This window comes from Pleurodeles waltl, chromosome 7 (assembly GCF_031143425.1).
Source record: "Pleurodeles waltl isolate 20211129_DDA chromosome 7, aPleWal1.hap1.20221129, whole genome shotgun sequence".
Lineage (NCBI taxonomy): Eukaryota > Metazoa > Chordata > Amphibia > Caudata > Salamandridae > Pleurodeles > Pleurodeles waltl.
Window position 1 is genome coordinate 1,838,430 of NC_090446.1, and position 288,358 is coordinate 2,126,787.

The window sequence follows — 288,358 nt, forward strand, 5'->3', positions numbered from 1 at the left end:
CCCCCTCGCCCACCCGCACTGCTGCTCCCCACTCAGAAGAAGAGGGAGCAGAGATTCAACTTATTCCAGCTCACTAGGCAGCTCAGCTGGTTCATGCCTCTGCTGCGGTGACATTAGCCTGTCCTCTCTCTGAAGGCAGTTAAATGAGACTCGTTGGGACAGCACCGTGTGGTTTTTAGAAATCAGCACGACTCATGACCAAGCCGCATAGAAGATACTGAGAGACTGTTGTTCAACCCCCCACACTGCCAAAGGCTTTCCTGCAATGAGGCAGGGCCCAGGGGGCACAGATGTGAACCGGGTGTGGTTGGCTGCTGGTGCACAGCTGCAGAAGGGCCTTAGGTGCCGTCCCACACCTCTGCCAGCCTTCATTTGTGCAGGCCCCAAAAACGGTATGTTCATCCCATTAGCATAGTGCTGAAAACAAAGAGTCGGGCCCAGTGACCAATGATTCTGCTGAACACAAACAGCAACAGAAGCGCCCATGAGAAGTGCAGACTGCAGACCCATCCTTCGAAGGACACAGCAGGGCTGAAGACCCTCCGTGAATCCGGACCCCACAACCTTTTTATTCATATCTGTTTGTACATTTGTATAGCACAAACTTGAGCAGGAGGTATTGGAGCGCTTTATACAAATGCCAGTTGGTGTGGACGAAGCACATCATGCAACATTCGATGAAGTGCACCAAACACACTGTTTTCTACTAAAGTCTTTACAATCTGTAGCAGAAGAAACCTCATGTATAAGTTACACTGCGTGACTTACAAGAGCTGCGATGGGGAAGCGCAGGCTACGACAAAGAGTGAGGGTGGGGACGGGCAACAACATACTGGGGAAAGAGGAGTGGGTGGGTGCCGCCACCTGAGGAGGGCTGGAGGGGGCCAGAAACACTGAGGTAGAAGTACACAGCAGAGCCAGCCGAGTAAGACACACACTGAACGAGTGATGGAACTGAAAGAGGAAACAAGAGCCTCAATGAAAAAACAGTGGTGGGACACAAGAAGTGCATCCGTGCTCCAGACAAGGGACAAACCCACAAAAAAGAGAGCCTCGGGCATCTGATCAATAAAGACATAGTAAATCAGAGTGAGAATGAAGAGAACCAATAGTAACTAAATGGGTGTGCTACAGCCCCACTGATAGAGAGCAAAATGTCTCAAAGAGACAGTGCGCGCGCTGACTATGCGAGACCTAAAAATGAAAACAAAACATTTATTTTATTTTTTTACAAACGCATCCAGTTTTCCTTTAAGGAAAACAGGCTGCATTTTAAAAAAGAGATTATTTTATTGAAAAGCAATTACAGACATGGCGGTCTGCTGACCCTAGCAGGCCACCATCCCTGTAATTTTAGCTATTCCCAACGGGTCGCAAGCCAACACCTACCTCATTAATATTCATGAGGTAGGTCTATTTGCAACCCACTGAGAATCGCTAAATGTGTCAGGCACATTTGTACATTGGTGTCTGAGATTACCAAATAATGAATTGCTAAGATTCACTATTTGGTAATCGCAAACTATTACGTTCATACGTGTGCCCCAAATGTCAAACATGCCCCCAAAAAGGCTAATTTTGCTGTAGCTCGGCTAAAGGTTTCAAAGGAAAACTGTGGGTAACACTATTAGGGCTCCAGGTTTTATGGTGTTTATTTCCTCAAAATTTCTCTCTTTCTTTATCCATATTTATTATTCCCATCATATCAGTATTTACCCAGACTGGTTTTGCATTTTATAAATAAGTGAAGTCATAAAATCATATATTCCCACATTTGCTTAACTGATAGAACTGCTCTCATACTTTGATACCTATAGTGTTTTAGCAAATTAAGCAGCTTAAATATAACAAAACATTACACCCACGGGTAAATGTTACTGTGAGAAAGTAGCCTCTTTCTAGCCTTGTTACCCCCACTTTTGGCCTGTTTGTGAGTGTATGTCAGGGTGTTTTCACTGTCTCACTGGGATCCTGCTAGCCAGGGCCCAGTGCTCAAAGTGAAAACCCTATGTTTTCAGTGTGTTTGTTATGTGTCACTGGGACCCTGCTAGTCAGGACCCCAGTGCTCATAAGTTTGTGGCCTATATGTATGTGTTCCCTGTATGGTGCCTAACTGTCTCACTGAGGCTCTGCTAATCAGAACCTCAGTGGTTATGCTCTCTCATTTCTTTTAAATTGTCACTAACAGGCTAGTGACCAATTTTACCAATTTACATTGGCTTACTGGAACACCCTTATAATTCCCTAGTATATGGTACTGAGGTACCCAGGGTATTGGGGTTCCAGGAGATCCCTATGGGCTGCAGCATTTCTTTTGCCACCCATAGGGAGCTATGACAATTCTTACACAGGCCTGCCACTGCAGCCTGAGTGAAATAACGTCCACGTTATTTCACAGCCATTTTACACTGCACTTAAGTAACTTATAAGTCACCTATATGTCTAACCTTTACCTGGTAAAGGTTAGGTGCAAAGTTACTTAGTGTGAGGGCACCCTGGCACTAGCCAAAGTGCCCCCACATTGTTCAGAGCCAATTCCCTGAACTTTGTGAGTGCGGGGACACCATTACACGCGTGCACTACATATAGATCACTACCTATATGTAGCTTCACAATGGTAACTCCGAATATGGCCATGTAACATGTCTATGATCATGGAATTGCCCCCTCTATGCCATCCTGGCATAGTTGGCACAATCCCATGATCCCAGTGGTCTGTAGCACAGACCCTGGTACTGCCAAACTGCCCTTCCTGGGGTTTCACTGCAGCTGCTGCTGCTGCCAACCCCTCAGACAGGCATCTGCCCTCCTGGGGTCCAGCCAGGCCTGGCCCAGGATGGCAGAACAAAGAACTTCCTCTGAGAGAGGGTGTAACACCCTCTCCCTTTGGAAAATGGTGTGAAGGCAGGGGAGGAGTAGCCTCCCCCAGCCTCTGGAAATGCTTTGTTGGGCACAGATGTGCCCAATTCTGCATAAGCCAGTCTACACCGGTTCAGGGACCCCTTAGCCCCTGCTCTGGCGCGAAACTGGACAAAGGAAAGGGGAGTGACCACTCCCCTGACCTGAACCTCCCCTGGGAGGTGTCCAGAGCTCCTCCAGTGTGCTGCAGACCTCTGCCATCTTGGAAACAGAGGTGCTGCTGGCACACTGGACTGCTCTGAGTGGCCAAATCAAATCAAATCATTAACATTTATAAAGCGCGCTACTCACCCGTGCGGGTCTCAAGGCGCTAGGGGGGAAAGGGGGGGTTATCGCTGCTCGAACAGCCAAGTCTTTAGGAGTCTCCGGAAAGCGGAGTGGTCCTGGGTGGTCCTGAGGCTGGTGGGGAGGGAGTTCCAGGTCTTGGCCGCCAGGAAGGAGAAAGATCTCCCACCCGCCGTGGAGCGGCGGGTGCGAGGGACGGCAGCAAGTGCGAGGCCAGCGGAGCGGAGGGGGCGGGTGGGGACGTAGAAGCTGAGGCGTCTGTTGAGGTATTCCGGTCCCTTGTTGTGGAGGGCTTTGTGTGCGTGGGTGAGAAGACGGAAGGTGATCCTTTTGCTGACTGGGAGCCAGTGCAGGTGTCTCAGGTGTGCGGAGATGTGGCTGCTGCGGGGTACGTCGAGGATGAGGTGGGCCGAGGCGTTTTGGATGCGTTGCAGGCGGTTTTGGAGTTTGGCGGTGGTCCCGGCGTAGAGGGTGTTGCCGTAGTCCAGGCGACTCGTGACAAGGGCGTGGGTCACGGTTTTTCTGGTGTCGGCGGGGATCCAGCGGAAGATCTTGCGGAGCATGCGGAGAGTGAGGAAGCAGGCGGAGGACACGGCGTTGACTTGCTTGGTCATGGTGAGAAGAGGGTCCAAGATGAAGCCGAGGTTGCGGGCGTGGTCTGCGGGGGTCGGTGCGGTGCCGAGGGCCGTGGGCCACCAGGAGTCGTCCCAGGCGGACGGGGTGTTGCCGAGGATGAGGACTTCCGTTTTTTCAGAGTTCAGCTTTAGGCGGCTGAGCCTCATCCAATCTGCGACGTCCTTCATACCCTCTTGTAGGTTGGTCTTGGCGCTGGCGGGGTCCTTGGTGAGGGAGAGTACAAGTTGGGTGTCGTCGGCGTAGGAGGTGATGATGATGTCGTGCTTGCGTACGATGTCGGCGAGGGGGCTCATGTAGACATTGAAGAGTGTCGGGCTGAGCGATGAGCCTTGAGGTACGCCGCAGATGATCTTGGTGGGTTCTGAGCGAAACGGAGGGAGGTAAACTCTTTGGGAGCGGTTAGCGAGGAAGGAGGCGATCCAGTCCAGGGCCTGGCCTTGGATCCCGGTGGAGCGTAGGCGGGTGATTAGGGTGCGGTGACAGACGGTGTCAAAGGCAGCCGAGAGGTCGAGGAGAATGAGGGCGACTGTTTCACCGTTGTCCATCAGGGTTCTGATGTCGTCTGTGACTGAGATGAGGGCGGTTTCCGTGCTGTGGTTGGTTCGGAATCCGGTTTGTGAAGGGTCGAGCAGGTTGTTGTCTTCCAGGAAGGTGGTCAGCTGTTTGTTGACGGTCTTTTCTATTACCTTGGCTGGGAAAGGTAGAAGAGAGATGGGGCGGAAGTTTTTCAGGTCGCTTGGGTCAGCCGTAGGTTTCTTTAGTAGGGCGTTGACTTCAGCGTGCTTCCAGCATTCGGGGAAGGTAGCAGAAGAAAAAGAAGAGTTGATGACGGTCTGGAGGTGCGGGGCGATGATGTCGTCGGCTTTGTTAAAGATGAAGTGCGGGCAGGGGTCCGAAGGGGCGCCGGAGTGGATAGAGTTCATGATGGATTTGGTTTCTTCCGTGTTGATGTGGGTCCAGTTGTTGAGGGTGATGTCCGGGGAAGCGGGTTCAGTGGTGTATGGTTGGGTCTGGTGTCCGAAGCTGTCGTGGAGGTCGCTGATCTTGCGATGGAAGAAAGTGGCGAGGGATTCGCACAAATCCTGTGAGGGCGTGACGGCGTTGGCGCTGGCGCTGGGGTTGGAGAACTCTTTGACGATGCTGAAGAGTTCTCTGCTGTTGTGGCTGTTTTTGTCTAGTCTGTCGGTGAAAAAGTTCCTTTTGGCAGTGCGGATCAGGTGGTGGTGTTCGCGTGTAGCGTTCTTGAGGGCGGTCATGTTGTCAGCGGTGTGGTCCTTGCGCCAGGCCTTCTCAAGGGCACGACAAGTTTTCTTTGATTCTTTGAGGGTGTCAGAGAACCACAGAGGTTTTTTGGTGTTGGTCTGTCGATGCGTGCGTTTGAGGGGAGCAAGGTTGTCAGCGCAGTTGGAGATCCAGTTTGTGAGGTTGAGAGCTGCGTCGTTGGGGTCGGTGGTGAGGGTGGGTTGGTTGGCGGCGAGAGCGGAGAAGAGTTGCTCTTCAGGGATCTTGTTCCACTGTCGACGAGGGATGGGTTGAGTGCGGAGGTGGGAGGTCTCGCGTCGGAATGTGAAGTGGACGCAGCTGTGGTCGGTCCAGTGTAGGGCAGAGGTGTGGCTGAAGAAGACGTGTTTGCTGGCGGAGAAGATAGGGTCGAGCGTGTGTCCGGCGATGTGGGTGGCGGTGTTCACCAGTTGTTTGAGGCCGAGGTTGGCGAGGTTGTCGAGCAGGGTGGTGGTGTTGGGGTCGTTGTTTTGTTCCAGATGGAAGTTGAGGTCGCCTAGGAGGATGTAGTCCGGTGAGGCGAGGGCGTGCGGGGAGATGAAGTCGGCGATGGCGTCGCTGAAAGAGGCGCGAGGTCCGGGAGGACGGTAGACGAGGGATCCTCTGAGGGTGGTCCTTGGGTCGGTGCGAATCTGAAAATGCAGGTGTTCAGCGGCGAGGGGGGGGTCTTCGGTGGAGGTGGTGACGCTGATGGAGTCTTTGAAGATGATGGCGACACCTCCTCCTACTTGGTTGGTGCGGTCTTTTCTGGAGATCTTGTAGCCTTCGGGGATGGCGGGTAGCGATGTCTGGAGCAGAGGAGGCGTTCATCCATGTCTCCGTGATGAAGGCGACGTCCGGGGCTGTGGAGTCCAGGAGGTCCCAAAGTTCAACGGCGTGCTTGTGGACGGAACGAGCGTTGATCAGGATGCACTTGAGGTGGTTGATGGCGCGTGGGCTTGTGGTCGTGGTAGTTGCGTGGTGGAAGATGCGTTTGCAGGAGTTGCAGGCGAAGGGTCCATGGGTGCGTTTGGGGTGAGCTAGGAAGCAGGTTTTGGAGCGCCCTGGGTTGAGGGCGTGGAGAGTGGTGGGGTCGTAGCGGATCAGCGGGGCTTGGGGGAGCTGGGGACCAGGGGTCGTGGCGCTGGGCGCGGGCCAGGCGCGGACGGGCGCAGACGGGCTTGCCTCTGGCGCGCCTCCAGCGCGCCAGCGGCGTGCCCGCTGCGCGCGCCCGCTGCGCAGACGCGCAGCGGCCGCCATAAGAGGTAGGAGGGGGGGGAGGGGTCAGCTGGGGGCGAATGGGAGCTGGGGGGCGGGGGCGTGCAGGAGGTCGCGGCGGGAAAGCGCGAGGGAGGGGGGGGACAGGTAGAGTGAGAGGAGCTGGGGGAGGGGGTTTAGGGTGGAGGAGGGTGAGTGTTAGGAGGTTTGGAGATTAGGGAGAGAGATAGGAGTAGGGTTGTGAAGATAGGGGAGGGGGGGTTGTAGAGGTGGGTGAGGGAGAGAGGTAGAGTGAGAGGATAGGGAGATAGGTAGTAGAGGGGGTGGCGGGAGGGGGGGAGAGATAGAGAAATAGATAGAGAAAATAGATAGAGAAGTCGATAGATAGGGAAATAGATAGATAGACAGATAGGTAGGTAGGAGGAGGTGGAGAGTGGGGGAGTTAGATAGTGAGATAGGGAGCTAGAGAGATAGGAAGATAGGAGGAGTGAGGGAGGTAGATAGCGAACGGGTTAGCTAGGGGTGAGAGAGGGGGAGGCGAGTGAGGGAGGGGGATGAGGAAGGAGCAGGAGGGCAGGCTCGGGGGAAGAAGACGGAGGAGGTAGAAGAGCCGAAGACAGGAGAACAGAAGACAGAAGAACAGAAGAGCAGAAGAGCAGAAGAGCAGAAGAGCAGAAGAGCAGAAGAGCAGAAGAGCAGAAGAACAGAAGATCGGAAGAACAGAGAAGAACAGAGAAGAACAGAGAAGAACAGAGAAGAACACAGAAGAACACAGAAGAACACAGAAGAACACAGAAGAAGAACACAGAAGCACAGAGAAGAACAGAGAAGAAGAACACAGAAGACCGGAAGAACACAGAAGAACAGAAGGGAAGAACAGAAGAACAGAAGGGAAGAACAGAAGAACACAGAAGAAGATTGCAGAGGGGGAGCGAGGAGGAAGAGACAGAGAGGAGGAAAAGAAGCAGGAGCAGGAGAGAAGGTGAGTGGCGCGGGGCAGGGCGAGGGGCTGGGAGGAGGGGGGTACTTACAGTTAGGTGGGTCTCAGGAACACAGGAACTCGGGAACTTGGAGGAGCTGCAGCGGCAGGGGGAGCGACCTACCCTTGGGTCAAGGGTCGCTACCACTGTCGCGCAGCGGCCGCCATAAGAGGTAGGAGGGGGGGGGGAGGGGTCAGCTGGGGGCGAATGGGAGCTGGGGGGCGGGGGCGTGCAGGAGGTCGCGGCGGGAAAGCGCGAGGGAGGGGGGGGACAGGTAGAGTGAGAGGAGCTGGGGGAGGGGGTTTAGGGTGGAGGAGGGTGAGTGTTAGGAGGTTTGGAGATTAGGGAGAGAGATAGGAGTAGGGTTGTGAAGATAGGGGAGGGGGGGTTGTAGAGGTGGGTGAGGGAGAGAGGTAGAGTGAGAGGATAGGGAGATAGGTAGTAGAGGGGGTGGCGGGAGGGGGGGAGAGATAGAGAAATAGATAGAGAAAATAGATAGAGAAGTCGATAGATAGGGAAATAGATAGATAGACAGATAGGTAGGTAGGAGGAGGTGGAGAGTGGGGGAGTTAGATAGTGAGATAGGGAGCTAGAGAGATAGGAAGATAGGAGGAGTGAGGGAGGTAGATAGCGAACGGGTTAGCTAGGGGTGAGAGAGGGGGAGGCGAGTGAGGGAGGGGGATGAGGAAGGAGCAGGAGGGCAGGCTCGGGGGAAGAAGACGGAGGAGGTAGAAGAGCCGAAGACAGGAGAACAGAAGACAGAAGACCGGAAGAGCAGAAGAGCAGAAGAGCAGAAGAGCAGAAGAGCAGAAGAACAGAAGAGCAGAAGAGCAGAAGAGCAGAAGAGCAGAAGAGCAGAAGATCGGAAGAGCAGAAGAACAGAAGATCGGAAGAGCAGAAGAACAGAGAAGAACAGAGAAGAACAGAGAAGAACAGAGAAGAACAGAGAAGAACACAGAAGAACACAGAAGAACACAGAAGAACACAGAAGAAGAACACAGAAGCACACAGAAGAAGAACACAGAAGCACAGAGAAGAACAGAGAAGAAGAACACAGAAGACCGGAAGAACACAGAAGAACAGAAGGGAAGAACAGAAGAACAGAAGGGAAGAACAGAAGAACACAGAAGAAGATTGCAGAGGGGGAGCGAGGAGGAAGAGACAGAGAGGAGGAAAAGAAGCAGGAGCAGGAGAGAAGGTGAGTGGCGCGGGGCAGGGCGAGGGGCTGGGAGGAGGGGGGTACTTACAGTTAGGTGGGTCTCAGGAACACAGGAACTCGGGAACTTGGAGGAGCTGCAGCGGCAGGGGGAGCGACCTACCCTTGGGTCAAGGGTCGCTACCACTGTCGCGCAGCGGCCGCCATAAGAGGTAGGAGGGGGGGGGGAGGGGTCAGCTGGGGGCGAATGGGAGCTGGGGGGCGGGGGCGTGCAGGAGGTCGCGGCGGGAAAGCGCGAGGGAGGGGGGGGACAGGTAGAGTGAGAGGAGCTGGGGGAGGGGGTTTAGGGTGGAGGAGGGTGAGTGTTAGGAGGTTTGGAGATTAGGGAGAGAGATAGGAGTAGGGTTGTGAAGATAGGGGAGGGGGGGTTGTAGAGGTGGGTGAGGGAGAGAGGTAGAGTGAGAGGATAGGGAGATAGGTAGTAGAGGGGGTGGCGGGAGGGGGGGAGAGATAGAGAAATAGATAGAGAAAATAGATAGAGAAGTCGATAGATAGGGAAATAGATAGATAGACAGATAGGTAGGTAGGAGGAGGTGGAGAGTGGGGGAGTTAGATAGTGAGATAGGGAGCTAGAGAGATAGGAAGATAGGAGGAGTGAGGGAGGTAGATAGCGAACGGGTTAGCTAGGGGTGAGAGAGGGGGAGGCGAGTGAGGGAGGGGGATGAGGAAGGAGCAGGAGGGCAGGCTCGGGGGAAGAAGACGGAGGAGGTAGAAGAGCCGAAGACAGGAGAACAGAAGACAGAAGACCGGAAGAGCAGAAGAGCAGAAGAGCAGAAGAGCAGAAGAGCAGAAGAACAGAAGAGCAGAAGAGCAGAAGAGCAGAAGATCGGAAGAGCAGAAGAACAGAGAAGAACAGAGAAGAACAGAGAAGAACAGAGAAGAACAGAGAAGAACACAGAAGAACACAGAAGAACACAGAAGAACACAGAAGAAGAACACAGAAGCACACAGAAGAAGAACACAGAAGCACAGAGAAGAACAGAGAAGAAGAACACAGAAGACCGGAAGAACACAGAAGAACAGAAGGGAAGAACAGAAGAACAGAAGGGAAGAACAGAAGAACACAGAAGAAGATTGCAGAGGGGGAGCGAGGAGGAAGAGACAGAGAGGAGGAAAAGAAGCAGGAGCAGGAGAGAAGGTGAGTGGCGCGGGGCAGGGCGAGGGGCTGGGAGGAGGGGGGTACTTACAGTTAGGTGGGTCTCAGGAACACAGGAACTCGGGAACTTGGAGGAGCTGCAGCGGCAGGGGGAGCGACCTACCCTTGGGTCAAGGGTCGCTACCACTGTCGCGCAGCGGCCGCCATAAGAGGTAGGAGGGGGGGGGGAGGGGTCAGCTGGGGGCGAATGGGAGCTGGGGGGCGGGGGCGTGCAGGAGGTCGCGGCGGGAAAGCGCGAGGGAGGGGGGGGACAGGTAGAGTGAGAGGAGCTGGGGGAGGGGGTTTAGGGTGGAGGAGGGTGAGTGTTAGGAGGTTTGGAGATTAGGGAGAGAGATAGGAGTAGGGTTGTGAAGATAGGGGAGGGGGGTTGTAGAGGTGGGTGAGGGAGAGAGGTAGAGTGAGAGGATAGGGAGATAGGTAGTAGAGGGGGTGGCGGGAGGGGGGGAGAGATAGAGAAATAGATAGAGAAAATAGATAGAGAAGTCGATAGATAGGGAAATAGATAGATAGACAGATAGGTAGGTAGGAGGAGGTGGAGAGTGGGGGAGTTAGATAGTGAGATAGGGAGCTAGAGAGATAGGAAGATAGGAGGAGTGAGGGAGGTAGATAGCGAACGGGTTAGCTAGGGGTGAGAGAGGGGGAGGCGAGTGAGGGAGGGGGATGAGGAAGGAGCAGGAGGGCAGGCTCGGGGGAAGAAGACGGAGGAGGTAGAAGAGCCGAAGACAGGAGAACAGAAGACAGAAGACCGGAAGAGCAGAAGAGCAGAAGAGCAGAAGAGCAGAAGAGCAGAAGAACAGAAGAGCAGAAGAGCAGAAGAGCAGAAGAGCAGAAGAACAGAAGATCGGAAGAGCAGAAGAACAGAAGATCGGAAGAGCAGAAGAACAGAGAAGAACAGAGAAGAACAGAGAAGAACAGAGAAGAACACAGAAGAACACAGAAGAACACAGAAGAACACAGAAGAACACAGAAGAAGAACACAGAAGCACACAGAAGAAGAACACAGAAGCACAGAGAAGAACAGAGAAGAAGAACACAGAAGACCGGAAGAACACAGAAGAACAGAAGGGAAGAACAGAAGAACAGAAGGGAAGAACAGAAGAACACAGAAGAAGATTGCAGAGGGGGAGCGAGGAGGAAGAGACAGAGAGGAGGAAAAGAAGCAGGAGCAGGAGAGAAGGTGAGTGGCGCGGGGCAGGGCGAGGGGCTGGGAGGAGGGGGGTACTTACAGTTAGGTGGGTCTCAGGAACACAGGAACTCGGGAACTTGGAGGAGCTGCAGCGGCAGGGGGAGCGACCTACCCTTGGGTCAAGGGTCGCTACCACTGTCGCGCAGCGGCCGCCATAAGAGGTAGGAGGGGGGGGGGAGGGGTCAGCTGGGGGCGAATGGGAGCTGGGGGGCGGGGGCGTGCAGGAGGTCGCGGCGGGAAAGCGCGAGGGAGGGGGGGGACAGGTAGAGTGAGAGGAGCTGGGGGAGGGGGTTTAGGGTGGAGGAGGGTGAGTGTTAGGAGGTTTGGAGATTAGGGAGAGAGATAGGAGTAGGGTTGTGAAGATAGGGGAGGGGGGGTTGTAGAGGTGGGTGAGGGAGAGAGGTAGAGTGAGAGGATAGGGAGATAGGTAGTAGAGGGGGTGGCGGGAGGGGGGGAGAGATAGAGAAATAGATAGAGAAAATAGATAGAGAAGTCGATAGATAGGGAAATAGATAGATAGACAGATAGGTAGGTAGGAGGAGGTGGAGAGTGGGGGAGTTAGATAGTGAGATAGGGAGCTAGAGAGATAGGAAGATAGGAGGAGTGAGGGAGGTAGATAGCGAACGGGTTAGCTAGGGGTGAGAGAGGGGGAGGCGAGTGAGGGAGGGGGATGAGGAAGGAGCAGGAGGGCAGGCTCGGGGGAAGAAGACGGAGGAGGTAGAAGAGCCGAAGACAGGAGAACAGAAGACAGAAGACCGGAAGAGCAGAAGAGCAGAAGAGCAGAAGAGCAGAAGAGCAGAAGAACAGAAGAGCAGAAGAGCAGAAGAGCAGAAGAGCAGAAGAACAGAAGATCGGAAGAGCAGAAGAACAGAAGATCGGAAGAGCAGAAGAACAGAGAAGAACAGAGAAGAACAGAGAAGAACAGAGAAGAACACAGAAGAACACAGAAGAACACAGAAGAACACAGAAGAACACAGAAGAAGAACACAGAAGCACACAGAAGAAGAACACAGAAGCACAGAGAAGAACAGAGAAGAAGAACACAGAAGACCGGAAGAACACAGAAGAACAGAAGGGAAGAACAGAAGAACAGAAGGGAAGAACAGAAGAACACAGAAGAAGATTGCAGAGGGGGAGCGAGGAGGAAGAGACAGAGAGGAGGAAAAGAAGCAGGAGCAGGAGAGAAGGTGAGTGGCGCGGGGCAGGGCGAGGGGCTGGGAGGAGGGGGGTACTTACAGTTAGGTGGGTCTCAGGAACACAGGAACTCGGGAACTTGGAGGAGCTGCAGCGGCAGGGGGAGCGACCTACCCTTGGGTCAAGGGTCGCTACCACTGTCGCGCAGCGGCCGCCATAAGAGGTAGGAGGGGGGGGGGAGGGGTCAGCTGGGGGCGAATGGGAGCTGGGGGGCGGGGGCGTGCAGGAGGTCGCGGCGGGAAAGCGCGAGGGAGGGGGGGGACAGGTAGAGTGAGAGGAGCTGGGGGAGGGGGTTTAGGGTGGAGGAGGGTGAGTGTTAGGAGGTTTGGAGATTAGGGAGAGAGATAGGAGTAGGGTTGTGAAGATAGGGGAGGGGGGGTTGTAGAGGTGGGTGAGGGAGAGAGGTAGAGTGAGAGGATAGGGAGATAGGTAGTAGAGGGGGTGGCGGGAGGGGGGGAGAGATAGAGAAATAGATAGAGAAAATAGATAGAGAAGTCGATAGATAGGGAAATAGATAGATAGACAGATAGGTAGGTAGGAGGAGGTGGAGAGTGGGGGAGTTAGATAGTGAGATAGGGAGCTAGAGAGATAGGAAGATAGGAGGAGTGAGGGAGGTAGATAGCGAACGGGTTAGCTAGGGGTGAGAGAGGGGGAGGCGAGTGAGGGAGGGGGATGAGGAAGGAGCAGGAGGGCAGGCTCGGGGGAAGAAGACGGAGGAGGTAGAAGAGCCGAAGACAGGAGAACAGAAGACAGAAGACCGGAAGAGCAGAAGAGCAGAAGAGCAGAAGAGCAGAAGAGCAGAAGAACAGAAGAGCAGAAGAGCAGAAGAGCAGAAGAGCAGAAGAACAGAAGATCGGAAGAGCAGAAGAACAGAAGATCGGAAGAGCAGAAGAACAGAGAAGAACAGAGAAGAACAGAGAAGAACAGAGAAGAACAGAGAAGAACAGAGAAGAACACAGAAGAACACAGAAGAACACAGAAGAACACAGAAGAAGAACACAGAAGCACACAGAAGAAGAACACAGAAGCACAGAGAAGAACAGAGAAGAAGAACACAGAAGACCGGAAGAACACAGAAGAACAGAAGGGAAGAACAGAAGAACAGAAGGGAAGAACAGAAGAACACAGAAGAAGATTGCAGAGGGGGAGCGAGGAGGAAGAGACAGAGAGGAGGAAAAGAAGCAGGAGCAGGAGAGAAGGTGAGTGGCGCGGGGCAGGGCGAGGGGCTGGGAGGAGGGGGGTACTTACAGTTAGGTGGGTCTCAGGAACACAGGAACTCGGGAACTTGGAGGAGCTGCAGCGGCAGGGGGAGCGACCTACCCTTGGGTCAAGGGTCGCTACCACTGTCGCGCAGCGGCCGCCATAAGAGGTAGGAGGGGGGGGGGAGGGGTCAGCTGGGGGCGAATGGGAGCTGGGGGGCGGGGGCGTGCAGGAGGTCGCGGCGGGAAAGCGCGAGGGAGGGGGGGGACAGGTAGAGTGAGAGGAGCTGGGGGAGGGGGTTTAGGGTGGAGGAGGGTGAGTGTTAGGAGGTTTGGAGATTAGGGAGAGAGATAGGAGTAGGGTTGTGAAGATAGGGGAGGGGGGGTTGTAGAGGTGGGTGAGGGAGAGAGGTAGAGTGAGAGGATAGGGAGATAGGTAGTAGAGGGGGTGGCGGGAGGGGGGGAGAGATAGAGAAATAGATAGAGAAAATAGATAGAGAAGTCGATAGATAGGGAAATAGATAGATAGACAGATAGGTAGGTAGGAGGAGGTGGAGAGTGGGGGAGTTAGATAGTGAGATAGGGAGCTAGAGAGATAGGAAGATAGGAGGAGTGAGGGAGGTAGATAGCGAACGGGTTAGCTAGGGGTGAGAGAGGGGGAGGCGAGTGAGGGAGGGGGATGAGGAAGGAGCAGGAGGGCAGGCTCGGGGGAAGAAGACGGAGGAGGTAGAAGAGCCGAAGACAGGAGAACAGAAGACAGAAGACCGGAAGAGCAGAAGAGCAGAAGAGCAGAAGAGCAGAAGAGCAGAAGAACAGAAGAGCAGAAGAGCAGAAGAGCAGAAGAGCAGAAGAACAGAAGATCGGAAGAGCAGAAGAACAGAAGATCGGAAGAGCAGAAGAACAGAGAAGAACAGAGAAGAACAGAGAAGAACAGAGAAGAACAGAGAAGAACAGAGAAGAACACAGAAGAACACAGAAGAACACAGAAGAAGAACACAGAAGCACACAGAAGAAGAACACAGAAGCACAGAGAAGAACAGAGAAGAAGAACACAGAAGACCGGAAGAACACAGAAGAACAGAAGGGAAGAACAGAAGAACAGAAGGGAAGAACAGAAGAACACAGAAGAAGATTGCAGAGGGGGAGCGAGGAGGAAGAGACAGAGAGGAGGAAAAGAAGCAGGAGCAGGAGAGAAGGTGAGTGGCGCGGGGCAGGGCGAGGGGCTGGGAGGAGGGGGGTACTTACAGTTAGGTGGGTCTCAGGAACACAGGAACTCGGGAACTTGGAGGAGCTGCAGCGGCAGGGGGAGCGACCTACCCTTGGGTCAAGGGTCGCTACCACTGTCGCGCAGCGGCCGCCATAAGAGGTAGGAGGGGGGGGGGAGGGGTCAGCTGGGGGCGAATGGGAGCTGGGGGGCGGGGGCGTGCAGGAGGTCGCGGCGGGAAAGCGCGAGGGAGGGGGGGGACAGGTAGAGTGAGAGGAGCTGGGGGAGGGGGTTTAGGGTGGAGGAGGGTGAGTGTTAGGAGGTTTGGAGATTAGGGAGAGAGATAGGAGTAGGGTTGTGAAGATAGGGGAGGGGGGGTTGTAGAGGTGGGTGAGGGAGAGAGGTAGAGTGAGAGGATAGGGAGATAGGTAGTAGAGGGGGTGGCGGGAGGGGGGGAGAGATAGAGAAATAGATAGAGAAAATAGATAGAGAAGTCGATAGATAGGGAAATAGATAGATAGACAGATAGGTAGGTAGGAGGAGGTGGAGAGTGGGGGAGTTAGATAGTGAGATAGGGAGCTAGAGAGATAGGAAGATAGGAGGAGTGAGGGAGGTAGATAGCGAACGGGTTAGCTAGGGGTGAGAGAGGGGGAGGCGAGTGAGGGAGGGGGATGAGGAAGGAGCAGGAGGGCAGGCTCGGGGGAAGAAGACGGAGGAGGTAGAAGAGCCGAAGACAGGAGAACAGAAGACAGAAGAACAGAAGAGCAGAAGAGCAGAAGAGCAGAAGAGCAGAAGAGCAGAAGAGCAGAAGAGCAGAAGAACAGAAGATCGGAAGAACAGAGAAGAACAGAGAAGAACAGAGAAGAACAGAGAAGAACACAGAAGAACACAGAAGAACACAGAAGAACACAGAAGAAGAACACAGAAGCACAGAGAAGAACAGAGAAGAAGAACACAGAAGACCGGAAGAACACAGAAGAACAGAAGGGAAGAACAGAAGAACAGAAGGGAAGAACAGAAGAACACAGAAGAAGATTGCAGAGGGGGAGCGAGGAGGAAGAGACAGAGAGGAGGAAAAGAAGCAGGAGCAGGAGAGAAGGTGAGTGGCGCGGGGCAGGGCGAGGGGCTGGGAGGAGGGGGGTACTTACAGTTAGGTGGGTCTCAGGAACACAGGAACTCGGGAACTTGGAGGAGCTGCAGCGGCAGGGGGAGCGACCTACCCTTGGGTCAAGGGTCGCTACCACTGTCGCGCAGCGGCCGCCATAAGAGGTAGGAGGGGGGGGGGAGGGGTCAGCTGGGGGCGAATGGGAGCTGGGGGGCGGGGGCGTGCAGGAGGTCGCGGCGGGAAAGCGCGAGGGAGGGGGGGGACAGGTAGAGTGAGAGGAGCTGGGGGAGGGGGTTTAGGGTGGAGGAGGGTGAGTGTTAGGAGGTTTGGAGATTAGGGAGAGAGATAGGAGTAGGGTTGTGAAGATAGGGGAGGGGGGGTTGTAGAGGTGGGTGAGGGAGAGAGGTAGAGTGAGAGGATAGGGAGATAGGTAGTAGAGGGGGTGGCGGGAGGGGGGGAGAGATAGAGAAATAGATAGAGAAAATAGATAGAGAAGTCGATAGATAGGGAAATAGATAGATAGACAGATAGGTAGGTAGGAGGAGGTGGAGAGTGGGGGAGTTAGATAGTGAGATAGGGAGCTAGAGAGATAGGAAGATAGGAGGAGTGAGGGAGGTAGATAGCGAACGGGTTAGCTAGGGGTGAGAGAGGGGGAGGCGAGTGAGGGAGGGGGATGAGGAAGGAGCAGGAGGGCAGGCTCGGGGGAAGAAGACGGAGGAGGTAGAAGAGCCGAAGACAGGAGAACAGAAGACAGAAGACCGGAAGAGCAGAAGAGCAGAAGAGCAGAAGAGCAGAAGAGCAGAAGAACAGAAGAGCAGAAGAGCAGAAGAGCAGAAGAGCAGAAGAACAGAAGATCGGAAGAGCAGAAGAACAGAAGATCGGAAGAGCAGAAGAACAGAGAAGAACAGAGAAGAACAGAGAAGAACAGAGAAGAACAGAGAAGAACACAGAAGAACACAGAAGAACACAGAAGAACACAGAAGAAGAACACAGAAGCACACAGAAGAAGAACACAGAAGCACAGAGAAGAACAGAGAAGAAGAACACAGAAGACCGGAAGAACACAGAAGAACAGAAGGGAAGAACAGAAGAACAGAAGGGAAGAACAGAAGAACACAGAAGAAGATTGCAGAGGGGGAGCGAGGAGGAAGAGACAGAGAGGAGGAAAAGAAGCAGGAGCAGGAGAGAAGGTGAGTGGCGCGGGGCAGGGCGAGGGGCTGGGAGGAGGGGGGTACTTACAGTTAGGTGGGTCTCAGGAACACAGGAACTCGGGAACTTGGAGGAGCTGCAGCGGCAGGGGGAGCGACCTACCCTTGGGTCAAGGGTCGCTACCACTGTCGCGCAGCGGCCGCCATAAGAGGTAGGAGGGGGGGGGGAGGGGTCAGCTGGGGGCGAATGGGAGCTGGGGGGCGGGGGCGTGCAGGAGGTCGCGGCGGGAAAGCGCGAGGGAGGGGGGGGACAGGTAGAGTGAGAGGAGCTGGGGGAGGGGGTTTAGGGTGGAGGAGGGTGAGTGTTAGGAGGTTTGGAGATTAGGGAGAGAGATAGGAGTAGGGTTGTGAAGATAGGGGAGGGGGGGTTGTAGAGGTGGGTGAGGGAGAGAGGTAGAGTGAGAGGATAGGGAGATAGGTAGTAGAGGGGGTGGCGGGAGGGGGGGAGAGATAGAGAAATAGATAGAGAAAATAGATAGAGAAGTCGATAGATAGGGAAATAGATAGATAGACAGATAGGTAGGTAGGAGGAGGTGGAGAGTGGGGGAGTTAGATAGTGAGATAGGGAGCTAGAGAGATAGGAAGATAGGAGGAGTGAGGGAGGTAGATAGCGAACGGGTTAGCTAGGGGTGAGAGAGGGGGAGGCGAGTGAGGGAGGGGGATGAGGAAGGAGCAGGAGGGCAGGCTCGGGGGAAGAAGACGGAGGAGGTAGAAGAGCCGAAGACAGGAGAACAGAAGACAGAAGACCGGAAGAGCAGAAGAGCAGAAGAGCAGAAGAGCAGAAGAGCAGAAGAACAGAAGAGCAGAAGAGCAGAAGAGCAGAAGAGCAGAAGAACAGAAGATCGGAAGAGCAGAAGAACAGAAGATCGGAAGAGCAGAAGAACAGAGAAGAACAGAGAAGAACAGAGAAGAACAGAGAAGAACAGAGAAGAACAGAGAAGAACAGAGAAGAACAGAGAAGAACACAGAAGAACACAGAAGAAGAACACAGAAGCACACAGAAGAAGAACACAGAAGCACAGAGAAGAACAGAGAAGAAGAACACAGAAGACCGGAAGAACACAGAAGAACAGAAGGGAAGAACAGAAGAACAGAAGGGAAGAACAGAAGAACACAGAAGAAGATTGCAGAGGGGGAGCGAGGAGGAAGAGACAGAGAGGAGGAAAAGAAGCAGGAGCAGGAGAGAAGGTGAGTGGCGCGGGGCAGGGCGAGGGGCTGGGAGGAGGGGGGTACTTACAGTTAGGTGGGTCTCAGGAACACAGGAACTCGGGAACTTGGAGGAGCTGCAGCGGCAGGGGGAGCGACCTACCCTTGCCACCAGGTGACGTCAGAGACTCCTTCTGATAGGCTCCTTCAGGTGTTAGTAGCCTATCCTCTCTCCTAGGTAGCCAAACCCTCTTTTCTGGCTATTTAGGGTCTCTGTCTCTGGGGAAACTTTAGATAACGAATGCATGAGCTCAGCCGAGTTCCTCTGCATCTCTCTCTTCACCTTCTGATAAGGAATCGACTGCTGACCGCGCTGGAAGCCTGCAAACCTGCAACATAGTAGCAAAGACGACTACTGCAACTCTGTAACGCTGATCCTGCCGCCTTCTCGACTGTTTTCCTGCTTGTGCATGCTGTGGGGGTAGTCTGCCTCCTCTCTGCACCAGAAGCTCCGAAGAAATCTCCCGTGGGTCGACGGAATCTTCCCCCTGCAACCGCAGGCGCCAAAAAGCTGCATTACCGGTCCCTTGGGTCTCCTCTCAGCACGACGAGTGAGGTCCCTCGAATCCAGCGACTCTGTCCAAGTGACCCCCACAGTCCAGTGACTCTTCAGTCCAAGTTTGGTGGAGGTAAGTCCTTGCCTCACCTCACTGGGCTGCATTGCTGGGAACCGCGACTTTGCAGCTACTCCGGCCCCTGTGCACTTCCGGCGGAAATCCTTTGTGCACAGCCAAGCCTGGGTCCACGGCACTCTAACCTGCATTGCACGACTTTCTAAGTTGGTCTCCGGCGACGTGGGACTCCTTTGTGCAACTTCGGCGAGCACCGTTTCACGCATCCTCGTAGTGCCTGTTTCTGGCACTTCTCCGGGTGCTACCGGCTTCAGAGAGGGCTCCTTGTCTTGCTCGACGTCCCCTCTCTCAGCTGGTCCAATTTGCGACCTCCTGGTCCCTCCTGGGCCTCAGCAGCGTCCAAAAACGCTAACCGCACGATTTGCAGCTAGCAAGGCTTGTTGGCGTTCTTTCGGCGGGAAAACACTTCTGCACGACTCTCCACGGCGAGAGGGATCCGTCCACCAAAGGAGGAGTCTCTAGCCCTTTTCGTTCCTGCAGAAACCTCAGCTTCTTCTGTCCAGTAGAAGCTTCTTTGCACCCACAGCTGGCATTTCCTGGGCATCTGCCCATCTCCGACTTGCTTGTGACTTTTGGACTTGGTCCCCTTGTTCCACAGGTACCCTAGATTGGAAATCCACAGTTGTTGCATTGCTGGTTTGTGTCTTTCCTGCATTATTCCTCTAACACGACTTCTTGGTCCTTAGGGGAACTTTAGTGCACTTTGCACTCACTTTTCAGGGTCTTGGGGAGGGTTATTTTTCTAACTCTCACTATTTTCTAATAGTCCCAGCGACCCTCTACAAGGTCACATAGGTTTGGGGTCCATTCGTGGTTCGCATTCCACTTTTGGAGTATATGGTTTGTGTTGCCCCTATCCCTATGTTTCCCCATTGCATCCTATTGTAACTATACATTGTTTGCACTGTTTTCTAAGACTATACTGCATATTTTTGCTATTGTGTATATATATCTTGTGTATATTTCCTATCCTCTCACTGAGGGTACACTCTAAGATACTTTGGCATATTGTCATAAAAATAAAGTACCTTTATTTTTAGTATAACTGTGTATTGTGTTTTCTTATGATATTGTGCATATGACACTAAGTGGTACTGTAGTAGCTTCACACGTCTCCTAGTTCAGCCTAAGATGCTCTGCTAAGCTACCATTATCTATCAGCCTAAGCTGCTAGACATCCTATACACTAATAAGGGATAACTGGGCCTGGTGCAAGGTGCAAGTACCCCTTGGTACTCACTACAAGCCAGTCCAGCCTCCTACATTGGTGGCAGCGGTGGGATAAGTGCTTTGAGACTACTTACCACTCTTGTCATTGTACTTTTCATAAGAGAAAAATATACAAAACAAGGTCAGTGTATATACACATAGCCAAAAAGTTTTGCATTTCCTCTTTTCACTCTTTTCTAAGTGCTGAAAAGTACTTCTAACTTTCTAAAAAGTTTTAAAAGTTTTTTTTCTCTGTCTTTCTAAAAGCTCTGACAAACTTTTTATCTTTTACTATCACTTTAACTCTCTCTAAAAAATGTCTGGCACAGGCCAAAATGTTGATCTGTCCAAACTTGCATATGACAACCTTAGCTGGAAAAGAGCAAGGAGTCTCTGTATAGAGAGAGGTTTGAGTGTAGGGAAGAATCCTTCCTTGGAACTGTTACTTAACATGCTTAGAGAACAGGATAAGGCCATAGGTGCCTCATCTGTTGAAAAGGTACCTAATAGTTATCAATCTGATTCAGGGACTCCCCCAGGAAAAGATTCAGGAAAGAAACTTCCTAGCCTGCCCATTACTAGACAGTCTAGCATAGTTGGTAATGATGATGAGCCACACCATACAAATAGTGTTGTCTCACATCATAGCAAAAGCATTTATTCTCACCATACTGGTAGTAATGTTTCTGTTAACCAAGCTGTTAGGGTGGCTTCTGTAAGGGACAGGTCTCCTTCTGTTCATTCCCATTATACCTCTGTATCTAGAAATGTCCCTCCCACCAACCCTGATGACAGATTGTTAGAAAGGGAACTCAATAAGTTGAGGGTGGAACAAACCAGACTGAAGCTTAAAAAGCAACAGCTGGATTTGGATAGACAGTCTTTAGAATTAGAGAAGGAAAGACAGAAGTTGGGTTTAGAAACCCATGGTGGCAGCAGCAGTATTCCCCATAGTCATCCTGCAAAAGAGCATGATTCCAGGAATCTGCATAAGATAGTTCCCCCTTATAAGGAGGGGGATGACATTAACAAGTGGTTTGCTGCACTTGAGAGGGCCTGTGTTGTACAGGATGTCCCTCAAAGGCAGTGGGCTGCTATCCTATGGCTATCATTTAGTGGAAAAGGTAGGGATAGGCTCCTTACTGTGAAAGAAAGTGATGCCAATAATTTTACAGTTCTTAAGAATGCACTCCTGGATGGTTATGGCTTAACCACTGAACAATACAGGATAAAGTTCAGAGAGACCAAAAAGGAGTCTTCACAAGACTGGGTTGATTTCATTGACCATTCAGTGAAGGCCTTGGAGGGGTGGTTACATGGCAGTAAAGTTACTGATTATGAAAGCCTGTATAACACAATCCTGAGAGAGCATATACTTAATAAGTGTGTGTCTGATTTGTTGCACCAGTACCTGGTAGACTCTGATCTGACCTCTCCCCAAGAATTGGGAAAGAAGGCAGACAAATGGGTCAGAACAAGGGTGAACAGAAAAGTTCATACAGGGGGTGACAAAGATGGCAATAAGAAGAAAGATGGTGAAAAATCTCAAGATAAGCATGGGGATAAGGGTAAAACCAAAGATCCCACTTCAAATCTTAAACACTCTTCAGAGGGTGGAGATAAAACTAATTCTTCCTCTTCTTCTCAACCTGCACACATTAAAAAGCCTTGGTGCTTTGTGTGTAAAAATAGAGGCCATAGGCCAGGGGATAAGTCCTGTCCAGGTAAACCCCCTGAGCCTACCACCACTAATACATCAAGCTCTAGTGCCCCTAGCAGTAGTGGTACTAGTGGTGGGACTGCTGGCAACAGTCAAGTTAAGGGTGTAGTTGGGTTCACTTATGGGTCCATAGTAGAAACTGGGGTAGTCAGTCCCAAGACAGTTTCTGTCACACCTAGTGGCATTGGCCTTGCCACACTGGCTGCTTGTCCCCTTACAATGGATAAGTACAGGCAGACAGTTTCAATAAATGGTGTTGAGGCCTTGGCCTACAGGGACACAGGTGCCAGTATCACTTTGGTGACTGAAAACCTAGTGCATCCTGAACAACACATCATTGGACAACAGTATAAGATTATTGATGTCCATAACTCCACTAAGTTTCTTCCCTTAGCTATAATTCAGTTTAGTTGGGGTGGAGTTACTGGCCCTAAGCAGGTGGTGGTATCACCTAGCTTACCTGTAGACTGTCTCTTAGGTAATGACCTAGAGGCCTCAGGTTGGGCTGATGTAGAGTTTTATGCCCATGCAGCCATGCTGGGCATCCCAGAGGAATTGTTCCCTCTCATTTCTACTGAAATGAAAAAGCAAAGGAGAGAAGGCCTGAAAACTCAGGATCCCTCTCCAACAACAGGTAAAAAGGGTATCACAGTATCCCCTAATCACCCTACCATTCAGGATACCATTCCTGTGGTGGGAGAAACATCTCCTGGGGTGGCACCTGTTCCAAGGGAATCATCAGTTGGCAAAACTGTACTCCCTGAGGTGGAAGTACCTCTCTGTGGGATAACTAACATTGGTGAGAAAAAGAGCACCATTTTAGTTAACATGGAGCATCCCTCCAACCCTCCCAGAGAAACTTTAGTGCAGAAACCATGCACTGTCTCACAACACTTAGGACAGCATCCCTGCCCTAGTGTGGAGCTGATAGGACAGCATCCCTGCCCTGCTCCAACCCAAGAGAAACAGCATCCCTGTTCTCTCTTCCAGCCATATGGACAAAGTTTTTGCCCAGCTATGGCTTTTCTGAGACAGCATCCCTGTCTGGCATTTCCATCACTACAAATAGGTTCAGTGGACAATTCCCACTGCTCTAAACTAAAACTTACTGATAGAAACTCTGAAAATACATCTTCACATTGTTGCTTAGCTAAAAAAACTTCAAACAGGGTGGTTTACATCCCCACAGGGAAGTAACCATATAGTGGATGATAAAGGGAGTAACCAGTCTATTGCAGAGCTACTCTCTACTTATCACCACTTAGACAATAAAGTCTCAACTGGCCAAGGTTAGCCTTATTGTCCTTCGTTTGGGGGGGGGGGGGTTGTGTGAGAAAGTAGCCTCTTTCTAGCCTTGTTACCCCCACTTTTGGCCTGTTTGTGAGTGTATGTCAGGGTGTTTTCACTGTCTCACTGGGATCCTGCTAGGCAGGGCCCAGTGCTCATAGTGAAAACCCTATGTTTTCAGTGTGTTTGTTATGTGTCACTGGGACCCTGCTAGTCAGGACCCCAGTGCTCATAAGTTTGTGGCCTATATGTATGTGTTCCCTGTGTGGTGCCTAACTGTCTCACTGAGGCTCTGCTAATCAGAACCTCAGTGGTTATGCTCTCTCATTTCTTTCAAATTGTCACTAACAGGCTAGTGACCAATTTTACCAATTTACATTGGCTTACTGGAACACCCTTATAATTCCCTAGTATATGGTACTGAGGTATCCAGGGTATTGGGGTTCCAGGAGATCCCTATGGGCTGCAGCATTTCTTTTGCCACCCATAGGGAGCTCTGACAATTCTTACACAGGCCTGCCACTGCAGCCTGAGTGAAATAACGTCCACGTTATTTCACAGCCATTTTACACTGCACTTAAGTAACTTATAAGTCACCTATATGTCTAACCTTTACCTGGTAAAGGTTAGGTGCAAAGTTACTTAGTGTGAGGGCACCCTGGCACTAGCCAAAGTGCCCCCACATTGTTCAGAGCCAATTCCCTGAACTTTGTGAGTGCGGGGACACCATTACACGCGTGCACTACATATAGGTCACTACCTATATGTAGCTTCACAATGGTAACTCCGAATATGGCCATGTAACATGTCTATGATCATGGAATTGCCCCCTCTATGCCATCCTGGCATAGTTGGCACAATCCCATGATCCCAGTGGTCTGTAGCACAGACCCTGGTACTGCCAAACTGCCCTTCCTGGGGTTTCACTGCAGCTGCTGCCAACCCCTCAGACAGGCATCTGCCCTCCTGGGGTCCAGCCAGGCCTGGCCCAGGATGGCAGAACAAAGAACTTCCTCTGAGAGAGGGTGTGACACCCTCTCCCTTTGGAGAATGGTGTGAAGGCATGGGAGTAGCCTCCCCCAGCCTCTGGAAATGCTTTGTTGGGCACAGATGTGCCCAATTCTGCATAAGCCAGTCTACACCGGTTCAGGGACCCCTTAGCCCCTGCTCTGGCGCGAAACTGGACAAAGGAAAGGGGAGTGACCACTCCCCTGACCTGCACCTCCCCTGGGAGGTGTCCAGAGCTCCTCCAGTGTGCTCCAGACCTCTGCCATCTTGGAAACAGAGGTGCTGCTGGCACACTGGACTGCTCTGAGTGGCCAGTGCCACCAGGTGACGTCAGAGACTCCTTCTGATAGGCTCCTTCAGGTGTTAGTAGCCTATCCTCTCTCCTAGGTAGCCAAACCCTCTTTTCTGGCTATTTAGGGTCTCTGTCTCTGGGGAAACTTTAGATAACGAATGCATGAGCTCAGCAGAGTTCCTCTGCATCTCTCTCTTCACCTTCTGATAAGGAATCGACTGCTGACCGCGCTGGAAGCCTGCAAACCTGCAACATAGTAGCAAAGACGACTACTGCAACTCTGTAACGCTGATCCTGCCGCCTTCTCGACTGTTTTCCTGCTTGTGCATGCTGTGGGGGTAGTCTGCCTCCTCTCTGCACCAGAAGCTCCGAAGAAATCTCCCGTGGGTCGACGGAATCTTCCCCCTGCAACCGCAGGCGCCAAAAAGCTGCATTACCGGTCCCTTGGGTCTCCTCTCAGCACGACGAGTGAGGTCCCTCGAATCCAGCGACTCTGTCCAAGTGACCCCCACAGTCCAGTGACTCTTCAGTCCAAGTTTGGTGGAGGTAAGTCCTTGCCTCACCTCACTGGGCTGCATTGCTGGGAACCGCGACTTTGCAGCTACTCCGGCCCCTGTGCACTTCCGGTGGAAATCCTTTGTGCACAGCCAAGCCTGGGTCCACGGCACTCTAACCTGCATTGCACGACTTTCTAAGTTGGTCTCCGGCGACGTGGGACTCCTTTGTGCAACTTCGGCGAGCACCGTTTCACGCATCCTCGTAGTGCCTGTTTCTGGCACTTCTCCGGGTGCTACCGGCTTCAGAGAGGGCTCTTTGTCTTGCTCGACGTCCCCTCTCTCTGCTGGTCCAATTTGCGACCTCCTGGTCCCTCCTGGGCCTCAGCAGCGTCCAAAAACGCTAACCGCACGATTTGCAGCTAGCAAGGCTTGTTGGCGTTCTTTCGGCGGGAAAACACTTCTGCACGACTCTCCACGGCGAGAGGGATCCGTCCACCAAAGGGGAAGTCTCTAGCCCTTTTCGTTCCTGCAGAAACCTCAGCTTCTTCTGTCCAGTAGAAGCTTCTTTGCATCCACAGCTGGCATTTCCTGGGCATCTGCCCATCTCCGACTTGCTTGTGACTTTTGGACTTGGTCCCCTTGTTCCACAGGTACCCTAGATTGGAAATCCACAGTTGTTGCATTGCTGGTTTGTGTCTTTCCTGCATTATTCCTCTAACACGACTTCTTGGTCCTTAGGGGAACTTTAGTGCACTTTGCACTCACTTTTCAGGGTCTTGGGGAGGGTTATTTTTCTAACTCTCACTATTTTCTAATAGTCCCAGCGACCCTCTACAAGGTCACATAGGTTTGGGGTCCATTCGTGGTTCGCATTCCACTTTTGGAGTATATGGTTTGTGTTGCCCCTATCCCTATGTTTCCCCATTGCATCCTATTGTAACTATACATTGTTTGCACTGTTTTCTAAGACTATACTGCATATTTTTGCTATTGTGTATATATATCTTGTGTATATTTCCTATCCTCTCACTGAGGGTACACTCTAAGATACTTTGGCATATTGTCATAAAAATAAAGTACCTTTATTTTTAGTATAACTGTGTATTGTGTTTTCTTATGATATTGTGCATATGACACTAAGTGGTACTGTAGTAGCTTCACACGTCTCCTAGTTCAGCCTAAGCTGCTCTGCTAAGCTACCATTATCTATCAGCCTAAGCTGCTAGACACCCTATACACTAATAAGGGATAACTGGGCCTGGTGCAAGGTGCAAGTACCCCTTGGTACTCACTACAAGCCAGTCCAGCCTCCTACAGTTACCATATTGTTTTTAACTCCCCATGCTGTCGGTCTGCTCAGCTGTTCACCAGGAATTCACGAAGGACACCATGCAGACTCACTCACAAGAAGCCCAGTTTTCTGAATTTTTCCGGCTTTTACCAATAAATGGAGACAAGAAATACATTTTCACGGTATGTATTTATCTGCAAAAATGGAAAACTGGGAGCCTTAATTATTATATTTACTGATGACAAAGTTGATTTGGAAACAGCAAAAAAAAATATTTCAAAGACTCTTTTTAACAGTTATTCAAAATCCAATTTAATGGGAAAATTGAATTCTGTATAACTACGAAAGAAAAGGTAATTTTAGAAAGTTACCTTTTCTCTGCCTAAAGCATCTGGAGGCCCATTTGCAGTTGTTCTCCCACTGCTGCCAGTGAGTAACTAGCATCTGAATACTTGTGAATTAGTGTGAAATACCTACCAGAACCAAACAACAGCCTGTCCTGCATTGGCAGAGCTGACCCTCTGAACTGTCAAAATATGCAGGGCAGGGCCGTGAGCAAGCTTTTGACATTAAAGTGGCAAATTCTGCTTGATACGTCTGCTGAGGGGTTTTCATAGGACACTGGGGAACACTTCAAGGAGGGAAACCAGATGCCAAATTCATTATGGTCCATCCAGTGTTTGGTTGTGGAAAACTCTGTTTGTCTACCAAGTTGTTAGTGAGTACATGACCTGCCTCAAACTGGATTTTAGTGTTAAATGTGAGAGGACAATAGGATTACCATAGTACATTCCCCAATCACAATCCTAGCCCTCAGAGCCCAGATTTAATGTGGACGAAAACGTTTGCCATCTTCAAATGCCCAAAGCGGGTAGGGTTGGCCCCAGAAATCCTTACCGAATTGGATAGAGCATCCCCAGGGGTCATTCCCACCCACTGGCTCGTTCCAGGCACAAATGTGGCATCTCCAGGTGTTGTGTAGCCATTTTAGTTATAGCTCCATGCATGTTATTTTAACACACTAGGCAGCTGTACACTTTAACCTAGATATATTTTATTCAGCTTCATCTTATTATTGTTACAATAACCATTTTTACGGTCTCGTTTTATTTTCCGTTTATCTAACTGTTTTTGCCTAGGCCAGCACTCTTCTCAAACAAGATATTCTTGATCACTCTGTGCTTCTTTCAAGGCTACAGCACGGTACATTGCCGGTGAACGTGGTAGAAGTTTAGTCTCTAACGTTTGTAGAGGACATTTTCCCAGAACATCAGCTGTGTTATTATAAAAACACTTTCCATGTCCCTTACAAGTGAGAGGGGGATTCCAGCCAGGGAACCACAAATGTATGCTGGTTGCTGAATGCATCACTACAGATGCTAACGCAGACCGCAGGTCTTTGCTCACGTATGGGGGTTGATGTCTTCCCAGGGGAACCTGAAGGGCAGATTATAGCTTAACATGCTGTGCTCGATCATAGCCTAGGTAGGAATTAGTCTGTTGATCGTTGTGACAATATGATAGCGTTTTTTTTATGCTTCACTCTTCTTGTCACAATTTTAATACTGTCCTGTTGTGTCGTCCTGGTTATTGCAGCTCACACTTTGCTCTCTAAGATGACGTCTTTTTATTAAACTCATTATTGAAACAAATACTGCTTCTGTTTGTCATTTATATTTGAGACTGAATTGTAAATGAGAGAACCGGATGAGACCTGAGTGATCACGGCTTCCCTGAGAAGCCATGTATGTATTGCGCTCTGCTGGCCAGTCATCACTACCCTTGGGTAGAGATGAGGCACTGCTAGTTAACCGGAGCAAATCCCGGATTGGAGCAACAGAGGTCACCCGCAGTGGGTCAGACTTAGTCTCCCACACCGCGGGCAATTCTGCTGCTCAAAATCCAGTAGTCTCATTAGAATAATGAGAGCCTAGGCGACGTGGCGATGCCAACGTTGACGCCTCAATACCGTATACGGAGACGTCCGTGGTACTGAGGATTTCCACCCTAGCTACGTACGCTATCCTAGTTGCAGCTGGAGGTTGTTCAAGCTTGAACTTTAAAAGTAAAACCCTACCTGGTGTAACTTATAGTCTGTCTATGATGGCGAATCCACAGCAGATACAGATAGCAGTTAATATGAGACAACCTCTAACTACACATTTACTAGCGAATGGCCTAACGGCCCAGGGGGGTCCAGTTACATTCGTGGTGGATGCCCATGCAGCTTATAGAACAGAACTGTTTTATTCTTGGGTCACATTTCCAGAAGTTGATGGGAACACAAATACATTTCATCATTATACACTTGCAAATGCACCTGCACAATACAGAGCATACGCATATCTAGAAATACTATTATCTTATCAAGAACATAACAATTGGCTTGATGGCACCCTACCCCACACAATTGTACCAGTAAGGTTAGGTCCTCTAAGTAACGATGGTCCTACCTGGCCTTTATTGGCCACCTATACACCACATCCTGCAGTTGCAAATTTAGCCGTAGCTGAGGTTCGTCGATTATATACAGAATACAGCGATATATAGACAATTCGTACAATTCGTAATGCAAACATTAAATACAAACCCAGCACGTGCTGCTCCAGCACATCCACATGCAGCAACACCAGGTATAAATCCTACGACTGTACATTCAATCATGGGTAAAGTAACGCCAAACGGGAGGAAACTCCGTTTTGGCTGGCACAAAAAATAAATGCGCTGGAGGCAGTATTTCCCCATACGGGACCTCAGGATAAACACAGTATATTAACAATGTGCTTGCCCTTTGGGATGGTCCGTACAGTAGATAACTGTAATACCTGGGGCACGGTATTTACCGCGCTCTATACAACTGCACACAGTACACCGACACTTGCCAATACAGGAGGTGTTAAAACAAATTCAAGATGAATACGGGGCCCTAGATTTGGGGATGCAATTGATGGGCAATTTTGCCACAGTATCCTCAATCATTTTAAGTAACCTTAAAGGGGAAGCGGTAGCACTTGTAGTGCGCATGCGGCTCCCTGACGTTCCGCAACAGGATCAGGAACGCGAGCTGCCTAAAATAATCGCAGAAGCTTATTCTATCATAGGTCAAGACAGTTTAGGGGCCAGACCATCTAAAACACAATTTCAGGGCAAATCTAATAAAGATTTTCCCAAGCAAGCACCTGAGGGCAATAAGAAACACTGGGATAAAAAGCAACAAACTCCTAAAAAAGAGAGAGGGGAATCTCCGAGTACAGAGACCCCGCAGAATAGATATAATCTCAGAAATCAAGATAATATAAAAGTGCCTGATAGATATTGTAGGAAGCTGGCCTGGCTTATAGTAGGTACCTGATGGTACTTACACCTTGTGCCAGGACCATTTATCCCTTATTAGTAGATTAGTAGTGTTTTAGCAGCGTAGGCTGATAGAGGTAGCTATAGCAGAGCAGTTTAGGATGAACTAGGGGACATGCAAAGCTCCTACTATTCCTCTTATATCATATAGCACAATATCATGATAAAACACAATACTCAGAGTTATAAAAATAAAGGTATTTTATTTTAGTGACAATATGCCAAAAGTATCTCAGAGGATATACTCCCTTAGGAGGTAAGTAATATACACAAAATATACACACACAACCAAAATCAGGCAAGTAAACAGTTAGAAAAGTAGTGCAAACACTGTAGAATACAATAGGATGCAATAGGCCTAGGGGCAACACAAACCATATACTATAAAAGTGGAATGCGAACCACTTAGGGACTCCTGGCCTAGTGTAGTGTGTAGAGGGACGCTGGGAGTGCCAGAAAACACTAAGCGTGTCCAAGATACCCCACCCCAAGACCCTGAAAAGTAGGAGTAAAGTGACCCTACTTCCCCAGAAACACACTAAAGTCGTGATAAGGAGATTCTGCAAAGACCACAACAGACTGCAAAGCACTGAAGACTGGTTCCTGGATCTCAAGACCTGTAAAGGAAGGGGACCAAGTCCAAGGGTCGTGAGAGTGTCCAGGGGGGGCAGGAGCCCACTAAACCCCAGATGAAGGTGCAAATTGGCTGCCTCCAGGGGGAAGAAGCGGAAGATTCTGCAACAACGGAAGATGCCAGGAACTTCTCCTTTGTGCAAAAGATGTCCCACGGTGTGCTGGAGGATGCAGAGTTGTTTCTTTGGAGAAGGACCGCAAACAAGCCTTGCTAGCTGCAAAGGTTGTGGTTGAAAAAAAAAGGTGCTGCCCGGGCCCAAGAAGGACCAGGAGGTCGCCACTTGGAAGATGGGACAGAAGGGACCCTCAGCAACACAGAGAGCCCATGCAGAAGAAGGCAGCACCCGCAGAAGTACTTGAACACTGGTTCAAGAAAACTGAGCACAGCGGTCGTCTCAACACTACAAAGGAGGGTCCCACGAAGCCTGTGGTCAACTCAGCGAATTGAGCAATGCAGGACGGAGTGCTGGGGACCTGGGCTAGGCTGTGCACGAAGGATTCCTTGCAAAAGTGCACAGAAGCCCTAGCAGCTGCAGTTCACGCAGTACACAGGATTACTGTCTGATGGGGGAGGCAAGGACTTACCTCCTTCAAATTTGGACAGATGGACCACTGGACTGTCGGGGTCACTTGGATCCACCACCTGTGTTCAAGGGACCACGCTCGTCACGATGAGATGGGACCCAGAGGACCGGTGAAGCTGAAGTTTAGTGCCTGCGTTAGCAGGAGGAAGACTCCGTCAACCCACAGGAGATTTCTTCTTGGCTTCCAGTGTAGGGTGAAGGCAGACAGCCCCCAGAGCATGCACCATCAGGAAGCCTTCGAGAAAGCCGGCAGGATTAGGTGCTACAATGTTGCTGGTAGTCTTCTTGCTACTTTGTTGCAGTTTTGCAGGCGTCCTGGAGCAGTCAGCGGCGATCCTTGGCAGAAGTCGAAGAGGGAGAATCTGGTGAATTCTTGCACGTTATTATCTAAGGAAAAGCCCACCGGAGAGGCCCTAAATAGTCCTCAAAGGAGGATTGGCCACCCAGTCAGGTAAGCACTTATCAGGAGGGGTCTCTAACGTCACCTGCTGGCACTGGCCACTCCGAGGCCTCCATTGTGCCCTCACACCTCTGGATTCAAGGTGGCAGAGGTCTGGGACACACAGGAGGAGCTCTGGGCACCACCCCTGGGGTGATGATGGACAGGGGGGTGGTCACTCCCCTTTCATTTGCCCAGTTTCACGCCAGAGCAGGGACTGGGGGGTTCCCTGAACCGGTGTAGGCTGGCTTTGGGGTCCTGGCTAGCAGCATCCCAGTGAGACAGGTAATCCTGCTAGCCAGGACCCCACCTGAATTTGTCCATACCTGCCCATATGGGGAAGATGTGATTAAGCCTTTCTTCTTGCCCCTTGTTCCAGAGGAACTCGCTGAATCCTCTGCCGTTGATTGGGCTCTGGCACAGTCTCCTGCATTACACCAAAATCACGAAGGATGGGATAAGGAATCCCCCTACCATGTAATTCCAATCAAAAGTGAACCTCAACCACAGTATCCAATAAAACATGAAGCAAAGGCACCTGTGAGAGAAATACTCACACAATTAGAGTACCAGGGCATAATTGAACCCTGTGTCTCCCCAGTGAATAATCCTTTATTTCCAGTAGCTAAACCAGACCATTCATATAGAATAGTCTTAGACTACAGAAACTTAAAAACAGTCATACACACACTTATGCTATACAAAACTCACATAGCACAGCACTGATGAGCAACATAGTGCGTAAAAAATACAAAACAACACTGGATTTTTCCAATGGTTTCTTCTGCCAGAATATAGCGCATGAGAGTAGAGACTTAACAAGTTTCAGCGCACTAGGCTCCCAGAAACAAATCTGTTGTTTACCTCAAGGGTATAAGAATAGTCCAGGACTTTTCGCTGCTCGTTTGACAGCAATGTTACACAAGATTGATCCTGAAACATTGTCCTATGTAGATGATATCTATTTTACGGATGATGAATTACTACAACATTAATATTGGTAGCCCGCATCGTTGTGGGATTTGCTGAATTTGGATACAAATTAAATTTCAAGAAAACAAAAATTGCCTTCCTCAGCTGGAATATGAGCTGTCAAGTGAAGGAAAGAGCCTAGCGCCACAATTTTGAGAAAAATGCACACAGTTACAACCCCCCAAATACGATTAAAAAACTAAAATCTCTATTGGGTTTCCTAACTTTTGGCAGAATTTACATTCCAGATTATGCGACACGCATAAAACCTTTATATGATTTGATACGTCAGGATTTTTCAAGTAAATTCTGGACAATTGAACATACACGCATTCTTCGAGATTTACAAACAGACATGCTTGCAGCAAAACACTTACACACGAGGGACAACAAAACACATTTGGTCATCAGAATAATAGCTGGGGCCATCGGTTTCACCTATGTGACATTTAACGAAGGTGAGACAGTCCCGACTTCATACAAATTACACTGAGAAAATACTCACTGCTGTACAGACGGCTGTCATTAAAGAACGACCTCTTGCCCAAGGGAAACGCATTATTGTCATTTCTCCGATCCCAGCCCTAGAGGCTGTTACAAAAGCCAGCGTTCCAAACGCAAAAGCATTACATCCATGTTGGATACAATGGGCTACGTCTTTGACAGCCACTGATGTAGACTAGATATTTGACCCAAAATTACAAACTCAATACTTTTTTGCAGTATGAAATAGAATACCCAGTTCCAGCAAATACACTGCCTATTGAACAACATCATAGAGTCATGTACACCGATGGCTCAGCACAACCTGCAATAGGCACAAAACACCAATACTCTGCTGCTTGCGCTGTCCTAAGTGGCTACATGGATGGCGATAAATTTTGTCCTCTACATACTTGTACACAAACTCTAGGGGATTGTACAGCACAATTGGCTGAGCTAAAAGCTCTGCTGATGGCACTGGAACACATGGATCCTGCACAGCTAACACTGATTGTTTGTGATTCATATTATTGTGTCCACTCCTTTAATGAATAACTGAATTATTGGCGCCACAATGGGTTCAGGGATTCCAAAGGCAACACCATTAAACACGGACTTCTGGGGGTGTAAGTAGCAGATCTCAAAGAGACGCTACCAAATGTCCATGTTGTACACACACTTGGACACCAGCGCATTGGAATACACGTTGCTGGGAATACATTGGCTGATGAAGCCTCAGAGTCAGCAGTGGATGTGGCAGCTGTAGCTGCAGTCACATGTTCAAGTACGAAACCAGATGCAGCGATATGGGCTGCCGTGAAGGCTACAGCTGATTGTACGCCCTATCCTAAAACATTTCTGGCTAAATACTCCTACCGAATGGGAGACCGCCTGAACACTGAGGTTAGGATACCAGGTGTAGGTGTGAGAGATATTCCCAATAAAGACATAAGACCAGGGTTGATTAAAGCAGCGCATGAAGGGGTAGCATCTGCCCATGCTGGTGTGGCAGCTACAATTTCGATCTTACAAGCCCGTTATTGGTGGCCATGTCTCTATAAAGAGACTAAACAGTATGTCCTTTGCTGTGACATCTGCCAACAAATCAAAGTGTCAGCACAAACCATATACTCCAAAAGTGGAATGCGAACCACGAATGGACCCCAAACCTATGTGACCTTGTAGAGGGTCGCTGGGACTATTAGAAAATAGTGAGGGTTAGAAAAATAGCCCACCCCAAGACCCTGAGAAGTGAGTGCAAAGTGCACTAAAGTTCCCCAAAGGACATAGAAGTCGTGATAGGGGAATTCTGCAGGAAAGACACAAACCAGCAATGCAACAACAATGGATTTCCAGTCGAGGGTACCTGTGGAGCAAGGGGACCGAGTCCGAAAGTCACAAGCAAGTCGGAGATGGGCAGATGCCCAGGAAATGCCAGCTGTGGGTGCAAAGAAGCTGCTACTGGACAGTAGAAGCTTAGGTTTCTGCAGGAACGACAAAGGCTAGAGACTTCCCCTTTGGAGGACGGATCCCTCACGCCGTGGAGAGTCGTGCAGAAGTGTTTTCCCGCCGAAAGACCGCCAACAAGCCTTGCTAGCTGCAAATCGTGCGGTTAGTGTTTTTGGATGCTGCTGTGGCCCAGGAGGGACCAGGATGTCGCCAATTGCGTCAGAGGACAGAGGGGACGTCGAGCAAGACAAGGAGCCCTCTCAGCAGCAGGCAGCACCCGGAGAAGTGCCAAAAACAGGCACTACGAGGATGCGTGAAACGGTGCTCACCCGAAGTCGCACAAAGGAGTCCCACGTCGCCGGAGACCAACTTAGAAAGTCGTGCAATGCAGGTTAGAGTGCCGTGGACTCAGGCTTGGCTGTGCACAAAGGATTTCCGCCGGAAGTGCACAGAGGCCGGAGTAGCTGCAAAAGTCGCGGTTCCCAGCAATGCAGTCTGGCGTGGGGAGGCAAGGACTTACCTCCACCAAACTTGGACTGAAGAGTCATTGGACTGTGGGAGTCACTTGGACACAGTTGCTGGATTCAAGGGACCTCGCTCGTCGTGCTGAGAGGAGACCCAGGGGACCGGTAATGCAGTTCTTTGGTGCCTGCGGTTGCAGGGGGAAGATTCCGTCGACCCACTGGAGATTTCTTCGGAGCTTCTAGTGCAGAGAGGAGGCAGACTACCCCCACAGCATGCACCACCAGGAAAACAGTCGAGAAGGCGGCAGGATCAGCGTTACAGAGTTGCAGTAGTCGTCTTAGCTACTTTGTTGCAGTTTTGCAGGCTTCCAGCGCGGTCAGCAGTCGATTCCTTGGCCGAAGGTGAAGAGAGAGATGCAGAGGAACTCGGATGAGCTCTTGCATTCGTTATCTAAAGAATCCCCAGAGACAGAGACCCTAAATAGCCAGAAAAGAGGGTTTGGCTACCTAGGAGAGAGGATAGGCTAGCAACACCTGAAGGAGCCTATCAGAAGGAGTCTCTGACGTCACCTGGTGGCACTGGCCACTCAGAGCAGTCCAGTGTGCCAGCAGCACCTCTGTTTCCAAGATGGCAAAGGTCTGGAGCACACTGGAGGAGCTCTGGACACCTCCCAGGGGAGGTGCAGGTCAGGGGAGTGGTCACTCCCCTTTCCCTTGTCCAGTTTCGCGCCAGAGCAGGGCTAAGGGGTCCCTGAACCGGTGTAGACTGGCTTATGCAGAAATGGGCACCAAATGTGCCCAGGAAAGCATTTCCAGAGGCTGGGGGAGGCTACTCCTCCCCTGCCTTCACACCATTTTCCAAAGGGAGAGGGTGTAACACCCTCTCTCAGAGGAAGTCCTTTGTTCTGCCATCCTGGGACAAGCCTGGCTTGACCCCAGGAGGGCAGAAACCTGTCTGAGGGGTTGGCAGCAGCTGCAGTGAAACCCCAGTAAAGGCAGTTTGGCAGTACCAGGGTTTGTGCTACAGACCACTGGGATCATGGGATTGTGCCAACTATGCCAGGATGGCATAGAGGGGGCAATTCCATGATCATAGACATGTTACATGGCCATATTCGGAGTTACCATTGTGAAGCTACATATAGGTAGTGACCTATATGTAGTGCACGCGTGTAATGGTGTCCCCGCACTCACAAAGTCCGGGGAATTGGCCCTGAACAATGTGGGGGCACCTTGGCTAGTGGCAGGGTGCCCTCACACTAAGTAACTTTGCACCTAACCTTTACCAGGTAAAGGTTAGACATATAGGTGACTTATAAGTTACTTAAGTGCATTGTAAAATGGCTGTGAAATAACGTGGACGTTATTTCACTCAGGCTGCAGTGGCAGGCCTGTGTAAGAATTGTCAGAGCTCCCTATAGGTGGCAAAAGAAATGCTGCAGCCCATAGGGATCTCCTGGAACCCCAATACCCTGGGTACCTCAGTACCATATACTAGGGAATTATAAGGGTGTTCCAGTAAGCCAATGTAAATTGGTAAAATTGGTCACTAGCCTGTTAGTGACAATTTGAAAGAAATGAGAGAGCATAACCACTGAGGTTCTGATTAGCAGAGCCTCAGTGAGACAGTTAGTCACTACACAGGTAACACATTCAGACACACTTATGAGCACTGGGGCCCTGGCTGACAGGGTCCCAGTGACACATACAACTAAAACAACATATATACAGTGAAAAATGGGGGTAACATGCCAGGCAAGATGGTACTTTCCTACAGCTTCACAATGGTAACTCCGAATATGGCCATGTAACATGTCTAAGATCATGGAATTGTCCCCCCATGCCAAATCTGTTATTGGGGTGCCAATCCCATGTTTCCCTGGGGTTCCAGCATGGACCCCGGGTACTGCCAAACCAGCTCTCCGGGGTTTTCTCTGCAGCTACCGCTACTGCCAACCCACAGGCAGGCTTTTACCCTCCTGGGGTCTGGGCAGCCCATGGCCATGTAACATGTCTAAGATCATGGAATTGTCCCCCCATGCCAAATCTGTTATTGGGGTGCCAATCCCATGTTTCCCTGGGGTTCCAGCATGGACCCCAGGTACTGCCAAACCAGCTCTCTGGGGTTTTCTCTGCAGCTACCGTGCCTGCATTGCTCAACTTGCTGAGTTGACCACTGGCTTCGTGGATCCTCTTTTGTAGTGCTGAGACGGCTGCCGTGTTCAGTTTTTTTGAACCTGTGTTCAAGTACTTCTGCGGGTGCTGCCTTCTTCTGCGTGGGCTCTCTGTATTGCTGAGGGCCCCCTCTGTCTCCTCTTCCAAGTGGCGACCTCCTGGTCCATCCTTGGCCCGGGCAGCACCCATTTTCTTCAACCGCGACCTTTGCAGCTAGCAAGGCTTGTTTGTGGTCTTTCTGCAAGGAAACAACTCTGCGTCCTCCAGCATTCCGTGGGACATCTTCTGTACATAGGAGAAGTCCCAGGCATCTTCTGTTGTTGCAGAATCTTCAGCTTCTTCCACCCGGAGGCAGCCATTTTGCACCTTCATCAGGGGTTTAGTGGGCTCCTGCCCCCCCTGGACACTTTCGTGACTCTTGGACTTGGTCCCCTTCCTTTACAGGTCCTCAGGTCCAGGAATCCGTCTTCAGTGCTTTGGAGTCAGTTGTGGTCTTTGCAGAATCTCCTATCACGACTTTAGTGTGTTTCTGGGGAAGTAGGGTCACTTTACTCCTACTTTTCAGGGTCTTGGGGTGGGGTATCTTGAACACCCTTAGTGTTTTCTTACACTCCCAGCGTCCCTCTACACATTACACATAAGTAGTTTGCATTCCACTTTCTTAGTATATGGTTTGTGTTACCCCTAGGCCTACTGCATTCTATTGTATTCTACAGTGTTTGCACTACTTTTCTAACTGTTTACTTACCTGATTTTGGTTTGTGTGTATATTTTGTGTATTTTACTTACCTCCTAAGGGAGTATATCCTCTGAGATATTTTTGGCACATTGTCACTAAAATAAAGTACCTTTATTTTTAATAACTCTGAGTATTGTGATTCTTATGATGTAGTGCTATATAATGTAAGTGGTATAGTAGGAGCTTTGCATGTCTCCCAGCTCAGCCTAAGCTGCTCTGCCATAGCTACCTCTATCAGCTGCTAGAACACTACTAATCTACTAATAAGGGATAACTGGACCTGGCACAAGGTGTAAGTACCATCAGGTACCCACTATAAGCCAGGCCAGCCTCCTACAGTCTCCATTTCATCCCGAGGGAAATAGTGTCGTGGAGCGATTAAACCGTGATTTAAAGCAATCCTTAACAGCCAGAGTCTTAGGTACGGGTTGTAGTTGACTTAATCAGCTATATGGAGTCCATGGAGCACTTAATAATCTGCCTAGAAGGTCCCTGGGGTGCCTGTTTGGAACTCAAATGTATGTTCTGGATCTTGATGGTCCCGGCGTGGAGGCAGCAGAAACACCTTTTGACATAAATGAACATGTCAGTGTTTTACAGGAATTACAACAGTTCAGTGAGGATAATTCTTCTATCAGAGCTGCCTCCACAGGAATTAAGGATGTTCCTGTAACACCTACTGGCTGGATTCCCTGAGTTTTGGGGATCTTGTACGTGAAAAAGGTATTTGGCCCTTCCTATCGAGCACCAGTTCCAGTATTGGGAATACATGGTACGAGAACTGTAATTCTACCACCGTTGGCAGGTGCCAAAGAAAATTGTTTTGTCTCTATCGACAATGTCAAATTACACCATGTGGCTGATCCTGCACAGCCGAAAAGAGGAACATCCAGTAGTTCCCGAATCCCTCTCACTACTGGTGAAGAAGTTCCTCTACAAGTTGTTTATACCAACACTGACACCTCTCCAAGCTTGGGGAGGGGGAAAGATGATCTAGCATTGGTTGCACTAACAACGAACAATACAGAAATAGTTGACCAAGTTGACTCAACTTCAACACAAACGGATGGTGCTATTTCTTGTGCACCACCACGGGAAACACCAACTCCACCAATGACCACGGCTCCAGCATTTGCACGTACTGCTTCTGGATATTTTGCTGACTTCAATGATGACATCTCATATTCATTCGCCTCTTCGATACTTGAATTATCAAAAACACATAAGCTACTGAACTGGCTTTAAATAAACATATTTTATTTTTCCATGGAACTATCTATGGTTCTCTTTGACTGTTCTAGCCTTTCCACTTTGGATTGGTTTTGTTATCACTTTCTTTTTGTTAATAAATGGTCATTTTCTTCCTGAAAAATCAACAGTTGGATTGGTGGAGGAAGTCTTAAAACCACATTTTTCATCACACAAGGTCCAAAGAGACTTATAATTTGTGGACATTTCCGCAGTACCAATTCCTGATGGGATTGTTTGGGAAAAAGTAGTATTTGATATATACGGTTCTACAGAAGTTATTCAAATACCATGTGTTTAAACTATCAATGAATGGTATTATAATACCAGGCATTATTTCTGATGATTGGGATGTGAAAACAGTTGATTCTATGATGACTGAATTGCATTATTACACTGTGTTTGAAAACAAAGACGTTTATCAATCTAAAGAGAATTATGGTGATATGTTTTGCTATAAATATTATGGGCACCATTTCATACATAGAGAGAGCAGCCCCAAAACTGTTTTTAAATATACACAATGGGAACATTGTCCGAATCCACCATTAGGGAGTTCTAAAACATATTCTGAAAAGTTTACATATTTTTCTGGGCACAATGTGAAAAATGCTGAGTCTTACTATTTTAACATACCACCTACTACAGATATACATTTATTATTGACGAATACTAAATGTATGTATTTGAAATCCTTTGTTTCCCGGTTGTTTACTGAAGGCTATGAATAATGGTTGAAATCGATTGATCTGAAGAGTGTTTGGGGAACTAGAGATTGGCAAACTAGGGGAAAGGAAGCTTTGTTTAGAGCATGCCTTATACCAATGATATTCTTAAATGAAACAGAACAACAAACAAGCTGTTTAGGCTTAGCTAAAATTAAGGAATTAAACATTCCCAGTATACCTGCCCCTACAAAGTTCTATAAATGGCAAAAATATATAAATGCAACTGAAGATCAGCTCGACGAATGGGTCCAGAATGGTACATTTAACGTTTCACTGACACGTCCTGGCGGGTGGTTATTGTGGACAGTAGATACCAATGGGTGTCACCAGCGTTTTATCAACTCCTCAGGGGGTTTTAGAACTAGTAGGCCGGACCCTTGCTATATATCATCGGAACATGTGGTTATAGTCACAACATATAGTGTAGGAAAACTGTGTCAGCAATGGTTAAGAACTTCCTCACTAGATGCGGTTAGAGAGCACCTCAGTCTCCTGTCCAATAACACTGACTTACAGGACTTCCTGTTAGGACCCAGAGAACACCGTAGGAAGCGTTTTTTATATGAAGTATATAATGAAATTTGGAAGCTTTCCCAACAAGAAGCAGCTGCCTGGTTGAGGCAAATAGATCAGGAAAATTTGAAAAAGGCATTGGCTGTTGTGGATAATGGGATTAATACCTTGTCCGACCGGATATAGACTTTAAATAACATTGTCTCCTCTGCTAAAGATATTATACAAACAGATATGTCTTTTTTACACCATGGACAGAGTCAGCTAAGGTCCATTATGCAGTTGGGTTGGACACTTCAAACATTGAAGGCGGGTCGCGTTCCCTGGCAGCATGTCAGTGCGAGGGAGATATTGTCTTCCTTTAATTTAACGCGAAAACAACAAATAATGGCTAAAAAGGAAGCAACTTATGTTATGCTTAATATTGAGAAATTAGAAAAGTTGCCTTTTACTATGGCCAAAATACCATCTCCTGAGTGGCTAATACATGGGGTCATGATCTGCCTATTTCTACACTTCAATTCACCTCCTGTTTAAAACACATTCTGGTAGCCAGATATGAAAGGCTGGGAGATAGTTACATCCATGAGGTGTGGGAGCTTCCCTTCTCGTACAAATGTCTCAGTGGCATGAAAGAAGTCTTTCTTAGCAGTAGTGAATGCGAGACTTCAGTCAGCCATTCAATGGTTTGCAAACAGCTGTCCTTGCATGGGGCGTGTAACGCTTCTGCAGTGAACTTAGCTTGTTATCTGAAGGGAGTTCCAGTCCCCTTGATTAGACCTACGGTCCAGGTGCTTTCAAACGGCAGCTACGTCCTCCTCAACAGTGAAGACTGTTGTGGTATGCGAGCCGGAATAGTTTACACGTTGTTTCGGTCTCTAAGGTCGTTACATGCTGTGGGAACATACTTTTCCCCCCACTAAAATTAAAGAGGTGGCTGACATTTGGCCTCAAATCGCTACTTCAAATGTGAATTTTGACAAGCTGAGCAGACTCAAGGCTTTGTTTCAGAAGCATGTGGCCCTTACATCTGCACGCAAGACCTATGCACTTCAGGTGACAAGGTCATCAGCAGCAGAAATACAGTCCCTTTTAAATACAAACTTTCCGAGACACTTTGGTGAACTCGTGGGACGAATATTTAATGCGTCTAATACAACTGGAATCGTACATTTTTTTAAAGCTGTTGGTTCTGGTTTCATTCACACCTTCTCCTCCGTATTCGGTTTGATACCATCAGCAATCCACTCAATCTTTTCTAGTATTTTCGGGGGATTTCCGATAACTTTGGCTTTATTAGCTGGCATTTTGCTGCTGCTATTTTTTATGCGCAATGGCTGTCCCACCGCAACAAGGAGGAATGAAAGCACTCCCATCAGCGCAGCTGTGTCATGAACATATGATGCAGTATTTTGGAGCAACACTCCTGGAGCATTTGGAGTGTGGCTAGTCTTTGTCATTCAGACCGGTTTTGCATTGTGTGCAGCCGGTGTTTCGGTGCCTCTGGTGCTCTTTCGAAACATGCACTGGAAGTTTGTCTTTTGAAGCAGCGCTTGCCTACATTGGACGGTGATCTGTTGATGTTCTCGCTGAGGGTTCATTACCGGACAAGCGCATTGAGGTTGCGTTAGGTACGAGAAGCTACTTATGAGTTACCCTTCTTGGAAAATGTAGCTCACGACTCATCACTGGGCACACCACGAAATGTGACTTTGGCTGAGGCTACGGAACACAACTGCTCCCTGATCCTTCTTGGTGATCACTTTCCAACTTTAACATCGGCTGAAGTGGAAGATCTCCTGTCCTCTATGGTCCCGGACTCAATTGGAACTTTTCAAAATTGACTTTGCAATTTTAAATTTGGTATAGTACCACATGCTCAATAAATTGTCATGATTAGATGCTCATGCGTCCCTTCGACTTGTCATCATTGACATTGCTTATATATCTTAGGTTGAGCTTTTTAGCAGTGATTTTATATATCTTTGGCTTTAAACCACTTCCAACCGACAAGGGGAGGGTGTTGTGTAGCCATTTTAGTTATAGCTCCATGCATGTTATTTTAACACACTAGGCCGCTGTGCACTTTAACCTAGATATATTTTATTCAGCTTGGTCTTATTATCATTACAATAACCATTTTTACAGTCTTGTTTTGTTTTCCGTTTATCTAACTGTTTTTGCCTAGGCCAGCACTCTGTTCTCAAACAAGACATTCTTGATCACTCTGTGCTTCTTCCAAGGCTACAGCACGGTACATTGCCGGTGAACGTGGTAGAAGTTTAATCTCTAACATTCGTAGAGGACATTTTCCCAGAACATCAGCTGTGTTACTATAAAAACACTTTCCATGTCCCTTACAAGTGAGAGGGAGATTCCAGCCAGGGAACCACGAATGTATGCTGATTACTGAATGCTTCACTACAGATGCTAACGCAGACCGCAGGCCTTTGCTCAGGCATGGGGGTTGATGTCTTCCAGGGGGAACTGAAGGGCAGATTTAGAGCTTAACATGCTGTGCTCGAACCTAACCTAGGTAGGGATTAATTAGTCCATTGATTATAGTGACAATATGAAAGCGTTGTTTTTATGCTTCACTCTTCTCGTCACAATTTTAATTCTGTCATGTTGTGTCGTCCTGGTTATTGCAGCTCATGCTTTGCTATCTAAGATGCAGTCATTTTATTAAACTCATTACTGAAACATGTACTGCTTCTGTTTGTCATTTATATGTGAGACTGAATTGTAAATGAGAAAAACAGATGAGACCTGAGTGACCACGACTTCCCTGAGAAGCCAAGTATGTCATGCGCTCGGCTGCCCAGTCGTCACTACCCTTGGGAAGAGAAGAGGCACTGCTAGTTAGCAGAAGCAAAACCCAGATTGAAGCGACAGAGGTCACCTGCAGTGGGTCAGACTTAGTCTCCCACACCACGGGCGATTCTGCCTCTCAAAATCCAGTAGTCTCATTAGAATAATGAGAGCCTATGTGACACAGGCACCCACTTCAGAACACTTTCTGGACCTGTGCAAGATCAGAAGAGTACTGCACCTGCTGTCTGAGACCAGAGAAGAGACCTAAAGAACTGTCCCTGCTCTCCCCCTTGTACTCTGGACAAAGAGATGAACTTCAGGGGTCATACAGCTCCTCTACTGTTAAAGCTACAGTGACAGAACACGTTATGAGGCCCTTCCTGCCAATGCTGAGGTGCCCAGTGGCAACAGGACCTCCAGTGGACGTCTGCCGGCCACCATGTGAGTCACTAGGTGACTCCTGAGGTCATGGGGGGCTTTGGAAGTGTACTCCTGTAGTGGGCTGGGGCTTAAAAGACTAAAATTAGAAGGTAAAGTCTTGAGCAGGATAAACCTTGATAGGGTATCCAAACCGCCCCCATTGCGGCCACCATCAGACTGCTCCTGGGTCCTATTTTACTGTGACTATTGACTATCATTGGCACTTTGTGCTTCTTGGCACTATTTCTACTTTACAAATTTATATCGCCAGTTCCTCTTATTGGATTTTTGTCATTATGGTGTCATTTTGCTTATTAAGTTGTTCTCTATTTCTCAAGTTTGTTTTGGGATATTTATTGTTTTGCATTTCAACTTTATTACTGTTTTATTACTGTATAAATACTTTACACATTGACTCAAAGTTACGCCTGCCAGCTCTGTGCCATAACTACCAGGAGGGTAGAGCTCAGGTTAATTTAGTGACTTTGAGGGTTTACTTGGACAATAATAGTGACATGGCAAATCAAGCCTTCCTTACAAGCCACCCCTAGGGCAGGCCCTGGACAGCCCAGAGGGTGGGGAGCTATGTATATAAAAAGTTAGACATCTACTTTTAACTTTTGCATGTCCTGGTAGTATAAAACTCAAATCTTTATCACTACTGCAAGGTCTACCTCTCCCAAAGGATAACATTGAAGTACCTTATTACATTTAATACGCTCTAACTTCCAAATGGGAACAGGCAATGTTTTTTAATTGTTATGAAAAATTATCTCTTTTGGTAAAGTCAGCTTTTAAATTACAATTCTGAAAATGGCACTTTTAAAAAGTTGGCATTTTCATGCTGTAGCCATTTAGTTCCTACAGCCAGTCTCTGGGTCACATGACTGGGTGTAGCTGACAGTTGAGCTTTGTGTATTCCTCCTAGACAGCAATACACAATAGAAAGCTTAGGTGTGTCTGGATGGGCCATCACTGGCAGGATGGGAAGACGGGACTTGGAACAGCCCTACTTACACTTGGATAGGCTGTGTCCTGCCTTCACACAAAGGGCTGCAAACTCCCTGTAGTTGGTCTGGAGCCAGGGCAGTAAGCCTGTTGACTTCAAAAGGGAAACCACTAGAAGCTTTTCCCACTTCAAAGGAATGCCCAGGTACACATTTTGGACCTCAAACACCAACCTTTCAGTACACCTCTGGATCTGTAGACACACTGCCAGGAAGAAGGGCTGTTGTGCTGCTGAAAAAACTGCCACTCTTTCGAATGTTACTCTGAAGGACTGCTGCCCTCCTGTGCTGACCTACTGTCTGCTGCTCTTTTGCCTGGGTTAAAAGGGGCTGAACCTGCATCTTTTGAACCCAGGATCCCAGAGTGACTCCAGGGGTTAGTTAGCCAGCTTTCTCACTCATTGCCTTGGCTGCACGATGCATCCTCAATGTGGGACCTCCCAATGCTCTGCACCCACGACTTCAGGAAGATGAGGACGATCCTGATGAGGGAGAAATTCAATCAATCATATACTTTAGAGCGCACTACTAACTCATAGGGTCTCAAGGTGCTGAGGGGTATGACCTCAGAGATCAGTTGAAGAGCGATGGCAACTGCCTGAGGTGAGGAGGTCAGGTAACCTTTTGCTTCCAGGTAGGTGAAAGATCTTCCTTCAGCCGAGCACTTCTTTATATGGGATACATTGGTGAGCGACAGCTGTGACAAGCTGAGAGGTCTGGAAGGGGAGTACCAGGTGATGCGGTGGTTGAGGTAGCTGGGACCGCTGTTGTGGAGGGCTCTGTAGGCATGTACAATGAGTTTGAAGTTAACCCCTTTCTCTATGGTGAGCCAGTGGAGGATTTTCAGGTGTTCTGTGATTTGTTCTCGGCGGGGTATGTTTAAGACGAGTGTGGCGGTGACGTTCTGAATTTGTTGCAGCTTGCTTAGGTTCTTCTTAGAAGTTCTGGCATAGAGGGCATTGCTTTAGTCAAGTTTGCTCATGATAATTGCATGTGTCACAGTTTTTTAGCAGCAGGTTGGTATCCATCTGAAGAGCTTCCGTAGGAGTCGGAGGGTGTGGAAGCAGGTGGAGGCAACAGGAACAGTCTGGTCATGGTGAGCGTTGAGTTGAGGATAATGCTGAGGTTTTGTGCATGGTCTATGGAGTCGGGGGGTCTGCAGAGTGTTGAGGGCCACCAGGTGTCGTCCCAGTCTGAGCAGAAAGGTTCCAGGATGAGGATCTTGGTTTTGTCGGAGTTCAGCTTAAGGCAGCTCTCCCTCATCCAGGTGGTGACTGCTTGCGTCCCATCTCTGATATTCTGAATGGCTGTTGAGGGGTTCTCGGTCAGGGAGATGATCAGCTGGGTGTCATCAGCGTAGGAGACGATGTCCATACCATAGTTCCTGATGATAGGGGTGAGTGGGATCATGTAGATGTTGAACAGCGTGGGGCTCAGTGATGATCCTTGGGGTACTCCACACCTGATTTCTGTAGGTTCTGACCGGTGTGGCGAGAGTCTATCTTTCTGTGTTCTGCCTCTCAGGAAGTAGTGTATCCACTTAAGTGCCTTGCCACGTATGCCTGCTGCTTGGAGTCTGGCACATAGGGTGATGTGAACTACTGTATCGAAGGCGGCTGAAAGATCAAGTAGGATGAGGGCTGCTGGCCACGGTCGAGGAGGGAGCAGATGTCATCTGTGGCAGTGAGCAGGACGGTTTCGGTACTGTGGTTAATTCTAGATCCTGATTGGGATATGTCCAGGGTGTTGTTGTCCTCGATATATTGGTGGAGCTGAGTGTTGATCGCTTTCTCTGCCATCGTAGCTGGGAAGGACAGCAGCGAGACGGGGCTGTAGTTCTTGAGATTCGTTGGGTCGGCTGTGCGGTTCTTCAGAAGTGGTCGGATATAGGTGTGCTACCAGTCTTTGGGGTAGGTTGCTGGCTCTAGGGAGCAGTTGATGGTCTTGCAGAGTTTGGGCACGATATAGGCGCTGACCTTGTTGAAGATGTAGTGTAGACAGGGGTCGGTAAGGGGTCCAGAGTAGATGCTTCTCATGATGGAGTGGGTCTCGTCCTTCGTGAGGGGGGTCCGGGTGTGCAGGAGTTGTATGGAATTAGAGGATCCTCGCAGAGGTGTTGCTGGTGAACTCAGAGGGTATTGGGGTCCGAAACTGACATAGAGTAATGATGAGGTGTTGTGGCAGCTGAGATTGTTAAAACAGAAGTTGAGGTTGTCGAGGAGAATGTAGTTGCTGGAGGAGTGCGTGGGGGGCTATGATGTTGACAATGGAGTCGATGAACACTGGGCGTGGTCCGGGTGGTCTGTAGATGAGGATGCAGCGGTTAGTGGTCTTAGGGGTGGTGTGGACTTGGAAATGGAGGGAATCCATGGGGGGCTGAATTCCTGTGTGTTGATCATCAGACGGAGGGTGGTTTTGTGGGAGATGGCTATGCCGCCTCCTGGTCTGGATGGACGGTCTTTGCGGAGCAGCTTGTAGTCACTAGAGATGGCGATGGCGATGCCCGGTCTGAATGTTGTGTTAGTCCATGTCTTGGTGAAGAAAGTGTTGTCCGGGCGGGTGGTGTCTATCAGGTCCTAAATCTCCACAGATATTTTGTGCATGGAGCCAAAGTTCGAGGAGGATGTACTTGAGGTGGTCTGGAGGCGGTTCTGCTCTGTGAGGTCTGGCATTTGGCATGCGGAGAGAGTGTGGTGGAAGTGGACCAGAAGAAAGGTTTGAGGGTGTCCTTGGGGGAAGCAAGGTGGCAGGTGCTCCGTCGTCCAGGGTTGAGTGCATGAAGGGCCCCGGCATTGTATAAGTGGGTGGTGCTAGATTCATGGTCCGTGGCGCTGGGTGCGGTACAGGCGGGCTTGCTTTTGGAGCGGCCACCCTTAAAAAGGGGAGGGGGGAAATCAGTCAGCTGGGAGGCGGGAAGCGCTACAAGGGTGGGGGCAGGGCCACGGGGACAGCAGCGGCAGGGAGTGGGGAAGCGCAGGAGCAGAAAAAGACGGAAAGGAGAGAAAAGAGAGAAAATAGGCAAAATACAGAAAAAAGCAGACAAACCTGACACAGATGGCCACTAGGCCACCAGGGATGAAGCGCAGGTGAGTGGGTGCCTGTGCGTGGAGGCGAGCCTCGAACACGGAACTGGCAGTCTCTGTGAAGAGACAGCAGCAGTAGCGGGGGCCACACAGGAGGGAGCAACGGATGCTGGCCAAAACGTTGTGAACTTGATTTTGGACACATGCTTTATGCGCTTCAGAGCGTCCTACTCTGATCAATGCAGAGTGTGATCTGGAGGTTTGGCCGCACTGCATATTAAGTGGACTCACCAACTAGAGTAGTGTCCTAGACACTGTGTGTTGCCGAGCTCCCTGAGATGATCAGGGAGGTCCACATGGTGGTGGTGGCCTACCCTGAAGTAGAGGCAACACGCCCTGTGGTAAACTACGACACAGCACCAGTACGTCATAGGCATGTTAGGACCACAATGGCCATTTTAGGTAGAGCAGCTTTAATGGAGATGTGTGGGTAACTCCTGAGATTTAATAACCATGACACTGCCAGTTCCGTAGCCTGGAATTCTTCTTCCCAAAGCAGAGCCCCTTGAGGCCAACATACATCCCTTGTAATAGCCAGCTGTTTCAGTCCCTCGCTCCATGCACTCCCCCCCACCACCCCCCACCTCTGTCATCCTTGAGTTGACTTTCCACTGCCCTGGTCACTTGAGACTGTAGTAAATGACAAACCCTTTTTGTAGCTTTCCAGCCTTTAATCTTCTTCATCACCTTTGAAGGAAAAGAAGCCAAAAGCCAAGTGTTTTTTGTGAATTCAGGCATCTCGGTTTGGAGTGGGATGGCACAGAACCAGCATAGAAGTAGTTTACTGTCCTAAGGCTAGAGCTTGTCTACCGGTGACACCACCCGTTCATGGACCTCACCATCGACCGCAACCAGAAAGAGCCTGAGCTATAAAGGCTTTAGCCAATCCCAAGTCTTAGTGGACATTTCAGGTGCCTCCATCTCTCACCCATCTTACGTTAAGCAGCGGCCTTGGGATGCAGTGCAATCACAGTCTCCATCCAGGTTTGTCCAACTAGTCCTGCACTGGGTGGTTCAAAACACCTTTACCCTCTTCACTTATTTGTCTTCTGGGGCAGCTCCGTCCCACCTTCATGTGTCTATCCAGGCACTTGATGCAGCACCCAGGGTCACCGCAGGCTTCGGCCACACGAGTCTCTCTTGACTATGCGGACTGTGACATGTCAGACTCTAAGGCGGCAAAGAATTAAGGCAACGTGCTGGAAATTACCCACTGGACCCAGTGTCCCAGCGCCCCCCGTGACACTGACCCAAAGTCCCATCTCACTGCAGAGAGGCCTTGCATTACTGACCATCCATACAATGTGGCCCCTCCCTCCAGCTAACTGATGATGCTTCCATGTTGTATTTTAGTTTGTTTCAAGGCTAGAAGTGGACATTTGAACATGTCTTCTGTGTGCATCGGGCATGCCCTGTGGGAAGAAGTAAAGATTCATTCATTCTCCTGCTTGAGAAGCACATGAAGGGATCCCACTGCTCCCCTGGAGACCACAGAAAGTGGCAGGGAAATCCTTTGCCTCTCTGAGGGCGGTGAGAGTAGACTATATATCATAAAATTATAGCATGTGGGAAGCGTGAGCTGTCTTCCAAACTAATGATGTGGAGCACTTGCACCAAGATGCTCCTTGGCGCTAGGAATGTTCTATTAAACTTAGAAAAATGTGCTGGGAGGTGACTAGCAACCAAGGTGAGTTTTAAGGGCCTTCAGAAACACAATGTGACTCGAGCCTAGAGATGTAGTAATGTAGTCAGTAATGTAGTTACACTGTTATAACACAGCCCTTTGCAGACAGAAGAAAAAGAACAGGCCTATGTTTCTATTACTAGAACACGGCTAGGACACTCAGCATTGCAGAGTGACAATGCACAGAGGTGGATCCACCCACAGCATTGCAGAGTGACAATGCAGAGGTGGATCCACACACAGCGGTGGATCCACCCACAGCATTGTGGAGTGACAATGCACAGAGGTGGATCCATCCACAGCATTGCAGAGTGGCAATGAACAGAGGTGGATCCACCCACAGCGCAAACGCTTCCAACATCTTATCAGCTGTAAGCACTATATAAATACTCCTACCCGTGCTGTCACTCTCCTATAACACACACGAACCACTGAGCTACAGTGATACAAATTAACAATGACATGGCCCACAATCAGCCCTCCCAGGCCTGTGTTACCGTCCTGTGACATCACCACGTGTGTGCTGTTGCAGTCCTATAACACACACATCCCCATATCTGAGCCTCTGTGGGGCTGCTACACTTCTATAATAGACAGCCCTATATCTGGAGCCCCTTAGTGTTCACACTCCTCATAAGGCACCAGAGGCACCTGTGTAATCACACCCAGGGCTGCTATACTTCTATAACACACACCCCAGCCCCATATCTGAGGCCTGTGTTGTTCATGCTCCCCCCTTAACCACCAGAGGCCCCCGTCTAGTCACACCCAGGGCTGCTACATGTCTATAACACACAGCCCATATCTGAGGCCTGTGTAATCACACCCAGTGCTGTTACACTTCTATAACACATATACAGCCCATATCTGAGGCCTGTGTAATCACTCCCAGGGCAGTGCAGTCACTCCCAGGGCTGTGCACTCACTCCCACGGCTGTGCACTCACTCCCACGGCTGTGCACTCACTCCCACGGCTGTGCACTCACTCCCACGGCTGTGCAGTCACTCCCAGGGCTGTGCACTCACTCCCACGGCTGTGCAGTCACTCCCACGGCTGTGCAGTCACTCCCAGGCCTGTGCAGTCACTCCCAGGCCTGTGCAGTCACTCCCAGGGCTGTGCAGTCACTCCCAGGCCTGTGCAGTCACTCCCAGGGCTGTGCAGTCACTCCCAGGGCTGTGCAGTCACTCCCAGGCCTGTGCAGTCACTCCCAGGCCTGTGCACTCACTCCCAGCCCTGTGCACTCACTCCCAGGCCTGTGCACTCACTCCCAGGGCTGTGCACTCACTCCCAGGGCTGTGCAGTCACTCCCAGGGCTGTGCACTCACTCCCAGGGCTGTGCACTCACTCCCAGGGCTGTGCAGTCACTCCCAGGCCTGTGCAGTCACTCCCAGGGCTGTGCACTCACTCCCAGGCCTGTGCAGTCACTCCCAGGGCTGTGCACTCACTCCCAGGGCCGCCTCGCTCCAGGCCACGCGAACCCCCTTAATTGGCTGAGTAATTGCCCCTCATTGAGCTCATTATTACCCTGCTCGGCTTCCTCCATCTCTCGTCTCTCCAGCTCTTTTTTTCTCTCACATGTGGTTTTCCCTCCCTTCAGTCAGTGATTGACCCACTGCGGCCCGGTCCACGCCCGGGCGGGGGGGCGCCGGGTGTTGGAGGGTGTTTATTGCGGGGGTTTGGGGCCCCCGGGTCTCGAGCTTTCACCTGCACAGTGTTACTTGCCTATACTTCGCAGAAGGCGAGGGGCACGCCTGTGCCCCCCCTCCCTCGCCCCTGCCCTCCCCCCGAGGCCCCCGCCCCCCCCTCCGCGCGGAATGGTTCCGCCCGGTGCGGTTCTGGTCCGGGCTCATCTGGGCCACCTGAAGATAACCACAGCCGCAGGGGCTGCTGGGAAGTTCTACCTGGGAGGGCAACTCTCCGTGAAAACCAAGACGGGCGCTGTGCACCCAACGACGACAGTAGGCTACAAAATAAACTGAGCCCGGAAGCCGTGAAGGAGGCCGGGAACGGTGACGGCCACGACCAAGCAGTGAGCGCGCCTTGCACCCTCGGATTGCAATGTCCCAACGCAACATGGACGCCAAACAAGCTGCGGCTTGTCCTTTTACACTGTCGACTCCTCCTCCGGGGATACCAGCTTCTACGACTGCTACTGGCTCTCTTCTGATTGGGTGGATCTGCTCCAATCGGTGAAGAGGGCGTCTCTTCTGCAGTTTGGATTGGCTGACGGAGGAAGGGGCTCGCGCTGAGGCCTAGTAGGTGTATCGAAGGCAAACTACTCCCACGTGCGCGCGTTGAGTTAAACGCTCGCTGCTGACCTCGGCTGTGCAGGGAAGGTCAGGGGTTCCCCTCTTTTCCCAGACGGTACTAGCGTCAGCAGGAGGTCTTTATATAAGTATACGCGCTCTGATGTGCACAGAGTGCCGTCTCTGGCAGGCACAGGAGAGGTGCTGCGTGGGGTACACACGAGGGACACACAGAGCACAATACCCGCAGCCCGACCCTCCCAGCTCCCTGCTTCATGTGCTCCCACTTCAGCTTTATCCCTTTGAGTCCATCATAAAACAGGACTACCAGTCCCAGAATGCAAAGCAAGAATCCTGGATTGTAGCAGCACATCACACCTGGGCCTGTGACTCGTGGCAGCTATGAAGGTGGGTATCCCTCGGGCATGAGGCAGGCTCAGTTAGCAGAACAGTGCTGGAGGTAGGCTTGCACCACAGCGCTGGAGGTAGGCTTGCACCACAGCGCTGGAGGTAGGTAGGTATGCACCACAGCGCTGGAGGTAGGCTTGCACCACAGCGCTGGAGGTAGGCTTGCACCACAGCGCTGGAGGTAGGCTTGCACCACAGTGCTGGAGGTAGGCTTGCACCACAGCGCTGGAGGTAGGCTTGCACCACAGCGCTGGAGGTAGGCTAGCACCACAGCGCTGGAGGTAGGCTTGTACCACAGCGCTGGAGGTAGGCTTGCAGCACAGTGCTGGAGGTAGGTAGGCTTGCACCACAGCGCTGGAGGTAGGCTTGCACCACAGCGCTGGAGGTAGGCTTGCAGCACAGCACTGGAGGTAGGCTTGCAGCAGAATGCTGGAGGTAGGCTTGCACCACAGCGCTGGAGGTAGGCTTGCACCACAGCGCTGGAGGTAGGCTTGCAGCAGAATGCTGGAGGTAGGCTTGCACCACAGCGCTGGAGGTAGGCTTGCACCACAGCGCTGGAGGTAGGCTTGCAGCAGAATGCTGGAGGTAGGCTTGCACCACAGCGCTGGAGGTAGGCTTGCAGCACAGCGCTGGAGGTAGGCTTGCAGCAGAATGCTGGAGGTAGGCTTGTACCACAGCGCTGGAGGTAGGCTTGCAGCACAGTGCTGGAGGTAGGCTTGCACCACAGCGCTGGAGGTAGGCTTGCACCACAGCGCTGGAGGTAGGCTTGCAGCACAGTGCTGGAGGTAGGCTTGCAGCAGAATGCTGGAGGTAGGCTTGCACCACAGCACTGGAGGTAGGCTTGCAGCAGAATGCTGGAGGTAGGCTTGCACCACAGCGCTGGAGGTAGGCTTGCAGCACAGTGCTGGAGGTAGGCTTGCAGCAGAATGCTGGAGGTAGGCTTGCACCACAGCGCTGGAGGTAGGCTTGCACCACAGCGCTGGAGGTAGGCTTGCAGCACAGTGCTGGAGGTAGGCTTGCAGCAGAATGCTGGAGGTAGGCTTGCACCACAGCACTGGAGGTAGGCTTGCAGCAGAATGCTGGAGGTAGGCTTGCACCACAGCGCTGGAGGTAGGCTTGTACCACAGCGCTGGAGGTAGGCTTGCAGCACAGTGCTGGAGGTAGGCTTGCACCACAGCGCTGGAGGTAGGCTTGCACCACAGCGCTGGAGGTAGGCTTGCAGCACAGTGCTGGAGGTAGGCTTGCAGCAGAATGCTGGAGGTAGGCTTGCAGCACAGTGCTGGAGGTAGGCTTGCACCACAGCGCTGGAGGTAGGCTTGCACCACAGCGCTGGAGGTAGGCTTGCAGCACAGTGCTGGAGGTAGGCTTGCAGCAGAATGCTGGAGGTAGGCTTGTACCACAGCGCTGGAGGTAGGCTTGTACCACAGCGCTGGAGGTAGGCTTGCAGCACAGCGCTGGAGGTAGGCTTGCAGCACAGTGCTGGAGGTAGGCTTGCACCACAGCGCTGGAGGTAGGCTTGCACCACAGGGCTGGAGGTAGGCTTGCACCACAGGGCTGGAGGTAGGCTTGCAGCACAGTGCTGGAGGTAGGCTTGCAGCAGAATGCTGGAGGTAGGCTTGCACCACAGCACTGGAGGTAGGCTTGCAGCAGAATGCTGGAGGTAGGCTTGCACCACAGCGCTGGAGGTAGGCTTGCAGCACAGTGCTGGAGGTAGGCTTGCAGCAGAATGCTGGAGGTAGGCTTGCAGCACAGTGCTGGAGGTAGGCTTGCAGCACAGTGCTGGAGGTAGGCTTGCAGCACAGTGCTGGAGGTAGGCTTGCAGCAGAATGCTGGAGGTAGGCTTGCACAACAGCACTGGAGGTAGGCTTGCAGCAGAATGCTGGAGGTAGGCTTGCACCACAGCGCTGGAGGTAGGCTTGCACCACAGTGCTGGAGGTAGGCTTGCAGCAGAATGCTGGAGGTAGGCTTGCACCACAGCGCTGGAGGTAGGCTTGCAGCACAGTGCTGGAGGTAGGCTTGCAGCAGAATGCTGGAGGTAGGCTTGCACCACAGCACTGGAGGTAGGCTTGCAGCAGAATGCTGGAGGTAGGCTTGCACCACAGCGCTGGAGGTAGGCTTGCACCACAGTGCTGGAGGTAGGCTTGTAGCAGAATGCTGGAGGTAGGCTTGCAGCACAGTGCTGGAGGTAGGCTTGCACCACAGCGCTGGAGGTAGGGTTGCAGCAGAATGCTGGAGGTAGGCTTGCACCACAGCACTGGAGGTAGGCTTGCACCACAGTGCTGGAGGTAGGCTTGCACCACAGCGCTGGAGGTAGGGTTGCAGCAGAATGCTGGAGGTAGGCTTGCACCACAGCACTGGAGGGTGGCTTGCACCACAGTGCTGGAGGTAGGCTTGCACCACAGCACTGGAGGTAGGCTTGCGCCACAGCGCTGGAGGTAGGTAGGCTTGCACCACAGCGCTGGAGGTAGGCTTGCACCACAGCGCTGGAGGTAGGCTTGCACCACAGCGCTGGAGGTAGGGTTGCAGCAGAATGCTGGAGGTAGGCTTGCACCACAGCGCTGGAGGTAGGCTTGCACCACAGTGCTGGAGGTAGGCTTGTAGCAGAATGCTGGAGGTAGGCTTGCACCACAGCGCTGGAGGTAGGGTTGCAGCAGAATGCTGGAGGTAGGCTTGCACCACAGCGCTGGAGGTAGGCTTGCACCACAGTGCTGGAGGTAGGCTTGTAGCAGAATGCTGGAGGTAGGTTTGCACCACAGTGCTGGAGGTAGGCTTGTACCACAGTGCTGGAGGTAGGCTTGTAGCAGAATGCTGGAGGTAGGCTTGTAGCAGAATGCTGGAGGTAGGCTTGCTGCACAGCGCTGGAGGTAGGTAGGTTTGCAGTACAGTGCTGGAGGTAGGCTTGCACCACAGTGCTGGAGGTAGGTAGGTTTGCAGTACAGTGCTGGAGGTAGGCTTGCACCACAGCGCTGGAGGTAGGCTTGCACCACAGCGCTGGAGGTAGGCTTGCACCACAGCACTGGAGGTAGGCTTGCACCACAGCGCTGGAGGTAGGCTTGCACCACAGCGCTGGAGGTAGGCTTGTACCACAGCGCTGGAGTTAGGTAGGTTTGCTGTACAGCGCTGGAGGTAGGCTTGCACCACAGCGCTGGAGGTAGGCTTGTACCACAGCGCTGGAGGTAGGTAGGCTTGCAGCACAGCGCTGGAGGTAGGCTTGCAGCACAGTGCTGGAGGTAGGCTTGCACCACAGCACTGGAGGTAGGCTTGCAGCAGAATGCTGGAGGTAGGCTTGCACCACAGCGCTGGAGGTAGGCTTGTAGCAGAATGCTGGAGGTAGGCTTGCACCACAGCGCTGGAGGTAGGCTTGCACCACAGCGCTGGAGGTAGGCTTGTAGCAGAATGCTGGAGGTAGGCTTGCACCACAGCGCTGGAGGTAGGGTTGCAGCAGAATGCTGGAGGTAGGCTTGCACCACAGCGCTGGAGGTAGGCTTGCACCACAGTGCTGGAGGTAGGCTTGTAGCAGAATGCTGGAGGTAGGTTTGCACCACAGCGCTGGAGGTAGGCTTGCACCACAGTGCTGGAGGTAGGCTTGTAGCAGAATGCTGGAGGTAGGCTTGTAGCAGAATGCTGGAGGTAGGCTTGCTGCACAGCGCTGGAGGTAGGTAGGTTTGCAGTACAGTGCTGGAGGTAGGCTTGCACCACAGTGCTGGAGGTAGGTAGGTTTGCAGTACAGCGCTGGAGGTAGGCTTGCACCACAGCGCTGGAGGTAGGCTTGCACCACAGCGCTGGAGGTAGGCTTGCACCACAGCGCTGGAGGTAGGCTTGCACCACAGCGCTGGAGGTAGGCTTGCACCACAGCGCTGGAGGTAGGCTTGCACCACAGCGCTGGAGGTAGGCTTGCACCACAGCGCTGGAGTTAGGTAGGTTTGCTGTACAGTGCTGGAGGTAGGCTTGCACCACAGCGCTGGAGGTAGGCTTGCACCACAGCGCTGGAGGTAGGCTTGCACCACAGCGCTGGAGGTAGGCTTGCACCACAGCGCTGGAGGTAGGCTTGCACCACAGCGCTGGAGGTAGGTAGGCTTGCAGCACAGCGCTGGAGGTAGGCTTGCAGCACAGCGCTGGAGGTAGGCTTGCAGCACAGTGCTGGAGGTAGGCTTGCAGCAGAATGCTGGAGGTAGGCTTGCACCACAGCACTGGAGGTAGGCTTGCAGCAGAATGCTGGAGGTAGGCTTGCACCACAGCGCTGGAGGTAGGCTTGCACCACAGTGCTGGAGGTAGGCTTGCAGCACAGTGCTGGAGGTAGGCTTGCACCACAGCGCTGGAGGTAGGGTTGCAGCAGAATGCTGGAGGTAGGCTTGCACCACAGCACTGGAGGTAGGCTTGCACCACAGCGCTGGAGGTAGGCTTGCACCACAGCACTGGAGGTAGGCTTGCACCACAGCACTGGAGGTAGGCTTGCACCACAGCACTGGAGGTAGGCTTGCGCAACAGCGCTGGAGGTAGGTAGGCTTGCACCACAGTGCTGGAGGTAGGCTTGCACCACAGCGCTGGAGGTAGGGTTGCAGCAGAATGCTGGAGGTAGGCTTGCACCACAGCGCTGGAGGTAGGCTTGCACCACAGTGCTGGAGGTAGGCTTGTAGCAGAATGCTGGAGGTAGGCTTGCACCACAGTGCTGGAGGTAGGTTTGCACCACAGTGCTGGAGGTAGGCTTGCACCACAGTGCTGGAGGTAGGCTTGTAGCAGAATGCTGGAGGTAGGCTTGTAGCAGAATGCTGGAGGTAGGCTTGCACCACAGCACTGGAGGTAGGCTTGCACCACAGCGCTGGAGTTAGGTAGGTTTGCTGTACAGTGCTGGAGGTAGGCTTGCACCACAGCGCTGGAGGTAGGCTTGTACCACAGCGCTGGAGTTAGGTAGGTTTGCTGTACAGTGCTGGAGGTAGGCTTGCACCACAGCGCTGGAGGTAGGCTTGCACCACAGCGCTGGAGGTAGGCTTGCACCACAGCGCTGGAGGTAGGTAGGCTTGCAGCACAGCGCTGGAGGTAGGCTTGCAGCACAGTGCTGGAGGTAGGCTTGCACCACAGCACTGGAGGTAGGCTTGCAGCAGAATGCTGGAGGTAGGCTTGCACCACAGCGCTGGAGGTAGGCTTGCACCACAGCGCTGGAGGTAGGCTTGTAGCAGAATGCTGGAGGTAGGCTTGCACCACAGCGCTGGAGGTAGGCTTGCACCACAGCGCTGGAGGTAGGCTTGTAGCAGAATGCTGGAGGTAGGCTTGCACCACAGCGCTGGAGGTAGGGTTGCAGCAGAATGCTGGAGGTAGGCTTGCACCACAGCGCTGGAGGTAGGCTTGCACCACAGTGCTGGAGGTAGGCTTGTAGCAGAATGCTGGAGGTAGGTTTGCACCACAGCGCTGGAGGTAGGCTTGCACCACAGTGCTGGAGGTAGGCTTGTAGCAGAATGCTGGAGGTAGGCTTGTAGCAGAATGCTGGAGGTAGGCTTGCTGCACAGCGCTGGAGGTAGGTAGGTTTGCAGTACAGTGCTGGAGGTAGGCTTGCACCACAGTGCTGGAGGTAGGTAGGTTTGCAGTACAGCGCTGGAGGTAGGCTTGCACCACAGCGCTGGAGGTAGGCTTGCACCACAGCGCTGGAGGTAGGCTTGCACAACAGCACTGGAGGTAGGCTTGCACCACAGCGCTGGAGGTAGGCTTGCACCACAGCGCTGGAGGTAGGCTTGCACCACAGCGCTGGAGTTAGGTAGGTTTGCTGTACAGTGCTGGAGGTAGGCTTGCACCACAGCGCTGGAGGTAGGCTTGCACCACAGCGCTGGAGGTAGGCTTGCACCACAGCGCTGGAGGTAGGCTTGCACCACAGCGCTGGAGGTAGGTAGGCTTGCAGCACAGCGCTGGAGGTAGGCTTGCAGCACAGCGCTGGAGGTAGGCTTGCAGCACAGTGCTGGAGGTAGGCTTGCAGCAGAATGCTGGAGGTAGGCTTGCACCACAGCACTGGAGGTAGGCTTGCAGCAGAATGCTGGAGGTAGGCTTGCACCACAGCGCTGGAGGTAGGCTTGCACCACAGTGCTGGAGGTAGGCTTGTAGCAGAATGCTGGAGGTAGGCTTGCAGCACAGTGCTGGAGGTAGGCTTGCACCACAGCGCTGGAGGTAGGGTTGCAGCAGAATGCTGGAGGTAGGCTTGCACCACAGCACTGGAGGTAGGCTTGCACCACAGCGCTGGAGGTAGGCTTGCACCACAGCACTGGAGGTAGGCTTGCACCACAGCACTGGAGGTAGGCTTGCACCACAGCACTGGAGGTAGGCTTGCGCAACAGCGCTGGAGGTAGGTAGGCTTGCACCACAGTGCTGGAGGTAGGCTTGCACCACAGCGCTGGAGGTAGGGTTGCAGCAGAATGCTGGAGGTAGGCTTGCACCACAGCGCTGGAGGTAGGCTTGCACCACAGTGCTGGAGGTAGGCTTGTAGCAGAATGCTGGAGGTAGGCTTGCACCACAGTGCTGGAGGTAGGCTTGTAGCAGAATGCTGGAGGTAGGCTTGCACCACAGCGCTGGAGGTAGGTAGGTTTAGGTGAGAAGGGTATGTCGTTCTCTTCCTGACAGGTGATAAGAGCTGTTCTCCTGTCCTAGGCAGAGGTGGAACACTTTCTTTTAATATTGAAACCTGTGTACAGTGTAGTCATCTGTAGGAAGCTTTGAATTGAGTTGGCAAGTTCCAGAAGCTTAAATGCCAATAGACCTGATTCAGGCAGGAGAATGGCTCTATTTTAGATGTCGTTCCCATAAGTGTCTTTGCTTCAGTGTGCACCAGTGGGACCTTGAAGTCGCCCGATGTTCCCTCTCGCCAGTATTACAATCTTGGCGTTTATGCCGACGCATTCCGGTCTGTCCAGTTCATAAGGTGTTGAGTTGATGGGGCTGAGGCAGGGATATTGGAATGTGGTCTTTGTTACTTTATGTATAGCTTGGTACCCAACAGGTGCTCAAGGGAAGGAGCCGAGCCCCATGAGCATGATTGCCCCATTCAGGAGGAATCTTGGGCTGTCTCAGAGGTGTCCACGTGAGCTGGTCACTCTTGTCCACTTTGGGACACAGTTAATTCACTGGAGGCCAGAGACCAGTTATTGGCGCAACTGGTCCCTTTCACTAATGCCGAGGACATGAGAAGTATAGTGTAGAAGATCCCAATAATATTCTAAGGGTTGTCTAAATGTTCCGCTGCCTCCACCTCCGAATCTACCATTCTGTGAGAGCTTTGGCTGAGGTGAAGCAGCCAGTGGTCCAGGGTGACACCAGTCGCTTGTGGCCACTCTGCAGTACTCAAGACGGACAGCAGCTCCAGGGGAGGTAAGTCTGTGAGGTGCACAGCACTGCTCCAGAACCCTTCTGGACTGAAGACAGAATCTTTCAGCCAACAGAACCCCACACTGATGGGGACCCCTCTGTGGCTGGGATACGGGAAGCTCTTACCACAAGGCCGATCACTCATTGATTATTGGAAGGCCCTAGAGCTGGTTGCTTCTCCTTCATATACTGTGTCCGGACCGCTATCATTGCTCGTTGTTCGAGACCCTGGTCATGCACTATGTCACGCTGGGGGTTAATAGGGCGTTGCAGTAAGTCTGCTCCCATTGAGTTCCCTTCTGTCTCCGATTGGCTTATGTGCGCTTGAATCGCGAGCCGTGACGCGTCGGCCTCACTTTTACCATTCATTCTTCCCTTTTGATAGTGCTAAGGGCGTATTGCCCGTTTCTGCTGGTTCGTATAACTTGGGATGTTGTCAAATTCCTATACTCCACATTACTTCTTCAGTACAGAAAATATAAATAATGTCGCATGTGAGTCATATGGGTTACAACTACCCGAAGTTTCTTTTCTTCCTAAACGATTGTTCTTTGTTGATCAGTACACCCATTTAATTGGTGTCACAACATAACACAAGTATCGGTTCTTGTAGAAGTACATTCCCTGATATACTTTGACATAGTTGTCATTCATGTATATTCTACGGGGATAAACTGTGTCTATTGATACCATGTTAGATATCCAGGAGGATTCTGGACATATGTTCTCCTTGGAAGTAGTTCTACTTTAAGCCATGGCCGGTAAGCACTCACTCATTTCATTGTGTCTCCAATATCAAGCTGAAAGGTGTTGTGGTATTGCACTTCCAGTTATGCCCTCGTCTTCTTCAATTATTTTTCTCCTTATTATGTGATTGATGTGATTAATTACTATTTTGGCACACATGTCTTCTGTTTCTACAGGTTACCAGTAGTCTTGTGCTAATAGACACAGACCTTTAGTGAGTAAAACAAATCATTTTACTCTCTCCTTATTTGTGTTTTTTGAATGACCAGTTTACATCTTTGATGTTCGGGAGAAAGATTATTGTTCTAGTCCTGATGAAGCGCCAGTGGATCCTTTGTGGACAATTTTTAGGCATGAAACATGTTGACTTTTTGTAGAGGTTACAGTCATTCTGCTTTACCTTTTGAGCGTGTAAAGTGTGGGATCATTGCTTCCCCGTCACTTTTTTTTCTGTGTTTTTAACCTTGACCGGGTCCCCGCTAGTCTATGAAATATATTTTTACACTGAGGAGGTACCCGAGTCAATTTTATTTTATATCTCTCTAGCTGTTTCTTAGTGACCGAAGATTTGTGGTACTAAGATATACACATTCTTTATGGCAGGATGGTCCCATGAAGGACCCAGTCAGACATTGAAGCACCAGTCTGATGTGGAGCAGAACCCGATGATGATGCATGAGGACTACTGCTTGCTAATGCATGTGTGCCATTGAGAGGTGTTTTAATACCCTCAACCTCCTGGAACAGTGCACTCATTAATTGTCTTAAGATTCTCCTGGCAGCTCTTGCAACTCGACAATAGTGCCTTCCCATAGTGCTGTCCTTCTGGCTATCTGGACCTTGTGTTGATCTTCATGGGACTCTGATGAGCCCTCAAGGCAGTCAGTGTCCAGCTCCTCTGAAGGAGGGTAGGTCTCCCTTCTCACCCCAGGCCATGGCAGCCATGCTGCTCTAAATAGGGCCAGTCGAGGGATGGAAACACGTGGCACCAGTCTCTGGCAATAACTGCTCTGAAGTCTTCTTTCCAACAGTGATTTGCAGAGACAAGCACTGGCCGAGTGAACCACTCATTTTATATTTCTGCAGGTTAATTAGGTATGCCAGATCCAATCAGAGTATCCGCCTAAATCAAATGTTTGAGGCTCCACAATCTCTGATACAGGAAAGATTTTGCAAGCTTCCTGTGGTATGTCCACCCATTGCCTGCTCTGACTGGCCCAGGCCTGGAGTGTATTAGGCAAATTCTGGAGAGCTGTATCTAATACCAAAGCCAGAAGAAAGGGAACAGGAAAGGGTTGAGTTTCACCCAGGCAGGGAAGATATACTCTTGTACCAAAGAGACTGGACTGGATACCTCTGTTCCCTGCCAAGTAACCGGTTTCATGGGGGAGGCAGCAGAGTGAACATGCAGGCGGTGATGTCTGCTGTGCGCACCAGAATCCCTGTGTGAAAAGGCTCTCACCTACAGGTGGCATCTAAAGGACCCCAGCAACCCACAAACCCAGGCTGGTGTTTCTTTCAGCCACAGCTGCAAGCTTACAAAGGTCCACGGTATTCTGTTCTTGTAAAAGGCACTTATGAAGCCAATGTGGAGACGCCTCTTTACATGAACTATATGGGGGAGTCTTAACAAGGTATTGTGAATTCAGTTGTGGACTTTCTCACAAGTACATTTCTCTGCGGATGTTATGTGTTTAGTCCTGACGAAGATGCTTTAGAAACACATAGATGCCACCGAAAGCTACGCTGGCGCATTTTATGGTGGTCACTGAGCTTCTGACCAGAGTGTAATCTGATTGGACAACAAAATACTTCACTATTTTGGGTCCAGTAGATGTCAGGAGTCCTTGTTTCTAAATGTCCATGGATAGGGTGTGGGAGGCCAGCACTGCTGACTTGTTTGTAGATTTCCTATATTGGAATGTGTACATAAAGTGAACAACGGTTGTATAAATATCCATGATTATCGGTATTGAATACATTAAGTCATGTTTATTAAAATATTATTATTTCATTGATCAAATACATTTTTTCTTTATTATTCATTATTATTGATGATCTGTATGATCTCTTTCATAACCTTGATATCATCAGAAAACTCATTTTCTGATTTTTATGATTAGCAAGTTTTTTCACCTTTTTTGCTTATGTCCGTTGTCCCCTGCTTATGGCTGATTTCAGCATTATTATGGTTTGAGTCCCTTTGGTTGTTACACATACGGTACATTGACAGAAGCTATGAAACAGGAAGAGTTCTTGTCCACAGGCCTGTCTGTCCCTGGGCAGAGGTCCCTGTGCTGATGGTCAGTGACATAAGGAAGGAGCTGCTGACCAAGAAGGGTGAAGGTTTGACGACAGTAGAGGCAGCTGTAACACAACAAGGTGTTGAGACTGCATTACAGCCTACCCTTGCCATGTGGGAGAGGCCATCACCAAGCTAGCCTATCTCAGGGGAGTCGGAGGAAGGTCCATCCATCTGTAGATTTGTGGACTCAGCCTTCTCCCCAAGTGGAACATGTCTTCTGTTCATGGGCGGACTGACTACACCATCTGGAGGGAGAGTGAACGTACAGTCACTTGGAGATTCCCTGTAGCCAAGACCACAGCATCTCGCAGAAAGTCTGCAGATAAGGGCGTCTTTATTCCAGGGGACCCTTTTGGGGGTTGTGGTCACATCGAAGAAAGTAATGGTTTGAAGCGTCACTAGCAGCCAGAGCAAGTGGGAGTGACTGTCACATTTTAGGGTGTGCATTGAGGAAGTGCTGCAGTTCACTTGTAAAGTTCACTGTCACCCCAGGAGCGCTCAAGCAGGAAACCTTGTACACCACCCCAGTAGAGAAGGTGGTTCACGAGGGACAGAAGATCAGTTGATTCTTCTCAGGCTTCAGGGAGAGGGACGGAGAGAAGTCCCCGAGGCGTCCATGACCACAAGTGGGGGATTTGTGGAAAATGTGAGAGAGCTCAAGTGCCTCTGAAGACTCGTCAGGCAGGTGATGCCGGGTGGTTATCCAAGCAAGGGGAGAAAGATTGAGTGAAGGCAGTAAACAAGTTATAAACTCTGAACGGCGACTCCTTGTTACCTAACTCCCACCTCCCCAGGGCCAGTGAGATGTCTGGATCTAGCCAGAGGACATGGGGACTGGGAGCTCAAAAACTGAAGAACAGGGTGGGTCCCATCCTGTTTCCAGCATGGCAAAGAAGATCTCTTCATCCCAACCTCTCCCAACCCAACCAGCACGAGGATTTGTCACTAGGCCTGTACATCAGCACGAGACACCCTTGCTTCACACCTGTGTTACAGAAGGGAAATGGATTGGTGGACAGAAGGAATAACCATATGGAGGAAGAGGGTGGAGGCATGTAAAAGAAACAAGCACTAGCAAAGCCAATAAGTCTCGGCAATCTGAGAGCTATAGGTGTTGTCAATGTTATTGTCTTTTAGCCATATGTAAGGGAGTGGCATAACCTATTGGCTTTACTTGCAAAGGTAGGTATAAAAACTTTAACAGGAATATCTAAATCGGGCAGCTCGCAAGACGAGGGTGCCCTCAGGCAGACTATAAACAAACTTCACGTGTGCTCTTAGCGCAGTCCAGAAAGAGGAGGCAAGATGATGGTATCTATTCCTCCATTGTGTGTGTGTTCAGTTGCAGTCCTCTCTGAAACAATTCACTGTATTGTAACTACATTTACATAGTGCTTACTACCGCTGAGGAGGTGAAGCACTTTTCTGCAAGTAGTACACTACTCCAAAGCCGCGAGGTCAGTGTTTAATCCGATGGGTGTTTGTTAATATTGGTTTTGGGATTATTCGCATGTTTGCAAAGTAACCACTCCATGCATTTATTTCAATTTCTTTGTGCCAAGTAGAGGATTAGCAAATGGTTCCTGTGACAATTAAGAGTAGCAGCAACATTAGAGTACACACACCATCAAATCACATGCATACAATTTAACAAAGCACAGTGAATTATTACAACCATCATTCCAACTCACAGGGTAATTACTTTGAATGATGCTTTATGTGGGCAGTTGCATGTAGTGGGTGTTATTGCAATAGGTGATGCAGCTGTACGTAAAGTTTATGAGTGTGAATAGAGGTGGCTTTTTTTTACAACATATAACGATGAACATGGTATCCTGCTATTGGTCTAATATTTAAGTTAAGAAGGGGGACTTACTGTGTCATTAGCCCTGAGAGGAACTGAGCCAAACCCAGTTTCAGAGTCAGCAATGGAGCTGACCTGTACAGACCATATATTCTGGAGATGTGGCTCAGGGGAGCAAACAAAAAGAGTGCAAAAATCAGAAATAAAATAAAGCATTGTCTCGGACACTGTGGAAAATTAGACCACAGCCCTTTTCAAGGGCTAAACGGCCATTGGAAAAAAAAAGTAACTGAGGATCATGCTTTAGACTGAGGCACGGCTGACTAGATCTACAAGAGGCAAAACATTGTTCAGGTGCAATGAGCACATGCTTTCTTTCTGTGTGATTCTGTTAATTTATGTAGCTTTAGAAAGTAAAAGAAACCGCAGACTCACAGACACAGTCCTTTGTGAACTGCTCTTCTCTAAAAACCTGCACATTCATTAGGCTTAAAACAATTAAGACACTGTCACTTATTGAAAGTTGCTCCTCAGTGTTACAGATACCATCCTACACAAAGTAAGGACATGCCCAAAGGAAAGCAAGCAATGGCATAACAACCTAGCCACTCAGAAATCACTCATCTGGCAGAGTCTCACCAACACAGAAGTAAGGACAGAGTAGCCTGAGGCAGGGCCCCTTTACAGAACACTCACTGCCTGCACACAGAGAGAGAAGAGTCACTTTAAATTTAGCTCACAGGCGCAGACTTCAGTTTTAGAAACTCGAGCTGATGGTAGTGTTTGTGTTTGGGGGGTGTCTGCAGCACTCATGTATGGATAGTGCAGTGCAAGAGTGTGCCTATAAAGGTGCTCTACACCGAGCACTTAAAACAATACTGTAAAGCAAAGAAAAAGAAGTGGCTGGCACCTGAGTTTAGATGAGAAATAAGGCATGTGGCGATATTAGTGCATGCTAAAGTATTTCTCCACAATAGTAAAAATGGCACCAAGGGCCTGAGACCAGTGTCTGGTGTGCTGCAGAGCTCTCGCAAAAGAAATAAGGATGGCTGGGGACATGTGCTATACTTGTCCCGGAATGCAATGTTATCAGGCAGAAAGTGACAGTGGCGATCACTGGAAACAAGATTTAATAATAGCCATTTTGAAATGCCTGTTAAACACGAGCTTTAGAATATTTTCAGACCATAGAAATAAAATGTGGTTTTCTAAAAAGTCATAAATAATAGACCAATAGATGGCTATTGTTTATGTTAAGCCTTGCATGTTGGTTAAATGATTGTTTTGGGTTATTTAGGAACAGCTGGATAGAACCAGATAATCACAAACAAAGCAAGAAACACCATGGCATTAAGTGGACAGGCCCCCTCGGAAAACAACGACTGACACTTGATCTCAGTCTTTGACTGCACAGCAAATGTGATGCAATAAGAACAACATTTACAGGCCTGTTTACAGGAATGGAGAGGAGCTAGAAGCTTGAAAGAAGTGACTGATCATGTGAAGTGCTTTTCAACAAAGAAAAAAGTAGTTCCTTAAGCAGATGCTAAAATGATGACCAGTGGATTTAGATAGAACTTGGTCCCTGCTCTCGAGGAGGGATAAGCACAGGAAGATGTATGACAAATCCATCCCATAAACAAATGGAGAGAAAGAATTTGAGCACGACGCTGGAGCCAGCAAGTTGGAAGCCTACGGGCGAGATGAAGTCCACAAAAGTTTATACAACATGTCTCGAAGGGACAGTGCAAGCAAGACCTAAAAAGTGTGAGGACAAAAAAGAGAAGGCTGGAAGGAAGCTAAATAAGGGAAGAGGGAAGACAGATAAAAGGGGATGCATGAGTGGAAGGAAGAAACAACAAAGGGAAGGGCAAAAGAGGGAGAGAAGGAAAGACAAAGGTAGAATTTTAAAAAAGGGAACAGGATTAAGAGGAAGAATGAAGAACAGATGATAGGATCTACGACTAATTAGTATAAAATAAAGGAGAGACAACGGTGCATTTTGAGGTCACAAGGCCTTTATTTTTCCTGGGCTGCACATGCCTTCATCACAGCTCAGGTCGTAACAATATAGCTATAATGTTTTTGTATATATATATTTATATATATATATAATATATTTATAATGGTTTGCTTTTTCCTTGTTTTTGTTATCACATATCAAAACATGCGGACACTAGCAAAAACTGAGCGTAGGTTCCAAGCTGGAAGACCGAGGCGAGGATGGCTGGGACTGGAGTGTCCGGCGGAAGGGACGAGGAGCTCTGCTGTGAGGACAGTCAATGCAGTCAACATTGTGACTGCCTAGCAACTAGCAATCACCCACTGCTACCGAAGGCCATTTACTCCCTAAAAACACCCAACATTCTTATAGAACAGGTTTGTTTTAAGGCATGAGAGAAACTGTAACTTCTAAGTGTGGCGGTGGGAAGGGAGCGAGGACCATGCTGCTTGAAGACAACCACCAAGTTTACTTGCAGAAAACCCCAGACAGGACTTCCTACCAAGACTGTGTGCAGTTCCCTTGAGCTAGGCCTACTCTGTGTCGCAGCACAGTGCGTACTCCTCCTGGGGTCCCATCTCTCTGGTGGCCCCTGCACCTACCCAAGCGAGCGCCACGAATGCATGACCCACCTTAGCTGGCCCCTTATTCCCCTGGGAAGCCTTACGTGCGCAGGTAGTTGCGTGTCCTCGTAGAAGGACTCGCTGTCTCTCCCGCCAGCTCCTTCACCCCACTCCATTTGCGAAGCAATTCCATACATTGAAAATATAAAAAGTTCCCATCCCCACCCCCACCCAGTGTCCCACCCCCACACGTGCATTGGGCTATAGCCCTCCCACCCCTTCTCACCCACTCACTCCCACCAAAATAAAGTGACAAAAACTCAAGCCGTGTCCCAGGAGAGCACCAGTAGGCCCCTTGCATCTTAATAGAACGTCTTGAGAGGTTCAACCTCTGGGATCCATCTGTGACTTGCCAGCCTAGGCCATGGAAATGTGTCCTTTCCAGCTAGCCAGCTTTTAGGCATTTGTTGTTACTTCCAGGTGATTGGCAGCCAGATGAGCTAGCTAACCTCACACAACTGCCGGCACTCTCCAGTGGTGTGGGAGTGGAGTGGACTAGCCAACCTCAGAGCTTCTGTTATCAGGCTTTACTGACGTGAGCCAAATGAGCTAGCCAACCTCAGAGCTTCTGTGATAACGATTCACTGATGTGAGCAAACTGAGCTAGCCAACCTCAGAGCACCTGTCATCAGGCTTCAGTGGTGTGAGCCAATAGAGATAGCCAACCTCAGAGCTCCTGTCATCAGGCTTCACTGGTGTGAACCAATAGAGATAGCCAACCTCAGAGCCTCTGTTGTCACTTCCCATATGAGAAGTATCCGGTTCACGTCTGAGCCTTTTCTGTCACCTCCTCAAGGTGATGGGAGTCAATGAAATAGTCAACCTCTGGGCTTCTGCCAGATGCCCTTACTAGATGGGAACTGTCCAGTGAACCAACAGTTGGGGTCCTTCCATACCTCCCCAAGCAGCAGAAAGCCATCTGTTCTGATCTGATCTGGACTTCTGCTGCAAATCACTATCAAGATGGGAGCCCTCCTAGCTAGATACTTCTAGTCTTCTACTGTAACTCCCTCACCAGACAGAGGCCAGCTGTGCTGCCCATCCTCTGAGCTCCTACTGTGATCCTGCATCAACAGTATCAGTTTAAGTTGGCTAACCTCTTTGGGTTTCTACCATGACTCCTCAACTGATGCCTATCCCAGATTGCCATACTTTAAGTGTCTATCACAACTCTGCAACAAAACAATATCCATTCCAAACAGGATGCTCCTTTGAAACAAGAGCCACCCGAGCTAACATCTGAGCTTCCAGCACAGCTCACAATAAGGCTGGAGTCTTACAGTCTGGTTAAGGCTGGTGTTTCCACTGTATCCCCTTATCACTGCATAAGTCTATTCTCGCCCGCTAACTCGCTACTTAAACAGTCAGCATCCGAGTGAGCCAGCATCTGGATTTCTGCCACCATAACTTCTCTGATGGACCCATTCCAGCAAGCAAGCCTCCGGGTCTCTTTTGTGGCCCTTTAATGAGCCATGGGTCTTCCTAACTAGGTATCCTCTCAGCTTCTACTCAGACTCCTCTTTAGGAATGGCAGACACTTTAGGTGGTCAATGTCTGAACATCTGTTGTAAAAGCCAAACGAGAAGGGAGCTGCAGTAGCTCGTTGATCTCTGGGCTCCTAACACAACTCCGATTTGTTGTTGGAGCCAAAGTGGCTAGCTAATCTCAATTTAGCTGCCACCAAGACAGTAGCCATCTGGGCTAGCCAACTATTTGATTTCTACTGTGACTGCTCATCCCACCAAGCCAACCTCAGTACTTCTAACACAACAACCACTGGAAATGGGAACCATTGTACTTACCCAACCACTCGGCTTTCACCGTGACTTCCACTTGAGATGGTTGTCATACCAGCTAGCTAATGTCTGTGCTCCTCCAGCATCTTCCTAATGAAACAAGAGCCATTCCAGCTAGACATGCCCTGAGTGTCTACCACAACTCCCCAGTGGTACAAGAAACACTCCAGCAGGGCAGCCTCATCGGAGAACTCACCAGAGACAAGAAGCACTCCAGCAGTCCAACCTCTGAGTGTCTATCACACCTCACCAGTGAAACAAGAACCACCCCAGCTAGCCAACCTCTGAGTCTCTATCACACCTCACCAGTGGTACAAGATGCACTCCAGCAGTCCAACCTCTGAGTGTCTATCACACCTCACCAGTGGTACAAGATGCACTCCAGCAGTCCAACCTCTGAGTGTCTATCACACCTCACCAGTGGTACAAGATGCACTCCAGCAGTCCAACCTCTGAGTGTCTATCACACCTCACCAGTGGTACAAGATGCGCTCCAGCAGTCCAACCTCTGAGTGTCTATCACACCTCACCAGTGGTACAAGATGCGCTCCAGCAGTCCAACCTCTGAGTGTCTATCACACCTCACCAGTGGTACAAGATGCACTCCAGCAGTCCAACCTCTGAGTGTCTATCACACCTCACCAGTGAAACAAGAACCACCCCAGCTAGCCAACCTCTGAGTGTCTATCACACCTCACCAGTGGTACAAGATGCACTCCAGCTAGCCAACCTCTGAGTGTCTATCACACCTCACCAGTAGTACAAGATGCACTCCAGCAGTCCAACCTCTGAGTGTCTATCACACCTCACCAGTGGTACAAGATGCACTCCAGCTAGCCAACCTCTGAGTGTCTATCACACCTCACCAGTGAAACAAGAACCATTCCAGCAGTCCAACCTCTTAGTCTCTATCACACCTCACCAGTGGTACATGATGCACTCCAGCTAGCCAACCTCTGAGTGTCTACTACAACTCACCAGTGAGACAAGAAGCACTCCAGCAGTCCAACCTCTGAGTGTCTATCACACCTCACCAGTGGTACAAGATGCACTCCAGCAGTCCAACCTCTGAGTGTCTATCACACCTCACCAGTGAAACAAGAACCACCCCAGCTAGCCAACCTCTGAGTCTCTATCACACCTCACCAGTGGTACAAGATGCAGTCCAGCTAGCCAACCTCTGAGTGTCTATCACACCTCACCAGTGGTACAAGATGCACTCCAGCTAGCCATCCTCTGAGTGTCTATCACACCTCACCAGTGGTACAAGATGCGCTCCAGCAGTCCAACCTCTGAGTCTCTATCACACCTCACCAGTGGTACAAGAACCACCCCAGCTAGCCAACCTCTGAGTCTCTATCACACCTCACCAGTGGTACAAGAACCACCCCAGCTAGCCAACCTCTGAGTCTCTATCACACCTCACCAGTGGTACAAGAAGCACTCCAGCTAGCCAACCTCTGAGTGTCTATCACACCTCACCAGTAGTACAAGATGCACCCCAGCTAGCCAACCTCTGAGTGTCTATCACACCTCACCAGTGGTACAAGAAGCACTCCAGCTAGCCAACCTCTGAGTCTCTATCACACCTCACCAGTAGTACAAGATGCACTCCAGCTAGCCAACCTCTGAGTGTCTATCACACCTCACCAGTGGTACAAGAAGCACTCCAGCTAGCCAACCTCTGAGTCTCTATCACACCTCACCAGTAGTACAAGATGCACTCCAGCTAGCCAACCTCTGAGTGTCTATCACACCTCACCAGTGAAACAAGAACCATTCCAGCAGTCCAACCTCTGAGTCTCTATCACACCTCACCAGTGGTACAAGATGCACTCCAGCTAGCCAACCTCTGAGTGTCTATCACACCTCACCAGTGAAAAAAGAACCATTCCAGCAGTCCAACCTCTGAGTCTCTATCACACCTCACCAGTGGTACAAGATGCACTCCAGCTAGCCAACCTCTGAGTGTCTATCACACCTCACCAGTGGTACAAGATGCACTCCAGCTAGCCAACCTCTGAGTCTCTATCACACCTCACCAGTAGTACAAGATGCACTCCAGCTAGCCAACCTCTGAGTGTCTATCACACCTCACCAGTGGTACAAGAAGCACTCCAGCTAGCCAACCTCTGAGTGTCTATCACACCTCACCAGTGAAACAAGAACCATTCCAGCAGTCCAACCTCTTAGTCTCTATCACACCTCACCAGTGGTACATGATGCACTCCAGCTAGCCAACATCGGAATGTCTACTACAACTCACCAGTGAAACAAGAACCACCCCAGCTAGCCAACCTCTGAGTGTCTATCACACCTCACCAGTGGTACAAGATGCACTCCAGCTAGCCATCCCCTGAGTGTCTATCACACCTCACCAGTGGTACAAGATGCACTCCAGCTAGCCAACCCCTGAGTGTCTATCACACCTCACCAGTGGTACAAGATGCACTCCAGCAGTCCAACCTCTGAGTGTCTATCACACCTCACCAGTGGTACAAGATGCAGTCCAGCAGTCCAACCTCTGAGTGTCTATCACACCTCACCAGTAGTACAAGATGCGCTCCAGCTAGCCATCCCCTGAGTGTCTATCACACCTCACCAGTGGTACAAGATGCACTCCAGCAGTCCAACCTCTGAGTGTCTATCACACCTCACCAGTGGTACAAGATGCACTCCAGCAGTCCAACCTCTGAGTGTCTATCACACCTCACCAGTGGTACAAGATGCGCTCCAGCAGTCCAACCTCTGAGTGTCTATCACACCTCACCAGTGGTACAAGATGCGCTCCAGCTAGCCATCCCCTGAGTGTCTATCACACCTCACCAGTGGTACAAGATGCACTCCAGCAGTCCAACCTCTGAGTCTCTATCACACCTCACCAGTGGTACAAGATGCGCTCCAGCTAGCCATCCCCTGAGTGTCTATCACACCTCACCAGTGGTACAAGATGCACTCCAGCAGTCCAACCTCTGAGTCTCTATCACACCTCACCAGTAGTACAAGATGCACTCCAGCTAGCCATCCTCTGAGTGTCTATCACACCTCACCAGTAGTACAAGATGCACTCCAGCTAGCCATCCTCTGAGTGTCTATCACACCTCACCAGTGGTACAAGATGCACTCCAGCTAGCCATCCTCTGAGTGTCTATCACACCTCACCAGTGGTACAAGATGCACTCCAGCAGTCCAACCTCTGAGTGTCTATCACACCTCACCAGTGGTACAAGATGCGCTCCAGCTAGCCATCCCCTGAGTGTCTATCACACCTCACCAGTGGTACAAGATGCACTCCAGCTAGCCATCCTCTGAGTGTCTATCCCACCTCACCAGTGGTACAAGATGCTCTCCAGCAGTCCAACCTATGAGTGTCTATCACACCTCACCAGTGGTACAAGATGCTCTCCAGCAGTCCAACCTATGAGTGTCTATCACACCTCACCAGTGATTCAAGATGCACTCCAGCAGTCCAACCTCTGAGTGTGTATCACACCTCACCAGTGGTCCAAGATGCACTCCAGCTAGCCAACATCGCAGTGTCTACTACAACTCACCAGTGAGACAAGATGCACTGCAGCAGTCCAGCCTCTGAATGTCTAACACAACTCACCAATGAGACAAGAACCACCCAAGCAGGAAGAATGAATGCTAGTAATCCTGTCCACCACCTGTGTAACAGACCCCATTAGACCCCGTGGACGTAAAGGCTGTCCTTGAGCCAAGTGCACTCCATTACACTGTAAAAGGGTGGAGTCAGTGCTGGCCCTGGTAGACGCGGCATTGACCTGGGCATTTAGGGGCACTTAGTGGCCCCTCTTCCAGGAGAAGTTGGTGCAACTGTGATATTGCATGAGGATGGTGCTCCGAGAGTGACTGGATAGAAGCAAAGTGGGATAAGGAGATGTCTGATGTTCAGTGGTTTCACCTGTAGCAGTCTCACCTCTCCTACAAAAATGAGGCCTCATCCTCTCCAGTTCACTTCTAGGCTCCTCCACAGAGAGAGCTGATCCTTTCTCCATATTGCTGCATCATCTTTCCTACAGAGAGGTCTCACCCGCCCTGCAGAGATATGGTCTCCCTCCATCTTGTGTGTTGCCTCTCTTGCTCCCTTATCTCTTCTACATGAATGCCATTAGTCCTCTCTCTCTTGTGTGAGATGTGTCACTCTTGTTCCCTCGTCTTTCCCACAGAGGGTCCATTGTGTGTACTGTTTACTTACAGCAGCCTCACCTCTGTCAGAGGAGGCGGAGCCCTTCTCTGTCCCTGTAGCAATGTCCCCCCCTCGCTCAGCAGGAGAAAGAGAGGATTCTGGTCTTCTCCTCTTCTACGCTGCAGAGACCTGAGCATCCCTCTGTATCTATAGCAACCACCTCTCTTCTTACAGAGGAGAGTTCATCGAGGAGGTGTACTGCTCTCTTCTGAATGTTTCCCTTCTGGCGCCCTCTGTGTTTACACCTGGGCTCAGAGAGGGCTTATTTTCTGCAGTATCGCCTCCCCGTCTAATGCTCTCCCCAGTCTCCAGACAGGAGGCAGCAGGGAGGTGTCTCTCTCCTGCACCCCTCAGCCCTCACAAGGGCTTGAAGAGAGCCCCCTTAGTCTGCAAGTCATCTTACTACTCGTAATGCCAACTGGCCTGTAGGGCAGCAGCGGAGGACCTGCTCTTCTGTGGGTCTTGGGCAGGTTTCGGGATGGTGTCCCAGCTGTGGCTCAGGGTCTTCATTTCTGTTTGCACAGTTCGCCTCGAGGGGCTCTCTGGCCTCTCTTCCTGTTACCTTCTGAGTTCCAGTGGTGAGCTCTTCTTCTAATGGAGTCTTGTCCTCTTCTGCGGGGATGTCCTGTTCATCTCCAGTTCTTCTCCTAATGGTGATGTCTGTGCTCTCTCCCTTGCCTCTGGTGAGCACTTTCTGGTTGTTGATGGTTTGTCGCCATAAAATGTGCAGGAGTTGTCTCAGGTTACTGGTGTGGAAAGCTTACAGTTTGTCGATGTCACTTTTCATCATCCGCAAGCTTCTGATCCATACAAGAGTGCGGACAGTAGGCAGCAGAGAGGCTCCATACCTCAGCCTACGTAAGGATTGGAAGAGAAGGGCCGCCTCTCCCCAGCCTGCACACAGCTGGAGGCGGGACGTGCGCCTCTCTCCTCTGGCGCCCCCTCTGTTGTCATCCGCAAGCTTCTGATCCATACGAGAGCAAGGATAGAGCACAGCAGGGAGGTGTGTCTCACTCCTGCTGGATCTCTCTCCAAGGGTCCTGCATCACTGCTCGCACAGGAGGGATCCGAGGAAAGGTGTGTCTCTCTTCTTCCTGGTCTCCCTCCTCTGACTCCCACACAGAGGGATCAGAGGAGAGGTGTGCCTCTCTTCTGCCTGATCTCCCTCCTCTGACTCCCACACAGAGGAAACCAGAGGAGAGGTGCGCCTCTCTTCTGCTAGAGCTGCCTCCTCAGTCTCCCACACAGGAGGGATCAGAGGCGAGGTGTGCCTCTCTTCTGCTGGATCTCCCTCCTCTGACTCCCACACAGGAGGGATCAGAGGCGAGGTGTGCCTCTCTTCTGCCTGATCCACCCCCGGCTCCATCACTCCTCACAGGAGGCAGCAGGGAGGTGTGAGACCTCTCCCTCAGGCTCCATCTGTCCTCATAGGAGGCAGCATGGAGGTGTGAGACTCCCCTCAGGCTCCATCACTCCTTACAGGAGGCAGCAGGGATGTGTTACACCCCTCTTGGGCTCCATCCCTCCTCATAGGAGGCAGCAGGGAGGTGTGAGACCCACCCCCCTTAGGCTCCATCACTCCTCACAAGAGAAAGCACGGAGGTGTGAGACCAACTCGGGCTTCATCAATCCTCACAGGAGGCAGAAGGGAGGTGTGAGACCTCCCTCAGCTCCATCACTCCTCACAGGAGGCAGCAGGGATGTGTGACACCCCTCAGGCTCACCAGTCCTCACAGGAAGCAGCAGGGATGTGTGAGACCCCCCCTCAGGCTCCATCACTTCTCACAGGAGGCAGCAGGGATGTGTTACACCCCTCTTGGGCTCCATCCCTCCTCATAGGAGGCAGTAGGGAGGTGTGAGGCCCACCCCCCTCAGGTTCCATCACTTCTCACAGGAGGCAGCAGGGAGGTGTGAGACCCCCTCGGGCTCCATCAGTCCTCACAGGAGGCTGCAGGGAGGTGTGAGACCCGCTCAGGCTCCATCACTCCTTACAGGAGGCAGCAGGGATGTGTGAGACCTCCCTCAGGCTCCATCACTCCTCACAGGACAAAGCAGGGAGGTGTGAGACCCACCTGGGCTTCATCAGTCCTTACAGGAGGCAGCAGGGATGTGTGAGACCCCCCTCAGGCTCAATCCCTCCTCATAGGAGGCAGCAGGGAGGTGTGAGACCCCCTCGGGCTCCATCACTCCTCACAAGAGGAAGCAGGGAGGTGTGAGACGCCCTTGGGCTCCATCAGTCCTCACGGGAGGAAGCAGGGATGTTTGAGAACCCCCCTCGGGCTCCATCAGCCCTCACAGGAGGAAGCAGGGATGTTTGAGACCCCCCCCTCGGGCTCCATCTCTCCTCACAGGAGGCAGCAGGGAGGTGTGAGTCCCCCTCAGACTCCATCACTCCTCACAGGAAGAAGAAGGGAGGTGTGAGACCCCCTCGGGCTCCATCAGTCCTCACAGGAGGCAGAAGGAAGGTGTGAGACCCCCCTCATGCTCCATCACTCGTTACAGGAGGCAGCAGAGATGTGTGAGACCCCCCTCGGGCTCCATCACTCCTTACAGGAGGCAGCAGGGATGTGTGAGTCCCCCTCAGACTCCATCACTCCTCACAGGAAGAAGAAGGGAGGTGTGAGACCCCCTCGGGCTCCATCAGTCCTCACAGGAGGCAGAAGGAAGGTGTGAGACCCCCCCTCATGCTCCATCACTCGTTACAGGAGGCAGCAGAGATGTGTGAGACCCCCCTCGGGCTCCATCACTCCTTACAGGAGGCAGCAGGGATGTGTGAGTCCCCCTCAGACTCCATCACTCCTCACAGGAAGAAGAAGGGAGGTGTGAGACCCCCTCGGGCTCCATCAGTCCTCACAGGAGGCAGAAGGAAGGTGTGAGACCCCCCCTCATGCTCCATCACTCGTTACAGGAGGCAGCAGAGATGTGTGAGACCCCCCTCGGGCTCCATCACTCCTTACAGGAGGCAGCAGGGATGTGTGAGTCCCCCTCAGACTCCATCACTCCTCACAGGAAGAAGAAGGGAGGTGTGAGACCCCCTCGGGCTCCATCAGTCCTCACAGGAGGCAGAAGGAAGGTGTGAGACCCCCGCTCATGCTCCATCACTCGTTACAGGAGGCAGCAGAGATGTGTGAGACCCCCCTCGGGCTCCATCACTCCTTACAGGAGGCAGCAGGGATGTGTGAGACCCCACTCAGGCTCCATCCCTCCCCATAGGAGGCAGCAGGGAGGTGTGACACCCACCTCAGGCTCCATCTCTCCTCACCGGAGGAAGCAGGGATGTTTGAGACCCCCCTTAGGCTCCATCAGTCCTCACAAGAGGCAGCAGGGAGGTGTGAGACCCCCCCTCAGGCTCCATCATTCCTCACAGGGGGCAGCAGGGAGGTGTGAGACCCACCCCCCCTCAGGCTCCATCATTCCTCACAGGAGGCAACAGGGAGGTGATATGTCTCCCCCAGCACAGGATCCCTGCTCCCCTCCTGGTTGTACAGCAAGGCCATGTGGTCCAGGCCTCATTAATTGTGCAAGTGGGGTGCTCCCTCTGGGATTGCCCTATAATTACATTCGCTGTTTGAATTAATTTTCCTCGGTGCTGTGTGGGTGGCGGTTGTGATTAAATCTGTCCACCGCTGGGACTCAATCCGTCGCCTTCATTGACGGGGCTCCCCTGTCGGTGGATAGTGGAGAGGGGGGTCTACTGTCGACGAAGCGACGCGCCACTCCGTGTGCTTGTGAGGCGCTCGTCTGCTTCTGGTGTGTCCACGCCACATGGGCTTGTCCTTCGCTAGAACCTATCTCTCCCACCCTAGATCCTGTGTGTCTCTCACTCTAGAACCTGCCTCTCTCACTCTAGAACCTGTGTCTCCCACCTTAGATCCTGTGTGTTTCTCACTCTAGAACCTGCCTCTCTCACCCCAGAAGCCACCTCTCACTCTAGAACCTGTCTCTCCCGCCCTAGACCCTGTCTCTCCCACTCAAGAACCTACCTCTCCTACTCTAGAACCGGCCTCTCTCGCTCTAGAACCTGTCTCTCCCACCCTAGATCCTGTGTGTCTCTCACTCTAGAACCTGCCTCTCTCACTCTAGAACCTGTGTCTCCCACCTTAGATCCTGTGTGTTTCTCACTCTAGAACCTGCCTCTCTCCAGGAGCCACCTCTCACTCTAGAACCTGTCTCTCCTGCCCTAGACCCTGTCTCACCCACTCTAGACCTACCTCCCCTACTCTAGAACCTGCCTCTCTCACTCTAGAACCTGTCTCACCCACCCTAGATCCTGTGTCTCTCACTCTAGAACCTGCCTCTCTCAATCCAGAAGCCACCTCTCTCACTCTAGAACCTGTCTCTCCCACCCTAGATCCTCTCTCTCTAGAACTCACCTATCTCGCTCTAGGACCTGCCTCTCCCACTCTGGAGCCTGCCTCTCTCACTCTAGAACCTGCCTCCCTATCTAGCTCTCTCTCACACACACACTTCAGAACCTGCCTCTTTGTCTCACACTCTCTAGAACTTGCCTCTCTCATGATCTAGAAACTGACTCTCTCACACACTCTAGAACCTGTCTCTCCCACTCTAGATCTTGTCCCCCACTCTAGAACCTCTCTCTCTCACTCTAGAACCTGCCTCTCACTCTAGAACCTGTCTCTCTCTCTCACTCTCTCACTCTCACTCTACAAACTCTTTCTCACACACACTCCAGAACCTGCTTATCTGTCTTGCACACTCTAGAACCTGCCTCTCTCACACGCTAGAATCTGCCTCTCTCTCTCACTCTATAACCTGCCTCTCTCACTCACTTTAGAACCTGCCTCTCTCTCTCTCGCACACTCTAGACCATCCTCTCTCACTCTGGAACATGCCCCTCTTACACCCAAGATCCAAGCTCAGCCTTACTCTAGAATGTCCAACTTGTGTCCTGCTTTAGAGGCTGGGTCTGTCTGGCACAGCAGAGACCTGTCCACGTTTAAGCCCGGATCTAAGCGCCTCTAGAACGACTGTAGGGTGCTGCTCAAGAAACTCAGCCTGTACCACCCCAGAAGCAAGCCTGCCCTGCTCTAGAGTCGGGCCTGTTCTTCTCTGGATAGCAGATCTGTCCTGCCCTAGAGCATGGTGTCTCCTAATACAGAGCTTCCATAGTTTCCCCCTCTCAGGATCTTTTTTCTCAGGTTTGACAAGGTCCTGGGACCCACTTCCTCTTTTTCAACTTCAGCGGGTCCCACGGTGACTCTTTCTCCAGCTTCCTGAGGTCCCAAGCCAGTGGGTCCCCAGCCTGAGAACAGTTTTCTCTTGTGTTCTGGAATGTCCCATGAACAGAAGCTCTAAACACCCCAAGGTCCCAGAAAGGTAGAGCTGGTAGCAGAGCAGGACCCCTCCTGTGTCTGATCACCTCCACACGTCACCTGCTGGGAGAACAGGGCCCCTCCTGTGCCAGATTACCTCCACACGCCACCTGCTGGGAGAACAGGGCCCCTCCTGTGCCTGATCACCTCCACGCGTCACCTGCTGGGAGAACGGGGCCCCTCCTGTGCCAGATCACCTTCACGCAACACCTGCTGGGAGAACGGGGCCCCTCCTGTGCCAGATCACCTTCAGGCACCACCTGCTGGGAGAACGGGGCCCCTCCTGTGCCAGATCACCTTCAGGCACCACCTGCTGGGAGAACGGGGCCCCTCCTCTGCCAAATCACCTTCACGCAACACCTGGTGGGAGAACGGGGCTCCACCGGTGCCAGATCACCTTCACACGCCACCTGCTGGGAGAACGGGCCCCTCCTGTGCCAAATCACCTTCAGGCACCACCTGCTGGGAGAACGGGGCCCCTCCTGTGCCAAATCACCTTCAGGCACCACCTGCTGGGAGAACGGGCCCCTCCTGTGCTAAATCACCTTCAGGCACCACCAGGTGGGAGAACGGGGCCCCTCCTGTGCCACATCACCTCCACACGTTACCTGCTGGGAGAACGGGGCCCCTCCTGTGCCAAATCACCGTCACGCACCACCAGGTGGGAGAACGGGGCCCCTCCTGTGCCAAATCACCTTCACGCACCACCAGGTGGGAGAACAGGGCCCCTCCTGTGCCACATCACCTCCACGCGTTACCTGCTGGGAGAACGGGGCCCCTCCTGTGCCAAATCACCTTCACGCACCACCAGATGGGAGAACGGGGCCCCTCCAGTGCCAAATCACCTTCACGCACCACCAGGTGGGAGAACAGGGCCCGTCCTGTGCTAGATCACCTCCACGCGCCACAGGGGAAGGGATCGACCCCTGCTTACAGGAGCAGATCCATACTGAAGCCTACAGAGAGAACCCTGCAGCAGGCGCTCAACCCACCGAGTGGGAACAAACCCACTCTCTTACACAGAGAGGGGTTTGTGCCCAAAAGAACAATCATGTGTCATGAGATAGGCCACGGCTGCTGCCCCCATTGTAAATTACAGCCCAAGAGCCCTGGCAGGAGGGGGTCTGGCAATGTCATCTTGTGCTTTTCATTGGCTGGTGAGAAGTAAGACAATAAATCACTGAAAATTACTGTAGTCAAGGTGAACTCCCATAGTTCAGAGACTGCAGCTAGAAAAGTTTGTCATTTCCTGCAGTGGTACTGTATGGGAGGCCACAGCATGCCCTCTGCTGATTAGAAAGGGGCACTGCAGCTTTAGAGAGTCACAGTGCCACCTGCAGGGGAAGTGAGGCCATGCTCTTCGCTCCTCCTGACATAAAACAGGTGAAACTGTGCCTTTGGTGCTGAGAAATGGAACTGTAGCTCTTCCTGAAGAGAAAAGTGAGCAAGGTCTGCCCCTGGTGCTCATAAATGGAAATGCAACTTCGAGGCTCTCACAGCACTTCCAGCAGTAGAAAAGAGATCAAACTGTTCCTCCTGGTGTTGAGAAATGGAACTGCACCTGTAGAAGGCATCACAGCTCTTCTGTAAAGGGAAAAGAAATCAAACACTGCCCTCTGGAGCTCGGAAATGGAGGAGCAATTTCAGCAGCTCTCATAGCTCTTCAGGAAAGGCAAAATATATCAAACACTGCTCTCTGGAGGTCAGAAATGGAAATGCAGTTTTAGAAGCTCACACACCTTTTCTTGGACTGGAAAAAGAGATCAGGCTCTGCAGGGTGGTTCTGAGAAAAGGAAATACAACTATGGGGGCTCTCACAGCACTTCTGGCAGGGGAAAAGCAATGGAACTGGTGTCAAGAAGTGGAAGTGCAACTTTAGAAGGCTTCCAGCTCCTTCTTTGAGAGCGACCATGCTGTGGCTGGTGCTCAGAACTGAAGCTGTAACGTTAGAAGCTTTCTCTCTGAGGGGGAGGAGATGAGGCTCTGACCTCTGGTGCTGGGAAATGGAGTTGTGGCTACAGAACGCCTTCCAGCTCTGGGTGTATATCCACTCCAAGCCCTCTGGCGCTGAGAAACAGAACTGCAGTATAGAGGACTTTCAGGCCCTCCTGGAGAGGCAGCTCCATCAAACTATGCCCTCTGGTGGTGGCATAGAAAATCACAGCCATTAGCACAGTACAAGAGATGCAAACGTTGACCTCTAGTGGCGAGATCTGTAACTGCAGCTAAAGGCTAGTTTGCTCCAATATTACCTGCAAGGTCATGTCTCCTGTTTGGTTGACCATTCTCTTTCAGTTTGACCTCTTTCAGGCACAAGGTACCTTCCCAAACACGAGGAATGACCCTGGTGGTCAGTGCAGACAGATGTCACAGATTGAACACTCCCCAATTAAAAGAACATAAAGGCAGCAATTGTAACCAACTGGCGCTGTCCTCTCCCCCCTTCATCTCACAAACTTAAAACATTTAAGGACTGAACGTAAAGCATCAGTGGAAGAAAAAAGGCAAACCTCCCATCAACAGGTAGGGTGTACACTTTGGCAACTGAGAAAGGTTTTGCAAGGCCTGACAGAAAGCCCTTATCCCTATCAAGTGCCCCACCCACCTCTGGGGTTCTTACATCAATGGCTGCGAGATAGCGACAGAAAACACCCCACGCGCAATCAGCTGAGGATGAAAAGGCAGATGGAGCGTGCCCTCCACCTGGAGGGTTGGAGCAGTGTATCACTATAGTTGGGGGAACGTGTCCCGGGCAGCCCCTTCCTCTGTCCACATGTGGGAACCACCGAAGGACCTCGTTCATTCTTGCAGCTGATAAGGGTTGTGTTCAGGCATTGTGGACACAGGGGCATGCTTCCTCTGTGCCGAGAGCCTGTGCTGGGGTCCTCTCCCCCAGGACAGGAGAGAAGAAGCCCCAGGCGGGGGAAGGCAAGCGTGAGATCCTGGTGTGGACTGTCTCTTTCTGGAGATTCAGCATGAGGGCGCTTTCTCTGATGGCGTGCTGTCCAGGCCTCCGTCTGTGCGTCATTGTCTGAGCCTTTCCATAGTCAACGAAGGGGGGGTGGTCCCCCCATTCCTCTCTGAATAGACTGGTGAGCAATCAGGTGTCTCTCTTTAGAGAGACAGCCCCTCAACATCGTTCTGTGAGTCTAGGCGAGTGATGGACACCACTATGTCTTAATGAGGTGACTGGCAGTCTCTCTCTGGAAGGTGGTCGGCGAGGCGTGTCAGAGACCAGCACTGAAGTCGAGTGGGTCTCACACTGAACAAGCTGATTTGCAGTGTGGGCAGATGAAATGGCGAGAGTCTGCCATGCTTGGTCGCATTACTCCCTCCTCACCTGCCATCACCTGATGAAGATGCTCAGTTGTGGTTCTCTGGGTCCTCCTCATCGAATGACTGCACCCCCGAGGATGTGACATCCGAGACCTTGCGGCTGAGGGCTGCTGGCTCTGGCTCCTCACGGGGCGAGAGGGACTCCAGGTCCCGGCACACTGCATCGTCTTCCTCAGGTGAGGGCTTCTTGGATATCAAGGGCGCCTCGTCGAGGGTGGCTTCGGGCTCCTCTGCCTCCTCCTGGGCGACCTCGGGAAAGGTGGTGCCAGGGTCAGGGATGGAGGATGGGGACGGCTGGCTCTGCCACACCTCAGGGGCCCCCATGGCTGCGTTCTGCTGGAGCACCTGCTGCTGCAGGCTGTTGTGCACCTGGAAGTGTTGCTGTTGCAAGCTCTGCTGGTGCTCCTCGTAGCTCTGGCCAGCATAGGAGCCTGCAGCGGGCGATGCGATGAGAGATTGGTCGCTGGCCTCCCAGGCGTCGGAAGAGCCCAGGCAGTACATGCCCTGGGAGACATACGAGTGGGGCCAGCTTCCTGACTGCGTCTGCACAAGGTTATCTGCGGGAGAAAAGAAGGAGACAGTGAGAGAGTTTAGGACCACATTCACAAAACAAGACCGCTCAACCCATCCCAAATCCATGCTGGCGGCATGCATAGTGGGCCGTTAACCAGTGGCCACTGGTCTCTGGTGCTGTACCTGCTGGCATGGGAGCGAGCTAGGGGGGCACAGAGATACTGCTGAAGCCAGGGCCCTCAAGCTGCACCAAACTCTACAAGTCAAAAGGACGGGTGGACCTTGGGGCCTCCTGAAGGGGTAACAAATGGGTGATTACCCAATAATTTGTAATACACACAATTGTCATGAAATATTCTCAATAAAGCCTTTAAAAAAGCATTTTTCAGGCCAGAAAGTTCAGCCGTAGGACTAACCCTAAGTTGTTCCTGCCCTCCAGCTTGGAGTGCTCTAAAACAAATATAGGAAGCTGTGCCGGGACCATGGATTCATTGACCCAGGAGACTCACTATGTTTTCTTAATGTTTCTGGGGGCTGCAGCACCCCCTGCAGCTCCAAAATTACAAAAAAGCTCGGTGGCGCCCTTGCCCCTTCTAGGAGGACCACCAGCATCCACTTTAAAAAAAACAAAAAATCCCTTGTAGGGAATTTTGGGGTATCACCCAGCTAGAACAGTGTGTGTGAAATGAGCAGATAATCTGCTCATTTCACAGTCACTGTTTTTTCATTTGGGAAAGGCAGCTTGCAGCCCCCTTCCCCAAGCTATTTCATGGCCCTAGAGACCCCATCCACTGGGACCACATAACATTTTACGGGGGTGTGCACCCTCTCCAAAGGCCATTGCAAGGCTCTGGGAACCGTGTCCCTGGGGACACAACACCATCCGGGACACCCACGCCCCATGGGGCCACTGAGGGAAGCCCAGGTAAATAAATTAAAAGCGCTATGATGGGGTCAATGTTGGCAGCATCATAGCCCCTTTTTAAAAACTCAAGACAGATGCTCACCCCATCCCAAGGGCAGATGAGCTAATAGACAAATTAGGTGCATCCAAATACCTTAGTACCTTTGACTTGACAGCAGGGTACTGGCACATCAAAACAGCACCAGGAGTAAAAGAGGAAACAGCATTCTCTACACCTGATGGGCATTATCAGTTTACTGTGATGCCCTTTGGCTTAAAGAATGCCCCTGCCACCTTCCAAAGGTTGGTGAATCAAGTCCTTGCTGGCTTGGAGTCCTTTAGTGCACCTTATCTTGATGATATTGCTGTCTTTAGCTCCAGCTGGCAGGATCACCTGGTCCACCTGAAGAAGGTTTCGCAGGCCCTGCAAGCAGCAGACCTCTCTATCAAGGCATCCAAATGTCAGATAGGGCAGGGAACTGTGGTTTACTTGGGACACCTTGTAGGTAGAGGCCAAGTTCAGCCACTACAACCCAAGATCCAGACTATTCTGGACTGGGCAGCTCCAAAAACCCAGACTCAAGTCAGGGCATTCCTTGGCTTGACTGGGTACTACAGGAGGTTTGTGAAGGGATATGGATCCATTGTGACAGCCCTCACAGAACTTACCTCCAAGAAAATGCCCAAGAAAGTGAACTGGACCGTGGACTGTCAAAAGGCCTTTGACACCCTGAAACAAGCTATGTGCACAGCACCAGTTCTAAAAGCTCCAGATTACTCCAATCAGTTCATTGTGCAGACTGATGCCTCTGAACATGGGATAGGGGCAGTTCTGTCCCAAACAAATGATGATGGCCTTGACCAGCCTGTTGCTTTCATTAGCAGGAGGGTACTCCCCAGGGAGCAGCGTTGGAGTGCCATTGAGAGGGAGGCCTTTGCTGTGGTCTTGTCCCAGACCTCTCAGATGGCTGATGCAAATGAAAGGGGAAAAACCTAAACTGTTGAGGTGGTCCATATCCCTACAGGGAATGGGCTTTGTAGTGGAACACAGACCTGGGACTGCCCATGCCAATGCTGATGGCCTTTCCAGGTTCTTCCACTTAGAAAATGAAGGGTCTCTTGGGAAAGGTTAGTCTCGTCCTCTTTCGTTTGGGGGGGCAGTTGTGTAAGGAAATGTTATCCATGGCATGGTTACCCCCTGACTTTTTGCCATTTGTTGATGCCAGTTATGATTGCAAGTGTGCGGGGACCTTGCTAACCAGGCCCCAGCACCGGTGTTCTTTCCCTAAACTGTACATTTGTTCCCACAATTGGCACAGCCCTGGCACACAGATAAGTCCCTTGTAAATTTGACCCCTGGTACCAAGGGCTCTGTAGCCAGGGAAGGCACCTAAAGGGCTGCAGCATGTCTTATGCCCCCCTGGGGACCCCTCACTCAGCACATGCACACTGCCTCACAGCTTGTGTGTGCTGGTGGGGAGAAAATGACTAAGTTGACCTGGCACTCCCCTCAGAGTGCCATGCCAACCTCACACTGCCTGTGGCATAGCTAAGTCACCCCTCTAGCAGGCCTTACAGCCCTAAGGCAGGGTGCACTATACCACAGGTGAGGGCATATGTGCATGAGCACTGTGCCCCTACAGTGTCTAAGCCAAACCTTAGACATTGTAAGTGCAGGGTAGCAATAAGAGTATATGGTCTGGGAGTCTGTCAAACACGAACTCCACAGCACCATAATGGCTACACTGAAAACTGGGAAGTTTGGTATCAAACTTCTCAGCACGATGCATGCACACTGATGCCAGTGTGGGATGTATTGTAAAATACACCCAGAAGGCATCTAAGAGATATCCCCTGAATACCAGTCCAACTCCTAATGCTAGGCTGACCAGTTTCTGCCAGCCTGCCACAACCAGACGAGTTTCCGGCCACATGGGGAGAGTGCCTTTGTCACTCTGTGGCAAGGAACAAAGCCTGTACTGGGTGGAGGTGCTTCTCACCCCCCCCTGCAGGAACTGTAACACCTGGCGGTGAGCCTCAAAGGCTCACCCCCTTTGTTACAGCGCCACAGGTCATCCCAGCTAGTGGAGATGCCCGCCCCTCCGGCCACTGCCCCCACTTTTGGTGGCAAGGCTGGAGGAGATAATGAGAAAAACAAGGAGGAGCCACCCACCAGTCAGGACAGCCCCTAAGGTGTCCTGAGCTCAGGTGACCCCTATCTTGAGAAATCCTCCATCTTGGTTTTGGAGGATTCTCCCAATGGGAATAGGGATGTGATCCCCTCCCCTCAGGGAGGAGGCACAAAGAGGGTGTAGCCATCCTCCAGGACAGTAGACATTGGCTAATGCCCCCCAGACCTAAACACACCCCTAAATTTAGTATTTAGGGGCAACCCTGAACCCAGGAACTCAGATTTATGAAACCTACAATAAGAAGAAGGACTGCTGACCTGAAAGCCCCGCAGAGACGACGGAGACGACAAATGACTTGGCCCCAGCCCTACCGGCCTGTCTCCAGGCTCAAAGAACCTGCACAGCGACGCATCCAACAGGGATCAGCAACCTCTGAGGACTCAGAGAACTACCCTGAAACCAAAGGACCAAGGAACTCCCGAGAACAGCGGCACTGTTCACCAACTGCAACATTTTTGAACTTCGAAGGAACTCTCCCTTCCCGCCGGAAGCGTGAGACTTCTCACTCTGCACCCGACGCCCCCGGCTCGAGCTCCAGAGAACAAACACTGCAGAGAGGACTCCCAGGAGACTGAGATGACGTGAGTAACCCGAGTCGACCCCCCTGCGCCCCCACAGCGACGCCTGCAGAGAGGATCCAGAGGCTCCCTCCCACCATGACTGCCTGGTAACAAAGAACCCGATGCCTGGACCAAGCACTGCACCTGCAGCCCCTAGGACCGAGAGGAACCAACCTCCAGTGCAGGAGCGACCAGCAGATGGCCCTCTGCCTAGCCCAGTTGGTGGCTGTCCTAAGAAGCCCCCGTGCCCTGCCTGCATTGCCTAAGTGACCCCCTGGTCCCTCCATTCCTTGCTATAGCAAACCCGACGCCTGCTTTTCACACTGCACCCGGCCGCGCCTGTGCCGCTGAGGGTGTTTTGTGTGCCTGTTTGTGTGTGTGTCCCCTCCCCCCCCCAGTGCTCTACAAACCCCCCTGGCCGGCTCCCTGAGGACGCAGGTACTTACCTGCTGGCAGACTGGAACAGGACCACCCCTGTTCTCCATAGGCACCTATATGTTTTGGGCCCTCCTTTGACCTCTGCACCTGACCGGCCCTGTGTTGCTGGTGCGGTGACTTTGGGTTGCCTTAAACCCCCAACGGTGGGCTGCCTATGCCAAGTAGACTGACTGTGTAAGTGCTTTACTTACCTGAGAAACTTAACAAAACGTATCTCCCCCAGGAACTGTTGATTTTTGCAGTGCCCACTTTTAAAATAGCTTATTGCCATTTTAACCAAAACTGTGTGTACTACTGTTTTATTTCAAAGTTCCATACTTACCTGTGTGAAGTACCTTGCATTTTATGTACTTACCTCAAATCTTGAATCTTGTTGTTCTAAAATAAATTAAGAAACAATATTTTTCTATATAAAAACCTATTGGCCTGGAGTAAGTCTTTGAGTGTGTGTTCCTCATTTATTGCCTGTGTGTGTACAACAAATGCTTAACACTGCCCTCTGATAAGCCTACTGCTCGACCACACTACCACAAAATAGAGCATTAGAATGATCTCTTTTTGCCACTATCAACCTCTAAGGGGAACCCTTGGACTCTGTGCATACTATTTCTTACTTTGAAATAGTACATACAGAGCCAACTTCCTACAGGGCACTCCAGAGTCAGTGCACTCCCAGGACGGGGCACTCCTGAGTCAGTGCACTCCCAGGACGGGGCACTCCCGAGTCAGTGCACTCCCAGGACGGGGCACTCCTGAGTCAGTGCACTGCCAGGACGGGGCACTCCCGAGTCAGTGCACTCCCAGGACGGGGCAATCCCGAGTCAGTGCACTGCCAGGACGGGGCACTCCCGAGTCAGTGCACTCCCAGGACGGGGCACTCCCGAGTCAGTGCACTGCCAGGACGGGGCACTCCTGAGTCAGTGCACTCCCAGGACGGGGCACTCCAGAGTCAGTGCACTCCCAGGACGGGGCACTCCCGAGTCAGTGCACTCCCAGGACGGGGCACTCCCGAGTCAGTGCACTCCCAGGACGGGGCACTCCAGAGTCAGTGCACTCCCAGGACAGGGCACTCCCGAGTCAGTGCACTCCCAGGACAGGGCACTCCTGAGTCATTGCTCTGCCAGGACAGGGCACTCCTGAGTCATTGCTCTGCCAGGACAGGTCACTCCTGAGTCAGTGCTCTGCCAGGACAGGTCACTCCTGAGTCAGCGCACTCCTAGGACAGGTCACTCCTGAGTCAGCGCACTCCCAGGACAGGTCACTACTGAGTCAGTGCACTCCCAGGACAGGGCACTCCTGAGTCAGTGCACTCCCAGGACAGGGCACTCCTGAGTCAGTGCACTCCCAGTCAGTGCACTCCCAGGACAGGGTACTCCTGAGTCAGTGCACTCCCAGGACAGGGCACTCCTGAGTCAGTGCACTCCCAGGACAGGGCACTCCTGAGTCAGTGCACTCCCAGGACAGGGTACTCCTGAGTCCGTGCACTCCCAGGACAGGGTACTCCTGAGTCAGTGCACTCCCAGGACAGGGCACCCCTGAGTCAGTGCACTCCCAGGGCAGGGCAATCCTGAGTCAGTGCTCTGCCAGGACAGGGCACTACTGAGTCAGTGCACTCCCAGGACAGGGCACTCCTGAGTCAGTGGACTCCTAGGACAGGGAACTCCTAAATCAGTGCACTCCCAGGACAGGGCACTCCTGAGTCAGTGAATTGCCAGGACAGGTCACTCCTGAGTCAGTGCTTTGCCAGGACAGGGCAGTCCTGAGTCAGTGCACTCCCAGGACAGGGCACTCCTGAGTCAGTGCACTCCCAGGACAGGGCACTTCTGAGTCAGTGCACTCCTAGGACAGGGCACTCCTGAGTCAGTGCTCTGCCAGGACAGGGCAGTCCTGAGTCAGTGCACTCCCAGGACAGGGCACTCCTGAGTCAGTGCACTGCCAGGACAGGGCACTCCTGAGTCAGTGCACTCCCAGGACAGGTCACTCCTGAGTCAGTGCACTCCCAGGACAGGCCACTCCTGAGTCAGTGCATTTCCAGGACAGGGCACTCCTGAGTCAGTGCTCTGACAGGACAGGGCACTCCTGAGTCAGTGCACTCCCAGGACAGGGCACTCCTGAGTCAGTGCACTGCCAGGACAGGGCACTCCTGAGTCAGTGCACTCCCAGGACAGGGCACTCCTGAGTCAGTGCTCTGCCAGGACAGGGCACTTCTGAGTCAGTGCACTCCCAGGACAGGGCACTCCTGAGTCAGTGCACTGCCAGGACAGGGCACTCCTGAGTCAGAGCACTCCCAGGACAGGGCACTCCTGAGTCAGTGCACTGCCAGGACAGGGCACTCCTGAGTCAGTGGACTCCTAGGACAGGGAACTCCTAAATCAGTGCACTCCCAGGACAGGGCACTCCTGAGTCAGTGAATTGCCAGGACAGGTCACTCCTGAGTCAGTGCTCTGCCAGGACAGGGCAGTCCTGAGTCAGTGCACTCCCGAGTCAGTGCATTGCCAGGACAGGGCACTCCCGAGTTAGTGAACTCCCAGGACAGGGCACTCCCGAGTTAGTGCACTCCTAGGACAGGGCACTCCAGAGTCAGTGCTCTGCCAGGACAGGGCACTCCTGAGTCAGTGCTCTGCCAGGTCAGGTCACTCCTGAGTCAGTGCACTCCCAGGACAGGGCAGTCCTGAGTTAGTGCACTGCCAGGACAGGTCACTCCTGAGTCAGTGCACTCCCAGGACAGGGCACTCCTGAGTCAGTGCACTGCCAGGACAGGTCACTCCTGAGTCAGTGCACTCCCAGGACAGGGCAGTCCTGAGTCAGTGCACTGCCAGGACAGGTCACTCCTGAGTCAGTGCACTCCCAGGACAGGGCACTCCTGAGTCAGTGCACTGCCAGGACAGGTCACTCCTGAGTCAGTGCACTGCCAGGACAGGGCACTCCCGAGTCAGTGCACTCCCAGGACAGGGCACCCCCGAGTCAGTGCACTCCCAGGACAGGGCACTCCCGAGTCAGTGCACTGCCAGGACAGGGCACTCCCGAGTCAGTGCACTCCCAGGACAGGGCACTCCTGAGTCAGTGCACTCCCAGGACAGGGCACTCCCGAGTCAGTGCACTCCCAGGACAGGGCACTCCAGAGTCAGTGCACTCCCAGGACAGGGCACTCCTGAGTCAGTGCTCTGCCACGTCAGTGCACTCCCAGGACAGGGCACTCCTGAGTCAGTGCACTCCCAGGACAGGGCACTCCTGAGTCAGTGCACTCCCAGGACAGGGCACTCTTGAGTCAGTGCACTCCCAGGACAGGGCACTCCCGAGTCAGTGGACTCCCAGGACAGGGCAGTCCAGAGTCAGTGCATTTCCAGGACAGGGCACTCCAGAGTCAGTGCACTCCCAGGACAGGACACTCCTGAGTCAGTGCACTCCCAGGACAGGGCACTCCTGAGTCAGTGCACTCCCAGGACAGAGCACTCCTGAGTCAGTGCACTCCCAGGACAGGGCACTCCTGAGTCAGTGCACTCCCAGGACAGGGCACTCCTGAGTCAGTGCACTCCCAGGACAGGTCACTCCTGAGTCACTGCACTCCCAGGACAGGGCACTCCCGAGTCAGTGCCTTGCCAGGACTGGGCACTCCCGAGTCAGTGCACCCCCAGGACAGGGCACTCCTGAGTCAGTGAACTCCCAGGACAGGGCACTCCAGAGTCAGTGGACTCCCAGGACAGGGCACTCCTGAGTCAGTGCACTCCCAGGACAGGGCACTCCTGAGTCAGTGCACTCCCAGGACAGGTCACTCCAGAGTCACTGAATTGCCAGGACAGGGTACTCCTGAGTCAGTGCACTCCCAGGACAGGGCACTCCCGAGTCAGTGCATTGCCAGGACAGGGCACTCCTGAGTCAGTGCACTCCCAGGACAGGGCACTCCTGAGTCAGTGCACTCCCAGGACAGGGCACTCCAGAGTCAGTGCACTCCTAGGACAGGGCACTCCAAAGTCAGTGCACTGCCAGGACAGGGCACTCCTGAGTCAGTGCACTGCCAGGACAGGTCACTCCTGAGTCAGTGCACTCCCAGGACAGGGCAATCCTGAGTCAATGCACTCCCAGGACAGGACACTCCTGAGTCAGTGCACTGCCAGGACAGGGCACTCCTGAGTCAGTGCACTCCCAGGACAGGGCACTCCTGAGTCAGTGCACTCGCAGGACAGGGCACTCCTGAGTCAGTGCTCTGCCAGGACAGGGCACTCCTGAGTCAGTGCACTCCCAGGACAGGGCACTCCTGAGTCAGTGCTCTGCCAGGACAGGGCACTCCAGAGTCAGTGCACTCCCAGGAAAGGGCACTCCAGAGTCAGTGCACTCCCAGGACAGGACACTCCAGAGTCAGTGCACTCCCAGGACAGGGCACTCCTGAGTCAGTGCTCTGCCAGGTCAGTGTGCACTCCCAGGACAGGGCACTCCTGAGTCAGTGCTTTGCCAGGACAGGGCTCTCCTGAGTCAGTGCACTCCCAGGACAGGGCACTCCAGAGTCAGTGCACTCCCAGGACAGGTCACTCCTGAGTCAGTGCATTGCCAGGACAGGGCACTCCAGAGTCAGTGCACTCCCAGGACAGGGCACTCCTGAGTCAGTGCACTCCCAGGACAGGGCACTCCAGAGTCAGTGCACTCCCAGGACAGGGCACTCCTGAGTCAGTGCTCTGCCAGGTCAGTGCACTCCCAGGACAGGGCACTCCTGAGTCAGTGCTCTGCCAGACAGGTCACTCCTGAGTCAGTGCTCTGCCAGGACAGGTCACTCCTGAGTCAGTGCATTGCCAGGACAGGGCAATCCAGAGTCAGTGAATTGCCAGGACAGGGCAGTCCAGAGTCAGTGCTCTGCCAGGACAGGGCACTCCCGTGTTAGTGCATTGCTAGGACTGAAGAAGCCCCCTGAGTATGAAATCCATTCTCTTGAACCCTGCTTTTGACACCCCCTTACCTCGGTTCATCTTTTCGACTTGGCAGGGTTCTTGCTCTGGGTTCCCTCACACGGTTTCCATCAGGTTCTGGTGCCTCTCACTGCTGGAGGTACCCTCTACCCTGCTGCCCCTCCGTGCTATGTCAAAGTTGACGTGTCCTGGCGCCCCCTGATGCCATCGTGCTGATCTCGGTCCCCCTTCCCTTGGCCTCCATTACTTTTACATTTGTATCTCTTATATAAGTTCTTTGCATCTTGGTTCTGGGTCAGTTCTTGGCACTTCAGGGCTTTTTGCTATTGTTGCCTTACTGTTTAGTTAATCCAGTCTGTTCTGTGTCGCGGAGACAAAGGTTCTTATCTGTTCCCGACTCATGCACTGATCATACCTGCTGTGGTTCTTTTACATTCTAGACTCATGCTACCAATCATACCTGCCGTGGTTCTTATCCGTTCTAGACTTATGCTACCGATCATACCTGCCGTGGTTCTTATCTGTTCTAGACTCATGATACCGATCATACCTGCTGTGGTTCTTATCCGTTTTAGACTCATGCTACCGATCATACCTGCTGTGGTTCTTATCCGTTTTAGACTCATGCTACCAATCATACCTGCTGTGGTTCTTATCTATTCTAGACTCATGCACTGATCATACTTGCTGTGGTTCCTATCCATTCTAGACTCATGCTACCGGTCATACCTGCAGTGGTTCTTATCTCTTCTAGGCTCATGCACTGATCATATCTGCCATGGTTCTTATCTGTTCTACACTCATGCACGGATCATACCTGCAGTGGTTCTTATCCGTTCTACACTCATGCTACTGATCATACCTGCCGTGGTTCTTATCCATTCTAGACTTATGCACTGATCATATCTGCCATGGTTCTTATCCGTTATAGGCTCAGGATACTGATCACACCTGCTGTGGTATTTATCTGTTCTAGACTCATGCACTGATCATACCTGCTGTGGTTCGTATCTGTTCTAGACTCATGCTCCTGATCATACCTGCTGTGGTTCTTATGTGTTTTAGACTCATGAACTGATCATACCTGCTGTGGTTCTTATCCATTGTATACTCATGCACTGCTCATACCGGACATGGTTTTTATCCGTTCTAGACTCATGCACTGATCATACCTGCCGTGGTTCTTATCTGCTCTAGACTCATGCTAGCAATCATACCTGCCGTGGTCCTTATCCATTCTAGACTCATGCACTGATCATACCTGCCGTGTTTCTTATCCGTTCTAGACTCATGCTACCAATCATACCTGCTGTGGTTCTTATCTGTTCTAGACTCATGCACTGATCATAGCTGCTGTGGTTCTTATCCATTCTAGACTCATGCTACTGATCATACCTGCTGTGATTCTTATCCGTTCTAGACTAATGCACTGATCATACCTGCTGTGGTTCTTATCTGTTCTAGACTCATGCTACCAATCATACCTGCTGTGGTCATTATCTGTTCTAGGCTCATGCACTGATCATACCTGCTGTGGTTCTTATCTGTTCTAGACTCATGCTTTGATCATACCTGCCATGGTTCTTATCTGGTCTAGACTCATGCACCGATCATACCTGCTGTGGTTCTTATCCATTCTAGACTCATACAGTGATCATACCTGCTGTGGTTCTGATCCATTCTAGACTCATACCGATCATTCCTGCCGTGGTTCTTATCCATTCCGGACTCATACAACTAATCATACTTGCAGTGGTTCTTATTTGTTCCAGACTCATGCTACCAATCATACCTGCCGTGGTTCTTATCCGTTGTAGACTCATGCTACCGATTACACCTGCTGTGGTTGTTATCTGGTCTAGACTCATGCACTGATCATACCTGCAGTGGTTCTTATCCATTCTAGACTCATGCTACCGATCATAGTTGCTGTGGTTCTTATCTGTTCTAGACTCATGCTACCAATCATACATGCCGTGGTTCTTATCCATTCTAGACTCATGCTATTGATCATACTTGCTGTGGTTCTTATCCATTCTAGACTCATGCTACCGATCATTCCTGCTGTGCTTCTTATCCATTCTAGACTCAGGCTACCGATCATACCTGCCATGGTTCTTATCCATTCCAGGTTCATGCTACCGGTCATACCTGCTGTGGTTCTTATCCATTCTAGACTCATACTACCGATCATACCTGCTGTGGTTCTTATTTGTTCTAAACACATGCACTGATCATACCTGCTGTCGTTCTCATTCATTCTAGACTTATACTACTGATCATACATGCTGTGGTTCTTATCCATTCTAGACTCATGCTACCAATCATACCTGCTGTGGTTCTTATCCGTTCTAGACTCATACTACCGATCATAAGTGCTGTGGTTCTTATCTGTTCTAGACTCATGCTACCAATCACACCTGCTGTGGTTCTTCTCCGTTCTTGACTCATGCTACCGATCATACCTGCTGTGGTTCTTATCCATTGTAGACTTTTCCGTGGTTTTTATCCGTTCTAGACTCATGCTACCGATAATACCTGCCGTGGTTCTTATCTGTTCTAAAACATGCACTGATCATACCTGCTGTGGTTCTTATCCACTCTAGACTCATGCTACCGATCATTCCTGCCGTGGTTCTTATCCTTTCTAGACTCACGCTACCATTCATACCTGCCATGGTTCTTATCCATTCGAGGTTCATGCTACCGGTCATACCTGCTGTGGTTCTTATCCGTTCTAGTCTCATGCTACAGGTCATACCTGCTGTGGTTCTTCTCCATTCTAGACTCATGCTACCAATCATACCTGCAGTGGTTCTTATCCATTCTAGACTCATGCTACCGATCATAACTGCTCTAGTTCGTATCCGTTCTAGACTCATGCTACCGATCACAACTGCTGTGGTTCTTATCCGTTATAAACTCATACTACTGATCATATCTGCTGTGGTTGTTATCCGTTCTAGACTAATGCTACCGATCATAACTGCTCTGGTTCGTATCCGTTATAGACTCATTCTACTGATCATAACTGCTGTGGTTGTTATCCGCTCTAGACTCATGCTACCGATCACACCTGCTGTGGTTCTTATCCATTCTAGACTCATGCTACCGATCATTCCTGCCGTGGTCCATATCCTTTCTAGACTCACGCTACCGATCATACCTGCCATGGTTCTTATCTATTCCAGGTTCATGCTACCAGTCACACCTGCCGTGGTTCTTATCCATTCTAGACTCATGCTACAGGTCATACCTGCTGTGGTACTTATCCATTCTAGACTCATGCTACCAATTATACCTGCAGTGGTTCTTATCCATTCTAGACTCATGCTACCGATCACAACTGCCGTGGTTCTTATCCGTTCTGGACTCATACTACCAATCATAACTGCTGTGGTTCTTTTCAGTTCTAGACTCATGCTAGCGATCATACCTGCCGTGGTTCTCATCCATTCTAGACTTTCCTGTGGTTCTTATTCGTTCTAGACTCATGCTGCCGATCATACCTGCTGTGGCTCTTATCTGTTCTAAACTCATGCACTGATCATACCTGCTGTGGTTCTTATCCATTCTAGACTCATGCTACCGATCATTCCTGCTGTGGTTCTTATCCATTCCAGGTTCATGCTACCAGTCATACCTGCTGTGGTTCTTATCCGTTCTAGACTTATGCTACAGGTCATACCTGCTGTGGTTTTTATCCATTCTAGACTCATGCTACCAATTATACCTGCAGTGGTTCTTATCCGTTCTAGACTCATGCTACCGATCACACCTGCTGTTGTTCTTATCCATTCTAGACTCATGCTACCGATCATACCTGCCGTGATTCTTATCCATTCTAGACTTTGCGCTGGTTCTTATCCATTCTAGACTCATACTACCGATCATACCTGCCGTGGTTCTTATCTGTTCTAAACTCATGCACTGATCATACCTGCTGTGGTTCTTATCCATTCTAGACTCATGCTACCGATCATCCCTGCCATGGTTCATATCCTTTCTATACTCACGCTACCGATCATACCTGCCATGGTTCTTATCCATCCCAGGTTCATGCTACCAGTCATGCCTGCTGTGGTTCTTATCCATTCTAGACTCTTGCTACCGATCATACCTGCTGTGGTTCTTATCCATTTTAGACTTTGCTGTGGTTCTTATCCATTCTAGACTCATACTACCGATCATACCTGCCGTGGTTCTTATCTGTTCTAAACTCATGCACTGATCATACCTGCTCTGGTTCTTATCCATTCTAGACTCATGCTACCGATCATTCCTGCCGTGGTTCTTATCCTTTCCAGGTTCATGCTACCAGTCATACCTGCTGTGGTTCTTATCCGTTCTAGACTCATGCTACAGGTCATACCTGCTGTGGTTTTTATCCATTCTAGACTCATGCTACCATTTATACCTCTAGTGTTGTTCTTATCCGTTCTAGACTTATGCTACCGATCATACCTGCCGTGGTTCTTATCTATTTTAGACTTTGCTGTGGTTCTTATCCATTCTAGACTCATACTACCGATCATACCTGCCGTGGTTCTTATCTGTTCTAAACTCATGCACTGATCATACCTGCTGTGGTTCTTATCCATTCTAGACTCATGCTACCGATCATCTCTGCCGTGGTTCATATCCTTTCTAGACTCACGCTACCGATCATACCTGCCATGGTTCTTATCCATTCCAGGTTCATGCTACCAGTCATGCCTGCTGTGGTTCTTATCCATTCTAGACTCATGCTACCGATCATTCCTGCCGTGGTCCATATCCTTTCTAGACTCACGCTACCGATCATACCTGCCATGGTTCTTATCTATTCCAGGTTCATGCTACCAGTCACACCTGCCGTGGTTCTTATCCATTCTAGACTCATGCTACAGGTCATACCTGCTGTGGTACTTATCCATTCTAGACTCATGCTACCAATTATACCTGCAGTGGTTCTTATCCATTCTAGACTCATGCTACCGATCACAACTGCCGTGGTTCTTATCCGTTCTGGACTCATACTACCAATCATAACTGCTGTGGTTCTTTTCAGTTCTAGACTCATGCTAGCGATCATACCTGCCGTGGTTCTCATCCATTCTAGACTTTCCTGTGGTTCTTATTCGTTCTAGACTCATGCTGCCGATCATACCTGCCGTGGCTCTTATCTGTTCTAAACTCATGCACTGATCATACCTGCTGTGGTTCTTATCCATTCTAGACTCATGCTACCGATCATTCCTGCTGTGGTTCTTATCCTTTCCAGGTTCATGCTACCAGTCATACCTGCTGTGGTTCTTATCCGTTCTAGACTTATGCTACAGGTCATACCTGCTGTGGTTTTTATCCATTCTAGACTCATGCTACCAATTATACCTGCAGTGGTTCTTATCCGTTCTAGACTCATGCTACCGATCACACCTGCTGTTGTTCTTATCCATTCTAGACTCATGCTACCGATCATACCTGCCGTGATTCTTATCCATTCTAGACTTTGCGCTGGTTCTTATCCATTCTAGACTCATACTACCGATCATACCTGCCGTGGTTCTTATCTGTTCTAAACTCATGCACTGATCATACCTGCTGTGGTTCTTATCCATTCTAGACTCATGCTACCGATCATCCCTGCCATGGTTCATATCCTTTCTAGACTCACGCTACCGATCATACCTGCCATGGTTCTTATCCATCCCAGGTTCATGCTACCAGTCATGCCTGCTGTGGTTCTTATCCATTCTAGACTCTTGCTACCGATCATACCTGCTGTGGTTCTTATCCATTTTAGACTTTGCTGTGGTTCTTATCCATTCTAGACTCATACTACCGATCATACCTGCTGTGGTTCTTATCTGTTCTAAACTCATGCACTGATCATACCTGCTCTGGTTCTTATCCATTCTAGACTCATGCTACCGATCATTCCTGCCGTGGTTCTTATCCTTTCCAGGTTCATGCTACCAGTCATACCTGCTGTGGTTCTTATCCGTTCTAGACTCATGCTACAGGTCATACCTGCTGTGGTTTTTATCCATTCTAGACTCATGCTACCAATTATACCTGCAGTGGTTCTTATCCGTTCTAGACTTATGCTACCGATCATACCTGCCGTGGTTCTTATCTATTTTAGACTTTGCTGTGGTTCTTATCCATTCTAGACTCATACTACCGATCATACCTGCCGTGGTTCTTATCTGTTCTAAACTCATGCACTGATCATACCTGCTGTGGTTCTTATCCATTCTAGACTCATGCTACCGATCATCTCTGCCGTGGTTCATATCCTTTCTAGACTCACGCTACCGATCATACCTGCCATGGTTCTTATCCATTCCAGGTTCATGCTACCAGTCATGCCTGCTGTGGTTCTTATCCATTCTAGACTCATGCTACCGATCACAACTGCCGTGGTTCTTATCCGTTCTAGACTCGTAGTAGCAATCATAACTGCTGTGGTTCTTTTCCATTCCAGACTTATGCTACAGATCATACCTGCTGTGGTTCTTATCCATTCTAGACGTTGCCGTGGTTCTTATCCGTTCTAGACTCATGCTACCGATCATACCTGCCGTGGTTCTTATCTGTTCTAAACTCATTCACTGATCATACCTGCTGTGGTTCTTATCCATTCTAGACTCATGCTACCGGTCATACCTGCCGTGGTGTTTATCCATTCTAGACTCATACTACCGATCATACCTGCTGTGGTTCATATCCATTCTAGACGCATGCTACCGATCATACCTGCTGTGGTTCTTATCTGTTCTAAACTCATGCTACCAATCATACCTGCAGTGGTTCCTTTACATTCTAGACTCATGCTACTGATCATACCTGCCATGGTTCCTATCCATTCTAGACTCATGCTACCGATCATACTTTCCGTGGTTCTTACCCGTTCTAGACTCATGCTACCGATCATACCTGCTGTGTTTCTTACCCGTTCTAGACTCATGCTACCGATCATAACCGCTGTGGTTCTTATCCGTTCTAGACTCACGCTACACATCACAACGGCTGTGGTTCTTATCTGTTCTAGACTCATACTACCAATCATAACTGCTGTGGTTCTTTTCCATTCCAGACTTATGCTACAGATCATACCTGCTGTGGTTCTTATCCTTTCTAGACTCATGCTACCGATCATACCTGCAGTGGTTATTATCTGTTCGAAACTCATGCACTGATCATACCTGCTGTGGTTCTTATCCATTCTAGACTCATGCTACCAATCATACCTGCCGTGGTTCTTATCCATTCTACACTCATGCTACCAATCATACCTGCTGTGGTTCTTATCTGTTCTAGACTCATACTACCAATCATACCTGCCGTGGTTCTTATCCATTCTAGACTCATGCTACCGATCATACCTGCCGTGGTTCTCATCCGTTCTAGACTCATTTTACTGATCATACCTGCAGTGGTTCTTATCCAGTCTAGACTCATACTACCAATCATAACTGCTGTGGTTCTTTTCCATTCCAGACTTATGCTACAGATCATACCTGCTGTGGTTCTTATCCTTTCTAGACTCATGCTACCGATCATACCTGCAGTGGTTATTATCTGTTCGAAACTCATGCACTGATCATACCTGCTGTGGTTCTTATCCATTCTAGACTCATGCTACCAATCATACCTGCCGTGGTTCTTATCCATTCTACACTCATGCTACCAATCATACCTGCTGTGGTTCTTATCTGTTCCAGACACATGCTACCAGTCATACCTGCTGTAATTCTTATCCATTCTAGACTCATGCTACCAATCATACCTGCTGTGGTTCTTTCTTCCCCCCCGGCAAATGTGGCTGATCTCGGCTACTCTACTTGCGTTCTCCCTAGGTTCTTGGTCCATATCACTGTTGTATTAGCTACGTAACATGGTCCTCTTCTGCAAACTCTGGCGTGCCTCTCAGGGGTGTCCACGCTTTCCATGCGCACTGCACTTTCTCCTCCCCCTCACCTTCTTTCTCCAACAGTTCCAGGTATCACTTCCTCTTCTGGTTTGTTTTTTTCAAAGAGTCCTCATCACGTCTCCCCGTTCCAGACCCTACTTTTCGTAACTATCTAGGTTCCCCAGTTTGAGTCTCTGCCAGTTCCTCCATGTTCTTCATCTAGATATCTGCTAGGGTGTTCTTTTTCTGTTCTTGTGATGTCTCTTCATGGCCCCGCCCCTTGGTAACCAAGCTGTGCTTCTCTGTTCTTGATTACCGTCACTTTGTTTATCTTCAGGTCTTGACAGATGTGAGCTGGTAGTTCTAGGTGTCCGCGCCACAGCTCTCAGTGAGGTACTCCCACAGCACTGTGTCCTGCATCTCCACTGGCTGCTGGTGGAGCTCCCTCCCTCTGCCTCTTGCGTTTGGTTGTCCTCTGTTCTTGACTTGCTGTATTGTGATTGCACAGAACCCCTGGGGCTGCTTGCTTCTCTACGGCTTCTTCCTAAAGTTCTCTGTTAGCTCCTGCTACGTTTCCCTGGACTCCATCCTCTTAGCCTGGTTTCCCATCAGCATCAGATGTTGCTACATCTCCTCACTCCAGGCTCCCTCAATCTCGCTTCTGCAAGAGCTCCGGCAGTCTCAGACCTCCAGCTCTGACTGCCTTGGTTCTCAATCTCTTCTTTACGCATGCCTCTGTTTTAGTCCTACTAACCTGGTTCCCCAATTGGTTCCTGGTACCTCTCCCTGGATCTCCATGAGGTCATGGAATGGATCATTGATCCCGATGTTGCATGTGTTTGTGATACTTCTACCGCAGCCAATCACCCTATACCTTGGTCCTAACCCACCCTTTCCTCTGTCAGACCTTTGAGGAACCCACTGCCAGGGATCTCCTGCACTTCCTGGAATGTCCTACTGCTCAGCAACCACCACACCACTTACACTACTCCTGATGGGCAACTGCTGCTGCTGTGACTCCCCTGGCACTCCCTGTTCTAGGTTACTCTTGGCTAGTTTCCACAACAGTTCCTTTAACATAACTTGGTGGTAGCCAACTGTTCCATCCAATCATCATTAATTCCTGCAAAGAATACATTTCTACTTCCCTTTAACTTGGCTCTTCATCAGCTCCTCACTCGTGATATTCTAGGTCCTACTTAAATGCGTCCTTAATAGTTTCCGCGCCCTTGCTAGTGATGTAGCTCCTGCTTGCCAACAGGTTCCTCTCTGTTCTAGGTGGCCCTTAGCTGGGGTCTGCTTCAGCACTTGACATGCGTCTCTACTTTAGGTTATTGTTAATCAGTGGCGGCCATGCAGAATGTGATGGGAGGCCCCTGAGCCTCCCATAAACTGATATTCATTGGCTTCGGGCTGAATGGGGCCTTCTTGAAGGGTTGGCATCCCCCATGCACCGCACAGGCTGCAGGGGCCTTTAGTAAGCCCCTGTACTTACCTTGTTGATTTATTGGTTCTTTGTACATATCTCTGTAACAAAGGTCCCTCTTACATCTGTTTCTAGCTCTCACCTCTTTCATAAGTCTCCTTTCCTTTACCCCACCTTGAGTTGCTGTCATGCCTGTCTGTTCTAGAGACTCCTTGCTTGCATCTCCCTCGGGTTCTGTTTGAGTGAGTTACACACACCCTGTTAGTTCATCAGTTCCTAATACATCTCCTTGACACAGATCACTCATCTCTGTTCCCATCAGTTCATCTTTCACACATCAACATTCAATGTCTCCTTCCATTTGACATCAGTTCCTGACATGTCTGGCTGCTGTGGATCCCCAGGATGTCATTGATCCCTGCACTGATCACTCTTCTAGAGGGACACTGACCAGCTTCCTTCTCCATGGGTCACTAACACACATCTCTGTTCTAGCTCAGCCTTACCCTCATTCTTCATTATCTCCTGGCCTGTAACAGTTTCCCTGATTTCCCTCAATGTCTCTTCCATCAGTTCTTAGCACATGAAACTGTTCTGGTTCCATCAGACAGGGGGCCTCCGTCACATTTTGGTGGGTCTCACTGCTCAAGGCATCTCATACCTGGGTGCTCTATTGATACTTTCTATATCTCGCTGTTCTAGGCCCTCCTTACCTTTATTCTCCATTAGTTCTTGGTATGTCTCACTGTTCTAGGCCATGCTTTCAGTTATTCTCCATTAGTTCTTGGTATGTCTCGCTGTTCTAGGTTCTCCTTACCTTGGTTCTACAGTAGTTCTTGGTATGTCTAATTGTTCTAGATCCTACTTACATTTATTCTCCATTAGTTCTTGGTATGTCTCGCTGTTCAGGGTTTTCCTTACCTTGGTTCTCTATTTGTTCTTAGTATGTCTCACTGTTCTTGGTCATGCTCACATTTATTCTCCATTAGTTCTTGGTATGTCTCGCTGTTCTAGGTTCTCCTTACCTTGGTTCTCTAGTAGTTCTTGGTATGTTTTGCTGTTCTAGGCCCTCCTTACCTTTATTCTCCATTAGTTATTGGTATGTCGCGCTGTTCTAGGCCTCTCTTACCTTTATTCTCCATTAGTTCTTAGCATGTCGCACTATTCTAGGTTCTCCCTTCTCTGGTTCTTCATTAGTTCTTGGTACGTTTTGCTGTTCTAGGCCCTCCATACCTTTATTCTCCATTAGCTATTAGTATGTCACGCTGTACTAGGCCCTCCTTACCTTTATTCTCCAATAATTATTTGTATGTCCCGCTGTTCTAGGTCTTCCTTACCTTGGTTCTCTATTAGTTATTGCTATGTCTCACTGTTCTAGGTCATGCTTACATTTATTCTCCACTAGTTATTGGTACGTCTCACTGTTCTAGGTCATGCTTACATTTTTCCCCATTAGTTCTTGGTATATCTCACTGTTCTAGGTCTTCCTTACCTTGGTTTCCTATTAGTTCTTGGTATGTCTCACCTTTCTAGGTCATGCTTACATTTATTCTCCATTAGTATGTCTCGCTGTTCTAGGCTCTCCTTACCTTGGTTCTCCAGTAGTTCTTGGTATGTCTCGCTGTTTTGTGTTCCACTGTTATCTTGGTTGGAGTTCATGCTCATTTGCTCCCCATCCATGGATGACCAAGCCATCAAGGTGGCCTCGGAGATGGCAAACTGCTGCATGACACCTGCAAGGAGGCAGAGGTGCTGATCAGAGGTCAGGGACAGAACACCTGCATAGATCATCCTCCACATGTCTCATCTGGGGGTGTAACGGCTATCCAGAAACCCTGCCACTAAAACCCTCAGGGGACCATCACCTGCCTGAAATTCCCTGTGACCATTCCCACCAGGAAGCACCAACCACCAGTGTCATAAACACCAGCACTGACAATGTTTATAAGGGCTTTCCCCCTGTTCAGAACCCTCAGCAGGTGTCCTCTCCCTGCATGCCATACCGTGCCACTATTCTCTTTGGAGACCTTACCAACTTCTCCAACTAGGAGGCCACTATTCTCTCTGGAGACCTCACCAAGTTGTTCAGGTAGGAGGCCTCGATTCACCCTCTGGGGAAACCACCACCTTCCTTAGATAGGAGGCCACTATTCACCCTCTGGAGATCCCACCACCTTCTTCAGATAGGAGATCATGATTCTCTCTGGAGACCCCACCGCCTTTCACATATAGGAGGCTATGATTCACCCTCTGGGGCAACCACCACCTTCCTCAGATAGGAGGCCACGATTCACCCTCTGGAGACCCCACCACCTTCCTTAGATAGGAGGCCACGATTCACCCTCTGGAGAAACCACCAACCTCCACAGATAGGAAACCATGATTCACCATCTGGAGGCCCCACCAACTTTTTCAGGTAGGAGGCCATGATTCACCCTCTGGAGACCCCCACCACCTTCCCAGGTAGGAGGTCAATATTTACTCTCAGGAGACCCCTGCACTTTCCTAGATCGGAGGCCACAATTCACCCTGTGGAGACCCCCACCAACTTCCACAGATAGGAAGTCAATATTACCCTCTGGAGACCCCACCACCTTCCACAAATAGAAAGCCACAATTCACCTTCTGGAGACCCCACCACCTTCCTTAGATAGTAGTCCACAATTCACCTTCTGGAGACCCCATCACCTTCCCAGATTGGAGGCCACGATTCAACCTCTGTAGACCCCACCACCATCCACAGATAGGAGGCCATGAATCACCCGCTGGAGACCCCACCACCTTCCTTAGATAGGAGGCCATGATTCACCCTCTGGAGAAACCACCAACTTCCACAGATAGGAAACCATGATTCACCCTCTGGACACTCCAACAACTTCCACAGATAGCTGGCCATGATTCTCCCCCTGGAGACACCACCACCTTCCTGGAAAGGAGGCTGCAATTCACCCTCTGGAGAAACCACGACCTTCCGCAGATAGGAGGCCAGGAATCACCCCCCTGGAGGCCCCACCACCTTCCCAGATAGGAGGCCACGATTCACCCTCTGGAGACCCCACCACCTTTCCAAAGAGGAAGCCGCAATTCACCCTCTGGAGACCCCACTACCTTTTTCAGATAGGATGCCACGATTCACCCTCTGGAGATCCCAACAACTTTTACAGATAGGAGGCTATGAATCACCCTCTAGAGACCCCACCACCCTCCGAGATAGGAGGCCAGACCCCTCCGGAGACCCCACCACCTTCCCAGATTCCAGTTCACTGTTGATTCTTGAGGTACCCCACCCCATTTATAGCATCTGGTTTTCAGTCATGGTTGACCCAAGGAATCACCCCAAACTAAGTTCACCCTTACGAACTCTGGAAGATTGCACTACCAGCCCCTTGCTGTGCCGTCATCCACTTAATGAACCGTGGAGGGATACACCACTTTCACAGAGCTCTGCCATAATTCACCCTGTGACCTCTAGAGTGGTGCCCTGGGTGCTCTCCCATCACTGAACTTCTGGTGAAGGTTCCGCACCCCACAACATCTAAGCAAACCCAGCACCACAACCCTTCAGTGGTCTCTGTCACAGGACCTCCTTGCTGGAACCACAGTATGTACCGGCCAAGAAGCGGGCCTCCTTCTCGCCATCACTCAGGTCCGAGTATGCATCGACATCCATGCGTACGGTTTCATGGGCATAGTGCTGCTGTAGGCTGGCAGCTTTGCCCCATCCTTGCCACTCAATCATATGTGCCACCCGGCCCGAGCCCATGGCTGTGGGCTTCGTCACACGGTCCTTCATGGTTCGCGAAATCCCTGGGGAGAAGAAACAGGACCATTGTCAGGTGGTGGGAGACACGGTCACTCTGGGAGGGGAGAGGCTGGAGCACCAAGGATGAGAGGGAAGCAGGAGAGAGGACGAGGGAGTGCTGCATCAGCAGTGATGGACAACAAAGGAGTTACACACGTCTGAGTAAAAGGTCACTGTCAATGACTGACACGCAAGAGAAGGATATAGGTGCACGGGCCCCACCGAGAGGCTACTGACCGCAATGAACACATGGGAAATAGAATTATATGCAGTGGAGGACACATAAAAGATGGAGTCACGCCCTCAGGTTCCACCATAAGGCCTTTTTAGGAGAGCTGATGGACCATTGATTCAGCAAGACCTGCTGTGCCAACAACTGTCTTGGAGGGAGATCTGGTGATGACGAGTAACTGAACGAAAGGGTGATGGATGGGAGATTTGGTCGGATTGGGATGCGTTGAGGTGCAGGGGGCTTGGGGAAGAAGGGGGCATCTGACTGCTCGGGCAGCAGCAAGGGGTTGTTCGGTAGAAGGAACTGACAAGGAGCTCTTTCATTGATGGCATACTCAATGAGGAAGACCTTGATGAGTTTGGGTCTCACCGAGGAGGGATTAAATGGTGCAGGACTTAAGAAGGTGAGGCAAGCACTTGTATGGTGACAGTGACCTTACCTTTGACAGAAGACTTAGCAAGGGCGCCGATTCCATAGGCGTTGGAGTTGCGCTTCAGTTTCGGGAGGATGGAGGTGGTGTCCTCGATGGAGAGCTGAAATGACAGAGTAGGAGAAACATTGACCCAGAATGCTTCACATCATCAGGAAGTGTCAGGACATGAGATACCCCAGCTAAGAGCCGCCCTGACCTAAGAGTCACCTGAGAGTTTTCCCATTAAAAACCTTCAGGAGATGGTCCAAGCCCTACCAAGTCAAGAGAGGCCTCTCAAGCCGGTGCCACGGTTCTAGCTCACAACACTCCCAAGACACTGTCTCCGTGGGCCTGGGCAGTGCCAACAGGGCTCCTGCACCACAGCCTAAGGCCACGGGTAGCCGAGAGATCCAGGCTCTCGCCGAGCCGCGTACTTTAGCAAGTGGCCCTTTCAAGAAGTTCATCTGCATTCTTGTGAAGCCCTTAAATGTCTTCCTCCTCTGTGTCCTGATTCTGGTCTTGGGAGACCCATGTACCTGCGTCTGTCCTTCTGTGTTTCTGTTTGTAAGGTAAATCCTCCCATCATGTACGGCACAGTGGTAACAGAAGCCCGGTTGCTCCACGTCAGACCTAAGACAGCATGTATTTAAGGGCTTTGAGTTAGAGCACACACGTTACACGTCTGGTACACACATGTTACATGTCTTATACACACATGTTATACATCTGGTACACACGTGCTACACATCTGGTACACACATGCTACACCTCTGGTACACACATGTTACACGTCTGGTACACACATGTTACATATCTGGTACACACATGTTACACATCTGATACACACATGTTACACATTTGGTACACACATGTTACACGTCTGATACACCTGAGCTGCCTGATACACCATGTCCTCATGTCACGGTTTCATGGGAGACACATCCCATTTCACGCCAGCTGCCTTCTTCCACAAAGGAGCCAGCCTTCAGCCCCCCTAGAAATGCACAGTGGAGCCCCCAGACATGACTCTCTAAATGTACCAACTCTCAAAGACCTGACTCATTTGGAAGTGTGTGAACAGTGCCAACGGTTCTCTTGCGAATTACTAAGCATATGTGTAATCAGCAGTCAAACTCATGGAGCTGACTTTTTAAAAGTACGTTTCTAGGTCATTTTATAAGAAGTCCATGTTTAAATGCTAAATGCAAAATCCAAAAGGTTAGTCAATGTACACAAAGATGTCAGGAGGGACCATACAGGAGCTGGGTCAGTCGTCACATATGCTGCTCAAGCTTCCTGGGACACTTCAAACCTCTTCACACTTTGTAGTTTGGATGAGGAAGGGCCACTGACAGCTTTCAAGGGGCATGGGCTCCACTGGCCTTGCTGGTTTCAAACCAAGCTCTCTAGCCTATCACATTATCACAGTGACTATAATGCCAGGCACTTTGCTGTGGTCAATGATGTAATTTCAGATATTGCACTGATGTTATCAATGATGTCATGGAACATGTCATGAGTGATGTAATATGGTGGGGAATTAGCAGTGCACGGTGGGGGTGCGAGTTATACTTTATGGCACAAGGACAAGGAAGTGCGACCAACCCCCTGAGGGACCCCCCCTTGGGCATCCAACCCCCTGCTCCCCACGGCCCTTGACTGGAGTTTCAGTGCGGAGCCTGGCCTGCGAGGTGATGCCCTGAGGGGGCCCCCCTTTGGGCACCCATCCCCCTGCTCCCCACAGCCCTTGACTGGGGTTTCAGTGCGGAGCCTGGCCTGCGAGGTGACGCCCTGAGAGGGCCCACCCTTGGGCACCCAACCCCCTGCTCCCCACGGCCCTTGACTGGAGTTTCAATGCGGAGCCTGGCCTGCGAGGTGACGCCCTGCGGGGGGCCCCCATTGGGCACCCAACCCCCTGCTCCCCACGGCCCTTGACTGGAGTTTCAGTGCGGAGCCTGGCCTGCAAGGTGACGCCCTGAGGGGGCTCCCCTTGGGCACCCAACCCCCTGCTCCCCACGGCCCTTGACTGGAGTTTCAGTGCGGAGCCTGGCCTGCAAGGTGACGCCCTGAGGGGGCCCCCCTTGGGCACCCAACCCCCTGTTCCCCACGGCCCTTGACTGGAGTTTCAGTGCAGAACCTGGCCTGCGAGGTGACGCCCTGAGGGGGCCCCCCGTTGGGCACCCAACCCCCTGCTCCCCACAGCCCTTGACTGGAGTTTCAGTGCGGAGCTCGGCCGGCGAGGGGTGGAGCTGAGTGCAGCGGCCACCCCCAGAACACACACAGATGACTATGGGCCTGACGTAGAGTTCAGCGGATGGGATACTCTGTCACAAATGTGACGCATATTCCGTCTGCCGTATTACAATTCCATAATATCCTATGAAAATCTTAACACAGCAGATGGGATATTCGCCATCTTTGTGATGGAGTAACTCATCTGCCAAACTCCGAGTCAGGCCCTATGTCATGTAACGAGATAAAGGATGCCACTTTGAGGGAATCAGACCTACTGACTTTGTAAAAGTGTCAAAAAACAAAAAAATAAAAAGCGGCAAACCTTATGGCTTTATAAGGGAGTCAGCACATCACAATATATATAAAAGACCTTTTGACTTTGTCAAAATCTCACTATTAATTATAATAAAATGTGTATTTCATGAATTCCCAGATTGCAATATATAACAATAGGATTGTCACACAATATTTTCAATAAAGCTTTATCTGAAATAAAAGATTAAGGCCCACTTTATAACAATGGCGGTAAGAACAGCCTACCGCCGCGGTGAAGGCCTCCAAAATACCGTCACCGCGGCTACCATCCGTCCACCATATCATGATCACTGCAGACTTCCACCACAAGAAGGGCATAAATCCGGCAGTGATCATACTGGCGGACGGTGGTAAGATGGTGCTGCTACCACCATCACCGCCTCGCCACTAGAACGCTACCAGCCGTATTATGACCTGTGATACGGCCTGGTAGTGTTCTGCTGGCGGGCGCTGCTGGCGGTAGCAGTGCCCCTTCCCGTTCTCTGCCGGAAGACCTCCCCGACCAATGTAAATCGGCTTCCAACAGGAGAGGGGAGTGGGAGGGTGGGGGGTGTTGTGTGTGTGTGTCTGAGTGTGTGCATGAATGTGTGTGTGTGAATGCATCTGTGTGTGTTGTATTGTTTGCGTAGTTGTATGCGTGTGAGTGAATGCGTGTAAGAATGAAGTGAGTGCATGTCTGCATGTCAGTGTGATCGTTGTAAGAATGTGTGCATGCAAGTCTGGAAGTATGCGTGTATGAATGTGTGTATGCCAGTGTGAGTGATTGGGTATATGCGTGGTGCCTGTCTGTGGGTGTGTGCGTGTATGGGGAATGGGGGGTGAGTGTGAGGATCGGAGGGGGTGGGGGTGTGAGGATTGGAAGGGGTGGGGGTGAGTGTGAGGATCGGAGGGGGTGGGGGTAAGAGGACTGGAAGGGGTGGGGGTGAGTGTGAGGATCATAGGGGGTGTGTGAGGATCGGAGGGGTGGGGAGTGAGTATAAGGATTGAAGGGGTGGGGGTGTGTGTGAGGATCAGAGGTCATTGAGGGAGTTTGAATGGAGGGGGGTGGGGATGTCAGGTGTGTGTTGGTGGGATAGGGGAGCCACCTACTGGTGACAGGGAAGGAATTCCCTGTCACCAGTAGGGCCTACCGCCATGGTTTTCGTGGGCTTGCTAACGCCACTAAAACCATGGTGGTAGGCAGGCTCATAATGCCCCATGCGGGATAATGCCGGCTGCCAGGCTGCAGATTGACATCTCCGGCCCAGTAGCTGATATGAGTGGAGAAGTGGCAGGTTGGCTGCAGCTAACCTGCCATTCTCATAATGTGGCGGTATGTACCGCCAGCCTATTGGCGGTACTACCGCCACATTTCCATTCACCGCTGGGGTCATAATGCCCCCCTAAACATGTCATTGAGTCGTTTTAGAACATTTTTCAAGCCACAAAGTGCAGACATAGAATGAACCACCAGGGGCCCCTGTACTTCAGCTGGAGAGCATCCGGTTTATCCTCAGAGCACTTTACAAAAACAAGGGAAGCTCTCCTGGGGCCATGGATTCAATGACCCAGGAGACTTACTGAGGTTTTTTTTATGTTGTTCAGGGGGCTGCTGCACTCCCTGCATCCCTTCACAATATTACAAACATATGGTGACTAGAAGGGAGCTGCTGCACTCTCTGCAGAAAACTTTTGTAGACAACTAATTACAGGACATGACATGAAGACAGGAAGGGTGGATTGCATATCATGTTTTTTAATGGTACGCCCCTGTAGTCTACCTATACCACAGACTGTGTATGCAGAAGCTGCTCTCAAACCTATGCCAGCAGCATGCACTGTGTACTGCCTGTAACTGTGCACAGTTGGGGTAGACTGCGGTCTTCACAGGACCAACAGCACCAACGTTTACAAGCAGCCTTTGGCTGTGCACAGCAGACGGTGGGGTGCAGAGTGACTGTTGGCCAGTCCCTGCAACCCATCCTTTGTGGGCACCTAATGTTCACAGTGGACAGCCTTTGATTGTCTGAAGCAGGGCTGAGACCAGTGGTCTCAAAGTTGTACTTTGCATGGCTGGGGTGCGGGCCAGGACTCTGCACCCCACCCTCTGTTACCACTTGACACCGATTGCAGCCAATATTTGCAAATGTGTAGCAGGGGTGGGCTGAAGGGACTGTCATCTTTTCATGCTCTGCATCCCACCCTCCAGAGGCATCTGGCCTCCATTTTTCATGGCCTTCAACCCTATACAGTGGGGTTCAGCTGCAGGGACATGCACGGCCACTCTAGTCAAGTGCTTTAAGTTTTCCCTGGTGTTGGTATCGGGTGGATATCTTCCTATATGGCATCTCCAGGCCATGAGCAGCAGTAAAGCTTGCGCCCTATGGTGGTTTATCGTCCAGGCAGCACTAGCATCTCCACAGTTTGGCCCCTTGAGTCTCTCGGGCTGGCCTCTGGTGGTGGTTTAGTGAATGGTTGTGCTTGCTCTTCCACAGCCAGGGCCCTTGGGTCCATGAAGCTGACCTCCAGTGCTGGCATCCTGTGTGGGCAGTGCTTGTTCCTGTACATCTAGGCCCTCTGAGCCCATTAACCCTGCTACTGGTGCGCTGGGCAGGTGGTACTGGCCCCTCCTCTAGCAGCTGCTTGAGAATGTGAAGCTTGCATATGATGTTGGTGTACTTGATGGGGGTATTTGGCCCTCTCTAGCCATGCCCTTGAGTTTGTGAAGCTTGCATCCAGTGGTTGCTGTACAGGCGGTACTAGCTCCTCTGCAGCTTGGCTCCTTGAGTCATGAAGCTTGCACCTGTTGATGGCATATGAGTAGGTGGTACTTGCAGACGGATCCCTTGATGGTGGTATACCGGGCGGTTGGTGCTTGCAGCTCCACAGGCAGGCTGTGAGTCAATGAAGCTTGCACCCAGAGGTGTGCTCCTCTGCAGCTTGGCTCCTTGAGTCAATGAAGCTTGTACCTGGTTGTGCCGGACCAGGCGGTCGGAGCTAGTGCCCACATGGCCAACCCCCTGCGTATGGCCTGCATGTTGGAAGTTGGCTGCAGGGCACGACCTGTGATTAGACTAGTTTCATCCCTTCTGGATTATGTGAATTCTCCCTATCTAGATTTACCACAATAGCCAGTGCTTAATTTGACCCCACGGGCACTTATTTTTGGGGATCAGAACTTATTTTTCCAAACCAGGGGAAAAACACCCAGATAATGAAGACGGAGGAAGAGAAAGATGGCAAATCCGTCACAAAGGGAGAAAGCGACCTGCTGGAGTGGGATAACGGACCAGGACGTGTCTGGAAGATGCATGAGATGGAGTTAAGACTCAGCAGCCTTGGTATTAGCACTCCGACGTTTAATCACAGCGATGAGGGCCTCTGCTGGAGCTCCGGCACTCTATTGTTTACAAATTAAGCACTGATGAGACCTCACACACTGTTTACAATTGGTACGGGATGAAGCTGCTCGCCTGATTCTCAACAGCCCCAGAGGAGTCTCTGTCGATCCCCAGCCCCAGGGGAGTATCCGTCAATCCCCAGCCCCAGGGGAGTCTCCAGCGAGAGGTCTCCATCGATCCCCAGCCCCAGAGGGATCTCCATTGATCCCCAGGCCCACAGGAGTGTGTATTGATCTCCAGCCCCAGAGGGGTCTCTATCGATCCCCAGCCCGAGAGGGGTCATCATCGGGGGGTCTTCTTCGATCCCCAGCCACAGAGGAGTCTCCATCGATCCCCAGCCCCAGGGGAGTCTCCATCAATCCCCAGGGGAGTCTAGATCTAGGGGTCTCCATCGATCCCTAGCCCCAGAGGGGTCTCCATTGATCCCCAGGCCCAGAGGAGTGTGTATTGATCCCCTGCCCCAGAGGGGTCTTCATCGATCCCCAGCCCCAGAGGAGTCTCCACCGATCCCCAGCCCCAGAGGGGTCTCCACCGATCCCCAGCCCAGGGGAGTCTTCATCGAGGGGTCTCCACCGATCCCCAGCCCCAGAGGGGTCTCCACCGATCCCCAGCCCCGGGGAGTCTTCATTGAGGGGCCTCCATCGATCCCCAGCCCCAGAGGAGTCTCCACCGATCCCCAGCCCCAGAGGGGTCTCCACCGATCCCCAGCCCAGAGAAGTCTTCATCGAGGGGTCTCCACCGAGCCCCAGAGGGTTCTCCATCGATCCTCAGCCCCAGAGGGGTCTCCACCGATCCCCAGCCCAGGGAAGTCTTCATCGAGGGGTCTCCACCGAGCCCCAGAGGGTTCTCCATCGATCCTCAGCCCCAGAGGGGTCTCCACCGATCCCCAGCCCAGGGAAGTCTTCATCGAGGGGTCTCCACCGAGCCCCAGAGGGTTCTCCATCGATCCTCAGCCCCAGAGGGGTCTCCACCGATCCCCAGCCCAGGGGAGTCTTCATCGAGGGGTCTCCACCGATCCCCAGCCCCAGAGGGGTCTCCACCGATCCCCAGCCCCGGGGAGTCTTCATTGAGGGGCCTCCATCGATCCCCAGCCCCAGAGGTGTCTCCACCGATCCCCAGCCCCAGAGGGGTCTCCACCGATCCCCAGCCCAGAGAAGTCTTCATCGAGGGGTCTCCACCGAGCCCCAGAGGGTTCTCCATCGATCCTCAGCCCCAGAGGGGTCTCCACCGATCCCCAGCCCAGGGAAGTCTTCATCGAGGGGTCTCCACCGAGCCCCAGAGGGTTCTCCATCGATCCTCAGCCCCAGAGGGGTCTCCACCGATCCCCAGCCCAGGGAAGTCTCCATCGAGGGGTCTCCACCGATCCCCAGCCCAGGGAAGTCTCCATCGAGGGGTCTCCACCGATCCCCAGCCCAGGGGAGTCTTCATCGAGGGGTCTCCATCGATCCCCAGCCCAGGGGAGTCTTCATCTAGGGGTCTCCACCGCTCCTCAGCCCCAGAGGGGTCTCCATCGATCCCCAGCCCAGGGGAGTCTCCATCTAGGGGTCTCCATCGATCCCCACCACAGTCTTCACAGTGGACTTCGCTTCGCCCTAAAGCTTGAGCAGTGCAGGCCCGGTCTGCACCAGGAAGGACTTCTCGAGGCATCTTCCTGCCGCCAGCAACCCTGGCCCACTGACCCTCATGCTCATTCACAGGAGATCCGTCCTCGTGTACCTGCTAAACTGTGGATGTCTTTACCCGGCATTTAAAACACACTCCAATCACATCACCATGAAAAGAAAATTCCACGTTGATTTTCCAGCAGCCACGGCTGCGCCCCTTCCTTCAGTGTGAGCTGGAGGCTTCCAGCGCCTGGATGCCTTTTGGGGTAACAGCAGCGCTATATTCATGCCGGTTGTTTTACTCCGCTACACAGGCTGTGGCAGGACGGGAGACCGTGAAACAAAAAAACAACACTTTCTATCCAGGTATGGACACTGAGGGATGGTGAGGGGTGCTGAGGGTGGTGAGGAGTGGTGAAGGGTGGTGATGAGTGGTGAGATGTGATGAGGGGTGGTGAGATGTGGTGAGGGGTGGCGAGGGTGGTGAGATGTGAGGGGTGGTGTGGGTGGTGAAGGGTGGTGAGGGGTGGTGAGATGTGGTGAGGGGTGGTGAGGGTGGTGAGATGTGAGGGGTGGTGTGGGTGGTGAAGGGTGGTGAGGGGTGGTGAGATGTGGTGAGGGGTGCTGAAGGTGGTGAGGGTGGTGAAGGGTGGTGAAGAGTGGTGAGCGGTGGTGAGGGGTGGTGAGATGTGGTGAGGGGTGGTGAGATGTGGGGAGGGGTGCTGAGGGTGGTGAGGGTGGTGAAGGGTGGTGAGGGGTGGTGAGCGGTGGTGAGGGGTGGTGAGGGGTGGTGAGCGGTGGTGAGGGGTGGTGAGGGTGGTGAGGGGTGGTGAGATGTGGGGAGGGGTGCTGAGGGTGGTGAGGGTGGTGAAGGGTGGTGATGAGTGGTGAGCGGTGGTGAGGGGTGGTGAGATGTGGTGAGGGGTGGTGAGATGTGGTGAGGGGTGCTGAAGGTGGTGAGGGTGGTGAAGGGTGGTGAAGAGTGGTGAGCGGTGGTGAGGGGTGGTGAGATGTGGTGAAGGGTGGTGAGATGTGGTGAGGGGTGCTGAAGGTGGTGAGGGTGGTGAAGGGTGGTGAAGAGTGTTGAGCGGTGGTGAGGGGTGGTGAGATGTGGTGAGGGGTGCTGAGGGTGGTGAGATGTGGTGAGGGGTGGTGAGGGTGGTGAGATGTGGTGAGGGGTGGTGTGGGTGGTGTGGGTGGTGTGGGTGGTGAGATGTGGTGAGGGTGGTGAGGGTGGTGAAGGGTGGTGAGGGGTGGTGAGATGTGGTGAAAGGTGGTGGGGGTGGTGAGATGTGGTGAGGGGTGCTGAGGGTGGTGAGATGTGGTGAGGGGTGGTGAGGGTGGTGAGATGTGGTGAGGGGTGCTGAGGGTGGTGAGATGTGGTGAGGGGTGGTGAGATGTAGTTAGGGGTGCTGAGGGTGGTGAGATGTGGTGAGGGGTGGTGAGATGTGGGGAGGGGTGGTGGGGGTGGTGAGGGGTGGTGGGGTGGTGAGATGTGGTGAGGGGTGGTGAGGGGTGGTGAGATGTGGTGAGGGGTGGTGAGATGTGGTGAGGGGTGCTGAAGGTGGTGAGGGTGGTGAGGGGTGGTGAGATGTGGTGAAGGGTGGTGGGGGTGGTGAGATGTGGTGAGGGGTGATGGGGTGGTGAGATGTTGTGAGGGGTGGTGATGGTGGTGAGATGTGGTGAGGAGTGGTGGGGTGGTGAGATGTGGTGAGGGGTGATGGGGTGGTGAGATGTTGTGAGGGGTGGTGATGGTGGTGAGATGTGGGGTGGGGTGGTGAGATGTGGTGAGGGGTGGTGGTGAGATGTGGTGAGGAGTGGTGGGGTGGTGAGATGTTGTGAGGGGTGGTGTGGGTGGTGAGGGTGGTGAAGGGTGGTGAGGGGTGGTGGGGGTGGTGAGATGTGGTGAGGGGTGCTGAGGGTGGTGAGATGTGGTGAGGGGTGGTGAGGGTGGTGAGATGTAGTGAGGGGTGCTGAGGGTGGTGAGATGTGGTGAGGGGTGGTGATGGTGGTGAGATGTGGTGAGGGGTGGTGAGATGTGGGGAGGGGTGGTGGGGGTGGTGAGATGTGGTGAGGGGTGATGGGGTGGTGAGATGTTGTGAGGGGTGGTGAGGGTGGTGAGATGTGGTGAGGGGTGGTGAGATGTGGGGAGGGGTGGTGGGGGTGGTGAGGGGTGGTGGGGTGGTGAGATGTGGTGAGGGGTGGTGGTGGTGGTGAGATGTGGTGAGGAGTGGTGGGGTGGTGAGATGTTGTGAGGGGTGGTGTGGGTGGTGAGGGTGGTGAAGGGTGGTGAGGGGTGGTGGGGGTGGTGAGATGTGGTGAGGGGTGCTGAGGGTGGTGAGATGTGGTGAGGGGTGGTGAGGGTGGTGAGATGTAGTGAGGGGTGCTGAGGGTGGTGAGATGTGGTGAGGGGTGGTGATGGTGGTGAGATGTGGTGAGGGGTGGTGAGATGTGGGGAGGGGTGGTGGGGGTGGTGAGATGTGGTGAGGCGTGATGGGGTGGTGAGATGTTGTGAGGGGTGGTGAGGGTGGTGAGATGTGGTGAGGGGTGGTGAGATGTGGGGAGGGGTGGTGGGGGTGGTGAGGGGTGGTGGGGTGGTGAGATGTGGTGAGGGGTGGTGGTGAGATGTGGTGAGGAGTGGTGGGGTGGTGAGATGTTGTGAGGGGTGGTGTGGGTGGTGAGGGTGGTGAAGGGTGGTGAGGGGTGGTGGGGGTGGTGAGATGTGGTGAGGGGTGCTGAGGGTGGTGAGATGTGGTGAGGGGTGGTGAGGGTGGTGAGATGTAGTGAGGGGTGCTGAGGGTGGTGAGATGTGGTGAGGGGTGGTGAGATGTGGTGAGGGGTGGTGATGGTGGTGAGGGGTGGTGGGGTGGTGAGATGTGGTGAGGGGTGGTGATGGTGGTGAGATGTGGTGAGGGGTGGTGAGATGTGGGGAGGGGTGGTGGGGGTGGTGTGGGGTGGTGAGATGTGGTGAGGGGTGGTGGTGGTGGTGAGATGTGGTGAGGAGTGGTGGGGTGGTGAGATGTTGTGAGGGGTGGTGTGGGTGGTGAGGGTGGTGAAGGGTGGTGAGGGGTGGTGGGGGTGGTGAGATGTGAGGGGTGCTGAGGGTGGTGAGATGTGGTGAGGGGTGGTGAGGGTGGTGAGATGTAGTGAGGGGTGCTGAGGGTGGTGAGATGTGGTGAGGGGTGCTGAAGGTGGTGAGGGTGGTGAAGGGTGGTGATGAGTGGTGAGGGGTGGTGAGGGGTGGTGAGATGTGGTGAGGGGTGGTGGGGGTGGTGAGGAGAGGTGGGGTGGTGAGATGTGGTGAGGGGTGGTGAGGGGTGGTGGGGGGTGATGGGGTGGTGAGATGTTGTGAGGGGTGGTGTGGGTGGTGAGCGTGGTGAGGGGTGGTGAGATGTGGTGAGGGTGGTGAAGGGTGGTGAGGGGTGGTGAGATGTGGGGAGGGGTGGTGGGGGTGGTGAGGGTGGTGAAGGGTGGTGAGATGTGGTGAGGGGTGGTGGGGGTGGTGAGATGTGGTGAGGGGTGGTGAGATGTGGTGAGGGGTGCTGAAGGTGGTGAGGGTGGTGAAGGGTGGTGAAGAGTGGTGAGCGGTGGTGAGGGGTGGTGAGATGTGGTGAGGGGTGGTGAGATGTGGTGAGGGGTGCTGAAGGTGGTGAGGGGTGCTGAAGGTGGTGAGGGTGGTGAAGGGTGGTGAGGGGTGGTGAGATGTGGTGAAGGGTGGTGGGGGTGGTGAGATGTGGTGAGGTGTGGTGGGGTGGTGAGATGTAGTGAGGGGTGGTGGGGTGGTGAGATGTGGTGGGGTGGTGAGATGTGGTGAGGGGTGGTGGGGTGGTGAGATGTGGTGAGGGGTGGTGAGATGTGGTGAGGGGTGCTGAAGGTGGTGAGGGTGGTGAAGGGTGGTGATGAGTGGTGAGGGGTGGTGAGATGTGGTGAGGGGTGGTGGGGGTGGTGAGATGTGGTGAGGGGTGGTGAGATGTGGTGAGGGGTGCTGAAGGTGGTGAGGGTGGTGATGAGTGGTGAGCGGTGGTGAGGGGTGGTGAGGGTGGTGAGATGTGGTGAGGGGTGGTGAGATGTGGGGAGGGGTGGTGGGGGTGGTGAGGGGAGGTGGGGTGGTGAGATGTGGTGAGGGGTGGTGAGGGGTGGTGAGATGTGGTGAGGGGTGGTGAGGGTGGTGAGATGTGGTGAGGGGTGGTGAGATGTGGGGAGGGGTGGTGGGGGTGGTGAGGGGAGGTGGGGTGGTGAGATGTGGTGAGGGGTGGTGAGGGGTGGTGAGATGTGGTGAGGGGTGGTGAGATGTGGTGAGGGGTGCTGAAGGTGGTGAGGGTGGTGAAGGGTGGTGATGAGTGGTGAGGGGTGGTGAGATGTGGTGAGGGGTGGTAAGGGGTGGAAGAGGGAATCGCTCTCGTTGCACCAGAGTACATGCTTCCTGCTTCCTGACACGGGGTCCTTTGTTGGCTTCTGTGGGGGCCCTGGCACTGAGGGCTCTTGGCTTTACTCATAGGACCCAAGTCTTCCTCATGGCCCCGCCTCCACGTCCTCTGCCCTCGCTGTGCTGTGGCCCTCTCTGTGCACAGTGACACCTGGGCAGATGGCGCAGAAAGCATGTGTGAGGCCATGTGTGCACAAGTGCCCCTCCTTACACTGCCCAGTTGTGCAAGTGTCCCACACTGCCCTCTCCTTACACTGCCCAGTGCTGCAAGAGACCCACACTGCCCTCTCCTTACACTGCCCAGTGCTGCAAGAGACCCACACTGCCCCCTCCTTACACCGCCCAGTGCTGCAAGTGTCCCACACTGCCCTCTCCTTACACCGCCTAGTGCTGCAAGAGACCCACACTGCCCTCTCCTTACACTGCCCAGTGCTGCAAGAGACCCACACTGCCCGCTCTTTACACTGCCCACTGCTGCAAGTGTCCCACACTGCCCCCTCCTTACACCGCCAAGTGGGGCAAGAGACCCACACTGCCCTCTCCTTACACCGCCCAGTGCTGCAAGAGACCCACACTGCCCTCTCCTTACACTGCCCAGTGCTGCAAGAGACCCACACTGCCCGCTCTTTACACTGCCCACTGCTGCAAGTGTCCCACACTGCCCCCTCCTTACACCGCCAAGTGGGGCAAGAGACCCACACTGCCCTCTTCTTACACTTCCCAGCGCTGCAAGAGACCCACACTGCCCTCTCCTTACACTGCCCAGTGCTGCAAGAGACCCACACTGCCCGCTCCTTACACTGCCCAGTGCTGCAAGTGTCCCACACTGCCCTCTCCTTACACTGCCCAGTGGGGCAAGAGACCCACACTGCCCCCTCCTTACACCGCCCAGTGGGGCAAGAGACCCACACTGCCCCCTCCTTACACTGCCCAGTGCTGCAAGAGACCCACACTGCCCTCTCCTTACACTGCCCAGTGGTGCAAGAGACCCACACTGCCCCCTCCTTACACTGCCTAGTGCTGCAAGAGACCCACACTGCCCTCTCCTTACACTGCCCAGTGGTGCAAGAGACCCACACTGCCACCTCCTTACACTGCCCAGTGCTGCAAGTGTCCCACACTGCCCGCTCCTTACACTGCCCAGTGGTGCAAGAGACCCACACTGCCCCCTCCTTACACTGCCCAGTGCTGCAAGAGACCCACACTGCCCTCTCCTTACACTGCCCAGTGGTGCAAGAGACCCACACTGCCCCCTCCTTACACTGCCTAGTGCTGCAAGAGACCCACACTGCCCTCTCCTTACACTGCCCAGTGGTGCAAGAGACCCACACTGCCACCTCCTTACACTGCCCAGTGCTGCAAGTGTCCCACACTGCCCGCTCCTTACACTGCCCAGTGGTGCAAGAGACCCACACTGCCCTCTCCTTACACTTCCCAGCGCTGCAAGAGACCCACACTGCCCAGTCCTTACACTTCCCAGTGTGGCACGTGTGCCACAATGCCCCCTCCTACACTGCCCAGTGCCGCAAGTGTCCCACACTGCCCTCTCCTTACACTGACCAGTGGTGCAAGAGTCCCACACTGCCCTCTCCTTACACTGTCCAGTGGTACAAGAGACCCACACTGCCCGCTCCTTACACCGCCCAGTGCTGCAAGAGACCCACACTGCCCCCTCCTTACACTGCCCAGTGCTGCTGGAGACCCACACTGTCCCCTCCTTACACTGCCCAGCACTGCAAGAGACACACACTGTCCCCTCCTTACACTGCCCAGTGCTGCAAGTGTCTAACACTGCCCCCTCCTTACACTGTCCAGTGCTGCAAGTGTCCCACACTGCCCACTCCTTACACTACCCAGTGCTGCAAGTGTCCCACACTGCCCTCTCCTTACCCTGCCTAGTGCTGCAGGTGTTCCACACCAGGAATGGCTCAGCACCGCCTTGTAAACGAGCCCCTGGGGTTGTAATATCAACAAACATAAGCATGGCTCCCACTGCCCCCCTCAGTACCCCCGCACCCTGAGGGTGAGTGCCGGGGCTGAGGGCACCTGCTGCTCAGGGAGTTAACGCTCGCCGCTGACACATGCAGTGACCTCAAGCTTGCAAGATTGAATCTGCAGGGCTGGCCCAGCCGCCCATCCTTCTGCGGCCAGTAAACGGAGTGAGGTTGTAGGGGGTAAAAGTAAACCTGTAAAGTGCCTAGAAGCGGCAGAGTGCTGCCTGAAGCGCTGTGAAAGGTAAGGAAAGGTTGCTGCACTCACATTGATCCCCTCCCAGGAGAAGTCTGTCCGGGTTTGCTGCAGGAGAAAGGACAAAGCTGGGTTAGAAGCGGGGCAGGGGCCGACGACTCATCGCTCCCCCCTGACAAGTGCTCAGCCCTTCATCCTTCCGAGGCCGAACCCTTCACTGTGCAATTGTAACACCTGTTTATATCACCAAGAAACTCCAGAAGTGAGCTATGAGGCGCTATGTAGAAACAAGGAAGGAAACGAGACGGAAGGAAAAACCAGAAACAGAGGAGGGAGGGGAGGTGGGGGAGAGACAGAGGAGGGAGAGACAGGTACAGAGAGATGGAGGGAGCGAGAGACCGAGGAGGCGGCGAGAGAGGAGGGAGAGAGAGACAGGCAGAGAGAGAGAGAGGAAGGGAGAGACTGAGAGGGGAGAGGGAGGAGGGAGAGGCAGGGGAGGGAGAGACAGGTACAGAGAGATGGAGGGGGAGAGAGAGGGGAGGGAGCGAGAGACCGAGGAGGGGGCGAGAGCGGAGGGAGAGAGAGACAGGTACAGAGAGAGGAAGGGAGAGACTGAGAGGAGAGAGGGAGGAGGGAGAGACAGATGGAGGAGGGAGAGGCAGGGGAGGGAGAAGACGTGGGACTGGGAGTGACCTCCGCGGGGATGAGAGAGGAGGCGGGGCACGCAGGGGAGCAGTGCTTAATTTGAGCCGGTGAAGAGAGAAAGCAGAGGAGACAGGGCAGGGAGTGTCTGGTGAAGGGCTAAAGGGGCAGGGGGTGTCTGGTGAAGGGCTAAAGGGGCAGGGGGTGTCTGGTGAGGGTTAAAGGGGCAGGGAGTGTCTGGTGAAAGGTCCTAGGGCAGGGGGTGTCTGGTGAAGTGTTCAAGGGGCAGGGGGTGTCTGCTGAAGGGTCCTAGGGCAGGGGGTGTCTGGTGAAGGGTTCAAGGGGCAGGGTTCGTTTGATGAAGGGTAAAGGGGCAGGGAGTGTTTGAAGGGTAAAGGGGCAGGGGGTGTCTGCTGAAGGGTTCAAGGGGCAGGGAGTGACTGGTGAAGGGTTAACGGGGCAGGGAGTGTCTGGTGAAGGGTTCAATGGGCAGGAAGCGTCTGGTGAGGGGTTAAAGAGGCAGGGAGTGTCTGGTGAAGGGTTAAAGGGACAGGGGGGTGTCTGGTGAAGGGTCCTAGGGCAGGGAGTGTCTTGTGAAGGGTTCAAGGGGCAGAGAGTGTCTGGTGAAGGGTTCAAGGGGCAGGGAGTGTCTGGTGAAGGGTTGAAAGTGCAGGGAGTGTCTGGTAGAGGGTTAAAGGGACGGGGGTGTCTGGTGAAGTGTTGTAGGGCAGGGGGTGTCTGGTGAAGGGTTAAAGGGGCAGGGAGTGTCTGGTGAAGGGTTAAAAGGGGAGGGGTGTCTGGTGAGGGTTGAAGGTGCAGGGGGTGTCTGGTGAAGGGTAAAGGGGCAGGGAGTGTCTGGTAAAGGGTAAAGGGTCAGGGAGTGTCTGGTGAAGGGTTAAGGGGGCAGGGGGTGTCTGGTGAAGGGTTAAGGGGGCAGGGGGTGTCTGGTGAAGAGTTAGTGGGGCAGCGGGTGTCTGGTGAAGGGTTAAAGGGGCAGGGAGTGTCTGGTGAAGGGTTAAAGGGGCAGGGAGTGTCTGGTGAGGGGTTCAAGGGGCATGGGGTGTCTGGTGAGAGGTTAAAGGGGCAGGGAGTGTCTGGTGAAGGTTTGAAAGGGTTGAAAGGGCAGAGGGTGTCTGGTGAAGGGTCCTAGGGCATGGCGTGTCTGGTGAAGGGTTAAAGGGGCAGGGAGTGTCTGGTGAAGGGTCCTAGGGCAGGGAGTGTCTGGTGAAGGGTTAATGGGGCAGGGGGTGTCTGGTGAAGGGTTAGTGAGGCAGGGGGTGTCTGGTGAAGGGTTGATGGGGCAGGGGGTGTCTGGTGAAGGGTTAGTGGGGCAGGGGATGTCTGGTGGAGGGTTGAAGGGGCAGGGGGTGTCTGGTGAAGGGTTAAAGGGGCAGGGGGTGTCTGGTGAAGGGTCCTAGGGCAGGGGGTGTCTGGTAAAGGGTTCAAGGGGCAGTGAGTGTCTGGTGAAGGATTCAAGGGGCAGGGGGTGTCTGGTGAAGTGTTCAAGGGGCAGGGAGTGTCTGGTGAAGGGCTCAAGGGGCAGGGAGTGTCTGGTGGAGGGTTAAAGGGGCAGGGAGTGTCTGGTGAAAGGTCAAAGGGGCAGGGGGTGTCTGGTGAATGGTTGAAGAGATAGGGAGTGTCTGGTGAAGGGCTCAAGGGGCAGGGGGTGTCTGGTAAAGGGTTCCAGGGGTAGGTGGTGTCTGGTGAAGGGTTCAAGAGGTAGGGAGTGTCTGGTGAAGGGCTCAAGGGGCAGGGAGTGTCTGGTGAAAGGTTAAAGGGTCAGGGAGTGTCTGGTGAAGGGCTCAAGGGGCAGGGAGTGTCTGGTGGAGGGTTAAAGGGGCAGGGAGTGTCTGGTGAAAGGTCAAAGGGGCAGGGAGTGTCTGGTGGAGGGTTAAAGGGGCAGGGAGTGTCTGGTGAAAGGTCAAAGGGGCAGGGGGTGTCTGGTGAATGGTTGAAGAGATAGGGAGTGTCTGGTGAAGGGCTCAAGGGGCAGGGAGTGTCTGGTAAAGGGTTCTAGGGGTAGGGGGTGTCTGGTGAAGGGTTCAAGGGGTAGGGAGTGTCTGGTGAAGGGTTAAAAGGTCAGGGAGGGTCTGGTGCAGGGTTAATTGGGCAGGGGGTAACAGATATAGAGGTAGGAGACAGAGGTAACAGGGACAGAGGCAGGAGACAGAAGTAACAGAGACAGAGGTAACAGAGACAGAGGTAAGAGACAGAGGTAACAGAGACAGAGGTAACAGAGACAGAGGTAAGAGACAGAGGCAGGAGACAGAGGTAACAGACAGAGGTAACAGAGGCAGGAGACAGAGGTAACAGAGACAGAGGTAACAGAGGTACCAGACAGAGGTAAGAGACAGAGGTAACAGAGACAGAGGTAACAGAGACAGAGGCAGGAGACAGGGGTAACGGAGATAGAGGTGACAGAGACAGAGGTAACAGAGACAGGGGCAGAAGACAGAGGTAACAGAGACAGAGGTAACAGAGGCAGAGGTAACAGAGGCAGATGTAAGAGACAATGGTTAGAGACAGATGTTGCCAGACAGATCTCACCCACAGAGAGGTGTCAGAGACAGAGTTAGAAGAGATAGCGCTTGCAAACAGAGCAGTATCAGAGACAGAGGCATCAGAGACAGAGACTTCAGAGACAGACAGGGAGACAGAAAGGCAGACAGAGGCATCAGAGGCAGACAGAGGTGTCAGAGACAGGCAGACAGGCAGACAGAGAGATAGGCAGACAGAGGCATCAGAGACAGACAGGCAGACAGAGTATTCAGAGACAGGGAGACAAACAGAGGCATAAGACACAGGCAGACAGAAAGACGGGCAGACAGAGGGATCAGAGACAGACAGACAGACGGGCAGAGAGAGGCATCAGAGACAGGCAGACAGGCAGGCAGACAGAGGCATCAGAGACAGGCAGACAGACGGGCAGACAGAGGCATCAAAGACAGACAGACAGGCAGACAAAGGCATCAGAGACAGGCAGACAGACAGGCAGACAGAGGCATCAGAGACAGACAGACAGACGGGCAGACAGAGGCATCAGAGACAGGCAGACAAAGCCATCAGAGACAGGCAAACAGACAGACGGACAGACAGAGGCATCATAGACAGACAGACAGACAGACAGAGGCATCAGAGACAGACAGACAGACAGGCAGACAGAGGCATCAGAGACAGACAGACAGAGGCATCATATACAGGCAGACAGACAGACGGGCAGACAGAGGCATCATATACAGACAGGCAGACAGAGGCATCAGAGACAGGCAGACAGACAGGCAGAGAGAGACATCAGAGACAGACAGACAGACGGGTAGACAGAGGCATCAGAGACAGGCAGACAGACAGGCAGACAGAGGCAACAGAGACAGACAGACAGAGGCATCAGATACAGGCAGACAGACAGAAGGGCAGACAGAGGCATCATAGACAGACAGACAGGCAGAGGCATCAGAGATAGAGAGACAGACAGGCGGGCAGATGCATCAGAGACAGAGAGACAGACAGGCGGGCAGACAGAGGCATCAGAGACAGACAGACAGGCAGACAGAGGCATTAGAGACAGGCAGACAGACAGGCAGAGAGAGGCATCAGAGACAGACAGACAGACAGACGGGTAGACAGAGGCATTAGAGACAGGCAGACAGATAGGCAGACAGAGGCATCAGAGACAGACAGACAGACAGACAGACAGAGGCCTCAGAGACAGACAGGCAGACAGAGGCATCACAGAAAGACAGACAGAGGGGCAGACAGAGGCATCAGAGACAGACAGACAGACATACGGGCAGACAGAGGCATCAGAGACAGACAGACAGACAGACAGAGGCATCAGAGACAGACAGGCAGGCAGAGGCACTAGAGACAGGCAGACAGACGGACAGACAGGCAGACAGAGGCACTAGAGACAGGTGACAGACAGACAGACAGAGGCAGCAGAGACAGCCAGCCAGACAGGCAGACAGAGGCATGAGAGACAGGCAGGCAGAGGCATGAGAGACAGACAGACAGACGGACAGACAGACAGAGGCATGAGAGACAGACAGACAGACAGAGGCACGAGAGACAGACAGACGGACAGACAGACAAACAGACAGGGGCACGAGAGACAGGCAGACGGACAGACAGACAGATGCACGAGAGACGGACAGACAGACAGAGGCACCAGAGACAGACGGACAGACAGACAGGCGGACAGACAGAGGAACGAGAGACAGACAGACAGATATACAGAGGCATGAGAGACAGACAGACGGACAGAGGCACGAGAGACAGGCAGACAGACAGACAGACAGACAGAGGCACCAGAGACAGACGGACAGACAGACAGAGGCACCAGAGACAGACAGACGGACAGACAGTCAGAGGCACCAGATACAGACGGACAGACAGACAGAGGAACGAGAGACAGGCAGACAGATAGACGGACAGACAGACAGACAGAGGCACCAGAGACAGAGGGACAGACTGACAGAGGCACCAGAGACAGGCAGACAGATGGACAGACAGAGGCACGAGAGACAGGCAGACAGACAGACGGACAGACAGACAGAGGCACAGAAACAGACGGACAGACAGACAGACAGACAGACAGACAGACAGACAGACAGACGGACAGACAGACAGGCAGACAGGCAGACGGACAGACAGACAGGTAGGAGAAAGAGGTAACAGAGACAGAGGCAGGAGACAGAGGTGAGAGACAGAGGTACCAGACAGAGGTAACAGAGATGTAAGAGACAGAGGTAATAGGGACAGACGCAGGAGACAAAGGTAACAGAGACAGAGGTAACAGGGACAGAGGCAGGAGACAGAGGTAACAGAGACAGAGGTAAGAGACAGAGGTAACAGAAACAGGGGTAACAGATACAGAGGTAAGAGACAGAGGTAACAAAAACAGAGGCAGGAGACAGAGGCAGGAGACAGGTAACAGAGACAGAGGTAACAGAGACATAGGTAACAGAGACGGAGGTAACAGAGACGGAGGTAACAGAGACAGAGGTACCAGACAGAGGTAAGAGACAGAGGTAACAGAGACAGAGGTAAGAGACAGAGGTAACAGAAACAGGGGTAACAGATACAGAGGTAAGAGACAGAGGTAACAGAAACAGAGGCAGGAGACAGAGGTAACAGAGACAGAGCTAACAGAGACAGAGGTAAGAGACAGAGGTAACAGAGACAGAGGTAACAGAGACAGAGGTAACAGACAGAGGTAACAGAGACAGGGGTAACAGAGACAGAGGTAACAGAGACAGAGGTAACAGAGACAGAGGTAACAGACAGAGGTAACAGACAGAGGTAACATAGACAGAGGTAACATAGACAGAGGTAAGAGACAGAGGTACCAGAGACAGAGGTAAGAGACAGAGGTAACAGAGACAGAGGCAGGATACAGAGGTAACAGAGACAGAGGTAACAGAGACGTAAGAGACAGAGGTAACAGGGACAGAGGCAGGAGACAGAGGTAACAGAGACAGAGGTAAGAGACAGAGGTAACAGATACAGAGGTAAGAGACAGAGGTAACAGAGACAGAGGTAACAGATATAGAGGTAAGAGACAGAGGTAACAGGGACAGAGGCAGGAGACAGAAGTAACAGAGACAGAGGCAGGATACAGAGGTAACAGAGACAGAGGTAACAGAGACGTAAGAGACAGAGGTAACAGGGACAGAGGCAGGAGACAGAGGTAACAGAGACAGAGGTAAGAGACAGAGGTAACAGAGACAGAGGCAGGATACAGAGGTAACAGAGACAGAGGTAACAGAGACGTAAGAGACAGAGGTAACAGGAACAGAGGCAGGAGACAGAGGTAACAGAGACAGAGGTAAGAGACAGAGGTAACAGATACAGAGGTAAGAGACAGAGGTAACAGAGACAGAGGTAACAGATATAGAGGTAAGAGACAGAGGTAACAGGGACAGAGGCAGGAGACAGAAGTAACAGAGACAGAGATAACAGAGACAGAGGTAACAGAAACAGAGGCAGGAGACAGAGGCAGGAGACAGGTAACAAAGACAGAGGTAACAGAGACAGAGGTAACAGAGACAGAGGTACCAGACAGAGGTAAGAGACAGAGGTAACAGAGACGGAGGTAACAGAGACAGAGGTACCAGACAGAGGTAAGAAACAGAGGTAACAGAGACAGAGGTAACAGAGACAGAGGTAAGAGACAGGGGTAGCAGAGACAGAGGTAACAGAGACAGAGGTAAGAGACAGAGGTAAGAGACAGAGGCAGGAGACAGAGGTAACAGACAGAGGTAACAGAGGCAGGAGACAGGGGTAACAGAGACTGAGGTAACAGAGACAGAGGCAGGAGACAGGGGTAACGGAGATAGAGGTGACAGAGACAGAGGTAACAGAGACAGGGGCAGAAGACAGAGGTAACAGAGGCAGAGGTAAGAGACAATGGTTAGAGACAGATGTTGCCAGACAGATCTCACCCACAGAGAGGTGTCAGAGACAGAGTTAGAAGAGACAGCGCTTGCAAACAGAGCAGTATCAGAGACAGAGGCATCAGAGACAGAGACTTCAGAGACAGACAGGGAGACAGAAAGGCAGACAGAGGCATCAGAGGCAGACAGAGGTGTCAGAGACAGGCAGACAGGCAGACAGAGAGATAGGCAGACAGAGGCATCAGAGACAGACAGGCAGACAGAGTATTCAGAGACAGGGAAACAAACAGAGGCATAAGACACAGGCAGACAGACAGACGGGCAGACAGAGGCATCAGAGACAGACAGGCAGACAGAGGCATCAGAGACAGGGAGACAAACAGAGGCATAAGACACAGGCAGACAGAAAGACGGGCAGACAGAGGGATCAGAGACAGACAGACAGACGGGCAGACAGAGGCATCAGAGACAGGCAGACAGGCAGGCAGACAGAGGCATCAGAGACAGACAGACAGACGGGCAGACAGAGGCATCAAAGACAGACAGACAGACAGACAGACAGACAAAGGCATCAGAGACAGGCAGACAGACAAGCAGACAGAGGCATCAGAGACAGACAGACAGACGGGCAGACAGAGGCATTAGAGACAGGCAGACAAAGCCATCAGAGACAGGCAGACAGACAGACGGGCAGACAGAGGCATCATAGACAGACAGATGCATCAGAGACAGGCAGACAGACAGACAGACAGACAGACAGACAGGCAGACAGAGGCATCAGAGACAGACAGACAGAGGCATCATATACAGACATGCAGACAGAGGCATCAGAGACAGGCAGACAGACAGGCAGAGAGAGGCATCAGAGACAGACAGACAGACGGGTAGACAGAGGCATCAGAGACAGACAGACAGGCAGACAGAGGCAACAGAGACAGACAGACAGAGGCATCAGATATAGGCAGACAGACAGAAGGGCAGACAGAGGCATCATAGACAGACAGACAGACAGGCAGAGGCATCAGAGACAGAGAGACAGACAGGCGGGCAGATGCATCAGAGACAGAGAGACAGACAGGCGGGCAGACAGAGGCATCAGAGACAGACAGACAGGCAGACAGAGGCATCAGAGACAGGCAGACAGACAGGCAGAGAGAGGCATCAGAGACAGACAGACAGACGGGTAGACAGAGGCATCAGAGACAGGCAGACAGATAGGCAGACAGAGGCATCAGAGACAGACAGACAGACAGAGGCCTCAGAGACAGACAGGCAGACAGAGGCATCACAGAAAGACAGACGGAGGGGCAGACAGAGGCATCAGAGACAGACAGACAGACAGACAGACAGACAGGTAGACAGAGGTATCAGAGACAGACAGGCAGGCAGAGGCACTAGAGACAGGCAGACAGACAGACGGACAGCCAGAGGCAGCAGAGACAGCCAGACAGGCAGACAGAGGCATGAGAGACAGACAGACAGACGGACAGACAGGCAGACAGAGGCACTAGAGACAGGTGACAGACAGACAGACAGACAGAGGCAGCAGAGACAGCCAGACAGGCAGACAGAGGCATGAGAGACAGGCAGGCAGAGGCATGAGAGACAGACAGACAGACAGACAGACAGACAGACAGACAGACAGACAGACGGACAGACAGACAGAGGCATGAGAGACAGACAGACAGACAGAGGCACGAGAGACAGACAGACGGACAGACAGACAAACAGACAGGGGCACGAGAGACAGGCAGACAGACGGACAGACAGACAGAGGCACGAGAGACGGACAGACAGACAGAGGCACCAGAGACAGACGGACAGACAGACAGGCGGAGAGACAGAGGAACGAGAGACAGGCAGACAGATAGACAGACAGAGGCATGAGAGACAGACAGACGGACAGAGGCACGAGAGACAGGAAGACAGACAGACAGACAGAGGCACCAGAGACAGACGGACAGACAGATGGACAGACAGACAGAGGCACCAGAGACAGACGGACAGACAGATAGACAGACAGAGGCACCAGAGACAGACAGACGGACAGACAGTCAGAGGCACCAGATACAGACGGACAGACAGACAGAGGAACAAGAGACAGGCAGACAGATAGACGGACAGACAGACAGAGGCACCGGAGACAGAGGGACAGACCGTCAGAGGCACCAGAGACAGGCAGACAGATGGACAGACATAGGTGCGAGAGACAGGCAGACAGACAGACGGACAGACAGACAGAGGCACAGAAACAGACAGACGGACAGGCAGACAGACAGACGGACAGACAGACAGAGGCACCAGAGACAGACGGACAGACAGACAGAGGCACAGATACAGACAGACAGACAGGCGGACAGACAGACAGAGGAACGAGAGACAGGCAGACAGACAGACAGAGGCATGAAAGACAGAGAGACGGACAGACAGACAGAGGCATCAAAGACAGACGGACAGACAGACAGATGGACAGACAGACAGAGGCACCAGAGACAGGCAGACAGGCGGACAGACAGACAGACAGAGGCACTAGAGACAGGCAGACAAACAGGCAGACAGAGGCACCAGAGACAGACACATGGACAGACAGAGGCACCAGAGACAGACGGACAGACAGACAGAGAGACAGAGGCCCCGAGAGACAGGCAGACAGACAGACGGACAGACAGACAGAGGAACAAGAGACAGACAGACAGACGGACAGACAGACAGAGGCACCAGAGACAGACGGACAGACGGACAGACAGACGAGGCACAGAAACAGACGGACAGACAGACAGACGGACAGACAGACAGAGGCACAGAAACAGACGGACAGACAGACAGACGGACAGACAGACAGAGGCCCCAGAGACAGACGGACAGACCGACAGAGGCACAGAAACAGACGGACAGACAGACAGACGGACAGACAGACAGACGGACAGACAGACAGGCAGACAGACGGACAGACAGACAGGCGCGTCTCTCACCTCGGTGGAGGGCCGGTGGGTGCTGCTGCCATGCAGGGAGCTGGTGCTGTCCATGTTGAGATGGTCGACATCTTTTAACCCTTTCCAGTCCACGGCCACGCCCTCGTTCCCTGCAGAGAGGAGACAGAGTGAGATGTGCCTGGCACAGCCCCAGCAGCAGAGGGCAGCACCGCTGACTGACAGACAGGGAGTGTATCAGTCACTCATTCAGAGCCCATGGCAGTCAGTGGGTCCCAGGAGCCCAGGCCTAGGCTCAGTCACACAGCGCTCACCTGGAAGGAGGGTCAGTGCTTGAGACAGATACTGTTCCAGGAACCTTCCAGCCTAACTTGCACCACTTGTGCCAGGCTGCCTCCCTGTGCCACCTGCACCCTTGGTTTGGCCCTAGGGGTGCGCCCCTTTCTCTTCTGGGGCCTTGAGCCTCTAGTTGCACGTGGGGCAGTGCTCCCCTGGGGTGCCAGTCCGTGCCCTGCTCCTCTGGGGCCCTTCTCCCCTAGGTACCTGCCAGGGCCCCTTTACCTCTGAGTGCCAATCAGTGCCCAGCTTGCCAGGGGTAGCAGTCAGTGCCTAACTTCCCAGGGTACCAATCATAGCGCCCAGCTTCCCAGGGGTGCCAGTCAGAACCCTGCTACACTGGGTTCCCGTCTGTGCCCTGTTCCTCTGGGTGCCCACCTGTGCCCTGCTCCTCTGGGTGCCCGCCTGTTCCCTGCACCTCTGAGTGCCCGTCTGTGCCCTGCTTCTCTGGGTGCCCGTCTATGCCCTGCTCCTTTGGTGCCCATCTATTCCCTGCTCCTCTGGGTGCCCGTCTGTGCCCTGGTCCTCTGGGTCCCCGTCTGTGCCCTGGTCCTCTGGGTGCCCGTCTGTGCCCCCGTCTGTGCCCTGGTCCTCTGGGTCCCCGTCTGTGCCCTGGTCCTCTGGGTGCCCGTCTGTGCCCCCGTCTGTGCCCTGATCCTCTGGGTGCCCGTCTGTTCCCTGCACCTCTGAGTGCCCGTCTGTGCCCTGCTCCTTTGGGTGCCCGTCTGTACCCTGGGCCTCTGGGTGCTTGCCTGTGCCCATCTGTGCCCTGCTCCTCTGGGTGCGCATCGGGGCCCTGCTCCTTTGGGTGCCCGCCTGTACCCTGGTCCTCTGGGTGCCTGTCTGGGCCCTGCTCCGCTGAGTGCCCGTCTGTGCCCTGCTCCTCTGGGTGCCCGTCTGTGCCCTGCTCCTTTGGGTGCCCGTCTGTACCCTGGTCCTCTGGGTGCCCGTCTGTGCCCTGCTCCTCTGGGTGCGCATCGGGGCCCTGCTCCTTTGGGTGCCCGTCTGTACCCTGGTCCTCTGGGTGCCTGTCTGTGCCCTGCTCCTTTGGGTGCCCGTCTGTACCCTGGTCCTCTGGGTGCCCGCCTGTGCCCTGATCCTCTGGGTGTCCGTCTGTTCCCTGCACCTCTGGGTGCCCGCCTGAGCCCTGCTCCTCTGGGTACCTGCCAGGGCCCGTTTACCTCTGGGTGCCAATCAGTGCCCAGCTTCCTAGTGGTGCCAGTCAGAGCCCTGCTTCTCTGGGTGCCCATCTGTAACCTACTCCTCTGAGTGCCCGTCTGTGCCCTGGTCCTCTGGATGCCCATCTGTTCCCTGCTCCTCTGGGTGCCCGTCTGTGCCCTGTTTCTCTGGGTGCCAGTCAGAACCCTGCTTCTTTGGGTGCCCGCCTGTACCCTGTTCCTCTGGGATGCCCGTCTGTGCCCTGCTCCTCTAGGTGCCCGTCTGTACCCTGGTCCTCTGGGTGCCAGTGTGTGCCCTGCTCCTCTGGGTGCCCGTCTGTACCCTGCACCTCTGGGTGCCAGCCCATGCTCTGCACCTCTGGGTGCCCGTCTGTGCCCTGTTTCTCTGGGTGCCAGTCAGAACCCTGCTTCTTTGGGTGCCTGCCTGTGTCCTGCTCCCTTGGGTGCCCATCTGTGCCATACTCCTCTTGGTGCCTGTCTGTGCCCTGCCCCCTTGGGTGCCCGTTGTGCCCTGCTCCTCTGGGTGCCCGTTGTGCCCTGCTCCTCTTGGTGCCTGTCTGTGCCCTGCTCCTCTGGGTGCCCGTTGTGCCCTGTTCCTCTGGGTGCCCGTCTGTGCCCTGTTCCTCTGGGTGCCCGTCTGTGCCCTGCTCCTCTGGGTGCCCGTCTGTGCCCTGCTCCTCTGGGTGCCCGTCTGTGCCCTGTTCCTCTGGGTGCCCGTCTGCCAAGTACTCAGTAGTAAATGCTCTTTAAACACAAGTACAATAACCTGTGGGAGACACACACGTGGACTCGTGATCTGTGCAGCGCTTCCTGCAGGTTCTGTAGGCGCTAGCATTTATGCTGTGTTTGTAGCGCTCACGCGGCAGGCGCAGGCTTCGCAGCGCTAACAACAGAGCCCGTGGAGCCTCTCGGGGAGCCGCGCCCGGACCCTGCTCCTTAGTGGATCCATCGATCTCTTTTCAGCTTCAAAATACCTTTCAATGCCCCCGAAATACTGAAAGGGCGGATAGAAGGTGCGACCTGCAGCCGAGGGGCAGGAGAGGGGAGCCGCAGGGGGAGGGGGGCAGTGGGGGTATTGGGGGGCAGCGGGGGGAGGGGGAGGCATTGTGAGGCATTGGGGGGCAGCGGGGGGCAGTGGGAGGCATTGTGAGGCATTGGGGGCAGAGGGGGGAGGGGGAGGCATTAGGGGCCAGCGGGGGGCAGCGGGGGTATTGGGGGGCAGCGGGGTGCAGCGGGGGGCAGCGGGGGGCAGCGGGGGCCGTGGGAGGCATTGTGAGGCATTGGGGGGCAGTGGGGGGGAGGGGTTATTGGGGGGCAGCGGGGGGCAGTGGGGGGCATCGGGGGGCAGCGCGGGGTATTGGGGGGCAGCGGGGGCAGCGGGGGGGGGGGGGGGCTCCATCAGCCCCGGGAGAACGATCTGAATGACACCATGCAGTCACCCAAAGTCGGGGTACCCCGACACACCCTAGACACCCCCGTTTCACGAGTCCGACAACTACAGAGTAGATTTCTTGGTAAAAACCCGCAGAGACTCCCCGAGGCCGGTCTGAGACCCAAAGTCCGAGTGATGCTCGTTCATCAAAACTTCAGAAAGATGGAGATCCCCGGGAATGAGTGTGACCTTCAGGATGGGTGAGATGACAACCTGCACCCCCACAGCCACTCAGGACATCGGGGAGACCCCATCTGCGAGGGACAGAGAGAGCCTTCAACTCAAGGGGGCAGAGGTGTCTGAGCTGTAATAATGTGATTACAAGAGACACGGTGGTGCACCCCGTGGAACTCACTCATGAGTGACACACTCCGCAGGTCGCAGCAGCAGCACCCTTGTCCGGGGCCTGATGTGCTGGTGGGGAGAGACTTCTGGGGGGGCGGAGGGAGATCAGAGCTGGGACTGGAGAGCACCAGAGTCAGAGCTCAGTGTGTCGGTGGGGGGCGGGGGGGGGGGGGGGGGTGCTCACAGCTCAGTGTGTCCTGGGGGGGGGGGGCTCACAGCTCAGCGTATCGTGGGGGGGGGCAGACAGCTCAGTGTGTGGGGGGGGGCTGACAGCTCAGTGTGTCGTGAGGGGGGCTGACAGCTCAGTGTGTGTGTGTGTGGGGGGGGGCTGACAGCTCAGTGTGTCCTGGGGGGGGGCTGACAGCTCAGTGTGTCGTGAGGGGGGCTAACAGCTCAGTGTGTCGGGGGGGGGGGGGCTGGCAGCTCAGTGCGCCCTCCCCTGGGGGGGGGGGGGGTATCACAGCTCAGTGTGTCCTGGGGGAGGGGGGGGCTGACAGCTCAGTGTGTCGGGGGGGGCTGGCAGCTCAGTGCGCCCTCCCCTGGGGGGGGGGGGGGGGTATCACAGCTCAGTGTGTCCTGGGGGAGGGGGGGGCTGACAGCTCAGTGTGTCGTGAGGGGGGCTGACAGCTCAGTGTGTCGGGGGGGGGGGCTGACAGCTCAGTGTGTCGGGGGGGGGGGCTGACAGCTCAGTGTGTCCTGGGGGGTGGGGGGGCTGACAGCTCAGTGTGTCCTGGGGGGTGGGGGGGCTGACAGCTCAGTGTGTCGGGGGGGGGGGCTGACAGCTCAGTGTGTCGGGGGGGGGGGGCTGACAGCTCAGTGTGTCCTGGGGGGTGGGGGGGCTGACAGCCCAGTGTGTCCTGGGGGGTGGGGGGGCTGACAGCTCAGTGTGTCCTGGGGGGTGGGGGGGCTGACAGCTCAGTGTGTCGGGTGGGGTCTGACAGCTCAGTGCGCCCTCCCCTGGGGGTGGGGGGGGGATCACAGCACCTCCCCGTGGAGCCCCCAGGTCCCAGGAGCCGCCCCCGCTCGCGGACAGGGCGACGGAAACATCTGCCTCAGGAGGGCTTCTGATGGATTCAACATCTGGACCGCACCCAACCCAAGGGGGGAACGAGGACTGGGGGGTCCGGGCTCCCTCTCAATCTACAGGCAGAATTTGGTCGAAAACTAGAGACTGAGGGCAGCAGGCAGCACTGACCATCACTGGAGATCTCCCTCGCCTTCCACCAATGTCTGTGTCGTTCTCAGAATTAAAAACTGAGGCTGAAACTCCGGCCAGGGGGCCTCGTCACCAAAAGTGAGACTCGTCACTTAAAACACCGGTGATAGGAGAGCTAATCCCCGTGCAGGGCAGCAGCGCTATATAGCGCCGGGAGGCACTGACAGTCCTGCACCGTCCTGAAGGAGCGCTTCTGTGGCTTCAGAAACAAGGAGGCTTCGTAACTACCCGGAGCCGTCGGATTACACAGCGCAAGTGTTCAGCTCCCTCCCCCAGGGCATCAGTAGTTCATGAGCTGAGGTTCCCCCATCAGTAGTTCATGAGCTGAGGTTCCTCCATCAGCGTTTCATGAGCTGAGGTTCCTCCATCAGTATTTCATGAGCTGAGGTTCCTCATCAGCATTTCATGAGCTGAGGTTCATCCATCAGTATTTCATGAGCTGAGGTTCCTCCATCGGCGTTTCATGAACTGAGGTTCTTCCATCAGTATTTCATGAGTTGAGGTTCTTCCATCAGTATTTCATGAGTTGAGGTTCTTGCATCAGTATTTCATGAGTTGAGGTTCCTCATCAGTATTTCATGAGCTGAGGTTCATCCATCAGTATTTCATGAGCTGAGGTTCCTCCATCGGCGTTTCATGAGCTGAGGTTCTTCCATCAGTATTTCATGAGTTGAGGTTCTTCCATCAGTATTTCATGAGTTGAGGTTCTTGCATCAGTATTTCATGAGTTGAGGTTCCTCATCAGCATTTCATGAGCTGAGGTTCATCCATCAGTATTTCATGAGCTGGGGTTCCTCCATCAGGGTTTCATGAGCTGAGGTTCTTCCATCAGTATTTCATGAGTTGAGGTTCCTCCATCAGCGTTTCATGAGCTGAGGTTCCTCATCAGCATTTCATGAGCTGAGGTTCATCCATCAGTATTTCATGAGCTGAGGTTCCTCCATCGGCGTTTCATGAGCTGAGGTTCTTCCATCAGTATTTCATGAGTTGAGGTTCTTGCATCAGTATTTCATGAGTTGAGGTTGTTCCATCAGTATTTCATGAGTTGAGGTTCATCCATCAGTATTTCATGAGCTGAGGTTCCTCCATCAGCGTTTCATGAGCTGAGGTTCCTCCATCAGCGTTTCATGAGCTGAGGTTCTTCCATCAGTATTTCATGATCTGGGGTTCCTCCATCAGCGTTTCATGAGTTGAGGTTCTTGCATCAGTAGTTCATATAAGTGAGGTTCTTGGATCAGCATTTCATCATGAGTTGAAGTTCTTGCATCAGTATTGCATAGAGAGGAGGTCGTTCCATCAGTATTTCACGAGTTGAGGTTGTTCCATCAGTATTTCATGAGTTGAGGTTGTTCCATCAGTATTTCATGAGCTGAGGTTTCTCCATCAGTATTTCATGAGTTGAGGTTGTTCCATCAGTATTTCATGAGTTGAGGTTGTTCCATCAGTATTTCAGGAGTTGAGGTTGTTCCATCAGTATTTCATGAGTTGAGGTTCCTCCATCAGCGTTTCATGAGCTGAGGTTTCTCCATCAGTATTTCATGAGTTGAGGTTGTTCCATCAGTATTTCATGAGTTGAGGTTGTTCCATCAGTATTTCATGAGCTGAGGTTTCTCCATCAGTATTTCATGAGTTGAGGTTGTTCCATCAGTATTTCATGAGTTGAGGTTGTTCCATCAGTATTTCAGGAGTTGAGGTTGTTCCATCAGTATTTCATGAGTTGAGGTTGTTCCATCAGTATTTCATGAGCTGAGGCTCTCACATGTCCTCACATGTCCCTGCACCCGTGCATTAATCATCTGTCATGTTCCCAGACCCCTAAGGATGTGTTTTTCCAGCTGTGGTTACCAGAGGCAGAACAAAACTTGAAGTAGTTGGGAGGGGCCCTCGCCTGGTACTAAAGACCAGCTGGAAGGTTCAAGGGATAACACCCTCGAAGGCGTTAAGTTTGGGTTTAAAGTGCATTGAAAAGAGCCACGAGGGGTGGAGGGAAGTGCGCATGCGCGTGACAAGGAGAGTCCTCACTCAGCAAAGTTTGGAGGACTCAGGACACACAGACTCTGCACAGACACACAACTACACGCAGAGACACACTAACACACGCACACACAGACACACACACAGATACACAGACATCGTCACACAGACACAGACACACAGATACACACAGACATCGTCACACAGACACACACACACAGATACACACAGACATCGTCACACACAGACACACGCACAGACACACATGCAGACACACACACACAGATACAGGCAGGCACACACGGACACAGATACACACAGACATTGTCACACACAGACACAATAACACACACACACAGATACACACATGCAGACACACACATACACAGACATCGACACACACCGACACACGCACAGACACACATGCAGACACATACACACAGATACAGGCAGGGACACACACACACAGATACACACAGACATCGTCACACACAGACACACTAACATACACACACAGATACACACATGCAGACACACACATACACAGACATCGTCACACACGGACACACGCACAGACACACATGCAGACACAGACACACAGATACAGGCAGGCACACACGGACACAGATACACACAGACATTGTCACACACAGACACACTAACACACACACACAGATACACACATGCAGACACACACAGATACACACAGACATCGTCACACACAGACACACGCACAGACACACATGCAGACACACACACACAGATACAGGCAGGCACACACGGACACAGATACACACAGACATTGTCACACACAGACACAATAACACACACACACAGATACACACATGCAGACACACACATACACAGACATCGACACACACCGACACACGCACAGACACACATGCAGACACATACACACAGATACAGGCAGGGACACACACACACAGATACACACAGACATCGTCACACACAGACACACTAACACACACACACAGATACACACATGCAGACACACACATACACAGACATCGTCACACACGCACAGACACACATGCAGACACAGACACAGATACAGGCAGGCACACACGGACACACACACACAGATACACACAGACATTGTCACACACAGACACACTAACATACACACACAGATACACACATGCAGACACACACATACACAGACATCGTCACACACGGACACACGCACAGACACACATGCAGACACAGACACACAGATACAGGCAGGCACACACGGACACACACACACAGATACACACAGACATCGTCACACACAGACACACTAACACACGCACACAGATACACACATGCAGACACACACATACACAGACATCGACACACACCGACACACGCACAGACACACATGCAGACACACACACACAGATACAGGCAGGGACACACACACACAGATACACACAGACATCGTCACACACAGACACACTAACACACGCACACAGATACACACATGCAGACACACACATACACAGACATCGTCACACACGCACAGACACACATGCAGACACAGACACAGATACAGGCAGGCACACACGGACACACACACACAGATACACACAGACAGGCACACACATACACATACATCGTCACACACGCACAGACACACATGCAGATACACACACACAGATACAGGCAAGCACACACAGACACACACACACAGATACACACAGACAGGCACACACATACACATACATCGTCACACACAGACACACTCACAGACACACAGACACTTGGCGCCGTGGGCCACTTGTAGGGGATGCGATGGGTCACTTTAGGGGGCGCTGTGCGTTACTTGTAGGGGGCGCTGTCGGGTCACTCACTTGTAGGGGATGCCTTGGGTCACTTGTAGGGGATGCCTTGGGTCACTTGTAGGAGATGCTGTGGGGTCACTTGTATGAGATGCTGTGGGATCACTTGTATGAGATGCTGTGGGTTACTTGTAGGGGGCGCTGTGGGATCACTTGTATGAGATGCTGTGGGTCACTTGTATGAGATGCTGTGGGATCACTTGTAGGAGATGCTGTGGGTCACTTGTATGAGATGCTGTGGGGTCACTTGTAGGGGGCGCTGTGGGTCACTTGTATGAGATGCTGTGGGATCACTTGTATGAGATGCTGTGGGTCACTTTTATGGGATGCTTTGGGTCACTTGCAGGGGGCGCTGTGGGATCACTTGTATGAGATGCTGTGGGTCACTTATAGGAGATGTGTGGGGGCACTTGTAGGGGGCGCTGTGGATCACTTGTATGAGATGCTGTGGGGTCACTTGTAGGGGGCGCTGTGGGGGCACTTGTAGGGGGCGCTGTGGATCACTTGTATGAGATGCTGTGGGTCGCTTGTATGAGATGCTGTGGGATCACTTGTAGGAGATGCTGTGGGTCACTTGTAGGGGGCGCTGTGGGTCACTTGTATGAGATGCTGTGGGATCACTTGTATGAGATGCTGTGGGTCACTTGTATGGGATGCTTTGGGTCACTTGTAGGGGGCGCTGTGGATCACTTGTATGAGATGCTGTGGGTCACTTGTAGGGGACGCTGTGGGTCACTTGTATGAGATGCTGTGGGTCACTTGTATGAGATGCTGTGGGATCACTTGTATGAGATGCTGTGGGATCACTTGTATGAGATGCTGTGGGATCACTTGTATGAGATGCTTTGGGTCACTTGTAGGGGGCGCTGTGGATCACTTGTATGAGATGCTGTGGGGTCACTTGTAGGGGGCGCTGTGGGTCACTTGTATGAGATGCTGTGGGTCACTTGTATGAGATGCTGTGGGATCACTTGTATGAGATGCTGTGGGTCACTTGTAGGGGGTGCTGTGGGTCACTTGTATGAGATGCTGAGGGTCACTTGTAGGGGACGCTGTGGGTCACTTGTATGGGATGCTTTGGGTCACTTGTAGGGGGCGCTGTGGATCACTTGTATGAGATGCTGTGGGTCACTTGTAGGGGACGCTGTGGGTCACTTGTATGAGATGCTGTGGGATCACTTGTATGAGATGCTGTGGGTCACTTGTAGGGGGTGCTGTGGGTCACTTGTATGAGATGCTTTGGGTCACTTGTAGGGGACGCTGTGGGTCACTTGTATGGGATGCTTTGGGTCACTTGTAGGGGGCGCTGTGGATCACTTGTATGAGATGCTGTGGGGTCACTTGTAGGGGGCGCTGTGGGTCACTTGTATGAGATGCTGTGGGTCACTTGTAGGAGATGCTGTGGGATCACTTGTATGGGATGCTGTGGGTCACTTGTAGGGGGTGCTGTGGGTCACTTGTATGAGATGCTGAGGGTCACTTGTAGGGGACGCTGTGGGTCACTTGTAGGGGATGCTTTGGGTCACTTGTAGGGGGCGCTGTGGGTCACTTGTATGAGATGCTGTGGGGTCACTTGTAGGGGGCGCTGTGGGTCACTTGTATGAGATGCTGTGGGTCACTTGTAGGGGACGCTGTGGGTCACTTGTATGAGATGCTGTGGGTCACTTGTAGGAGATGCTGTGGGATCACTTGTAGGGGATGCTTTGGGTCACTTGTAGGGGTGCTGTGCGTCACTTGGGGTGCTCAGTGGGCTTCGATGCTGAGTCCAGTGGTGGGAGAAGCGCCTCACACCCCCTGATTAATGTGAAACAGCACAGACTCAGGGCACACGAGGTCACACCTCCAGTCCTCACACCAAGATGTGTGTCATCAGCCAGGTGCCTTGAAGCCCTCCCCGGTGAGGTGTGCTAGAGTGAGCGGTCTGACAGGACTGAACTGGAGGAGCTGTGAAAAGATTCAAACTGCAGTCTGGCGAAGAGTGCCCCAGAGACCCCCCCCCCCCCTCCCCCCCCCCCCCCCCCAAGAACAGCAACCAATGGAGGGGAGAACCCAACACAAAAACACACGGCTGCAGGAGTGCCCGACCTGTGAAAAATAAATGCAGGTTGTGGTGGGTGCAAGGACAAGAGACCCTACAGGTGAGGAGCAATGGGAGAAGCAGGAATGTGCCCAGGATCACACCTTGCGGCCGCCACAGAACTGAGAAGAGCTAAGGGCTTAACCCACACTCAGTTCTGAAGGAGACTGGCTCTCTATAGCGCTCGAAAACAATGCACACTGCTCAGGGGTCCGGGCAACCCCACCTTGGTGTTCAGAGGCACAAATAGACCACCTGACGCTTTATTGTTCTGGTAACTTGGTCGAAGAGTGAGACTGATCCAGGAGATGTGCTGAGCATTTGTTGTACTCACAGTATCAATAAATGTGGACACACACACGGAATAATAACTCGGAAGAATAACTCGAGACCAATATTAAAAAAAACTTCAGATTTTTACAACATTTTAAAGACCAAAATCATCACAATCGGGAAGTACTTTTTCAGTTATGATTTTTCAAAGTTTAGAAAATGTTCTGGTTTTGTGTGAAATTACGCAACATAGGAATCAAACGGAGAACATTTTGAAATTGCATATAAAATCAGGCAATGCTCTTACAAGTGTCACCTTTCGTTTCGAGGTCCGGGTCTGCAAGATGTCCTGTGGACCAGCTGGGGAGGTTTGGGAGGCTCCTGGTTTCAGAGGGAGGAGCAGCTGGAGGTCTTGGAGCTGGTGTGCCACAGAGAAGGGGACCACTGGGAAACCCACGGCACAGGTGGACTTAGAGGTAATCCAGTGGGTCCCCTTGGAGGCTCGAGGTCCCAAGGGGTTAGGGACCCCTGAAACACAACTGGTTCTCCGAAGCAGAGGCCTGGGAGGCCAGGTGCAGAGCAGATATGTCAGCCAGGTACAGGTTATTTGAAGGGTTGTTTGCAGGTCAGCAGGGCCACTCTGGGGGGTGGTTCTTGGGTGTCCTGAAGTCCCTCAACTGGTGCTTGCTTCTGGTCCTGAGAGAGTCCGGAGCGGACTTAACTTCTGGATGACCAACGGTGAGGGTCCAGTATCACTTACTATTGCACAGTCACTTAACTGGACTTTACTGGTTCTTGCCTCAGTGTGCAGGGAGCGATGCCTTCACTCTGAAGGGAGGTCCTCTGGGGTTTCTTAGAGTCCATCCGATGCCCACCCGACCTCTCAGCAGCGAGTGTAGAGTCCTGGGTGCAGCAGGCAGGGCTTGGCTTCTTTTTCTTCTTGCAGCAGGACTTCCGTTCTTGGGCCGTGGGTCTTCTTTGTCACTGGTCTTCTTGTGTCCATTGCATCTGATCTGCAGGTCTAGGGATGCCCACTAAATACTGCAGCTAGTGGATGTTTAGGGGAGTAGCTGGTAGTGGCCAATGGGCCACTTACCTTTGGATGGCTACACCCACCGTGGGGAGTGGGCACATCCCTGACACTGATTGGCTTTTTTTCCTACCATCCAAGATGGAGCACAAAGAAATTGAGTGGTCACCTCGTCGGACACACCTGAGGGGTGGTGCAGCCTGAGAGTGATCCCTCCCCCAATCCTTTGTTAGTTTTCCCGCCGTTACACCCCCCCAAAAGCGGGGTCTGGGATGTTGGGGGCCATCCGCTGCTAGCAGCAAACGGCTGGAGCAGTGCTTCTAAGGAGGCATGGCCTTTGGAGCTTCCGCCAGAACAGGGCACATTCCTGGGGAGGAGACGGGACCCTCTGCCCAGGAAAGGATTTCTCTTCTTGTCCTAGAGCGCAGAAGCTCTCAGGGATCCGGAATTGTGTCCGAGGGTGGCAGGCTGGTTTAGATTAGCCAGCAACCATGCCAGGGTGGTGCAGGTTTTCCAGGGGGCACCTCCAAGTAAGCCCCTGGGTACATTGTATTATAAATCCAGCTCTGGTACCAGTGAGTACTTATTACTTTGAGTTGTTTGATACCAAACAACCCAGGGTTCAGAGTGGCCGCCATGCAGCTGGGGAACTCGTAATGATCAGTGTCCAGCACGTGTATTTGCAATGGCTCCCATATACTCTTACTATGCCTTAAGGTTTTGTAAAGACACAGTAGCGGAATATCTGCTCATGCAACTACATGCCCTCACATGCATTATAGTGCACCGCCTTAGGGCTGCAAGGCCTGCCAGAGCGGTGACTTGCCTATAGTGCTTGCAGTGTTATTGGACAGGGCACTCTGGGCGAGTGTCATGTCACGTTTGCAACTTTTAAGTACACCTGGTCATGCACTTGCAATGGCAGTCTGCATGAGGCTGGTGTGGGGCCTCTCAGAGTGGCACAATGGGTGTTGTAGCTCTGGCGGGCCCTCTTCAGTACCAATGCCCTGGGTACCAAGAGTACCATTTACTAGGGGCTTACAGGGGTGATTGGAGTACCATTTTGGGGAAACAGTTCTGGCCCTGGGAGGACCTGTTTAGCAGGGGCCCCGGGCACTTATAATTTAGAAACCACATAATTTTCCATGCAAAAAGTGGGGAGCTAACCATGCAAAAAGAGGCCCGTTCTCACAAGGTATCCCGAAGGCCATGATGCTGAGTGTAGGAGGCTGGACTGGTTTGTAGTGAGTACCAAGGGGTACTTGCACCTTGCACCAGGCCCAGTTATCCCTTATTAGTGTATAGGGTGTCTAGCAGCTTAGGCTGATAGATAATGGTAGCTTAGCAGAGCAGCTTAGGCTGAACTAGGAGACGTGTGAAGCTACTACAGTACCACTTAGTGTCATATGCACAATATCATAAGAAAACACAATACACAGTTATACTAAAAATAAAGGTACTTTATTTTTATGACAATATGCCAAAGTATCTTAGAGTGTACCCTCAGTGAGAGGATAGGAAATATACACAAGATATATATACACAATAGCAAAAATATGCAGTATAGTCTTAGAAAACAGTGCAAACAATGTATAGTTACAATAGGATGCAATGGGGAAACATAGGGATAGGGGCAACACAAACCATATACTCCAAAAGTGGAATGCGAACCACGAATGGACCCCAAACCTATGTGACCTTGTAGAGGGTCGCTGGGACTATTAGATAATAGTGAGAGTTAGAAAGATAACCCTCCCCAAGACCCTGAAAAGTGAGTGCAAAGTGCACTAAAGTTCCCCTAAGGACAAAATAGTCGTGTTAGAGGGAAAATGCAAGGAAAACACAAATCAGCAATGCAACAACGATGGATTCCTGACTGAGGGTACCTGTGGAACAAGGGGACCAAGTCCAAAAGTCACAAGCAACTCGGAGATGGGCAGATGCCCAAGAAATGCCAGTGGTTGGTGCAAAGAAGCTCTTACTAGGCTGAAGAACTGTGAATACTGCAGGAACGACAAGGGCTAGAGACTTCCCCTTTGGAGGATGGATCCCCCACGCCTTGGAGAGTCGTGCAGAAGTGTTTTCCCGCCGGATGGACGCCAACAAGCCTTGCTACATGCAAATCGTGCGTTTGGGGTTTTTGGACGCTGCTGGGGCCCAGGAGGGACCAGGAGCTCGCAAATTGGACCTGCAGAGAGAGGGGACGTCGAGCAAGACAAAGAGCCCTCACTGAAGCAGGTAGCACCCGGAGAAGTGCCAGAAACAGGCACTACGAGGATGCGTGAAACGGTGCTCGCCGAAGTTGCACAAAGGAGTCCCACGTCGCCGGAGACCAACTTAGAAAGTCGTGCAATGCAGGTTAGAGTGCCGTGGACCCAGGCTTGGCTGTGCATGAAGGATTTCCGCCGGAAGTGCACAGGGGCCGGAGTAGCTTGCAAAGTCACGGTTCCCAGCAATGCAGCCCAGCGAGGTGAGGCAAGGACTTACCTCCACCAAACTCAGGCTGAAGAGTCACTGGACTGTGGGAGTCACTTGGACGGTGTCGCTGGATTCGAGGGACCTCGCTCGTCGTGCTGAGAGGAGACCCAAGGGACCGGTAATGCAGCTTTTTGGTGCCTGCGGTTGCAGGGGGGAGATTCCGTCGACCCACGGGAGATTTCTTCGGAGCTTCTGGTGCAGAGAGGAGGCAGACTACCCCCACAGCATGCACAAGCAGGAAAACAGTCGAGAAGGCGGCAGGATCAGCGTTACAGAGTTGCAGTAGTCGTCTTTGCTACTATGTTGCAGGTTTGCAGGCTTCCAGCGCGGTCAGCGGTCGATTCCTTATCAGAAGGTGAAGAGGGAGATGCAAAGGAACTCGGCTGAGCTCATGCATTCGTTATCTAAAGTTTCCCCAGAGACAGAGACCCTAAATAGCCAGAAAAGAGGGTTTGGCTACCTAGGAGAGAGGAAAGGCTACTAACACCTGAAGGAGCCTATCAGCAGGAGTCTCTGACGTCACCTGGTGGCACTGGCCACTCAGAGCAGTCCAGTGTGCCAGCAGCACCTCTGTTTCCAAGATGGCAGAGGTCTGGAGCACACTGGAGGAGCTCTGGACACCTCCCAGGGGAGGTGCAGGTCAGGGGAGTGGTCACTCCCCTTTCCTTTGTCCAGTTTCGCGCCAGAGCAGGGGCTAAGGGGTCCCTGAACCGGTGTAGACTGGCTTATGCAGAATTGGGCACATCTGTGCCCAACAAAGCATTTCCAGAGGCTGGGGGAGGCTACTCCTCCCCTGCCTTCACACCATTTTCCAAAGGGAGAGGGTGTCACACCCTCTCTCAGAGGAAGTTCTTTGTTCTGCCATCCTGGGCCAGGCCTGGCTGGACCCCAGGAGGGCAGCTGCCTGTCTGAGGGGTTGGCAGCAGCAGCAGCTGCAGTGAAACCCCAGGAAGGGCAGTTTGGCAGTACCAGGGTCTGTGCTACAGACCACTGGGATCATGGGATTGTGCCAACAATGCCAGGATGGCATAGAGGGGGCAATTCCATGATCTTAGACATGTTACATGGCCATATTCGGAGTTACCATGGTGAAGCTACATATAGGTAGTGACCTATATGTAGTGCACGCGTGTAATGGTGTCCCCGCACTCACAGAGTTCAGGGAATTGGGTCTGAACAATGTGGGGGCACCTTGGCTAGTGCCAGGGTGCCCTCACACCAAGTAACTTTGCACCTAACCTTTACCAGGTAAAGGTTAGACATATAGGTGACTTATAAGTTACTTAAGTGCAGTGTAAAATGGCTGTGAAATAACGTGGACGTTATTTCACTCAGGCTGCAGTGGCAGGCCTGTGTAAGAATTGTCAGAGCTCCCTATGGGTGGCAAAAGAAATGCTGCAGCCCATAGGGATCTCCTGGAACCCCAATACCCTGGGTACCTTAGTACCATATACTAGGGAATTATAAGGGTGTTCCAGTAAACCAATGTGAATTGGTAAAATTGGTCACTAGCCTGTTAGTGACAATTTAAAAGTAATGAGAGAGCATAACCACTGAGGTTCTGGTTAGCAGAGCCTCAGTGAGACAGTTAGGCACCACACAGGGAACATATACATGCACACCTATGAGCACTGGGGCCCTGTGTGACAGGGTCCCAGTGACACATACATATAGGCCACAAACCTATGAGCACTGGGGTCCTGACCAGCAGGATCCCAGTGACACATAACAACCATACTGAAAACATGGTGTTTTCACTATGAGCACTGAGGCCTGGCTATCAGGATCCCAGTGAGACAGTGAAAACAGTGACAAACACCCTGACATACACTCCCAAACAGGCCAAAAGTGGGGGTAACAAGGCTAGAAAGAGGCTACCTTCTCACACTGAGGCCCCTACCTGAGCCACAAACTGCAGGGGGCACCATTGGGGGGCTGTGACCAGGGATGTATATGGACAGTATCCTGTGGGGGCTCGAGGCGGCGGGGCCAAGAGGTGATGGTGACCAGAGGCTGACAGGCTGACTTGATGAAATGCAACTCCAGAGCCCACAATATGAACATTTATAAGTATTGTACACCGTGACACACCTGCACACTGCATTACCAGCATGCCAGGGGCTGGGCGGGCATACTACTGAATGATCTGGCCTGTGCGTCTCACCAGGATCACTACACGAATACCCACAACAATACTAGTAATCACAACAGCTGTGCGTCTCACCACGATCACCATACCAGTATATCACAACAGCTGTGCGTCTCACAAGGATCATTACACGAATAACCACAACAATACTAGTAATCACAACAGCTGTACATCTCACCAGGACCACCATACCAGTATATCACAACACCTGTGCGTCTCACCAGGATCACTACACGAATAACCACAACAATATTAGTAATCACAACAGCTGTGTGTCTCACCACGACCACCATACCAGTATATCACAACACCTGTGCGTCTCACCAGGATCACTACATGAATAACCACAACAATACTAGTAATCACAACAACTGTGCGTCTCACCACGACCACCATACCAGTATATCACAACAGCTGTGCGTCTCACCAGGATCACTACACGAATAACCACAACAATACTAGTAATCACAACAGCTGTGCATCTCACCACGACCACCATACCAGTATATTACAACAGCTGTGCGTCTCACCAGGATCACTACACCAATAACCACAACAATACTAGTAATCACAACAGCTGTGCGTCTCACCAGGATCACTACACAAATAACCACAACAATACTAGTAATCACAACAGCTGTGTGTCTCACCACGACCACCATACCAGTATATTACAACAGCTGTGCGTCTCACCAGGATCACTACACCAATAACCACAACAATACTAGTAATCACAACAGCTGTGCATCTCACCACGACCACCATACCAGTATATCACAACACCTGTGAGTCTCACCAGGATCACTACACGAATAACCACAACAATACTAGTAATCACAACAGCTGTGTGTCTCACCAGGACCACCATACCAGTATATCTCAACAGCTGTGCATCTCACCAGGATCACTACACTAGTAGCCACCACAGCTATGCATCCCACACGAATAACCACAACAATACTAGTAATCACAGCAGTTGTGCATCTCACCAGGACTACCATACCAGTATATCACAACACCTGTGCTTCTCACCGGGACCACCATACCAGTATATCACAACACGTTTGCGTCTCACCAGGATCACTACACTAATAACCACAACAATACTAGTAATCACAACAGCTGTGCGTCTCACCACGACCACCATACAAGTATATCACAACAGCTGTGCGTCTCACCAGGACCACCCTACCAGTATATCACAACACCTGTGCGTCTCACCAGGATCACTACACGAATAACCACTCCAATACTAATAATCACAACAGCTGTGCGTCTCACCACGACCACCATACCAGTATATCATAACACCTGTGCGTCTCACCAGGATCACTACACGAATAACCACAACAATACTAGTAATCACAACAGCGGTGCATCTCACCAGGATCACTACACTAATAACCACACCAAGACTAGTAATCACAACAGCTGTGCGTCTCACCAGGACCACCATGCCAGTATATCACAACAGCTGTGCATCTCACCAGGACCACTACACTAATAAGCACACCAATACTAGTAATCACAACAGCTGTGCGTCTCACCAGGATCACCATATCAGCATATCATAACACCTGTGCGTCTCACCAGGATCACTACACGAATAACCACAACAATACTAGTAACACAACACCTGTGCGTCTCACCAGGATCACTACACTAATAACCACAAAAATACTAGTAACACAACACCTGTGCATCTCACCAGGATCGCTACACTAGTAACCACAACAATACTAACAAGGATCGCTACACTAGTATCCACAACAATACTAGTAACACAACACATGTGTGTCTCACCAGGATTGCTACACTAGAAACCACAACAATACTAGTAACCACAACACCTGTGCGTCTCACCTGGATCTCTACACTAGTAACCACAACAATACTAGTAACCACAACACCTGTGCGTCTCACCAGGATCCCTACACTAGTTACCACAACAATACTAGTAACACAACACCTGTGCGTCTCACCAGGATCACTACACTAGTAACCACAACACCTGTGCATCTCACCAGGATCTCTATACTAGTAACCACAACACCTGTGCATCTCACCAGGATCTCTACACTAGTAACCACAACAATACTAGTAATCACAACACCTGTGCATCTCACCAGGATCACTACACTAGTAACCACAACACCTGTGCATCTCACCAGGATCTCTACACTAGTAACCACAACAATACTAGTAATCACAAAACCTGTGCATCTCACCAGGATCACTACACTAGTAACCACAACAATACTAGTAATTACAACACCTGTGCATCTCACAAGGATCACTACACTAATAACCACAACAACAGTAGTAACCACAACACCTGTGCATCTCACAAGGATCACTACACTAATAACCACAACAACAGTAGTAACCACAACACCTGTGCGTCTCACCAGGATCACTACACTAGTAACCACAACAATACTAGTAACCAACAACAGCCTTGCGTCTCACCAGGATCACTACACTAGTAACCACAAGAATACTGGTAACCACAACACCTGTGCGTCTCATCAGGATCACTACACTAGTAACCACAACACCTGTGCGTCTCACCAGGATCACTACACTAGTAACCACAACAATAGTAGTAACCACAACACCTGTGCGTCTCACCAGGATCACTACACTAGTAACCACAACAATACTAGTAACCACAACAGCTGGGCATCGCACCAGGATCTCTACACTAGTAACCACAACAATACTAGTAACCACAACAGCTGTGCATCGCACCAGGATCTCTACACTAGTAACCACAACAATACTAGTAACCACAACACCTGTGCATCTCACCGAGAACTCTACACTAGTAACCACAACAATACTAGTAATCACAACACCTGTGCATCTCACCAGGATCTCTACACTAGTAACCACAACAATACTAGTAATTACAACACCTGTGCGTCTCACTAGGACCACTATACTAGGAACCACAACACATGTGGAGGTATCGCCTGGAGGTACCATGTGGAGGTATCACTTGGAGGTAGCGTGTGAAGGTATGATGTGGTAGTATCGCATGGAAGTACCATGTAGCGGTATCACTTGGGAGTATTGTGTGGTGGTATTGCATGGAGGCATCGTGTGGAGGTGTCACTTGGAGGTATCACCTAGAGGTAATGCGTGGAGGTGCCATGTGGATTATCACGTGGAGGTACCGTGTGGAGGTATCAACTAGCGGTATCAGGTGGAGGTATCATGTGGAGGTATCACGTGGAGGTATCACATGGAGATATTGCGTGGAAGCACCATGTGGAGGCATTGCTTGGGGTATCGTGTGGAGGTGTCGTGTGGAAGTGTCGTATGGAGGTGTGGTGTGCAGCTATCATGTGGAGGTATCACTTGGAGGTATCACGTGTAGGTATCTTGTGGCGGTATCACGTGGAGGTGTTGTGTGAAGGTATCACATGGAGGTATCACATGGAGGTATCACATGGAGGTATTGTGTAGAGGTATCACTTGGAAGTACTGTGTGCTGGTATCACTTGGAGGTACAGTGTGGAGGTATCGCATGGAGGTATCACGTGGAGGTATCGTGTGGAGGTATGACGTGGAGGTGTCATGTGGAGGTATCATGTGGAGGTATCACGTGGAGGTATTGTGTAGAGGTATCATTTGGAAGTGCTGTGTGCTGGTATCACTTGGAGGTACCGTGTGGAGGTATCGCATGGTGGTATCACGTGGAGGTATCGTGTGGAGGTATGACGTGGAGGTGTCATGTGATGTGGAGGTATCACATGGAGGTGTCGTGTGGAGGTATTGCATGGAGGTATCATATGGAGGTATTGTGTGGAGGTATGACGTGGAGGTGTCGCGTGGAGGTGTCGTGTGGAGGTATCCTGTGGAGGTATGACATGGTGGTGTCGTGTGGAGGTATCATGTGGAGTTATCGTGTGGAGGTATCGTGTGGAGGTATCACGTGGAGGTATCGTGTGGAGGTGTCAGGTGGAGGTATCGTGTGGAGGTATCACGTGGAGTGTCGTGTGGAGGTATCGTTTGGAGGTATCACGTGGAGGTATCGTGTGGAGGTGTCAGGTGGAGGTATCGTGTGGAGGTATCACGTGGAGTGTCGTGTGGAGGTATCGTGTGGAGGTGTCGTGTGGAGGTATCACATGGAGGTATTGTGTGGCGGTATCACGTGTAGGTATCATGTGGAGGTGTCATGTGGAGATTTCACGTGGAGGTGTCGTGTGAGAGGTATCACGTGGAGGTGTGTGGAGGTATGATGTGGAGGTATCATGTGGAAGTATGACGTGGAGGTGTCGTTTGGAGGTATGACGTGGAGGTGTTGTGTGGAGGTATCACATGGAGGTGTTGTGTGGAGGTATGATGTGGAGGTGTCGTGTGGAGGTGTCACGTGTAGATATTGTGTGTACCGCCCGTGGAGGTGGCTGGTGGCCAGGATCCTTCCGCGATATGTTGGGGTGTGGAACCCACCGGAAGAGGCTGAACTGCGGGTCACCTCTGCGACTCCTGGTCCCGCTCTCCCACATGTGATGTGCATGTGTGCCCCTTATTACACTACCTGGGAAACCTGTGTGCCCTGGGCTGTAGATCTCATGTCTTATTACACTCCACCTGGGAGACCTGTGTGACCTGAGCTGTAGATCTGATGTCTTATTACACTCTACTTGAGAGACTTGTGTGCCATGAGCTGTAGATCCGATGTCTTATTACACTCCACCTGGGAGACCTGTGTGACCTGAGCTGTAGATCTGATGTCTTATTATACTCTACCTGAGAGACTTGTGTGCCCTGAGCTGTAGATCTGATGTCTTATTACACTCTACCTGCGAGACCTGTGTGACCTGAGCTGTAGATCCGATGTCTTATTACACTCCACCTGAGAGACCTTTGTGCCATGAGCTGTAGATCTGATGTCTTATTACACTCTACCTGAGAGACTTGTGTGCCATGAGCTGGAGATCCGATGTCTTATTACACTCTACCTGCGAGACCTGTGTGACCTGAGCTGTAGGTCTGATGTCTTATTACACTCTACCTGAGAGACTTGTGTGCCATGAGCTGTAGATCTGATGTCTTATTACACTCTACCTGAGAGACCTTTGTGCCCTGAGCTGTAGATCTGATGTCTTATTACACTCCACCTGAGAGACTTGTGTGCCATGAGCTGTAGATCCGATGTCTTATTACACTGTACCTGGGAGACCTGTGTGCCCTGGGCTGTAGATCTGATGTCTCATTACACTCTACCTGAGAGACTTGTGTGCCATGAGCTGTAGATCCGATGCCTTATTACACTCCACCTGCGAGACCTGTGTGCCCTGGGCTGTAGATCTGATGTCTTATTACACTCTACCTGAGAGACTTGTGTGCCATGAGCTGTAGATCTGATGTCTTATTACACTCTACCTGAGAGACCTGTGTGCCCTGGGCTGTAGATCTGATGTCTTATTACACTCCACCTGAGAGACCTGTGTGCCATGAGCTGTAGATCCGATGCCTTATTACACTCCACCTGCGAGACCTGTGTGCCCTGGGCTGTAGATCTGATGTCTTATTACACTCTACCTGGGAGACCTATGGGACCTGAGCTGTAGATCCGATGTCTTATTACACTGTACCTGGGAGACCTGTGTGACCTGAGCTGTAGATCCGATGTCTTTACACCGCACACAGAATCACAGTTACAAGACCCTGTGACCAGGTGCCCCCTGCAGTGTGTAGCTCGCTGGCCCTTCTGAGCCTCATCACCCCAGAGTGAGTTCCAAAGCTCCATGTGATTATTACAGAACATAATTCTAACACAACACTACAGGAGAGCATGAAGCACCCCTCCCCCGGGGGCGTCCAGCAGACAACCACACACCTGGCTGCAGCTGCACCAAGAAAAGCCCAACCTGGAGCCTGCGTCTAGTGCTCCTGGACCAGGGGCCCCTGGTGGGGGCCAGAGCAGAGGACCAGAGGGAGGGACCAGGGGGAGAGGCCAGGGGGGGAGGGACTAGGGGGCGAGGCTAGGGTAGGGAGGGACCAAGGGGAGAGGGACCAGGGAGAGAGGCCAGGGAAGGGAGGGACCAGGGGGAGAGGCCCGGGGGAGAGGCCAGGGGGAGAGGACCAGAGGAAGAGGGACCAGGGGAGGGACCAGGGGGAGGGGCCATGGGGAGAGGGACCAGGGGAAGAGGGCCAGGGGGTGAGGGCCAGGGGGAGAGGACCAGAGGAAGAGGGACTAGGGGAGGGACCAGGGGGAGGGGCCAGGGGGAGAGGGACCAGGGGAAGAGGGCCAGGGGGTGAGGACCAAGGGGAGAGGCCAGGGTGGGGAGCGACCAGGGGGGGAGGGACCAGGAGAATAGGGCCGGGGTGGGTCTAGGGGGAGAGTAGGGAGACCAGGGGGAGAGGACCAGAGGGAGAGGCTAGGGTAGGCAGAGACCAGGGGGAGAGGCCCGGGGGAGAGGCCAGGGGGAGAGACCAGGGTGGGGAGGGAACAGGGGGAGAGGACCAGCAGGGGAGGCCGGGGGGGAGGGACTAGGGGGAGAGGCTAGGGTAGGGAAGGACCAGGGGGAGAGGCCAGGGTGGGGAGGGACCAGAGGAAGAAGACCAGGGGGGGAGGCCAGGGTGGGGAGGGACCAGGGGGAGAGGCCAGGGGGGAAGGGACTAGGGGAAGAGGCTAGGGTAGAGAGGGACCAGGGGGAGAGGACCAGAGGGAGAGGCCAGGGTGGGGAGGGACCAGGGGGAGAAGACCAGGGGAAGAGGACCAGGGGGGAGGGACCAGGCAGAGGAGGGCAGGATGAGACATAACCTGCAGACACACACACAGGGGTAGAAGGGACCAGGGGGAGAGGCCAGGGTGGGGAGGGACCAGGGGGAGAGGACCAGGGGGAGAGGCCAGGGTGGGGAAGAACCAGAGGGAGAGGCCAGGGGTGGAAGGGACCAGGAGGAGAGGCCAGAGGGGGAGGGACCGGGGGGGAGGGACCGGGGGGGAGGGCCCAGGGGGAGAGGCCAGGGGTAGGGAGGGACCAGGGGGAGAGGATGAGAGGGAGAGGCTAGGGCAGGGAGGGACCAGGGGGAGAGGCCCGGGGAGAGGCCAGGGGTAGAGGCCAGGGTGGGGAGGGACCAGAGGAAGGGGACCAGGGGAGAGGCCAGGGTGGGGAGGGACCAAGGCTAGAGGCCGGCGGGGAGGGACTAGGGGTAGAGGCTAGGGTAGGGAGGGATCAGGCAGAGGAGGGCAGGATGAGACATAACCTCCAGACACACACACATCCAATCTGCCTCTTGTTAGACGCACAGCTCAGAGAAGATCTGGGCTAGGACTGAGCAAAAGGAGAAATAACAAACTGTTCCATGCTGCGTCCTGAACAAGGAGGCTGGTCCACCTCCGGCTGCCCCCTGTTCCTTTGTTAGGTTGATATCACATGTCAATCTCTACTAATAACCAGAGTAGAAGTAACCTGCAAGGGCAGAGGGGCCCTCCTCATGTAAACTGGAAAGAGCAAGGGTCTCTTGGATCTAACAACAGGTACTGAGCTCATGTGCCAAGTAAGGATGGAGGGGGTAACACGAGGCAGGTTGATTCGTTCTTGTGCTGTCAGGGCAGCAGCCTATCCAGTGCTTCGCTCCCCCCCTCCCCCGCATGGGCAGGGTGCCAGTCTGGCTAGCATCTGAACAGTCACCCGATGCTCGCCATCTTGGGGAGCCTTTGTTAGAAGGAGAGGAGTTTGGGGGCAAACCTCCTGATCACAACGTTGGCCTCCAGCACAGCTGTAGTAGGTGGAGTGTGAGTCTTTAAAGATTGTGTTATATATGATCTGGTCCAGTGGCGGAGGGCCTCAAGCTCCAGGGAGCCCCCCCCCCTCAGCCCAGTACAGTAACGTGACCTGAGAGCTCCTGAGTGAGCCCGGAGTATGGCTCCCTCCATGTTTCTGCAGGGGAGCCCCCTCAGCGCAGTACAGTAACGTGACCTGAGAGCTCCTGAGGGAGTCCAGAGTGGGGGTCCCTGAGCTCCAGGGGGGCCCTCAGCACAGTACCCTTGCCTGAGAGCTCCTGAGTGAGTCCAGAGTGGGGGTCCCTCCATGTACTCTGCAGGGAGGGGCTGAGCACAGTACCCTGGCCTGAGAGCTCCTGAGTGAGTCCAGAGTGGGTGTCCCTGAGCTCCAGGGGGGCCCCTCAGCACAGTACCCTGGGCTGAGAGCTCCTGAGTGAGTGCAGAGTGGGGGGTCCCTCCATGTACTCCGCATGGGGGGGGGCTGAGCACAGTACCCTGGGCTGAGAGCTCCTGAGTGAGTCCAGAGTGGGGGGTCCCTCCATGTACTCTGTAGTAGGCCCCCCCAGGTATGGTTACCCTGCTCTAGTCGGCAGCCTCCGCGGTTCCTCCCCATCTTCCCTCGCACTTGGGGTGCACTTGGGCCGCACTGGGCGGTGACTCTGCCTTTAAACACCTGCATGGCTCCTGCTCATGGGTTTCCCCTTCCCTCCCCCCTTTGTGCACCTCTCACTCGTCCTCCATCAGTCAGTCAATCAGGAATTTGTAAAGCGCACTTGTGAGAAGGTAGCCTCTTTCTAGCCTTGTTACCCCCACTTTTGGCCTGTTTGTGAGTGTATGTCAGGGTGTTTGTCACTGTTTTCACTGTCTCACTGTGATCCTGATAGCCAGGCCTCAGTGCTCATAGTGAAAACACTATGTTTTCAGTATGTTTGTTATGTGTCACTGGGATCCTGCTTGTCAGGACCCCAGTGCTCATAGGTTTGTGGCCTATATGTATGTGTCACTGGGACCCTGTCACACAGGGCCCCAGTGCTCATAGGTGTGCATGTATATGTTCCCTGTGTGGTGCCTAACTGTCTCACTGAGGCTCTGCTAACCAGAACCTCAGTGGTTATGCTCTCTCATTACTTTCAAATTGTCACTAACAGGCTAGTGACCAATTTTACCAATTTACATTGGCTTACTGGAACACCCTTATAATTCCCTAGTATATGGTACTGAGGTACCCAGGGTATTGGGGTTCCAGGAGATCCCTATGGGCTGCAGCATTTCTTTTGCCACCCATAGGGAGCTCTGACAATTCTTACACAGGCCTGCCACTGCAGCCTGAGTGAAATAACGTCCATGTTATTTCACAGCCATTTTACACTGCACTTAAGTAACTTATAAGTCACCTATATGTCTAACCTTTACCTGGTAAAGGTTAGGTGCAAAGTTACTTAGTGTGAGGGCACCCTGGCACTAGCCAAGGTGCCCCCACATTGTTCAGAGCCAATTCACTGAACTTTGTGAGTGCGGGGACACCATTACACGCGTGCACTACATATAGGTCACTACCTATATGTAGCTTCACCATGGTAACTCCGAATATGGCCATGTAACATGTCTATGATCATGGAATTGCCCCCTCTATGCCATCCTGGCATTGTTGGTACAATTCCATGATCCCAGTGGTCTGTAGCACAGACCCTGGTACTGCCAGACTGCCCTTCCTGGGGTTTCTCTGCAGCTGCTGCTGCTGCCAACCCCTCAGACAGGCAGCTGCCCTCCTGGGGTCCAGCCAGGCCTGGCCCAGGATGGCAGAACAAAGAACTTCCTCTGAGAGAGGGTGTGACACCCTCTCCCTTTGGAAAATGGTGTGAAGGCAGGGGAGGAGTAGCCTCCCCCAGCCTCTGGAAATGCTTTGTTGGGCACAGATGTGCCCAATTCTGCATAAGCCAGTCTACACCGGTTCAGGGACCCCTTAGCCCCTGCTCTGGCGCGAAACTGGACAAAGGAAAGGGGAGTGACCACTCCCCTGACCTGCACCTCCCCTGGGAGGTGTCCAGAGCTCCTCCAGTGTGCTCCAGACCTCTGCCATCTTGGAAACAGAGGTGCTGCTGGCACACTGGACTGCTCTGAGTGGCCAGTGCCACCAGGTGACGTCAGAGACTCCTGCTGATAGGCTCCTTCAGGTGTTAGTAGCCTTTCCTCTCTCCTAGGTAGCCAAACCCTCTTTTCTGGCTATTTAGGGTCTCTGTCTCTGGGGAAACTTTAGATAACGAATGCATGAGCTCAGCCGAGTTCCTCTGCATCTCCCTCTTCACCTTCTGATAAGGAATCGACTGCTGACCGCGCTGGAAGCCTGCAAACCTGCAACATAGTAGCAAAGACGACTACTGCAACTCTGTAACGCTGATCCTGCCGCCTTCTCGACTGTTTTCCTGCTTGTGCATGCTGTGGGGGTAGTCTGCCTCCTCTCTGCACCAGAAGCTCCGAAGAAATCTCCCGTGGGTCGACGGAATCTTCCCCCTGCAACCGCAGGCACCAAAAAGCTGCATCTCCGGTCCCTTGGGTCTCCTCTCAGCACGACGAGCGAGGTCCCTCGAATCCAGCGACACCGTCCAAGTGACCCCCACAGTCCAGTGACTCTTCAGCCCAAGTTTGGTGGAGGTAAGTCCTTGCCTCACCTCGCTGGGCTGCATTGCTGGGAACCGCGACTTTGCAAGCTTCTCCGGCCCCTGTGCACTTCCGGCGGAAATCCTGTGTGCACAGCCAAGCCTGGGTCCACGGCACTCTAACCTGCATTGCACGACTTTCTAAGTTGGTCTCCGGCGACGTGGGACTCCTTTGTGCAACTTCGGCGAGCACCGTTTCACGCATCCTCGTAGTGCCTGTTTCTGGCACTTCTCCGGGTGCTACCTGCTTCAGTGAGGGCTCTTTGTCTTGCTCGACGTCCCCTCTCTCTGCAGGTCCAATTTGCGACCTTCTGGTCCCTCCTGGGCCCCAGCTGCGTCCAAAAACGCCAAACGCACGATTTGCGTGTAGCAAGGCTTGTTGGCGTCCATCCGGCGGGAAAACACTTCTGCACGACTCTCCAAGGCGTGGGGGATCCATCCTCCAAAGGGGAAGTCTCTAGCCCTTGTCGTTCCTGCAGTATTCACAGTTCTTCAGCCTAGTAAGAGCTTCTTTGCACCAACCGCTGGCATTTCTTGGGCATCTGCCCATCTCCGAGCTGCTTGTGACTTTTGGACTTGGTCCCCTTGTTCCACAGGTACCTTCAGACAGGAATCCATTGTTGTTGCATTGCTGATTTGTGTTTTCCTTGCATTCTCCCTCTAACACGACTATTTTGTCCTTAGGGGAACTTTGGTGCACTTTGCACTCACTTTTCAGGGTCTTGGGGAGGGTTATTTTTCTAACTCTCACTATTTTCTAATAGTCCCAGCGACCCTCTACAAGGTCACATAGGTTTGGGGTCCATTCGTGGTTCGCATTCCACTTCTGGAGTATATGGTTTGTGTTGCCCCTATCCCTATGTTTCCCCATTGCATCCTATTGTAACTATACATTGTTTGCACTGTTTTCTAAGACTATACTGCATATTTTTGCTATTGTGTATATATATCTTGTGTATATTTCCTATCCTCTCACTGAGGGTACACTCTAAGATACTTTGGCATATTGTCATAAAAATAAAGTACCTTTATTTTTAGTATAACTGTGTATTGTGTTTTCTTATGATATTGTGCATATGACACTAAGTGGTACTGTAGTAGCTTCACACGTCTCCTAGTTCAGCCTAAGCTGCTCTGCTAAGCTACCATTATCTATCAGCCTAAGCTGCTAGACACCCTATACACTAATAAGGGATAACTGGGCCTGGTGCAAGGTGCAAGTACCCCTTGGTACTCACTACAAGCCAGTCCAGCCTCCTACAGCACTACCCACCCGTGAGGGTCTCAAGGCGCTGTCATGGTTCTAGGTGCTACATCCCAAGATGTCTCAGGCAACTAAACGCTTTCCACGTCGGATCAGAACGCACCCAACACTCTACCAACCCAACCACGCACCTGCCTGGTGGAGCCTCACACCCTAGGATGACGTATGGGGCGCTATATAAGGCTGGGCGCTATGTAAGGCTGGGCGCTATATAAGGCTGGGCGTACTACTGACCCCCCACTGAGGAGGTGAAGTGACCTCTGCCTCTCAGGAACCAACGCAGCACTGACACAGGAAGTAAACCTCACGTCCTCCAGGGCCTTGGACCCCAGAGCAAGCAACAGCCCTGCTGCAGGAGGTACAGATGGCGACGCCTCGTTGGACTCAAGCGAACACCAAGAACCAGTGGTACCAAGGCAGAGTGCCTCTCTACAGACCCAACCCTCCCACCGGGTGGAGCGGACCTGATCCCTCGTCCAGACATGTCTCAGTCACTGCAGTACCATCTAGCAAACCTCCCCGGAAGAGTACTCAAGAGTTACACAGAGCCCAAAGCCAGGGCCACAATATGTCTTAGATGAAGAAGCCAACCAGACGCGACCTCCCTGCTGGGTCCTGGTGAAACACGAGAGAAGAGGAGTCATGTCACGCACTGGGCGGGAGTCTCTCTGGGGTACCGAGGCAGAGTGCCTCTCTACAGACCCAACCCTCCCACCCCATGGGCTCTCTGGCTGCTTCTGGCCCCACACCCTCCAAGGGAACCCAAGGTGGTCCTAGTGGTGGAAGGTCCTTCCATGCACCGTAGGAACCCCCCGCTCCCTACTGTTACCAGCTCAACTGAAAATACAGCCAGCATCACCTCTTGTCCATCAGTAAAATAAAGAGCACATGCCACACCCCCTCACCACCCTCACACAACAAGACCTCACACAATATCCCACGCAACATGCCGACCCGGCACGCTTCCCACCTTCCATTTGTTGACAATGTGGTGGGCATTGCTCTGTCTCTCAAAGCGAAACATGCCCAGAGCGATTTCCAGTGGGTCAAATGAACTCAAGCATTCATCCATCACCTTGCTGTTTTTGCATTTGATGTCCTAAGTGGGACGGGTGAGCCCAGACGTGGGTCCCGGTCTCACTGTACCACTGGAACCAAGCTGTTCTCGGCTGATGAGCCCATAACTGGAGCAAAACTGGTCCGTGGCGCTTGTGTTCTGGTTCAGGGAGGACCCGGCCGGGCACCTCGGGCTGGACTGTGCCCATGAGGAGCAGGGTCAAGACTGATTTGCATATGACTGGGTGAAACTGAGATGGCATGGTGGGCAGAGTTACAATGGAATGGGATGCGGCCGAGCGGTTGCCAACGCCTGAGACTAAGTCAAGCATCCATCCCTCACCTTGCATTTATGTGTGTATATATCATTTCTATAGCACAAACCTATCCGAATGGCAGAGGAGAGCAGTACCAGGTCGAAGACAAGCATAACGTCAGCGAGAGAGGAGAGGAGGCCGGGTTGTGGACGGTTAATGCGCTGTGATGTGCTGTTTTTTGAAGAGGTGAGTCGTCGACTCCTTCCTAACCTGGGGCATTAATTATGACTTGTGCTCTAAGGTGACTATAACTCGCCCTCGCCACGCACTGCTAATTACCCCACATATTCCAACGCTTGTGGCATCTTCTGTGACAGCGTTGATGGTATCACTATAATGTTTCACAGGACCTCAGCCGCTTCTGGGCAGTGCTTGTCCAGGGAGCCGGGATGAACCAGGGGTGAGGACATGGTCCTTCTTGAGTGAACCTGTGAATATCCGAGGACTTCCAGCCTGGGGCACAGTCAGCAGCCGGACTGTGTCAGTGTGTGATGTGATAAAGGACACCCCAGGACCCACACGTGTCATCGGGGCACATGTATGTGCAGCAATGAAGTAAAGCGAGGACCTCAGCCACCTGGTCCAACCAGCTGGAAACCCTTTCACACAAGACGTAGTGCAAAAACATCAAAAAGCAAGGCTCCTCAAAGCATTGTGGGAACTTGTGACGACATTTCACAGAAATGAACCTGAGGGCAGGCACTGCGGCGAAGTGCTCGGACTTGTCCAGAGATGTCCCAGCCTATCTTCAGAGAAGATCCAACCCTAGAGCGGTGCTCTCCCGCAGATGTGGGTGGGTGCCAGTGAGTCCAGTGGGTGCTTCCGGTTCCAGGGTGACCAGCTGTTAACACCATATGAAGCCACCGGGGAGACCTTTATGGGGGACCGCCATGGGCTCTCTCCTCACATCTGGCAGCAGTGGCCTCAGGACCTCCCATCTTTTGACCGGTTTTGGCTAAAGATGGCTTCCTTGAAACCTATGACGGTCCCTCTGCATCAGCCATGAATCTCGCTGGCGGTCCCCTCATCAGCACCAAAGTCCACAAGGTTCCATCCAGTGTACCTTGGGGCACCCATAACAACCTCCACCCGTAGGTGGGTGGTTAGATGCTGGGCTCAGGGTCCTCAGTCCTGGCCCAGGCCCAGGCCCAGGCCCAGGAGGGACCTCGCTTGAACCCAGAGCCGTGGTGGTAACTGAGCGCGAGTCCCAGAGGTACCATAGTACACGATGTACCTTGTAAAGCCTTCGACCACAGTGAAATCGATACATCTGGCACGGTCCCCGGTGTCACCCGAGGACAGACGAGTGAGGTAAGGAAGGTCCTCCCTGGATCAAGCAGTGGTAGGTCTCATATCACTCTCAGTCTCTTTCCTTTCTCCGATGGTTGACCCTGTCCATTGTGCACACCTTGCTACAGTCATCCATGGCCCCCAGAGGGGCTCGGGGCTCTGGTTCCCTTTGGTCCACCCAAGGTTAACTGACTTATTTATTGTATGTGGACCTGGCAGCCGCCCTGCAAAATGAATGCTTCCATAAGGAGAAAGGGACAAGAACAAGCTCCCACATACATTGGTTGTTTTAAATGTCATTCACATATTGATCCTCCCACATTCATCAGCCATTGGTTGATCGGTGCTGTCATTCATGGTGTTTCGTCCGCAGAAAGTTTTGTTATTGGTGCAGCAAACATATGATTCCACACAAGATGGTCTGAGACAGCAGGACGCTCCAGGGGGGCAGAGGAGCAAGCAGGGTAAACACATGCACTCCCACAGAGTGCTGGAGCCTAAACAAAACAAGCACTGGCAAAGGCACCAGGATTGACCTGTGTATTGTACATATAAACTAACTATTGCACCAGTGAGGATACAGTACACGTACACACGTGTTCAAATGCACCCACGTACAGGCTTAACTGGACAGCGAGTACATGCCAGACCTGCCAACCTGTAAATGTCACCGTGTGAGGAGGGGCTGGAGAACTGGAGACGGCAGGAGCTCGAGTCAACAGCTACCTAAGAGGCGCTCTGCCCTCCACCAGGCCACCACCATCTCCCCACCCAAAAAACCCAAAGGGTGCTGAGGCTGTCGCTGATGTCCTGGGCTGTTTTCACACCAAATGTTTACAGCAACAAAAGAGCATGAAATGCACTCTGCGTGGCTTCCAGCTCGCCTGGCCTGCAGCATGTGATTTCAGCTCCTCACCAGGTGACAGGCCGAAGGGAGCCAACATTGTGTGACACACTGTGGCACCGTGTGAGTTGGTGGATCTGTACAAGCATTACACACGCCTACGCACATATGCTTGCACATATACACACATGTAGGCATGCACTGACATATAAAACGGTAACCTGAGAGACAGGTACAGCTGGGTACACACTATTGTGATAAGACCAGCACGGACGAGCGCTGCAAGCTTCTGTCTCACACTCTGGGCACAGTGGAGGGCACACAGCCCATAGCAGTAAGGCTCTGCAAGCTTCCCTCTCACACTCGGGCACAATGAGGGCACACAGCCCATAGCAGTAAGGTTTTGCAAGCTTCCGTCTCACACTCTGGGCATAGATGAGTTCACACAGCCCATAGCAGTAAGGTTCTGCAAGCTTCCCTCTCACACTCTGGGCATAGATGAGGGCACACAGCCCATACCAGTAAGGTTCTGCAAGCTTCCCTCTCACACTCTGGGCATGGTGGAGGGGCATGCTCCTCCTGGCAGCGGGCCATGGCTGTAAGGCTCTGCAAGCTTCCCTCTCACACTCTCGGCCTGGTGGAGGGGTGCACTCAGCCTGGCAGCAGCCAATAGCAGTAAGGCTCTGCAAGCTTCCCTCTCACACTCTGGGCAAGGTGGAGGGCACACAGCACATAGCAGTAAGGCTCTGCAAGCTTCCCTCTCACACTCTCGGCCTGGTGGAGGGGCGCATTCCGCCTGGCAGCAGCCCACAGCAGTAAGGGTTAACAAGCTTCCCTCTCACACTCTGGGCACAGATGAGGGCACACAGCCCATAGCAGTAAGGCTCTGCAAGCTTCCCTCTCACACTCTGGGCACAGATGAGGGCACACAGCCCACAGCAGTAAGGTTCTGCAAGCTTCCCTCTCACACTCTGGGCGCACAGATGAGGGCACACAGCCCATAGCAGTAAGGTTCTGCAAGCTTCCCTCTCACACTCTGGGCACGGTGGAGGGCATACAGCCCATAGCAATAAGGCTCTGCAAGCTTCCCTCTCACACTCTGGGCACTGTGGAGGGGCATGCTCCTTCTGGAAGCGGCGTATGACAGTAAAGCTCTGCAAGCTTCCCTTTCACACTCTCGGCCTGGTGGAGGGCACACTCCTCCTGGCAGCAGCCCATAGCAGTAAGGCTCCGCAAGCTTCCCTCTCACACTCTGGGCCCGGTGGAGAGGCACGCACTCCTCCTGGCAGCTGCCTATGAGAGTAAAGCTCTGTACGAATCACGCACCCACATCTCCTGGCAGTGGCCCATGGCAGTAACGCTCTGCAAGTTTCCCTCTCACACATGGAACAAGGGGAGGGGCGCACTCCTCCTAGCAGCATCCCAAAGAAGTAAGGTGCTGCAAGCTTCCCTCTGACACTCTGGACCCGGTGGAGAGGCGTATTCCGCCTGGCAGCAGCCCACTGCAGTAAGGCTCTGCAAGCTTCCCTCTCACACTCTGGGCCAGGTGGAGGGCACACAGCCAATAGCAGTAAGGCTCTGCAAGATTCCCTCTCACAATCTGGGCACGGTGGAGGGGCACACAGCCCATAGCAATGAGGCTCTGCAAGATTCCCTCTCACACCCTCGGCCTGGTGAAGGGGCGTATTCCGCCTGGCAGCAGCCATGGCAGTAAGGCTCTGCAAGCTTCCCTCTCACACTCTGGGCCTGGTGGAGGGCACACACGCCTCCTGGCAGCCGCCTATGGCAGTAAGGCTCTGCAAGCTTCCCTCTCACACTCTAGGCTCGGTGGAGGGGCACACAGCCAATGGCAGTAAGGCTCTGCAAGCTTCCCTCTCACACTCTAGGCTCGGTGGAGGGGCACACAGCCAATGGCAGTAAGGCTCTGCAAGCTTCCCTCTCACACTCTCGGCCTCATGGAGGGGCACACTCCTCCTGGCAGCAGCCCATGGTAGTAAGGCTCTGCAAGCTTCCCTCTCACACTCTGGGCCCGGTGGAGGGGCACACAGCCCATGGCAGTAAGGCTCTGCAAGCTTCCCTCTCACACTCTGCCTCATCCTATTGTACAGGAAGGTGCAGACACACCACAGACCCATCACATGGGCAGAAGAGTTGCAGACACACCTCTACCTCATCAAATTGGAGAAGAAAGTGAAGGCTGGGCACCAGATGAGCATTACACTGGCTGGCATTTACTCTCTGTAATTAGGCAAATCCCACATGGACACTGCTCAAAATATTGCAATGAGTCTCAGGAAACGGCCATGATGGGGTCAGGCTATCCTAGTGTACAAAGGTGCAGAAACCTCACCCAAACGGCGGCCATACCAGGGTCAGACTTGTACATGACTAAAACATCTAAAAGAAACCTCGCTGCTCTGAAAAAATATAAAGAAGGATTACTTTTTATATAAAAGGCATTTCGGAAACACTGAATTAAACGACTGATGACTGAGTGTATGCTGCAGATGTGATATACTCCTTTATGCCCTCGAGCCAATGACGGAATCACACGTCATCCAATCAGAAGACTGAGAGCAGGTTGCTCCTGGGCGGGGCAGAGGGAAGCCAATGCATCAAGAGGGACACCTGAGATAGACATGAAAGCCGTCCAATCACGAGCAAGGGCTGACCCCAGGCCTCCCCTACGCATGCCTATAGGAGAGCCATGGACCCCTGCCAAGGGCCACACATTACAGGTCACACTGACACCTCGTGCTTGTACCTGCAGTAGTCAGGCAGGGAGGCCCTCACAGGTGGTAAATGGGCTTTACAAGTCCCTGATTGATTGATTGATTGATTGATTGATTGATTGATTGATGACCTGAGTGCTTGCATCAGCATTAGTCAGGCAGGGAGGCCCTCACAGGTGGGTAGTGGGCTTAACAAGTCCCTGATTGATTGATTGATTGATTGAGTGATTGATGACCTGAGTGCTTGCATCAGCATTAGTCAGGCAGGGAGGCCCTCACAGGTGGGTAGTGGGCTTTACAAGTCCCTGATTGATTGATTGAGTGATTGAAGGCCTGAGTTCTTGCACCACCATTAGTCAGGCAGGGAGACCCTGCTTGTCTGCACTGAGGAGGTCCCTCTGGGCCCAGTAATGTGTCTGAAGTCTGGGCTTGCTCTCAGGCTATCATGTCACGGGTGAGGAGGGATTCTCTGGTTTTGGGGCCTTGTTCGCACCTATACAGACGCCACTTGGGCAGATCTCAGGACCATTGTTTGTGGGGCAGAATACTGCTTTGATTACTACAGTTGATTTACACATATGGATATATCATCCCCGATGAAGTCCCTTGTTGGACGATGGTATTGTACAGAAAACTAACAAAGCTCTGTTGTGACACTACCGGTGGTCCTGATTGCATGACTGGAGGATGAGCCATTACTCCTAGGTGTCTTGGGGAAGTTTGGAGTTTTCCATGTCAGATTGCTGCGGGGGGGGGGGGGGGCACATCTGGGGTGGTGCAGGGGGCAGGAGCATCAGGTGGCCCCATGTAGCGCTCTCTGTGGGCTGCGGGCCTCGCAGCACTGAAGCCCTAGGAGGGGGTGGTGCCGGTGTATGTGGTCAGCTGTGGCCCTCTGTGCCCTCGGGGGGTTCACCTCTGTATAATGTCCTCAGCATAGGTGACCAACTGATCACAGGCGCAGACTCCGGGGGCTGTCGGGAGTGCAGCAGGTGCAGTGGCACTGGGCTGAAGGCTGCGCACTATGACCCCTGTGCTGCCCCAGTGAGGGGCCGGGGCCCCTCACTTGCTCTCAGGGGCCCTACGGACCCTGCTGACGGCACAGGCGAGGCAGTCAATGACACCTGCCACATGGACCCCCTCGAGGGGTTCGTGGCCCCCCAGCATGAAGCCATCGGGACAAATAGTGAATTGTGAAGTAGGCAGAAGCGCGTTTTTGCTTCTGAGACTCGATGGTTATCACCAGTTTGACTTTACACGTCACAAGTCTCAGAGTTCTTCAATAATCACAAGTTTATTTCATAGGAAGCGGCTGAGATCTTCCCACGGGTGGTTTTGGGGGACACCCCCAGCTGCAGGGTGAACATGTGAGCGGCTCACCCTCTTCACAGCTTGGACGTGCCCTTAAACCCGACGGCATTCTGGGACCTGTAGTCTTCATTGACTCATACTGCAAAAATGACTCATCTGAGGTCGATTTACCTGAGCTCGGGCCTGGAGGCGAGGTGTCCGGCCAACATGTATGAAGAGGGGACACACATGTCTCCCCGAGGCATTCCCTCGGGTGCCTCTCTAACAGGACACCGGTGTCCGGCCAACATGTATGAAGAGGACACACATGTCTCCCCGAGGCATTCCCTCGGGTGCCTCTGGAGCAGGACACCGGTGTCCGGCCAACATGTATGAAGAGGGGACACACATGTCTCCCCGAGGCATTCCCTCGGGTGCCTCTCTAACAGGACACCGGTGTCCGGCCAACATGTATGAAGAGGACACACACATGTCTCCCCTGGAGCAGGACACCGGTGTCCGGCCAACATGTATGAAGAGGACACACACATGTCTCCCCTGGAGCAGGACACCGGTGTCCGGCCGCCTTGTAAGTTGTGTTTACTCAGCAGTGATTGTGACCCCAGTGTTGGTACCAGCACCGAGGACTGGGGACCCCTCTCCCCCCGCAGCTGACACACCTCACTCAGACATGCACACACGTGTTACTTCTTGAGCAATGCACCCTGTGGAGTGATGTACGCGGGGCTGTGAGTGGGGGTGCTGTGTGTGAGGGGGGCGCTATGGGTGGGGGGGGCGCTGTGTGTGAGGGGGGCGCTATGGGTGGGGGGGGCGCTGTGTGTGAGTGGGGGCGCTGTGTGTGAGTGGGGGCGCTATGGGTGGGGGGGGCGCTGTGTGTGAGTGGGGGCGCTGTGGGTGAGTGGGGGCGCTGTGTGTGAGGGGGGCGCTATGGGTGGGGGGGGGGCGCTGTGTGTGAGTGGGGGCGCTGTGTGTGAGTGGGGGCGCTATGGGTGGGGGGGGGCGCTGTGTGTGAGTGGGGGCGCTGTGGGTGAGTGGGGGCGCTGTGTGTGAGTGGGGGCGCTGTGGGTGGGGGGGGCGCTGTGTGTGAGTGGGGGCGCTGTGGGTGGGGGGGTGCGCTGTGGGTGGGGGGGGGCGCTGTGTGTGAGTGGGGGCGCTATGGGTGGGGGGGGGCGCTGTGTGTGAGTGGGGGCGCTGTGGGTGAGTGGGGGCGCTGTGTGTGAGTGGGGGCGCTGTGGGTGAGTGGGGGCGCTGTGTGTGAGTGGGGGCGCTGTGTGTGAGTGGGGGCGCTGTGGGTGAGGGGGGGGCGCTGTGTGTGAGTGGGGGCGCTATGGGTGGGGGGGGCGCTGTGGGTGAGTGGGGGCGCTATGGGTGGGGGGGGCGCTGTGGGTGAGTGGGGGCGCTATGGGTGGGGGGGGGCGCTGTGTGTGAGTGGGGGCGCTATGGGTGGGGGGGGGCGCTGTGTGTGAGTGGGGGCGCTGTGTGTGAGTGGGGGCGCTGTGGGTGAGTGGGGGCGCTATGGGTGGGGGGGGCGCTGTGTGTGAGTGGGGGCGCTATGGGTGGGGGGGGCGCTGTGGGTGAGTGGGGGCGCTATGGGTGGGGGGGGGCGCTGTGGGTGAGGGGGGGCGCTGTGTGTGAGTGGGGGCGCTGTGTGTGAGTGGGGGCGCTGTGTGTGAGTGGGGGCGCTATGGGTGGGGGGGCGCTGTGTGTGAGTGGGGGCGCTATGGGTGGGGGGGGCGCTGTGGGTGAGTGGGGGCGCTGTGTGTGAGTGGGGGCGCTGTGGGTGAGGGGGGGGCGCTGTGTGTGAGTGGGGGCGCTGTGTGTGAGTGGGGGCGCTGTGGGTGAGGGGGGGGCGCTGTGTGTGAGTGGGGGCGCTGTGTGTGAGTGGGGGCGCTATGGGTGGGGGGGGCGCTGTGTGTGAGGGGCGGGGGTTTGGGGGGCTTGGATCTCCTGCTCCCACACAGGGTATCTCGGGGTATCTGCTGGTGACTTAACACAGCCCCCATCTTATAAACTTCATCACTCACTCGGATCAATCAGAGCTCACTCTTCCAGGAACGTGAGGCCAGTTTCTAAGCTCTGACATTCCAGTAATGTGGACAGTTTCTGGAATGTATCTCACTCCGTGGACTTGAGTAGTGTCACTCAAAGTGTCACACCTAAGGCGTTGAAATGTCACACATACGCCCCCTGACAACATGCAAACGTCACGCCGAGGCCAGCTGCAGTCCTGGCAGTGATGGGTCCCGGACCCCACAGGGGGTGCAGGAAACACCCCTGAGATTTACCTCCAGAGGCAGGGCCTGGAGGGGGGTGCAGGGGGGTGTCAGAGGCTCTCACAGCCCCTCACAGTCTCACTCCCGGGGAGTATCTCGGAGCTGCCTGACGGGGCAGGGTCGGGTGAAACTGGAACAGCCACCTTTGAACATCTTTTTCAAACTCTGAACATCTCCTCAGTCCTGCTGGAGTTTTACATCCTGATTGATGGGTCTGCTCAGGTCCCTCTCAGACTTGGGGAACAGTCAGAAGCAGACACCAGGCCTCCGAGACAGCCTGGGAGCTGAACATTCCTGTTCACCAACCTCCTGCTGGCTACAGGGAGATACCAAGCTGCAAAATGCCTTTTGCTAGAAGTGCCCAGCTGACCAGTGGCAACTGGAGGTGGAGTGGACGCTGCTGGTGGGCTCTGCTTGACACCCTGTGAGTGTTTCAGACTGAGGTCCTGGGGAGCTGTGGAGTGTCCCCCTGAGAGGATCCGGGCTTCAGGGAATGAAGACAGAAGGAGCAGTCTTTGGCCAGGGTGAGCCACCTCGGAGTATCTGAGCCACTCTCCATCCTCACCGAGGCCCGGGTCCGAGACCATTGGCGCTCCCCGGCGCTTTGCGATTCTTACTTATATATTTAACAACTCATATCCTCGGTTCCCCCTATCTGATTTTTGTCAACCTGATGTCATTTTGTTTATTAAATTGTACTCTATTTGTGTAATTCATTGATTTTGTAACCATGCTCAGTCCCACTCCAGGCCGTCACCACAGTACATTTTATTTTTCCGGCACCCCACAGCCTCAACTGGAAGAGGAGGTGAAACTTGCTCCTGGGGTGCCGGTCTCCCACCTGGTGGAACCCCTGCTTTGAACCCCTGCATTCTGTCTCTGCAGCGCCGGTTGTCGCAGGGGTTTGGGTCATGTCACTGTCCGGATGGCCAGTGAGGGCGACGAGGGTCGTTATCTCGCGGCTCTGGGACATGTCAGTGGTCACATGAGGGGTCCGAGGGTCGTCTCAGCCTGAGGGCTGAATGGTCCGTTCATGCTTCTGCACTTAGCTTGGGCTCTGAGCAGCACTTCTGAGACAGAAGACATAAACCTCTGTCCTTCGCCCCTGGCTTGAGGCATTTCTGGGGAACCCCCACTGCTTGACCCCTAGAGATGCAAAGAGCTCGGCAATCTCGTGTCCTTGATCATTGTCTGCTCGGACTTCCAGGGTTAAGCCAGGGGTTGGCATGATCTGGTCAGACTCAGGAGCTATGTCCCTGGCTCAAGTGTTGGTCACAATATCCTCCTCAGGATATTTTGAATAATCATCTAGTGCCACTAAGACATAGTGCCTGCCGGGAGGGCTCTTGAACTTGGCGCTGGCCGCTGCCACGACAGGGATGTTAGAGCTTCTCCTGTGACCACAGAGGCCAGTGGCCCCAGCTACTGGTGGCCTGGCAGAGTTTGCGCCCCGGACCACCTGTTCCACCGGTTCACGCAGTTGGGAAACCACAGGACTGTGCAGTGACTCTGTGTTCACCAGCCCTGGGGTTCTCCATTGACAAGATGACCCATCCTCTCTGCCAGGCCCGTGGCGAGGACCCCTCGGGGCCCTGAGTAGAGACTGGTGGCTGCTGCTGAACATTATACAGAGACCCCACCCCTTGCCCAGCTCCACTGTTGTCCACAAGGAGGGGGACCAGAGGCCACTGAAGGTCACGTGACGTTCATCGCTAACTGAAGGCGACTGACCACCAGTGGTGAGTCCCCTTCGTGCCTCTGGCTTGGACCTCCTCGCCTCCGTGGCGCCCTCAGTGCCACGAGAAGTGGTCAGCTGGGTCCTGGGATCCTGGCTCCTACACGACTGACAAGGAATACTCTTGTCACTGCGGATCCACTTCCCAGGCCCGGTTTGGGGGGGGCTGCACTAGACCTTTGGAGTGGAGGAATGAGTGTCCAACGGTGCGTGGTTACTAGTTATGGGTGACTATACAGATACTCATGAACATGTCTGCCCCCCAGGTGTGCTGATACCTCCCCCCTCACTCTGGGAGTATTGTCGCTCCGTGGAGTGAGTGCTCTCCTGGTGCACGAGTGAACCACCTACTCTCCGCGCCCGGTGAGGTCTCTGCCCAGCCCTCTCGGACCGGCGTCCACAGACACATCGGATTCTCTGGCAGGGGGACTCGGTGTTCTGCCACATCCTGATCCTTGAAGGTTTTGTCAGTTCTTGAAGTGGGGCTGGGAGGTCAGTCACGTTCCTGATGAAAAGCCGGCAATGTTCACTGTAGCTAAAAGCTCTTCAGCGTGGGGGCTGGTGATGGACCCAGAGGTACCTTCAATCCGCCACCTCAGGGGGCTCTGGGGGCCACACATGCATCTAAAAAATCTAATCTCTGCACTGAGGAATGGATCTTTTTCTCAGTCGGGAGTGAGGTGAGTGTCTTTGAGTCACTGACACCACAGACGAGTGTGGTGTTCTTCCAGGGCTGGGGTCTATCCTGGTATGTCATTCTTCACACTTGGAGCCCCCTTCAGCCCAGACAAAGCCTCCCTCGTGTGTTCTGAAACACCTCAGTGACGCTGGATACCCCAAAGTGTAGTCTTTCGCAGTGCGGGAAGCCCAGGTGTGTAGAGACCGTGGTGAGAGATGTCGTCTCTGGGTCTGGCAGGAGTTGGTGGTTTTCCAAACCTAAGATCACCTTGGAGAACCCCTGGGACCCATCTCATCCGCCTTCAGGCGATGTGTCCCTCCCTCATCAGGGCCAAGCATGGTCTTCCCCTCTCCTTTTTGCTGATGTCAGTGGGTTCCAGATTCTTCAGCTCCTTCTCCCTCTCAGCAGTAAGTGGATAGTGCCTCGACGCCGCAGCGCTACTCGCTGACCTGACTTGTCGATGTGAAGCTTCACGGCCGGGCCTGGTGGACAGCCAAAGCCTCTTCAGCGCGCATCAGGCCGTCGATGCTCGTGGGGTGAAGACTGAATACAAATGTATCAGTCTCAAGTCCTCGGCTGTCTGACCACTCAAGAAGCGCTCCTACTCGCCGTCCGTGATGTACACCTTGGCTCGGGCAAGTGATGAGCGTCGTCAGCGGTGAGTGTCCTCAGTCACACCTTTCATGTCGCTTCTAGGAGTCACTGATTCATGAGTATCTTGACCCATCACGTTGACTGATGCTCCAGTGTCAATGACGACAGGTCCTTGAGTGGCGCCCACATGACGGGTGTACGACGGGTATAGACCGTGTTCTTCGTCATCACCCTTGTCCACATCCACCTGTGGGGATGGATCGGGGGGTCGCCCCCTGCTGCCAACACGGTCCTAGAAGAGCTGCCAATTTAGGCAAAATGATTGTGTTTTCTGCAGGAGGAACATCTCGTCCCACTTGCCGGGCGCTCCCCGCAACGCCCCATGGCTTCCACTGACGCGGGTTCTTCTCCGGCTCTCGCGTGAGCACGATCTTGGTCACCTGGTTGACTGGCTCGGCTTTGACTGATTCGTGCAGTCCCTCCTCCGTGTGCGAGGTGGAGCCTTCACCAGCTCCTTGGAGCGCCCCATCCTCAGTCTGTCTGACCGCATCTTACCAGGTTCTTGTAGAATCTGCTCCTTTAATGTTGCTGAATACAGTGTGCATGAATTTCCATGATTTCACCACGCAGGGGTCATGCGGTCCCACCTCCTTCAGGATCACATAAAAAGCACTTGTCTGTCTGGAGCTCGGCCTTAGGGAGCACCAGTGCTTTAATTGGGCAGGTGCTCTCCGGTACTGAGTCCCGGCACTTCTCAGTACTGTGGGTAATGAGTACCAGGACTGCAATGTTCCCATTAAGGCGCCGGGCAGCGCCGGCAGGACTGCCGCTGAGGCTCTGCTTAGTAAACGTGGCTCTGGGCCGCTCCCAGCCTGGGCTGTAGCGCTGTGAGGCTTTCTGGTGACGGCCCCAGGAGCCGCGCACCAGCTCTTCAGACCACAGACAGGATCTGCCCCCCGTCGCCCCTGCAGTGGGCGCTATCATGACCCGCTCTCTGTGCTGCCCCACAGGGTGGGCGCACATTTCTTATTCACATCTTCAGCGCAGACAGTAACCCTAGAAACCTCCGCCGTGGCTCATGGAAACAGAAGGAGCCGGTACTGCCCGTGAGTCTGCTCTCTGCTCTCTGTGGCCCATGCACTGACCCAGAGATTGTTGGACTTAATGGATGCACTGAGCATGAGCGAGAGAAACGTGCAGCCGGCACCAGAGGATGGTACGGACCCGCCCGGGAAGCCGCGGACCTGAGGTACACAAGTCTCCAACTGGAAGAGAAAGTCTTTAAACACTATATTTAGATATTGGTGGACGGGCTACTCCATCACAACGATGAAGGACATCCTGTCTGCTAAAATATAAAGCACGTGGAATGTAATGGGATTTGGTTTTCGGCTGACGGGAAATCCATTACCATTGTGACAGAGTAACCATCCGCCAACATCTAAAGCAGGCCCAACGTGCGAGTCTGCATCTGTGATGCACCTCTCCACCCTTGTTTCACCTCTCCACCCTTGTTTCACCTCTCCACCCTTGTTTCACACAAGTCTCCACCTTTGTTTCACGTCTCCACCTTTGTTTCACGTCTCCACCCTTGTTTCACGTCCCCACCTTTGTTTCACCTCTCCACCCTTGTTTCGCGTCTCCACCCTTGTTTCACGTCTCCACCCTTGTTTCACGTCTCCACCTTTGTTTCACGTCTCCACCCTTGTTTCACGTCTCCACCCTTGTTTCACGTCCCCACCTTTGTTTCACGTCTCCACCCTTGTTTCGCGTCTCCACCCTTGTTTCACGTCTCCACCCTTGTTTCACGTCCACACCTTTGTTTAACGTCTCCACCCTTGTTTCACGTCCCCACCTTTGTTTAACGTCTCCACCCTTGTTTCACGTCTCCACCTTTGTTTAACGTCTCCACCCTTCTTTCACGTCCCCACCTTTGTTTCACGTCTCCACCCTTGTTTCACGTCTCCACCTTTGTTTAACGTCTCCACCCTTGTTTCACGTCTCCACCCTTGTTTCACGTCTCCACCTTTGTTTAACGTCTCCACCCTTGTTTCACGTCTCCACCTTTGTTTAACGTCTCCACCCTTGTTTCATTTCCCCACTTTTGTTTCACGTCCCCACCCTTGTTTCACGTCCCCACCTTTGTTTCACGTCCCCACCTTTGTTTCACGTCTCCACCCTTGTTTCGCGTCTCCACCCTTGTTTCACGTCTCCACCCTTGTTTCATGTCCACACCTTTGTTTAACGTCTCCACCCTTGTTTCACGTCCCCACCTTTGTTTAACGTCTCCACCCTTGTTTCACGTCCCCACCCTTGTTTCACGTCTCCACCTTTGTTTAACGTCTCCACCCTTCTTTCACGTCCCCACCTTTGTTTCACGTCTCCACCCTTGTTTCACGTCTCCACCTTTGTTTAACGTCTCCACCCTTGTTTCACGTCTCCACCCTTGTTTCACGTCTCCACCTTTGTTTAACGTCTCCACCCTTGTTTCACGTCTCCACCTTTGTTTAACGTCTCCACCCTTGTTTCACGTCTCCACCCTTGTTTCACGTCCCCACCCTTGTTTCACGTCCCCACCTTTGTTTCACGTCCCCACCCTTGTTTCACGTCCCCACCCTTGTTTCACGTCCCCACCCTTGTTTCACGTCTCCACCCTTGTTTCACGTCTCCACCTTTGTTTAACGTCTCCACCCTTGTTTCACGTCTCCACCTTTGTTTAACGTCTCCACCCTTGTTTCATTTCCCCACTTTTGTTTCACGTCCCCACCCTTGTTTCACGTCTCCACCCTTGTTTCACGTCCCCACCCTTGTTTCACGTCTCCACCCTTGTTTCACGTCTCCACCTTTGTTTAACGTCTCCACCCTTGTATCACGTCCCCACCCTTGTTTAACGTCTCCACCCTTGTTTCACGTCTCCACCCTTGTTTCACGTCTCCACCTATCATGCGTAAGTCTGCACATGCGGTGCCCATATCCTCTGATCATGAGCAAGTATCCACCCACCATGTACGAGTCTGCACATGCGGTGCACGTCTCTACTTATGCTACAGAAACCTCCACCTGTGAAGTCTACAACTGCAATGCACAAATCCAGCCAAGATGCGCACAACTCTACTCGCAATGTGCAAGTCCCTACACATGATGTGCAGATCTCCCACTGCGCACGGGCAGGCCCGGTTCCAGGAAGGTGTATCTGGATGGGCCAGGGGTGTGTTCAGCTGGGCCAGTAGGTGACACTTCTGCTGGTAGCCCACAAGCCTAGAGTTACCTTATATTTTCTTCCAAACAGACACACAACACGTGGACAGTTATTTGAGAGTAAAAGTGGATGTCGCTCCCCTTATAATTCCCAGCAGTACTCTTGATACCTGAGAGCCGCTTTCATGCCTGGCAGTTGTAAAGCTGGTAATTGCAGTCAAAGAGGTAACCTTAGGGAGCCCCCGGGACGCAGGGGCCCTCTCTGTGGCCCCGGACACTGTGGTATTACACAAGAGGGACGCTTGTGCAGCCATTGCTCTCTTCAGAGCACACGCCATGGCCCAGGCAAAGGATGCAATCACTCTGCTTCTGCACCTCCCCCATATCAAGGATGTGGGCGCAGGGAAAAAACTCCCTCAGGATGCGCCTGAGAACATGACACGAAAAGGTGATGCACAGTCTGTGCACCTCCATAGGCCAGCCTTCTCGAGGGCACCAATGGGGCTGCCGTGGACCCCCCAGACACCGCCCCGCAGGAAGGAGGAGCTAACAACTCCCCTCTCCTCTCCTACCCTCTCCTCTCTCCTCCCTCCCATCTCCTCTCCGCTCTCCCCTCTCCCCTATCACCTCTCCTCTCTCCTCACCTTTCCTCTTTCCTCTCCTCTCCTCTCCTCTCTCCTCTCCTCTCCTCTCCCCTCTCCTCTCTCCCATCTCCTCTCCTCTCCGCGCTCCCCTCTCACCTCTCCTCTCTCCTCACCTTTCCTCTCTCCTCTCCTCTCCTCTCTCCTCTCCTCTCCCCTCTCCTCTCTCCCATCTCCTCTCCTCTCTGCGCTCCCCTCTCCCCTATCACCTCTCCTCTCTCCTCACCTTTCCTCTCTCCTCTCCTCTCCTCTCTCCTCTCCTCTCCTCTCCCCTCTCCTCTCTCCCATCTCCTCTCCTCTCCGCGCTCCCCTCTCCCCTCTCACCTCTCCTCTCTCCTCACCTTTCCTCTCTCCTCTCCTCTCCTCTCTCCTCTCCTCTCCCCTCTCCTCTCTCCCATCTCCTCTCCTCTCCGCGCTCCCCTCTCCCCTCTCACCTCTCCTCTCTCCTCTCCTCTCCTCTCTCCTTTCCTCTCTCCCCTATTGAAGTTGCCGGCATCATGTCACCTGTATTGTGAAACCCATTATTTCTATACTTACAAACAGCGTATGTCACTGGAGGCGCTGGCGGGTTCCTGGCTGTCCTGAGGCGGTGCGTTATTTGTAACAGGGTGCACTGTCCCTGTTGGAGCCCAGTGAACCTGTCTAAAGGAGCCGTGTGAGGCATCCGGGACAGCGCCCCCTGTCTGTAACACAGGCCCTGTCGTTCTCCCAGAACTCTCTTACAAACTCAGTGATGCACATGTTTGCTGTGATCTCCAACTCACGTGCTAAGATGCTCAAATTCTCTTTCCACTCACTGTGCACAGAAAGTTGTGAGGACAGGAGATCTTGTTGAAAAGGAGCTCCCATGGCTGCACTTACAATCCCTGTACCAACTGCAGATCCCCACACGTCATGAAGTACTGGAAGAGCTTCAGCGTAGCCATGCGCCAGCTCACAAATGGTGGCAACAGCTGCACCAGTGCAGCTCCTTGAGGTGAGGCGAGGCATGCGTCATCAGGGTGTGGAGGCCTGAGGTGGCGACAGCTGGACCGGTGCAGCTCCTTGAGGTGAGGTGAGGCATGCGTCATCAGGGTGTGGAGGCCTGAGGTGGCGACAGCTGGACCGGTGCAGCTCCTTGAGGTGAGGTGAGGCATGCGTCGTCAGGGTGTGGAGGCCTGAGGTGGCGACAGCTGCACCAGTGCAGCTCCTTGAGGTGAGGTGAGGCATGCGTCGTCAGGGTGTGGAGGCCTGAGGTGGCGACAGCTGCACCAGTGCAGCTCCTTGAGGTGAGGTGAGGCATGCGTCGTCAGGGTGTGGAGGCCTGAGGTGGAGGTGAAACATATGTCATCAGGGTGTGGCGGCCTGAGGTGGTGACAGATGCACCAGTGCAGCTCCTTGAGGTGAGGTGAGGCATGCGTCGTCAGGGTGTGGAGGCCTGAGGTGGAGGTGAAACATATGTCATCAGGGTGTGGCGGCCTGAGGTGGTGACAGATGCACCAGTGCAGCTCCTTGAGGTGAGGCGAGGCATGCGTCATCAGGGTGTGGAGGCCTGAGGTGGCGACAGCTGGACCGGTGCAGCTCCTTGAGGTGAGGTGCGGCATGCATCGTCAGGGTGTGGAGGCCTGAGGTGGCGACAGCTGCACCAGTGCAGCTCCTTGAGATGAAGTGAGGCATGCGTCGTCAGGGTGTGGAGGCCTGAGGTGGCGACAGCTGGACCGGTGCAGCTCCTTGAGGTGAGGTGAGGCATGCGTCGTCAGGGTGTGGAGGCCTGAGGTGGCGACAGCTGCACCAGTGCAGCTCCTTGAGGTGAGATGAGGCATGAGTCGTCAGGGTGTGGAGGCCTGAGGTGGCGACAGCTGCACCAGTGCAGCTCCTTGAGGTGAGGTGCGGCATGCGTCATCAGGGTGTGGAGGCCTGAGGTGGCGACAGCTGGACCGGTGCAGCTCCTTGAGGTGAGGTGAGGCATGCGTCGTCAGGGTGTGGAGGCCTGAGGTGGCGACAGCTGCACCAGTGCAGCTCCTTGAGGTGAGGTGAGGCATGCGTCGTCAGGGTGTGGAGGCCTGAGGTGGCGACAGCTGCACCAGTGCAGCTCCTTGAGGTGAGGTGAGGCATGCGTCGTCAGGGTGTGGAGGCCTGAGGTGGAGGTGAAACATATGTCATCAGGGTGTGGCGGCCTGAGGTGGTGACAGATGCACCAGTGCAGCTCCTTGAGGTGAGGCGAGGCATGCGTCATCACGTTGTGGAGGCCTGAGGTGGCGACAGCTGGACCGGTGCAGCTCCTTGAGGTGAGGTGAGGCATGTGTCGTCAGGGTGTGGAGGCCTGAGGTGGCGACAGCTGCACCAGTGCAGCTCCTTGAGGTGAGGTGAGGCATGAGTCGTCCGGGTGTGGAGGCCTGAGGTGGCGACAGCTGCACCAGTGCAGCTCCTTGAGGTGAGGTGAGGCATGCGTCGTCAGGGTGTGGAGGCCTGAGGTGGCGACAGCTGCACCAGTGAAGCTCCTTGAGGTGAGGTGAGGCATGCGTCGTCAGGGTGTGCAGGCCTGAGGTGGCGACAGCTGCACCAGTGCAGCTCCTTGAGGTGAGGTGAGGCATGCGTCGTCAGGGTGTGGAGGCCTGAGGTGGCGACAGCTGCACCAGTGAAGCTCCTTGAGGTGAGGTGAGGCATGCGTCGTCAGGGTGTGCAGGCCTGAGGTGGCGACAGCTGCACCAGTGAAGCTCCTTGAGGTGAGGTGAGGCATGCGTCGTCAGGGTGTGGAGGCCTGAGGTGGAGGTGAAACATATGTCATCAGGGTGTGGCGGCCTGAGGTGGTGACAGATGCACCAGTGCAGCTCCTTGAAGTGAGGTGAGGTATGCGTCGTCAAGGTGTGGAGGCCAGAGGTGGCGACAGCTGCACCAGTGCAGCTCCTTGAGGTGAGGTGCGGCATGCGTCGTCAGGGTGTGGAGGCCTGAGGTGGCGACAGCTGCACCAGTGCAGCTCCTTGAGGTGAGGTGCGGCATGCGTCGTCTGGGTGTGGAGGCCTGAGGTGGCGACAGCTGCACCAGTGCAGCTCCTTGAGGTGAGGTGAGGCATGCGTCCTCAGGGTGTGGAGGCCTGAGGTGGCGACAGCTGCACCAGTGCAGCTCCTTGAGGTGAGGTGAGGCATGCGTCGTCAGGGTGTGGAGGCCTGAGGTGGCGACAGCTGCACCAGTGATGCTCCTTGAGGTGAGGTGAGGCATGCGTCGTCAGGGTGTGGAGGCCTGAGGTGGCGACAGCTGCACCAGTGCAGCTCCTTGAGGTGAGGTGCGGCATGCGTCGTCAGGGTGTGGAGGCCTGAGGTGGCGACAGCTGCACCAGTGCAGCTCCTTGAGGTGAGGTGCGGCATGCGTCGTCAGGGTGTGGAGGCCTGAGGTGGCGACAGCTGCACCAGTGCAGCTCCTTGAGGTGAGGTGCGGCATGCGTCGTCAGGGTGTGGAGGCCTGAGGTGGCGACAGCTGCACCAGTGAAGCTCCTTGAGGTGAGGTGAGGCATGCGTCGTCAGGGTGTGGAGGCCTGAGGTGAAGGTGAAACATATGTCATCAGGGTGTGGCGGCCTGAGGTGGTGACAGATGCACCAGTGCAGCTCCTTGAAGTGAGGTGAGGTATGCGTCATCAGGGTGTGGAGGCCTGAGGTGGCAACAGCTGCACCAGTGCAGCTCCTTGAGGTGAGGTGCGGCATGCGTCGTCAGGGTGTGGAGGCCTGAGGTGGCGACAGCTGCACCAGTGAAGCTCCTTGAGGTGAGGTGAGGCATGCGTCGTCAGGGTGTGGAGGCCTGAGGTGGCGACAGCTGCACCAGTGAAGCTCCTTGAGGTGAGGTGAGGCATGCGTCGTCAGGGTGTGCAGGCCTGAGGTGGCGACAGCTGCACCAGTGCAGCTCCTTGAGGTGAGGTATGCGTCGTCAGGGTGTGGAGGCCTGAGGTGGCGACAGCTGCACCAGTGCAGCTCCTTGAGGTGAGGTGAGGCATGCGTCGTCAGGGTGTGGAGGCCTGAGGTGGCGACAGCTGCACCAGTGAAGCTCCTTGAGGTGAGGTGAGGCATGCGTCGTCAGGGTGTGGAGGCCTGAGGTGGAGGTGAAACATATGTCATCAGGGTGTGGCGGCCTGAGGTGGTGACAGATGCACCAGTGCAGCTCCTTGAAGTGAGGTGAGGTATGCGTCATCAGGGTGTGGAGGCCAGAGGTGGCAACAGCTGCACCAGTGCAGCTCCTTGAGGTGAGGTGCGGCATGCATCGTCAGGGTGTGGAGGCCTGAGGTGGCGACAGCTGCACCAGTGCAGCTCCTTGAGGTGAGGTGCGGCATGCGTCGTCAGGGTGTGGAGGCCTGAGGTGGCGACAGCTGCACCAGTGCAGCTCCTTGAGGTGAGGTGAGGCATGCGTCGTCAGGGTGTGGAGGCCTGAGGTGGCGACAGCTGCACCAGTGAAGCTCCTTGAGGTGAGGTGAGGCATGCGTCGTCAGGGTGTGGAGGCCTGAGGTGGAGGTGAAACATATGTCATCAGGGTGTGGCGGCCTGAGGTGGTGACAGATGCACCAGTGCAGCTCCTTGAAGTGAGGTGAGGTATGCGTCATCAGGGTGTGGAGGCCAGAGGTGGCAACAGCTGCACCTGTGCAGCTCCTTGAGGTGAGGTGCGGCATGCATCGTCAGGGTGTGGAGGCCTGAGGTGGCAACAGCTGCACCAGTGCAGCTCCTTGAGGTGAGATGAGGCATGAGTCGTCCGGGTGTGGAGGTCTGAGGTGGCGACAGCTGCACCAGTGAAGCTCCTTGAGGTGAGGTGAGACATGCGTCATCAGGGTGTGGAGGCCTGAGGTGGTGACAGCTGCACCAGTGCTGCTCCTTGAGGTGAGGTGAGGCATGCGTCGTCAGGGTGTGGAGGCCTGAGGTGGTGACAGCTCTGACTTGGGCGGTCGTGTTGAGTTTGCGGACAGTGGTGAGCCTGAGGTTCTTGCCTTGGGTGAAGCAGTGGGTTGGGAGTAGGTCCTAGCTCTGTTGTGCACCAGTGAAGTCCTACGGAGAGCTTGCCCTAAAGGTCAGAACTTCATCCTTCTTAGGCTCTAATTTCAGGCAGTGACATTAGCCATTGTGATATGTACAGATATTTGAGGCAGATTCTGCTAAGGGGAGAGGAGCACAGAGAGCTTGGGGGCTGCAGTTTTTGAGGCCCTGTTATTGAATAGTGAAAGTTTGTGCATCTTTGGTATATAGGATCTACATATGTACATGTGCAGCCTGAGTAAGTACTGTATGTGTGTGTGTGCGCACCTGTGGTGTTTTTACACGTGTGTGGCATGGCCATTTTGGTGTGTTTCTGTGTGAGGCGTTTGTTTGAGCCTGGTGTGAGTGTGCTTATGGTTTGTGTGTATGGGGATAAACACAGTGTGCATGCATGTGGTGGGTGTGTGTATGGGTACAAACATAGTTTTTATGCATGTGGTGGTGTGTCTATGGGTATAAACACAGTGTGCATGCATGTGGTGGGTGTGTTGATGCATGTGGTGGGTGTGTCTATGGGTATAAACACAGTGTTTATGCATGTGGTGGTGTGTGTATGCATGTGGTGGGTGCGTCTATGGGTTTAACACAGTGTTGATGCATGTGGTGGGTGTGAGTATGGATGTGGTGGGTGTGTCTACGGGTATAAACACAGTGTTTATGCATGTGGTGGGTGTGTCTATGGGTATAAACACAGTGTTTATGCATGTGGTGGGTGTGTGTATTCATGTGGTGAGTGCGTCTATGGGTATAAACACAGTGTTGATGCATGTGGTGGGTGTGTCTACATGTGTTTATGCATGTGGTGGGTGTGTCTATGGGTATAAACACAGTGTTTATGCATGTGGTGGTGTGTGTATGCATGTGGTGGGTGTGTCTATGGGTATAAACACAGTGTTGATGCATGTGGTTGGTGTGTCTATGGGTATAAACATAGGGGGTCATTCTGACCCTGGCGGCCGGTGACCGCCAGGGTCACCGACCACGGGAGCACCGCCAACAGGCTGGCGGTGCTCCCTCGAGCATTTTGACCGTGGCGGTTCAGCCGCGGTCAGAAACGTAAAGTCGGCGGTCTCCCGCCGACTTTCCGCTGCTCGGGAGAATCCTCCATGGCGGCGGAGCGCGCTCCGCCGCCATGGGGATTCTGACACCCCCTACCGCCATCCTGTTCCTGGCGGGTCTCCCGCCAGGAACAGGATGGCGGTAGGGGGTGCCGCGGGGCCCCTGGGGGCCCCTGCAGTGCCCATGCCAATGGCATGGGCACTGCAGGGGCTCCCGTAAGAGGGCCCCACAGAGTATTTCAGTGTCTGCAAAGCAGACACTGAAATACACGACGGGTGCAACTGCACCCGTCACACCCCTGCAACTCCGCCGGCTCAATTCTGAGCCGGCATCCTCGTTGCAGGGGCATTTCCGCTGGGCCGGCGGGCGCTCTTTTGGAGAGCGCCCGCCGGCCCAGCGGAAATGTGTGAATGGCCGCCGCGGTCTTTTGACCGCGGAGCGGTCATTTGTCGGCGGGACCTTGGCGGACGGCCTCCGCCGTCCGCCAAGGTCTGAATGACCCCCATAGTGTTTATGTATGTGGTGGTGTGTGGATGCATGTGGTGGGTGTGTCTATGGGTATAAACACAGTGTTGATGCATGTAGTGGGTGTGTGTATGCATGTGGTGGGTGTGTCTACGGGTATAAACACAGTGTTTATGCATGTGGTGGGTGTGTCTATGGGTATAAACACAGTGTTTACGCATGTGGTGGTGTGTGTATGCATGTGGTGGGTGTGTCTATGGGTATAAACATAGTGTTGATGCATGTGGTTGGTGTGTCTATGGTTATAAACACAGTGTTGATGCATGTGGTGCGTGTGTGTATGCATGTGGTGGGTGTGTGTGTGCATGTGGTGGGTGTGTGTACGGGTATAAACACAGTGTTTATGCATGTGGTGGGTGTCTATGGGTATAAACACAGTGTTGATGCATGTGGTGGGTGTGTGTATGCATGTGGTGGGTGTGTCTTTGGGTATAAACAGTGTTGATGCATGTGGTGGGTGTGTCCACGGGTATAAACACAGTGTTTATGCATGTGGTGGGTGTGTCTATGGGTATAAACACAGTGTTGATGCATGTGGTGGGTGTGTGTATGCATGTGGTGGATGTGTCTATGGGTATTAACACAGTGTTTATGTATGTGGTGGGTGTGTCTATGGGTATAAACACAGTGTTGATACATGTGGTGGGTGTGTGTATGCATGTGGTGGGTGTGTCTACGGGTATAAACACAGTGTTGATGCATGTGGTGGGTGTGTGTATGCATGTGGTGGATGTGTCTATGGGTATTAACACAGTGTTTATGTATGTGGTGGGTGTGTCTATGGGTATAAACACAGTGTTGATACATGTGGTGGGTGTGTGTATGCATGTGGTGGGTGTGTCTACGGGTATAAACACAGTGTTGATGCATGTGGTGGGTGTGTGTATGCATGTGGTGGATGTGTCTATGGGTATTAACACAGTGTTTATGTATGTGGTGGGTGTGTCTATGGGTATAAACACAGTGTTGATGCATGTGGTGGGTGTGTGTATGCATGTGGTGGGTGTGTCTACGGGTATAAACAGTGTTGATGCATGTGGTGGGTGTGTGTGCATGTGGTGGGTGTGTGTACGGGTATAAACAGTGTTTATGCATGTGGTGGGTGTGTCTATGGGTATAAACGCAGTGTTGATGCATGTGGTGGATGTGTCTATGCATGTGGTGGGTGTGTCTATGGGTATAAACGCAGTGTTGATGCATGTGGGGGTGTGTGTATGCATGTGGTGGGTGTGTCTTTGTGTATAAACACAGTGTTGATGCATGTGGTGGGTGTGTCTACGGGTATAAACAGTGTTGATGCATGTGGTGGGTGTGTGTGCATGTGGTGGGTGTGTGTACGGGTATAAACACAGTGTTGATGCATGTGGTGGTGTGTTGATGCATGTGCTGGGTGTGTCTATGGGTATAAACACGTGTTTATGTATGTGGTGGTGTGTGCATGCATGTGGTGGGTGTGTCTATGGGTATAAACACAGTGTTTATGCATGTGGTGGGTGTGTCTATGGGTATAAACACAGTGTTTATGCATGTGGTGGTGTGTGTATGCATGTGGTGGGTGTGTCTATGGGTATAAACACAGTGTTGATGCATGTGGTTGGTGTGTCTATGGGTATAAACATAGTGTTTATGTACCTTGCACACTTGCACCTACTGTGTTCTTAAACATGAGTCTGGCCTGTTACAGCAGGCCTGTGTGTGCACATTTGCACCCATGGTGTTCTTAAACACACTTGTACCATGGTGTGTCTACGGGTATAAACAGTGTTGATGCATGTGGTGGGTGTGTGCATGTGGCATGTTTTGCATTCATTAAACACTGGATGTGTGTGCATAATGATATCGATAAAATGACACAATAAAGTACTTGAGGCAGCAGGCAGCATGCATTCTCTGCATGTGTGTGATGCAGCTTTGAGTCCTGAAGGTGGAAGGTCCATGCGCTCTGCAGCTTCTGTGTGACCTGCAGTGCTTAATTTGTGCTTGTTGTTTCCGGTGCTGAGCACGGGCATTTATTTTTTAGGGCGGGGCTTACTCTTCTGCCTCAAGCATTTGCTGCGAGCAAAAGACACATATGGGGAAGACGGAGGAAGGGAAAAACGAAAAAGCGTCACAAAGGAAGAAAACAGAAAGCTGCAAGAGTGAGCTGAAGGGGCAGGGAGTGGCTGTAAATGGATTGAAGAAGCCCAAGGTGGCTTCAGGATTACGGCGCCTCAGTACTCCGTGTTCACACATTTAATTGCAGCAGCCGTGTGTTTAAGAGGAGAGCTTTGGGCACCTGCACCTCTTTATTTACAAATTAAACACTGGTGACCTGAAACCTTATCAACCCTGGGGCTGAGCTGGACAAAGTAAACAAACACTGTTTGGGAAATGTGTCCAAATAGAAGGGATGAACTTTTGCCTTAAAAATGTTACATATTTGGCTTTAACATGGCTGTAGGAAGTATGTGCTGTGAAGTACGCAGAGAGCATCCATTCATCTGAAAATCATACTTTGTGGCACAGGTTTAGGGGTATCAATTTATAAAGATACCTGTGGCTCGGATTACTCAGATCTGAGGTAAGGTCAGGTTCTTGGCCCTGATGGCCCCAGGGGTATTCATGCCACACCCCATCACTCATGGCCGCTCTCTAGTCACCTGAATGTTGATCAGTTCCGTTGCATCACTCATGAGGAGTAAGATCACTATTAACTGACCGCGGATATTATGAGACGGGGACGACCACATTATGCGGCAGGGTTGACTACAGTATGTGGCAAGGAAAGACAAATAATGTGGCGGAATGAGGCCGACTTCGTGACGCTTTAGTTCACGGCCTTGTTAGCACTATCTGGGCACTGGTTGCCCCTCAGTAGGACTGAATACCCCCAAGCATGGCGATGAGCCTTTGCGGAGGGCTTTCAACTGTGCAGCAACACCACCAGGAGATGTTCCTGCAGCCGGTGGGGCTGGGGTTACTGCCAGGGCGGCCATGTCTCCTGCGCGACAAGGCTGTGACCTCAATGGAAATGCCACACGGTCAGTTGTTGTCCTGCTATGTGGGTCATTAGTGCAAACGTGGCCCTTGCTGTGATCTTGGTGCCCGTCTCTGTTTCAATATTCACTAGAATGGCAACTTGGTTTTAAGGTCTTTACTGCTGCACGAGTGCGCCTCGAGGCGCTGCAACACCAGGTGTTAATTAAAGACATGAGTCTGACCCTCTCTGAGGGAAGCTCCTGCTTGGGCACTTCAGTGCCAGTGTCTGCCAGTGTCTGCCACCGCAGGGGAGTGTGAGCCGCCTGCTTTGGGAACATCGAGGCTGCATCTGTTGCAGGAGTTGCAGGACCTGTGGCCATGCCATATTCTGTTGGCACAGGGGTACAGCTTTGCCCCACCTTTGTGCCACCCCTGTTCCTCCGCCAGGTGCGCTTCCAAGCACTCGCCAAGCCCTTCACTGCTGGTCGACTGGCATCCGCTGTCCGTCGCCTCTCCCTGCCCATTCGAGCTGTCTCTGCTGGTGTCCTGCGTCTGTCATCCCTCTCCCTGCCCCTTCGAGCTGTTCCTGCTGGTGTCCTGCATCTGTCATCGCCTCTCCCTGCCCCTTCGAGCTGTCTCTGCTGGTGTCCTGCGTCTGTCATCCCTCTCCCTGCCCCTTCGAGCTGTTCCTGCTGGTGTCCTGCATCTGTCATCGCCTCTCCCTGCCCCTTCGATCTGTCCCTGCTGGTGTCCTGCGTCTGCCATCCCTCTCCCTGCCCCTTCCAGCTGTCTCTGCTGGTGTCCTGCGTCTGTCATCGCCTCTCCCTGCCCCTTCGATCTGTCCCTGCTGGTGTCCTGCGTCTGCCATCCCTCTCCCTGCCCCTTCGAGCTGTCCCTGCTGGTGTCCTGCGCCTGTCATCGCTTCTCCCTGCCCCTTCCAGCTGTCTCTGCTGGTGCCCTGCATCTGTCATCGCCTCTCCCTGCCCCTTCCAGCTGTCTCTGCTGGTGTCCTGCGTCTGTCATCCCTCTCCCTGCCCCTTCGAGCTGTCCCTGCTGGTATCCTGCATCTGTCATTGCCTCTCCCTGCCCCTTCGAGCTGTCCCTGCTGGTATCCTGCATCTGTCATTGCCTCTCCCTGCCCCTTCGAGCTCTCCCTGCTGGTGTCCTGCGTCTGCCATCCCTCTCCCTGCCCCTTCGAGCTGTCCCTGCTGGTGTCCTGCGCCTGTCATCGTCTCTCCCTGCCCCTTCGAGCTCTCCCTGCTGGAGTCCTGCATCTGTCATCGCCTCTCCCTGCCCCTTCGAGCTGTCCCTGCTGGTCGCCTGCGCCTGTCATCCCTCTCCCTGCCCCTTCGAGCTGTCTCTGCTGGTGTCCTGCGTCTGTCATCCCTCTCCCTGCCCCTTCGAGCTGTTCCTGCTGGTGTCCTGCATCTGTCATCGCCTCTCCCTGCCCCTTCGAGCTCTCCCTGCTGGTGTCCTGCATCTGTCATCGCCTCTCCCTGCCCCTTCGAGCTGTCCCTGCTGGTATCCTGCACCTGTCATCGCCTCTCCCTGCCCCTTCGAGCTATCGCTGCTGGTGTCCTGCATCTGTCATCCCTCTCCCTGCCCCTTCGAGCTGTCCCTGCTGGTGTCCTGCATCTGTCATCCCTCTCCCTGCCCCTTCGAGCTGTCCCTGCTGGTGTCCTGCGTCTGTCATCGTCTCTCCCTGCCCCTTCGAGCTGTCTCTGCTGGTGTCCTGCGTCTGTCATCCTTCTCCCTGCCCCTTCAAGCTGTCTCTGCTGGTGTCCTGCATCTGCCATCCCTTTCCCTGCCCCTTCGAGCTGTCCCTGCTGGTGTCCTGCGCCTGTCATCGCTTCTCCTTGCCCCTTCCAGCTGTCCCTGCTGGTGTCCTGCGCCTGTCATCGCCTTTCCCTGCCCCTTCAAGCTGTCTCTGCTGGTGTCCTGCATCTGTCATCGCCTCTCCCTGCCCCTTCGAGCTGTCCCTGCATCTGTCATCGCCTCTCCCTGCCCCTTCGAGCTCTCCCTGCTGGTGTCCTGCATCTGTCATCGCCTCTCCCTGCCCCTTCGAGCTCTCCCTGCTGGTGTACTGCGTCTGCCATCCCTCTCCCTGCCCCTTCGAGCTGTCCCTGCTGGTGTCCTGCATCTGTCATCCCTCTCCCTGCCCCTTCGAGCTCTCCCTGCTGGTGTCCTGCGCCTGTCATCGCCTCTCCCTGCCCCTTTGAGCTGTCCCTGCTGGTGTCCTGCGCCTGTCATCGCCTCTCCCTGCCCCTTCGAGCTGTCCCTGCTGGTGTCCTGCATCTGTCATCCCTCTCCCTGCCCCTTCAAGCTGTCCCTGCTAGTGTCCTGCATGTGTCATCCATCTCCCTGCCCATTCGAGCTGTCCCTGCTGGTGTCCTGCATCTGTCATCGCCTCTCCCTGCCCCTTCGAGCTGTCCCTGCTGGTGTCCTGCACCTGTCATCACCTCTCCCTGCCCCTTCGAGCTGTCTCTGCTGGTGTCCTGCGCCCGTCATCGCCTCTCCCTGCCCCTTCGAGCTGTCCCTGCTGATGTCCTGCGTCTGCCATCCCTCTCCCTGCACATCTTCTAGGCCCCTTCACACTGTCCCTGCAGGGTCAATATTTAATGACGCTGGGGTGTTTGAAATCCAATGCAGCACTAACAGCAGGGGGGGGTTTGGACATGGCCTTTCTCAGGGGATTTCCCTGAAATTATTAGCTTTTACCTCCCAGTTTTTGTTGAATCTCTTTGTGCACACTTAGGAATCTGGGCACTTCCCTACTGTACTGCAGGGGGAAAGTGCATGTTCCCTTCCTCCGATGCCAGGAAGGGGCGCTGACCAGTGTGTGCACGTGTGCTCCAGACGTGCAGAGCCTGTCACAGCAGGCCTGTGTGTGCACACTGGCACCTATGGTGTTATCAGACATGTGACGGACTGTCACAGCAGGACTGTGTGTGCGCACGTCTACCTATGGTGTTCTTAAACATGAGTCCAGCCTGTCATAGCAGGACTGTGTATGCGCACCTGCACCTATGGTGTTCTTAGTCATGAGTCCAGCCTGTCACAGTAGGCCTGTGTGTGCGCACATGTACCTATGGTGTTCTTAAACATGTGTCCAGCCTGTCATAGCAGGATTGTGTATGCGCACGTCTACCTGTGGTGTTCTCAGACATGTGCCCAGCCTGTCACAGCTGGCCTGTGTGTGTGCACTTGCACCCATGGTGTTCTTAAACATGAGTCCGACCTGTCACGGCAGGCCTGTGTGTGCGCACTTGTACGTATGCTGTTCTTAAACATGTGTCCAGCCTGTCACAGCAGGCCTGTGTGTGCGCACTTGTACCTATGGTGTTCTTAAACATGTGTCCAGCCTGTCACACGAGACCTGTGTGTGCACACTTGTACCTATGGTGTTCTTAAACATGTGCCTGACCTGTCATAGCAGGCCTGTGTGTGCACACTTGTACCTATGGTGTTCTTAAACATGTGTCCGGCCTGTCATATCAGGCCTGTGTGTGCATTAGCACCTATGATGTTCTTAAACATGTGTCCAGCCTGTCACGGCAGGCCTGTATGTGCGCACTTGCACCTATGGTGTTCTTAAACATGTGTCCAGCCTGTCACAGCAGGCCTGTGTGTGCACACTTCACCTATGGTGTTCTTAAACATGTGTCCGGCCTGTCATATCAGGCCTGTGTGTGCATTAGCACCTATGGTGTTCTTAAACATGAGTCCGACCTGTCACAGCTGGCCTGTGTGTGCGCACTTGTACCCATGGTGTTCTTAAACATGTGTCCGGCCTGTCATATCAGGCCTGTGTGTGCATTAGCACCTATGATGTTCTTAAACATGTGTCCAGCCTGTCACGGCAGGCCTGTGTGTGCGCACGTGTACCTATGGTGTTCTTAAACATGCGTCCAGCCTGTCATAGCAGACCTGTGTGCACACTTGCACCCATGGTGTTCTTAAACATGAGTCCTGCCTGTCACAGCAGGCCTGTGTGTGCGCACGTGTACCTATGGTGTTCTTAAGCATCTGTCCAGCCTGTCATAGCAGACCTGTGTGCACACTTGCACCTATGGTGTTCTTAAACATGCGTCCAGCCTGTCATAGCAGACCTGTGTGCACACTTACACCTATGGTGTTCTTAAACATGAGTCCTGCCTGTCACAGCAGGCCTGTGTGTGCGCACTTGTACCTATGGTGTTCTTAAACATGTGTCCAGCCTGTCATAGCATGCCTGTGTGTGTGCACTTGTACCTATGGTGTTCTTAAACATGTGTCCAGCCTGTCATAGCAGGCCTGTGTGTACGCACTTGTACCTATGGTGTTCTTAAACATGTGTCCGGCCTGTCATAGCAGGCCTGTGTGTGCACAAGGGCACGTATGCCCAGGGTGTGACGAATACTCATGTGTCTTTTCTCTACCTATGAGAGTTGCTCTGTCCATAGGTCAACATAGGCAAGATTACAATTACTCCGAGCTGCAACAGTGAATTGCAGCTGAGCAGCCTCATAATTTTATTATCATTGGATTCATCCTGACAAACCCCCTTCAGTGGCAAAGGTGGTTTTGTCAATAATAACTTAGAAATGCTACTTCTAGAAAGTGGTCTGGCCATTTCTCTGTTCTAAAACTCTTTGTGTACAATTTAATTTGACTCCGTTCCAAACTGGAGGCTGGAAGAGCACTTCTGATCATTCCCCAGCAACAGCTAGAAACCTTGGGCAGACAACTGGAATGACAGACCTCTGCTGTTTGAAGGCCTGGCTGGATAGGTTGGAGGGAGAGGTTTTGACACTTGGCCTCTCGGAGCCAGATCATGGCCCCACTAAAGATTAATATCTGCATTCCACAGCCCCAGGGCAGACAGGACTGACATTTAGAGAGACATCTGTGGTTCAGAGACTAACCCTCTGAACCTCCATAACTTCAAAGGCGCACTACAGCCCACAGCAGCAATGAGAGATGCGCCTGTGGGGGTGCAGGACTGGTAATACTGGACTGTGTGGTGCACACTGCCAGAGGAATCTGTTGTGCTCAAGAAGTAATTCCTGCCAATGGAAGGGAGCGTGCACCCTTCCTGAGTTGTGGCTGGCCTAGGTTGAGTGCCTGCTGCTGTGTGGCACCTCAAAGTGTGGTCTCCAAGGGCTTGTTGGCTTGTCCCATCTTCTTTGTGGACTGTGGCTTTTCATCTTAAGACCTCGACATGCATGAGAGTCTTGTTGGTGGTGAGTGGATTCCCAGGTTGTGGGACCCCGTGTTGTCCGCTTTGTCAACCGTGCCCCATTTCTTTTGTGTGACATGCTGACTGCACGCTCATTGCGTGCAGTGTCTGATTCACAGGTTGCAACCCTCGGGTGTAGGGGCGTACCCGTAGCAGTGCCACATTCTACTTTGTGTGGCATCGCTGAATTTGCACCTGGGTGTGTGACCAGAATTGTCTGGTGTGACTCAAGTCATGGAGCACCAGACGTAGTGCCTCATTCCAGGGAGGTACGGAATTGGTAATTCTTCGTGTATTACTGGAACTGTCTGGTGTGACCCAAGGCATGACACAGTAGATGTTGTGCCCCATACCAGGGAGGCAAGGAAGTGGCAACTCTTCGTATGTGATCGGAACTGTATGGTGCAACTGAAGACATCACGCACCAGACTTTGTGCGTCATGCCAGGGAGGTACGGTAACTCTTCGTTTGTGTTCGGAATTCACTGGTGGGAATCAAGTCATCATGTACCAGATGTTGTGCCCCATTTCCAGGGGCGGGGAGGAGCGGATAGGTGTACTGAAGTGCCCAGCTTGACTGGGCGCTGTTGTGAACGGGTTGTGTCCTACGATGACCCTGTTCCCATGCTTTGCAGAACAGGGCTCATGCCGGAAGGCACAGTGTGGAGACCTTTGAGTGAACTTCTCGAGCAGGGACCAAACCTCCATTTGTTGACTGCTGCCTGATCATCTATTTTTTTCACCCACCTTTCCCACCCGGGGAAAGGTTTCTTTCATCTCCAGCCCGTGGGTGGGGCAGTAGGGGTTGGTTGAAGGGTAGAGGAGGGTTTGGGCCCACGGGATCTGCGAGTGCAGTGTTTATTGGCACCAGTTGTTTAAAAGCAGACGCAGTATTTAATGGCAGTGGGTGTTTAAAAGCAGATGCAGTATGGGATGGCAGTGGGTGTTTAAAAGCAGGTGCAGTATTTAATGGCAGTGGGTGTTTAAAAGCAGGTACAGTATTTAATGGCAGTGGGTGTTTAAAAGCAGTTACAGTATTTAATGGCAGTGGGTGTTTAAAAGCAGGGTCAGTATTTAATGGCAGTGGGTGTTTAAAAGCAGATGCAGTATCTAATGGCAGTGGGTGTTTAAAAGCAGGGTCCGTATTTAATGGCAGTGGGTGTTTAAAAGCAGGGTCCGTATTTAATGGCAGTGGGTGTTTAAAAGCAGGTGCAGTATTTAATGGCAGTGGTTGTTTAAAAGCAGGTACAGTATTTAATGGCAGTGGGGTGTTTAAAGCAGATGCAGTATTTAATGGCAGTGGGGTGATTAAAAGCAGATGCAGTATTTAATGGCAGTGGGGTGTATAAAAGCAGGTGCAGTATTTAATGGCAGTGGGTGTTTAAAAGCAGGGTCAGTATTTAATGGCAGTGGGTGTTTAAAAGCAGGTGCAGTATTTAATGGCAGTGGGTGTTTAAAAGCAGGGTCAGTATTTAATGGCAGTGGGTGTTTAAAAGCAGGTGCAGTATTTGATGGGAGTGGGTGGTTAAAAGCAGGGTCAGTATTTAATGGCAGTGGGTGTTTAAAAGCAGGTACAGTATTTAATGGCAGTGGGTGTTTAAAGCAGATGCAGTATTTAATGGCAGTGGGTGTTTAAAAGCAGGGTCAGTATTTAATGGCAGTGGGTGTTTAAAAGCAGGTACAGTATCTAATGGCAGTGGGGTGTTTAAATGCAGGTGCAGTATTTAATGGCAGTGGGGTGTTTAAATGCAGGTGCAGTATTTAATGGCAGTGGGTGTTTAAAAGCAGGGTCCGAATTTAATGGCAGTGGGTGTTTAAAGCATATGCAGTATTTAATGGCAGTGGGTGTTTAAAGCAGATGCAGTATTTAATGGCAGTGGGTGTTTAAAAGCAGGGTCAGTATTTAATGGCAGGGGGTGTTTAAAAGCAGGGTCCGAATTTAATGTCAGTGGTTGTTTAAAAGCAGGGTCAGTATTTAATGGCAGTGGGAGTTTAAAGCAGGTGCAGTATTTAATGTCAGTGGTTGTTTAAAAGCAGGGTCAGTATTTAATGGCAGTGGGAGTTTAAAGCAGGTGCAGTATTTAATGGCAGTGGGTGTTTAAAAGAAGGTACAGTATTTAATGGCAGTGGGGTGTTTAACATCATGAGCTGCATTTAATTGGAGGAGAGGTGTGGTAATTAATTGGATATGCACTAGTCTGTGTGAGCAGTGATGTTTAATGGCATGGGTTGTTTATTTGCAGGAGGGGTGTTTAATGGTAGGAGGGGTATGTATTTGCCCGAGTGGTACTCAGTCGCAGGAGGGGAATGTATTTGCCCGAGGGGTATTCAGTTACATGAGGGTTATGTATTTGCAGAAGGGGTATGTATTTGCCTGAAGGATGCTCAGTCACAGGAGGGGTATGTATTTGCAGGAGGGGTATTTAATGGCAGGAGGGGTATGTATTTGCAGGAGGGGTATTTAATGGCAGGAGGGGTATGTATTTGCCTGAGTGGTACTCAGTCGCAGGAGGGGAATGTATTTGCCCGAGGGGTATTCAGTTACAGGAGGGGTATGTATTTGCAGGAGGGGTATGTATTTGCCTGAAGGATGCTCAGTCACAGGAGGGGTATGTATTTGCAGGAGGGGTATTTAACCGCAGGATGGGTATGTATTTGCAGGAGGGGTATTCAACCACAGGATGGGTATGTATTTGCAGGAGGGGTACTCAACCGCAGGATGGGTATGTATTTGCAGGAGGGGTATTTAATGGCAGGAGGAGTATGTATTTGCAGGAGGGGTATTTATTGGTAGGAGGGGTATGTATTTGCAGAAGGGGTATTCAGTCGCAGGAGAGGTATGTATTTGCAGGGGGGGTATCTAATGGCAGGAGGGGTATGTATTTGCCCCAGGGGTAACCAGCCATAGGAGGGGTAGTTAATATTCCAGGCAGTCCCACCATGTCCTGCTGTTGCTGCCAGTAAAACTCCACTCAGTCCACTGGGGAACTTAGTCCTTCTCCTCGAGCACACCTGGGTTGTGGCCTCACATCGCACCGGACACTGGTGTACTCAGTCCACTGGGGCACTCAGTCCTTCTCCACGAGCATACATGGGGTGGCCTCCAATGCCACCGGAAACTGGGGCAATCAGTCCACTGGGGTACTCAGTCCTTCTCCTCAAGCACACCTGGAGTGTGGCCTTCACATTCCACTGGGGCACTCAGTCCACTGGGGATCTCCTCGGGTACACATGGGGTGTCACCTCCCATCCCACTGGGCACTGGGGCACTCAGTCCTTCTCAAGCAAATCTGTGGTGTGGTCTACCATCCCAGCAGCCACTGTGGCACTCAGCCCACTAGGGCACTTAGTGCTTCTCCTCGAGAACACCTAGGGTGGCCTCCAATCCCACTGGACACTGGAGAAATCAGTCTTTCTCCTAGTGCACACCTGGGATGTGGCCTCCCATCCCACCGGACACTGTGGCTCTCAGTTCACTGGGGCACTCAGTCCTTCTTGGGCACACCTGGGGTGTGGTCTCCCATCTCATCTGGCACTGGAGCAAACAGTCCACTGGGGCACTCAGTCCTTCTGGAGCACACCTGGGGTATGCCATCCCATCCCACCGGACATTGGGGCACTCAGTCCACTGGGGCATTCAGTCTTTCTCTTCGAGCACACCTGGGGTGTGGCCTCCCATCCAACCAGACACTGGGGCACTCAGTCCACCTGGGGATCTCAGTCCTCGAGCACACCTGGGGTGTGGCCTCCCATCCCACCGGACACTGTGGCTCTCAGTCCACTGGGCCACTCAGTCCTTCTGGAGGACACCTGGGGTATGCCATCCCATCCCACTGGACATTGGGGCACTCAGTCCACTGGGGCATTCAGTCTTCCTCTTCGAGCACACCTGGGGTGTGGCCTCCCATCCAACCAGACACTGGGGCACTCAGTCCACCTGGGGATCTCAGTCCTCGAGCACACCTGGGGTGTGGCCTCCCATCCCACCGGACACTGTGTCTCTCAGTTCACTGGGTCACTCAGTCCTTCTGGAGCACACCTGGGGTGTGGTCTCCCATCTCATCCCGCACTGGAGCCAACCGCCCACTGGGCCACTCAGTCTTTCTGCAGCACACCTGGGGTGTAACCTCCCATTCCACCAGACACTAGGGCACTCAGTCCACTGGGACACTCAGTCCTTCTCCTCGACCACACCTGGAGTGTGACCTCCCATCCCACTGGACAATGGGACACTCAGTGCACTGGGGCACTCACTCCTTGCCTACGAGTATGCCTGGGGTGGTCTCCAATCCCGATGTGTTGAAAAGAGCTTAAAATATGCTTTTTTGTCCCAGTCCCACGTGTGAGCGACGTGTGCTGAAACCTCCTGGATCTTACTGCGTTTCACAAGAGACTGAGCTACTGTCGGCCACTCACTCCTCACATCCAAGCACCCGGGGTAACTCCAGGTGTGTAATACCATGGCATACGTAGTGCGTTATGTTATGATATTCGATGCTATACATCACATTAGTAAAGGTGTCTGCTACCCCCGGGTCCGGATCCCTCTACTCCTGCGGCTTGGCCTCTCCGTGAGTGAGGGTGGCGTTTCACAAGAGACTGAGCTACTGTCAGCCTCTCACTCCTCACATCCAGGCACCCGGGGTAACTCCAGGTGTGTGATACCATGGCATATGTCATGTGTTATGTTATGATATTCGATGCTATACATCACAATAGTAAAGGTGTCTGCTACCCCCGGGTCCGGATCCCTCTACTCCTGCAGCTTGGCCTCTTGGTGAGTGAGGGTGGCGTTTCACCAGAGACTGAGCTACTGTCGGCCACTCACTCCTCACATCCAAGCACCCGGGGTAACTCCAGGTGTGTGATACCATGGCATATGTCATGTGTTATGTTATGATATTCGATGCTATACATCACATTAGTAAAGGTGTCTGCTACCCCCGGGTCCGGATCCCTCTACTCCTGCGGCTTGGCCTCTCCGTGAGTGAGGGTGGCGTTTCACAAGAGACTGAGCTACTGTCAGCCTCTCACTCCTCACATCCAGGCACCCGGGGTAACTCCAGGTGTGTGATACCATGGCATATGTCATGTGTTATGTTATGATATTCGATGCTATACATCACAATAGTAAAGGTGTCTGCTACCCCCGGGTCCGGATCCCTCTACTCCTGCAGCTTGGCCTCTTGGTGAGTGAGGGTGGCGTTTCACCAGAGACTGAGCTACTGTCGGCCACTCACTCCTCACATCCAAGCACCCGGGGTAACTCCAGGTGTGTGATACCATGGCATATGTCATGTGTTATGTTATGATATTCGATGCTATACATCACATTAGTAAAGGTGTCTGCTACCCCCGGGTCCGGATCCCTCTACTCCTGCGGCTTGGCCTCTCGGTGAGTGAGGGTGGCGTTTCACCAGAGACTGAGCTACTGTCAGCCTCTCACTCCTCACATCCAGGCACCCGGGGTAACTCCAGGTGTGTGATACCATGGCATATGTCATGTGTTATGTTATGATATTCGATGCTATACATCACAATAGTAAAGGTGTCTCCTACCCCCGGGTCCGGATCCCTCTACTCCTGCGGCTTGGCCTCTCGGTGAGTGAGGGTGGCGTTTCACCAGAGACTGAGCTACTGTCAGCCTCTCACTCCTCACATCCAAGCATCCGGGGTAACTCCAGGTGTGTAATACCATGGCATATGTCATGTGTTATGTTATGATATTCGATGCTATACATCACAATAGTAAAGGTGTCTCCTACCCCCGGGTCCGGATCCCTCTACTCCTGCGGCTTGGCCTCTCGGTGAGTGAGGGTGGCGTTTCACCAGAGACTGAGCTACTGTCAGCCTCTCACTCCTCACATCCAAGCACCCGGGGTAACTCCAGGTGTGTAATACCATGGCATACGTAGTGCGTTATGTTATGATATTCGATGCTATACATCACATTAGTAAAGGTGTCTGCTACCCCCGGGTCCTGATCCCTCTACTCCTGCGGCTTGGCCTCTCGGTGAGTGAGGGTGGCGTTTCACAAGAGACTGAGCTACTGTCAGCCTCTCACTCCTCACATCCAGGCACCCGGGGTAACTCCAGGTGTGTGATACCATGGCATATGTCATGTGTTATGTTATGATATTCGATGCTATACATCACATTAGTAAAGGTGTCTGCTACCCCCGGGTCCGGATCCCTCTACTCCTGCGGCTTGGCCTCTCGGTGAGTGAGGGTGGCGTTTCACAAGAGACTGAGCTACTGTCAGCCTCTCACTCCTCACATCCAGGCACCCGGGGTAACTCCAGGTGTGTGATACCATGGCATATGTCATGTGTTATGTTATGATATTCGATGCTATACATCACAATAGTAAAGGTGTCTCCTACCCCCGGGTCCGGATCCCTCTACTCCTGCGGCTTGGCCTCTCGGTGAGTGAGGGTGGCGTTTCACCAGAGACTGAGCTACTGTCGGCCACTCACTCCTCACATCCAAGCACCCGGGGTAACTCCAGGTGTGTAATACCATGGCATATGTCATGTGTTATGTTATGATATTCGATGCTATACATCACAATAGTAAAGGTGTCTCCTACCCCCGGGTCCGGATCCCTCTACTCCTGCGGCTTGGCCTCTCGGTGAGTGAGGGTGGCGTTTCACCAGAGACTGAGCTACTGTCAGCCTCTCACTCCTCACATCCAAGCACCCGGGGTAACTCCAGGTGTGTAATACCATGGCATACGTAGTGCGTTATGTTATGATATTCGATGCTATACATCACATTAGTAAAGGTGTCTGCTACCCCCGGGTCCGGATCCCTCTACTCCTGCAGCTTGGCCTCTTGGTGAGTGAGGGTGGCGTTTCACAAGAGACTGAGCTACTGTCAGCCTCTCACTCCTCACATCCAGGCACCCGGGGTAACTCCAGGTGTGTGATACCATGGCATATGTCATGTGTTATGTTATGATATTCGATGCTATACATCACAATAGTAAAGGTGTCTCCTACCCCCGGGTCCTGATCCCTCTACTCCTGCGGCTTGGCCTCTCCGTGAGTGAGGGTGGCGTTTCACAAGAGACTGAGCTACTGTCAGCCTCTCACTCCTCACATCCAGGCACCCGGGGTAACTCCAGGTGTGTGATACCATGGCATATGTCATGTGTTATGTTATGATATTCGATGCTATACATCACAATAGTAAAGGTGTCTCCTACCCCCGGGTCCTGATCCCTCTACTCCTGCGGCTTGGCCTCTCCGTGAGTGAGGGTGGCGTTTCACAAGAGACTGAGCTACTGTCGGCCACTCACTCCTCACATCCAAGCACCCGGGGTAACTCCAGGTGTGTGATACCATGGCATATGTCATGTGTTATGTTATGATATTCGATGCTATACATCACAATAGTAAAGGTGTCTGCTACCCCCGGGTCCTGATCCCTCTACTCCTGCGGCTTGGCCTCTCGGTGAGTGAGGGTGGTCCTCCACTGGGTGCCCCTTGGGGCCACACGCAGCCATCCTCAAATACCAACAAAGCACATAGTGAGTATCCGGGAACCTAGTGCCCGAACAGTACAACACACTCCTCGCACAATGGACTCCATGGGAGGTGTGTGGCCCAATGCGCAGAGCTGCCTCCTCCTCATGGAGCCCTCCACCATCTGTGGATGTGTGTCCTCGACCGCTCCACTGTGGAGGGGTGGGGCAGAAAGAGCACCCATGCACACACACACTCTCTCACACAACACACACGTACACACACACACCCCTGCACAGCACGCACAAACACTCTCACACATTCACACACACACACTCATTCACACATTCACACACACTCTCTCACTCACACACACACACTCACACTTTCACACACACTCTCACACACATCAGACACACTCACACAGCACACAAACTCCCACACACTCTATCACTCTACACACATACACTCTCATATATCCAAACACTCTAACACATTCACACACACTCTATGACACATTTAAACACACTCTCACACTTGACACACACTTCCACACTCTGTCACACTACACACACACACACATATTCACACACACTCTCACACATCACACAAACTCATACACATTCACACACACACTACATATACTATTGCATATTCACACACAGTCTCTCACACATCACACTTATGCACACTCTCACACTTTCACAGATACTCTCTCACACACCAGACACAATCTCTCGCTCATTCACACATACTCTCACACAGTACACACACACACGTGTTTTCTCTCATACAGATACACACATCTAGAACTCCTAAACAACACCTGAGACAGACCATCGTACGTGCACCACATGCCCCCCGTGCTTAATTTGAGGTGGTGGTTTTGTGCCCCAACTTATCGTTCCGTAACAGACCTGGATCCAAAGCAAGAGAGACAAGAACGGTGAAGGGAGATAGCTGGGATGAAAATGGACGCGCGAGAGTAAAATAATGGCGCAGGGAGTTAGGGGTGGACACAAAACACCGCCCTCCTGCGGGGTTTGCAGAGTTTTGCCCACTCCGCGTTCCACTTGGAGCACGCAGCTCAAGCCAAACACCACCACTGGCGGAGTTTCTTCTCACTGGCGACTCCCAACGTGAAGTTGGAAGCGTGAGCGAGATTCTGTGTCCGCTCGCATGATGCTCGAGCACTAGAACGCCTTCTGGTGAGATTGCTCGATGTGGGCGTCCCAGCAGGCCGCGACTGCTCGCGTTGATAAAGCTAACGTTAGAGTAGAAAATCTGCTCGAGCGGCAGGAAGACGCCGCGCTCTCTGGTGCGCGGTTTGGTGTCGTTCACACTGATTTTACAGCACAGAACAAGCTCCTGGTGCTAAAGATCAAGGCGCGCATCGCGCTGTACCAGGACTCCGCTCGATGCGGGAGTCTGCAGAATCTCGCAGTTTTTATGTAACTCTGTGGAACTCCGTGGAGGGCCGACGGGGAACGCAGGTGAGTGCAGGAAAGGGGCATGAGGTGGAGTCCAGGCCATGCAGCTTCGGGACGGAGGAGTTACCACGACTGTCGGTGCCAGCTGCGGCACCAAGACTTACTCTTGTGCAAATGAGCCACTGCCTGGCCCCAAAGCCATCGCTCGCTCCCTCCAGAGCCCACTGCGCAACACACCAGCTTCACCATCATGAATGAGGTAAGTGCCAGATCCCAAAGCTCACACCCTAACACAAACACTCACCCCCAAATTACACACCCAGGGGCTAACCAGGGGGTAGTGTCCATTGGTGCAGCGCCCACTGGGCCCCACCTCTTGCTGAAGCTCATGGTTCAAACAGCAGCCAGAGGGCAGGTTTCCTTCCTCGCACGAGGGCCCGTGACGCACCGACTGCTTCACTGGGACCATCACAAGTCAATGGGCAGATTCACCAGTACACAAACCAGCCACAATGATGCACAAAGATGCACAATCACAATGGCTGCTGTCAGTGACAACCCCAGAACCACACATGAGGGCACCCCAGACTGCAGAGAGCGCCACGAGGCAACACATGCACCATAAAACATAACACACATGGAATGATGTAGCAACATACGACATCCCTTCAGCATCTCTGTGCACCTGGACGGGGGGGGGGTGCACAGAGTGGCCAGGGACCTCAGGACCACCTGAGCATCTCCAGCCAGTCCTTGCTGACCCCGTATGTGCACCAGCAGACAGAAAGACCTGTTTGTTTACATATGTTCACCTCTAGATATGAACACCTGCGTGTTTACACATGTTCACCATAAGACAAAAACACCTAATGTTTACATATGTTCACCGTTAGACAGTAACACCTAATGTTTACATATGTTCACCATGAGGCAGAAACACCTAATGTTTATATATGTTCACCATAAGACAAAAACACCTAATGTTTACATATGTTCACCATTACCCAGAAACACCTCTATGTTTACATATGTTCACCATTAGACAGTAACACCTGTATGTTCACATATGTTCACCATTAGGTGTAAACACCTGTATGTTTACATATGTTCACCATTTGCCAGAAACACCTGTATGTTTACATATGTTCACCAATAGACAGTAACACCTGTATGTTTACATATGTTCACCATTAGACAGTAACACCTGTATGTTTACATATGTTCACCAATAGACAGTAACACCTGTATGTTTACATATGTTCACCATTAGACAGTAACACCTGTATGTTTACATATGTTCACCATTAGATATAAACACCTGTATGTTTACACATGTTCACGATTAGCCAGAAACACCTGCATGTTTACATATGTTCACCATTACACAGAGACACCTGTCTGTTTACATATGTTTACCATTAACCAGAAACACCTGCATGTTTACATATGTTCACCATTATACAGAGACACCTTGGAGCACATGCATAAAGATCCGGTTTTGCAACTCGCAAACTGCGAGTCTTGGCGACTCACAGTTTGTGACTCGTGACTCGCAAAACCGGATGTACAACAGTGTACTTAGCACTGTTTGCGATTCCCAATGGGATCGCAAATTACATACCTCATGAATGTTCATGAGGTGGGTCGCAATTTCCAACCTCATTTGGAACGGCCGCCCTCACGGGGATGGTGGCCTGCTGGAGACAGCAGACCACCACGTCTGTGACTGCTTTTAAATAAAGCAGTTTTTTAGTTTTTTTAAATGCAGCCCGTTTTCCTTAAAGGAAAATGAGATGCATTTCAAACAAAAAAATGAAAAGTTTTCTTTTCATTTTTTCAGAGCACGCAGTGGTCCGTGGGACCACTACCTTCTCTGAAAAAATATTTTCGCTGCCTTTCGCAAAGGGGAAGGGGTTCCATGGAGACCCCTTCCCGTTTGCAAATGGGTTAGTACCAGTTTGAAATTGCATTTGTGATCACAAAACAATCATACATACCATCTGGATTCGGTATTAGGAACGGACGCCCTTGCCACACCCCTTCCTAATACCAAATCGCAAAACCCAAACTGCGTATCGGTAACAAGTTACTGAATCACAGTTTGGGCTTTGTACACCCCAAAAAACATTTTTCAAGTCGCAATCGGCCCGATTCTGCGAATCGGCCCTTTGCAACTTGAAAAATGCTTCATACATCTGGCCCCCAATGTTTACATATGTTCACCATTAGACTCAAACACCTGTATGTTTACATATGTTCACCATTAGATACAAACACATGTATGTTTACTTGGTGCACCCCCAAACCCTAAAAATGCCTCACTACCACTTTCTGCAAGAAGAACAGATGCTGGAAGGAGTGCTGAAGAATGCAAACATCACCCGTAGCTGAGGTCAAGGGTGATTTGCATATGGCTGAGTCCAGACTGGGGTGACCCTGGTGAGCAAGAGGGAGTGGATTAAACCCAGATCTTTGTGCCTGGGGGTGAGTGTTTGCATTGTTCAGCTCTGCGTCCATCCTCTGTTCTTTTTGCTTTTGTCATCCTATGTGGGAAGGGTATGCCCAGACGTGGGTCCTGTGCTCGCTGCACCACTGGATTGAAGCTAGCCTGGCTGAAGAGGGGGTTATACCCCGAAACTGCTCCCAGGATGCTTGTTTCAGGTCCCGGGAGGGCCTGGCCTGGCAGTTTGGACTGGACTGTTCCCATGGGGAGCAGGGTCAAGACTGATTTGCATATGGCTGGGTCCAAAGTGGGGTGGCACGTGAGCAAAAGAACGATGAATTAAACCCAAACTGGGACTGGGGGTGAGTGTTTGCATCGTCAGCATTCCATCCATCATCTGTTCTTGCACCCTTCCCTGCTTCCTAAAAATCCCTTAGCACCCCTTAACGCTATCTTTCCCTCAACCACAAAAACCTTTCCGACCTCTCAATGCAATCCTTCCCTAAACTCTACAAACCTCTCACTGTGTCTTAATGCCCCTCCCCGATCCAAGAAGCCTTGGCTGCCCCTGACCGCTGCCTCACCTGATTCCTACTAACGGAATATCCCTCAACACTTCCCACCTATCAACCCTAAAAGCCTGGAACTGTAGACCCCTCACTACCCCTTAGCGCTACTCTGCCTGAAGCATAACAGCCTCCAACTAGTCCTTAACCCTAGTAACTCCTGGGCCCTACCAGCCGCATACTACTCCTTTGTGCTTCCCCCTTCCTGAATCTATACAGAGCCGTACTCGTCCCCACATCTTCTTCACTGTGAATGCGCCTCTCTACATTGGTCGGAGCATGCCCGCTTGCCATTGTGCCTCCAGCGCGTGTAAAGCGCACCATTTTATGACATTTTCTTGCCACAACTTTTTTTGTTGTATGTTTTTCAGTAGACAACATGAGTTTTTTCAGTCTATAGTTCCCCACAGAGTTTTTACAACAGGCCTAGTAATTCTTCACATAACGCAGCATAGCAGCCATGATGGCCGCACTGTATGGTGCAAAGGAAAACAGAGCATGAGGGCATAGGTACTGAGACTGGCCCGCTGCGGCAAACATCCCCTGCACTAGTGCTCGAACACGGCGGCCTTGAACGACCTGCAGCTTCGCACCATCGTGCAGAAAGGACTGCGCGTTCTAGCATAGGACTGGTTCTGGAGGTATAGTCTTCTAGTACACATCCCTATGTGCGGCAGGGATGTGGGGTGCAGGGTGTGGAAGGCAAGATGTGGGGAGAGGGTGCGGGGTGGGGTGTGGGGGTGGAATTCAGAGACAGGGTGTGGGGCAGTGTGGAGGCGGGATGCGGGGCAGGGTGTGGGGGCAGTGTGTGGGGGCAGGTGTGGGGGGCATTGCCACAACCTAGTCATCTCCAAGGACCTACCAGTCCCTTAGGTGCCCACATTTCACCTGTTGGCTCTGGTTTATTATTATGTTTTCACCACATCTCCCACCTGTGGTTCCAAGCGGTTGAATGTGGAGAGGTCCCTCCTGCCTGAACTGCTGCTGGGCTCAGCCCCAGGACCACCCCATGTTAGAGGGTCCTTCTGGCTGGGCCGCCCTCTGCAGGGTGTTGTGGAGACATTTCATACACAGCACAAGCTGCTTTGGAAATCTGTGACTGTCTAAGCTCATGATGTATGTATGTATGTATGTTAGTACGTATGTATGTGTATGTATTATGTATGTATATACATACGTATGAATGCATGAATGTATTAAGTACGCATGTATATACGTACATATGTACGTATGTATGTATGAATGTATGTAAATATGTATGTTTGTATGTATATATAGTATTTCAATAGTGCGAACATAGTTGGAAGGCAGCAGAGCGCGCTACAGGGTCGGAGACCTGCATAAAGTCGAGGGAGAGTCGCAGAAGCTGGTTATGAATGATTAATGCGGAGTGATGTAGTGTTCGAGTCCTAAACTCCCTCCTAATGTGGAGCAGGGCGGCTGTTCCAGGCGGACATGAGGAGGTTGTTTCAGATCCTGGGTGCAGAGATGCTAGCGCCCTGCTGTCTTGTGTTTTCACACTTCTTAGTCTCTAGTCTGAGGGTGTCCTGGTTGCGGGTGTGCCAAGAACCGCTAGAGATGGGGAGCTTGTCTGAAAGATGGGGGGCTTATCTGAAAGATGGGGGGCTGGTTGTGATGGCTTTGTAAATGATGCCGCTGGTTTTGTGGATGGTGGGGGCCGGCAAGAGGAACCGATGGCGCTCCCTCAGGATCACTCCACGCCAAAAACCGAATCAGTGTAAACAAATACACACGCAAGCACAAAAACACAAGCACCGCAAACATGTTCAGCCATCACGCATCCCACAGAAGGGAAGGTCACAAACATCTTCACACTCAGTCACACTACGGGCAGCACTTGCTGGAATCTAGAAGCGGGGCTGTGTTTTGGCCACGGCGGGCAATACTGCGTCTCCACTGTGGCGAACCCGCTCGGGCGGCCCAACGGAGGGAGGCCCTCTAAGATTTGGTCTAAGTCCACTTGATCAGTTTGGAAAAGAGGTCTTACAGCTGTTTTTACTGGCCGTCACCACCAAGAGAACCCTGGCAGCGAGGGGCAGTAAAAAGCAGAACACCCCCCTCGCCAATGAAGATGACTCTCATGGTGAGGGAGGCATTGGTTTTTTCAAAAACAAAAACCCACTGTGGGGTTTTGTTTTTGAAAATAAAAAACTTTGGAAAGTTTGGACGTGATTTAGACTTTGGTGGATGGGTAACTCTGGCACAACGGTGACCGATAGCCCGTCCGCTGAAATATAAATCCCATGGGATACCACCGTCTGCTGAAATATAAATCCCATGGGATACCACGGAGTATCTCGTCCGCTGAAATATAAATCCCATGGGATACCACCGTCTGCTGAAATATAAATCCCATGGGATACCACCGTCCGCTGAAATATAAATCCCATGGGATACCACGGAGTATCTCGTCCGCTGAAATATAAATCCCATGGGATACCACCGTCTGCTGAAATATAAATCCCATGGGATACCACCGTCCGCTGAAATATAAATCCCATGGGATACCACGGAGTATCTCGTCCGCTGAAATATAAATCCCATGGGATACCACCGTCTGCTGAAATATAAATCCCATGGGATACCACGGAGTATCTCGTCTGCTGAAATATAAATCCCAGGGGAAACCGCTGACTGCTGAAATATAAATCTCATGGGATACCACGGAGTATCCCGTCTGCTGAAATATAAATCCCATAGGATACCACGGAATATCCCGTCTGCTGAAATATAAATCCCATAGGATACCACAGAGTATCCCGTCTGCTGAAATATAAATCCCATGGGTACCACGGAGTATCCCGTCTCCTGAAATATAAATCCCATGGGTACCACGGAGTATCCCGTCCACTGAAGTGTAATTCCCATGGGGTACCATGGAGTAACCCGGCCGCTGAAGTGTAAACCAGGCCCCTTGTGCACGGCGTGTTTACGAACCCTACGGAAAAGGTCCCGTGCCTTGGCAGGAAGCGCCTTGAAGCGGTGTATGTGAGTGACTGCAGTGTCCGTCAGTGTCCCTCAGATTCAGGAACATTTCAGGGCCTCGCTAGGGGGTGGAGCTCTTCAGTCACCAACACAAGACACAACACACCCATGTACGAGCTGACACACGCCAACAACGTGCACCACAGACACAAACATCACACAAACAACAAACAGAGACACGCAGGGGCCCCCGTGTACCACACACCAGACGCACACCCCGTGCACCCAGTAATTACCACAACCTGTAACAGGCCCCTAAGTTGGGAAGTCACTGCGCACGGAAGGTGTGGGTCGATGTTGTCACCTGAGACGGGTGAATCCATATTTCTTCACAATTTGACAGTGTGACCCTGGGCACCGGCTTTGTCCTGTGCCCCAGGTGGCTTATCCGCACAACTGGTGGGAAATACTGAACAGCAACACGTAGTGCTGTGTATGTCAAATGCACACACTTCACAACAGGTGTTGACACAATCACACAGGCGGCAGCGCGCACACAGACAACACACAACCAGGCAGACAGTGAAGCACGTCGCAAGCATCGTTTCTACTTTTACACACACAAACTGCAGACACACAAACACGGACACACAAACTGCCAACACACAGCCACCGCCAACACAGACACACACAGACACACAAACACACACAAACTGCCAACACACAGCCACCGCCAACACAGACACACAAACACACACAAACTGCCACACACAGCCAGCGCCAACACACACACAGACACACAAACTGCCAACACAGACACACAAACACGGACACACAAACTGCCAACACACAACCACAGACACACAACCACAGACACACAGCCACCACCAACACAGACACACAAACAAAGATACATAGGCACCACCAACACAGACACACAATCTGCCAACACAGACACACACAAGCATACAGCCACCGCCAACACAGACACGCACAGACACACACACACACAGCCACCCACACAAAAACACACCAATATACGCACAGACTGAGACAGCAAATGCACCCTGCATACCACCACACACTGAGACACAACTTGTGTATGGGTTTTTACAGCCACGCCATCATACAACGACACAACGACCACAGCTCCTACACACGGCTGCTGAGCAGGACAAAAACACAGACACACAAAACCACATTATCCCACAGACAATCACACAGCCTGCTCCACACAACAAGCAGCCATTTCTGCCTTCACTTTCAGTGTTGTTTACACACACACTGTCACACAAACACGCGCACACATACACACACAGGTGCACATAACAGACACACGCACACACTGCCCTGACACATCCTCAGCGTGCCCGGACCAGCCGGTCCCTGAACCACCCCCGACCCACAGGGGCCCCAAGCAACGAGGGACCCCAGGAGCACAGAGGGGCCCCAAGAGTACGGGGGCTCCAAGAGCACAGGGGGGGGGGGGCAGTGCACAAAGGGGCCCCGAGGGCAGAGGGGACCAAAGGCGCCCAGAGTACTGAGGGGCCCAGGGCACAGAGGGACCCCAAGAGCACAAAGGGACCCCTGGAGTACAGAGGGGCCCCAAGAGTACGGGGCTCCAAGAGCACAGGGGGGCCCAGAGCACAGAGGGGCCCCGAGAGCAGAGGGGACCAAAGGCGCCCAGGGCACAAGGGGGGGTCCAGGGCGCAGAGGGTCCCCAACCAAAGAGAGACCCCAAGAGCACAGAGGGAACCCAGGAGCACAGGGGGACCCCAGGAGCCCAGGGGGCCCAGGGCACAGTGGGGCCCCAAGCAAAGAGGGACACCAAGAGCACAGGGGGCCTAGAGCACTGAGGGGCCCCGAGCACAGAGGGACCCCAGGAGCACAGGGGGCCCAGGGCACAGAGAGGCCCCGAGCACAGAGGCCCAGCGAACTGAGGGGCCGGGGTTGGGGTTGCAGGGGCTGCACCGACCCTATTCCCTCCGTAGTGTGCGTGCGGTGCCAATAATCAATAAATCTACAATGGGGGTCGCGTGCCTCCGCTATGCACCACCGCCCCCGGCCCCCTATACCCCTCCCCGAGCGGGGGTAACCCTGAGATCACAGACACCCCCACCACCACAGACCCCCATCCTCCTAGCACAGACCCCCCCAGCACAGATGCCACAGCAGAGACCCCCAATAAAGATCCCCTCAGCACAGACCCCATAGCACAGGTCCCCCCAGCACAAATGTCTCAGCACAGACCCCCATCCTCCTAGCACAGACTCCCCAGTACAGATGCCACAGCACAGACCCCCATCCTCCTAGTACAGACCCCCCCAGCACAGATGCCATAGCACAGACCCCCATCCTCCTAGCACAGACATCCCCAGCAGAGATGCCACAGCACAGACCCCCATCCTCCTAGCACAGACATCCCCAGTACAGATGCCACAGCACAGACCCCCATCCTCCTAGCACAGACATCCCCAGCAGAGATGCCACAGCACAGACCCCCATCCTCCTAGCACAGACCCCCCCAGCACAGATGCCATAGCACAGACCCTCAATAAAGACCCCCAGCGCAGACCCCATAGCACAGATCCCCCCAGCACTGACCTCCCCCCAGCACTGACCCCCTGGGCCCTCATTGACATGCAGCCGGCACACCCCGCCGCCCCCACACCCTGTCCGGACAGACAAAGCGCCGCAGCACGTACTGCCCCCCCGCCCACGCCCTTACCGACAGTGCGGGATCCGATGCAGCCCATGGCGGCGGGGGGGTGGGTGCCAGGTTACAGACAGCCCCCCGGGCCCCCCCAGGGCGGGCGGCGCCGCAGGATCATGTCCGGGCTGCGGTGGCCACAGCGCCTCGGGGGGCCCCGCTTCCAGGCGCACGCCGTCTTTGGGGCGGGGGAGGGCGGCGGGTGCTCCTGTGGGGGGTGGTGGGGGTCGGTGGAGGGGGAGCCCCGGTGGTTCCGCACAGAGATGGAGGATGCAGGATGCAGGGCGGAGATGGTCCAGCTGCTGCCTCCCCTCGCAGCGCCGCCTCCCATTGGCTGCCGGGGATACTGGGGCCTGAGGGATGAGGAGGCGGCGCAGAGCATCTGCCGGAGCCGGGGCACCCGCGACACACGCACTGCAGACACACAACCGCACACGCACTGCAGACACACAACCGCACACGCACTGCAGACACACAACCACACGCACTGCAGACACAGCTACACACGCACTGCAGACACACAAACGCACGCGCACTGCAGACACACAACCACACGCAGTGCAGACACACAACTGCACGCACTGCAGACACACCGAGATACACAGCTACACACGCACTGCAGACACACAACCACACGCACTGCAGACACACAACTGCACGCACTGCAGACACACCGAGATACACAGCTACACACGCAGTGCAGAAACACAACCGCACACGCACTGCAGACACAGCTACACACGCACTGCAGACACACAACCACACGCACTGCAGACACAGCTACACACGCACTGCAGACACACAACCGCACGCGCACTGCAGACACACAACCACACGCAGTGCAGACACACAACTGCACGCACTGCAGACACACCGAGATACACAGCTACACACGCACTGCAGACACACAACCACACGCACTGCAGACACACAACTGCACGCACTGCAGACACACCGAGATACACAGCTACACACGCAGTGCAGAAACACAACCGCACACGCAGTGCAGACACACCGAGACACACAACTACACACGCAGTGCAGACACACCGAGACAAAACCACACACACATACACACAACCACACACCAACATACACACACAGAGCAGAGAGCATCTGCCGGAGCCAGGTCACACGTGACACACGCACTGCAGACACACAACCGCACACGCACTGCAGACACACAACCGCACACGCACTGCAGACACACCGAGACACACAACTACACACGCAGTGCAGACACACCGAGACAAAACCACACACACATACACACAACCACACACCAACATACACACACAGAGCAGAGAGCATCTGCCGGAGCCAGGGCACACGCGACACACGCACTGCAGACACACAACCGCACACGCACTGCAGACACACAACCGCACACGCACTGCAGACACACCGAGACACACAACTACACACGCACTGCAGACACACCGAGACAAAACCACACACACATACACACAACCACACACCAACATACACACACAGAGCAGAGAGCATCTGCCGGAGCCAGGGCACACGCGACACACGCACTGCAGACACACAACTGCACACGCAGTGCAGACACACCGAGACACACAGCTACACACGCAGTGCAGACACACAACCACACACACACACTGGAGACACACAACCACACACCAACATACACACACAGACCAGAGACCATCTGTCAGAGCTGGGGGCACCTGTGACACACGCACTGCAGACACACAACCACACGCACTGCAGACACAGCTACACACGCACTGCAGACACACAACTGGACACGCAGTGCAGACACACCGAGACACACAACCACACGCATTGCAGACACAGCTACACACGCACTGCAGACACACAACCGCACACGCAGTGCAGGCACACAACTGGACACGCAGTGCAGACACACCGAGACACACAACCACACACACATACACACAACCACACACCAACATACACACAATGACCAGAGAGCATCTGTCAGAGCCGGGGCACCCGCGACACACGCACTGCAGACACACAACCGCACACGCAGTGCAGACACACCGACACACACAACCACACACACATACTCACAACCACACACCAACATACACACACAGACCAGAGAGCATCTGCCAGAGCCGGGGCACCCGCGACACACGCGCTGCAGACACACAACTGCACACGCAGTGCAGACACACCGAGACACACAACTACACATGCAGTGCAGACACACCGAGACACACAACCACACACACATACACACAACCACACACCAACATACACACACAGAGCAGGGAGCATCTGCCAGATCCGGGGCACCCGCGACACACGCACTGCAGACACACAACCGCACACGCAGTGCAGACACACCGACACACACAACCACACACACATACTCACAATCACGCACCAACATACACACAGAGACTAGAGAGCATCTGCCAGAGCCGGGGCACCAGCGACACACGCACTGCAGACACACAACCACACGCAGTGCAGACACACCGAGACACACAACTACACACGCAGTGCAGACACACCGAGACACACAACCACATACACACAACCACACACCAACATACACACACAGAGCAGAGAGCATCTGCCAGAGCCGGGGCACACGCGACACATGCACTGCAAACACACAACCTCACACGCAGTGCAGACACACCAACACACACAACCACACACACATACACACAACCACACACCAACATACACACAGAGACCAGAGAGCATCTGCCAGAGCCGGGGCACCCGCGACACACGCACTGCAGACACACAACTGCACACGCAGTGCAGCCACACAACCACACGCACTGCAGACACACCGAGACACACAGCTACACACGCAGTGCAGACACACTGAGACACACAACCACACGCACATACACACAACCACACACCAACATACACACACAGAGCAGAGAGCATCTGCCAGAGCCGGGGCACCTGCGACACACGCACTGCAGACACACAACCACACGCACTGCAGACACACAACCACACGCACTGCAGACACACAACTGGACATGCAGTGCAGACACACCAAGACACACGACCACACGCACTGCAGACACACCGAGACACACAGCTACACACGCAGTGCAGACACACAACCACACACACACACACACACTGGAGACACACAACCACGCCCCAACATACACACACAGACCAGAGACCATCTGTCAGAGCTGGGGTCACCCGTGACACACGCACTGCAGACACACCGAGACACACAGCTACACACGCAGTGCAGACACACAACCACACACACACACACACACTGGAGACACACAACCACGCCCCAACATACACACACAGACCAGAGACCATCTGTCAGAGCTGGGGTCACCCGTGACACACGCACTGCAGACACATCGAGACACACAACTACACACACAATGCAGACATGCAACCACACACACACAACCACACACACACTGGAGACACACAACCACACACCAACAGACACACACAGATCAGACAGCTTCTGTCAGAGCCGGGGGCACCCGCAACACACACACTGTAGACACACCAAGACACACAACTACACACGCAGTGCAGACACTCAAACACACACACACCCTGGAGACACACAACCACACACCAGCATACACACACAGACCAGAGAGCATCTGCCAGAGCCGGGGGCACCTGCGACACATGCACTGCAGACGCACCGAGACACACAACTACACACGCAGAGCAGACACACAACCACACACACACATACTGCAAACACCCAAGCAGACAAAGGCTGCAGACATACCAAGACACACAACTACACACTGCAGAAACACCAGGACACACGCACACTACAGACACGCCAAGACACACAACCACACACACACACGCACACACACACACACACACACACTGGAGGCACACAACCATACACCAACATATACACACACAGCAGAGAGCATCTGTCAGAGCCTGGGGCACCCGTGACACACGCACACTGCAGACACACTGCAGACACACAACCACACACACAAAGCAGATGCACAACCATACACACAACCACATACACACACTGCAAACACCCAACCACACAAACACTGCAGACATACCAAGACACACAACTACACACACACACTGCAGACACACAACTATACTCACACAGCCATACACACATACACACACTGCAGACACACAACCACACACCAGCATACACACACAGATCAAAGAGCATCTGTCAGAGCCAGGGGCACCCACGACACACACACAACCACACAAGCATCCATACACCAACACACACATACACACTGCTGACACACCAACGCACACAACTACACACACACTGCAAACACAAAACCATAATCACAACCCCCCCATGCACACACATACACACAGCAATACACACAGAGCTGAGAGCATCTGTCAGAGTTGGGGGCACTTCCACAACACACACACACTGCAGACAGACAACCACACACTCACACACCGTGCAGACACATGCACACTGCATGCACATGCACCCTGCAGACACACACACACACACAGAGGACAGAGCATCTGTCAGAGCCAGGGGGCAGTCGGGAAGCCCCACCAGTGCACATTGCACATGCACAAACATATTGCAGACACACACACACACACACCACACACACACACAGGCACACATCCACACCGGGAAAAGAAAACCTGTCAGACCCAAGAGCAGCAAGGGAGCCCCACCAGTGCACACGTACAAACACACTGCAAACACACCATCACACACATGCAATCACACACCCAACCACACACACCCTGCAGATACTTGCACACTGCATGCACACACAACCTGCAGATACATGCCCCCTGCAGACACATGCACACTGCAGACACACCTACACACACACACACACCCTGCCGATGCATACATACTGCAGACTCCTACACACCATTGACACCCAACACACTAACACACATCAGAGAGCATCTCACAGAGCTGGGGGTAGCCGGGGAGCACCACAAGTGCACAATGCATACACAAATACATCTTGCAGACATATGCACAGTGCAGAGACACAAACACACACACACACACATAGGAGAGAGCATTTGTCAGAGCCAGGGGGAAGTCTGGGAGCCCTGCCAGTGCACACTGCATGCACACACACCCTGCAGATACATGCCCCCTGCAGACACATGCACACTGCAGACAAACCTACACACACAGAGGACAGAGCATTTGTCAGAGCCAGGGGCAGTCTGGGAGCACTGCTAGTGCACACTGCGTGCACACAGGCTTAAGAGGCAATGCGTAAAGTCTTTGTGAGACACTAAAAACAGTAAAACTATGAAAATCCACACCAGGTTAGACAAATAGAGCTCAATGTAATGAACAAAGCAAAACCAAAATGAGGAAAGTCCTATAAGTGGAAGTTGAGATATAGACTTTTAAAGAACACCAGTAAACAAAAGCATTACGCGCCAACCGGGCTAATCTGGAAGATGAAGCGCAGGACAAGCCTTGCAGCAAGCAAAGTCCAGGTCTTGCTGCAGGGTGAAGTCTTTGATGCCCCTGAGACCTCAGAACAGGAGGCGAGCCAGCAAGCTTTTGGAGTCACTGGTTCTGGGGATGTAGAGATACAGGTGGGGTCCTTCTCACTCCCAGGTAAGGAGGGCGGCCAGCAGCAGGGCAGGCACAGAGGGAAAGGAGTCTAGCAGCGTCCAGCAGAGTCGCAGCCCCTTCAGCAGCGCAGCAGTCTTCCTTCTTGACAGAACGTCTATAGGTCCAGCAGAGTACTGATGTGGTGAGGTCAGAAGTCCAGCTCTTATACTCAGTGGTGCCTTTGAAGTGGGGGAGACTTCAAAGAGAGGCATTTAAAGTGCACAGAGTCCCTGTACTTCCTGCCCGGGCTCCAGACTCACGACAGTCCTTTTGCAGTCCTTTGTGTGGTATCTGGACACAGCCCATTCATATATAAGAGTGAGCTCTGCCATCCCACCCTGCCCAGGATGAGCCATAAGGATGTTGATAGTCCATCAGTCACACCTAACCTCCCTTTGTGTGTGGATGTCTGAGGGAAATGGACAAGAGCCCAGCTCTCACCCACAAAGACGTTTATTCAGAGACAGGCAGAAAGCACTAGAATATTTAAGGTAAGTAAATGCCAACTTTCTAAAAGTGGCATTTTCACAATTGCAATTTAAAATCAGACTACACCATTAGGTGTGACTTTAAACTATGATTCCAGAGACACCAAAATTGGGGGTCTTATCTCTTCCCAATTGGGAATTACACTTATAAAATGTAATAAGACAATCCCAATGTTAACCTACAGAAGAAATAGGCCTCACAATGGTAAAAAACAAATTTAACAGCTTGTCACTCCCTAGATATGTAAAACTTAAATGTACATGTTTAATTTTTTAAATACACTACACCCTGCCCTTGTGGCTGTCCAGAGCCTACCCTAGGGGTGAAATGTACTAAAAAGGAGGTTTTGATCATGACAAGAGGTTTAACTTGCCAGGTCAACATGGTGGTTTAAAAGTGCATCTACAGGTTCTGCAATGGCAGGCCTGAGTCATGTTTAAAGGCTACTGAAGTGAGTGGCACATTCAGTGCCCTGAACCCATCAACTGCATTTCATTTCCAGGCTCTGGGCACAGGTAGTGCATTTTACTAGGGACTTATAAGTAAATTAAATATGCCCATTGTGGACACCCCAATGTTCCCATGTTTTAAGCAGAGATCACATGCATGTTAGCACTGGTTATCAGTGGTAAAGTGCCCAGAGTTCCAAAGCCAGCAAAAATGAAGCCATAAACCGGAGATCAGAAAGCAAAAAAGCCAGGGAAGACAACGTGAAAGAGGCTGGGTCTAGTGATATCATTTACAAACTGTTAGAAGGTAACAAAGGTATATGAAAGCTTGAAGGGCATTAAAATGTACTCAAAATAACTGTACCAAGTAATGATGCTGTTTTCCCACTAATACCCCTCACAAATTCTCAAGAGGTTATGCACCTATGTTAGGTGAAGATCCTGGTTTTATTGATCTGATTGAGAAGAACTGAAATTAAAGAAAAGGGCTAATGGTTATGGGTGGTAATCGAATGCATTTCTCTATAGTTAATTCAGAGTCTGTATTTCCCATTTGGTTTCATAATGAAAAAGATAAGCAATTCCGTAGAGGAGGTGGGGTGTCCCATAAACCCTTTCTACAGGTTGTCTTTCAAGTACTGTCTCAAAATCACATCTTCTTTCACTGACAAAAGAGATCTTCTGCTCTATGGAAGAGGTTTTACCCAGATAAATTCAATCTTATAATCATATTTCCAATAGGGAGACAAGCATTTCTGCCCCTTTGTTACTAAATACTTCCAGAAACACCTGGTACTGTGATGGTATTTTCTTGAGTCGCAGAAGATAGGTGCTACAGGGTGAAACACCATAACGATTGATTATTCTCTTTAGGCGGAGAACATACACTAGAAATAAAACAGTCCAATATATATTTTCTACTTGCAGAATTATCACTCATATGCAATAATATGAATAGCACAATAGGCATCAGAATAAAGATTAATATTAATAATAACATCACCTGAAAATATAGGATTATCTAATATGAATAAATAGGGCTGCAAATATAGGTTTCATATAGGTTGATCACACTGAATAATCTTTAAGAGATTTTGGGGGTCATTCTGACCCCTGCGGGCGGCGGTAGCCGCCCGCCTGGCGGGAACCGCCAGAAGACCGTACCGCGGTCAAAAGACCGCGGCGGTCATTATGACTTTCCCGCTGGGCGGGCGGGCGACCGCCAGAAGGCCGCCCGCCCGCCCAGCGGGAAAGCCACAGCAACGATGAAGCCGGCTCCGAATGGAGCCGGCGGAGTTGCTTTAGTGCGACGGGTGCAGTTGCACCCGTCACGATTTTCAGTGTCTGCTAGGCAGACACTGAAAATCTTTATGGGGCCCTGTTAGGGGGCCCCACGACACCCGTTCCCGCCATGCTGTTCCTGGCGGTCAAGACCGCCAGGAACAGGGTGGCGGGAAGGGGGTCGGAATCCCCATGGCGGTGCTGCGAGCAGCGCCGCCATGGAGGATTCTTCAGGCCAGGGGTAAACCCGCCGGTTGCCCTTTTCTGACCGCGGCTTTACCGCCGCGGTCAGAATTGGCCTGGATGCACCGCCAGCCTGTTGACGGTGCATCCGCGGTCCCCGGCCCTGGCGGTCTATGACCGCCAGGGTCGGAATGACCCCCTTAGTTTGTGAGACGGTGGTAATGCTCGACCATGCACTGATCTTTTATATTGAAGCTACAACCCTTGGGGAAACTAGACCGTAGAGTAATCTGGATTAGGAGGCACAAGGGTGACGGTGTGTAAGGCATCATTCTCCGACGAGGGGGGTTATGAAGGCCTGAATGACTGCACAGATTGGACTGAGACTTTAGGCAAATAAACAATGCCAGATCAGTGTCACGGCAGAATGAGTAACAAAACGGAAACGCAAACCCCAAGGGCTGCAGAAGGGAAACCTCTAGTACCAAGTCTTTCAAGCATGATAAAATATAGGACTTATTGACTATTTAAAATAGACAGTAGATCGGTGAACACTTTTTGATGCACGTAATTAGTCAATGTAATACAACAGAAACATAACAAAAATCAATAGTCGAGACATAGTATCAAACATATTTTTGGAATATGATTAGTGGTAAATATGGTTATTAATACATTGACACACTGATATTTCAGTGGAGTAAGTAATAATGGCAGCTTGTAAGTGACATTCCGTAGAAAGATGAGGTCAACAATAGAAGAATGTTTATGGAGACAGTGTCCTTAAGTGAAATGGTGCTGGTCTCAAGCAAACTCCAGGTACCTAGAAATGAGATTGGTAAGTTAACACTTTTACTTACACAAAGATGAGGCGAACAAGGCTTCTTGAGCACTGTGCTCAGATCCTCTCTCGTGCATAGGAAGTCGAACATTGACGCTACAAGTATGGTGCTAAAACTGTTTGCTGGAGAGGACATGGTTGGAATTCTCATCGCGGTGTATGATTTCTAATATTTGTTTAAAAAAAAAAAATTTTTAGCGTCTCTTTACAGCATAAACAACAACATTGTGGAATGAATTATAGGGAATGTGTCATTAACCACAAACATGGAATAGATATTTTTACTCTGAAGAAGCGTGAGGCGAAACACATGTTGGCATAGGTGGGAAATATATAAAATACTGATTAATGCAAAATTATTGAGATTGCTATTTTTTGAGAAATGTCAATATAACAAAAAGGTGTTCTTAAATCAACTATTTGCAAAAGACAATATTATCAGTGCCACGTTTGTGTGCACTGTGGAGCGCTGACTGTTACATGAAGAATATAACCCTTTGGGAACAAGGGTGATTTTTGATATGAAGTGAGCACCGGTGTCATTATCACAAATCTGCCCAAGGAAAGAAATAACCTTTAACAGTGCCTAAAGCAAAGCCTCGATGGGGTTCGGTCAAAACAAACAATAAAGCCTTGGACAGCTTGGCATGAAGTGGGGCAACCGCTTTGATTGCACGCCAAGCTACAAACCGGTCCCAATGGCAGGCGGTACCTGATTTGGTAGAGGGAGGCTGGCAGCCAGGATGACATCCACGACCTCGAAAGGTGTTTAACTGTCGTTGCTCAAGAACATGCTCCCGAAGGGACAGCCGTATCAGAGGACAGATGCTCAGGAGTTCATGATACCATACTCTCCATGCCAAACCCAGGGCCACTCGAATTATTCGGTCTATTCGTTCCTGATCTTCTGCGGAAGTCGGGCTGGAGCGCTGTCTGCGGAAAGGAGTAGTAGGGTCCGAGTTCCACTGTCAGCAGAACGTGTCTCTGAGTGAGAGCCGCTTTGGAAACTCCAATGCATATAACTGGTAACACTGTGTGCTTTTGACGATGGCGAACAGATCGAGCCAAGGTTCTTCCCTTTCAGGGAAAAGGCTTCCCACCACCTCCGGGTGCAACTGCCATTCGAGATCTGCTACGCATTGATGGCTGAGTACGTCGGCCCTGGAGTTCAAAGACCCAGAAGGTGCTGCACCACCAAGAACATCCCTTGGCATTCCAACCACAGCCAGATGCACAGGTCCTCCTGGCACAGGGATCATGGACCCCCCCCTTCCAGCTTGTTGCAGTACCAAATGGAAGTGGAACTGTGCAAGAACCAGCATCGTGGAAGTGGAGTAGGTGAATGGACCAACGCTCCTGCTACAGCGAAAACGCTGAGGCTGCATCGATCTTGATGACCAAGGGACGTGTACCTCACTGCAGAAGGGTCACCTATTATATGAGCATATACGTTACGTGTGCATATACGAACATTACACATACGTTACACTACACATCCATACGGGGTCATTCTTTTTTGTAAAGTGTCTTTACTCTCCCAGAGTAAATATTAGGTACAACTTTATAGATTCCGGTCCTGAGGAAATGCCGTTCAATCTACCTTGATGAGAAATGCATTAAACATGTTGACCTAACATATTTAAATGGCTCAGAAGACGACACTGTTTCCATTTAGGAGAATCCAGTAACATCAAATCCCTCATCTTCCCCCATGCCTTTAACCTTGGCATACATATTGGTATTTATATTAACATTTTTAGCAATATCGCTAGTAAATTTTAGATCTCATCGTTCTCCAATCTTCTAAATTGACCTCGTGGGATGTACTTCACACCTCCAGTACCACCTTACAGACATTTTCGGATGATGGTAGAAGGCTGTATACTGGACCGCCCAATCCTCCATGTCTGTGTGGGAGATCTAGCCCATAGTGATCCATCTAGCCCATAGTGATCCATCTAGCCCATAGTGATCTATCTAGCCCATAGTGATCCATCTAGCCCATAGTGATCCATCTAGCCCATAGTGATCCATCACTGTTATCAATCATTCACCAGGATGTAACTTTAAATGTTTTGGTTTTCTTGTCTTTGTTTAGGTGGAAAATGGAAAACAGAAGTACCATACCACACTATACATGGAGGATGAAAACAAAAATTGTTCACTTTTGAAGAAAGAGGTAACAGAAACTGCGTGGAAAGTCAGGAAAAAAAAACAACTGCACAACTGATGTTGTTATTGCTTACGGCGACACTTGTACTATTGGAGAAGCTTGTTTTGTGTAGCTCTATTTGTTTTTGATGAGAAAGCAATCTGCTTACTTAAACAGCAAAAAAGTCTAGGTTCATGTAATTGATGTAGGACAGTGGTTGTTTCTAATTTCTCAACTGAACTCCTTTTTCTAAATTTTGATTTTATTTGAAGTGGCTTTTTGCCATCTATCCTGCCAGAAAAAGAGTATTAAAGGAGATATTGTTTGATAGACTGAGGTGGCTGAAACAAAAGAAAAGAAGATCTACGTACATCAAAATCCAAATGCAGCGCTAATGAAGCAAAAGGGGAGGAGGTCTCCGTGCCTGTTGAGCAGAGGGAACAGAAAATATAAACAAGCATTTGCAATGCAATAGGTCTTGCATTTTCTTGAGTTAGAGCTATTGGCATTGTAAATTCAGAATTGGCCTTTTCTTGCCACATAAATTGGTCAACAGTCTCTCATAATTTCATCTTTCCCTGACATGTTTTGGTGGTCACTAGCGGCTACTGACATCAAAAATCTAAACAGAAATTGTAAAATAAGGCTAGAAAAGTATTTTCTTTTCATTTTAACAGAATGAAAAGTCTTGCAAGCATTTCAATGAGCAGAGCAGGCTGAGAAGATTTATGGCCCCAATAAAGGAGATAAGCAATGCCCTGTGTGCAATGTCCTGAGTGCTGGAAGGGAGGGGCCCAGGAGCGAGAGACTCGAGATGCGACAGATGCGATACGAGACTAAGCAAGCTTCACATCATTACTTCTAGGTTTAGCTACATTCTACCAGAAAAGGCATATTGTGGCTTTTGTGATGAGTGAGCTAAACGACCGGGTGTTTCTTTTGTAAAATAAGCTTATTTTAGGAGTTAGAGGTAAACAAGGACAGCACTGGAATAAAGACAAAACAAATGTCAGTGACATTGGAGGAGGTGGAAGGAAGGGAATGCTGCAATAAAACGCAGGCAGCCACTAGCCTAAAACACCCACAGTGAAAGGGGAGCACCAAAGAAATAACAAATATAGGGGGTCACTATGAACCCAGCGGTGAGTGTTAATGTGGCGGTATGACCGCCAGCAGGCTGGCAACACATACCGCCACATTATGAGAACGGCGGGTTGGCTGCAGCCAACCCGCCACTTCTCCACTCACACTGGCATGGCAGTCTGAGCCCCCGGGCTGGAGATGTGTATCTCCAGCCCTGCCCCTGGCATAGTACTGCCGGCAGCATTATGAGCCTGCCTACCACCATGGTTTCGTGGTGTTAGCAACGCCATGAAAACCATGGCGGTGGGCCCTGCTGACAACAGGGAATTCCTTCCCTATCATCGGTAGGTGGCTCCCAGATCCCCCAACACACAGCAGACGCCCCCCACCACCCCTCCATCCAAAGCCCCCCACCCACCTATACACACACTAACACCTCTACCCCAGACATTCAAACACACCCCCACCCGACTCAAACACACACACACCCACCCCCTCCAATCCTTCACTCACCCCCCACCCGCCATACACGCACACACCTGCAGACACGTACCATGCATACACCCAATCATTCACACTGGCATACACACATTCATACACACACTGGCATACATTCATTCATACATGCATACTTCCAGACATGCTCAAACACATTCTTACACACAATCACACTGACATGCAGACACACACTCACCTCACCATTCTCACACGCATTCACTGATGCATACAACAACACAAACAATACAACACACACAGACGCATTCACACACACACACATTCACACATTCATGGACACACTCAGACACACACATACACACAACAGCCCCCACCCTCCCAGGTAGCTGCGGTGGCAGTATTTTGGCGGCCGTCACCATAGCGGTAGGCGGTTTTTACCACCAATATCAAAATGACCACCATAGTCCATCACAACAACAGATAAAGAAACCAAAGTGGAATAATTCAGTAGTTGATCACTGCTCTGAAACAGAAAAAGGAGGGAGAAAAAGGCAGAACTGACCACTAGCAAGCAAACATTTTTAAAGGACACTGCAACCAACAAATGAAATTGCTTTAAGCCATAAGAAGTATACTAAAAGTATACACGAGGTCGAACAATCACGCTCAACCTAAAAATTGATAATGGGTTTTTTTTTTTTTTTTTTTTTACATTTGTTGTAGTTTGTTAATGTAGTTGTTTGTAATGCTGTTATTTTTTTATTTAAGTCAAATGTTTAAAGCTACTACTTATTTCTTTCCTTGATAACATTCAAAGATCTTAATATTATTACTGTCTTGTAAAGGTGAGTTAAAGTGGCAGATCTAAGAGTTGTCAAGAAAGAGGATACTCCATTTCATACTCTGTCATCAATCAATCAATCAATCAAGGATTTATAGAGCGCACTAATCACCCGTTAGGGCCTCAAGGCGTTGGCGGGGAGCTACTGGTCGTAGAGCCATGTCTTGAGGCGTTTCCCAAATGTCAAGAGGTCTTGGGTCTGGCGAAGGTGGAGCGATAGGGAGTTCCAGGTCTTGGCGGCTGAGTGAGAGAAGGATCATCCTCCGGAGGTGGTGCGGCGGATGCAGGGGATGGAGGCGAGGGCGAGGCTGGCGGAGCGAAGATTGTGGGTGGGGGTGTGGAAGGTGAGTCTGTCGTTGAGGTAGGCTGGGCCTGTGTTGTGGAGGGCCTTGTGTGCGTGGATGAGGAGTTTGAAGGTGATCCTCTTTGATACTGGTAGTCAGTGAAGGTCTCTGAGGTGGGGGGAAATGTGGTTGCGGCGTGGGATGTCCAGAATGAGGCAGGCGGATGCGTTCTGGATTCTTTGCAGTTTTGTTAGGAGTTTGGTTGTTATTCCTGCATATAGGGTGTTTCCGTAGTCCAATCGGCTGCTGACCAGGGCGTGGGTGACAGTTTTCCTAGTTTCGACAGGAATCCACTTGAAGATTTTGCAGAGCATGCAGAGAGTATTCTAGCAGGAAGAGGAGATGGCATTGACCTGCTGAGTCATGCTGAGTGTGGAGTCCAAGATGAAGCCTAGGTTGTGTGCGTGGGTGGCGGGTGAGGGCGCAGTTTCTGGGGAGGTGGGCCACCAGGAGTCATTACAAGTTGAGGGGTTGGTGCCAAAGATGAGGATTTCTGTCTTGTCTGTGTTTAACTTGAGGTGGCTTGATTCCATCCAGCTGGCGACGGCATGAAGTCCGTTGTGGAGGTTGTTCTTTGCAGTTGTAGGGTCTTTCGTGAGGGAGAGGATGAGCTGAGTGTCGTCTGCATAGGAAACTATGTTGATGTGGTGGGTTTGTGCGATGTTGGCGAGGGGGGCCATGTAAACGTTGAAGAGGGTGGGGCTGAGCGAAGATCCTTGGGAAATGCCACAGATGATTCTGGAAGCTTCTGACAGGAACGATGGGAGGCAGACTCTCTGGGTTCTGCATGAGAGAAATGACGATATCCAGTCGAGTGCCTTGTCGCAGATTCCAGCGTTGTGTAGGCATGTGCGGAGAGTGTGATGACATACTGTGTCGAAAGCTGCGGAGAGGTCCAGGAGGATGAGTGCTGCTGTTTCTCCTTCGTCGAGCATGGTCCTAATGTCGTCTATGGCAGCAATGAGTGCGGTCTCGGTGCTGTGGTTTCTGCGGAATCTGGATTGGGAGGTGTCGAGTACCTTGCTGTCTTCCAAGAACCGGGATAGTTGGCTGTTTACAATTTTTCGATGACCTTGGCTGGGAAGGGGAGGAGGGAGATCGGCCGGTAGTTCTTGGGGTCGTCTGGGTCTGCCTTTGGTTCCTTCAGCAGGGTGTTGAATTCTGCGTGCTTCCATCTTTCTGGGAAGGTGGCTGACTCAAAGGAGCTGTTGATGGTTTGTAGGAAAGTACCATCTTGCCTGGCATGTTACCCCCATATTTCACTGTATATATGTTGTTTTAGTTGTATGTGTCACTGGGACCCTGCCAGCCAGGGCCCCAGTGCTCATAAGTGTGCCCTGTATGTGTTACCTGTGTGATGACTAACTGTCTCACTGAGGCTCTGCTAACCAGAACCTCAGTGGTTATGCCCTCTCTGCTTTCCAAATTGTCACTAACAGGCTAGTGACCAATTTCACCAATTCACATTGGCGTACTGGAACACCCTTATAATTCCCTAGTATATGGTACTGAGGTACCCAGGGTATTGGGGTTCAGGGAGATCCCTATGGGCTGCAGCATTTCTTTTGCCACCCATAGGGAGCTCTGACAATTCTTACACAGGCCTGCCATTGCAGCCTGAGTGAAATAATGTCCACGTTATTTCACAGCCATTTACCATTGCACTTAAGTAACTTATAAGTCACCTATATGTCTAACCTTCACTTAGTGAAGGTTGGGTGCCAAGTTACTTAGTGTGTGGGCACTCTGGCACTAGCCAAGGTGCTCCCACATTGTTCAGGGCAAATTCCCCGGACTTTGTGAGTGCGGGGACACCATTACACGCGTGCACTATACATATGTCACGACATATGTATAGCGTCACAATGGTAACTCCGAACATGTCTAGGATCATGGAATTGTCACCCCAATGCCATTCTGGCATTGGGGACACAATTCCATGATCCCCCGAGTCTCTAGCTCAGACCCGGGTACTGCCAAACTGCCTTTCCCGGGGTTTCACTGCAGCTGCTGCTGCTGCCAACCCTTCAGACAGGTTTCTGCCCTCCTGGGGTCCAGCCAGGCTTGGCCCAGGAAGGCAGAACAAAGGACTTCCTCAGAGAGAGGGTGTTACACCCTCTCCCTTTGGAAAAAGGTGTTAGGCTGGGGAGGAGTAGCCTCTCCCAGCCTCTGGAAATGCTTTCATGGGCACAGATGGTGCCCATTTCTGCATAAGCCAGTCTACACCGGTTCAGGGATCCCCCAGCCCTGCTCTGGCACGAAACTGGACAAAGGAAAGGGGAGTGACCACTCCCCTGACCTGCACCTCCCCTGGGAGGTGCCCAGAGCTCCTCCAGTGTGCTCCAGACCATCTTGGAAACAGAGGTGCTGCTGGCACACTGGACTGCTCTGAGTGGCCAGGGCCAGCAGGTGACGTCAGAGACTCCTTCTGATAGGCTCCTCCAGGTGTTGGTAGCCTATCCTCTCTCCTAGGTAGCCAAACCTCCTTTTCTGGCTATTTAGGGTCTCTGCTTTGGGGAATTCTTTAGATAACGAATACAAGAGCTCATCAGAGTTCCTCTGCATCTCTCTCTTCACCTTCTGCCAAGGAATCGACCGCTGACTGCTCTGGAAGCCTCCAAACTGCAACAAAGTAGCAAAGACGACTACTGCGACCTTGTAACGCTGATCCGGCCGCCTTCTCAACTGTTTTCCTGGTGGTGCATGCTTTGGGGGTAGTCTGCCTCCTCTCTGCACTAGAAGCTCAGAAGAAATCTCCCGTGGGTCGACGGAATCTTCCCCCTGCAACCGCAGGCACCAAAAGACTGCATAACCCGTCCTCTGGGTCTCCTCTCAGCACGACGAGCGAGGTCCCTTGAACTCAGCAGCTCTGTCCAAGTGACTCCCACAGCCCAGTGACTCTTCAGTCCAAGTTTGGTGGAGGTAAGTCCTTGCCTCCCCACGCTAGACTGCATTGCTGGGAACCGCGTGTTTTGCAGCTGCTCCGGCTCCTGTGCACTCTTCCAGGATTTCCTTTGTGCACAGCCAAGCCTGAGTCCCCGGCACTCTAACCTGCAGTACACGACCTCCTGAGTTGTCCTCCGGCGTCGTGGGACCTTCCTTTGTGACTTCGGGTGAGCTCCGGTTCACTCCACTTTGTAGTGCCTGTTCTGGCACTTCTGCAGGTGCTGCTTGCTTCTGAGTGGGCTCTTTGTCTTGCTGGATGCCCCCTCTGTCTCCTCACGCAATTGGCGACATCCTGGTCCCTCCTGGGCCACAGCAGCATCCAAAAACCCTAACTGCAACCCTTGCAGCTAGCAAGGCTTGTTTGCAGTCTTTCTGCACGGAAACACCTCTGCAAGTCTCTTCACGACGTGGGAAATCCATCCTCCAAAGGGGAAGTTTTTAGCCCTTGTTGTTCTTGCAGAATCCACAGCTTCTACTATCCGGTGGCAGCTTCTTTGCACCCACAGCTGGCATTTCCTGGGCATCTGCCCACTCCCGACTTGATCGTGACTCTTGGACTTGGTCCCCTTGTTCCACAGGTACTCTCGTCAGGAAATCCATCGTTGTTGCATTGCTGGTGTTGGTCTTCCTTGCAGAATTCCCCTATCACTACTTCTGTGCTCTTTGGGGAACTTAGGTGCACTTTGCACCCACTTTTCAGGGTCTTGGGGTGGGCTATTTTTCTAACCCTCACTGTTTTCTTACAGTCCCAGCGACCCTCTACAAGGTCACATAGGTTTGGGGTCCATTCGTGGTTTGCATTCCACTTCTAGAGTATATGGTTTGTGTTGCCCCTATCCCTATGTGCCCCCATTGCATTCTATTGTGACTATACATTGTTTGCACTGTTTTCTATTGCTATTACTGCATATTTTGGTATTGTGTACATATATCTTGTGTATATTTGCTATCCTCATATTGAGGGTACTCACTGAGATACTTTGGCATATTGTCATAAAAATAAAGTACCTTTATTTTCAGTATATCTGTGTATTGTGTTTTCTAATGATATTGTGCATATGACACCAGTGGTATGGTGGGAGCGTTGCATGTCTCCTAGTTCAGCCTAAGCTGCTCTGCTAAGCTACCTTTTCTATCAGCCTAAGCTGCTAGACACCCCTCTACACTAATAAGGGATACCTGGGCCTGGTGCAAAGTGTAAGTACCCCTTGGTACCCACTACAAGCCAGGCCAGCCTCCTACATGGTTTTGCAGAGATGGGGGGGCAATGATGATGTTTGCCTTATTGAAGATATGGTGTGGGCAGGGGTCCGATGGTGATGCGGAGTGGATGGAGGCCATGGTGGTGGCGGTGTCCTCTATGTTGACGGGGGTCCAGGTGTGGATGAGGTGGGTGTTGCTTGGAGCGTTGGGTTCTTGGGTGTTTGTAGTCAGCTGGTGGGTCTGGGGTTTGAAGCTATTGTGGATTTCTTCTATCTTTCGACGGAAGTGGGTTGCCAGTGAGTTGCAGAACTCCTGTGATGGCAGGGGTTCGTTGGAGCAGGTCCTGGGGGTGGAGAGCTTATTGACGATGCAGAAGAGCTCTTTACTGTTGTGAGCGTTGGCATTGATGCGATTTTTGAAGTGGGTCCTTTTGGTGGTGCGGATCAGTTGGTGATGTTTGCGTAGGGCATCCTTGAAAGTGATGTGGTTGGAGTTGGTAGGGTCAAGGTGGCAGGTTTGTTCCATTCTGCGACATAGCCGTATGGATTCCTGTAGTTCTGGGGTGAACTTTTTAGAAAGACAGAAAAAAAACTTTTTAAACTTTTAAGAACTTTTTGAAAGTTTAGAAGTACTTTTCAGCACTTAGAAAAGAGTGAAAAGAGGAAATGCAAAACTTTTTGTCTATGTGTATATACACTGACCTTGTTTTGTATATTTTTCTCTTATGAAAAGTACAATGACAAGAGTGGTAAGTAGTCTCAAAGCACTTATCCCACCACTGCACAACCAATGTAGGAGGCTGGACTGACTTGTAGTGAGTACCAAGGGGTACTTGCACCTTGCACCAGGCCCAGTTATCCCTTATTAGTGTATAGGGTGTCTAGCAGCTTAGGCTGATAGATAATGGTAGCTTAGCAGAGCAGCTTAGACTGAACTAGGAGACGTGTGAAGCTACTACAGTACCACTTAGTGTCATATGCACAATATCATAAGAAAACACAATACACAGTTATACTAAAAATAAAGGTACTTTATTTTTATGACAATATGCCAAAGTATCTTAGAGTGTACCCTCAGTGAGAGGATAGGAAATATACACAAGATATATATACACAATAGCAAAAATATGCCGTATAGTCTTAGAAAACAGTGCAAACAATGTATAGTTACAATAGGATGCAATGGGGAAACATAGGGATAGGGGCAACACAAACCATATACTCCAAAAGTGGAATGCGAACCACAAATGGACTCCAAACCTATGTGACCTTGTAGAGGGTCGCTGGGACTATTAGAAAATAGTGAGAGTTAGAAAAATAGCCCTCCCCAAGACCCTGAAAAGTGAGTGCAAAGTGCACTGAAGTTCCCCAAAAGACAAAGAAGTCGTGATAGAGGAATAATGCAGGAAAGACACAAACCAACAATGCAACAACGGTGGATTTCCAATCTAGGGTACCTGTGGAACAAGGGGACCAAGTCCAAAAGTCACAAGCAAGTCGGAGATGGGCATATGCCCAGGAAATGCCAGCTGTGGGTGCAAAGAAGCTTCTACTGGACAGAAGAAGCTGAGGTTTCTACAGGAATGAAAAGGGCTAGAGACTTTCCCTTTGGTGGACAGATCCCCCTTGCCGTGGAGAGTTGTGCAGAAGTGTTTTCCCGCCAAAAGAATGGCAACAAGCCTTGCTAGCTGCAAATTGTGCGTTTAACGTTTTTGGATGCTGCTATGGCCCAGGAGGGACCCAGATGTCGCAAATTGCGTCAGGAGAGAGAAGAGACGCCGAGCAAGAAAAGGAGCCCTCTCAGCAGCAGGTAGCACCCGGAGAAGTGCCAGAAACAGGCACTACAAGGATGCGTGAAACGGTGCTCACCCGAAGTTACACAAAGGGGTCCCACTTCACCGGAGACCAACTTAGAAAGTCGTGCAATGCAGGTTAGAGTGCCGTGGACCCAGGCTTGGCTGTGCACAAAGGATTTCTGCCGGAAGTGCACAGGAGCCGGAGTAGTTGCAAAAGATGCGGTTTCCAACAATGCAGTCTGGCGTGGGGAGGCAAGGACTTACCTCCACCAAACTTGGACTGAAGAGTCACTGGACTGTGGGAGTCACTTGGACAGAGTTGCTGGATTCAAGGGACCTCGCTCATCGTGCTGAGAGGAGACCCAAGGGACCGGTAATGCAGCTTTTTGGTGCCTGCGGTTGCAGGGGGAAGATTCCGTCGACCCACGGGAGATTTCTTCGGAGCTTCTAGTGCAGAGAGGAGGCGGACTACCCCCACAGCATGCACCACCAGGAAAACAGTCGAGAAGGCGGCAGGATCAGCGTTACAGAGTTGCAGTAGTCGTCTTAGCTACTTTGTTGCAGTTTTGCAGGCTTCCAGCGCGGTCAGCAGTCGATTCCTTGGCAGAAGGTGAAGAGAGAGATGCAGAGGAACTCTGATGAGCTCTTGCATTCGTTATCTAAAGTTTCCCCAGAGACAGAGACCCTAAATAGCCAGAAAAGAGGGTTTGGCTACCTAGGAGAGAGGATAGGCTACTAACACCTGAAGGAGCCTATCAGAAGGAGTCTCTGACGTCACCTGGTGGCACTGGCCACTCAGAGCAGTCCAGTGTGCCAGCAGCACCTCTGTTTCCAAGATGGCAGAGGTCTGGAGCACACTGGAGGTGCTCTGGACACCTCCCAGGGGAGGTGCAGGTCAGGGGAGTGGTCACTCCCCTTTCCTTTGTCCAGTTTCGCGCCAGAGCAGGGCTAAGGGGTCCCCTGAACCGGTGTAGACTGGCTTATGCAGAATTGGGCACATCTGTGCCCATGAAAGCATTTCCAGAGGCTGGGGGAGGCTACTCCTCCCCTGCCTTCACACCATTTTCCAAAGGCAGAGGGTGTAACACCCTCTCTCAGAGTAAGTCCTTTGTTCTGCCATCCTGGGACAAGCCTGGCTTGACCCCAGGAGGGCAGAAACCTGTCTGAGGGGTTGGCAGCAGCAGCAGCTGCAGTGAAACCCCAGGAAAGGCAGTTTGGCAATACCAGGGTCTGTGCTACAGACCACTGGGATCATGGAATTGTGCCAACAATGCCAGGATGGCATAGATGGGGCAATTCGATGATCTTAGACATGTTACATGGCCATATTCGGAGTTACCATTGTGAAGCTACATATAGGTAGTGACCTATATGTAGTGCACGCGTGTAATGGTGTCCCACTACTCACAAAGTCCGGGGAATTGGCCCTGAACAATGTGGGGGCCCCTTGGCTAGTGCCAGGGTGCCCTCACACTAAGTAACTTTGCACCTAACCTTTACCAGGTAAAGGTTAGACATATAGGTGACTTATAAGTTACTTAAGTGCAGTGTAAAATGGCTGTGAAATAACGTGGACGTTATTTCACTCAGGCTGCAGTGGCAGGCCTGTGTAAGACTTGTCAGAGCTCCCTATGGGTGGCAAAAGAAATGCTGCAGCCCATAGGGATATCCTGGAACCCCAATACCCTGGGTACCTCAGTACCATATACTAGGGAATTATAAGGGGGTTCCAGTAAGCCAATGTAAATTGGTAAAATTGGTCACTAGCCTGTCAGTGACAATTTGAAAGAAATGAGAGAGCATAACCACTGAGGTTCTGATTAGCAGAGCCTCAGTGAGACAGTTAGTCACTACACAGGTAACACATTCAGGCACACTTATGAGCACTGGGGCCCTGGAGAACAGGGTCCCAGTGACACATACAACTAAAACAACATATATACAGTGAAAAATGGGGGTAACATGCCAGGCAAGATGGTACTTTCCTACACAACCCCCCCCCCCAAACGAAGGACAATAAGACTAGTCATTCCCTGATGGGTCTTCATTGTCTAAGTGGAAATATCTGGAGAGTCCATCTGCATTGGAGTGGCTACTCCCAGGTCTATGTTCCACTGTATAGTCCATTCCCTGTAGGGATATGGACCACCTCAACAATTTAGGATTTTCACCTTTCATTTGTTTTAGCCAAAGTAGAGGTTTGTGGTCTGTCTGAACAATGAAGTGAGTGCCAAACAGGTATGGCCTCAACTTCTTCAGTGCCCAGACCACAGCAAAGGCCTCCCTCTCAATGGCAGACCAATGCTTTTCTCTAGGGGTCAACCTCCTACCAATAAAAGCAACAGGTTGATCCTGGCCCTCAGAATTAAGTTGTGATAGGACTGCCCCTACTCCTAATTCAGATGCATCAGTTTAGACATAGAATTTTTTAGAGTAACAAGGGCTTTTCAGGACAGGTGCAGAGCACATGGCCTGCTTCAGCTCCTCAAAAGCTTTCTGACAGTTTGCTGTCCATAATACCTTTTTAGGCATCTTCTTGGATGTGAGGTCATTAAGAGGGGCTGCCATGGAGCCATAGTTCTTAATGAAACCCCTGTAATACCCAGTGAGGCCTAGGAAGGCTCTCACCTGAGTCTGAGTAGTAGGGGGAACCCAATCAATAATTGTTTGGATTTTCCCCTGTAGTGGTGCAATCTGTTCCCCACCAACAAGGTGTCCCAGATAAACCACCTTACCCTGCCCTATCTGGCACTTTGAAGCCTTGATAGTGAGGCCTGCCTTTTGCAGGGCCTCCAAAACTTTCCATAGGTGGACCAGGTGATCATCCCAGCTGGAGCTAAAGACAGCTATATCGTCCAGATATGCTGCACTGAAAGCTTCCAGCCCTTGCAGGACTGTGTTCACCAACCTCTGAAAAGTGGCAGGTGCATTCTTCAATCCAAAAGGCATTACAGTGAACTGGTAATGTCCTCCAATGGTTGAAAATGCTGTTTTAGGTTTAGCATCTTCTGATAATTTGATCTGCCAATACCCTGCAGTCAAATCAAAAGTGCTTAGATACTTGGCAGATGCCAGTGTATCTATGAGCTCATCTGCCCTGGGTATAGGGTGAGCATCAGTTTTGGTTACCAAGTTGAGACCTCTATAGTCTACACAAAACCGCATTTCCTTCTTTCCATCTTTGGAATGGGGTTTTGGTACAAGTACCACAGGAGAAGCCCATGGACTTTCAGAGTGCTCAACCACTCCTAGTTCTAACATTTTCTGCACCTCTTGCTTTATGCAGTCCCTGACATGGTCAGGCTGCCTATAGATCTTACTTTTGACAGGCAAGCTGTCTCCAGTATCTATAGTGTGCTCACACCAAGAAGTGATACCTGGCACAGTAGAGAAGAGTTCAGAGAATTGATCTAGGAGATTTATGCAATGGTCTTTCTGCTCAGCAGTAAGACAATCAGCCAAAACTACACCTTCCACAAGAGCATCTTGTTCTGTGGAAGAGAAGAGATCAGGTAGAGGATCACTGTCTTCTTCCTGTCCCTCATCAGTTGCCATGAGCAGGGTGAGATCAGCCCTGTCATAGTAGGGTTTCAGGCGGTTGACATGGAGTACCCTAAGGGGACTCCTGGCAGTGCCTAAGTCAACTAAATAGGTGACTTCACCCTTTTTCTCAACAATTGTGTGTGGACCACTCCATTTATCTTGGAGTGCTCTTGGGGTCACAGGCTCCAAGACCCACACTTTCTGCCCTGGTTTGTACTGAACCAAAACAGCCTTCTGGTCATGCCATTGCTTCTGGAGCTCTTGGCTGGCCTGAAGGTTTTTACTGGCCTTTTTCATATACTCAGCCATCCTTAATCTGAGGCCAAGTACATAATCCACAATATCTTGTTTTGGAGCTTTTAAAGGTTGTTCCCAACCCTCCTTGACAAGTGTGAGTGGACCCCTAACAGGGTGTCCAAAAAGAAGTTCAAAGGGGCTGAAGCCCACTCCTTTCTGGGGTACCTCCCTGTAGGCAAAAAGGAGGCATGGTAGAAGGATATCCCATCTCCTGCGGAGTTTTTCAGGGAGACCCATAATCATGCCTTTGAGAGTTTTGTTAAATCTCTCCACCAGTCCATTTGTTTGTGGATGATAGGGTGTGGTGAATTTATAAGTTACACCACACTCCTTCCACATGGCCTTTAAGTATGCAGACATGAAATTGCTTCCCCTGTCTGATACTACTTCCTTTGGGAAGCCCACCCTGGAAAATATTCCCAGGAGGGCCTTTGCCACTGCAGGAGCTGTAGTGGTCCTTAAAGGAATAGCTTCAGGATATCTTGTGGCATGGTCCACTACCACCAAGATAAATCTATTGCCTGAAGCAGTAGGAGGGTCAAGGGGGCCAACTATGTCAACCCCTACCCTTTCAAAGGGAACCCCAACCACAGGCAGTGGAATAAGGGGTGCCTTTGGTGTGCCACCTGTCTTGCCACTGGCTTGACAGGTTTCACAGGACTTACAAAACTCTTTTGTGTCCTCAGACATCCTAGGCCAATGAAACAAGGGAACAAGTCTGTCCCAAGTTTTCATTTGTCCCAGATGTCCAGCTAGGGGAATGTCGTGGGCAAGAGTTAAGAGGAACTTTCTGTACTCCTGAGGAATCACTAATCTCCTGGCAGCTCCAGGTTTAGGATCCCTTGCCTCAGTGTACAAGAGGTTGTCCTCCCAGTAAACTCTGTGAGAGTCACTGACATCCCCATTAGCCTGTTTGACAGCTTGCTGTCTTAGACCCTCTATTGTGGGACAGATTTGCTGTGCCACACTCAGTTCCTCCCTGGCAGGCCCCCCTTCACCCAAAAGCTCAGCAGTCTCTGCTTCAAGCTCCTCTGGTGTAGGTTCTGCACAGGGAGTGAATTCTTCTTCCTCAGAAGTTGAATCCACTGTAGAGGGAGGGATAGTAGAAAGTGGTTTGCCTTTACTAGCCCTAGCTTTAGGGAGCACTTGGTCCATTGTTCCAGGATCCAAGCTTCCCTGTCCTTTTTGCTTTTTGGCCTGAGCCCTGGTTAAAGCAAAAATATGCCCTGGGATGCCCAGCATTGCTGCATGGGCCTCCAACTCCACATCTGACCAAGCTGATGTCTCCAAATCATTTCCTAGTAGACAGTCCACAGGTAAATCTGTGGCTACCACAACTTTCTTTGGACCGGTAACCCCCCCCCAGTTGAGATTTACAACAGCCATGGGGTGGCTAAGTGTGTTGTTGTGAGCATCGGTTACTTGGTACTGGTGACCAAGTAGGTGTTGTTCAGGGTGGACCAGTTTCTCTATGACCATAGTCACACTGGCACCAGTGTCCCTGTAGGCCTGAACCTCAACACCATTTATTAGGGGTAGCTGCTTGTACTTATCCATATTAAGGGGACAAGCAACTAAGGTGGCTAAATCAATAGCCCCCTCAGAGACTAACACAGCCTTTGTGGTCTCCCTAACCAGACCAACCCCAACTAAGTTACCAATAGTGAGCCCAGCTACTCCCTTGGATTGGCTATTAGTAGGTTTGCTCCCACCACCACTGCTATTAGTAGGGACACTAGGGGTAGCAGTAGGGGTTGTAGTGGTAGGAGGCTTGGTGCTTTTCTTTGGACAACTGGGATCTGTTGTCCAATGGCCTTTTATTTTACATAAATAGCACCATGGTTTCTTTTCTTTGTTTTGATTAAAAGAGGATTTGGGCCCACCACCGCCACCAGAGTGTTTTTGTGGGCCTGATGAAGACTCATTTTTAGATTTGTCCCCACCCTTGTCAGAAGGCTTACCATCCTTCTTTTTGTTGCCATCTTTGTCACCCCGTGTATGAACTTTTCTGTTCACCCTTGTTCTGACCCATTTGTCTGCCTTCTTTCCCAATTCTTCGGGAGAGGTCAGATCAGAGTCCACAAAGTATTGGTGCAACAAATCAGACACACAATTATTAAGAATATGCTCTCTCAGGATCAAGTTATATAGGCTTTCAAAATCAGTAACTTTACTGCCTTGTAACCACCCCTCCAAGGCCTTCACTGAATGGTCAATGAAATCAACCCAGTCTTGTGAAGACTCCTTTTTGGTCTCTCTGAACTTTATCCTGTATTGTTCAGTGGTTAAGCCATAACCATCCAGGAGTGCATTCTTAAGAACTGTAAAATTATTGGCATCACTTTCTTTCACAGTAAGGAGCCTATCCCTACCTTTTCCACTAAATGATAGCCATAGGATAGCAGCCCACTGCATTTGAGGGACATCCTGTACAGCACAGGCCCTCTCAAGTGCAGCAAACCACTTGTTAATGTCATCCCCCTCCTTATAAGGGGGAACTATCTTGTGCAGATTCCTGGAATCATGCTCTTTTACAGGATGACTATGGGGAATACTGCTGCTGCCACCATGGGTATCTAAACCCAACTTCTGTCTTTCCTTCTCTAGTTCAAAAGACTGTCTATCCAAATCCAGCTGTTGCTTTTTAAGCTTCAGTCCGGTTTGTTCCACTCTCAACTTGTTGAGTTCCCTTTCTAACATTCTGTCATCAGGGTTGGTGGGAGAGACATTCTTAGACACAGAAGAATGATGAGAATGAACAGAAGGAGACCTGTCCCTTACAGAAGCCACCCTAACATCTTGGCTAACAGAAACATCACTACCACTGTGGTGAGAATAAATGCTTTTGCTATGATGTGAGACAACACTATTTGTATGGTGTGGCTCTTCATCATTACCAACTATGCTAGACTGTCTAGTAATGGGCAGGCTAGGAAGTTTCTTTCCTGAATCTTTTCCTGGGGGAGTCCCTGGATCAGATTGGGAACCATTAGCTACTTTTTCAACAGATGTGGCCCCTTTGGCCTTATCTTGTTCTCTAAGCGGGTTAAGTAACAATTCCAAGGAAGGATTCTTCCCTACACTCAAACCTCTCTCTATGCAGAGACTCCTTGCTCCTTTCCAGCTAAGGTGATCATATGCAATCTTAGACAGGTTAACATTTTGGCCTGTGCCAGACATTTTTAGAGAGAGTTAAAGTGATAGATAAAGAGAAAAAAGTTTTCAGAACTTTTAGAAAGACAGAAAAAAACTTTTAAAACTTTTTAGAACTTTTTAGAAAGTTTAGATGTACTTTTCAGCACTTAGAAAAGAGTGAAAAGAGGAGATGCAAAACTTTTTAGTTATGTGTACACACACTGAACTTGTTTTGTATATTTTTCCCTTATGAAAAGTACAATGACAAGAGTGGTAAGTAGTCTCTAAGCACTTATCCCACCGCTGCACAACCGATGTAGGAGGCTGGACTGGCTTGTAGTGAGTACCAAGGGGTACTTGCACCTTGCACCAGGCCCACTTATCCCTTATTAGTGTATAGGGGGTCTAGCAGCATAGGCTGATAGATAATGGTAGCTTAGCAGAGCAGCTTAGGCTCAACTAGGAGACGAGTGAAGCTCCTACAGTACCACAAGTGTCACTTGCACAATATCATAAGAAAACACAATACACAGTTATACTAAAAATAAAGGTACTTTATTTTTATGACAATATGCCAAAGTATCTTAGAGTGTACCCTCAGTGAGAGGATAGCAAATATACACAAGTTATATGTACACAATACCAAAAATATGCAGTATGGTCTTAGAAAACAGTGCAAACAATGTATAGTTACAATAGGATGCAATGGGGACACATAGGGATAGGGGCAACACAAACCATACACTCCAAAAGTGGAATGCGAACCACGAATGGACCCCAAACCTATGTGACCTTGTAGAGGTTCGCTGGGACTATTAGAAAATAGTAAGGGTTAGAAAAATAGCCCACCCCAAGACCCTGAAAAGTGAGTGCAAAGTGCACTAAAGTTCCCCTAAGGACAAAGAAGTCGTGTTAGAGGAATAATGCAGGAAAGACACAAACCAACAATGCAACAACGGTGGATTTCCAATCTAGGGTACCTGTGGAACAAGGGGACCAAGTCCAAAAGTCACAAGCAAGTCGGAGATGGGCATATACCCAGGAAATGCCAGCTGTGGGTGCAAAGAAGCTTCTACTGGACAGAAGAAGCTGAGGTTTCTGCAGGAACGAAAAGGGCTAGAGACTTCCCCTTTGGTGGACAAATCTCTCTCGCCGTGGAGAGTTGTGCAGAAGTGTTTTTCCGCCAAAAGAATGCCAACAAGCCTTGCTAGCTGCAAATCGTGCGGTTAGCGTTTTTGGATGCTGCTATGGCCCAGGAGGGACCAGGATGTCGCAAATTGCGTCAGGAGAGAGAGGGGACATCGAGCAAGACAAGGAGCCCTCTCAGCAGCAGGTAGCACCCGGAGAAGTGCCAGAAACAGGCACTATGAGGATGCAGGAAACGGTGCTCACCCGAAGTTACACAAAGGGGTCCCACGTCGCCGGAGACCAACTTAGAAAGTCGTGCAATGCAGGTTAGAGTGCCGTGGACCCAGGCTTGGCTGTGCACAAAGGATTTCTGCCGGAAGTGCACAGGAGCCGGAGTAGTTGCAAAAGACGCGGTTTCCAACAATGCAGTCTGGCGTAGGGAGGCAAGGACTTACCTCCACCAAACTTGGACTGAAGAGTCACTGGACTGTGGGAGTCACTTGGACAGAGTTGCTGGATTCAAGGGACCTCACTCGTCGTGCTGAGAGGATACCCAAGGGACCGGTAATGCAGCTTTTTGGTGCCTGCGGTTGCAGGGGGAAGATTCCGTCGACCCACGGGAGATTTCTTCGGAGCTTCTAGTGCAGAGAGGAGGCAGACTACCCCCCACAGCATGCACCACCAGGAAAACAGTCGAGAAGGCGGCAGGATCAGCGTTACAGAGTTGCAGTAGTCGTCTTAGCTACTTTGTTGCAGTTTTGCAGGCTTCCAGCACGGTCAGCAGTCGATTCCTTGGCAGAAGATGCAGAGGAACTCTGATGAGCTCTTGCATTCGTTATCTAAAGTTTCCCCAGAGACCCTAAATAGCCAGAAAACAGGGTTTGGCTACCTAGGAGAGAGGATAGGCTACTAACACCTGAAGGAGCCTATCAAAAGGAGTCTCTGACGTCACCTGGTGGCACTGGCCACTCAGAGCAGTCCAGTGTGCCAGCAGCACCTCTGTTTCCAAGATGGCAGAGGTCTGGAGCACACTGGAGGAGCTCTGGACACCTCCCAGGGGAGGTGCAGGTCAGGGGAGTGGTCACTCCCCTTTCCTTTGTCCAATTTCGCGCCAGAGCAGGGCTAAGGGGTCCCCTGCACCAGTGTAGACTGGCTTATGCAGAATTGGGCACATCTGTGCCCATGAAAGCATTTCCAGAGGCTGGGGGAGGCTACTCCTCCCCTGCCTTCACACCATTTTCCAAAGGGAGAGGGTGTAACACCCTCTCTCAGAGGAAGTCCTTTGTTCTGCCATCCTGGGACAAGCCTGGCTTGACCCCAGGAGGGCAGAAACCTGTCTGAGGGGTTGGCAGCAGCAGCAGCTGCAATGAAACCCCAGGAAAGGCAGTTTGGCAATACCAGGGTCTGTGCTACAGACCACTGGGATCATGGAATTGTGCCAACAATGCCAGGATGGCATAGAGGGGGCAATTCCATGATCTTAGACATGTTACATGGCCATATTCGGAGTTACCATTGTGAAGCTACATATAGGTAGTGACCTATATGTAGTGCACGCGTGTAATGGTGTCCCCGCACTCACAAAGTCCAGGGAATTGGCCCTGAACAATGTGGGGGCACCTTGGCTAGTGCCAGGGTGCCCTCACACTAAGTAACTTTGCACCTAACCTTTACCAGGTAAAGGTTAGACATATAGGTGACTTATAAGTTACTTAAGTGCAGTGTAAAATGGCTGTGAAATAACGTGGAGGTTGTCGATTAGGTTGGTGGTGTTGATATGGTTGTTATTTTCTAGGTGAAAGTTTAGGTCACCAAGGAGGATGTAGTCGGTTGAGGCGAGGGCTTGGGAGCTGATGGCGTCAGCGATGTCGTCACAGAACTGCGGTCTGGGTCCAGGGGGTCTGTAGACCAGTGTTCCTCTGAGTGTATTGTTGGCGTTGATGTGGATTTTGAAGTGGAGGTGCTCGGCGGAGTTGATGGTGTCGTGGGAGTTGGTGGAGACTCTTATGGTGTTTTTGTGGACTATGGCGATTCCTCCTCCTGGTCTGTTGATTCGGTCTCTTCTGGTGATCTTGTAGTTTTCTGGTATGGCTATGGCAACGTCTGGTTCTGAGGCCGAATTCATCCAGGTTTCGGTGAGGAATGCGAATTCGGGCGAGGATGCATCTTAGGCGGTTGTCTGTTTTGATTTGGAGTTTGGAGGTTAGGTTGCAGGTGAAATTGCAGGCTTTGCGGGAGAAGGGTCCTTTGGTGCGCGTTGGTGTGGACTGGAAGCAGATGGAGGAGCGTCCTGGATTAAGGGCGTGGAGTTCGTTGGCAGTGTAAAGGTGTTTGGTGGCGCGGGAGGCGTGTTGGCCAGGGGGTCTGGCGCTGGGCGCGGTCTTGCCGCGGACGGGCGCAGACGGGCTTGCCTTTGGCGTGCCTTCGGTGTGCCAGCGGCGCGTCCACTGCGCATCCGCGCTGCGGCCGGCATAAGAGGGGAGGTGGGAGGGAGAGGCCGCTGGGATGAGGGAGGAAACCTCCAATGGGAGTGCGGGGGGCGGGGGCAGCAGGAGTCAGGAGCGGTAAGAGCTCTGGGGAGGAGGGAGGGGGCGGGGCCTTCCGGGAGAGGAGAAGCCAAGAAGCCCAAACAAGCACAAACAAGCCCAGACAAGCCCAGACAAGCCCAAACAAGCCCAGACAAGCCCAGACAAGCCCAAACAAGCCCAAAACAATGGCAGCACTTACCGGAGCAGTGGTGAGGAGGAAGCGACCTGCCTGCAAGGATGCATCGGCATTCCTCATTATTATGAGAGGCACAAGCACAGAGAACAGTCTCTACCCAGAGCCTATTTTGCACATGTGCTACTCTGGGGAGATGTCTGAACTGACTCAGCAGTCTATCTGTACCCTGCTGAGAAGTTTCTCTTGGATGACAAGCTTCTCATCCAAGAGAAACTTCTCAGTATAGAGCTAAATTTCTCTCCACACAATAATTGTAGATCTATCGTTCAACAGAGATATCTCAGCAGAGAGGCCACTTCCTACCAACACCCTACTACACGCACCCATCATCCAAGAGAGAGATCTAAGAATCGGGCTAGTCGCTCCCCACCCTCATTACATGCACCCATCATCTCGGAGAGCAATCTCAGCAGAGAGGCCAGTACCTACCCATACTCTACTGCACACACCTGTGATCTTTGAGAGGTCTCAATGTAGCGGCCAGTTTCTTCCTGCACGTGAGTACACACACACTTCATCCAAGAGAGAGGTCTCGGTGTTGAGGTCAGTCCTTCCCCACACTATATTGTGCATCATTATTGTTCAGGGGAAGGGTCATGGTTGAATACTGTGTAGAGTGGTTATCCTGTGGTGAGGTGTTTGTGAAGAGCCCTCACTCCCTACTATGTACTACTGCCACACTGTGGGAAGCTGGGACTGGAGTGGTCAATTTTTCCTAAAACCATAAGAGAAGGAAGTAAAAGTAGTAAGTACTGTGCTGAAGAAGACTGTACATTATGTGACTTAATTTTTTGTTGTTGTTGATCTCGCGAGAATCTCGTAAGATCATGGATAAACAAAAAGGTAGGGCGTGGTAGAGAGAGTTGCTTCTACAGAAAGGTGTCAGTGCACGGCCTCATTTGCTTGAATGCTCTACTATCCACAATGAAGGATACAGACCTGTTGTCCATGAGAAATACACTAAGGGGCTGAATATGAGTTCGGCGAATGGTTTACACTGTCTGCCGAACTTCCGATGGGGAGGTTACCGCCATAGTGGCTACCTCCCTGCTGGGAAACCTGAGTCTCTGCCCGCAGGCCTAGAGGGAAACAGCCTACAGCATTTTCACCGGCCCATAATCCAGCCGACAGCAATGCTGTACAGAGCAGGGTGCACCAGCACCCTCGCAATGTTCACCATCTGGGTACCGGCCAGGGGAGCCCCTGCGCTGCTAATTGTGAGGGAGGGCCTCTTTTTGACATGGTTATCCCCCCACCTTTTGCCTGATGTTGATGTGCTCTAGAAATTGAAGTGCCCATTGCCCTGCTAACCATGTTCCCTGGGCCAGAGCTCTTTCCCTAAATCAGTTGTGATGCATTGGCACAATTGGATACACCCTCAACTACCACTATACATCCATGGTAAGTGGGTACCTATGTACCCAGGGAATGGGGTACTACTACTAAGGGTAGGCCCCTAAGGGCAGCAGCACTGATTGTGCCACCCTCTAGGGCCATGCATCCAGATGTACCCAGCACTGCTATTGCAGGCTGTGTGTTCTGGTGCAAACCTAAAACAGAAACATGACATGGCACACTGCCTGTGAGCCCTGTCCACCATACAATGCATTTATTATGAGTAAGACACCCCTCTGGCAGGCCCTAAAGCCCTAAGGCAGGGTGCACCACAGTACATGTGAGGGCATAGCTGCATGAGCAATCTGCCCCCACTGCGTCCTTGCCAAACCTGTGACATAGTGAGTGAACAGAGCAACCACTTTAATACATGTACTGGACACTGGTTAGTACAAGTCTCCCAGCTACATGATGGCCACTCTGAACCCTGGGTTGTTTGGTATAAAACAGCTCAGAATGATAAATCCAACCTGGTACCAGTCTTGGATTTATCCTAAATGTACCCAGGGGCCACCTTAGAGGTGCCTCCTGCAAAAGCTAACTATCCTGGCATGGTTGCTGACTGGTCCTATCCAGATGCCACCTCCATACAGCCAATATACAAACCTTGGGGGAGAGCTCTGCCTCTCCGGTTTGTAAGACAATGCCCTTTCTGGGTGGAGGTGTCAACACCCCCTCCCTCAGGAATGTGCACTCTACTGCCTGTGAGCTTCAAAGGGCTACAGCCCTTGAAACTCGAACCCCAGCCTGCTGGTAGGAGCAGATACCCCCACTTTTGAAGGGAGCAAACGCGGAAAACCTAACAAAGGGTAGGAGTGGCCTCATCTGACATGCACCACCCCTGAGGTGGAGGTAAGTCCTTGCCTTGCCTCCCCACGCTAGACTTCAAAGCTGTATACCTCGTGATTTGCAGCTGCTCCGGTTCCTGTGCACTCTTCCAGGATTTCCTTCGTGCACAGCCAAGCCTGGGTCCCCAGCACTCTGTCCTACAGTGCACAACCATCTGAGTTGTGCTCCGGCATCGTGGGACTCCCTTTTGTGACTTTGCGTGGACTCCGGTTCACTTTATTTCTAAGTGCCTGTTGGGGTACGTCTGTGGGTGCTGCCTGCTTCTGAGAGGGCTTTCTGAGTTGCTGAGCACCCCCTCTGTCTCCTCCTCCAAGTGGCGACATCCTGGTCCCTCCTGGGCCCCTGCAGCACCCAAAAACCTCTACCGTGACCCTTGCAGCTAGCAAGGCTTGTTTGCGGTCTTTCTGTGTGGGAATACTTCTGCAAGCTTCATCGTGACGTAGGACATCCTTCTTCCAAAGGAGAAGTTCCTAGTCCTCTTCTTTCTTGCAGAACTACAAGCTTCTTCCAACCAGTGGCAGCTTCCTTGCACCTTCAGCTGGCATTTCCTGGGCTCCTGCAGCGCAGGTATGGTCCCCTTGTCTTACAGGTGCTCAGGTCTGGAAATCCGTTGTCAGTGCACTGCTGTGTGTGTTCTTCCTGCAGAATCCCCCTATCACAACTTCTGTGGTCTCTGGGGGTAGTAGATGCACTTTACTCCTACTTTTCAGGGTCTTGGGGTGGGGTATTTTTCTAACCCTCACTGTTTTCTTACAGTCCCAGCGACCCTCTACAAGCTCACATAGGTCTGGGGTCCATTCGTGGTTCGCATTCCACTTTTGGAGTATATGGTTTGTGTTGCTCCTATTGCAACCTATTGTAATTCTACACTGTTTGCATTACTTTTGTGTACATATAATTTGTGTATATATATTACCTTCTTACTGAGGGTACTCACTTAGATACTTTTGGCATATTGTCATAAAAATAAAGTACCTTTATTTTTAGTAACTCTGTGTATTGTGTTTTCTTATGATATAAGTGGTATAGTAGGAGCTTTACATGTCTCCTAGTTCAGCCTAAGCTGCTGTTCCATAGCTACCTTCTATCAGTCTAAGCTGCTAGAAACACCTCTTCTCCACTAATAAGGGATAACTGGACCTGGCACAAGGTGTAAGTACCTCTGGTACCCACTACAAGCCAGGCCAGCCTCCTACAATGCTGCAGTGCAGGTATGATTAGTTTTCATGCAGCGGTGAAGTGTTGCATGTTGCAGCGCAGGTATGGTTAGTTGTCATGCAGCGCAGGTATGGTTAGTTGTCAGGCAGCGGTGAGGTGCTGCTTGCTGCAGCGCAGGTATGGTTAGTTGTCATATAGCGGTGAGGTGCTGCATGCCGCAGCACAGGTATGGTTAGTTGTAATGCAGAGGTAAGGTGTTGCATGCCGCACCGCAGGTATGGTTGGTTTTCATGCAGTGGTGAGGTGTTGCATGCCGCAGCACAGGTATGGTCAGTTCTCATGCAGCCGTGAGGTGTTGCATGCAATAGCGCATGTATGTTTAGTTGTCATGCAGCGGAGAGGTTCTGAATGCTGCAGTGCAGGTATGGTTAGTTGTCATGCAGCAGTGAGATGCTCCATGCAGCAGCGCAGAGCACAGGTATGGTTAGTTGTCATGCAGTGGTGAGGTGCTGCATGCCGGAGCGCAGAGTGCAGGTATGGTTGGTTTTCATGCAGCGGTGAGGTATTGCATGCTTCAGCGCAGGTATGGTTAGTTGTCATGCAGCGGGGAGGTGTTGCATGCCGCAGCGCAGGTATGGTTAGTTGTCATGCAGCAGTGAGGTGTTGCATGTCACAGCACAGGTATGGTTAGTTGTCATGCACTGGTGTGGTGTTGCATACCGCAGTGCAGGGATGGTTAATTCTCATGCACCGGTGAGGTGTTGCATGCTGCAGCACAGGTATGGTTAGTTCTCAGGCAGCGGTGAAGTGTTGCATGCTGCAGCGCAGGCATGGTTAGTTGTCATGCAGCGCAGGTATGGTTAGTTGTCAGGCAGCGGTGAGGTGCTGCTTGCCGCAGCGCACGTATGGTTAGTTCTCATGCACCAGTGAGGTGTTGCATGCCGCAGCACAGGTATGGTTAGTTGTCATGCAGCGGCAAGGTGCTGCATGCTGCAGCACAGGTATGGTTAGTTGTCATGCAGCAGTGAGGTGCTGCATGCCGCAGCACAGGTATGGTTAGTTGTCATGCAGCGGCAAGGTGTTGCATGCCGCAGCGCAGGTATGGTTAGTTGTCATGCAGTGGTGAGGTGTTGCATGCCGCGGCACAGGTATGGTTAGTTCTCATGCAGCGGTGATGTGTTGCATGCCGCAGACAGGTATGGTTAGTTGTTATGCAGCAGTGAGGTGTTACATGCCGCAGTGCAGGTATGGTTAATTCTCATGCAGTGGTGAGCTTCTGAATGTCCCAGCACAGCTATGGTTAGTTGTCAAGTAGCAGTGAGGCGCTGCATGCCGCAGCACAGGTATGGGTAGTTGTCAAGCAGAGGAGAGGTGTTGCATGCCGCAGCGCAGGTATGGTTAGTTGTCATGCAGAGTTGAGGTGTTGCATGCTGCAGCGCAGGTATGGTTAGCTGTCATGCAGCGGTGAGGTGTTGCCTGCCGCAGCCAAGGTATGGGTAGTTGTCATGCAGTGGCGAGGTGCTGCATGCCGCAGCACAGTTATGGTCAGTTGTCTTGCAGCGGTGAGGTGTTAGATGCTTCAGGACAGGTATGGTTAGTTGTCATGCAGCAGCAAGGTGTTGCTTGCCGCAGCACAGGTATGGTTAGTTGTCATGCAGTGGTGAGGTGTTGCATGTCGCAGCACAGGTATGTTTAGGTGTAATGCAGAGGGGAGGTGTTGCATGCTGCAGCACGGGTATGGTTAGTTCTCATGCAGCGGTGAGGTGTTGCATTCCACAGCGCAGGTGTGATTAATTGTTAGGCAGCAGTGAGGTGCTGCATGCTGCAGTACAGGTATGGTTAGTTGTCATGTAGCAGTGAGGTGCTGGATGTTGGACTCAGGTATGGTTAGTTCGCATGCAGTGGCAAGGTGCTGCATGCCGCAGCGCAGGCATGGTTAGTTGTGATGCAGCGGTGGGGTGTTGCATGCTGTAGCGCAGGTATGGTTAGTTCTCATGCAGCGGCGAGGTGCTGCATGCCGCAGCGCATGTATGGTTAATTCTCATGCAGCGGTGAGGTGTTGCATGCCGCAGCCCAGGTATGGGTAGTTGTCATGCAGTGGCGAGGTGCTGCATGCCACAGCACACTTATGGTCAGTTGTCTTGCAGCAGTGAGGTGTTAGATGCTTCAGCACAGGTATGGTTAGTTGTCATGCAGCGGTGAGGTGTTGCTTGCCGCAGAACAGGTATGGTTAGTAGTCATGCAGTGGTGAGGTGTTGCATGTCGTAGCACAGGTATGGTTAGATGTAATGCAGAGGGGAGGTGTTGCATACTGCAGCACGGGTATGGTTAGTTCTCATGCAACGGTGATGTGTTGCATTCCACAGCGCAGGTGTGGTTAGTTGTCAGGCAGCAGTGAGGTGCTGCATGCTGCAGCACAGGTATGGTTAGTTGTCATGCAGCAGTGAGGTGCTGCATACTGCAGAGCAGGTATGGTTAGTTCTCATGCAGTGGCAAGGTGCTGCATGCCGCAGCGCAGGTATGGTTAGTTATGATGCAGCGGTGGGGTGTTGCATGCCGTAGCGCAGGTATGTTTAGTTTTCATGCAGCGGCGAGGTGCTGCATGCTGCAGCGCCAGTATGGTTAGTTCTCATGCAGCGGCAAGGTGCTGCATGCCGTAGCGCAGGTATGGTTATTTCTCATGCAGCAGCGAGGTGCTGCATGCTGCAGCGCATGTATGGTTAGTTGTTATGCAGCGGTGAGGTGTTGCATGCTGCAGTGCAGGTATGGTTAGTTGTCATGCAGAGGCGAGGTGTTGCATGCTGCAGCGCAGGTATGGTTGGTTGTTATGCAGTGGCGAGGTGTTGCATGCCGCAGCGCAGGTATGGTTAGTTGTCATGCAGCAGTGAGGTGCTGCCTGCCGCAGAGCAGGTATGGTTATTTCTCATGCAGCGGTGATGTGTTGCTTCCCTCAGGGCAGGTATGGTTAGGTGTCATGCAGCAGTGAGGTGTTGCATGCCGCAGCACAGGTATTGTTAGTTGTCATGGACTGGTGAGGTGTTGCATGCTGCAACACAGGTATGGTTAGTTGTCATGCACCGGTGAAGTACTGCATGCCGCAGTGCAGGTATGGTTAGTTGTCATGCAGTGGTGAGGTGCTGCAGGCGGCAGCACAGGTATAGTTAGTTCTCATGCAGCGGCGAGGTGTTGTACGCAGCAGTGCAGGTATCGTTAGTTCTCATGCAGCAGTGAGGTGTTGCATACTGCAGCGCAGCTATGGTTAGTTCTCATGCAGCTGCGAAGTGTTGCATGCCACAGCGCAGGTATGGTTAGTTGTCATGCGGTGGTGAGGGGCTGCATGCTGCAGCGCAGGTATGGTTAGTTGTCATGCAGTGTTGAGGTGCTTCATCAGGCAGCCCAGGTATAGTTAGTTGTCATGCACATGTGACGTACTGCATGCCGCAGTGCAGGTATGGTTAGTTCTCATGCAGCGATGAGGTGTTGCATGCCACAGCGCAAGTATGGTTAGTTCTCATGCAGCGGCGAGGTGCTGCTTCCCGCAACACAGGTATTGTTAGTTGTCATGCAGCGGTGAGGTGTTGCATGGCACAGCGCAGGTAGGGTTAGTTGTCATGCAGTGGTATGCTGCATGCTGGAGTGCAGGTATGGTCAGTTGTCATGCAGCGGTGAGGTGTTGCATGCCACAACGCAGGTATGGTTAGTTCTCATGCAGTGGTGAGGTGTTGCATGCCGCAGCACAGGTATGGTTAGTGGTCATGCAGCAGTGAGGTGTTGCATGCCGCAGTGCAGGTATGGTTAGTTGTCATGCAGCGGTGAGGTGTTGCATGCCACAGTGCAGGTATGGTTAGTTCTCATGCAGTGGTGAGGTGCTGCATACCGCCGTGCAGGTATAGTTATTTGTCATGCAGCGGTGAGGTGTTGCATGCCGCAGTGCAGGGATGGTTACTTGTCATGCAGCGGTGAGGTGTTGCATGCTGCAGTGCAGGTATGGTTAGTTCTCATGTAGCGGTGAGGTGTTTCATGCCACAGCACATGTATGGTTAGTTTTCATGCAGCGGCGAGTTGCTGCTTGCCGCAACGGAGGTATTGTTAGTTGTCATGCAGCGGTGAGGTGTTGCATGCTACAGCACATGTATGGTTAGTTCTCATGCAGCCGTATGCTGCATGCTGCAGGGCAGGTATGGTTAGTTGTCATGCAGCGGTGAGGTGCTTTATCGGGCAGCCCAGGTATGGTTAGTTCTCATGCAGCAGTGATGTGTTGCATGCCACAGCGCAGGTATGGTTAGTTCTCATGCAATGGTGATGTGTTGCATGCCACAGTGCAGGTATGGTTAGTTCTCATGCAGTGGTGAGGTGTTGCATGCCGCAGCGCAGGTATGGTAAGTTGTCATGCAGTGGTGAGGTGTTTCATGCCACAGCACAGGTATGGTTAGTTCTCATGCAGCGGCGAGGTGCTGCTTGCCGCAACTGAGGTATTGTTAGTTGTCATGCAGCAGTGAGGTGTTGCATGCTACAGCACATGTATGGTTAGTTGTCATGCAGCCGTATGCTGCATGCTGCAGCCCAGGTATGGTTAGTTCTCATGCAGCAGTGATGTGTTGCATGCCACAGCGCAGGTATGGTTAGTTCTCATGCAGTGGTGAGGTGTTGCATGCCGCAGCGCATGTATGGTAAGTTGTCATGCAGCGGTGAGGTGTTGCATGCCGCAGTGCAGGTATGGTTAGTTGTCCTGCATCGGTGAGGTCCTGCATGCTGCAGTGCAGGTAGCTGTAATGCAAGAGAGGGATCTTCACACAGGGGTAAGTGCATATATATACCTTAATACACAGTGTTATTGCTGCCCTGCTCCCCCTCTTGTGTATAAGTGTTGCTACTGGGAGGCGTTTGAACGAGCGGTACGTATGTCTTCACAACAAAGTATGGACATCAGTTGTCAAAGACGTGGAGTCTGATTTAGAGTGTGGCGGAGGGGCTTACACGTCACAAATGTGACAGATATGCTGTCCACCATATTATGATTCCATCAGTTCCAATGGGGATCGTACTACTGCGGATGGGATATCCATCACGTTTGTGACAGAGTCACCCGTCCACCAAACTCTAAATGTGACGCATAGTTCTGACCGGAGAGGATGCTCCATTGTATACTCTACAGTGGACGTTCATCAGTGTGAAGAGATGTTTGTGCACAGAGAACAGTTTCTACCCTCACCCTACTCTGCACGAATGCTGCTTTGGGGAGGTGTTTCTCCCGGGAGGGCGGTGTGTTCTCAGATCGTAGTATCTGTAGCTGCTATGGAAGAAGAACTTTTGAGTATAGTGGTAATTTCAACTGCATACTTGTACTTCTTTCATAATGGGGAGAGGTGTGACCACAAAGGTAAACCACTTTTCACACCCTAGTTTGCACCAGCATTATCCAAGAGACGCATCACTGGGCGAGGCCAGTGTCTCTACACACTACGCTATGCAGAAGAGGGCAGTTTCTCCCCACAGTCTACTCTGCATACCTGTCAGCATGTGGAGACGGTGTGAGTAGAGGGACGCATTCCTCTCAAACCCTACTATGGATGCCTCTTACCCTGGGACAGGTGTGTCAGTAGAGCGAGGACTTCCTTCCCAGACAGTACCACGCATCACTGTTCTTCTAAGGCGAGGTACCAGGACAGATGCCGCTGGTTCACCACACTCTCCTGTTTATACAAGTCGTCGTGGCGGTAAGGTGTTACTGCAGAGGGCAACGTTTCCATACATACAACTGTACATATGTTCGAGTGGGAGAGCTGTAAGTGGACAGTGAAAATCATTCACACACTAATGAATATGGCTATGTCCCTTGGGAAAGGTATTAGTGATGAGGTTGGTACTTTTTATACTGAGTATGTATGGAACAGTGAGGTCTTACATGTGATGTGAGGACCTTGCCGAGCATCCTACGCATACTACTGAGCCAGGAAAAGGTGAGAATGGAGAGGCAGCATCTCTTTACACCCTACTATATGCATCAGTGGAGAGGTAAAGTCTCATTACACCCTACTTTACGCATCAGTGGAGAGGCAGAGTCTCCTTACACCCTACTCTACGCATCAGTGGAGAGGTAGAGTCTCCTTACACCCTACTCTACGCATCAGTGGAGAGGTAGAGTCTCTTTACACCCTACTCTATGCATCAATGGACAGGCAGTGTCTCTTTACACCCTACTCTACGCATCAGTGGAGAGGTAGAGTCTCTTTACAACTTACTCTACGCATCAGTGGAGAGGTAGAGTCGCATTACACCCTACTCTATGCATCAATGGAGAGGCAGCGTCTCTTTACACCCTACTCTGCGTATCAGTGGAGAGGCAGCGTCTCTTTACACCCTACTCTACGCATCAGTGGAGAGGCAGTGTCTCTTTACCTCCTACTCTACGCATCAATGGAGAAGCAGTGTCTCTTTACACCCTACTCTAGGCATCAGTGGAGAGGTAGAGTCTCTTTACACCCTACTCTATGCATCAATGAACAGACAGTGTCTCTTTACACCCTACTCTACGCATCAATGGACAGACAGTGTCTCTTTACACCCTACTCTATGCATCAGTGGAGAGGTAGAGTCTCTTTACACCCTACTCTACGCATCACTGGAGAGGAAGAGTCTCTTTACACCCTACTCTACGCATCAATGGACAGGCAGTATCTCTTTACACACTACTCTACGCATCAATGGACAGACAGTGTCTCTTTACACCCTACTCTATGCATCAATGGACAGGCAGTGTCTCTTTACACCCTACTCTACGCATCAATGGACAGGCAGTGTCTCTTTACACCCTGCTCTACGCATCAGTGGAGAGGTAGAATCTCTTTACACCCTACTCTACGCATCAGTGGAGAGGTAGATTCTCTTTACACCCTACTCTACGCATCAATGGACAGGCAGTGTCTCTTTACACCATACTCTACGCATCAATGGATAGACAGTGTCTCTTTACACCCTGCTCTACACATCAATGGACAGACAGTGTCTCTTTACACCCTACTCTACGCATCAGTGGAGAGGTAGAGACTCTTAAAACCCTACTCTACGCTTCAGTGGAGAGGTAGAGTCTCTTTACACCCAACTCTACGCATCAGTGGAGAGGAAGAGTCTCATTACTCCATACTCTACGCATCAATGGACAGGCAGTGTCTCTTTACACCCTACTCTACGCATCAGTGGAGAGGTAGAGTCTCTTTACACCCTACTCTACGCTTCAGTTGAGAGGTAGAGTCTCTTTACACCCTACTCTACGCATCAGTGGAGAGGCAGCGTCTCTTTACATCCTACTCTACGCATCAATGGAGAGGCAGCATCTTTTTACACCCTACTCTACACATCAATGGACAGACAGTGTCTCTTTACACCCTACTCTATGCATCAATGGACAGGCAGTGTCTCTTTACACCCTAGTCTACGCATCAGTGGAGAGGTAGAGTCTCTTAAAACCCTACTCTACGCCTCAGTGGAGAGGTAGAGTCTCTTTACACCCTACTCTACGCATCAGTGGAGAGGCAGCGTCTCTTTACATCCTACTCTACGCATCAATGGAGAGGCAGCATCTCTTTACACCCTACTCTATGCATCAATGGACAGGCAGTGTCTCTTTAGACCCTACTCTACGCATCAATTGACAGGCAGTGTCTCTTTACATCCTACTCTACGCATGAGTGGAGAGGTAGAGTCGTATTACACCCTACTCTATGCATCAATGGAGAGGCAGCGTCTCTTTACACCCTACTCTACGCATCAGTGGAGAGGCAGTGTCTCTTTACCTCCTACTCTACGCATCAATGGAGAAGCAGTGTCTCTTTACACCCTACTCTAGGCATCAGTGGAGAGGTAGAGTCTCTTTACACCCTACTCTATGCATCAATGAACAGACAGTGTCTCTTTACACCCTACTCTACGCATCAATGGACAGACAGTGTCTCTTTACACCCTACTCTATGCATCAGTGGAGAGGCAGAGTCTCTTTACACCCTACTCTACGCATCACTGGAGAGGAAGAGTCTCTTTACACCCTACTCTACGCATCAATGGACAGGCAGTATCTCTTTACACCCTACTCTACGCATCAATGGACAGACAGTGTCTCTTTACACCCTACTCTATGCATCAATGGACAGGCAGTGTCTCTTTACACCCTACTCTACGCATCAATGGACAGGCAGTGTCTCTTTACACCCTACTCTACGCATCAGTGGAGAGGTAGAGTCTCTTTACACCCTACTCTACGCATCAGTGGAGAGGTAGATTCTCTTTACACCCTACTCTATGCATCAATGGACAGGCAGTGTCTCTTTACACCATACTCTACGCATCAATGGATAGACAGTGTCTCTTTACACCCTGCTCTACACATCAATGGACAGACAGTGTCTCTTTACACCCTACTCTACGCATCAGTGGAGAGGTAGAGACTCTTAAAATCCTACTCTACGCTTCAGTGGAGAGGTAGAGTCTCTTTACACCCAACTCTACGCATCAGTGGAGAGGAAGAGTCTCATTACTCCATACTCTACGCATCAATGGACAGGCAGTGTCTCTTTACACCCTACTCTACGCATCAGTGGAGAGGTAGAGTCTCTTTACACCCTACTCTACGCATCAGTTGAGAGGTAGAGTCTCTTTACACCCTACTCTACGCATCAGTGGAGAGGCAGCGTCTCTTTACATCCTACTCTACGCATCAATGGAGAGGCAGCATCTTTTTACACCCTACTCTACGCATCAATGGACAGACAGTGTCTCTTTACACCCTACTCTATGCATCAATGGACAGGCAGTGTCTCTTTACACCCTACTCTACGCATCAGTGGAGAGGTAGAGTCTCTTAAAACCCTACTCTACGCCTCAGTGGAGAGGTAGAGTCTCTTTACACCCTACTCTACGCATCAGTGGAGAGGCAGCGTCTCTTTACATCCTACTCTACGCATCAATTGAGAGGCAGCGTCTCTTTACACCCTACTCTATGCATCAATGGACAGGCAGTGTCTCTTTACACCCTACTCTACGCATCAATTGACAGGCAGTGTCTCTTTACACCCTACTCTACGCATGAGTGGAGAGGTAGAGTCTCTTTACACCCTACTCTACGCATGATTGGAGAGGTAGATTATCTTTACTCCCTACTCTATGCATCAATGGACAGGCAGAGTCTCTTTACACCCTACTCTACGCATCAATGGACAGACAGTGTCTCTTTACACCCTACTCTACGCATCAATGGACAGACAGTGTCTCTTTACACCCTACTCTACTAAGCATCAATGGACAGACAGTGTCTCTTTACACCCTACTCTATGCATCAGTGGAGAGGTAGAGTCTCTTTACACCCTACTCTATGCATCAGTGGAGAGGTAGAGTCTCTTTACACCCTACTCTACGCATCAATGGACATGCAGTGTCTCTTTACACCCTACTCTACACATCAATGGACAGGCAGTGTCTCTTTACACCCTACTCTACGCATCAATGGACAGACAGTGTCTCTTTACACCCTACTCTATGCATCAATGGACAGGCAGTGTCTCTTTACACCCTACTCTACGCATCAGTGGAGAGGTAGATTCTCTTTACACCCTACTCTACGCATCAATGGACAGGCAGTGTCTCTTTACACCCTACTCTACGCATCAATGGACAGACAGTGTCTCTTTACACCCTGCTCTACACATCAATGGACAGACAGTGTCTCTTTACACCCTACTCTACGCATCAGTGGAGAGGTAGAGTCTCTTAAAACCCTACTCTACGCTTCAGTGGAGAGGTAGAGTCTCTTTACACCCAACTCTACGCATCAGTGGAGAGGAAGAGTCTCATTACTCCATACTCTACGCATCAATGGACAGGCAGTGTCTCTTTACACCCTACTCTACGCATCAGTGGAGAGGTAGAGTCTCTTTACACCCTACTGTACGCATCAGTTGAGAGGTAGAGTCTCTTTACACCCTACTCTACGCATCAGTGGAGAGGCAGCGTCTCTTTACATCCTACTCTACGCATCAATGGAGAGGCAGCATCTTTTTACACCCTACTCTACGCATCAATGGACAGAGAGTGTCTCTTTACACCCTACTCTATGCATCAATGGACAGGCAGTGTCTCTTTACACCCTACTCTACGCATCAGTTGAGAGGTAGAGTCTCTTAAAACCCTACTCTACGCCTCAGTGGACAGGTAGAGTCTCTTTACACCCTACTCTACGCATCAGTGGAGAGGCAGCGTCTCTTTACATCCTACTCTACGCATCAATGGAGAGGCAGCGTCTCTTTACACCCTACTCTATGCATCAATGGACAGGCAGTGTCTCTTTACACCCTACTCTACGCATCAATTGAGAGGCAGTGTCTCTTTACACCCTACTCTACGCATGAGTGGAGAGGTAGAGTCTCTTTACACCCCACTCTACGCATGATTGGAGAGGTAGATTATCTTTACACCCTACTCTATGCATCAATGGACAGGCAGTGTCTCTTTACACCCTACTCTACGCATCAATGGACAGACAGTGTCTCTTTACACCCTACTCTACGCATCAATGGACAGACAGTGTCTCTTTACACCCTACTCTACTACGCATCAATGGACAGACAGTGTCTCTTTACACCCTACTCTATGCATCAGTGGAGAGGTAGAGTCTCTTTACACCCCACTCTATGCATCAGTGGAGAGGTAGAGTCTCTTTACACCCTACTCTACGCATCAATGGACAGGCAGTGTCTCTTTACACCCTACTATACGCATCAATGGACAGGCAGTGTCTCTTTACACCCTACTCTACGCATCAATGGACAGACAGTGTCTCTTTACACCCTACTCTATGCATCAATGGACAGGCAGTGTCTCTTTACACCCTACTCTACGCATCAGTGGAGAGGTAGATTCTCTTTACACCCTACTCTACGCATCAATGGACAGGCAGTGTCTCTTTACACCCTACTCTACGCATCAATGGACAGACAGTGTCTCTTTACACCCTGCTCTACACATCAATGGACAGACAGTGTTTCTTTACACCCTACTCTACGCATCAGTGGAGAGGTAGAGTCTCTTAAAACCCTACTCTACGCTTCAGTGGAGAGGTAGAGTCTCTTTACACCCAACTCTACGCATCAGTGGAGAGGAAGAGTCTATTACTCCATACTCTACGCATCAATGGACAGGCAGTGTCTCTTTACACCCTACTCTACTCATCAGTGGAGAGGTAGAGTCTCTTTACACCCTACTCTACGCATCAGTGGAGAGGTAGAGTCTCTTTACACCCTACTCTACGCATCAGTGGACAGGCAGCGTCTCTTTACATCCTACTCTAAGCATCAATGGAGAGGCAGCGTCTCTTTACACCATACTCTACGCATCAATGGACAGGCAGCGTCTCTTTACACCCTGCTCTACGCATCAATGGACAGACAGTGTCTCTTTACACCCTACTCTATGCATCAATGGACAGGCAGTGTCTCTTTACACCATACTCTACGCATCAGTGGAGAGGTAGAGTCTCTTAAAACCCTACTCCACGCATCAGTGGAGAGGTAGAGTCTCTTTACACCCAACTCTACACATCAGTGGAGAGGTAGAGTCTCATTACACCATACTCTAAGCATCAATGGACAGGCAGTGTCTCTTTACACCCTACTCTACGCATCAGTGGAGAGGTAGAGTCTCTTTACACCCTACTCTACGCATCAGTGCAGAGGTAGAGTCTCTCTACACCCTACTCTACGCATCAGTGGAGAGGCAGCGTCTTTATACATCCTACTCTACGCATCAATGAAGAGGCAGCGTCTCTTTACACCCTACTCTACGTATTAATGGACAGACAGCGTCTCTTTACACCCTGCTCTGCGCATCAATAGACAGACAGTGTCTCTTTACACCCTACTCTACGCATCAATGGACAGACAGTGTCTCTTTACACCCTACTCTACGCATCAGTGGAGAGGTAGAGTCTCTTTACACCCTACTCTACGCATCAGTGGAGAGGCAGCGTCTCTTTACACCCTACTCTATGCATCAATGGACAGGCAGTGTCTCTTTACACCCTACTCTACGCATCAATTGACAGGCAGTGTCTCTTTACACCCTACTCTACGCATCAGTGGAGAGGTAGAGTCTCTTTACACCCTACTCTAAGCATGAGTGGAGAGGTAGATTATCTTTACACCCTACTCTATGCATCAATGGACAGGCAGTGTCTCTTTACACCATACTCTACGTATCAGTGGACAGAAAGTGTCTCTTTACACCCTACTCTACGCATCAATGGACAGACAGTGTCTCTTTACACCCTACTCCACGCATCAGTGGAGAGGTAGAGTCTCTTTACACCCTACTCTACGCATCAATGGAGAGGCAGCGTCACTTTACACCCTACTGTACGCATCAGTGGAGAGGCAGCGTCTCTTTACACCCTACTCTACCCATCAATGGACAGGCAGTGTCTCTTTACACCTTACTCTACGCATCAGTGGAGAGGTAGAGTCTCTTTACACCCTACTCTACGCATCAGTGGAGAGGCAGCGTCTCTTTACATCCTACTCTCCGCATCAATGGAGAGACAGCATCTCTTTACACCCTACTCTACGCATCAATGGACAGACAGTGTCTCTTTACACCCTGCTCTATGCATCAATGGACAGACAGTGTCTCTTTACACCCTACTCTACACATCAATGGAGTGGTAGATTCTCTTTACATCCTACTTTATGCATCAATGGACAGGCAGTGTCTCTTTACACCCTACTCTACGTATCAATGGACAGACAGTGTCTCTTTACACCCTACTCTACACATCAATGGACAGAAAGTGTCTCTTTACACCCTACTCTACGCATCAGTGGAGAGGGAGAGTCTCTTAACACCCTACTCTACGCATCAGTGGAGAGGTAGAGTCTCTTTACACCCTACTCTACGCATCAGTGGAGAGGTAGAGTCTCATTACACCATACTCTACGCATCAATGGACAGGCAGTGTCTCTTTACACCCTACTCTACGCATCAATGGAGAGGTAGATTCTCTTTACACCCTACTCTACGCATCAGTGGAGAGGTAGAGTCTCTTTACACCCTACTCTACGCATCAGTGGAGAGGAAGCGTCTCTTTACATCCTACTCTACTCATCAATGGAGAGGCAGCGTCTCTTTACACCCTACTCTACGCATCAATGGGCAGGCAGTGTCTCCTTACACCCTGCTCTACGCATCAATGGACAGGCAGTGTCTCTTTACACCCTACTCTACGCATCAATGGACAGGCAGTGTCTCTTTAAACCCTACTCTACGCATCAGTGGAGAGGTAGAGTCTCTTTACACCCTACTCTACGCATCAGTGGAGAGGCAGCGTCTCTTTACATCCTACTCTACGTATCAATGGAGAGGCAGCGTCTCTTTACACCCTACTCTATGCATCAATAAACAGGCAGTGTCTCTTTACACCCTACTCTACGCGTCAATGGACAGCCAGCGTCTCTTTACACCCTGCTCTACGCATCAATGGACAGACAGTGTCTCTTTACACCCTACATTATGCATCAATGGAGAGGTAGATTCTCTTTACACCCTACTCTATGCATCAATGGACAGGCAGTGTCTCTTTACACCATACTCTACTCATCAATGGAGAGGCAGCATCTCTTTACACCCTACTCTACGCATCAATGGACAGACAGTGTCTCTTTACACCCTGCTCTACGCATCAATGGACAGACAGTGTCTCTTTACACCCTACTCTACGCATCAATGGACAGGCAGTGTCTCTTTACACCCTACTCTACGCATCCGTGGAGAGGTAGAGTCTCTTTACACCCTGCTCTATGCATCAATGAACAGGCAGTGTCTCTTTACACCCTACTCTACGCATCAATGGACAGCCAGCGACTCTTTACACCCTGCTCTACGCATCAATGGATAGGCAGTGTCTCTTTACACCCTACTCTGCGCATCAATGGACAGCCAGCGTCTCTTTACACCCTACTCTACGCATCAGTGGAGAGGTAGATTCTCTTTACACCCTACTCTACGCATCAGTGGAGAGGTAGATTCTCTTTACACCCTACTCTACGCATCAATGGACAGACAGTGTCTCTTTACACCCTACTCTACGCATCAATGGACAGACAGTGTCTCTTTACACCCTACTCTATGCATCAATGGAGAGGTAGATTATCTTTACACCCTACTCTATGCATCAATGGATAGTCAGTGTCTCTTTACACCCTACTCTACGCATCAATGGAGAGGTAGATTCTCTTTACACCCTACTCTACGCATCAATGGACAGACAGTGTCTCTTTACACCCTACTCTACGCATCAATGGACAGACAGTGTCACTTTACACCCTACTCTACGCATCAGTGGAGAGGTAGAGTCTCTTTACACCATACTCTACGCATCAATGGAGAGGCAGCGTCTCTTTACACCCTACTCTACGCATCCGTGGAGAGGCAGCGTCTCTTTACACCCTACTCTACGCATCAGTGGAGAGGTATAGTCTCATTACACCCTACTCTACGCATCAATGGACAAGCAGTGTCTCTTTACACCCTACTCTACGCACCAGTGGAGAGGTAGAGTCTCTTTACAGCATACTCTACGCATCAGTGGAGAGGCAGCGTCTCTTTACATCCTACTCTACGCATCAATGGAGAGGCAGCGTCTCTTTACATCCTACTCTACGCATCAGTGGAGAGGTAGAGTCTCTTTACACCCTACTCTACGCATCAGTGGAGAGGTAGATTCTCTTTACACCCTACTCTACGCATCAATGGACAGGCAGTGTCTCTTTACACCCTACTCTACGCATCAATGGACAGACAGTGTCTCTTTACACCCTGCTCTACACATCAATGGACAGACAGTGTCTCTTTACACCCTACTCTACGCATCAGTGGAGAGGTAGAGTCTCTTAAAACCCTACTCTACGCTTCAGTGGAGAGGTAGAGTCTCTTTACACCCAACTCTACGCATCAGTGGAGAGGAAGAGTCTCATTACTCCATACTCTACGCATCAATGGACAGGCAGTGTCTCTTTACCCCCTACTCTACTCATCAGTGGAGAGGTAGAGTCTCTTTTCACCCTACTCTACGCATCAGTGGAGAGGTAGAGTCTCTTTACACCCTACTCTACGCATCAGTGGAGAGGTAGAGTCTCTTTACACCCTACTCTACGCATCAGTGGAGAGGCAGCGTCTCTTTACATCCTACTCTACTCATCAATGGAGAGGCAGCATCTCTTTACACCCTACTCTACGCATCAATGGGCAGGCAGTGTCTCTTTACACCCTGCTCTACGCATCAATGGACAGGCAGTGTCTCTTTACACCCTACTCTACGCATCAATGGACAGGCAGTGTCTCTTTACACCCTACTCTACGCATCAGTGGAGAGGTAGAGTCTCTTTACACCCTACTCTACGCATCAGTGGAGAGGCAGCGTCTCTTTACATCCTACTCTACGTATCAATGGAGAGGCAGCGTCTCTTTACACCCTACTCTATGCATCAATAAACAGGCAGTGTCTCTTTACACCCTACTCTACGCGTCAATGGACAGCCAGCGTCTCTTTACATCCTGCTCTACGCATCAATGGACAGACAGTGTCTCTTTACACCCTACATTATGCATCAATGGAGAGGTAGATTCTCTTTACACCCTACTCTATGCATCAATGGACAGGCAGTGTCTCTTTACACCCTACTCTACGCATCAGTGGAGAGGTAGAGTCTCTTTACACCCTACTCTACGCATCAGTGGAGAGGCAGCGTCTCTTTACATCCTACTCCACTCATCAATGGAGAGGCAGCATCTCTTTACACCATACTCTACACATCAATGGACAGGCAGCGTCTCTTTACACCCTGCTCTACGCATCAATGGACAGTGTCTCTTTACACCCTACTCTACGCATCAATGGACAGGCAGTGTCTCTTTACACCCTACTCTACGCATCAGTGGAGAGGTAGACTCTCTTTACGCCCTACTCTACGCATCAGTGGAGAGGCAGCGTCTCTTTACATCCTACTCTACGCATCAATGGAGAGGCAGCGTCTCTTTACACCCTACTCTATGCATCAATGGACAGGCAGTGTTTCTTTACACCCTACTCTACGCATCAATGGACAGGCAGTGTTTCTTTACACCCTACTCTACGCATCCGTGGAGAGGTAGAGTCTCTTTACACCCTGCTCTATGCATCAATGAACAGGCAGTGTCTCTTTACACCCTACTCTACGCATCAATGGACAGCCAGCGACTCTTTACACCCTGCTCTACGCATCAATGGACAGGCAGTGTCTCTTTACACCCTACTCTACGCATCAATGGACAGCCAGCGACTCTTTACACCCTGCTCTACGCATCAATGGACAGACAGTGTCTCTTTACACCCTACTCTACGCATCAATGGACAGACAGTGTCACTTTACACCCTACTCTACGCATCAGTGGAGAGGTAGAGTCTCTTTACACCATACTCTACGCATCAATGGAGAGGCAGCGTCTCTTTACACCCTACTCTACGCATCAGTGGAGAGGCAGCGTCTCTTTACACCCTACTCTACGCATCAGTGGAGAGGTACAGTCTCATTACACCCTACTCTACGCATCAATGGACAGGCAGTGTCTCTTTACACCCTACTCTACGCACCAGTGGAGAGGTAGAGTCTCTTTACACCATACTCTACGCATCAGTGGAGAGGCAGCGTCTCTTTGCATCCTACTCTACGCATCAATGGAGAGGCGGCATCTCTTTACATCCTACTCTACTCATCAGTGGAGAGGTAGAGTCTCTTTACACCCTACTCTACGCATCAGTGGAGAGGTAGATTCTCTTTACACCCTACTCTACGCATCAATGGACAGGCAGTGTCTCTTTACACCCTACTCTACGCATCAATGGACAGACAGTGTCTCTTTACACCCTGCTCTACACATCAATGGACAGACAGTGTCTCTTTACACCCTACTCTACGCATCAGTGGAGAGGTAGAGTCTCTTAAAACCCTACTCTACGCTTCAGTGGAGAGGTAGAGTCTCTTTACACCCAACTCTATGCATCAATGGAGAGGCAGCGTCTCTTTACACCCTACTGTACGCATCAGTGGAGAGGCAGCGTCTCTTTACACCCTACTCTACGCATCAATGGACAGGCAGTGTCTCTTTACACCTTACTCTACGCATCAGTGGAGAGGTAGAGTCTCTTTACACCCTACTCTATGCATCAGTGGAGAGGCAGCATCTCTTTACATCCTACTCTACGCATCAATGGAGAGACAGCATCTCTTTACACCCTACTCTACGCATCAATGGACAGACAGTGTCTCTTTACACCCTGCTCTATGCATCAATGGACAGACAGTGTCTCTTTACACCCTACTCTACACATCAATGGAATGGTAGATTCTCTTTACATCCTACTCTATGCATCAATGGACAGGCAGTGTCTCTTTACACCCTACTCTACGTATCAATGGACAGACAGTGTCTCATTACTCCATACTCTACGCATCAATGGACAGGCAGTGTCTCTTTACCCCCTACTCTACTCATCAGTGGAGAGGTAGAGTCTCTTTTCACCCTACTCTACGCATCAGTGGAGAGGTAGAGTCTCTTTACACCCTACTCTACGCATCAGTGGAGAGGCAGCGTCTCTTTACATCCTACTCTAAGCATCAATGGAGAGGCAGCGTCTCTTTACACCCTACTCTACGTATCAATGGACAGGCAGCGTCTCTTTACACCCTGCTCTACGCATCAATAGACAGACAGTGTCTCTTTACACCCTACTCTACGCATCAGTGGAGAGGTAGAGTCTCTTTACACCCTACTCTACGCATCAGTGGAGAGGCAGCGTCTCTTTACATCCTACTCTACGCATCAATGGAGAGGCAGCGTCTCTTTACACCCTACTCTATGCATCAATGGACAGGCAGTGTCTCTTTACACCCTACTCTACGCATCAATGGACAGGCAGTGTCTCTTTACACCCTACTCTACGCATCAGTGGAGAGGTAGAGTCTCTTTACACCCTACTCTAAGCATGAGTGGAGAGGTAGATTATCTTTACACCCTACTCTATGCATCAATGGACAGGCAGTGTCTCTTTACACCCTACTCTACGCATCAATGGACAGACAGTGTCTCTTTACACCCTACTCTACGCATCAATGGACAGACAGTGTCTCTTTACACCCTACTCTACGCATCAGTGGAGAGGTAGAGTCTCTTTACACCCTACTCTACGCATCAGTGGAGAGGTAGAGTCTCTTTACACCCTACTCTACGCATCAATGGAGAGGCAGCGTCTCTTTACACCCTACTGTACGCATCAGTGGAGAGGCAGCGTCTCTTTACACCCTACTCTACGCATCAATGGACAGGCAGTGTCTCTTTACACCTTACTCTACGCATCAATGGACAGACAGTGTCTCTTTACACCCTACATTATGCATCAATGGAGAGGTAGATTCTCTTTACACCTGTAGGAAAGTACCATCTTGCCTGGCATGTTACTCCCATTTTTCACTGTATATATGTTGTTTTAGTTGTATGTGTCACTGGGACCCTGGTAACCCAGGGCCCCAGTGCTCATAAGTGTGCCTGAATGTGTTACCTGTGTAGTGACTAACTGTCTCACTGAGGCTCTGCTAATCAGAACCTCAGTGGTTATGCTCTCTCATTTCTTTCCAAATTGTCACTGACAGGCTAGTGACCATTTTTACCAATTTACATTGGCTTACTGGAACACCCTTATAATTCCCTAGTATATGGTACTGAGGTACCCAGGGTATTGGGGTTCCAGGAGATCCCTATGGGCTGCAGCATTTCTTTTGCCACCCATAGGGAGCTCTGACAATTCTTACACAGGCCTGCCACTGCAGCCTGAGTGAAATAACGTCCACGTTATTTCACAGCCATTTTACACTGCACTTAAGTAACTTATAAGTCACCTATATGTCTAACCTTTACCTGGTAAAGGTTAGGTGCAAAGTTACTTAGTGTGAGGGCACCCTGGCACTAGCCAAGGTGCCCCCACATTGTTCAGAGCCAATTCACTGAACTTTGTGAGTGCGGGGACACCATTACACGCGTGCACTACATATAGGTCACTACCTATATGTAGCTTCACCATGGTAACTCCGAATATGGCCATGTAACATGTCTATGATCATGGAATTGCCCCCTCTATGCCATCCTGGCATTGTTGGTACAATTCCATGATCCCAGTGGTCTGTAGCACAGACCCTGGTACTGCCAGACTGCCCTTCCTGGGGTTTCACTGCAGCTGCTGCCAACCCCTCAGACAGGCAGCTGCCCTCCTGGGGTCCAGCCAGGCCTGGCCCAGGATGGCAGAACAAAGAACTTCCTCTGAGAGAGGGTGTGACACCCTCTCCCTTTGGAAAATGGTGTGAAGGCAGGGGAGGAGTAGCCTCCCCCAGCCTCTGGAAATGCTTTGTTGGGCACAGATGTGCCCAGTTCTGCATAAGCCAGTCTACACCGGTTCAGGGACCCCTTAGCCCCTGCTCTGGCGCGAAACTGGACAAAGGAAAGGGGAGTGACCACTCCCCTGACCTGCACCTCCCCTGGGAGGTGTCCAGAGCTCCTCCAGTGTGCTCCAGACCTCTGCCATCTTGGAAACAGAGGTGCTGCTGGCACACTGGACTGCTCTGAGTGGCCAGTGCCACCAGGTGACGTCAGAGACTCCTGCTGATAGGCTCCTTCAGGTGTTAGTAGCCTATCCTCTCTCCTAAGTAGCCAAACCCTCTTTTCTGGCTATTTAGGGTCTCTGTCTCTGGGGAAACTTTAGATAACGAATGCACGAGCTCAGCCGAGTTCCTCTGCATCTCCCTCTTCACCTTCTGATAAGGAAACGACCGCTGACCGCGCTGGAAGCCTGCAAACCTGCAACATAGTAGCAAAGACGACTACTGCAACTCTGTAACGCTGATCCTGCCGCCTTCTCGACTGTTTTCCTGCTTGTGCATGCTGTGGGGGTAGCCTGCCTCCTCTCTGCACCAGAAGCTCCGAAGAAATCTCCCGTGGGTCGACGGAATCTTCCCCCTGCAACCGCAGGCACCAAAAAGCTGCATTACCGGTCCCTTGGGTCTCCTCTCAGCACGACGAGCGAGGTCCCTCGAATCCAGCGACACTGTCCAAGTGACCCCCACAGTCCAGTGACTCTTCAGCCCAAGTTTGGTGGAGGTAAGTCCTTGCCTCACCTCGCTGGGCTGCATTGCTGGGAACCGCGACTTTGCAGCTACTCCGGCCCCTGTGCACTTCCGCCGGAAATCCTTTGTGCACAGCCAAGCCTGGGTCCACGGCACTCTAACCTGCATTGCACGACTTTCTAAGTTGGTCTCCGGCGACGTGGGACTCCTTTGTGCAACTTCGGCGAGCACCATTTCACGCATCCTCCTAGTGCCTGTTTCTGGCACTTCTCAGGGTGCTACCTGCTTCAGTGAGGGCTCTTTGTCTTGCTCGACGTCCCCTCTCTCTTCAGGTCCAATTTGCAACCTCCTGGTCCCTCCTGGGCCCCAGCAGCGTCCAAAAACGCCAAACGCACGATTTGCGTGTAGCAAGGCTTGTTGGCGTCTTTCCGGCGGGAAAACACTTCTGCACGACTCTCCAAAGCAAGAGGGATCCGTCCACCAAAGGAGAAGTCTCTAGCCCTTTTCGTTCCTGCAGAAACCTCAGCTTCTTCTGTCCAGTCAAAGCTTCTTTGCACCCGCAGCTGGCATTTCCTGGGCATCTGCCCATCTCCGACTTGCTTGTGACTTTTGGACTTGGTCCCCTTGTTCCACAGGTACCCTAGATTGGAAATCCACAGTTGTTGCATTGCTGGTTTGTGTCTTTCCTGCATTATTCCTCTAACACGGCTCTTTTGTCCTTAGGGGAACTTTAGTGCACTTTGCACTCACTTTTCAGGGTCTTGGGGAGGGTTATTTTTCTAACTCTCACTATTTTCTAATAGTCCCAGCGACCCTCTACAAGGTCACATAGGTTTGGGGTCCATTCGTGGTTCGCATTCCACTTTTGGAGTATATGGTTTGTGTTGCCCCTATCCCTATGTTTCCCCATTGCATCCTATTGTAACTATACATTGTTTGCACTGTTTTCTAAGACTATACTGCATATTTTTTGCTATTGTGTATATATATCTTGTGTATATTTCCTATCCTCTCACTGTGGGTACACTCTAAGATACTTTGGCATATTGTCATAAAAATAAAGTACCTTTATTTTTAGTATAACTGTGTATTGTGTTTTCTTATGATATTGTGCATATGACACTAAGTGGTACTGTCGTAGCTTCACACGTCTCCTAGTTCAGCCTAAGCTGCTCTGCTAAGCTACCATTATCTATCAGCCTAAGCTGCTAGACACCCTATACACTAATAAGGGATAACTGGGCCTGGTGCAAGGTGCAAGTACCCCTTGGTACTCACTACAAGCCAGTCCAGCCTCCTACATTGGTTGTGCAGTGGTGGGATAAGTGCTTGAGACTACTTACCACTCTTGTCATTGTACTTTTCATAAGAGAAAAATATACAAAACAAGGTCAGTGTATATACACATAGCCAAAAAGTTTTGCATTTCCTCTTTTCACTCTTTTCTAAGTGCTGAAAAGTACTCCTAAACTTTCAAAAAGTTCTTAAAAGTTTAAAAAGTTTTTTTCTGTCTTTCCAAAAAGTTCTAAAAAGTTTTGTCTCTTTCTCTATCACTTTAACTCTCTCTAAAAAATGTCTGGCACAGGCCAAAGTGTTGATCTGTCCAAACTTGCATATGACAACCTTAGCTGGAAAAGAGCAAGAAGTCTCTGTATAGAGAGAGGTTTGAGTGTAGGGAAGAATCCTGCCTTGGAACTGTTAATTAACATGCTTAGAGAACAGGATAAGGCCATAGGTGGCCCATCTGTTGAAAAAGTACCTAATAGTTCCCAATCTGATTCAGGGACTCCCCCAGGAAAAGATTCAGGAAATAAACTTTCTAGCCTGCCCATTACTAGACAATCTAGCATAGATGGTAATGATGATGAGCCACACCAAATAAATAGTGTGGTCTCACATCATAGCAAAAGCATTTATTCACACCATTCTGGTAGTAATGTTTCTGTAAACCAAGCTGTTAAGTTGGCTTCTGTAAGGGACAGGTCTCCTTCTGTTCATTCCCATCATAGCTCTGTTTCTTGAAATGTCCCTCCCACCAACCCTGATGACAGAATGTTAGAGAGGGAACTCAATAAGTTGAGGGTGGAACAAACCAGACTGAAGCTTAAAAAGCAACAGCTGGATTTGGATAGACAGTCTTTTGAATTAGAGAAGGAAAGACAGAAGTTGGGTTTAGATACCCATGGTGGCAGCAGCAGTATTCCCCATAGTCATCCTGCAAAAGAGCATGATTCCAGGAATCTGCACAAGATAGTTCCCCCTTATAAGGAGGGGGATGACATTAACAAGTGGTTTGCTGCACTTGAGAGGGCCTGTGTTGTACAGGATGTCCCTCAAAGGCAGTGGGCTGCTATCCTATGGCTATCATTTAGTGGAAAAGGTAGGGATAGGCTCCTTACTGTGAAAGAAAATGATGCCAATAATTTCCAAGTTCTTAAAAATGCACTCCTGGATGGTTATGGCTTAACCACTGAACAGTACAGGATAAAGTTCAGAGAGACCAAAAAGGAGTCTTCACAAGACTGGGTTGATTTCATTGACCAGGCAGTGAAGGCCTTGGAGGGGTGGTTACATGGCAGTAAAGTTACTGATTATGACAGCCTGTATAACTTGATCCTGAGAGAGCATATTCTTAATAATTGTGTGTCTGATTTGTTGCACCAGTACTTGGTGGACTCTGATCTGACCTCTCCCCAAGAATTGGGAAAGAAGGCAGACAAATGGGTCAGAACAAGAGTGAACAGAAAAGTTCATACAGGGGGTGACAAAGATGGCAACAAAAAGAAGGATGGTAAGTCTTCTGACAAGGGTGGGGACAAATCTAAAAATGAGTCTTCATCAGGCCCACAAAAACACTCTGGTGGGGGTGGTGGGCCCAAATCCTCCTTTAATCAGAACAAGGAAAAGAAACCATGGTGCTATTTATGTAAAATAAAAGGCCATTGGACAACAGATCCCAGTTGTCCAAAGAAAGGCACCACAGCTCCTACCACTACAACCCCTACTGCTACACCTAGTGTCCCTACTAATAGCAGTGGTGGTGGGAGCAAACCTACTAATAGCCAATCCAAGGGAGTAGCTGGGCTCACTTTTGGTAATTTAGTTGGGGTTGGTCTAATTAGGGAGACCACAGAGGCTACTTTAGTCTCTGAAGGGGCTATTGATTTAGCCACTTTGGTTGCTTGCCCCCATAACTTGGAGAAGTACAAGCAACTAACCCTAATAAATGGTGTTGAGGTCCAGGCCTACAGGGACACAGGTGCCAGTGTCACAATGGTGATTGAGAAACTGGTGCACCCTGAACAACACATACTTGGACACCAGTACCAAGTAACCGATGCTCACAACATAACACAAAGCCACCCCATGGCTGTTGTAAATCTCAACTGGGGGGGGGTAACTGGTCCAAAGAAAGTTGTGGTAGCTTCAGATTTACCTGTAGACTGTCTATTACGGAATGATTTGGAGACATCAGCTTGGTCAGATGTGGAGTTGGAAGCCCATGCAGCAATGCTGGGCATCCCAGGGCATATTTTTGCTTTGACAAGGGCTCAGGCCAAAAAGCAAAAAGGACAGGGAAGCTTGGATCCTGGAACAATGGACCAAGTGCTCCCTAAAGCTAGGGCTAGTAGAAGCAAACCACTTCCTACTATCCCTCCCTCTACAGTGGATTCTAATTCTGAGGAAGAAGAATTCCCTCCCTGTGCAGAACCTACACCAGAGGAGCTGGAAGCAGACACTGCTGAGCTTTTGGGTGAAGGGGGGCCTGCCAGAGAGGAGCTGAGTGTGGCACAGCAAACCTGTCCCACATTAGAGGGTCTCAGACAGCAAGCTGTCAAACAGGCTAATGGGGATGTCAGTGACTCTCACAGAGTTTACTGGGAGGACAACCTCTTGTACACTGAGCATAGGGATCCTAAACCTGGAGCTGCCAGGAGATTAGTGATTCCTCAGGAGTACAGAAAGTTCCTCCTAACACTGGCACATGACATTCCCTTAGCTGGGCATCTAGGACAAATGAAAACTTGGGACAGGCTTGTTCCCCTGTTTCATTGGCCTAGGATGTCTGAGGACACAAAAGAATTTTGTAAGTCCTGTGAAACCTGTCAAGCCAGTGGCAAGACAGGTGGCACCCCAAAGGCACCCCTTATCCCACTGCCAGTGGTTGGGGTTCCCTTTGAAAGGGTAGGGGTTGACATAGTTGGCCCCCTTGACCCTCCTACTGCTTCAGGCAATAGGTTTATCTTAGTGGTAGTGGACCATGCCACAAGATATCCTGAAGCTATTCCTTTAAGGACCACTACAGCACCTGCAGTGGCAAAGGCCCTCCTGGGAATATTTTCCAGGGTGGGCTTCCCAAAGGAAGTAGTATCAGACAGAGGAAGCAATTTCATGTCTGCATACTTAAAGGCCATGTGGAAGGAGTGTGGTGTAACTTACAAGTTCACAACACCCTATCATCCACAAACAAATGGACTGGTGGACTGGAGAGATTTAATAAAACTCTCAAAGGCATGATTATGGGACTCCCTGAAAAACTCCGCAGGAGATGGGATATCCTTCTACCATGCCTCCTTTTTGCCTACAGGGAGGTACCCCAGAAAGGAGTGGGCTTCAGCCCCTTTGAACTTCTTTTTGGACACCCTGTTAGGGGTCCACTCACACTTGTAAAGGAGGGTTGGGAACAACCTTTAAAAGCTCCTAAGCAGGATATTGTGGATTATGTACTTGGCCTCAGATCAAGGATGGCTGAGTACATGAAAAAGGCCAGTAAAAACCTTCAGGCCAGCCAAGAGCTCCAGAAGCAATGGCATGATCAGAAGGCTGTTTTGGTTCAGTACCAACCAGGGCAGAAAGTGTGGGTCTTGGAGCCTGTGGCCCCAAGAGCACTCCAAGATAAGTGGAGTGGACCTCATACAATTGTTGAAAAGAAGGGTGAAGTCACCTACTTGGTTGACTTAGGCACTGCCAGGAGTCCCCTTAGGGTGCTCCATGTCAACCGCCTGAAACCCTACTATGACAGGGCTGATCTCACCCTGCTCATGGCAACAGATGAGGGACAGGAAGAAGACAGTGATCCTCTACCTGATCTCTTCTCTTCCACAGAACAAGATGCTCTTGTGGAAGGTGTAGTTTTGGCTGATTGTCTTACTGCTGAGCAGAAAGATAATTGCATAAATCTCCTAGGACAATTTTCAGAACTCTTCTCTACTGTGCCAGGCACCACTTCTTGGTGTGAGCACACTATAGATACTGGAGACAGTTTACCTGTCAAAAGTAAGATCTATAGGCAGCCTGACCATGTCAGGGACTGCATAAAGCAAGAAGTTCAGAAAATGTTGGAACTAGGAGTGGTTGAGCACTCTGACAGTCCATGGGCTTCTCCTGTGGTACTGGTACCAAAACCCAATTCTAAAGATGGAAAGAAGGAAATGAGGTTTTGTGTAGACTATAGAGGTCTCAACTTGGTAACCAAAACTGATGCTCACCCTATACCCAGGGCAGATGAGCTTATAGATACACTGGCATCTGCCAAGTATCTAAGCACTTTTGATTTGACTGCAGGGTATTGGCAGATCAAATTGTCAGAAGATGCTAAACCTAACACTGCATTTTCTACCATTGGAGGACATTACCAGTTTACTGTAATGCCTTTTGGTTTGAAAAATGCACCTGCCACTTTTCAGAGGTTGGTGAACACAGTCCTGCAAGGGCTGGAAGCTTTCAGTGCAGCATATTTGGACGATATAGCTGTCTTTAGCTCCAGCTGGGATGATCACCTGGTCCACCTATGGAAAGTTTTGGAGGCTCTGCAAAAGGCAGGCCTCACTATCAAGGCATCAAAGTGCCAGATAGGGCAGGGTAAGGTGGTTTATCTGGGACACCTTGTTGGTGGGGAACAGATTGCACCACTTCAGGGGAAAATCCAAACTATTATTGATTGGGTTCCCCCTACCACTCAGACTCAGGTGAGAGCCTTCCTAGGCCTCACTGGGTATTACAGGAGGTTCATTAAGAACTATGGCTCCATTGCAGCCCCTCATAATGACCTCACATCCAAGAAAATGCCTAAAAAGGTATTATGGACAGCAAGCCGTCAGAAAGCTTTTGAGGAGCTGAAGCAGGCCATGTGCTCTGCACCTGTCCTGAAAAGCCCTTGTTACTCTAAAAAATTCTATGTCCAAACTGATGCATCTGAATTAGGAGTAGGGGCAGTCCTATCACAACTTAATTCTGAGGGCCAGGATCAACCTGTTGCTTTTATTAGTAGGAGGTTGACCCCTAGAGAAAAGCGTTGGTCTGCCATTGAGAGGGAGGCCTTTGCTGTGGTCTGGGCTCTGAAGAAGTTGAGGCCATACCTGTTTGGCACTCACTTCATTGTTCAGACAGACCACAAACCTCTACTTTGGCTAAAACAAATGAAAGGTGAAAATCCTAAATTGTTGAGGTGGTCCATATCCCTACAGGGAATGGACTATACAGTGGAACATAGACCTGGGAGTAGCCACTCCAATGCAGATGGACTCTCCAGATATTTCCACTTAGACAATGAAGACTCATCAGGTAATGGCTAGTCTTATTGTCCTTCGTTTGGGGGGGGGGTTGTGTAGGAAAGTACCATCTTGCCTGGCATGTTACCCCCATTTTTCACTGTATATATGTTGTTTTAGTTGTATGTGTCACTGGGACCCTGGTAACCCAGGGCCCCAGTGCTCATAAGTGTGCCTGAATGTGTTACCTGTGTAGTGACTAACTGTCTCACTGAGGCTCTGCTAATCAGAACCTCAGTGGTTATGCTCTCTCATTTCTTTCCAAATTGTCACTGACAGGCTAGTGACCATTTTTACCAATTTACATTGGCTTACTGGAACACCCTTATAATTCCCTAGTATATGGTACTGAGGTACCCAGGGTATTGGGGTTCCAGGAGATCCCTATGGGCTGCAGCATTTCTTTTGCCACCCATAGGGAGCTCTGACAATTCTTACACAGGCCTGCCACTGCAGCCTGAGTGAAATAACGTCCACGTTATTTCACAGCCATTTTACACTGCACTTAAGTAACTTATAAGTCACCTATATGTCTAACCTTTACCTGGTAAAGGTTAGGTGCAAAGTTACTTAGTGTGAGGGCACCCTGGCACTAGCCAAGGTGCCCCCACATTGTTCAGAGCCAATTCACTGAACTTTGTGAGTGCGGGGACACCATTACACACGTGCACTACATATAGGTCACTACCTATATGTAGCTTCACCATGGTAACTCCGAATATGGCCATGTAACATGTCTATGATCATGGAATTGCCCCCTCTATGCCATCCTGGCATTGTTGGTACAATTCCATGATCCCAGTGGTCTGTAGCACAGACCCTGGTACTGCCAGACTGCCCTTCCTGGGGTTTCACTGCAGCTGCTGCTGCTGCCAACCCCTCAGACAGGCAGCTGCCCTCCTGGGGTCCAGCCAGGCCTGGCCCAGGATGGCAGAACAAAGAACTTCCTCTGAGAGAGGGTGTGACACCCTCTCCCTTTGGAAAATGGTGTGAAGGCAGGGGAGGAGTAGCCTCCCCCAGCCTCTGGAAATGCTTTGTTGGGCACAGATGTGCCCAATTCTGCATAAGCCAGTCTACACCGGTTCAGGGACCCCTTAGCCCCTGCTCTGGCGCGAAACTGGACAAAGGAAAGGGGAGTGACCACTCCCCTGACCTGCACCTCCCCTGGGAGGTGTCCAGAGCTCCTCCAGTGTGCTCCAGACCTCTGCCATCTTGGAAACAGAGGTGCTGCTGGCACACTGGACTGCTCTGAGTGGCCAGTGCCACCAGGTGACGTCAGAGACTCCTGCTGATAGGCTCCTTCAGGTGTTAGTAGCCTATCCTCTCTCCTAAGTAGCCAAACCCTCTTTTCTGGCTATTTAGGGTCTCTGTCTCTGGGGAAACTTTAGATAACGAATGCACGAGCTCAGCCGAGTTCCTCTGCATCTCCCTCTTCACCTTCTGATAAGGAAACGACTGCTGACCGCGCTGGAAGCCTGCAAACCTGCAACATAGTAGCAAAGACGACTACTGCAACTCTGTAACGCTGATCCTGCCGCCTTCTCGACTGTTTTCCTGCTTGTGCATGCTGTGGGGGTAGCCTGCCTCCTCTCTGCACCAGAAGCTCCGAAGAAATCTCCCGTGGGTCGACGGAATCTTCCCCCTGCAACCGCAGGCACCAAAAAGCTGCATTACCGGTCCCTTGGGTCTCCTCTCAGCACAACGAGCGAGGTCCCTCGAATCCAGCGACACTGTCCAAGTGACCCCCACAGTCCAGTGACTCTTCAGCCCAAGTTTGGTGGAGGTAAGTCCTTGCCTCACCTCGCTGGGCTGCATTGCTGGGAACCGCGACTTTGCAGCTACTCCGGCCCCTGTGCACTTCCGCCAGAAATCCTTTGTGCACAGCCAAGCCTGGGTCCACGGCACTCTAACCTGCATTGCACGACTTTCTAAGTTGGTCTCCGGCGACGTGGGACTCCTTTGTGCAACTTCGGCGAGCACCGTTTCACGCATCCTCGTAGTGCCTGTTTCTGGCACTTCTCCGGGTGCTACCTGCTTCAGTGAGGGCTCTTTGTCTTGCTCGACGTCCCCTCTCTCTTAAGGTCCAATTTGCGACCTCCTGGTCCCTCCTGGGCCCCAGCAGCGTCCAAAAACGCCAAACGCACGATTTGCGTGTAGCAAGGCTTGTTGGCGTCTTTCCGGCGGGAAAACACTTCTGCACGACTCTCCAAGGCGAGGGGAATCTGTCCACCAAAGGGGAAGTCTCTAGCTCTTTTCGTTCCTGCAGAAACCTCAGCTTCTTCTGTCCAGTCGAAGCTTCTTTGCACCCGCAGCTGGCATTTCCTGGGCATCTGCCCATCTCCGACTTGCTTGTGACTTTTGGACTTGGTCCCCTTGTTCCACAGGTACCCTAGATTGGAAATCCACAGTTGTTGCATTGCTGGTTTGTGTCTTTCCTGCATTATTCCTCTAACACGACTCTTTTGTCCTTAGGGGAACTTTAGTGCACTTTGCACTCACTTTTCAGGGTCTTGGGGAGGGTTATTTTTCTAACTCTCACTATTTTCTAATAGTCCCAGCGACCCTCTACAAGGTCACATAGGTTTGGGGTCCATTCGTGGTTCGCATTCCACTTTTGGAGTATATGGTTTGTGTTGCCCCTATCCCTATGTTTCCCCATTGCATCCTATTGTAACTATACATTGTTTGCACTGTTTTCTAAGACTATACTGCATATTTTTGCTATTGTGTATATATATCTTGTGTATATTTCCTATCCTCTCACTGTGGGTACACTCTAAGATACTTTGGCATATTGTCATAAAAATAAAGTACCTTTATTTTTAGTATAACTGTGTATTGTGTTTTCTTATGATATTGTGCATATGACACTAAGTGGTACTGTAGTAGCTTCACACGTCTCCTAGTTCAGCCTAAGCTGCTCTGCTAAGCTACCATTATCTATCAGCCTAAGCTGCTAGACACCCTATACACTAATAAGGGATAACTGGGCCTGGTGCAAGGTGCAAGTACCCCTTGGTACTCACTACAAGCCAGTCCAGCCTCCTACAACACCCTACTCTATGCATCAATGGACAGGCAGTGTCTCTTTACACCCTACGCTACGCATCAGTGGAGAGGTAGAGTCTCTTTACACCCTACTCTACGCATCAGTGGAGAGGCAGCGTCTCTTTACATCCTACTCTACTCATCAATGGAGAAGCAGCATCTCTTTACACCCTACTCTACGCATAAATGGACAGGCAGTGTCTCTTTACACCCTGCTCTACGCATCAATGGACAGACAGTGTCTCTTTACACCCTACTCTACTCATCAATGGACAGGCAGTGTCTCTTTACACCCTACTCTACGCATCAGTGGAGAGGTAGACTCTCTTTACACCCTACTCTACGCATCAGTGGAGAGGCAGCGTCTCTTTACATCCTACTCTACGCATCAGTGGAGAGGCAGCGTCTCTTTACATCCTACTCTACGCATCAATGGAGAGGCAGCGTCTCTTTACACCCTACTCTATGCATCAATGAACAGGCAGTGTTTCTTTACACCCTACTCTACGCATCAATGGACAGGCAGTGGTTCTTTACACCCTACTATACGCATCCGTGGAGAGGTAGAGTCTCTTTACACCCTGCTCTATGCATCAATGAACAGGCAGTGTCTCTTTACACCCTACTCTACGCATCAATGGACAGCCAGCGTCTCTTTACACCCTGCTCTACGCATCAGTGGACAGACAGTGTCTTTTTACACCCTACTCTATGCATCAATGGAGAGGTAGATTCTCTTTGCACCCTACTCTATGCATCAATGGACAGGCAGTGTCTCTTTACACCCTACTCTACGCATCAATGGACAGACAGTGTCTCTTTACACCCTACTCTACGCATCAATGGATAGGTAGATTCTCTTTACACCCTACTCTACGCATCAATGGACAGACAGTGTCTCTTTACACCCTGCTCTACGCATCAATGGACAGACCGTGTCACTTTACACCCTACTCTACGCATCAGTGGTGAGGTAGAGTCTCTTTACACCATACTCTACAGATCAATGGAGAGGCAGCGTCTCTTCACACCCTACTCTACGCATCAGTGGAAAGGCAGCGTCTCTTTACACCCTACTCTACGCATCAGTGGAGAGGTACAGTCTCATTACACCCTACTCTACGCATCAATGGACAGGCAGTGTCTCTTTACACCCTACTCTACGCACCAGTGGAGAGGTAGAGTCTCTTTACACCATACTCTACGCATCAGTGGAGAGGCAGCGTCTCTTTACATCCTACTCTACGCATCAATGGAGAGGCAGCGTCTCTTTACATCCTACTCTACGCATCAATGGAGAGGCAGCGTCTCTTTACATCCTACTCGATGCATCAATGGAGAGGCAGTGTCTCTTTACACCCTACTCTACACATCAATGGACAGACAGTGTCTCTTTACACCCTACTCTACGCATCAATAGATAGGCAGTGTCTCTTTACACCCTACTCTATGCATCAGTGGAGAGGTAGAGTCTCTTTACACCCTACTCTACGCATCAGTGGAGAGGTAGCGTCTCTTTACCTCCTACTCTACGCATCAATGGAGAGGCAGCGTCTCTTTACACCCTACTCTACGCATCAGTGGAGAGGTAGAGTCTCCTTACACCCTACTCTACGCATCAGTGGAGAGGCAGAGTCTCTTTTCACCCTACTCTACGCATCAGTGGAGAGGCAGAGACTCGTTACACCCTACTCTACGCATCATTGGAGAGGCAGTGTCTCTTTACACACTACTCTACACATCAATGGACAGACAGTGTCTCTTTACACCCTACTCTACGCATCAATGGATAGGCAGTGTCTCTTTACACCCTACTCTATGCATCAGTGGAGAGGTAGAGTCTCTTTACACCCTACTCTACGCATCAGTGGAGAGGCAGCATCTCTTTACCTCCTACTCTACGCATCAATGGAGAGGCAGCATCTCTTTACACCCTACTCTACGCATCAGTGGAGAGGTAGAGTCTCCTTACACCCTACTCTACGCATCAGTGGAGAGGCAGAGTCTCTTTACACCCTACTCTACGCATCAGTGGAGAGGCAGAGTCTCTTTACACCCTACTCTACGCACTAGTTAGATTCACAACAGCCGGGGGTGGCTTACAGTGCTATTATGGTCGTCAGTCACTTTGTACTGGTGACCAAGTAGGTGCTGCTCAGGGTGAACCAGTTTCTCTATCACTATGGTGACACTGGCTCCTGTGTCCCTGTAGGCCTGAACCTCAACACCGTTGATTAGGGGACGTTGCTTGTACTTACCCATATTAAGGGGACAAGCAACCAAGGTGGCAAAATCAATGGCACCTTCAGAGACTAACACAGCCTCTATGGTCTCCCTAACAAGACCAACCCCAACTAAATTACCAATGGTGAGCCCTGCTACTCCCTTGGATTGGCTATTAGTAGATTTCCCACCACCACTGCTATTACTAGGGGCACTAGTGGACGTAGTGGGGGTTGTGGTGGTGGGAGGTTTGGTGTTTTTGTTGGGAAAAGTGGGATCACTTGCCCAATGGCCTTTGTTTTTACACAAGTAACACAAAGGCTTTTTCTGATGGTTAGAAGAGGATTTGGGCCCACCACCCCCAGATGATTTTTGTGGGCCTGATGAAGACTCAGAATTCTTTTTGTCTTTGTCCCCACCCTTGTCATGACACTTACCATTCTTCCTCTTGCCATCCTTGCCACCCCCTGTATGAACTTTTCTGTTCACTCTTGTTCTGACCCGTTTGTCTGCCTTATTTCCCAATTCTTGGGGAGAGGTCAGATCTGAGTCCACTAGATATTGGTGTAATAAGTCAGACACACAGTTATTCAGAATATGCTCTCTCAGAATAAGATTATACAGGCTTTCATAGTCAGAAACTTTACTGCCATGTACCCACCCCTCCAAGGCCTTCATTGAACAGTCAACAAAGTCTATCCAGTCTTGTGAGGACTCTTTTCTGGTATCTCTGAACTTAATCCTGTATTGTTCAGTGGTTAAGCCAAATCCATCCAAGAGTGCATCCTTCAAAACATTGTAGTTATCGGAATCTTCCTCCCGGACAGTGAGAAGTCTATCCCTCCCCTTTCCAGAAAAGGACAACCACAGACTAGCAGCCCACTGCATCTGATGGACCCTCTGTACTTTACAGGCCCTCTCAAGTGCAGCAAACCACTTGTACATGTCATCCCCCTCCTTGTGAGGGGGAACAATTTTGTGCAAGTTCCTGGAATCAAAGGTATTCTCCGTAACACCATGACTCCTGAAACTGGTATTGCTGCTGCCACTATGGGGAACGAACCCCAACCCCTGTCTTTCCCTTTCCACAGCTGAGGCCTCCCTATCTAGGGCCAGCGGTTGCTGCTGCAGCCTCAGTCTGGCCTCTTCCAATCTCAGCTTTCTGAGCTCCCTGTCTATGGAGGCATCCCCTGGATTGGATGTGTGGGACCCCTCAGAGACTGGGGTGACACTGGCAGATCTTTCCCTAGCTTTGGTAACCCTAGTGATCTGGCGTCTAGGTGTGCAGGGGCCCTACCTCTGTGAACCCCTCCCACTGCCAGCTACACTAGATGGTTTACCGGGGGGAGATATTGTGAAGGACCCTCCCCTGCATCCCCAGGACCCTCTCCTGATTCTAGTGGGTTAGAATCCCCCTCTCCGTCCTCTTCCTGGCGACCAGACTGCTCCTGGTCATCCTGGAGAAGAAGGCTCAAAAGGATGTTCTTGTTAGGGTTCCTCCTACCTCTAGGCTTCTCTCTGAGCAAAGCCCCCTTAAGACTTTGAAAGTCAGGTTCTCATAGGGAGTTTCCATGACTCCCGGGGTGGCCTCAGAGGAAGACGTAGTGTAGTGCGTGTTAAAGTAGAGTGAGAGGAAAGAAAAGACCTACTCTACCTAACCAATAGTCTTTTAGAAAGTGAAAAGACTAGGTTTACTTTTTTATAGCTCTAGGTATATAGTATTCTTTTCATGTGAAAAGCACCGGTGACAGGGTGATAAGGCAATTGCAAGTACTTATCCCACCTCTGCCACCAATGTAGGAGGCTGGCCTGCTTTGTAGTGGGTACCTTCAGTACTTACACCTTACACCAGGTATAGTTATCCCTGATTAGGGAAATGTAGGCAGTGTCTAGCAGCTTAGGCTGATAGAGGTAGCTGTAGCAGAGCAGCTTAGGCTGAACTAGGAGACATACAAAGCTCCTACTATACCACTATAGTAACACAGTACTTATACACAAGTAAAGACAATACTCAGTGTTACCAAAAATAAACTTTATTTTGGTGACACAAATACCAAAAATACCTTAGAGACTGTACTCCCTTAGGAGGTAAGTAATATACACAATATATACACTAGCACCAAAAACAGGTAAGTAAACAGTCAGAAAACAGTACAAATAGTGAAACTCACAATATGTTGCTGTACCAAAATGCCACTGTTGGCATGGTTACCCCCCACGTTTTGCCTAGTGTTGATGCCAGCTTTGATTGGAAGTGTGCTGGGACCCTGCTAAACAGGACCCAGCACCAGTGTTCTTTCCCTAAAAGTGTACCTTTGTTCCCACAATTGGCACAGCCCTGGCACACAGTTAAGTCTCTTGTGAAATCTACCCCTTGTACCAAGGCCTCTGTAGCCAGGGAAGGTCCCTAAAGGGCTGCAGCATGTATTATGCCACCATAGGGGACCTCTCACTTACTACATGAACACTGCCTCCCAGCTTGTGTGTACTAGTGTGGAGAAAAGACAAAGTCGACATGGCACTCCCCTCACAGTGCCATGCCAACCTCACACTGCCTGTGGCATAGGCAAGTCATCCCTCTAAGAGGCCTTACATCCCTAAGGCAGGGTGCACTATACCATAGGTGAGGGTATAGGTGCATGAGCACTATGCCCCTACAGTGTCTAAGCAAAACCTTAGACCTTGTAAGTGCAGGGTAGCCATAAGAGTATATGGTCTGGAAGTATGTCATGCACGAACTCCACAGCACCATAATGGCTACACTGAAAACTGGGAAGTTTGGTATCAAACTTCTCAGTACAATAAACCCACACTGATGCCAGTGTGGGATTTATTGAAAAAATGCACACAGAGGGCATCTAAGAGATGCCCCCTGAATGTTCACCCAACTGCTAGTGTAAGGCTGACCGGTCTATGCCAGCCTGCCACATCCAGATGAGTTTCTGACCCACTGGGGTGAGTGAGTGCCTTTGTCACTCTGTGGCCACGAACAAAGCCTGTCCTGGGTGGAGGTGCTTCTAACCTCCCCCTGCAGGAACTGTAACACCTGGGGATGAGCCTCAAAGGCTCAATCCAGGTGTTACAGTACCCCAGGGCACTCCAGCCAGTTGAGGGCCTGCCCCCGGACGAGCCCCCACTTTTGGCAGCAAGTCCAGAGGGATAATGAGAAAAACAAGGGGGAGTCACCCCCTCTGCCAGGACAGCCCCTAAGGTGACCCCCTCCTTGAGAAATCCTCCATCTCGCGTTGGAGGGTTAGGACCAATAGGGATAGAGATGTGGGCCCCTCCCCAGAGGGAGTGAGCACAAGGAGGGTATAGCCTAGTATTTAGGGGCGACCCTGAACCCAGTTCTTCAGATTCCGTATGACCTCAAGAAGGAGGACTGCTGAGCTGACAACCCCGCAGAGAAGAGAAGGAGACAACAACTGACTCGTCTCCTGCTTCAAAAAGCTGCAAAAGAAGAAGCGATGCGTTCTGAAGGACCAGCAACCCCAGCAAAGCCTCCAGGGTACTGCCTGCCTCACTGAGGACCAAGAAACCCCTGTGGACAGCAAGAAGACAAAGAAACCATCTTTGAAGGGACTCCCACCTCACTCCAGAAGTGTGTCTGAATGACTGCACCCGACGCCCCTGGCCCGCGTCCAGAGGAACCAACCAGCCAGAGAGGACCGCCAGGAGATTCTGACCAAGTGTCCACCCTAGGCTCAACTCTCCACCCCTCCACGATGCCACCTGCAGAGGGAATCCTAAACATCCCCCTGACCGCGACTGACCGGGACCAAGATATCCGACGCTTGGAGAAGTACTGCACCCGCAGCCCCCAGACTCGAGAGAAACCGACCACCGGTGCAGAAGTAACCATCCGGCGACCCTCCTCCACACACAGTCAGTGGCTTGCCCGAGAAGCCCCCCTGTGCCTTGCTTGCAGCGCCTAAGTGACCCCTGGGTCAGCCCACTGAGTTCCATTGGGAACCCAACGCCCTGTTTTCACCCTGCACCCGGCCACCCCAGTGCTGCTGAGGGTGAGTGTTTGGTGCCTACTTGGGGCCCCCCTGGTTTGCCCTCTGACAACACGGGTACTTACCTGCAAGCAGACGGGAACCGGAGTATACCCTGTCTCCCTAGGGGCCCACGTTACTTTGGCTCCTGTTTGACCTCTGCACCTAACCGGCCCTGTGTGGCTGGTGCTGGGAGTTTGGGGGTATCTTGAACCCCCAACGGTGGGCTACCTATGCCCTGGAGACTGAACCAGTAAGTTTTCTACTTACCATAAAAAATTGTACTTTACTTACCTCCCCCAGGAACTGTTGATAATTGCACTGTGTCTACTTTTAAAATAGCTTTTTGTCATTTTAAAGAAAACTCTGTATATTGTTGATTCCATTCAAAGTCCGAAGTATTACTATGCAAAGTACCTTTCATTTAATGTACTCACCTGCTAAATGAATCTTGTGGTTCTAGAAATAAATTAAGAAATAATATTTTTCTATATAAAAACCTATTGGCCTGGAGTTAAGTCTGTGTGTGTTCTCATTTATTGCCTGTGTGTGTACAACAAATGCTCAACACTACCCTCTGATAAGCCTACTGCTCGACCACACTACCACAAAATAGAGCATTAGTATTATCTAATATTGCCTCTGTCAAGCCTCTTGGGGAACCCCTGGACTCTGTGCACACTATCGCCCTCATTACGACTTCGGCGGTCTTTTCCAAACACCGCCGAAGCCGCGGGCACCAACATACTGCCAGTGCTGGCGGTATGCTTGGTGCCCGATTATGATATTTCCACTGGGCCAGCGGATGGAAACAGCGTTTCTGCCCACTGGCCCAGTGGAAAACTCACCACAACATTGAAGCCAACTCGTAATCGAGCCGGCAGCAATGTTGAGGTGCGTCGGTTGCAGCAGCACCCGTCGTGCATTCCACTGCTTGTAATTAGGGCAGCGGAATACGCGATGGGGCAGCGCATGTGGGCCCCTGCAGTGCCCAAGCCAAGTGCATAGGCTCTGCATGGGCTCTGCAGGGGCCCCCAAGGGCCCCGAGTCTCCCATACCACCAGCCACCATGGACAGGCGGCACTGCCAGGATACAGGCTGGCGGCAGCCTGGCGGTATCGGCAGTATTATCGACGCAGCTCCACCAAGGACATAATGTGGTGGTAAGTACTGCCAGCCTGTTGGCAGTACTATCACCACATTATTGCCTCCCGCCGGGGTCATAATGACCCCCCTATATCTCATTTTGAGATAGTATATACAGAGCCAGCTTCCTACAGTTGCAAAGGGCCAAGGGGGAACACAAACCGTATACTAAAATATGAAAGTCGGTTTCCCACCTAGGCAAGTGTAGTGTGTAGAGGGGCTCTGGGAGTGTGAGAAAACACCAAAGGTAAGTAATAGAACCGACCCCAGAGCCCAGGAAAACAGGAGTAAAACACAGCAAGTTTCCTGAAACACACAAGAAGTCGTGATAGAAGATTATGCAAAAACCAAAAGAGACTGCAAGACACCAACGATGAATTCCTGGAGCTGAAGACCTGCAGAAGAAGGGGACCAAGTCCAAGAAGCGCTGAAGAGTCCAGGGAGAACAGGGGCCCCTGCTAACCCGGATGAAGGTGCAAAATAAGAACCACTGGTGGAAAAGGACAGTCAGTACTGCACCCAAGAAGATGGATGGTGCAGAAGATGTCCCACGCTGGATGGGAGATTGCAGTCAGGTTTGCATCACTGGGTTCTGCCAACAAGCCTTGGCACATGCAAAGCTCGCGGTTAGCAGAAAATGGTGCTGCCTGGGAGCAGGAGGGACCTGGTGGCCTCTACCCAGAGGGGCAGACAGATGGGGCTCTCAGCAACTCAGAGAGCCCACAGAAGACCAGGCAGAGTGCACAGGAGTCCCCAGCACGAGGACAAAGAAGGTGCAAATGAAGGCCCACGCAGCACTACACAAAGGGATTCCACCCCACCAGAGAACCAGTCAGAAAGCTGTGTGTCGCAGGAAGGAGTGCTGGGGGCCTAAGCTGTGCTGTGCACAAAGAACTTCTTGGAAGGTCGCACACAAGCCTTGGCAACTGCAAGTCATGCAGCGCACATGGGTACTGTTTTGATTGGTAAGGCAAGCCCTTATCTACCCCAAAATTGGACAGTTGGACCTTGGCACTGTCGGGACACTTCAGTCCACCACCCGTGTTGCTGGATCGACGCTCATCGTCAGGAGAGGGGACCCACAGCACCGGTTGTCGCTGCAGGGACTCCATCACTCCACAAGAGATTCCTTCTGTTCTTCCGGTGCAGACTGAAGACAGGCAGTCCTTGGAAGATGCACGACCTGGAAACTGTTGCAGTTGCTGGAAGGAGCTGAAGATACAATGTTGCAGAAGTCCTCCTTGCTTCTTTGTTGCAGTTTGTAGAGTTCCTGGAGGGTTCAGCTGCGATTCTTCCCATAGAAGATGAAGTAAAGGATGCAGATGATTCCTGCTGGAGTCTTCCAATCCGAATCTGAAGAAACACCCAGAGGGGAGACCCTAAATAGCCCTGAAAGGGGGATTGGCCACCCAACCAGGTAAGAACCTATCGGGGGGCTCTGATGTCACCTGCTGGCACTGGTCACTCAGATGCTCCCAGAGTGCCCCACCACCTTGGAATCCAAAATGGCAAAACCCAGGGACCCTCTGGAGGAGCTCTGGACACTACCCCTGGGGTGGTGATGGACAGGGGAGTGGTCACTCCCCTTTCCTTTGTCCAGTGAAACCCCAGAGCAGGGACTGGGGGTTCCTGAACCAGTGTAGACTGGTTTATGCAAGGAGGGCACCAAATGTGCCCTTCAAAGCATTTCCAGAGGCTGTGGGAGGCTACCCCTCCCATGCCTGTGACACCTATTTCCAAAGAGAGAGGGTGCAACACCCTCTCCCAAAGGAACTGCATTGTTCTGCTTTCCTGGGATTGAGCTGCCCAGACCCCAGGAGGGCAGAAACCTGTCTGTGAGGTGGCATCAGCTGTAGCTACAGTGCAAGCCTCAGAGAGCTGGTTTGGCAGTACTGGGGGTCCATGGTGGAGCCTCCAGGATGCAAGGAATTGTGCAACGAATACTGGAATCAGTATTGGGGTAAAATTCCCAGTTGTTAGACACCTTACTTGGCCATAGGGGTTACCATTGTGAAGCTGGACATAGGTATTGACCTATGTCCAGTGCACACATAAAATGGCGTCCCCGCACTCACGGAGTCTGGGAAAATGGGCCTGGACAACATGGGGGCACCTCTGCTAGTGCAGGGGCGCCCTCACACCTAGGTACCCTGCACCCAGCATTAAGGGTCTGAAGGACAGACATATAGGGGCCTTATAAGTGACCCAGTGCAGTGTAAATGGCAGTGAAAGGTGCATGCACCATTTCTCACAGGCTGCAGTGGCAGTCGTGCAGAAGCCTTTGCATGGCTACCTACGGGGGGCAAAACATATGCTGCAGTCCATAGGGATCCCCTGGAACCCCAATGCCTTGGGTACCTAGGTACCAAATACTAGGGACTTATAAGGGGCACCAGTATGCCAATTTGGAGTGAAATACTTGGTTACCAGTATGTAGTAATCAATGTGGAAACAGAGAGAGCATGAGCACTGGGGTCCTGGTTAGCAGAACTCCAGTGACACAGTCAAAACACACTGACATCAGGCAGAAATTGGGGGTAACATGCCGAAAAGAAGGTACTTTCCTACAGTGGGGAGGAGGCTGGAGGACTGAGGTGCATAGATAGAGCTGTGTGAGTGAGACCAGTGCTAGGGGGCGCTGCAGGTCTGAGGGGCATTGATAGAGCTGTGTGTGAGTGAGACCAGTGCTAGGGAGCGCTTCAGGTCTGAGAGGCATTGGTAGAACGTGGTGTGTGGGTGAGACCAGTGCTAGGGGGCGCTGCAGGTCTGAGGGGCATTGGTAGAGCTGTGTGTGAGTGAGACCAGTGCTAGGGAGCGCTGCAGGACTGATGGGCATTGGTAGAGCTGTGTGTGAGTGAGACCAGTGCTGCGGGGGCTGCAGGACTGAGGGGCATTGGTGGAGCTGTGTGTGAGTGAGACCAGTGCTAGGGAGCGCTGCAGGACTGAGGGGCATTGCTAGAGCTGTGTGAGTGAGACCAGTGCTAGGGGGCGCAGCAGGTCTGAGGGGCATTGGCGGAGCTGTGTGTGAGTGACACCAGTGCCAGCGAGCGCTGCAGGACTGATGGGCATTGGTAGAGCTGTGTGTGAGTGAGACCAGTGCTAGGGGGTGCCGCAGGACTAAGGGGCATTGGTAGAGCTGTGTGTGAGTGAGACCCGTGCTAGGGGGCACTACAGGACTGAGGGGCATTGTTTGAGCTGTGTGTGAGTGAGACCAGTGCTAGGGGGCGCTGCAGGTCTGGACTGAGGGGCATTCGTGTAGCTGTGTGTGAGTGAGACCAGTGCTAGGGGGCGCTGCAGGTCTGGACTGAGGGGCATTGGTGAAGCTGTGTGTGAGTGAGACCAGTGCTCGGGGGCTCTGCAGGTCTGGACTGAGGGGCAGAGACAGAGCTGTGTGTGACTGAGCCTAGTGCTAGGGGGTGCTGAGGGACTGAGGGGCATTGGTGGAGCTGTGTGTGAGTGAGACCAGTGCTAGGGGGCGCTGCAGGTCAGAGGGGCATTGGTGAAACTGTGTGTGGGTGAGACCAGTGCAAGGGGGCACTGAGAGACTGAGGGGCATTGGTAGAGCTGTGTGAGTGAGACCAGTGCTAGGCGGTGCTGCAGCTCTGACGGGCATTGGTAGAGCTGTGTGTGAGTGAGATCAGTGCTAGGAGGCGCTGCAGGACTGAGGGGCATTGGTAGAGCTGTGTGTGAGTGAGACCAGTGCAAGGGGGCGCTGCAGGACTGATGGGCATTGCTAGAGCTGTGCGTGAGTGAGACCAGTGCTAGAGGGAGCTGCAGGACTGAGGGGCATTGGTAGAGCTGTGTGTGAGTGAGAACAGTGCTAGGGAGCGCTCCAGGACTGAGGGGCATTGGTAGAGCTGTGTGAGTGAGACCAGTGCTAGGGGGCGCAGCAGGTCTGAGGGGCATTGGTGGAGCTGTGTGTGAGTGAGACCAGTGCTAGGGGGCGCTGCAGGACTGAGGGGCATTGGTAGAGCTGTGTGTGAGTGAGACCCGTGCTAGGGGGCGCTGCTGGACTGAGGAGCATTCCTAGAGCTGTGTGTGAGTGAGACCATTGCAAGGGGGGGGTGCAGGAGTGAGGGGCATTGGTGGAGCTGTGTGGGAGTGAGACCAGTGCTAGGGGGCGCTGCAGGACTAAGGGGCATTGGTTGAGCTGTGTGTGAGTGAGACCCGTCCTAGGGGGCGCTGCTGGACTGAGGGGCATTGGTGGAGCTGTGTGTGAGTGAGACCAGATGTAGGGGGCGCTGTAGGACTGAGGGGCACTGGTGGAGCTGTGTGTGAGTGAAGCCAGTGGTAGGGGCGCTGCAGGACCGAGGGGCATTGGTAGAGCTGTGTGTGAGTGAAACTAGTGCAAAGGGGGCTGCAGGACTGAGGGGCATTGGTGGAGCTGTGTGTGAGTGAGACCAGTGCTAGGGGGCGCTGCAGGACTGAGGGGCATTGGTAGAGCTGTGTGTGAGTGAGACCCGTGCTAGGGGACGCTGCTGGACTGAGGAGCATTGCTAGAGCTGTGTGTGAGTGAGACCAGTGCAAGGGGGGGTGCAGGAGTGAGGGGCATTGGTGGAGCTGTGTGTGAGTGAGACCAGTGCTAGGGGGCGCTGCTGGACTGAGGGGCATTGGTGGAGCTGTGTGTGAGTGAGACCAGTGCTAGGGGGCGCAGCCGGTTTGGACTGAGGGGCATTGGTGGAGCTGTGTGTGAGTGAGACCAGTGCTAGGGTGCACTGCAGGTCTGGACTGAGGGGCATTGGTAGAGCTGTTTGTGAGTGAGACCAGTGCTAGGGGGCACTGAGGGACTGAGGAGCATTGACAGAGCTGTATGTGACTGTGACCAGTGCTAGGGGGCGCTGCAGCTCTGAGGGGCATTGGTGGAGCTCTGTGTGAGTGAGACCAGTGCTGGGGGGGCGCTGCAGCTCTGAGGGGCATTGGTGGAGCTGTGTGTGAGTGAGACCAGTGCTAGGGTGCACTGAGAGACTGAGGGCCATTGGGAGACCTGTTAGAGTGAGACCAGAGCTAGAGGGTGCTGGAGCTCTGAGGGGCATTGGTGGAGCTGTGTGTGAGTGAGACCAGTGCAAGGGTGCGCTGCAGAACTCAGGTGCATTGGTAGAGCTGTGTCTCAGTGAGACCAGTGCTAGGAGGCGCTGCAGGACTGAGGGGCATTGGTAGAGCTCTGTGTGAGTGAGACCAGTGCTAGGGAGCGCCGCAGGACTGAGGGGCATTGGTAGAGCTGTCTGTGAGTGAGACCAGTGCTAGGGGCGCTGCAGGACTGAGGGGCATTGGTAGAGCTGTGTGTGTGTGAGACCAGTGCTAGGGGACGCTGCAGGGCTCAGGGGCATTGGTGGAGCTCTGTGTGGGTGGAACCAGTGGTAGGGGGCGCTGCAGTACTGAGGGGCATTGGTAGAGCTATGTGTGAGTGAGACCAGTGCTAGGGGCGCTGCAGGACTGAGGAGCATAGATAGAGCTGTGTGTGAGTGAGACCAGTGCTGGGGCGCTGCAGGACTGAGGGGTATTGGTGGAGCTGTGTGTGAGTGAGACCAGTACCAGGGGCGCTGCAGGTCAGAGGGGCATTGGTAGAGCTGTGTGTGAGTGAGACCAGTGCTAGGGGGCGCTGCAGGGCTCAGGGGCATTGGTGGAGCTGTGTGTGGGTGGGGCCAGTGCTAGGGGGCGCTGCAGTACTGAGGGGCATTGGTAGAGCTGTGTGTGAGTGAGACAAGTGCTAGGGGCGCTGCAGGTCTGGACTGAGGGGCATTGGTGGAGCTGTGTGTGAGTGAGACCAGTGCTAGGGGGCACTGCAGGTCTGGACTGAGGGGCATTGGTAGAGCTCTGTGTGAGTGAGACCAGTGCTAGGGGGTGCTGAAAGACTGAGGGGATTGGTAGAGTTGTGTGTGAGTGAGACCAGTGCTACGGGGCCCGCAGGACTGAGGGACATTGGTAGAGCTGTGTGTGAGTGAGACCAGTGCTAGGGGCGCTGCAGGACTGAGGGTCATTGGTAGAGCTGTGTGTGGGTGAGACCAGTGCTTGGGGACGCTGCAGGGCTAAGGGGCATTGGTGGAGCTGTGTGTGGATGGGACCAGTGCTAGGGGGCACTGCAGTACTGAGGGGCATTGGTAGAGCTGTGTGTGAGTGAGACCAGTGCTAGGGGCGCTGCAGGACTGAGGAGCATAGATAGAGCTGAGTGTGACTTAGACCAGTGCTAGGGGCACTGCAGGACTGAGGGGCATTGGTAGAGCTGTGTGTGAGTGAGACCAGTGCTAGGGGGCGCTGCAGGACTTAGGGGCATTGGTGGAGCTGTGTGTGAGTGAGACCAGTACCAGGTGGCGCTGCAGGTCTGAGGGGCATTTGTAGAGAGGTGCGTGAGTGAGACCAGTGCTAGGGGGCGCTGCAGGTCTGGACTGAGGGGCATTGGTGGAGCTGAGTGTGAGTGAGACCAGTGCTAGGGAGCACTGCAGGACTGAGGGGCATTGGTAGAGCTGTGTGTGCGTGAGACCAGTGTTACGGGCTGCTGCAGAACTGAGGGGCATTGATAGAGCTGTGTGTAAGTGAGACCAGTGATAGGGGGCATTGCAGGACTGAGGAGCACTGGTAGAGCTGTGTGTGAGTGAGACCAGTGCTAGTGGGCGCCGCAGGACTGAGGGGCATTGGTAGAGCTGTGTGTGAGTGAGACCAGTGCTAGGGGGCGCTGCAGGACTGAGGGTCATTGGTTGAGCTGTGTGTGAGTGAGACCATTGCTAGGGGGCACTGCAGGTCTGGACTGAGGGGCATTGGTGGAGCTGTGTGTGAGTGAGAGCAGCGCTAGGGGCACTGCAGGTCTGGACTGAGGGGCATTGGTAGAGCTCTCTGTGAGTGAGACCAGTGCTATGAGGCTCTGCAAGACTGAGGAGCATTGCTAGAGCTGTGTGTGAGTGAGACCAGTGCAAGGGGGGGTGCAGGAGTGAGGGGCATTGGTGGAGCTGTGTGTGAGTGAGACCAGTGCTAGGGGGCGCTGCAGGACTAAGGGGCATTGTGTGAGCTGTGTGTGAGTGAGACCCGTCCTAGGGGGCGCTGCTGGACGGAGGGGCATTGGTCGAGCTGTGTGTGAGTGAGACCAGTGCTAGGGGGCGCTGCCGGTTTGGACTGAGGGGCATTGGTGGAGCTGTGTGTGAGTGAGACCAGTGCTAGGGTGCACTGCAGGTCTGGACTGAGGGGCATTGGTAGAGCTGTTTGTGAGTGAGACCAGTGCTAGGGGGCACTGAGGGACTGAGGGGCATTGACAGAGCTGTGTGTGACTGTGACCAGTGCTAGGGGGCGCTGCAGCTCTGAGGGGCATTGGTGGAGCTCTGTGTGAGTGAGACCAGTGCTGGGGGGCGCTGCAGCTCTGAGGGGCATTGGTGGAGCTGTGTGTGAGTGAGACCAGTGCTAGGGGGCACTGAGAGACTGAGGGCCATTGGGAGACCTGTTAGAGTGAGACCAGAGCTAGTGGGTGCTGGAGCTCTGAGGGGCATTGGTGGAGCTGTGTGTGAGTGAGACCAGTGGTAGGGTGCGCTGCAGAACTCAGGTGCATTGGTAGAGCTGTGTCTCAGTGAGACCAGTGCTAGGAGGCGCTGCAGGACTGAGGGGCATTGGTAGAGCTCTGTGTGAGTGAGACCAGTGCTAGGGAGCGCCGCAGGACTGAGGGGCATTGGTAGAGCTGTCTGTGAGTGAGACCAGTGCTAGGGGCGCTGCAGGACTGAGGGGCATTGGTAGAGCTGTGTGTGTGTGAGACCAGTGCTAGGGGACGCTGCAGGGCTCAGGGGCATTGGTGGAGCTCTGTGTGGGTGGAACCAGTGGTAGGGTGCGCTGCAGGTCTGAGAGGCATTGGTAGAACGTGGTGTGTGGGTGAGACCAGTGCTAGGGGGCGCCACAGGACTGAGGGGCATTGGTAGAGCTGTGTGTGAGTGAGACCAGTGCTAGGGGGCGCTGCAGGACTGAGGGTCATTGGTTGAGCTGTGTGTGAGTGAGACCATTGCTAGGGGGCACTGCAGGTCTGGACTGAGGGGCATTGGTGGAGCTGTGTGTGAGTGAGACCAGTGCTAGGGGGCGCTGCAGGACTGAGGGTCATTGGTTGAGCTGTGTGTGAGTGAGACCATTGCTAGGGGGCACTGTAGGTCTGGACTGAGGGGCATTGGTGGAGCTGTGTGTGAGTGAGAGCAGCGCTAGGGGCACTGCAGGTCTGGACTGAGGGGCATTGGTAGAGCTCTCTGTGAGTGAGACCAGTGCTATGGGGCTCTGCAAGACTGAGGAGCATTGCTAGAGCTGTGTGTGAGTGAGACCAGTGCAAGGGGGGGTGCAGGAGTGAGGGGCATTGGTGGAGCTGTGTGTGAGTGAGACCAGTGCTAGGGGGCGCTGCAGGACTAAGGGGCATTGTGTGAGCTGTGTGTGAGTGAGACCCGTCCTAGGGGGCGCTGCTGGACGGAGGGGCATTGGTGGAGCTGTGTGTGAGTGAGACCAGTGCTAGGGGGCGCTGCCGGTTTGGACTGAGGGGCATTGGTGGAGCTGTGTGTGAGTGAGACCAGTGCTAGGGTGCACTGCAGGTCTGGACTGAGGGGCATTGGTAGAGCTGTTTGTGAGTGAGACCAGTGCTAGGGGGCACTGAGGGACTGAGGGGCATTGACAGAGCTGTGTGTGACTGTGACCAGTGCTAGGGGGCGCTGCAGCTCTGAGGGGCATTGGTGAAGCTCTGTGTGAGTGAGACCAGTGCTGGGGGGCGCTGCAGCTCTGAGGGGCATTGGTGGAGCTGTGTGTGAGTGAGACCAGTGCTAGGGGGCACTGAGAGACTGAGGGCCATTGGGAGACCTGTTAGAGTGAGACCAGAGCTAGTGGGTGCTGGAGCTCTGAGGGGCATTGGTGGAGCTGTGTGTGAGTGAGACCAGTGGTAGGGTGCGCTGCAGAACTCAGGTGCATTGGTAGAGCTGTGTCTCAGTGAGACCAGTGCTAGGAGGCGCTGCAGGACTGAGGGGCATTGGTAGAGCTCTGTGTGAGTGAGACCAGTGATAGGGAGCGCTGCAGGACTGAGGGGCATTGGTAGAGCTGTGTGTGAGTGAGACCAGTGCTAGGGGCGCTGCAGGACTGAGGGCCATTGGTAGAGCTGTGTGTGTGTGAGACCAGTGCTAGGGGCGCTGCAGGACTGAGGAGCATAGATAGAGCTGTGTGTGAGTGAGACCAGTGCTAGGGGGCGCTGCAGGACTGAGGAGCATAGATAGAGCTGTGTGTAAGTGAGACCAGTGCTGGGGGCGCTGCAGGACTGAGGGGCATTGGTGGAGCTGTGTGTGAGTGAGACCAGTACCAGGGGCGCTGCAGGTCAGAGGGGCATTGGTAGAGCTGTGTGTGAGTGAGACCAGTGCTAGGGGACGCTGCAGGGCTCAGGGGCATTGGTGGAGCTGTGTGTGGGTGGGGCCAGTGCTAGGGGGCGCTGCAGTACTGAGGGGCATTGGTTGAGCTGTGTGTGAGTGAGACCAGTGCTAGGGGCGCTGCAGGACTGAGGAGCATAGATAGAGCTGTGTGTGAGTGAGACCAGTGCTAGGGGGCGCTGCAGGACTGAGGAGCATAGATAGAGCTGTGTGTGAGTGAGACCAGTGCTAGGGGGTGCTGCAGGACTGAGGGGCATTGGTGGAGCTGTGTGTAAGTGAGACCAGTACCAGGGGCGCTGCTGGTCTGAGGGGCATTGGTAGAGCTGTGTGTGAGTGAGACAAGTGCTAGGGGCGCTGCAGGTCTGGACTGAGGGGCATTGGTGGAGCTGTGTGTGAGTGAGACCAGTGCTAGGGGGTGCTGAAAGACTGAGGGGCATTGGTAGAGCTGTGTGTGAGTGAGACCAGTGCTAGGGGGCCCGCAGGACTGAGGGACATTGGTAGAGCTGTGTGTGAGTGAGACAAGTGCTAGGGGCGCTGCAGGACTGAGGGTCATTGGTAGAGCTGTGTGTGGGTGAGACCAGTGCTTGGGGACGCTGCAGGGCTAAGGGGCATTGGTGGAGCTGTGTGTGGATGGGACCAGTGCTAGGGGGCGCTGCAGTACTGAGGGGCATTGGTAGAGCTGTGTGTGAGTGAGACCAGTGCTAGGGGCGCTGCAGGACTGAGGAGCATAGATAGAGCTGTGTGTGAGTTAGACCAGTGCTAGGGGCACTGCAGGACTGAGGGGCATTGGTAGAGCTGTGTGTGAGTGAGACCAGTGCTAGGGGGCACTGCAGGACTTAGGGGCATTGGTGGAGCTGTGTGTGAGTGAGACCAGTACCAGGTGGCGCTGCAGGTCTGAGGGGCATTTGTAGAGCTGTGTGTGAGTGAGACCAGTGCTAGGGGGCGCTGCAGGTCTGGACTGAGGGGCATTGGTGGAGGTGAGTGTGAGTGAGACCAGTGCAAGGGAGCACTGCAGGACTGAGGGGCATTGGTAGAGCTGTGTGTGCGTGAGACCAGTGCTACGGGCTGCTGCAGAACTGAGGGGCATTGATAGAGCTGTGTGTAAGTGAGACCAGTGATAGGGGGCATTGCAGGACTGAGGAGCACTGGTAGAGCTGTGTCTGTGAGACCAGTGCTAGTGGGCGCCGCAGGACTGAGGGGCATTGGTAGAGCTGTGTGTGAGTGAGACAAGTGCTAGGGGGCGCTGCAGGACTGAGGGTCATTGGTTGAGCTGTGTGTGAGTGAGACCATTGCTAGGGGGCACTGCAGGTCTGGACTGAGGGGCATTGGTGGAGCTGTGTGTGAGTGAGAGCAGTGCTAGGGGCACTGCAGGTCTGGACTGAGGGGCATTGGTAGAGCTCCCTGTGAGTGAGACCAGTGCTAGGGGGCGCTGCAAGACTGAGGGGCATTGGTAGAGCTGTGTGTGAGTGAAACCAGTGCTAGGGGCGCTACAGGACTGATGGGCATTGTTTGAGCTCTGTATGAGTGAGACCAGTGCTCGGGGGCGCTGCAGGTCTGGACTGAGGGGATTAGTGGAGCTGTGTGTGAGTGAGACCAGTGCTAGGGGGGGCTGCAGGTCTGGACTGAGGGGCATTGGTGGAGCTGTGTGTGAGTGAGACCATTGCTAGGGGGCGCTGAAGGTCTGGACTGAGGGGCATTGGTAGAGCTGTGTGAGTGAGACCAGAGGTAGAGGGTGCTGGAGCTCTGAGGGGCATTGGTGGAGCTGTGTGTGAGTGGACCAGTGCTGGGGGCGCTGCAGGACTGAGAGGCATTAGTGGAGCTGTGTGTGAGTGAGACCAGTGCTAGGGGGCGCTGCAGGGCTGAGGGGCATTGACAGAGCTGTGTGTGTGTGTGTGTGAGACCAGTGCTAGGGGTGCAGAGAGACTGAGGGGCATTGGTGGAGCAGTGTGTGAGTGAGGCCAGTGCTAGGGGGGCTGCAGGACTGAGGGGCATTGGGGCAGCTGTGTGAGTGAGACCAGTGCTAGGAGGCGCTGCAGGACTGAGGGGCATTGGTGGAGCTGTGTGTGAGTGAGACCAGTGCTAGGGGGCGCCACAGGACTGAGGGGCATTGGAAGAGCTGAGTGTGAGTGAGACCAGTGCTAGGGGGCGCTGCAGAACTGAGGGGCATTGACAGAGCTGTGTGTGTGTGTGAGACCAGTGCTAGGGGGAGCTGCAGGACTGAGGGGCATTGGTGGAGCTGTGTGAGTGAGACCAGTGCTAGGGGGCGCCACAGGACTGAGGGGCATTGGTAGAGCTGTGTGTGAGTGAGACCAATGCTAGGGGGCGCTGTAGAACTGAGGGGCATTGACAGAGATGTGTGTGTGTGAGACCAGTGCTAGGGGCGCAGAGAGACTGAGGGGCATTGGTAGAGCTGTGTGTGATTGAGACCAGTGCTAGGAGGTGCTGCAGGTTTGAGGGGCATTGGTAGAGCTGTGTGTGAGTGAGACCAGTGCTAGGGGGCGCTGCAGGTCTGAGGGGCATTGGTAGAGCTCTGTGTGAGTGAGACCAGTGTTAGGGGGCGCTACATGTCTGAGGGGCACTGGTAGAGCTGTGTGTGAGTGAGACCAGTGCTAGGGGGCGCTGCAGGACTGAGGGGCATTGCTAGAGCTGTGTGTGAGTGAGACCAGTGCTAGGGGGCGCTACAGGACTGAGGGGCATTGGTAGAGCTGTTTGTGTGTTAGTCCAATGCTAGGGGGCGCTGCAGGACTGAGGGGCATTGGTAGAGCTGTGTGTGAGTG

General features: G+C 52.0%; 1 protein-coding gene across 1 annotated transcript; it reads right to left on the reverse strand.

Moving 5' to 3' along the window:
- Positions 1–70,206: 70,206 nt before the first annotated feature.
- FAM131B (family with sequence similarity 131 member B) lies at positions 70,207–205,455 on the reverse strand. The gene is made up of 7 exons (XM_069242659.1): positions 205,222–205,455; positions 128,280–128,389; positions 118,346–118,381; positions 104,154–104,247; positions 103,290–103,487; positions 101,270–101,413; positions 70,207–81,409 (listed from the first exon to the last, which is right to left on the reverse strand). Exons 1-7 carry the CDS (start codon positions 205,247–205,249, stop codon positions 80,880–80,882), a joined length of 1,140 nt encoding a protein of 379 aa, XP_069098760.1. The 5' UTR covers positions 205,250–205,455; the 3' UTR covers positions 70,207–80,879.
- Between the last annotated feature and the right edge of the window lie 82,903 nt (positions 205,456–288,358).

Excerpts from the sequence above, each read along its gene's own strand:
- FAM131B (XM_069242659.1), bottom strand. The coding sequence starts at position 205,249 with ATGGGCTGCATCGGATCCCGCACTGTCG. Across the intron at positions 103,488-104,153 it reads TGCTAAGTCTTCTGTCAAAG|GGATTTCGCGAACCATGAAG; the intron begins GTAAGGTCACTG and ends TCTTCTCCCCAG. Across the intron at positions 81,410-101,269 it reads AGAACTACTGGAGAACCAAG|ATAACCTTGTGCAGACGCAG; the intron begins GTAAGGAGAGCC and ends TTTCTCCCGCAG.